Source organism: Patiria miniata, unplaced genomic scaffold (assembly GCF_015706575.1).
Source record: "Patiria miniata isolate m_02_andy unplaced genomic scaffold, ASM1570657v1 HiC_scaffold_23, whole genome shotgun sequence".
Lineage (NCBI taxonomy): Eukaryota > Metazoa > Echinodermata > Asteroidea > Valvatida > Asterinidae > Patiria > Patiria miniata.
The window spans coordinates 1135766-1424123 of NW_024037062.1; the positions used below are offsets into that span (position 1 = coordinate 1135766).

Sequence of the window (288358 nt, forward strand, 5' to 3'; positions counted from 1 at the left end):
CTAATGGAATACATGTATTTGAAAAGCATTTTATTGTATGAGCAGTGTCGAGAAGATGACCAAAAAAAAAATTAATGTGATATTTACATGTAACTTTATTTGTATTTAAAGGGAATATACAACATTTGCAAACATCGAAAAATAAAACTACCAAGTTTTTACGAAATACCTTAATAGGATGTTGGTAAATGACAGTCTAAAGCATCCTGTAAAATTATGGCACCTGGTGTGAAGTCATTTTCAAGAAAATGGTATTTTTGTAAAAAATTTCCAGCGGTGGTCGGCCGACCACCGTTGGAAAAACCTAACTATTTTTCAACTACACTGCTCCAAATTTACCATTAATTCAGTCCAAATTTTGTTTGCTATTGGTTACATATTCATGAACGGGTGCAGACCAGCTAGACTGGTACCCTTACCTTACATTTTTTCCAGCATCTGTAAATAGATCCATTTTATATTTAGTGGAGTCAGGGAACCAGACTACTTGAACAGTTTTGTTTTTCTTGGTTTTTCCAGCATTTTCGAACACAAAACTTCCGTTCAGTACGGTAGTTGAGCAGTTTTATTCTTTGTCTATAGTCAAATGCATGATCTTGGAGCATCCGATAGGAATTTTAGACCTACCGGTCATGCAAATATTTAATATCTGTTGTACCAAATAATCATTTCTCTTGAAATAAATATGTGTGTGTAGTTCACATTGGTATTTACCAGTTTACATATTAATATGATATTTCTGCAACTTGACAATGATCATCATAAGACACAAGGCGCCATACATGTTCAGTGGGTTGTCGATTGAGAAAGACAACTGTTGTTTGTTATCGTACGTGAACGTGTACAATGCATGCAGCGTGTGTGTAGGCAATCATGCATAAGGCCAAGGACACATTAATAATGCAGGCCTATTATGCTGGATATTTACAGTGAAAAGGGGGAATTTTACAGTCAGGGAAAACACTGTGAGAAACGAGATCTGATATTTATTTTTTAAGCCAAACCTTGGAGCACATATATTCATACATATTGTATGTGTCTCATTTGAGGTTAGCTTGTAAAAATGCAAATTACACTGTACCATTTAATTATCTTGATCTTTTTGTGCAGTTACCGGTTAGTTCATTTGATTTTAGGCCAAGTTAAAAAAGAAATCAGTTTCTCGTCCCCGCCAGCTTCCTTTTTTTCCTGGCCGCCTCAGTTTTGTTGTTGTTGCTTTTGTTTTAATGATATTTGCAATCTTTTTATGTTTCCCAGAAAGTTGTAAATAACATAACATGTTTGCAAGTTTGTGATCTGGGAGAAAGGGTGACGACTTCTTTGGAGTAAAAATTAATATCTGCAAAACAGTCAACAAAATGGAAGAATCTATCTTGAAAAATATGCCATCTTGGGAAAAAAAGAAAAAAAAAAGGAAGCCTCCCTTTTATTCAAAAAGCCAGGACAGAACTACTTTTTTTTTTTTTACTTGGCCTTCTGCTTCAAAATTAGCAAATAAGTTACAATACATATACTGGTACCTACATGACCTAACATACATGTATTGACAAATTACATATCACATTTATTATAAAGGCATAGGCCTACCCGCACACTTTACTCGCAACCCAAATTACTGACCGGTAAAGTAGTGCAACTGACCTTTGACACCATTTTGGACACTTTTGCCAAGCTGGTACCGTTCATGCATTATTGATCAGCATTGAGCTGATAACTGATGCCACTGGGAGCCAGACCATGATGTCCGTATCATAAAGATCCAACACCTTCGTGTGATCTCATGTTGATGGACTCGGTGGCGGAATTGCTGGTGGGTGTCAATTCCATCTCTTGTCGACAGCTGCTCACCAAAATACAAATATTCCATCAAGTCTTCTGTCATTACCATTGTGGGTGATCTATCGGTACATGTTTTGTGTATAGGCCATGCATTGGCCATAATTAACCTATTGCGGAAGAATCACTTCAGAATCGCGTCAATGCAGCTTGTGAAATATTGTACAATTACCGGGTATACAAATGGACGCGGAACGCGCAAAATCTGAGACAAACAAAACTTAGTTTACAAAAAACTCCATCTATGTTGACTGAGGGTCGTGGCCAAATCGTCCATTGGCCACCGGTATATTATTCACTGAAAATGCCTCATTTACATTTTGGCCAAAATAAACTTAAAACCCTAACCCACCACACTCCTCCAAAATCCTCCTGGCAGTTTTGGAGGATTCTAGAGGATTGAGGATGAATGGTGATTGAATCAGATGAGGATTCCGGAGGATTGAGGATGAATGGTGATTGAAGCACATGAGGATTTTGGAGGATTGAGGATGAATGGTGATTGAAGCACAAGAGGATTTTGGAGGATTGAGGATGAATACATTTTGAGGCAGGACTGTCTGATGATTTTGAAGGATTTGGCGTTGGTTATCCTTCATTTAAACACGAGTGCAAAATTTTGGGATGAGGAGGATTTTGGAGGATTGACGATGAATGCATTTTGAGGCAGGACTGTCTGACAATTTTGAAAATTTAGGCGGAGTTGCAAAATTTTGGAGGATTTTGGAGGATTGAGGATGGTTCTTAGCAAAAAGGGCCTAGGGGGTTAGGGGTATTAATGCCCATGTCTACATACACATGTATGCATGTTGCTGATCATTGCCTTTCGAAAGTGTGAATGATGTACATGATGTATACATTGTTCATTCACGAATTGAAGCGGGAAGTACATGTAAGTACTTAAAAAAAAAATTCGGGTGAAAAATTTATTAAAAAAATCAAAAATTTTCTACTTATCCCACAGCCAAAGAAACCCTGCTGCCAGTGCTATTTCACAGTATTTCAGAAATTAAGTTGTAGGTTTTCCAAACCTGCTGCTTGCAAATTGGTTTGTGCTGGCAGTGTTACACACTTTCCTTCTGCAAAGGTCAACTGAAATTGTCTACATCTTAAAAGGATAATGTCATTCATACAGAATTCATTTACCTTTTCTCAGAAAAAAATTGTACAATCACTGCAAAAATGGTAAAACGCGTACGAGCATAGTATGCACATAACTACCGGTATTCGCACTTATGTGAAAAAATAGACTTTTCTAGTGGTTTCACAACAAGGTGAGAATTTTCCCAGGTATTTTCTTTCTTTTATTCTTTACAAATGGGAACCATTATTTAACCTTTGACGTTGCCCCTTTAACAATGTCATATTATTAACTGTACGGCATTAGTAGCGCCAGGGGGCTGTGTGATTGATAATAATGCATCCATTCCCAGCATTGAACCTCGCTACACAGTACGATCATTCAGTGGATTTGGGCAAGGCGAATTCCAAGGTCATGTGGCCCATTCCAGTTTAATCAGGCGTGCGTAAATGCGCGTACAGTCAGTCCCGTTCTCAGTTATTTACTCTGTGTTATAAAAAAATTGTAATTTTTATAAATGTAAACACTTTGTTTTCAGGACAAATTTTTTTAAGGGTTGGTTGTGAAATTTGAAGCCAGAATCCAGATCCTGAGAATATCAAAATTAAAATGCTACCTGTTATATTTCAGTTTATGTTTTCTAAGAATAGTCCATGTTATGCATAGTCAGCCATGCAACTTTTCCTTAGATCCGCTGATTTCCTCGTGTTTTTACTTCTCATGAATGCCATTACAAATTGCAAAATACCCGTACAAAGTCTTGTATGGTTTGGAGTTTCCTCGTTTTTTTGTAAATTCGCAGTTGCATGCCTGACATGTACATACGTATTTAAAAAATAAGCCATCGATTTTAATTGATTCATAAATTGATAATTTACAAATTATACAATTTTTTTTTTTAGTTGAGCGACAGCGGTTTCCATTGCACTCACTTTATTCCTGTCACATGACCCATGTTAGTTTAGTTTTTTTTGTCTCGGGATGATGGAATTTAACATTCTCTCAAGGAAGAAAAAAGAAAGAAATTAATCTCTTACTCTTAGCAATGAGAAAGATTGTTTGTACAACGTGTACATAGCTTGTATCCAGTGTAGCTTTGGAATTTGTGGCACGTTATGTATGAAGTACGTGTGTGTTACACATTATGTTTCGCCCAGGGACGTACATGCAACTTTGTAAGTTGTAACATGTAACGGTACCTGTATATTTGACATTATGGTGTTAAGTGAGTATTTGTGAATGTTAATGTACAATATGTTTATCAACCCATTGCAATTAGTGGCTGGGTTGGGCCATGTACTTCTACCGTTCTGTCATCCTGCAAAAAGAGGGAACCGAGAGAGTTCAGCTTAACCCTCCTGCTGTTTAAACAGTCACAGACAGTCAAAAAAGTCAATCCTCTTCCCCGCCATGCCTTTTACACAGGCTAGTCGCCAACAGTCAGATTATATTTCAAGCAGGTACTGTGACTAGTCAAATTCAGTCAACAGACAAAGCAGGAAACTGGTGGCACAGCTGTCTTATCACTCACCTACAGTCAAAGCATACATGTAGCTGTATCAAGTTACATAAACAGTCACAGCCAGTCAATCCTGCTTTATATAGGCTGGGAGCTCTTAACTGTCGAAAGGAGTCACTCGATTGATTTTGACTGAAGCCTGGACTATTTGGCACAGAATGTACATGTTTGCATTGGAGAGTTATAATGCGGGCATTGATCAAGTGAGGTTGCTACCCGGTGTTAGGTTGCTGTAACGATGCCATTTTCTGGATAATCTTGTTTCTTAAAACCCTAACTCCCTAGGCCTTTTTGCTAGGATGTAGCCTCAATCCTGCAAAATCCTCCAATTGGCCTCATGGAAAAATACGGTGGCACTTACATGTAGCCTCAATCCTGCAAATTCCTCCGTTATTTCTTGAATATGGTCCATGGAGGGGTGACCACTGCCTGAATCCTGCAAAATCCTCCGGCTAGGCTGAGGCAGAGGCAGTGACATCCGGGAGCAGTGCGGAGGATGTCAAGTATAATCAAGGACTAAATTTATGCACGGCTGAGCATAAACAACACAAGGTCCGGCCCAAGACCTTGACACAGTGCGTACTCCGAAATCAGCAACGCACTTTTGCCATGTAACCTCAATCCTGCAAATTCCTCCAATTTGCAAAAAGAATTTTGGAGGATTCAGGGCGGTTAGGGTACCTGGTACTTTTACATACTGGACATTCTGTATGTAAACCTAAAAATTTAAAATAGTTAAATGTATAATTTTGAATTGTACCAACATGTACATGTACGTGTAATGTACCTATACATGTACAATAACTTGGTAACCTGGGATTCACGTCTGTTTAAAAAAAAAAAATGAATGACCTCATCAGCCTAAAAATATGGCATGTGCGCAGTTATGCGGGTACTGATGCATGATACCCGGTATATAGCACTTTGACTCGAAACATACACGTACATTGTATTTCTGCACATGTACCGATACATGTACATGTATACATGTACTGGTATGATTGTCACGGGTTCATGTACCGTAGACATGTTTATTTACATTGACCGGGTATATTTGTATTGAACTTTCAGTCCTTAAGACATTACAATATTAAAACCACACAACACAGACCCAAGAAAGTGCATGTACCGGGCTGGCCATGTTTGAGCTGATTCAAATATGGGATGAATATATTTGACATAAATGTACATTTATAATGCTGTGGCACGTTATGCTTTGATAACACTTTGATAACATGGTGCAAACAAGGTATAATATATTGGGTTTAATCGTGTCAGTGCGTGCAATCTGTGATATATTGGGTCTAGTCTTGATACAATACTAAATAAATAAATAATTATACATACCCTGTACTACGAAGCACTGGAAATATAAATCAAATGGCTATTATAGAAATGTTCAACAAATAATGCCAAGTTCATAAATTGGTTTGACTGAATATACAACACCTGTATTTGACCCAAAGTCATAAATCATACATGTACAGAAAATGCTTGCATGTTTATGGATATGGACAAATTGGAAACATTGCATTGGAGAATTTATATTTTTTTGGGTCTTATCATTACATGTACCAGTATGTTGTGCATATGCTTATTTTAAAGGGAATGTACATCATTGGCATTTGCTTTAATTTTCAGAAAATTAACTATTTGAGGGGTTAGTATAATATATCAAATTATTGTTACACTGACATGTTTGAAGTTTTGTGTTCGAAAAGGTTGGAAAAACCAAGAAAAACAAAAATGTTCAAGTAGTCTGGTTCCCTGACTCCACAAAAGATAAAATGGATCAATTTATAGATGATGGAAAATTGTAAGGCAATGGAACCAGTCTAGCTGGCCTGCACCCGTTCATGAACATGTAATCAATAGCAAACAAAATTTGGACTGAAAAAATGGTCAATTTGGAGCAGTACCGGTAGTTGAAAAATAGTTACGTTTTTCCAACGCTGGTCGGCCGACCACCGTCGGAAATGTATACAAAAATACCATTTTCGTGAAAATGACTTCACACCGGGTGCTTTAATTTTACAGGATGCCTTAGACTGTCATTAACCAACATCCTAGTAAGGTATTTCGTAAAAACTTGGTAGTTTTATTTTTCGATGTTTGCAAATGTTGTATATTCCCTTTAAGCTGTCACTAAAAAAAAATTGATCTCGAGTGAATGTATAGGCCTACATAATGTACACAAAAATGTAATTGTACCGTATAAAATAGGTTAAGGTACCGGTGCATTAGTTTTGCAATATTACATTCCATGTAGTATTATTGATTGGCAACATGCCAAGCATATGTTTCAACGCATACACACCCACATTTGCATAATACCCCAGACTTTAATACCCAATTATAATTCAATTAAAGCTGGCACCATTGTGATGGTCAGTCTGGTCACCGTTCATGAAAAAAACAAACAAACAGACATCCTTAGGCAAACACTGAATGTTTGACAACCAGGCGATCATAATCACCTTTGACATTACAAAAAATCCAGCGTCCATTTTATCTTTGTACACGTAATACTGCAACATTATCCCATTGAATGTACAGTGTAGTGAAGGGTGTAATTTGACTTGTCGATATTGCTCACGTAGGCTTGACGAAGGTTCGGGATTCGGAGGAGGGGGGTGGGGATTGGATGGTAAAGGTCCATTCCAGGTCGTCAGATATCACACATTTCTAGCAGTTCATCGAGAAATCTAATTAGGCTGAGAGATGAGTGTAGCGATAACTTAGTCAGAATGGAAGATGGGACAAATTTGGATTCAATGTATGGTGTATGCAACTTTCATTTCAAATTTTGCACTTTTGAGTGGCTGTGCATAAAATATCTTGCAAAGGAATTTCGGGGTACAAAATATTAAATGGTCCTCAAAAATCGCAGGTCGACTTGAGGCCGGCCTTAAAGGGAATATACAAGATTTGCTTTTACTGTAATTTTCAGAAATGAATGATTTGGGGGTTAGTATTTTATAGCAGATCTTGTCACGTTGACTCGTTTGAAGTTTTGTGTTCATAGATGCTGGAAAAGCCAAGAAAACAATCATGTTCCTGTTGTCTGGTTCCCTGACCCCACATAAGATGAAACGGAGCAATTTATAGATGTCGGGGAATTGTAAGGTCTAGCTGGCTTTTCATAGGTGCGTAATTGATTGCAAACACAATGCAAACTAACTAAATATGCTAAATTTGGGGCATTATTTAAAAAAAAGCCAGTTTTTTTTTCAACGCTGACCAGCGTTGGATATTGATACAAAAATAACATATTTTTGAAAATGGCAGCACACCAGGTGCCATGATTTTTAATACAGGATGCTTTAGACTGTCATTCACTAACAGTCCAGTAAGGTATTTCATAATAATCTAGTAGTTTTGTTTTTTGATGTTTGCAAAAAGATTTTTTTCCTTTAAGAATGACATTATTCTACCCTATATTGCATACAGTTTGTACCTTTACAAAGAAGCAAATGTATGTATGGACTTGTCTCGAAAACAAATTATGCATTTAATTTTAAGGGTTGTGCTTGCATCAGTCATGTCAGTGGCTATAGCCATAACCATAAACTTAATCTGACCATGATATTACTTTGGAGTTGTGTAGGACGTAGTCCTTTAATTGAAGTGGTCATAGGTCTCTGGATAGTTGTTTGCATAGGGTTAATCAAATATAACTGGAGCACCTGTGTAGAGTGGTCAATAAAATGCCGGTATTGGTAGGATAGGTCATCGATAGACAAATAAGAGAAGACCTTTAACAAGCTGAATGTGCATGTACTGTACACTGTATGCACAAATTGTACATGTACAGTGTATGTACATGTAGTTGTAATATCAAATATGTACGTACGTACACATTGTACATGTAGTCGCCAATAAGGCCACAAAAAAAAAGTCTCCGGTTTCTGGTATGCGCGCGTGTCGCCGTAGCCATGCGCGTCAGCAAAATGAAATTTTTTTTTTTTAATGAAAGATGATGTCTCAAAACCGCCAAACTCACTGGTTTGACTGGAATCCTGCTGCTGCACAATTTTAACGTGTTTTTAGATTGGGTTATGGTCGAGAAAAAGCTTTATGTGGCCTCTCTGAACTCCCATATTTGCACTAAGTTTAGTCGGGCACCATTTGCAGTCATCAGCCGACATTTGAAGCAAAAAAATCAGGTAAAAAAAAAAAAAAAAGCCGCGTCGCCGCACCACTTTTTGGGCAAGCTCCATACCAGAAACCGGAGACTTATTTTTTTGGGCCTAACGTAGGCCTACCGGTATAGCATCACAAATGAAACGAGTCAGAAACACCAAACGATGCCCCTGCAATCGTCAAGGAAACAGAGACATTCTACAATGCGTTGTGGGTTTAAAGGGCGCCCTCTATTGGCAGCTACACTCGAGGATTGGACGACCAGTGTTTCACTCCTCCAACACCTTCTGACAAGTTGCTGAAAGCTTTGTAGGTGATTGATGACTGCTTTGGCCTGCTGAGGTTAGCCCTGGGAATGCCGTGGGTGGGGATCTGTGGATCAAATTCTAGCCCTGTTCACCCATGCCTATGTACATTTACCTAGTCCTCAGCACGAAAAGCAATCAGATGAAATCATGCATGATGCCTACACAATAATCTGGCATTTAAAGGGAATATACATCATTTGCTTTTGCTGTAATTTTCAGAAATGGATGGAATTGGGGGGTTGGAAATATATAGCAAATATAGTTACACTGACTTTTTTGAGGTTTTGGGTTCGAAAATGCTATAAAAACCAAGAAAAACAATCATTTTCCTGTAGTCTGGTTCCCTGACTCCATATAAGAAGAAACAGAGCAGTTTACATACATTGGGGAGTTGTAAGGTCAGGGAACCAGTCTAGCTGGCTTGTACCCGTTCATAGGTGTGTAATCGATTGCAAACAAGTGCGATGGTCAATTGGGGCCAGTATTTGAAAAAAAGCCAGTTTTTTCCAATGCTGGTCGGCCAACCAGCGTTGGAAATTGATACAAAACTAGCACTTTTCTTGAAAATGACAGTATACCAGGTGCCAACATTTTACAGGATGCTTTACACTGTCATTCACTAACAGTCCAGCAAGGTATTTCAAAATGATTTGGTAGTTTTATTTTTTGATGTTTGCAAATGTTGTATTTTCCCTTTAAAGGCACATGTACATGTAGGTTCATTTGCTTTTCATGCATTTTTAAAGTTTGTTTCCAATAATTACACCAGGTCAGGTTGGCGTAGGAGTCAGGTTGGCGTAGCAGTTCTTTCCTCTCCTTTCACCGCTTTGACCCGGGTTCATATCCCGCCTGGGCCAATATGTGGATTGGGTTTTCAGTCCCTGCCTGTTTCCGTAGATTGTCCCCAAAATATTCTTCTGGGGTTTTCCCTCCCACCTCTAAAAAAAAATGTAAGTTCTTTATTGTCTTCTCCCTAGGTTTCTTCAAGCTTGCGAGCTACAGTGCCTAGGGCGCTTTTGAGGAAAGTCTTGGTACCAGAATAATAATCAGTCAGTGAGATAGGTAACCAGTCTTATTCACAAGTGACAATCAGTTAGTCACTGAGTCAGTCAGTCAGTGCATGGAGCTATTAAAGGGGCACTAGGTCCTGAAATCCCCGAAAATTTCATGTTTTGGATTGTTTACTTATCCTATTTCAAACATGTGGTTGAAAGGAAACCAACCTAATGTCTTACCGTTCCCGAAAAAAGACGAAAAAACCCCGGTTGTTTACATCGGACACGACGGAGTACGAATATGTTTTTCGTGTCGTTCTCATACAGTGTACGATATACACGTTGTGTGTCTCGGGAACAGCGGTGACCAATCACCAATGCAAAAAAATTGTGGTTTCTTCAACGTCCGCAAAAGGCGACCACTTTACGCGTACGAATGAAATCACAACTAGCATCCAAATGGCTTGAATTTATAGGGTCGCAAAAGTGGACCCCGAAATTTGTTCTCGCATGCATAATACAGGAATAACACAAAAACGCCCTGTTTTTAAAGGATAGTTGTATGGATGTTTCTATCCTAGTTTTTAATGTTCTTTCCGGTTAACATAATCTCGTTCAAAGCGCGTTTTGTAGCCCAATGGGGCTGTTCCAGGCCCCGTGTCCCTTTAATAGCTCCATGGTCAGTGAGATACATGTACCGGTAGATACGAAGGTGACACCAGGCTCGCCCTCTGGAAATTGGAATCAGCAAAAAATGAATCAAGCATTGAACATGTGGGGCCCAATCAATGGGCATTCTAAATAACACTTTAAATTAAGCATTGAAATTAGCCCAAATGTTGAACTTTTAGAGAAGATACTGTTTAAAGGATATTCCGAAAAAATTCTGTATGTTCGCATACCATTGCATGAATTTTGCGAAAAGTTTTTATAGCCGACATGCATTGACCCCCCCCCCCAAGAAAATATCTAAATTTGCACAACAGCTTGAATTTCCAAAGACAAAAATATTGACAGATTGAAAGGAAAAATGATTTAAAATCAATTGAATAGATGCCAACAGAAACCACAGATGATCAAAACAAATTAACAATTAACATTCAGAACATGTCTTGCTTTGGTTAAGTTTATGGAGCATGTAAAATTTATGCATTTTGGTTTCAGAGCTGCTAGACGGAAGTATGTGTTTCAGTATGGCCTTGAGATTGGTTATACTCCATATTATTCCCAATTTGGGGAAACATAATTCAATTTATTGCCAATAACTGCTAGACGGAGTGGTCTCGGATATCCAAAATCGGAAAGCTTAATAGACCCATACCATGTTCAGCCGGCATGCGCAGGCACATTACCCGTTAAATTCCGAGGTGATATCTCAAAACGTATCTGGAATATTCATAAGGGTGTTGGACTACTTATTATGTTTTAATAGTTTTTTTAAATGCTGTACTTTGCCTGCAAAGAACTGCACTGATACATATTTTAAAATCACAAACTTGTGAATAGCGCAGTGCTGAGTTAGAGAGTATTTGAATAAAGGCAAGGCATTTTTTTATTGAAATGTTAATAGTATCTCAAGGAAATGATGAACAATTTCCATGATTAGGCCTATTTGTCAAGAAGTGCACTTTTGTCGGAAGCCACTTGATACGCATGATTTGAGAGTTCCGTGAGGAATTTTAGCTCTGAGTCTAATTTCTTCCTTAAAGGGTCTATGCTGTGAATTTTTCTTAGGAACACATTTTGTGCAACTTTATACTCCTCTCAAATGTAAGAAAACTATTTGACATCCCTTTCATTTGGTTAACTTCATTTTAAAGTGCACTTCTTTGAATTTAAAAAAATTCTCATTCTTTTGAGGGTGTTGTTGCTGCGATATGTTACTTCTCATGAATACCAAAATGGCAAATGCTGTACAAAATCTTGTGTGGTTTGGAGTTTCCTCGTTTTTTTCTATCATTCCCAGTTGCATGCCTGAGAACAAGGAATTTAACTTTCAGGCCTGAAAACATTCACACTGTTCCATCCTTCATTTGAGATTCAGCCTGTTTTACCCGTGCAGCAAATTTAAAATTTCACCTTCTTCAAAGCTGTGTACACATTGCCCAGCCACAATAAATTTACATTTTGCCCTCAAGGATTTCTGAAGTCTAGCTCCCCTAGATGTGGTAGATAAAAATAATGATAAATACCCAAGGCTGGTGGCTGGCAATGTTTGCCCAGACAAAAAGGAATATTGCTTTCATACACTGATTGTATTATTCAGGCAGACCCATTTATATTTCTGGGCAGGACTCAAATGAAGCGTAAACCTGGGTGCGTTCAGCACAACATTGGACAAAGTGGGCGACATTAATAACCCGTACTGAACATTGTGCATATTTACATGTGTACCCGGTATGGGCAGGCACGTAGACAATATGCATTTGTAGACGGATTTATGCCTTAATATTTTGAGACCATGTGTGTTCTGAACCATTGTTATAATGTACAACATTCTAGGCTCATATGACAACAATACTCTCGTTGCATACTCTCATAGTTTCATTTTTTTTGCAGAATTGGCAAAATTTGTTAATGTTAGCACACAGGGAAATACAAAACCACACCCCACTTTAAAAATCAAATTTACAAGCTTTGCATCGACTAGCCTGTGCGGGGAGTGTAACATTATCCGCTGTAATAATAATGTTCAGGGTATGTCGTAAATGCGATTAGCCTGGTTTCATAGACAAAAGGGTACAGTTCAAATGTACCGTAGTGAAATGTACATGTACGTGACTGTGTAATTCTGTACCTCTACATAAATTACGTGACAAATCTGATATATTTCCAGTTAGCGAGGGGGGGGGGGGGGCTGCTAAGTGCTGTATTTCGAAGAAATTTTGAGCAACACGTGTGTGTGTTTAGAACATTGCACACTGCGTGCACACAAACCTGATGGCGTTGAACACGCAGTTGTAATTTTCCTACGAAGATGGCGTCCTATAACTAAAGCCCTTTTCACACTAGAGCCTCTCAACCCGGGTTGAGCTCAACCCTGGGCGAACCCAGTGCTGCGCCGGGTTGAGTTTTTTATTTTTCAACCCCGCGTTCAACCCCGCATCGTTTCACACTTGTTTCATGCAAATCAAGCTTATCATGCTCAGTTACTACTGTTTCGAACCCTGGCAAGAATTTCAACCCGGGTTGAAAATCTCCACCCTGGTCTGGAGCAGGGTTGAGTTCAACCCTGGGCGAAATCAATCTCGGGGTTGACGCAGGGTTGACGCAGGGTTGAAATTCTTCAAGTGTGAAACGATGCATGGTTTCAACCCTGCGTCAACCCTGCGTCAACCCCGAGATTTGTCTGGTGTGAAAAGGGCTTAAGAGACATCAAGTTGCATATGACGTCACGTCACAAAAGACCGCACTAACTGATGATCCATCCAGCGTGCTAACCATATCTTGCGAAACTTCTCTACTCAGTACTGGAAGTGTCGAGACATTTTGCTGGCCAACTGATTGTTGCTGTTAATTCCCAGCATTCAGAAATGTTGTTCAAATCAGGGACTGATACTTAACAGACTTCTATCAAGGGAGCAATTTCATTTTGCTCTTTTGGTCATTAGTTATCCCCTCACACACAGAGTTTCATTTTATTCCTACCATGTGTGCGCTGGAGGGACTTTGGGAGGGGGGGGGGGGTGCATAAAAATTCTTGGCTCAAGACCAACATAGAGTCAAGCCCTGGAATAAAGCATACCTGGGAGAAAAAAAATATAAAGTGATCAAGTGAGCAATTTCTCTTGTTTCGTATCGCAGAATGCGAGGGAATTTTGACATCAAGTTGGTACCCGATCGCGTAATCTGGAACCGATTTCTGACATAAGCGGTCGGGTACCGGGTTGCGATACACAGCCCTAACTGATTAACTAACTTTTTACTACTCACTGTGACTAGTGTTAAAACACACTACGGGTACTTTAACCCTAACCTTCCAAAATCCTCTTGTACAAAATGGAGGATTTTGCAGGATTGAGGCTATAGGCCCCTATTGGAAAAATGTGAGGCAGATTTTGGAGGATGCAGTGTGTCAAGGTCTTGGGACGGGCCTTGTGTTGTTTATGGTCAGCCGTGCACACATTTTTATAAATTTTAGGCCTAGATTATACTGGAAATCCTCCACACTGCTCCAGGATGTCACTGGCTCTGCCTCAACAAATTGACAGTGAATTGCTGGAGGATTTTGCAGGGTTGAGGCAGTGGTCACCCCTCCAACTTGTCCTAGGACCACATTCAAGAAAGAACAGCTCGGCTTTTGCGGGATTGAGGCTGTATGCAATGTTTACATGAAGGCAGTTTGCAAGACTGAGGTTGCATCCTAGCAAAATTGCATCTAGGAGTTAGGGTGACGGTTAATAAAGTGTCCACATGTCCACCAAGCTAGGCAATCTCAACGTGTTCCTGACTAGTATTTCTGCAGTACATTGTGACATGACTCGGCGGTGAAAATGTAGCAACCAGCGAAAGATTCATAGGAACAGGAAGTTGTAGATAGCATATAGAGGAAGTAATCGGCATTACAGGGCTTAAAGAGCTTTACGAAACAGGAGCTCAGTTTTCTGGGTTGAGGTCAGAATCTGTTCAGGACTAACAAAAGATGGGACTGCGAGATCCAAGGGATGTGAAAATTTGTTGGGTTCACCGGAGACTAAACTTTATCACTCACATGATCAAGATTCACAGAAAGCAGGCGAGAGTGAGAGAAAGTGAAAGTGCTGAAATTCAAGACTACCAATGGACGAGTTTTGCAAGTATCCGGATACTCAAAAGTAGTTTCTGCTATTTTTTTATACTCGTCATACTCATGGTTATAACAATAAGGGTTTCACTGTAATTTGCGCCATCTTGCCCGCTTGGCAATTTTACACACGTTGCTGTGTGCACATTAGCAAGGGAACACTTTTGCGCTTCCAAGACATCATGCGTTCATTCCAAAATGCGCCCGCGTCTAGCAACGCGAGTTCTTTTTGCCCCGTGAACAAGTTGGCGCATGTTGTAGAACGCCATGGTCCAGTGGTTACGGTGTTTACGAGGGTGCGTTGGTTCGAACCCTGCCAGGAACATGGTGTTTGTGCCCTTGGGCAAGACACTTAACTACAATTGCCTCTCTCCACCCGGGAGTATAAATGGGTACCTGTGAGGGTCGAGGACTGATTGAGAGCTGATATCGGCTGCCGCGTGGTCCCATGGCCTGATGAACGAGGTAATAATTGTAAAGCGCTTTGAGATTGTTGATACAATGGAAAGCCCTATAAGCACAGTTATTATTATTATTTTACCGTGAAACGCCTTATTCCATAACTCGTCCTACACAATTGCAAATGTATGTAGCTCATACTCATTGCAAGACTGTACCGTACCGTACATAGGTTGGTTTGAAAACGGGAGGCGTACACACACATGAGAATGTGTTTAAAACAAAATTAATTTAAATGCAATAAAAATTTGCATCATTGGTATCCTGAAAAAATTTGATGGAATTGTTCAACAGGTTTTTTTAAAAATCTTTTTTTAAGTATGCTGTACATGTATATATGGGACTGCTCCCCCGTCCTCCCTCCTAAAAAAAATTAAAATAAAATTTAAAAATTGCCATATCAGCAAGATATGCATATAATATTATCAAGATAATTCTGCTGTTATGTTTAATTTTTGTTAGTGAACAATAAATAAAAAAAAAAAAATTCACATCAAGCCTGCTGTTTCACATCCTACACATATTTACATTTAACAGTATGATGTACAATGTGCTACACGTTCCTCTTGTTGGATCAATGCTGCCCTCTGTTGTCAGCCTTGTACACAAATCTCCAAGCATGGGTGGGGCAGTCTGCTCTGTGCAGCGCTCGCGCCGCAGCGCACAACGATCAGCTTGGATGTTGACTGCACTGAATGAGTTCATGCAGAGAATGTACAGTAGTCAATGGGCCTGTGCACGTGCACTCTAGACATCTGCTTAATCAATATCTCCCTATTCAATTAATTTCAACTGGACTCTTTTTTGTATTTTTATGGCCTTCTATTTATTAGATAATGTAAGCTTAATTGTGAATGCTTAATCTTCAGTTAGAAAAGCCCTTTGATTAAGCGTTGAAGTGCTGGAAAATACTGAATATTATTAGCATGATAAATTCACGAGACACTCGCCAAAGGCTTGAATTTCATTCCAATAAGTCTAAATTACACTTCCAATATTAATTGGCCAAGTCAATTTCATGTATTGTTTTACATGATAAATTCATCAAATTGGATTGAAAGCTGAATAATATGTTCATGATTAAAGCCAGAGTCCATCATTTGCACTATCTAAAAAGTAACTGGCATAATTATTGTTGACAAACATACTTGGTTGAAAGATAGTAAGGGAACTAAACTCTCTGTGAAATTATTCTTTCTGGCAAGCTGTCATTTAAAGAAATCAACGAAAGAAGGCCTTTCCAACGGTGCTTCTTAAGAAGCACCGTTGGAAATTTCCGTTAGTACATGTAGGTCGTTTATTTATGCGGCGAAGTACCGGTACACGCAAGCGTTGACACAACGCACACGCGTGCGCGGTTGCTACAATTCGTCAGATCAGTGCGCGACATCGCGTAGCTGCAATCGGACGCTGAATTCAGGCCCAAATCAAAACATGATTTATCAACTTTTGATTTGAAATCGAGATCCTAGAATGTTGGTTTTCTCACAATATACATGTACAGCTTAAGCTGAGCTGAAACTTCATCAGGTTAGTTGTTAAGCACCCTTCTTTAGATTTTGATCACTTTTGTTGCTTCAAACGAACAAAATGCACAAATTACAAATGATGGACTGTACCTTTAATAGATGGCACACTGTAAAAGGCTTCTATTTCATTTCAATAAGTCTTACTCATTTTTTTTTCTTTTAGTGTTTTTTTTTTCATTTTAGTAAATTACATTTGATTATTTTCAGCAGCAATACTCACTGAGATTATCATTGTGAAACTTTCAATGTTTCAAAATTATATAAAATTTATTTATGCATTGATTTCTGACTAGGTTTTTTTTTTTATTAAACCATGCAACGTCTAGCCCCTAGACTAGCTAAATGACAAAAGCACACACCTTAAAGATGACTACAGTGAAACTTACGTACATGACTACAACCTCAAACCCTGCAAATACACTGCCATAAACGTAATTCTAATCCTCAATTCACATCTACAGAATGTACAGAATATCTTCCAGCTGCATCTTTTTTCCCCGCATTCCCCAAACCGGATCTCGAATAATCAATTCAATCTCAAAGCCCTCCGCATATAGCAATAGTGTTTGGTGAAAACTTAAAAGAAAAGCTAGAAAAAGAAGCCGTGTTTCTCTTACAAGTGAAGCCACAAGCATATCGGATTGATCCGTTTAAGCTATAACTTGAATGAAAAAAAAATGTCAAAAAAGAAAAAGAAATGGATTGGATTAGACTGTAGAATAACCTGGGGGCTGTGTAACGTCTATCATTGTATCTGCGTGTGGTGGTTTGGAATATGATTAGCGTACGACAATTCCTATCTGTTAGTGAAATGTGTGTGTTTCTTTTGCATAAAAGCGTTGTGACGTACATGTAGGCCGAGTGTTCTAATTGATGACTCAGTGTTTAGTGCAGTAAATAATACGTAGAGTGGCCTACATGTACACCTGTATTTTGTATCATTGTGTATGAACCAACCGGTCAGTATATTTCAGTAGTGGAGTTTTTTCTTTCATCAACATGATTTAATTTTTTTAATAAACACTCAGTATTGTCCAAGGACTTGCGAGAAAAAAATTCCGAAGTTACTCGGGTTGGACTCGAACCCACGACCTCCTGCTTACTAATGCAGAGGTCTAATAGCCCTCGACCATTGCACTCAATTTATTTTCTCTTCACCAATTTGATTTAACCCTAACCACCCCAACTCTATCAAAATTTCATCCCCCATTTTGGTTGATTTTGGGGACTTGGTCCAGAAGGCCTGGCGTGACTAAATATTGATGGATTTTGATGGACTTGTCCAGTTCCTAGTAAAAGATGCTAGGGAGTTTGTGTTAAATTTTAATGCACAAAATGATTTACGAATATTCGTTTGTGTAAGTGGAGCACAGCCCTTGATCCATGCGTACTTGGCAACATTTTGAATATGGCCCCGGCCCCCTGTTCAATATTTATGCAAATTACCCCATACCTTAACACACATCATTTATCCAACATTTTGTAGCTCTTGGATTTCCAACTCATCACCCAGAAATGCAAAATCTTGAATTTACAATATGTTTACAACTACCGGTTAAATGTACACGTACATACAAACAAAATGTACCATGAAAAATGTGGAGGGGGCGGGGTGATGTTAATTGTGCTATGAGTCATTGGTTTCTCCATATGACTAATGGATATTTACAACTCACACATGAAGTTGAATAGGGCTTTCCATTTGCCTCATGCAAACAAAGGTACACTACTCCAAAAATAAAAAAAAAACCTTCAAAATGTCAAGAAGGATAAGGGAATTAAAGATTTTTTAAGTAAAACATCAAGTGTTGTTTAAAGATGTGTTCTTTGTGCTGGTTTCCTGTGTCATCTTAATAAATAGCTTTGTTTTTATACATTTGCTATTTTCCTTGCAATATAAAAGTTATTAACTTTTGAATGAGACATTGAACACAAATTTCACTGACGTTTACTGGTAGTTATTGAATATTTCTTCACAAAATTTGAATTATCGGCTGCTAGACATTAGGTAATTTGTTTGTATAATCTTCAACATGTTCGACAGCAGTTGCAAAAAAAATAAAAATAATAACTAGAATTATACTTTCGAATGAAGCTGTTTTTCAATGTACATGCTTCATCCCCAGTTTAATTTATCATCCGTTGAAGCCATGCTTTTTCATCAGTACTCAATCCTTCACAAAAATTTGTTTGTCATTTGTAGATAGAAAAAAAAAACACCTTAATTCCCTTTCTCAGATGCTGATCTACCCATCCTTATAAATGGTACAGTCCAAGATGGCCGCCTATCATTAGCCTCACCTTTTTGCCCAACCAACACACCTCATGCGCATCCGTAAACACCATCGGAGGAAAGAGTGTTCACGAGTCATAGATGCTTGCATGAGATGGGGAGAATTCTGCATACAAATTAAGAAAAAAACAAAACCCAACAAAAAAGCAAAACACTAGCAAAGAGTTTCAGTCTTGCGAGTTGGCGCAAACTTGACAGACCCAGGCTCATTAAGCATATCACACGAGATTTCTCCTCGGGGTTCTTCGATTCCATCTGCTCGAGCCTGACGCCCCGTGGATGTTTTTTCATCTTTCATTTTCCCCTACGTGACGGGACAAAAAGAAATTTAAAAGAAATTACATATTGATGAAAAAATTTTCCAGAGGTGGTTGATGCGTGTCGGTGGACGGAGCACAGCCAATTTTTTTTTGAGTTGGGAATTCCTCAGATTCTTGCTATTATAGCTTGGCATGGATTGATCAAAACTCATTATCGATTCATGCGCGTGGCTCCTTTGGTAAGAGGGCCAGCGTCCAGGAGGGTTTGAGAATCCTGCATTCGTGGCGGAACTAATGCCGGCTACATCGCTGTCTAGATCTTTCCGGAGTTGCTCATCATCAAACGACAATCTGTGATTATTGCAATCTCGGAGGTGAGCTCTTGCTCTCTGCCAGCTTCGGTGTTAAGTTGCTTGATAACAAAAAACACCTGCATCTGCTCTGGAGATATCTTCGTTGCGGATGTTGTGACGTTTTCAAGACTTTGGGAGATCTTTGGGAGATTACTTCTTTTTCTTTCTGTTTTGGTTGACTCTTTTTCTCGCGGTCGCCCGTCTCACCGGCACCCTGAGGTGGTTGGGTAGAATTCCCAAACTCATGGGGAAGAAGGTGAGTCTTCAAGTAAGTCAAAACTTGGGATTGTTCTTTCTTTTCCACCCTTCCCCCCTCCGCCCCCCCCCCCTAACATTTGCAATGGAATTTGATGTAAACTCAGACTTTGCAATTGTTTCAATGGGCTGTGTTCTTGAACGAGCGAGGGCAGTGTAACAGGCCATTTTTGGGTATAAACATGCAGCCAAGATTCTAGACAGCAATTTACATGTTGCTGCAATGATGAAAATTACAATTTTACAAGTCAGGGCACTAAACTGTTTAAATGAACAAGATTTTTCTAGTTTTTGTAACCCAGAAAATATGGTGTTGTGTCCAGCGACTCATTCACTAACATAACCTAATGCAAACAGCAATTATTCTCAGTTTGTCTCATTGTGCATTTATGCAGTGTTGTCTGACCTGCTAAATTCATACTGCTCTGGCAATATTTTACCTGATGAATAATTGTAATTTGCATTTGAGGACTGTGCTTCAAACAGTATTAAATTTCATCCTGCGGGCACTGTCAACCCTAAGTACAGGTACCGGTATTTGAAAGTTTCACAGTAATCTTTCTTAAGCTCTAGTTTAATTTGTTTCTTTAATCTTTTAGTCACTGTAGTGCCTGATAAGACTTCCCTGCTTATTCATACTCATGCCAGAAACTGCCCCAGCACTCCAGGATTTTATTAATTCTTTAGTGAATAAACACAATGTAATACAATGTAATTTAGTGCTAATAATAGGTTAAACACATGATGAATGTTTGTTGTGGGATTGAGTTCATTTTTATATTGGGTGATAAATTAAGTCCTGAAGGATGAAACGGAATATTATTAACCCTAACCCCTTGGGTATATTTACTAGAAAGTATCCTGAATCCACCAAAATCCATCAATTTTGCCATGCAAAAACATTTTGGTGGCCAGTGAGTCCATCAGAATCCACCAGTTAGCCGGGAGTAAATCTGTTGAGATCCTGAATCCATCAAAGTCCCCAACTGCTCAATATGGAGGTATCCTGAATCCATCAAAATCCTGCAGTTCCGCTAGGCTTACAATCCTGAATCCATCAAAATCCCCCAAATTTTTCAATATGGAGGTATCCTGAATCCACCAAAATCCCCCAAAACAGGGGTGTGGAATTTGATGGATTCGGGTACGTTAGGGTTAAAGATTCTCTGAATCTGTCAAAATCAACTTTCAGGTTTTTCATAATTTTGATTGTTTCAAAACTTTTTTTTTTTCAAATGCAAAGAATGTGAATGCACACTGCCCTCTTGCTTCTAATGTTTTGAACACATGTAGTATAGACTCTGGAATGATTATGTTGTGCTTCTTGACAAAAAAATAACAAATAAACAATAATAAGGAAAAAAATGCTCTGGTTGTTTTCCCTGAATCGACAATTCCTCCCATAATCTTATGTAAATGTACACAACGTGTGATGTCACAAATGTGCCATACCATACAATATTTATGTTTGTTTTTAGTCTTCCTTTTTAACATCAATATCAAGTATGATTGATAACTGCGGTATCAAATAATTTGCGTTTCGTCTGGCTGTGCTGTTTTTCATCCATTATTTACACCCTATTATTTAAGCCGCTATTGTCAATATATCGGCAGGTGGATTACAATTCATAATTGAATTCCTCCGGCGGGATTTGAGTGCAATGTTTCCCCGGCAATGAAAGGTGGAGAATAAATGCACAGCATGACTCATCGCTCGGTTCCATGTTCACCTGTTTTTTTTTTCTTGAAGACGCTCGTTGTCTGGCGAGGAGTGATTTTGAAAGATTTGGCAAAGGGGATGGATTTCATGTTTTCATGAGTCATGCCCCCTAAAAAAAACTCATGCCATTGTATGACAGTACAAATGTATGTGGGTCAATTCATGCAAATTAGCTATTATATCGTCGATGTTCTCACGATTTGAAAAAAAACCTCTATACAGGGTGAGTAAAAAAAACCGAAACCCAAATGTCGGGACCATTGTTTTTAGTAAAGTTCTGCATGTAGCAATTTCAAAATCTAGGATAGAAAAACCCAATTCATAAGCTTTCTTTAAAGTACAAGAATCATTCAAATCACTCACGTACTTTTCAAGCTACGGAATTTTCAACACAACCGCCGTTTTAAGGTTCTGTCCACGGATCACAAAAAAGTTCAGTGTTCTTTTAGCAAAACGAAAACAAATCCTATAAGGATGTGTGTGAATTGTTTTCGTTTTGCTGAAAGAACGCACCCCTTTTTTTGTGATCCGTGGACAGAAAACGGTGGCTGTGTTTAAAACGCCGTAACTTGAAAAGTAAATAAGTGATGTGAATGATTCTTGCACTAAAAGAAAGCTTATGAATTGGGCTTTCATATCCTAGATTTTGAAAGTGCTACATGCAGAACTTCACTAAAACAAGGGTCCCGACATTTGGATTTCGTTTTTTTTACTCACCCTGTACCGGTATACCTGCACAAGTTCAGCACAAGATAATCACATTGAAGTTAATCATTTTTTAAAAAATTGCATACTGTATGGGCTTATTGCTTGTGATTAGCGCGCCTTGAACAAATGCATAAAGTACTGGTACATTGACAAAATGGGGAACTGCTTATGTAGGGCTGGGAAGCTCAGTTGGTACAACACCGGGATGGGAATCCGGAGGTCCCCTGGTTCAAACCCAACTCTAGTCAATTTCTTTGTTTAACTATAATGCACCCATCGGTAGTCATCTGACAGCTTCCATTTGAGGGTTTTTTTAAAAACAATTTCTTTGTTAAACTGTAATGCACCTACTGTTAGTTATCTGACAGCTTCCATTTGAGTTTTTTTTTTTTTAATTTGAAAAATTTGGTTGGATAAGACAAAATTGATGATTGTATCTTGTTTGTTTCAGGAATATTTGGGTCCAAATGACCTTGGAAACTCTGAGGTCCATTTGAGAATCAGTGTTGACGGCTGAACTAAATTTATTGAATGGATTTGAAGTTTTTAGCTTCTCTAAATTGTTGCAAAAGAATAACATACAATGTACCTCTAGGAAATTGTCCCCTGTACTAAAAAAAGTGAAGCCATTGTGCAGACACAGGTTGGATTTTTTCTAGATTTTTTCCAGATTCATGGATTTGAGAAAAGTCTAAAATGAGACAATCTCATTACTGTATTTTTTCTTTGTAAAGAATGAAAGTGGTTTTTAGAAGCACCTTTTTGAACAAATACATAAATGAACCATAGATGTGTGGACATCCATGTAGACCTTGTAATGCTCTGGGGCTCGGCCTAATAAATTCTGTGGATTGTTTTTTGATCTTCCTTAGTGCTGTCCATTTTCGAATAATTTAGTATTCGATTACTCAAAACTATATTTGACCGAATATTAGGATATTCAAAATCTGCTACCAGTAGCTGCAACTACGTGCCGCACCGGTAAAAAGTTGCACGGAGAGCGCACCAGTTAAAATTTGTGATCAATACGAGGCTCTGGAGTGTTTTGTAGTAAGTATTTTATTACTTTACATACCGGGTACCGGTACATGTATTTTGTAAAGGTGTTTAACATGCTAAAAGGATGTGAACAGTGAACTGCCGTCGACAAAAAAAGGGGCACCTGACAATAAAACGTCGCAGCTTTACGATAAAGTAACATCACAGTCATGTGTGTATGTGCGTATTTTTTTTTTTTTTTTTTGATATATTCAAACTGGCCGAAAGCTATTCAAATATTTAGTTGAAGATTGATATTTTAATATTCGGTATATTCGCAAGGGCGGATCCAGAACACAATTTTTGGGGGGGGGGCCAAAAACAATTTGGTCCCCAAAAAGTGTGTCCAAATTTTTTGTGGGATTCTAGATGCTCTGTGGTGCGATCTGAGGCAATTTCTGACCACTTTAACCAATGTTTTTTTAGGAAAAGATGGTGGTGTACTCATTGCCTGCCTTAATTGCGAAGTCACTAAAAAAAAAAAAAAAGATTCGTTTTTTTTGGGGGGGGGGGGCATGGCCCCCCTTGGCCCCCCTCCCCTGGACCTGCCCTTGTGTATTCGGCATAATTCTCATTTTCCTCAAATCGCACTCTTTTTTGTCCTTGAAATTTTCTAATTTTCACGACATGTACAATACATTAAGTACTACTGGTACATGTAGTATTCATGATCATTTCATGTTTTGTTTGTGTGGCTGACATGCTTTAAATATTTATGGCAGCAATGAACTACAGGCATTTCCCATTGGGAAAAAGTGGAGGTGGCTTCATTCGCGGCAGAATTTCCGATGAAATGTCAAGACCAAATGTCACGCTGGTTTGTTGGACACAGTTGGTGTCTCACCGTGTTTGTCGTGCTGGGGGAGGGGGAAGGGTGGTGTCTGCTGTCTGCTAACAGCAGGTGGAGATTTCATGTAGGACGAAAATAACACAACAGAATGGTTAGCATGTCTTGGAACAAGTACTGGTACATGCAAATGTACACGTACATATGTGCAGTAAAGGTGGAAGTTGGTGTTTGTTTTGCTTTTAGATGTTCATAGTTTTTTCACAAACAGTATTTTTGCTAGTCACAGAAGGTTCAGTGACCCGATGTACATTTTTGTGTCTGACTGATTCACTAAATCACACCCCGACTGTCACTTGTAAATATACAGTATGTGTGTCAATTCATGCCAAACTATTGCTGCATTTCGTCGATGTTCTCACAAAGAAACAAAAACCTCTAAATATCTGGCAAAAGTTTATCACGGGTTCATCCCATTTGAATCTGGACTACCTAAATTTGGTAAATTGGGAGCAGTATTTGAAGAAAAAAAAGTCAGGTTTTTTTTCAACGAGCGGCCGGCCACTGTTGAGAAATTGATACCAAAATTACCCTATTCTCAAAAATGACAGCACACCAGGTGCCATGATTTCACAGGATGCTGGAGACTATTATTCACTTACAGTCAAGTACAGAACATTTGTACATGTATTTCATAATAACACGGTGATTTGTTTTATTTTTGATGTTTGCAAATGTTGTATATTATCTTTAAACAACGTCGTTCAGTATTGTTCGGTATTAAAATTTTGTTTCGCTATACGCTATTACCAAAATTGTATCCCAGCTAATGACTGATGCACTGTTGCAGCTTCAATGGCTATTTTTTACGACTTCTTCCGGCGTCATCTGACATTGATAAGTGGACGATGCTCGATGCTCGTTTGTTTTTTCTTGTCATTTTTTCTCCTATTGGATTATTTTTTTTAGGGGAAAAATGACAAATTGTCTGCTGGTTTTTGTGAATCTGTTGCCATAATGTTGGAATTCTCAAAATAAATAAAATTGGAGATCACATGTTATGCATGTTTAATTGAAAATAAATAAAATGGATGACCACGTGTTACGCATGTATCAGGCATGCAACTTTTCCTTGGATCCGCTGATTTCCTCGTTTTTACTTCTCATGAATGCCATTACATGATTACAAAATGAAAACACTGTACAAAGTCTTGTGTGGTTTGGATTTTCCTCGTTTTTTTCCTAAATTCCCAGTTGCTACCTGATGTATAATTGAACAATAATCACCAGAAAAAAAGTAATGTAAAAAATATAATTTTGAAATGCAGCACACAAGGAACAAAGACGCTGACAAAATGGGGAACCGACAAAATAAGGGTGGAAAGCTCAGTTGGTATCTCTCTCGAACGGCAATCGGAAGGTTCAAACCCCGCTCCAGTCAATCTGTTTGTTCAATTTTAAAGTGACTCAAAAGTTTGTTTTTTTTGGGGGGGGGGAGGGAGGGGATTAATAACATTAGCATAACATCTGGAATAGTACAGGTAGATATCAACAAAATCATATAAAAATATCCAGGGTGAGTAAAAAAAACCGAAACCCAAATGTCGGGACTATTGTTTTATTGAAGTTCTTCATGTAGCACTTTCAAAATCTACAACACTAAAGCCCAATTCAAAAGCTTTCTTTTAGTACAAGAATCATTCAAATCACTCATGTACTTTTCAAGTTACGGAATTTTAAACACAACCACTGTTTTAAAGTGCTGTCCACGGATCACAAAAAAGGGGTGCTTTCTTTCAGCAAAACGAAAACAATTCACACACATCCCTATGTGATTTGGGCAATTCCACACCAAAGTGGACATGACACCAAAAAATTCAAATACATGTGACTTAAACAAATTTGGCATCAAATGAAAGCTAAAAGTCTATATTTTCAAGATTTGAAGTCGGAATTTTATTTTTTATACATTTCGGTACCAAAAAATAGGATTATGTAATAATCCTGTTTTAATCCTAAAAATGTGATTAATAGTGATATGAAAGTATTCTACCAATAGACACACAAAAATATGTACTAATGCCATCAGTTTCTGTCATGAGAAAGTGTTGGTCTTGAAAAACCGACTTAAACTTGTTTTTAACATTTTGCGTAATTTGTTTCGCTTCAGTGACTTTTAATATTTCAGCCTTCGAAAGTGTCCTTCCGTTACCGAAAAATACATATTTTTAATTTATTTTTAAAACTTGCAGTATGAATGCAATGAAAGTTACTGTGCAAAGCAAGTTTAGGTAGGCCTTCAATATGACATTATAACTGACACTGTTGTAATTCTCGTTTTTTAATTACAATTAATTAAATCACGTCCTTCCGTTACCAAATTGGTAACGGAAGGACGGTAACGGAAGGACAAATCGTATTTTTATCAAATGTTACGACATTTGCGCTCATGTTTGAAAAATGAAAATCACTGCAAATACATGCATGTATAATGAGCATTGAAAGGACATTCATGTGACCCACCTTCACAAAAGCGGGATAAGCAGGGCAAGGTGTTTATTACAAAGGAAGGCACAGGCATGTACAACATGTACAATGTACATATACATATATGCCGATGTACCAGTACTTGTACATGTATGGAGTTGTTGCAGAAAATCAAATCATAAAGTTGCTGCCATCAACATTCATGGACATTAGAGAAAGATACGAATTCTGTGAAGCCATTCCAGAAGCAAATTAAGTCAAAAATAAGATGGCAGAAAGTACCGGTACTTTGGGGCACTTTCATTCAATTTACATGTGTAAGACATGTGAGGTGCAATCTTTGACAAATTATGCCCAAGTTAACAATTTCAGGTTGGATGTTTATAAATTAATTGTTACTACTCTAAATCATTGTAATTTGATTTCAAACATTGATTTTAGAGTTCAATTAAAAGCAACACCTAGCTGAAGCCATCAGTTCTACCGGTAGATGTTTTTACCTTAAATGTACATGTAGGCTGGTTGCCCCCCCCCCCCCACCCTTTAGGTAAACCTTTGAACCTACCGGTATTATTATTAAAAGTTGTTGGTGAACATGTAACCAATATACTCAAGAGTTCAAATACTGTGTATTTAAACTTTTAAGGATTGAGGTGATGGGTTTGAAGTCTATTTCTGTAGTAGTACTGTGTTCGTGAACTATGTGTTTTGGGTTGTTTTCTTTTTTCTTTTGTTATCATTAATTAGCAGGCTTCTATCTTTATCTCAACAGTTTCTTGGGTATAATTATTTATGCCAGGTCTGCATATTGTTGATTTCACATTCAGTTACACATTTCAGCAATTTGTTTCACTTGTATAATTAGTGTAAATTCACATTTTGTTCATGCTATAATTGAGTAAACCTTTTGTCCTTCCGTTACCGTCCTTCCGTTACCAAATTATAATCTGCTTAAAACGTTGTAATTATATTACCGAAACACTTAAAGTCAAATGAAAGGTGGTATAGTATAGATAAAGCTTCAGGGATTCCATTTCCTACCTTTAAAATATAATTGCCCCATAAAATTCACAGAGTTTTTGCAAAACGCGAGTATGTTGGAAAACCCTTGTCCGTTTTACCGTCCTTCCGTTACCGACCTCATTAATATTCATAATTCATAAACGGGAGGCATTCATGCCCCCCAAAAGTGTGGAAAATGAAAGTAGCATTATAGCAATACAATTGTGACATTTGTTTGCTGTAACTATGAACAGTGTCTGTGATACACACATTTGAAATTTTGTTTAATGAGTGAAAACGTCCTTCCGTTACCGTGGAATTGCCCATTTGTTTTCATTTTGCTGAAAGAACACTGAACATTATTTGTGATATGGGACAGAACCTTCAACGGTGGTTGTGTTTAAAATTCCGTAACTTGAAAAGTACATGAGTGATTTGAATGATTCTTACAAGTACTAAAAGAAAGCTTATGAATTGGGCTTTCATATCCTAGATTTTGAAAGTGCTACATGTAGAACTTCACAAGTTCACTAAAACAATGGTCCCACAAACGAAACCCAAACATTTGGGTTTCGGGGTTTTTTTTAGTCTTAAGATCTGAACCAAGAACACAAAAATTATCCCATAATATAGCATTAAATAATTGTCTTATTTGTACTGTTGACAGTCTCATTTTTGTTTGTTTAATAATACAATCTAAGGATTCCACCAGTTATTCTGGCCATACATTAAACATACGGGCAACTCCAGCGCTATGACAAAGTTTTTAAGAGCTCACTGAATAAACTTGAAAATGTATTTTTCAAATCTTGCACCGGCACATCCATCATCGACCGGTAGTAATGGTTTTAAGGAGATTACAGACTACAAATGATCATTTCGCTGAGTCCCTAAAGATATCATGGTTAATTAGCTCTGTCATGGACATTACACTTCTTTTCATAACACACTGGACTTGCCCATAACAAGCCCACACATTGTATAGTGCTGCTGACCTCACTGTGACCTTTGGGGTCAAAGGTCAAAGCCATATGATATAATTGACTTGTTGCTTTTGATAGCTTGTTCATAATACCATTGGTAATATGATATGGTGTGGGGCCAGGCATTGGCGTAGTGCATTAGGAAATGTTTGGATAAACTCATTATCTATTCTCGGTAGAACAGACTATTTTCCTCCATACTTTTATGTCTAATGGTGTTTTTTTCCAAAAGGTTGGTTGTTAGTGAAAAATGAAATTTACCGGTATAAGCAGCAAACTACCGGGTAGGCCGAGTAAAAATAATAAGTAGTTTCTCGTCCGGGGGCTTGTGCGGGAAATGAACCCGGGACCTCTCGCCATTATTTGGGCTACGAACAAAGTCATAAGACAGGGATGAAATGATAGAATTTAAAAAAAAATGATCATTTTCAAATTCTCCCTACAGTGACTTCCACTTCCAGTCTGATGACATCATAATTTTGAAACCTTGCAAAGTAATATGGACGGATGGTTTTCAAATTAAAAAAAGGAAACCCTAATTGATGTTCCGCTAGAGGGCGCCCTTTCAAATGATGACATTAAAAAAAAGAAACGTTTCTCGTCCGGGCGTTTAAAAAAAATATTAAGGAGGCGGGTGCTTTTCCACCTCCCCCCACCCCTTGGCTAAGATGGCGTATTTTTCCAAGATGGCTTCCATTTTCTCGCCTCTTTTGCTGAAGCAGAATTGTCCAAAAAGGTCATACATTGTAACCCTTTCTACATACCGTAGCTGGAAGCAAATAAAAAGACAATATACCGGCATTGACAATATTTTTGTAAAATATATTGCAATTGTATGAAATGTATGGGTTGGAAAAAGGAAGCTGGGAGGGACGAGAAACTGGTTTATTTTTGTACTTGGCCTTAAAGCTGAATTTGTACTTTCTTATAAGAAATTAAAAATCAATATTTACTATGGATGGGGCCTCAATCCAATTATGTATAGCAATCTCGATTAATTGTAAATATTCTGCCTACTAGTGAGCAGAAACCCAATGTAGGCCTCATCATAGACATGAGGATGTATATTGTTGCATACGAGAGCTCGACGTCGGACTATACATGTATAGGCAGGCTAGCCAGAGCTGGCCTTGCAGGAATAGGCATCTAGAATGCCCTGGGTATCTGTCATGAGTCTTGCTCCTCCTGCATGCGTGTGTGTGTGTAGAGGTCTCTCCTCATCCAACCGTCCGTCCGCATCACATTAGTCGGGTTCTCCGGCATTCTCATTAAGAATGCGCGTCACACCTTAGTCCCACTCTGCACTGTGTGTGTGTGTGTCTCTCTACCGTTCTCTGTTCAGCGGGACGTTGGGAATGCATGCGCACATTCTGTGGCCCTTCGGCCCATCATCACATCTGCATCCTTCGTTTCATCGGACGATAGCTTGCTGTCTTATTTTACGGACTCTCTTCTTTGGGTGTGACGGAACGAGGGACAGGACATTAAGCGGATCATTTTTTTTCTTTCTGTGGACGAGAATTTCTCTTGTTTATAAAACCTCCCTGTATTGTCTATCTAGTCCAGCGGAATAGTGCATCACGACATGGTTGAGAAGGTAATATTTCAATTTTGTTTTATGTCTTCCTGTGAGTTTATTTTCTTAGGCTTGTTGGCTGGCTTCAGTAAAGACAGCCTCGAAGTTCATGGGCATTTTAATGAGGTCAATTACAACTTCATGTCGAACACACAAATCATATATTGTTTATTTTAATTGTCAACTCCTGCGTAAGAAAATTCTGCTTAACTCATTCTGCTTAAGAGTCCTGACACTATCATGTTATTTTTGAAATTTTGTTTGCAAATTTATTAGGGTGGATTCTATTTTTGAAAGTTTCACAAAATTGGCGGGAGATAATTTGTTGTGTAAGTGTTTATGGACACATAAGTGGAAGTGTTACAAATATCAAGTCTTTTTTTCAAACCAATCCCTAGTGCACATGTGACATTCAAATGTAATTTCCTTTTTTTTTCAGGAGACCTTTATGGACAAGCTAATCTAATTTTTTTTTTTTGGGGGGGGGGTGTTGTGTTGAGGCAGAAGAATCGCCTTCGTCTCTAAATATTGATTTGTGATATTTCCCAGGTTAGGGTCAGTAAATCCGTTGGTCTCCAGAGATGTTCCGAATTAGCCTGTTTTGTTGTTCTTGTGTGTCTATAAATCAAAACTGATTTGAAATGTCAAAAGTTGAAACAGAATAGTTTGTGTACCAATACGTGTCATTTGTTTTTTTACATTAGTGTGTACTTGCATCATGTGCTATTTGTTGATCAAAATTTGAGATAAACACAATTTTTCATTTTTGTTGAAGGGAAAATTAAATTGTTTCCTTTTTAAATTATTTTTTTGTACGGAGTTCATTTTAATGTGTATGTATGTTTATTGCAAGAAGCAGGCATGCAACTTTTCCTCGGATCAGCTGATTTCCTCTTTTTTTACTTCCCATACATGTGTGCCATTGAAAATAGAAAAACACTGTACAAAGTCTGGGAAAAATTTGAATTTCCTCTTTTTTGTAATTTCCCAGTTGCATGCCTGAAGAAGTGACAACGTCAGTACTGATAAAAATTCAAATGGGAAGTTCCTAATTTGGAAATAAATTTAATCTTTTCAATGCATATTTGGAAGGATTTAAATCAGATTTAAATCCTTCCAAATATGCATTGAAAAGATTAAATTAAGCAGAGATTTAATCTATCATTCTGTATTATTTTTTTATATCATTACATGTATGATTTATGGAATGTTTTTTCAGGATACTGAACATCAAAATTGTAAAAACTTATGTATCTCTGTTGCTTGTGTAAAGTATAACAATTTTTTTACATTGTTATATATTGTATAACATTGTAATAAAAATGACAGCTTCATGTACATGTATTACACGTATGCAGTTTTAGCTGTGGAGTGCAGAATACATGTACATGTATGTGTACATACATGTACATGTATGTGCCCCATTGTGCATAGCGTATTCACATCAATAATTAAAGGCACGTATACGTACATAAGTAATTACCCGGAAATGAACGTACTGATTAAATGACCAAACCCTTGCTTAAAATGAAGAAAGGAGCGTCATCAAATACCCTGTGAAAGCATTCTGCCCGAAAATGTTTCGTTTAGAAGAAAACAATCATGGAGGGTAGTTTAAAAAAAATGTGTTCGCGGACACATTTTTTTCCTTCAAAAAGAAGATTACCCACCACCAAGCCCTCAACATCATGTTCGTACAAGAACACTTACTGGCTGAATGAGAATCATGTCGCGAGTGCTGATCCAGGGATTATACGCACGAGAGGGTGTACACGTACATTCAAAATACAAAACGACAAAGTTTGAATGGGAACGGCTAGCAACAGAATCCACTTACAAGCAAATTGTGAATCGTTTTTCCCTCGTTTTTCTCAAAATGTCAAAATATATAGAGAACACTGAGCTGAAACTTCAACAGGATTAATCGTTGTGAACCTTTTAAGATTTTGAGCAATGTCGTTGCCTCAAATGAAGCAAATGCACACAAAAAAACCACATTTGTTGTATCATGGGTTCCTCTTTTACATTCAGTTTGGGATCTTTTTTAAGAGGTGTCGCACTTAATTTTGAAAATGTATTCAAAATTTGGTTGATTGAATCTTGAATCTCATCTTTTATGTTAATTTATCAGTCATCACATTGAAAACTAGTTTTCTTGCCTTCATGAATTTTCATTTTCATAAGTTCCTGATAAACTGAAGTGTTTAATATGAGCTCATGTGAGAGTGGGTTGGGGAACATGCAATGTTGCATTGTTTACCATACATGTACATGTATGTTAAAATTGCTACTCATCCTACGATGATGAAAATTCTTTATGAATAATGATACACTAAGGTTGGCAAAGCAGTACCCCCCCCCCCCCACCCCTTCAACTGCCGTGACCTGCAAGTCCGAATCCAGGGGCACGAAGGAGTTTAAATCCCCCTTGGGCTGAAAAAAATAAGCCATTTAAAACGTAAGCTATAAACCGTAAAATATAGAACAGATGAGTTAAATACAGGGCAAGTAAAAAAAAAAAGCCTAAACCTCAATGGAGCTTCCGATTTGTTTTTAGGAGTTCTGCATGTAGCGCGTTCAAGATCTAGGATGGAAAAGTCCAAGTTAATAGCTTCCTTTTTGTAAAAGAATCATTCAAATCGCTCATGTACAATTTACCAGTTAGGCCAAAAAAAAAAAGTCTCCGGTTTCTGGTATGCGCGCGTCGCCGTAGCCATGTGCGTCGGCAAAATGAAAAAGTTTTTTTTTCAATGAAAGATGATGTCTCAAAACCGCCAAACTCACTGGTTTGACTGGAATCCTGCTGCTGCACAATTTTAACGTGTTTTTAGATGGGGTTATGATCGAGAATAAGCTTTATGTGGCCTCTCTGGTCTCCCATAATATTTGCACTAAGTTTAGTCGGGCACCATTTGCAGTCATCAGCCGACATTTGAAGCAAAAAAAAAACAGGTTAAAAAAAAAAAAAAAAAAAGCCGCGTCGCCGCATCACTTTTTGGGCAAGCTCCATACCAGAAACCGGAGACTTTTTTTTTTGGCCTTATGGACTGTTAATCACAAATACAGTTTAATAATTTTGTCCACGGATCAAAATAAAGGTAAGTAATATTTCAGCAAAACGAAGACAATTCACATAAAAAAAAAAACACATCAGAACACTCTCATAACCATGATAGCTGGCACTTATAATAACATTTATGTAAACACCCTCTGCTTGCAATGTTAAAACAACATGCTTCATAATGTCAAGAGTTTATATAGTCTTGCCCTGTCTTGTACCGGTACTTGGCTACCCTGGAAACTTACAGGATTATTCTGATAGCGATTTCATGATAGAACATGGATTCATTTTACTAAAATGTCACGTATCTTATCCGTAGACACAATTTAAAACTGGAAAAGTACATGAGTGATTTGAATGATTCTTTTTCCTAAATGAAAGCTTATTATTTGGGCTTTCACATCCGAGATCTGGAAAGTGAAACATGTAGAACTTCCTTTAAAAATATGGGACGCCATTTGGGTTTCCTTTTTAACCTCTGGCAGGAGCTTCTATATGTTACTTGGTGCTTTTTCAATTCCTCGTCCCTCAATGGGTTTTCCTGGAATGTCATTCTTTTGGGGTTTTTCCTCCAACCTCTAAAACTGTAATTTCCTTCTTCGTCTTCTTGCAAGGACCCCACTAAAACCATGGATCTTCTTCACAAAGATAAACAACTTCCCCAAATTTCTGGATAGAGGCGTGATATGGCACTTGTGCGCGTGCGCGAGACTCGGCGTGCGTCGCGACTGCAGTCTTTCAGTGGTCAAATTTCTGTCAAGACGCGCAGAGAGCGGCATATCGCGCATGTAGACAAACGATTTCGAGCATTTTGTACACAATCTCAGATGAGTCGTTTATCTTTGTATAGAAGATCCGTGCTGAAACTAAAGTTGGAAAATTTACATACATGTGTAGGATACGCCAGCTGCAAGCCGAATAATAAATAAATAAATGTTTCAAAATGCATCTGATAGCAACAGCCTGTGTAATCTTTTAAAGGGAAAGTACAAAGTACATCATTGGCTTTTGCTGTAATTTTCAGAAATGAACTATTTGAGGGGTTAGTATAATAGATCAAATTTTGTAACACTGACATAGTATGTTTGAAGTTTTGTTCGAAAATGCTGGAAAAACCAAGAAAAACAAAAATGTTCAAGTATAGTCTGGTTCCCTGACTCCACTAAAGATCAAATGGATCAATTTCCAGATGCCGGAAAATTGTAAGGTAAGGGAACAAGTCTAGCTGGTCTGCACCCGTTCATGAATAGGTAACCAATAGCAAACAAAATTTGAACTGAATAAAAAATGGTAAATTTGGAGCAGTAGTTGCAAAATAGTTAGGTTTTTCCAACGGTGGTTGGCCGACCACCGTTGGAAATGTATACAAAAATACCATTTTCTTGAAAATGACTTCACACCAGGTGCCATAATTTTACAGGATGCTTTAGACTGTCATTTACCAACATCCTAGCAAGGTATTTCGTAAAAACTTGGTAGTTTTTCGATGTTTGCAAATGTTGTATATTCCCTTTAATATGCATTCGTTATTACTCATTACAAATTAAATCGACTTCGAGAGATTGTCAAGATGCTCAAGTGTCACGGGTATTTCAGTTAGCGCTCATTTCATTTAGCCATCCAGTAACTGTCACTTGTGTCATCACCTCACTCCATACCGCCAGACACAGTGTGATTATTCATTAAAAGCAAAATGCCAAAAAGCCAATGTATATGTTTGACCCTGCTAGTGTGTTATCACCGACGCTGACGTTAAGAAAAAATTAAGAAGTGCTGAAGATTTCTGAAGGGCTCATGTCGGAGATATAATGTACACAGCTATGGTTGAATATATCAACAAGATAGAACAAGGATTGCGCGTGATAAATGATATTGACATGTCTACAGATTGTATCCGCATGCGGTGCGCATAGCGATGATTAAATACCGTCCGCGCCCAGCCGTTAGCCAATGAGTAACCTGCTCTGTCTCCAAGATGCTCCAATGCATGATGGGCAAGGTCAAGGGTCAAGTATGGTTCTCAAACCCCGTCATCTTGTGCCGCAGGCCGAGGGGTTTTTGGCACACTGTTTTGCTTGCCAAATTGCATTTATCTCGAAAGGATTGATTCGGTTTTAAATGTCTACCCGGGGGACACAAGTGAAATTATTGATGTCAGGAGAGTGCATTGTTGTTGCAAGTTAGAGTTATACCTTTTTATATTTGGCAAACTAGCCCCCTTGAAATAATTTGTAAAACATACCAGTATTTTTTAATCCACATTCAAATGAAACAGAAATCCTCCCTAAAATATGATCGAAAATTCAGTACTGAACCCCACCCCCCAAACCCCCCCTCCCCCCCAAATACAAAGCACCCCACAATGTTTTTCATTTTCAATTTTGGATTATAAAAATTACTGATGTGATGTAAACCTCATGTACTAGTACAGTACAAGTACATTAATATGCAGAATGCCATTCGTACCGGCATATTGATGTAATTGTTTCTCAGACTAAAGGCTTCTCCTTTATTATTTTGTCAATGCCCGAGGGGCTCGGCATTTTCTTGAAGTAATTAGTGATAAATTATGCATACAGGCTATGGAGTGGTCACGCTATACACTCCCTGCATCCTGTGTGTACCGGTATGCGTACATGTACATGCTCAACGGTCCGCCCTTGGCCCTTTTAACGATTCAGCTAATAAGCCGGGCGAGCGCTCTTGCATTGGATAGTGCTGAGTGATTCTGATTTGGTGTTTTCTAAAGAGGAAACTTGATCTTGATTCTGTCTCCGCGGAGAGTGCGGAAAGAAAAGTAACCAAATTGAAGTGGGGAAGCGTGGGTACCGGTGTGTACAGTACCTCAGAAAGTCTGCAAATTAGTTTTAAAGAGGTTGTGGAATGCTCAAAGACATTTCCGTCATTTTTCGGGTATATGTAGCCTAAGGTTTGATGAAATAAAAACGACTATTGTTTCTGTCATAACATGAGTACAAAAGGTACTTTTGAGAGCTGTTTTTCAAGTCCTGTCATGCCTGTTTTGACCCGAACGTGCAATTTGTGTAAAAGTCGTCGTTGCGGGCAGCAAACCAAACACAGTAAATCGTGACGTAATAAACAGGACTCCCGATGCAGAGTAGCATAAACGAGTCCTGTTTATTACGTCACGATTTACTGTGTTTTGTTTGCTGCCCGCAACGAGGACTTTTACACAAATTGCACGTTCGGGTCGAAACAGGACCTGAAAAATAGCTCTCAAAAGTACCCTGTGTAGGCCCTACTCATTTCATGACAGAAACAATAGTCGTTTTTATTTCATCACACCTTAGGCTACATATACCCCAAAAATGACGGAAATGTCTTCGAGCATTCCACAACCTCTTTAAAGCTGGTTAGAGTACATTTGCAGCTATCCAAAAAGTAACCAACAAAATTATTGTTGAAAAGCATACTTGGTTTAATGATAGTAACGGCACTAAACTCCCTGTGAAATTATTCTTCCTGGCATGCTGTCATTTTGAAGAAAACAATACAAGAAGGTCATTTCCAAAGATGCATCTCAAGACGCATTTTTGGAAATTTCTGTTAGTAGTTCGTTTTTAATTTGGTGAAGCCGTGAATGGGTGTGCGCTAGCATTGACATTCAAGCACACACGCGCGCGGTTGCTATAATTCGTCGGTTCAGTGCGTGACATCGCGTAGCTGCAATCAGCCGAATGAGTACATGTCCCGGACGCTGATTTCAGGCACAATTCAAAGCATGACTCTGCAACTTTTGAATTGAAATTGAGATCCTAGAATAATTTTTTTTCGTAATATACAGCATTCACTGCTAGCTAAAACTTCATCAGGTTAGTTGTTAAGCACCCCTCATTAGATTTTGAGCACTGTTGTTGCTTTCAAAAAAAAAAAATGCACAAACGACCAAAATTGATAATACTCTACCTTTAATACGGTAACTAAATATTCCATAATTAAACGTGGGCAGATTTTTTTTGTTCGATGTCTCGTTCGAAAGTACATTAAAAACAGCACGCCGCGAGCAACTTTAACCTTTTATTTCAAATGATACAAACACAGGAACTGCTTTTCCCATGGGTTCATATAGCCGCCGACCCAGTGGCCGTAATTTCCTCACTTCACAATGTTTTCCTTGAAATGAAACCTCTAGAAATTGTCCAATAAAGAGCACAATTCAAGAACCGTTGGGAAATTATGTAGACATCACTTCTGGGCTCTCCATACACTGGAGGGACAATATGCTCAGGTCCGGAAAAATAGGCCCGTTGGAAGAAAATTTAGTGTGAAAAAAAATGAGTTGAAGCTTTGGCCGCTTTTGAATTGAACTTAATTTTTTAAGAAGTTACTACGAGTGATGGTTAATATTCTGTTGTGGTTATTCTTCCGTGCATCAACAATTTGATGAATGTCAGCCCCCACAGAGAGTCGTTCATTAACCCTAACTCCCTCGGTCTGTTTTTGCTAGGATGCAGCCTCAGTGTGTGAACATGTAACTGCGTTCACCCACGTGTGATCTTGGTGCATGAATAACCTGCCCATCCGACTGATCCAAGAATTCCCACTCATTTCTTCAGCATAACAGCTTTCGAGTGTGTTTCGCAAAGGCCTAGCGGACATTGATTCCTGCAAAACATATTCCCAATCATCTTGGATGGCATTCCATATGTGACGCCTCACTCCTCGCTTTTTGCTGGCATGACTGTGAGTAGAATGGGAACTTCCGGTTACATCAGATAATCGTTATTCGGTTTGAAAACAATTAGGATAACTGGATTTTGGAGTCTCCGAGTTTACCCACCACTTATTTTCCTCGAAGCTGTGTGGGGGTGGTTTTTCCTGCATTTTTTTTTTTTAACCTACCATTTTATACTGAATGGCCCAAATTTAATGACGTTTGATAATGCATCCCAGTCGCGTGAGAGAGGCTTTTAAGACATCGTTTTCCATTAATTCCACTTTCTATATATGCCAACTGATTGCATCAAACTGACAAATCTCGTGTCTACTCCCCAAAACCTCTAGGCAAGGAACAAGTGGATGTTATCTTTGCTCAGGCTTTCAGAGACTTACATGTAGATGTTTCTTTTCACTTATCCTGAGTCTTCAAATGGATAGAGTTGCAGTTCAGCTACAAATTGAATTGATAACAATTGTCCATTGGTATTAAATTGCCTTCCTTTTATTGCAAAGTGGAACAGATGTTTCTGTGACAACTACGATCAAACGATGATTAAGTTGCATGCATACTTTGTACATCAACTCCTGCAAACATGCATGATGTGCCAAGTTGTCCTTTCAGTCAAAATCAATCAAGTGACTGTTTTCAACAGTTGAGAATTCTCAGCCTGTATAAAGCAGGATTGACTGGCTGTGACTGTCAATGTAACTTGATACAGCTATGCTTTGACTGTAGGTGATTGATAAGCCAGCTGTGCCTACCACTTGCCTGCTTTAGTCTGTTGACTGAGTTTGACTAGTCACAGTGCTTGCTTGATAACTGCTGGTGACTAGCCTTTGTTAAAAGTATAGCAGGGAAAGTGGATGGAGATGTTGACTGTCAGTGACTGTTTAAGTAGCAGGAGGGTTAAGGAATTTAAACAAAATGTTCTGTGAGGTACAGTGGGTTCCAATACTACAATTTGTCAAAATAAAATAAACTGTGACAATTAAATAAAACTTCCCTGACCCCACTTTAGATGAAACGAAGCAGTTTGTTGACTTTGGGGAATTGTAAGGTCAGAGAATCAGTCTAGCAGGCTTGTACCCCTTCACAGGTGTGTAATCAATTGCAAAGAAAATGCGGAAAAACTAATTATGAAAAATTAAGAGCAGTTTTTAGAAAAAAAAACAGTTTTCTCCATTAATGGTTGGCCGACCAGCGTTGGAAAAATACCATTTTTCAGCACACCGGGAACATCAATTTTACAGGATGCTTTAGAATGTCATTCCCTAACAATCCAGTAAGATATTTCATGATAATTTGAACATTTCGTTTTTTGATGTTTGCAAATGTTGGATTTTCCCTTTAAATTAAGCTTTAATAAAATTTGTGACCCGCTCTGCAAAAATGAGTCTGATGTCGCATAATTCGAATTCAAGCTTTTGCCACTTTTAAATGGAAACAGTAAACATTTGCTCAAAATTTTGACTTTTTGTTTTTGTTTTATTTTGGTTGTTTAATAGTTTTAGTTCAAATATCTTACACAGAAATTTAAATATTGTAAGAAAAAGACTAACAAAATTGTGATTGTTGATGCTTTTCTTGGTTAGTTGCAGTGTATTTGTCATTTTTAAACCCTTTTTTCTCTCCATTGAGACCTTTCTAGCTTTGCAAAACCTTGACAATGCAACCAAATGTCCTAGAGAGGTCCGTGATATACCAAATGAAAGCTTATTTCATTCCCATTTTATTAATGTAGTGAACTCAAATGTCAGTTTTGCCACAACAGACTCATTTTTGCAGAGCGGGTCACATTTGGGCTACATTTACCGTACTTTTTTTTTAGACAATGTTTTTACTTCGTTTAGTTGATATTGGCTATGGAATTAATACATACATGCAGTGACATTAATAAGGGTTTTAAAATGAGTTAAGGGAAGGATTTCTAATATTGCTGCAAATTCAAGCTGAGCAGATGTTCTATGTTAAAATATTAAATGCCTGTGTTCATGTACTGGTACATGTACACACTGTGTTTTTTGTGATATGCACGTTTGTAAAATGGAATGCTGTCATGCATAACTGTCGCCCTCTGGCATACATGTAAATCCATAGGGCCAGTCACACCTGTCATAACATTTCAGCATGTACATGTACCAGTATGTAGCATACTGAAGGCTCAAAATAGATACAGCTCAATGCTCCCTGGTGAGTTAAAAATGCTGTCTGCTGCCCTCGCTTGGTAGAATATGGCTGCAGTGTAATTAAACACCAGGCCAGTGATAAAGAAATACATACATGTACTACATGTACTTGTAGGCAGTCCATAGACATGTGTACGTGTACATGTACCGGTAGTGTACATGTACATGTACATTGTACATCATGTACATGTACGGTACATGTACTTAAATACTTTTATGTTTGGTTTTGTACATGTAGGTTAAAATTGCTACCATGTGTGGACAACTGATGAGAGAATATAGATGAACATTTTTGGATAAGGCCAAAAGAAAAAAATAGTCGGTCTCTGGTCAGACCGAAGTTCCAGAATTGATGCGGGGCGACGCGGGTTTTTTTTTTTTTTTTTTTTTTTTTAAAGCTTGGACTGTACAGACAAGGTGGGTACTTTTTTTGGGCTTTTTTTGTGTCCTCATATACATTGGTGTCCTTCATAATTTGCCTTTGTGCCCTCCATGATTTGCCTTGGTGCAATTTCTCCATTCCTTGGTACAAACATTTGAGGAGGTGCAGCAATAGAGGGCGCTATTGTAGCTACCGCGGAACATTTTTGAAAAAAAAAGATTGACGCGCATGATTAAAATCGATGCGTGCGCTGACCAGAGACCGACTTAATTTTTTTTTTGGCCTAACTTGAACTTTTTAAAAATACGAAACTTCCGTACCCCCGGTAAGATGTACCGGTACCGTACGTCTTATAGTTGGGATCAGTGTGCACATACATGTACATTGGAGAAGGGGCCATTAAAATGGACGTTATTTTTTTACAATGGTGGGGGAGGGGTGATGTCATCTGATGGAAAAATTGCACACCAGTCTTCATGTGTTGCTATACGATTCAGCACTCCAGACTCAAGAACCATTGAATTTCATGAATATGATACAGTACATGTTTGGTCTGGAAGCTGAAGCCAATGTGAAAAATTCATGGATGTCCGCACCGACCTACATGTATACAGGCATGCAACTTTTCCTTGCATTAGCTGGTTTCCTCTTTTATTACTTCGTTACCCTCTTGTGTGAATTGAAAGAATTTGAATAATTTCAAATTTAACAAACTTCGGAGTGCAGAAAGTCTCGTAAAGCTTGAAAATTCATCTTTTTTGGGGGGTGACTTTTCAGTTGTGTTCCTGCTAATGCATCTTGTTTTGTTTTTTAAAATTCAGTGATAGACTGGAGTAAAAAAAGTAGACTTCATATGAAGCATATAAATATGCATGTATTATTTAGAACAGTGTTGGAAATAATGTTTATTTGTGCAAATTTGTTCTATTACGCTGGACGTTGCTTTCCATGGATTGAGACATTTTTAGAAGAACTTTGACTATTTTCTGTGTCTTGTCAGAAATCATTTAAAAGACTAGACTGTGTCTGGGGGGGGGGGGGGGGGGTTAGGGGTAGGAATATAAGGGAGGGGGGAGGTGCAGAAGGGGTTGAGTAGATGCTCTGTTTATTAGGAGTTGATGAAATCGGCCTCGTGATTAGTACACGCTTGGGCCCTAGCTGCAGTAATGAAGGCGTGGGTGCCTGAGTGTGTTCCGCATCATATGGTTTGACGTAGATATATCGGCTAATTATGCCGGGAAAGTGGGGCCACGTTTAAGGGAAAGGAGAGTGATGATGGTAATGCGTACACTGTAGAAAACGGTTCTGAAAAAGAGAAAACAATATTGGAAAGGTTACTGTATTTCTTATTGTATTCATGTATACATATAGTCAGTTTATATTTTTGGGAATTAAAGCTTAAAATAAATTTTTGCCATTTTTTTTTTAATGGTTAGAATGAGAATATTTTCCATTTTTTAGTCTACAAGAAAGTGTAGTGACTAAAATTTTTCAATTTTTTTTCATATATATTTAAAAATGTGTTTAAATGTGATTTATATTTCATGTGAATGTACTCAAAATAAATATTGATCGTTTTAAATCCAAATGAGGAAGATGAACTTGCATGTATCTATTGAGATCACATTTTGTAAGTTTTTGTAAATTGTATTGCAGTTTGTGTGGGCTTAAAGGTTTAGTCCATCATTTGTAATTTGTGCATTTTGTTCATTTGAAGCAACAAACGTGCTCAAAATCTAAAGAAGGATATTGAACAACTAACCTGATGAAGTTTCAGCTCAGCTTTAGCTGTCTATTTCGAGAAAAACAGCATTCTAGGATCTCGATTTCAAATCAAAAGTTGATGAATCATGTTTTGAATTGGGCCTGAATTCAGCGTCCGAAACACGTTCTCAGTGAGCCGATTGCAGCTACGCGATGTTGCGCACTGATCCAACGAATTATAGCAACCGCGCACGCGTGTGCGTCGTGCCAATGTTTGCGCGCGCTTCGCTGCAAAACAAAACGAACTACTAATTAAAATTTTTCCTACGGTGCGTCTTAAGAAACACCGTTGGAAAGGCCTTCTTTGTTGATTTCTTCAAAATGACAGCTTTCCAGAAAGAATAATTTCACAGGGAGTTTAGTCCCCTTACTATCTTTCAACCAAGTATGTTTTTCAACAAGAATTACGCCAGTTACTTTTTGGATAGCTGCAAATGATGGACTCCAGCTTTAACTAATGAGGTTAAGTTATGAAGAAATGAAATAGAGTTGAAGCATGTGTTGTCCTTTTTCGGTTTTTTTTGTAATTCAAAAGTAAAGGCTTAAGTGCCAGCCTGTCAGTTCTGCTTCCAAAATGTCTGCAACAAAAATGACCAAACCCTTAGCCAGCCGCGATAATAGACCGAGCAATGTGGCGCTATAGAGTTAAACATTCACCAACTTTTGTCGTGGGCAGATCTCGGAAACCATTCCTATCAGACCAGACGATATTTGCAGTCACAAAGCCATCTGTAACGTGCCGTGCATGTTAATTAGGGAATTGGTTGCTAGGCGATGACCATTCGACATCTACTCAGCGATAAAATTTGTGCTGGATTTTGTACATGTACATGTAGCTTGGATGTATTTTTACTGTTGCTTGTATTTTATTTTATTTTTACAATACCGTAGTTGTGTTTCTGAGGATTACGGTCAATTTCCTTGTTGTTATAACCACTTCAGTCTGACACAAGTTTGTAAATTAACCATATTTGCACATATTCTGTCCGTCTAGCTACCGGTACTGTTGAGGTTGTCTAACTCATGAGAGATTCTGTCGGCCCTTTTCACACTAATGGTAGATTTTGCTGATTGTGCCCGTACAAAAAGCCTGGCAATTTATATCAATTTGCAAGATTTCATGGGAATACTGGCACAGTGCCAACTATATCCCGGCACCATAGGATCGACAACGGGGGCATAGTCCTGTTTTTGACTTCAACTTCAATTTATCCATCATTTAGATAACAATTGGGTACATGAATTGTAACTGTTGAGGGGTACCGTACATGTATGTGTGCGTGGAGTCAAGTCGTAAAGCCGTCACGAGCCAATATAGCCCATCAGGCCAGCGTTAGAATATTTCTATCCCCCTCCCCCCATGGGATGCCAGTCCATCACAGGTTACTCCCCAGCTAATGCCATATCCATCTATACTCCTGGGTGGAGAGAGGCAAGTGGGGGTGAAGCAGCTTGCCCAAGGACACAACATATGGCCAGCAGCTGGATTCGAACCCTTGACCCTCTGATCACGAGTCACGAACCCTAACCACTAGGCCACACCCCCATTACAGTGTTGTACAGAAACCAATTCTAAGGCTTCAAATGGGTTTGCTTTTGCATGTAACACTATTCATTGTAATTAATCTCTTTTGTGAGTTGTGTGGCTCTGTCTGTCTGAGAAGAAATCCTGCTTAACCCTCAAAGGGCTGGGTTATTTTGATCATCCGTTCCCTCCCCCCCCCCCCCAGGTTTTGGAATTATGTACAAATGGTAATTCTGCTCTGTGTACCCAACGTACATGTACATGTATATGGGAAAGTTAAGTTTTCTACGCGCCGGAAAATTTGTCGCTGCATGGCAACCCATGGTCCGATTTTTATGTTTTTGGTATCAAAAGATGAGCAAGGCTCGAGGCTAAAAAGTCATAACAGCTCGGATTGCAAAAAAAAATAAATTCAAGACTATTGCGGAAAAAGGCCCCCGGCCTTTTTAGGGTTAAAAACTTGATATCGTAAATCCTATTTTTGGATTACATGTATATACATGTAACTGTTCCTTTCTAAGAATTGATTTTTTTAATGGGGTTTCAGCATAGATTCATTTGTAGGTGTTGCTATGGAGTACCAAAGTGAATACGTCACGCGCACAAAATGTGTGTAAAAGACATTAGCGCGTGATTCAGCCCGTGAGCCAACACGCGCGTGTACTCATTCGTTTGCACTACACTTTCTGGCTTTAAATGGCGTCACACTTCGGCACTCCTTTGCCAAGCTAACAGAAGTAAGAAAAAGAGAGCGAAAAGTTTACTTCTGAGAAAACAGTGGCAAAGGCACTTGTCACGAACTTCGGTAAAAAAAAAAAACAACCTTGGAGTGATTCTATTGTCATTGGACTTTACTACGTGCACACAGGTTTTGAGTATTAGCAAGTAAATGACAATGAGGGAGTGAAGTTTCGGAATGGAAGAAATTCTATTGTGTTCCTTTGGCAAGAGTTTAAAATATCCTGCAACATTTGAAAGACAGACTGATGGAACATGTACATGTACCTTACATGTAATTCATTGGTGTCTGGTTCGCGGTGGCCGTAAACAAATTTATTTAGCGGTGTTTACGTAAATGCAGTGCAAAGTTTAACGTCTAGCAAAGTTCACTAGATAAGGGTTTTGCTGAACAACAGACTGAGCAAACATGAGCTATTATCCCACCCATAGACAGTCAATACCATGTAGCTTGGAGTGTTTCCTGCCATTGTCTGCAATGGACTTTGGAAACGTAGCTTGAGTTTTTCCTCAATTCAGGGGGTAAAGTTAGACCACTTTGGGACAAACTGTAGTTCACAACTTCGATCGTGGGAACACCACATTAAGAACAATAGCTCATAAAGTGATGCAATGTATTCATGTAAAATTCAAAGTAAACATGAATTTATGTTGAACTTATCGTAAACTAAATGAAAAGTGCTACAAGTTTGTCAAACGCTACATGTAAATGTGCAACAAATGTGGGTTTTTTTGGGGTTATATTGTGCTGTTGCTTAAAATGAAGGGCATACTTTACATAAATATAAGTATGTATGTTTACTGTAAATGGGTCATTCCTTAAATTTTGGGTCCACATTTTTTCCTGTCCCTGTTAAATCTGACAGTGTAATTTCATAATTCTGATGCACTCCTAAATGCAGTCATCCTCCAAGAGTTATTATGAATAGCAAACTACCTACCGGTACCCAACAAATTACAAAAAAAACTGTTTGATGTCATTCTCAATGATGCTTAAACGGCAATGATGCTTAAATGTTACCAAGCTAATGTCATTCTCAGTGATGCTTAAATGTTACCAAGGTAACATGGACAGGAAAAACTCATACTTTGGATCATAATTTTACATGTATTTAACCTATAACTCTGAGTGGAAAACTGTTGAATGAATGGAACCAGATTATTACAAATGCAAACAGTAAAAATCTCCTAAATTTGTGGGGATTTAAATACAAGTTTTCAATCAGCTCATGATAAGATTTTATAAGCAGTTGAAGTTGTCCAGAGCAGAGAATATTCTTAGAAGCATTCCAGCATGGGGAGAACATCATAGGACTAAAATTAGCAACATCGTTTGCGAGCTGCCCTGACCCCTCTTTGAGATGTTTATTTTCTGGAACATTATTATGCTAAGGAGGCACATTCCTGGCAGTGTGCAGTCAAAACAGGCGCACCGTAATCGACTGAGGAAAACCTGTGAAAAACCAGAGTCCCTCCGGTTCTTTTTTCAGAACCACACATACTCACAAAAAGAGATTTATTCACATGGTGCTACCGCAAACTTATCTTGTTTTAAAACCTGTGATGTCGCAAAATGACTAAAGGAAATACAGGTAAACGAACATAGGGGGAAAACTCGAAAACAATAAGAAATTTAGACAAAATTATCTGGTGACTGAGTAAAAACTTGTTAAGAACAAACCCAAAATTATATGGAGACTAACAATGCAGTAAGCAAGTGTGTCTAAAGTTGCATCCTTATGCTCTACAACAAATAAAAAAAAAATTCTATGAATAAATTTCAACTTGTTATAACAAAAAAAACCCTTCTTTTTTTGAACGTTTGATACTGAAATATGAAATGACATCACACCTTTGCTCATGAATATGGAGATTTGCATTAGCATAAACACCAAAGAGGCACCCGAAAAACATTTAAAATGGCAACATGAGAATTGAAAATAAGGTAAAATGGGACACAAAGGTGCATTTTCAAGGATTGCATGAACAAAATTACATTAAATGGGCCCTTAAATAGCAAGTTTTAAAGGTATACATGACTATGTTCAATCCGAAGGATGCTGGATAAGTTTGTCATTAATTTTAATGGAGATAAATTACATGCATGGCTTTTATACCGGAGCAATAACATTGACCCGACTGTCACGATGACAAATACCAAAGCCGGTACCAGCATGTTAAGGTTTATTGCATTGATTCCATATGACCCGAGCGCTCTTAAATTAATCTCTTTTTAAAGTGACGCAGTGTTTGTCTACTCTACTCCAACATTCTCATGAATATTCAAATTAGCCATCAATTGCCCTACTTATTTTTTCAGTTCTGGACGTGACCAACCCCAGTCCAGACAGGCTCCCAGGGACAAATGTTTACAAAACTAGGGATAGAATTCAGATTTGATCCGTGTAGTACACCTTTATGTTGTATTGCTTCACTGTGCTTTGGTTTGATGAATAGAAGGTCCATAGTTCTACGCATGTCATTATATACGCCCGGCCTCTGTGCATGCAAACAGTACATGCATGTAAACTACACGTACTTGCTCAATCTGTATGTGTATGATGTACTGCTAGACGACAGTGTAATGGGGAGTGGCTGCTGATACAGTGTGCTGGCTGTCTAGCATCTGTCGGCTCTCCTCAGTAACGGCGCATCGTTGGTACCCTTGCTCCCACGTACACACACGTGTGCGGTGCACGAGCAGCGAGAGAGTGTCGACTAGCATCGTCAACAAGCCTCGGACATCGTTATCATTTTCTCTTCTTTTACCTGCTTGTTTTTCCCCTCAAGATACGTCAATGAGCTTGCAATATTGGATGTTAGAAATCTCCATTCACCAGAAAAGATTTGATTTTTAGTTTGTGGATGGACGATTGTGTCTTTCTAGTTTGATAGATGAAGGATCAACTAAACTCTCGTCTTGTGGTGGAATAATTTTACGTCATGAATGTGGTGTGATTAGGAGCAAAAAAACCTGCCGCTGTAACATTGGATGCACGTGACTCTTGGGAGTGTTTCATGTTGTCGCTTGCTGATTCTCCCCATCTCTTCTGGGCTCCTTTTCTCCAGTCGTCGTGAATTTTCCACGGATCCCTGTTATTTATTGACTTCCTGTTGATTTCATTTGTTGACATCTTGTTGATTTCATTTGTTGACCACCGTGGATGTACATGTACTTGTTGTACTGTTGATTCCATCAATAAAATCGCCTATTTTCTGGATGAGTAACTGGGGTTAGTTCTGCCAGGGAGTTTTACTGTGTTGTCAGTCTTGTCAGTTGACTCAGCAAGCACAATGGCCACCTCACCTCTGGTGCAGATGGAGGAATTTGACTTTGATTCGGAAAGCATACGCAAGGTAAATTATAATAACTCAAATAAATGCTGATTTTTGTAATGAGTGTGACTTAAAATTGATGTACACGTATATTGCATCATGGAAAGTAGAAATTGTTTTGTTACAGCGTGTGTAATTTACGTGATGGCAAAATGGCACACCACTGTCATTTGATGCCTACAGGTACATTTGTACACATGGGCGGGCCGCACCCCGTTATGGGGAAGTTTGTTATTGTTAGGCAAATTAGGACCGAGTTATGGGGACTTTCTGCTGTCCCCACAGCGTCTTCGGTCCCCATAGTACCATGGGACAACTCGTGGGTAGACCCCACAACTATGGAACAAGCACTGGTATGTGTGTACATGTACTGATAAAACCAGCTCATACTCAACATGAAAGGAAACATGACCGCAAATTTACAAAGTCACGTCAAGTTTTGACGCTGCGAATTTGCAAGAGTCAAACACATTTCAACTGTTGCGGATTTCATTGCAGGTGTTCCATGACGTCAAATTTGCTTTGTATTTGCACTCGTAAATTGGCCTTAACTCACCTCTTATATCCTTTAAAAATATGTGCAATTTGCTTTTTGACTGGTGTATATTTTGCATACTGTACCAATTAATTGGACTGCATTTTGAAGGTAAAAAAAAGGTAAAGGGGACGAACCTGTGTTCACACGAACGGAGTGCCCATCTCTCTTTCGAAGCGATTGGGCCAGACTCATATGCTGCTGTGGGGGGATCGCCACACCTCCTCCACAGTGAGTCTGTTACCTTCCCAGCATTGAATCATGTCGGTACCCATTTAACACCTGGGTTGAGAGGAGTAATTGAGGTAAAGTGCCTTACTCAAGGGCACAACACGCATGGCCACGGCGGGGCTTGAACCCACAATCTCACGATCACGAATCCTGTGCTCTGCCACTAGACCACACGTGCCTTGACCACAGGTGCCCTCTAATTTTGAAGGGCAGATACTAAATCACCAGTTAAAAATTTTGGTGTGTTTTACAAGGCACTTTACAAATTTTGTCTTCACCCTTAAAATTGTGGAATCGGCTTAAGAAGTGTTGCACTTTAAAAAGCAAATACCGGTTTAGTTAAAAATTTATCAGTTTCCATGGGAACTACATGAAATTCACTGTGTGCACTTTTGTTACACGCACAACTCTACCAATACATAAAGTACGTCAGTGCCAGCAGAAGCAGTTAACCAAACAACAAAACCGTATGTTGATATTTTTATAAATTTATGCTAATGTACTGTAATGTACGTGTGCATTACAAAAAAAACTCTGCAGACATCTCCTTCATTACATTATCCAAGGGAAGCCTTGAAAAGTGTTTTATCCTCTCGTTCAGCGTTTTTCTGTTTGTCCGGCAGTACAGGCTGCTTATTATTATTATTTTGACTTTCCTAGGAGTGCATTGACTTACATGTATGAAGCGTTCCCTAATGGAGATTTTATGCTCTAGCAGGTGGATTCTGAGAGACTGAGCCCGTGGGGATGGGGGAATTAAGAAAAGTGAGATGACCTCGCTCTGAAATGAATGAGCTGTTACTGAGAGGGATGGAGGAGGGGTGGGGTGGGGTTTGGGTGGGTGGGATAGGGTGGGGTGGGGGAGATGGGGGTGGGGGATCAACACTTAAGATCAGGGGTGTGAAATCTCAGCTTTTAAGCTGATTTCAGCTTGTTTTTGTTTTGGATTTCAGCTTTTTTCCCTCACTTGCTAAGTACCGGTACAAAAGTATGGGAGATTTCCAAAGTTCAGCTTTTTTTTAATACCTTTTTCAGCTGTTTTCAGCTATTTTTATCAGTGGTCACTCACAGCCCTGAAGATGGAGTCATGTTGACTACATGTATTTGTGATGTTCATTGCCAAGATGTGTGCATACTTACTTTCATATATAGATGAGGGGTGTATCCTTAAATAAACCAGTAAACAAAACAAAACAACAACACAATATATATGAACCTACTTTCACTTTATAAAGTACTTTTTGTCTATAGTGTTTATAGCGTCATTTCCCACCACTATCGACAGTCTTTGTGTTATAGGCCTACTTTTCCTTTTCTTACTTATTCACTCGTAATATTTTACTCTTCTCAGAAGTTTAATAGTACCGGTAGACTAAAATTATTTACCAAGTTACTCCGAAGTACTCCAAGAAATGCCAAAAGACACAGTGAAGAGGTACACAAAACGAGACTGGATTCCGTGAAGTACATTTCCCCCCATATTTTGGTTATTACCCTCGCCAAGGAGGTTAAGTTTTCATAGGATTTTGTTAGTTTTGGTTGGTTGGTTTGTCTGTTTTAAAACAAGATAACTCAAAAGGTAATGGACGGATTTATGTGAAAATGTTTGAGGGGTGGTCCTTGGTACAAGTACAAATCGATTAGATTTTGGAAGTGATCCAGGATTCTTTTTTTTAAGGATTCTTCACCATTTATGCAAGTATTTCTTTTGGGTGTGCTGACAATATGGCGTGGAATTGTTAAATCTTGGCGGAGGTTTGCGCTCTCTGAGTACCTTTTTGTTCATCTATATGAGTTTTACAGAGCATGCTGAGCTGGTCAATTTTGTTATTGATCACCACTTTGCAAGCATCATTTGAGGCTCTTTCACCCTGCATTAGCTTTAGTTACATGTTTGTACTAATTTTAATGCCTCGCTTTCCAGGGTTGGGTTGCAAAAACATGTCTTGGTAGGCAAGGAACGTGTTGGATTTTTTCCCCGCGACTTCAACATACGGCCGGAAAGCCGGCTGTTAAATGAAGACAGCTTGTGATCGGACAGGTGACGTGGGAAACGCGATAGTACAGACGCTGCCCCATCAGTTGATGAAGTGTAAACGCTGCGTATCCCTGGCGCATGGCGTCCCATGGCGCCACTGACAATCACACAAATTAAGCAGCATCTGCCGAAAAACATAGCGGAAGACGATAGAAGTATCGGAAGGTGGCGTCAATGGAAACTGAACAACACAAAATGGGTTTGATTTCACGCAAGTGGAAAACCTTGTGTTGAAATTTTGATATAAAATAATCTCACCGTTATCGGATTATGTTGTCTGTTACAAAGTGCAGTTTCAAAATGGTTTCTATTGTCCGAACTTGATGAAAAGATGAAAGATAAATTGTGTATGTCCTGAACGATATTTAATTCAATCTAGACTTCACAACCAAAAAAGAAGTTGACCTAAAAAAAGGAATAAAGATTAGCGTCCATGCGTGATAAGATCTCAGTGCACTAATGTTGTTTACTGAACATGTAGAGCAAGATACCGTACTGCCTTAAAACTACAGACAACAAAACAAAAGGACAAATTACAGATTAAAATCTCTTCTTTTTTTCAATTCCGAGAAAGCACCCTCCAGTTAAGATTCACATCACGTACAGTCGCGTCTATTATCTTTTAATTTCCTTGGACAGGTTAAACACACCTGTTCAAGTAAAATGGTGCTCCCAACACTTATCCTTGGGCCTCGGATTCATACAATTCACACAGAGGATCAGAAAAACAACCTGTTAATTGGAGTTAAGTCTTTTGTGAACCTTTTTCTTTTATTAAATTCAGAATAACAGAAAAGACCCAAGGCCAGTTGTTGATGACACCACTGAAATATCCCCAGGATGTTTGTCTGTGTCTTTCTGTTCAGGCCAGTAACAGCAACAACTTAAAGGGAAGATTTGCAAACATCAAAAAATGAAATGATCAAATTATCACGAAGCACCTTACTGGATTGTTAGGGAATGACAGTCTTAAGAATCCTGTAAAATCGTGGCTCCTAGTGTGCTGACATTTTCAAGAAAAAAAAATTTTTTTCCAACGCTGGTCGGCCGACCAGCGTTGGAGAAAACTGGCTTTTTTTCCAAAACTGCTCCTACTTTTTCATATTTACTTATTCCGCATATTCTTTGCAATGGATTACACACCTAAGGAGTACAATCCTGCTAGACTGATTCTCTGAACTTACAATTCCCCAAAGTCTGTAAATTGCTCTGTTCCATCTTGAGTGGGGTCAGGGAGCCAGACCTCAAGAACATGATTGGTTTTCGTGCTTTTTTCAGCATTTACAAGCCCAAAACGTGAAACAAGTCAGTTTAACAATATTTTGCTATAACATACTAATCCTTCACATCCATTTATTCCTGAGAACTGCAGCAAAAGCAAATGTTGTACATTCCCTTTAAGCAGCTGTAATCTGCACAAAGTTCTGAGTGTCGTGCTTCTGAGAATTGATACGTTTCCGTCTGAATAAAAGATTTCCTGCTGAAGTTTTCAGTAAACCCTTTTTTTAAATAGTTTTCTCTGTGTACTTTCAACTGGTATCGTCTTTGCAAGACTACCACTTGGTCCTTGGGCCTGTTAAGCAATTGGGTACATGTAAATTTATGTAGGAAGATTTTAAAAAAGATTTTTTTTTGGGAGGGGGCATTAGCATCTTATGGGGGCACCAAGGGCGTCTACAGAACCTAATTTTTGGGAGGTCAACCACTGTAAAGTTTGGGGGGGGGGCCTCATTTCATTGGACACTGGGGGGGGGCGCTTTTTTTTTTTTTTAGATTTCAAAAAGCCATCGGGGGAAAGGAGATGAGTGCCATTATACAAGTCATCTTCACTCCTCTTTTGGGTTTGATTACTAAAAAAAGGAAACAAAACAAAACAAATTGATAGTTGTTCTATTTTGCCCCCCCCCCCCCCCCCCCCCACGCCACTACTGTCAAGTTGAAGTGTGTTCAACTGTTGTGACTTCGCACAGCGGAAACTTTATATGAAGTCACAACTTCACTTTTGTGTTTGCAGCAGATAAAATAGAACCAGCATGGTCCACGAAAAAATGTGCATACATGTAGTCCATAGGAATGTTAAGGTCAAAAATCAATATAGCACACATTTTTTTTTTTTTTTGGGCACCATCATGGAAACACATTGGTTATATTTTGATCTGAGGCTTTCTAAAGATATCCCACATTCCAACGGCCTGAGAATCTCATCTCCGAATCCTGCTGGGAACGTGCTCCTGATCTTGAAGATGGAGGTGTTTAGCTTGATCTTCTCTGCCCTCTGGAATGCCAACAGCATGACACACTTGTCAACCAAGTTCCAAAACATTGAGATCTTAAAGGGAATGTTTGAGGAAAAAAATATTCTCATGTTCCTTGCAGTGTGTGCTGTTCTAATAGTGCTGACTTTTTAATACTCTCCCAGTTGTTACATGTAGTTTGAAATGAACATGAAATTAATATACACAGTTACTGTACAACTGTATAATTATCAATGTTGTCTGCTGTGATGTGGGATATGATGTTTTTAACACCCGAGGGATGTATAGCACCCCCGAGGCAAAGGAGGGGGGAGGAGGGGGGGGGGGGGGGAACGGCATATCCCACATCACAGCAGGCAACAATTGTTTTGTTACATGTATATCGTGCCAATAACTCAAAAAGATAAATGGTTGCAACTTACTGTGTGAGAAATAAATTAAATCACTGTGTTGTAACCTTTGATAACTGAAAGCTTTGATGTCCTGCTGGACATGAGACTGAGCGTTTGACGTTGCAGTTCTCATTGCGCAAAGCTAGTGCGCCGGCAGGTTCCACACACGCGCGCAATAAAATGCAGTGCGATAAATCACTGATCTCCACATAAAAATGGATATCACACGTGTGACATGCATTTTTATTGTCACGTGGCCGTTCTAGACCAATGAAATGACAGTATCCAAGCTTTTTTAAAAGCATATCCTCTCTGAGTGATCCCATTTGCTATTTCCCAGTTTTGCAGCATTGCTCTAGAGTAGTGTTGCTAGCATTATGACTTCAGGCATTATCCCTGAGTCATGGGTTTCTGGCAAGTGACGTTGATAAGCTGGGAAACTGCCAACATAGGGCTGGATACCTGAGTTGGTAGAGCACCGAAATGGTAATCTTGAGGTTGTAGGTTCAAACTCCGCTCCAGTCAGTATCTTTGGTCACTTTTGTAATGACATGAATAATTCTTGTTACTCAATTCCAGTGACCACAATTAGAAAACTTACTCTGGCAGTAACACACTTTTTCAGTTTCAATATTTCGGAAACAATTTTTTTGACTGTTCCTTTTAAAAAAAAGAAAGAAGTAAACCCAGGCCGAAGGGTAGCACGTGTTGCCTACTTGACATGACTGTACATACCGGTACCCTTATTAAAATCCTTGGTGTATGGGGTGTTAAGAGGAAGCAATCCAGGAAGTATTAATAGTGACTCTGTGTAGCAATCAGGAAGGACTTCAGGCTCATGATCGAGACTGACAATACCAGGCCAATTTTGTGACTCTGTGAACCGAAGAATTCTTGCGTACCGCGTTCGCAAGAGAAGTTCTCTGCTACTCTCATAAGCAACAAATCCTTAGTTACAGGATGTACATGTACACATGTGCACTGGCCAAATTCCTTGTTATAAATTTACAAAATTCGCTAACTGTAATTTTGGCAGAATGGTCTGCTGCTGGGATTTTTTGCTGACGGTAAGCAGAGACATAAAATTGGGCCTGGATTGACTCATACAGGGCGAGTCAGAAGGATGGAGACCCTGTAGAAAGGAATTTTATCCTGTCAACTTACAGACAAGTATAACGTAATTTAAAGAAAGAAACACGAACTACAAAGGTTTTAGCAATCACTTTATTTTGTTTCATCAATTTTGCCTTTGTGGTTCAGGAGATGTTTGTACAAAATTCATGAAAATCAATTTTGTCCATGGATCGTTGAATCAGGCTAAAACACTCCCCAAAAACTGAACAGAAAGTGAGAAAGACGATAAAATAAGCTTAAATTTTGATGGGTGTCTCAAACACCATGGAGAGTTGTAAGTATTTTAAAGAATTTTAGGAAGTGCGTGTAATTCGGGCGTTTCACAATGCAGTGCACCACCAAGAGTTTGCTATGGAGAGTCTATTTTCAAGTTTACAGTCGACAAAACATGGCCCATTTGAATGAGTGTCAGTAGACAACTTGAGCTAATTTGTTATAGATTTGGGCATATCGTTCTGCCGCTTTATAAAAAAACACCATATTAATAATAAGAAAAGCAAAGGACAAACATATACTCGAATCATACACTAACGAAACTACTGACCGAAAAATCAAACAATTTCAAATGTCTCGCGCTGCGAATTTGTCGACCATTTCCCACAATGCATTGGGAAAAATGAACTCTCTATGGCAAACTCTTGGTGGCGCACTGCATTGTGAAACGCCCGAATTATCACTGAGGTAAAGGGAGTCTATTTTGTACTGGTCTGCAGAACTCTGCACCAAGCCCTACAATTTGACAGCCATCAGATAAACAGTTCTGACCCCGTTTAGTTGAAAACTAATTGCTCTGTTTACCTTTAAAACCACAACCTTATTAGCTCAGACTACTATCTGAGGGAGACCCAATTCCCAAGTGCCAACTCTTACCCCATTCACCTTTAAAAAGAAGAAAAAACAAAACCTGTGAAACCACAACACAGCCCCAGGGATAAGGTTCTGACCTCAGCTGAGGTCAAGCTACTCACTTTGCACATCAACAAAAAAAACAAAGTGGCTTGCTGGTGGGTGTGATGGGCAATGCTAAAAATGTGGTTAGTGTATGCTTCATGACTACTGCCAGTCAAAATATTTAATGCCTGACTGATATATTTAATAACAATAAATACCAGGTTGGTAATAATATTTGTAAAGATGAGTAAAACTGGTTCCTTTTTAAGACTTTTTAACAGAACTTTATTTTTAGTCTACTGGTACCTGTACATGTCCCCCCCCCCCCCCCCCCCAATATGTGCATCAATAGGCTGAATGAAACCATGCGATGTACCGGTAGATCACATTTTGTGTCTTTACCTATGAATATTTTTATTTTGTGAAATACCAGTTCAGTGACCAAAACAATTTATCTACCAAAATATTTAAGGTTCAAAAGCTCGTGTCTAAAGTTCACATAAACAAAACTCATATTTGTGCGAACATAATCATAAATCATAAACGTGTGTCATTCTTTTATTGAACATTATTGATATATTACCAGGTATGTTCAGATCAAAAACATTAACAAATGTCCCTGGTGACCTCTTCATCTGACCTATTGCTGTGGGGTCAAAGGTCAAAATAAGGTGAACATGCATTCGTTGGCCCCCAGCTTTCGAGATTCGATCCAGTTTGTTTTGGCTTTTTCAGCTTGGCGGCAAGTTGAATGTGAGTGTGATTGCCTCTAATGCTGGCCCGGTGCTGGCCCGGTGCTGGCCTGGGTGTGCAATGCATCATTTAATTGATTGATGCTGCGTCTCACTGTCAGGTGCAATGCAACCATTGATTTATGTGCGCCATGTGTGTGTGTGCATGTATTACAATTAGTCTGGCTCTGTTCAATACCCAACATAGAGTACATGGTGCTGATTATGCATATTTTGGCCTTTCGACTTTTTTGTACACTTTGTGCATTTATTTCCCCGAAATTCATTCACAACATATGGTACCAAGATGTTAACACGAAAAGTGAACATGAACTGGCGAAACTTGCCCGCATTGTACATGAGGCGTGAAGTCACCAATTTGTAACCCTCCTATGCAAACATACGTTCTGTGCTAAGTTGTCCTTTCAGTCAAAATCAATTAGGTGTACCGATAAGTAACTGTATTCATCATTGAAGAGCTCCCACTCCCAGCCTACATAAAGCATTGACAGGCTGTGACTGTTTATGTACAACTTGATACAGCTACCGTATACTTTGACTGTAGGTGATTGATAAGCCAGCTGTACCATGTGCATTGTACCGCTTGCCCGTTTTTGTCTGTTGACTGAATTTGACTGGTCACAGTGCCAGCTTGAAATATGATCCGACTGTTGGTGACTAGCCTGTGTAAAAGGCATGGCAGGGGAAGAGGATTAATGTTTCGACTTTTTTTGACTGTTCAGATAGCAGGACGGTTAAAAAAAATGTACCTTTTACTTTATTGCACAGTGCTAGATTTTGACGGATTCATTTAGCTTCCCAATGAAACCACCAAGTGCTGATGAGAACTTTTCTAAGATTTGGAAAAGAAAATTAACAAGTTCAGATGAGAGTGTTCCTTTAGGATTAAACTTTGTACTGCATTTTTAACCTGTCCCACATAATGCTAGCCATATGTAGCATCCACTTTCATCATAGCCAAGGCTATGAGAACCATCCCCCAATAACATTGAACATTCCTTTACAGACATGGCTGAAGTGAATGTCACGCGAAATGAACCATCTGGTTATTAAAAAAAAATGTGGGATAGAACTGGAGCATTTTAGCCTTGGGCAGTTTGCAGTATCATTTTATTATTTTGTGAAATAAGGCTACAGTACGTACAATGTACATGTACGCTCAAAAAGTAAGCGACAGATTGACATTTAATTCTGTCAATTCGCACACTTGCATGCTCAGACAAAATTGCAAAACCAGATTCATGTCTTCATCTTTCAAACACTTCATAATGCAGTGTTATTTTTAATTCAGCATGAATATTTTTATAAAGCTTTTGAATCAAGGTACCGTATTAACAAGGTTTGGTTTTAAGGTTTTGCAGGAATTTCAACAAATTGATCAGAGGATCTGCATTGGTTTTAATCTTGAACTTTTTGACATGCAAGAATTACAAATGCATGTAAAAAGGCTTTTTGGCGACCTCCGTACAAATACAATGTACATCAGTACATGTATGCATTGTAGGATTATAGCTGATATCTTCAACCTTGATGTTGCAATTTATAAGATAATAGACCACTTAAAAACTGGCTTTTTGACTTTCTGGATGCTTGATGTTCCTTCATTGCATTTTTAACTTTAAGTTAATCATGACCCAGTGCGTGAAATTACAGTCGGACATCGGACATTTTCCGACCACTTTCATGGTTTGTCCGACCAAATGCAGATGTGCTCGGACAAAATGTCCGAGCGATTTATGTATTCTTTGTGGAGTTGTCTTTTTCAGAAGTATGAAATAAACGCTTGCACTCAAAAGTATTTTGTTGTTTATTTCCGATGATCCGGTGTACCGTACGCTGAGCGGCTGCTAACTACATGTACGTGTTGTCTTATATTCACGCAATAGATGCAACGCGTTTACACCCCAATCATTACACAGTCTAGTACAGCGCGGCGTGCACAGCGATAGATTGGCATTCGTACGTACGTGCCGTTTGCCAAAAAATAGACGTGAAATCAAGTCGATAAATTGTGTTTCGATCAGCAGTCTTTGTGTTTCTTCTACAAATCAGTTAATACAACTTTTTGTACTTTTCAAGTCATTTTATGGAAATGAGCATTGGCCGTTTGTGGAATTCCCAGTTAATTTCTATTGGGCAAAAGTGTTAAATTGGACCTGATTCAACCTCTATTCCTTGCTATAATGATTCGATCGAGCCTCTTTGGACATTCAGAACTGCAATTTCACCCAGTTTAAGTTATGTGTTCTGCAGACTTGAATCGAGTCTGTATAGTGACGAGTCGAAATATAGAGTATTATAAGGACATTGACGCGCATACATGTAATAAGAATTTAGCAAGATCAAAGTACGTTGTGTTGCGCGGTATGCTTTAAGTGCGTGATTGTTACTAAATTCTCACAACGTGGCTTACTACAGAAACGAGCGCGTGAATCAAATTTGGAACGCTAAATGGCAGATCAAAACTTGACAATGGCAGAACACTTTTGATTGTGCTCGGACATTTTGTCTGACCACTTTTTTTGTCTAATTTCACGCACTGATGACCAAGTATTTTTTTTACACGCAAATAGGCCTACCCACTTTTATTTATTTACCCACGCAATTAGTTGTCAAGGAACACAACTCTTTTCAAAAAAGATCGAAATCACCTCTAACTAAACCATCGTGGAAAACCAGAGTGTATTTATCCTGTGCACGTATCTAGACACCTCATTTATTCTTTAGCATGAACTGTCTACCATTTGGTGATTTTGATGAGGAGAGGACGGAAATTTGGAGAACACTTTAATTAGAATCCATTCACTCCCGCTGACAGCGACGTCTTGATCTAGATTAGACGTGATCTGGCGTGACGCACCAATTTCATTAGCATGTCTGTGGATCGCGGAGCGAAAATGTCAAATTCATGTTGTGTTGAAGAACCTTTCTGAAGAAAATGTAGCAAGGTTTTTTTTATCGGGGAGCATTAATTTTTAACATTTTGTCAATAACAGAAGTGGAGACTTCTAAATGTGGTTAATTTCTGTTTTATTTGGAGAGCTGTGCATGCACATGCATTCAAACATGAAAGTTGCTAATTTAAAGTTACACGCCAGAAACAGTTTTCTTGCAACACAAAAGTTATTTACTTTTGAATGAAACATTGAACCAAAAAAAATCCGCCAAAGTAATTTGTAAAGTTGGTTACAGGTAACCGATCCCATAATCTGGAACCAGTTCCTGACATCAGTGGTCGGTACTCTGTTACCTCATTCTGATGCACAGCCCTAATGTAAGACTCACATTTGTGATGCGATCAAGCTAAATGAGTCGTTTGTCGGGAATTTTTATTTGGAGATTCAGGCCGAAATAGGGCCACTTCATCACATCACTTCATCACATCTCTTGGTGTTTCAACTTCCATAATTTTGAACTAAAGATGTTACCAGCATGCAGTTTTCACAGTAGTAGTGCTGAGATGGTGCTCATTTCAAATCTGTAAAAAAAATGTTTTACCGGGGTCGACAAACGACTCATGTAGCTTGATCGCATCACATTTGTTATATGAATGTGTGAAATTATGGTTTGGCTAAAAGAAATTTCTAAATGGAGGTGCTGAGAGCAAAGTTTAGGGACCGGGTACATGAGCATAGAAAGAGAAATAAAAACTGTGGACGGATTAAGAAGATTAACTACATGTATGTGATAGAAATAAAATTAACTGCCCAAGGATTTGAACAGAGGTTTGTCCATTTCTAGAGACATGGCCTTTTTCATAGCCACACCCTTCAATACTCAAACAAACAAATTTTGTGCGTAGGTCATACCCCCAGCAATGCAACTCCAATAATTTCCACCCAGCACTAGACAACCTACCGGTACTGAGTGATTGGATCATATCAGATGATATTAGTTTCCCAAATATCATCTGTGCCAGAGGTTTAGGCACCTGCCATTCCTGGGTCAAAGGTCGTGGCCTTGAGACTTTAAGTCTGGCCTTGTGTGGCTATTATAAAAAGACCCACATGTTACCCTGGAGCCATGTGGGCATGCTTGTGTTGTTAGCTTGCGGTTGGCCATTTTGTCTGAGGCTATTGTGTTGAGGGTAATCCACTTTTTTTGATAAACCAGTGTGTGTCTACCGAGGCATAGCGTGGGCTATTATCTGATACTGGGCGAGCATTCAAGGAGCTTGCTTCAGTCTGGCGTTGGCGTGGTAGTCACACTGTGCATTACATTACAAGTTCACTGGGATTAGTGAGTGCTACTGGTACTGCATTGGGGATCTCTTAGTGTCAGATCGGAATCTTAGTGGAATTTGATTGGAATGACACTCATCATGGTAAGTGCATAATGTTTGGCCATGGGTTTATCATAAATTTTGTTTGGTTACATAAATATTGCAGCGGCTATAAAAATCAGTAATTTTCAATGGTGAGCTTGTAAGTTGTAGTACACATGTACATGTACTGTGTACATTGTACATCACCATATGTAATGATGTACATACATGTATGTGTGCAAACTGTACCTGCAATATGTGTCGCAGCACTTTGTAAACCCTCACAAAGTGCTACATAATGGGTCTCATATTTCTCAATAACTTCATATACCTGTCTTTAACAATAGACACAATTTCCAGTGCCTTGAGTACCTAATTGTTGGTAGATACATGTACATGTACGTGCGCTACAAGACTCAGGTATCATTACCTAGGCACATGTAATTTTCAACACATTGTAGTTCATCAAACTTTTGTTTCTAGTGCCTCAAAACTAGCTTTACATTTTTATTTTTTTAGCACACTGTGTACTGTGTACACGTATTGATTTATTTGAATTGGTAAAGTGGATGTTATTACGTGAACTTCATGCCCACATTACAATACACCTTGTGTGTGTGCTACATACGGTACAATATTTAGTGATCTGTAGAATAAAAGAGCCATAATCAATATTTGTACTGGAAAAAAGTGTGCATGCTTCATTGTAGATTACAAACAAATATTGGAAAAAAAATGAGAAAAATGCTTTCCACAATACCGGTATTCTACATTTGACCAGAAAAAATTGATGCATGTATACATGTACATTGTACATTTGCATGTACAATTCTTATTTGTACAGTACATTTTGTATGCACAAATACATGTACATTGTATATACAATGTACATGTACCGTACATGTACATTGTTCATGTACATGTACTGGTATACCGGTACGTGTGCATGCGTATTGCCTAATGTATGCGTGTGGATAGCCAATTTGTTCAAGATTTAAATATTTGTTCTGTTTTGCATACATGTGTGTTTACTTAGTCTGTAGATCTTGCCTATGCAGGGACAATACAACACATAGAGTGTTTTTACAGCATAATACATGTACGTACATGTACCGGTACATGTACTGTGCTTCTGTATGGTTGTTCTGCGTAAACAAATGATGCCAATTTCTCATTTTGATAATTCCATGTAAATACGGTGTAGGTCATATTACCAGGAGAATCTTTAAGTTATACACTAGGGTTGGAGGCATGAACATGAAACATGTGTCACCCTTATATGACCCCTTTCTAGCAACTTTTTCACTCTCTCACCCCCTACCGGTATTTGTATTCATGGCGCACCCCTCCAGGGATTAGCCTGATTGTCAAGGGGTGCACTTCAGCTCCCCTTGAATGGGTATTGCTTGGTGCTGAGGGATTGAAAGCACCCTGACTCAACTACATTATAAACGATCTGAGAGACAGTATTACATGTATCAATCATGCAGATTCAGACTTTTTTTCTTCTTCAGAGATGGTTCATGTTGGCATGCTTTTTATTTAATTACTGTCCTTTAGAAAAGGATTAGCCCGTAGTAGCAGGTATTTCTAATCTGCTAGGAATTTTCTTTGTAGCCCAAAATGTCCATCTATTTACAGAATGCTTACAAATGTACATTTATGCCCTTACATTTTATAGTACTTGTACATGTCCATGTATCCCTTATACACTTTTGTACATGTACCGGTACGTGTACTACGTGTAAAAAAACCTGTCCTGCCTTGATCCTAAATAACTCTGTTGTTTTCCAATGGAATTAAACCAAAATTTCATATCTGTAAACAAGGCATGACAAATTTTATGGAGTAAGAGTCATCAGTTTTGTGCGAGAGGATGAGATTTAAAAGCCGTACGAAAAAAAAATACTGGCTTTCAGAATCTGCCACTTTCGACTTGGCGTCCTCCAATGTCGATACAGCGCTGGAGACGGTGGCTGGAGACGGTGGCTGAAGGCGCGTACTGCGGCCGAAAGCTTCTGAAGGAATGCAGGATCACCCCTGATGTCATTGCACACCTCCTCGATCGTTTGGCACAACACACGATTGAGGAGGTGTGCAATGACATCAGGGGTGATCCTGCATTCCTTCAGAAGCTTTCGGCTGCAGCACGCGCCTTCCGCCACCGTCTCCAGTGCTGTATCAAAATTTTGAAAGTGATTTTTTTTTCTTATGGCGTTTAAATCTCACCCTCTTGCAAAAAGCTGATTATCTTCGCTCCATAAAATTTGTCATGCCTTGTTTACATGATATTTTGGTTTAATTCCATTGGTAAACAACAGAGTTATTTACAAATTTATGTACATGTAGGATCGAAAGTAGGACACTATGGTTTTTTTTTGACATGTAGTACATTGTGTATACTTCATGTACACTTCTGAAACTTCAGTTCAAATTCATTGCATTTGTACCAATTTGTCCAGCTTCAAAATAGACCATTGTACCAGTAACTTGAGCCAAACCATCCATGAACCCTGCAAAGTTTGTCTGGTTCCCCCTGAGGCATATTGCCGGGTAGGAATTGGGTTACACTGGTGGTAGGCATTCATTTAGAGTAGGCCAATTGTGGGAAAAATCTTGTCTACGGGTACTGGGCCAAAAAAAAAAAGTAGCCTGGGGGGGGGGGGGCTTTACATTTATCTGAAAGTTTTCAGTGATTGAAATCTAAATTCTCCCATTGAAAACCATTGAAAATGTGTGGAATTTGGAAGTGCCATTGGACAACAAAAAAAATCACACACTTTAGAAATTCATCCAGAAATGTGTTTGTGTGAAGAAAATGTGATCTGTTGTGGGATCTGTTTGTGTTGTGTACAATCGGAGTTGGAAAGTAAAGAAGAAAAATAAATACCGGGTATAGCATAAACACGCTACGGTACATGTACATGTATGTACATTTTTGTACATGTACATGTATGTGTACATGTACCAGTACATCCATTTACATGTATGTGAAGAAATGAAGGAAAAACATTTACTCACAGGTATAAAATGACCCTAACCGCACCTAAAGTATGTACATTTACCGGTGATAAACTGTAGTACATGTAAGTGGGCACATCACTCATAGTGTTTCTAGTGTTTGGTTCTGGTACCAGCATATATGCATGTCATTGTTGTTGACTTTGTAATATGTGGTACTTTACCCCAAGTGAACTCTTTTGGGGGTTAGGAAAACAATGCTGTTTTCTAAGCTTACATGTAAGTACGGTAAGATGATGTTTACAGTTGTTGCATTGCATTTAAAACTTTAAAAAATTCCCAATACTCATTTTACTTATAAATCTGAGATAATCACTGACAATCTCCATTAAGATTATCGAGATTAATCTCTTAATCATCTCGGACCCTGGTTTGGTTTAATCCCAACCTTTTATTTTAAAAAAGCTTCTCTGAAGAAACATTGATCTGATCATTATGCTTGCAGCAAAGAGAAATGTTGAGCACAACAAGTATGACATGTAATTATAGCAACCGCGCACATCGTGTCAATGCATGCGTGCACCCATTCACGGCTTCGCTGAATTAAAAATGAACTAATAACGAAAATTTCCAAAAATGTGTCTTTAGACCTTTTATTGTTTTCTTCAACATGACAGCATGCCAGAAAGAATCATTTCACAGGGAGTTTAGTGCCATTACTATCTTTAAACAAAGTATGCTTTTCAACAATAATTTTGTCGGGTAGGTGCAAATGATATACTCTACCTTTTATACTTTTACATCTGTCACAACCTGTAACCCATTTTCCAAAGTCACATTTCCAGATCCTTGTGATTAACGCCCACACACAACTAAAGAAAGAAGGCGATACATTTTGGCAAGGGGTTATTGGGTTCTATACTAGGGATCAGATGCCTGCTGTGACAGCCTTGTAGATTTGGGTCCTGTTCACCCACGCAATTCTTGTCTTTTATTCAGAGTTTTAAAGGAACATTGAGATTTGACAACAAAAAGCCTGCAAGATTTCTTCTTGTGATGTTCATAATAAGAATTGAAGTGACTTTTTAAAGAAAAATAATAGAAAAATATCCAAAATATGAATCTGAATTGTAGGAAACACATAGACTGTGAGAACTTGTAAAAATTCTGATATAATGTCAAAAGTTACTTTACCTAAGGGTTCATGTGATGCATTTTTCTAAGGAACACATTTTGGGCAACTTTCTACTCTTAAATGTATGAAAACTATTTGACCTCCCTTTTTGGTAAATATATTTGAAAAGTGCACTTCTTTAAACATTTAAACATTTTCCATTTTTTCCGGACAACTGAGGGCTCTGTTGTTGTAATGTCTTTTCAGGAAGACACTGTTCAGTTTAGGGTTTTTCTGTTCAATTGTGAACCCAAAATTTGCGCATTGAAAACATTTGAGAGAAAGGGTTGCTCATTGGCTTACTGTCAATACAACAACGAATCACCAAAGAAAAGGAAATTTAGAATAACAATGTGGTCCTTATATAGCGCTTTATACCAAAGATCTTAAAACGCTTCACAATTATTACCGCATGACAGCAAAATATTCAAATTTCTATCAACCTTTTTTGGTCTGAAGTAGCTGTTACATTGAGGTTTCTTTCCGGAATGGCATCACTGTTTTGCTCATGAATATGGAAATTCACATAGGAAAAAAACAAAAAAGGCATCAAAAACGCCCTTCAAAATGGCAAAAACGAAAATTGAAAATTGTGAGAATAAATGGGACACAAAAGGTGAAAGGAGCATTATCAAGGATACATGTAGCATAAACAAAAATTACATATTTTTATAAAAGTGTACACTGAGATTTTTCAGACTTTTGTCTGAGATCAGACTTTTTGAATCTGAGAGAAAGGCATTATACCGGGTAAGTTTAGAAAGATATAAATGCATCTTTCTGGCCTGTCATCCAATTTTCAGGCTTTTTTAAAGAGGAACTTAAGTGGGTAGTTTTTGCACTAGTAAGCAGGAGGCCGTGGGTTCGAGTCCCAACCAAGTAAGCTTGAAAAAAAAAATTCTCGTTTGTCGTAATCGTATTCAGTGTTAATGGTCAAACGACTCGCGAGAATTTTTTTTTCAAGTTTAGTTGTCCGTGAAGGGCAAAACCCTATAATAGAAAAAGTCGGCAGGGAGTTGCTGTTCATGACTTCTATCTGTTGTCAAAATATCGGTTTCCAATTTTTGACCCCTCGCTCTATTTTTTTCAGCAACCATTCACATATTTCCCGCCCCGACAATTAGGTCTCTTTTACTGCCTGATTCACAGCTTTTTCCGGGCCATTCATTTTCAAAGATATTTCCCTTTTTGGTGGTCGTATGGTTCTTTTTATCATTGAATTGATTTCGCCGCCATTGTCCGTGAAATTCTTTTGGAAGTGGAAATCATTGAATGGCGGAGCCTTCGGTTTCAGTGTCATTGACCCTGCATAGGGGTAGGCTGAAGCACCCACAGCTTTTGACAGTAGTGCACTTGAAATAACACAGCGAGGGATCTTGTTTAAAAAAATCCTTGGAAGACGAGGAGATGGAACCCTTTGAAAATTGTAATTCCTTGTTACTTGCCCTTGGAGTGAATTCTATAAACCTCCTTTTGATGGATTTCTAAGGCCAAGGCAGGAATTTGAAGGGTGGTTATAGTTAGTTCAGGAATAGGTCAAAGGCACATGGTAGAATAAAGTGGAATGACAAATTGTCTGGAAATTTACAATGTAGTTGGGAAATACGCAGTTGTTGAAATGCATGATTGCAGTCGTTGTTTAGACTCATGTTTTGGTTTCAATTCATCCAATAAACAAAAAAATGGACAAGATGAAGTATGCAGACGCCACTTCAGCGGTTGTGTACAAAGTCTATGGAAAGTCAAGAACATTTTCTACTTATTTTCTAACAAAATTGGAAATGTTTCTAGGTCCCAGATTCATGTCTTGTCAACATTTTTCCCATGACTGACCTTATTGAGATGATATACACAATGTATGAAGACAAAAGTGGCGTCAGGTTGCAACATTCTTTCCCAAAAAATATCGTAAGTAACAAGCAAATCAGTTACAGAAACGGGTGAATAATAAATAGTTTAAAGCTACAGCCCATCATTTGCAGCCATCCGAAAAGTAACTGGCGTAATTACTGTTGAAAAACAAACTTGGTTGAAAGATAGTAAGGGAACTAAACTCCCTGTGAAATTATTCTTTCTGGGAAGCTGTCATTTTGAAGTAATCAACGAAAGAAGGCATTTCCAACGGTGATTCTTAAGAAGCACCGTAGGAAAATTTAAATTAGTAATTCGTTTTGTTATTCGGCGCAGCGCGCACAAGTATTGGAACGACGCACACGCGCGCGCGGTTAATTATAATTCGTCGGATCAGTGCGCGACGCCGCGTATAGCTGCAATTCAAAACAATTCAAAACATGATTCAGTAACTTTTGATTTGAAATTGAGATCTTAGAATGCTGCTTTTCTCGGAATGTACAGCTGAAGCTTAGCTGAAACTTCATCAGGTTAGTTGTTCAGTATCCTTCATTAGATTTTGAACACTTTTGTTGCTTCAAACGAACAAAATGCACTAATTGCAAATGATGGACTATAGCTTTAAATAAACAAACACTGAAAGTACATCACATGCAACTCTACAATCTTGGTTTTCAAGTTAAATATGTAACAAAAAGCAAGAATTGTACAAGTTTGCAAAGTTTGTTGACCAAAAGTAAAGTACGGTACTTATGTTTGCCAACTTTGTACTGGTAGCTTCGTAACTGAATAGAGAGTTTTGAGCTGTTTTTGAACGGTTTTTGAACCATAACAAACACATGGATCTACATGTACACCGTAGCTAGACAGGCCAGTTTGTACAGTACTTCACGTGAATGTGAATGCAAAGTGAATTTGTTGCCATAACCATTTGTTGTGAAATAAACGAGAGTTGAAATCTGTTTTGGGGAATTTGCAGTGCGAATTCTTGCCATGATGTCACAAATTCAAATTTGTGATTTTCTTTGGCAGCGAGTATGAACTGGCTCTCTTGAAATTTGTGAAGACAAACAATTTTCCTTTCATTTTTTGGAGCACAATCTAACAGTAATTCAGACATTTTGTCCAAACTCACTGTGCTTTGAATTGTCTCAATATTTCTTCCTGTAATTCATTACTAGAACATTTTGGAAAGAAAGCATTCCTCCATGAATATATTTTACCAGGAAGGCAGGGGGGAAATGCCAGAACTGTTTTGTCACAGCTGTATTGTTGGAAGTTCAATTGTCTTTTTTTCAAAGCAGTGTTCTCTCTCCAGTGCATTTTTTATTCTCACAGTGTAAAACTCAAAAGACCTTGGCATCTATGCTAGGTGGCAGCTTACACATGTTGACAATACCTTGGTCCAATTGTCCCTGGGAAAATTCAAAGTACCCAAAACAAATCGTGTGTGAAAGAGTGAGTCAGAGTGAGGCAGCAAGGTGTGATGTTGTTTAGCTTGGTGGCCATGGCTTGTCTCCAGCCAAGGTCATTGTGTTTGTACCTGTAGCTGAACATGGAAAGTAGGCCATTATTTACAGGCTTGTGAGTTTAAAGCCCCAGTCCATCATTTGCAGCCATCCCAAAAAGTAACTGGCGTATTATTGTTGAAAAACTTACTTGGTTGAAAGATAATAAGTGGACTAAACTCGCTGTGAAATTAATCTTTCTGGCAAGCTATCATTTTGAAGTAATCAACGAAAGAAGGCCTTTCCAACGGTGCGTCTTAAGACGCACCGTAGGAAAATTTAAATTAGTAGTTCGTTTTGTTATTCGGCGCAGCGCGCGTAAGCATTGGCCCGACGCACAGGCGCGCACGGTTGCTATAATTCGTCGGATCAGTGCGCGACATCGCGTATAGCAGCAATTCAAAACAATTCAAAACATGATTCAGAAACTTTTGATTTGAAACTGAGATCCTAGAATGTTGTTTTTCTCGGAATATACAGCTGAAGCTGAGCTGAAACTTCATCAGGTAGTTGTTCAGTATCCTTCATTAGATTTTGAACACTTTTATTGCTTCAAACGAACAAAATGCACAAATTACAAATGATGGACTATAATCTTTAAAGGGAATGTAAATCATTGGTTTTTGCTGTAATTTTCAGAAATGAACTATTTGAGGGGTTATAGTAGATCAAATATTAATTGTTACACTGACAAGTTTGAAGTTTTTTGCTCGAAAATGCTGGAAAAACCAAGAAAAACAAAAATTTTCAAGTAGTCTGGTTCCCTGACTCCACTAAAGATGAAATGGAGCAATTTATAGATGCCGGAAAATTGTAAGGTAAGGGAACCAGTCTAGCTGGCCTGCACCCGTTCATGAACACATAACCAATAGCAAACCAAATTTGGACTGAAAGAAAAATGGTAAATTTGAAGCAGTAGTTGAAAAGTAGTTAGGTTTTTCCAACGATGGTCGGCCGACCACCGTTGGAAATTTATACAAAAATACCACTTCTCTTGAAAATGACTTCACACCTGGTGCCTCGATTTTACAGGATGCTTTAGACTGTCATTTACCAACATCCTAGTAATGTATTTTGTACAAATTGGGTAGTTTTGTTTTTTCGATGTTTGCAAATGTTGTATATTCCCTTTAAATTTGCTCTCCTACATGCTCTTCAACATACACATATCAGTGTTGGACATGTACATTCACGGGTAGTACAGGAACCAGGTATCCTATTGAAGTAAAATGCGTGCACCTGGGTACCCCTAAACCCCACCCCAAAATTCAAATCCCAGAAGTTGTCTGAAGGGCGTAAATAGCTTTACGGTGTACACTACAACTTTCGCAAGCATCATCTGTCGGGCATTAATATGCACATGAACGTGAAATCTGCATTGGTTTTCCATGAAGCTTGGTTTTCATTTTGAAAATTCCCACAAAATCTTTGTTTTTCATTGTCTGAGAAGTTACGTTAATTTGTAAAATTGGTTACGGGAAACTACCGTAATCTGGAACCAGTTCCTGACATCAGGGGTCAGGTACTCTGGCTCCGATGTGCACCCCTAATGTACATGTTTTCATTTCCCCCTCACACCCCCCTTACTCATAAAAAAGCTACACTTTGTATATTTTTCTTCATAAATATGTCTAAGAGATGTGTTATCTTTCGGTGATATTGTTTTGCAGGATTTTATACAGACCAAGAATTTATACATGTACACATGTATTATAAATTGTAAGGTTAGAGTTTTTTATCAAACGATAACGAAAAAGAATTGTAAACTTTAAAAATAAAAATTTTAGACAGAAGATATTTATTGGATTTTTGTTAATTTGCACATTTATCTTAATGTAAATCAGATGAAATGAAAATATTAAAACAGTTCAGAGATAACACATACCGGTACATGTACAAAAAGAAGCACACTAATGCCATACATTTTGTATTTTTACTCAATACACAATGCCATTACCAACTGCAAATGAGTGCAGGTATGTATCCGTGGAACATTTTACTAGACCTCACATTCAGTCATTCTTGTCCCAGCCCAAATCAATAAAACGATTATTGACATTTCGCCTGTCTGGCTCGAAATCAAAACAAAAACATAAAAAACTGGGACAGCTCAACATTGACCCACAATCCTGTGCAAACATGCCGGCCGTTTTCGTCTGCGTACAAGCCTATGAAAACACACCGGAGGCGGTCGCATGATATAATAATAATAATATTCCCTGAGATGTCTAAAAATAGCTCCCAGTCAGTCCAACAGGCTGTGGTATATTGATCTCATTAACATACGCAGTGTGTGAATAAATTTGTAAACATCTGGGATGTGCATTAGGTAAAATTTTCGTTTTAATGAAAGCGTTGCTACACTCATATACGGTGTTTTAGTTGTTTTTCTTTGGCTAAATTACTGTACACGTACATATAAATATTGAATTTATATTTTCAATTCCGAGCTTTAGGTATTATTCACATGATTATTAAATATGATATCTCATACCTGGATCCAAAATACATACCGGGCACATGTATTTTAATATATATATCTGCAAGACGTGCGGATGAAATATTGGATAATGAAATGGCATAGGAGGAGATTTGCAATTTCGTTTAATTTTTTTTTTTTTTCAACATTAACCCTCACCACCCCAAACCCTTCAAAATCTAACTGCACGTTTTGTTGGAATCTGTTGGAATGAGGACTGCACTAGTAAACTGATTATGCTTTACATGGGGTCAGGCGTACCGCTATAATCAGAGTCCAACAGTTTGGGTGTTGAGTTACCATATTGTGTTGGAATTTGTAGGAGTGAGGAAGGCTCCTAATAAATATCTCAATTGGCTTAGGGTTAATTGTGTTTTGCTTTCTGTAAAATTAGAATTGAAAAATCTTCACAGTTTAATTCATTTATTTTGAGTAAGTTTTTTATTCGAAATTAATTGCCATTCATAGGAAATAAAAAATGAACAGGCGTCTGATGCAGCTGTGTTGAGATGAAAAAAAGCAAAAAAAAACAGACTGCACTCTAGGACAAGCAGGTGTTTTGTGTAGCGTTGTTAATGGGCTGATGTTTTCAGAAATGCATACATGTAATCCAGAAGCCTTAGGCACAGGGGAAAATTAATAAGAAAACAAAGAAAAGAACAAATTGGAGACCGTGGCTCTGCTTTTGTGCCCTTTTTTGGGGAATAAGCACCTGCTGATTGGTCACGGTGAATGATTGTTTTGAAATGAAAGCATAAGTCAAGCTTTTACTAATGATGAGGATGACGCTCAAGTGCAGTTTAATAGTCGAACTACTGTGTATGGCCAACCATAGTACTCATTAAAACTTGCTCTTTGTTGCTAACGTACGTGTACATGTGCATGTATTTACATGTAGATTTAAAGAAATGCTTTCTTGTATAATGGTTCAGACCCTGAAACTGAATATATTTAATGACTAAAATAAATAGCAAAGGTTCTGGAACTTTGTATCGTGTGTAGTTCTAGAACTTCTTCCATTGATGTGAGCCATCAAATGTCTTCACTCTACGATCCGAAGTCCGAACCACTGGAGATTTTGTGGGTTTTTTTAGTGATCTTTTAAAGGCTTGAAAACTATTAAATCATTGATTTACGTTCCTCTTTTTTTTTTTTGTCTTTCTGCAGAAGGAGAACGCGGATGGGGCTCCGCCGGCCAAACCAGACAAACCTGAGAAGCTGGATGAAATGCCGTCCCCAGATGAGGCACAGACATCAGTGGTAAGTACACCGGCACCCATCACCTACCGGTAGGGCACCAGTGACCTGAAATATCTTTCGTCTCTCATTGGACAAATTGTGTTTGACCGACTTATCGCTTTCTTTCGCTCATCCCAACCATTCTTCTAAGGGAAGTAAAAGTGAAGTCTGTCACGAGCCAATGTGGCCCATCAGGCTGGCATTTATCTTCGGTTTCAGTAGCATGAAAGTACCGGTACTGAGAATATTTCTACTCCCACTGAGTAGGATACTAGTCCATCGCAGGTTATTATACCCAGCTAAAACTTGTGGCCATTTATACTCCTGGGTGGAGAGAGGCAAGTGGGGTGAAGTGGCTTGCCCAAGGACACAACATGACCAGCAGCTGGATTCGAACCCCAGGGCCTGACCCTCTGATCATGAATCACAAACCCTAACCACTAGGCTACACTCCACACTTCCACAGTCTCCTAAGAAATAAACGGAGGCTCTGTTATCTGCAGATTGTGTGCTGAGCAGCGCCATGAAATTGTCTCATGCGCCCTTGAATAGGGCGACAAGTAGGAGTTGATTCTAGCATCATCAATTGTTAATCTTATTGGCTTTATGCATGAATGATAGAGGGCAGTATATAACTTAGCAATGAAGGACACCTACATTGTACAAAAGTCTTTCTGGAAATGGAATCAAGGGTTCCTTGAATGTTGAAGGGCTGCCAATTCTCAGCTTTGAGCATTAAAATCACCCAATTCAGGTTATTCTCACATTCTCACCCCACACAGGATTTCTCCCGCTAAAAAAAATAAATAAGTAATTGACTCCAAACCCGAGATGATGTTTAAATGGTGATCTTTTGCTCAAAAAAAAAAATGGTTAAAGTGGTAAGAAAATGCCTCAGATGATCTCTGCTCAAAAAAATTGGTTAAACTTGTCAGAAATTTCCTCAGATTGCACCACATAGTGCCTAGAATACAAAAATTGTCAGGGCACTAACCCCAGGCCGTCAGGGCATTGCACTTCTCGCTCGCATTGGTTCTGCTCAAGCTCCATCGCCAAATTATCACGCTCAGCTCTTACTCAAAAGTTGACAGACCTGATGTTCATAGGCAAGGATAAACCCCAGAATGACAATCCTGTAAAACTCATGTTGGTCTGGGTGGCCACAGAGGTTTGAAGGGGAGGAAAGGATAATGTGCCAACTTGACTGTGTTTGATTCCCACTACAGCAAACAGACGGCAACGCTAGCTTCCTGAGGGCAGCCAGGGCTGGCAGCTTGGACAAGGTGCTGGACTATCTGAAGGGTAGCACAGATATCAACACCAGCAATGCGGTGAGTGAAGATGGGGGTGAGGGGTAGAGGTACGGTACATGTATGGGCGTAGGGAGGAAGGGTTAGGGGTAGGGTGAGGGGTGGAAACTTGGGCAAAGTACTGGACTATCTGAAAGGTAGCACGGATATCAACACCAGCAATGCGGTGAGTGAAGATGGGGGTTAGGGGTAGAGGTACGGTACATGTATGGGCGTAGGGATGAAGGGTTAGGGGTAGGGTGAGAGGTGGAAACTTGAGCAAAGTACTGGACCATCTGAAAGGTAGCACGGGTATCAACACCAGTAATGGGGTGAGTGCAGATGGGGAAAAGGGGTGTGTGTGAAGGAGGGGGTAGGGGTGATGGAGTAGGGGTGAGCGAGGGGTAGGGGTGAGCGAGGGGTAGGGGTGAGAGGTGGGAACTTGGATAAAGTACTGGACTTTGAAAGGTAGCATGGATAACAACACCATCTGGTAATTGAAGATGGGGGAAAGGGGTATGTGTGAAGGAGGGGTCAGGGGTAGGGGTGATGGAGTAGGGGTGATGGAGTAGGGGTGAGGGAGGGGTAGGGGTGAGAGGTGACAACTTTGATAAAGTACTGGACTCTCTAAAGGGTAGCCTGGATATCAGCACTAGCAATGCAGTGAGTGTAGGAAGTGGAGTGAGGTATAGGGATTGGGGTATATGGGGGGCGGGGGTAGGGGTAGGGGTGAGAGGTACTGTAGCAACTTTGATTAAGTACCGGACTATACCGGTATGTCTGAAGGATAGCATAGATATCATAATAATAATTCTGGAGTCTTATAAAGAGCGCGGACCGGTATCTACCATCAATTCAGTACTCAAAGAGCTGGTAATTATGTCTATTATTAAAGACAGGTACGGTAAATGAAGTTTATGATAAATGTTAGACCATTATGTAGCACCCAAAGGGTACCGTATATAAGGTGCTGCGGCGCATATTGCAGCCACTGCCAGAAACACCGGGGCAAACCCCTTCTCTTAGCGGTACATGTAAGTGTTACTGGGTTCTTTAACGTGCATTACACAACACACGGGACCTACGGCTTTACGTCCCATCGGAAGGATGCAGCAATAATGGTAAAGTGCCTTGCTCAAGAGCACAAGGACCATGTTCCCCGTCAGGATTCGGACCCATGTACCATGGCACATGAGTCGAACACTGTAACCATTGGACCACAGCCCCCCCATCATCACCAACTGTTAAGGGGGGGGGGGGGGGTAGGCGTGAGGGATTGCAACGCCTCCCCACCCCCACCCCACCCCCCCCCCCCAAAAGAAGCTAGTGATGAACAGTTGTCACCCTTCTCAAAGATTTGCATTTTTTCCTAATTGCTGATGATGCGAAATTTAAGCAGCTTCTACTTAAACGGTTGAAAGCATGAATCGCAATCACCCAACTTGCACTATTTACGATTGACCTTTTGGTCATCTCATGGCTAATCGGCCGAATTCTATTGCCAACATCAAGTGATTTTTTGCACTGCTTGGTATCGCCGTGTGGTATTGGGACATTAACCATATGGCACCTATTCTTGAATGGGCACTTAAAATCAGCAGAATGACCTCCAATAAATATTTTGTGGTCCAGGATGGGTGGTCTGTTGGACCCATGGTGACAAATTTACTGAAAAGAAAATCCTGGTTTTTCTAAATAAGTTTTTAAAAAAAATGGGATGTATTTATGCAAAGAGTTGAAAATAGCCTGTGGATAGACCCAGAAAAAAAAGGTAATTTACGGGGTAAATAATAAGCACTAGTTTCGTGGACTCCTGACTATAGCAGGCGGAGTGGATTTTATTTTGCACATTTGGCAAGTGCAATAGCCCCCTCTGTTGGCCACTAGAAACCAGTGCCCTCATTACATTATTCCCAGCCAGTCACACCCAGCTAATATCCATGCCCTCTCATCTCATTGGTACGTCTCTTGACCCTTGACCTTCTGCACAAATTAGCTCCTGGCTGCCTTTACTCTAGACTCTTCCATTCTGTATTGGGTGATGAGAAATATTATGAATGAACGATATTTGTATGCAAATTGGCTGGATTGTTTCACTTCAGCTGCAGGGAAGCGTTGGAATTGTTTGATGGCACAGCGATGCCACAGTACATAGTATTTTTTTTCAATTTACATGTACATGTACGGTACCATACTGTACATATGTACTGGTACATGTACATGTACATATATGCATGTACATATGCATGTACATGTACATGTACATGTGCATGTACATGTACATGTACCGGTACATGTATGTAAAAGGAGATACCCATGTTCCCATACAGTGTTTAAAATACAGGCCGATGTTAAGTTCATGATATGTCTATATGTCTGATATCATGTACATTTAGATACCGGTAGATGCACATGTACATGTACATTGTATGGTTGTACCCACAGAGGTATTAAGTGCTTTTATTTTTAATTTAAATTTTATGAAATGAAAAAAATGCATTGAAAAGTTTGAAATCATAAAAAAGAAATTATAAAATAGTTTCCATTTGTACATGCAGTTTGAGGTTTTTTTGGTACATGTAATTGAATAAGACAGACAATTGAATATACATCTGTTTTTTGGTTTGTTTGTTTTATCGAAAAGTTAAATTTTTTTTAATTTTAATTTTCAAAGTTAAATTTTGTTTTACCTCTTAGAATGTATGTACCGGTATATGTGTTTTGATACCCTTGTTGGGTATTGAAAAGGAAGAAATCATTTCAAATATTCCTAAGGTTTCCTTTCCTGACCTTAAAAGGAAAAGAGAAGAAGAAAGCAAAAAAAAAACAAGAAGAAAATTTCTAGAAAACAAATGTTTTGATTTAGATGCACCCTTTCTAGCTTCCAGCAAGGATTCCGCTAATCTTCCTTTCCCGACAGAAAAAATATAATTGACTCACTGTCCGTTGCAAAGCAAATTAGTCTTGGCTCTTCCTGTCGTTATTGGGCAGGGGGTTACCAGTGTGTTCCTCAGGGGGGATACGACATGTTATTGGAAGTTCCTCTTCAGCGGATTCAGAAAATAACTGGGCAAATTAAGTTTGTGTCTGGTCGCCTCTGGAAGTCTTTAACTAAAGGTGTGATTTTTTTTTGTTTCGCAGTTTCAATTTTTGAGAGGAAGTAATTGTTTTATTCTCAATTTCAATTTTTGACGTTCAACCGTGAGCTTGCAGTTTTTGAACTTGACTGAATTGGAAAAGTGATGTTACAAACTTTGCAAATGCGAGTGTTTACTTTTTTTTAATGAGGTACTGTTTTTTGATTCCCATTTTGAGATTTATAGATTTTCGGGGATTTGTTTTCTAAAATTGACTTGCAGATGAAAGCGTACATTTGATAAAATCCCAACTTCAGTAGTGCGTGCAAATTGTTCATCGAAGGGAAATTTGAAAGAGAACAAATGGAAATGGCACCCAAACCCTTCAAAAAAGTGCATTCCTTGACAAAAAATTGTAAAAATTTGTTTCAAAATAAAAATCCGAGGAGAAAATCCATCAATTTTTTTTAAAGATTGTCGTTTGGATTGTATACATAATAGACCTTGGATCGTAACCTTCCGTTTAGTTGATTGGGAGCACATGTTTCCAATCACGTACAGTATCAGATTGATACCTTGGGAAACGCATGTTCTGTCCGCTCAACCCTTGTGTGTGTGTTTGGCTGAACAGGAACCATGACAGATCATTCGCTATCATTCTATCAATCTCAGCAAATTGGAATGCACAAGAACTGTGAAAAGGCAAGAATTAAAAAAAAAAAAATTAAATAACAATTTTAAAAAAAAAATTTAAAAAAAAATTTGAAACATGCATCATACTTGAAATGTGATTATTTACATGCATCCATGTAAATACAGATTTTAAAAATTCGGTTTGAATTCAATTTTTCGGTTTGGAAATTGGATATTCAAAATCGACCTTAAGAAATTGAGTCTTCCATTTTTTGGTGTGTGACACAAGCTAAAGATAACAACCGGAACATCTCCACAAAAAAGCAAAATAGTACCGACCTACACCTTTTCTGTACAATCCAAGCTTAGAAAAAACAATCAGAAAAAAAGTATCACTGCATCAATTACGGAACTTTGGTCGGACCAGAGACCGTCTATTTTTTTTTGTGCCTAAGAAATGTGTCTGATATTCTCTTTTTTTCAAAATACATTCTGTACACATTCTTCCACATTTTCTGCCTAGAAATGTAAGAGAACAAGGAATAATCGATTTCGACGGAAGTGCAGATATCAAAAATGGAAACAAAAATGTCCACCCACGATATCTACTAGAAAAGAGGTTGAAAAATGATCACCATATCCATATAGTGCATTCAATAACACAACCACTCACTATTTTCAATTAACACAAACAGATCAAAAAGTCAATGGCATTAACACGTGCGATCCGGGCCGACGACGAATGCACGCTCTCCAAATATAACGCAGACCCGTTAATTGAACCCCACAACTTAATTATTGACCGGCTCAAGCCGCGTGGCAGAGAAAGCATCAATAACCTCACCCTCTGGCACGGATTGAGGAGAGAAGGGGGGGGGTGGGGTGGGGGGTATAACGTAAGCAGGCTAGAATCTAGCAGACTAATTTGTGACACCGCTAAGCCAAGGTGGTGTTTGCTACAGTTACTGTGTTAGTAATTATATACAGAATTATATGCATGTATGTACCGGTCCATACCGGTATATGCCGGTCTGAACATATTGCATGTATACATTTGTACAGTATGTATATGTGCTCAGTGACTGGTTACCTTTGATGGGTACCAGTATTTCTGACAAATTGATCTGCCGTGTATAACATTTTGGCACTTACTGGTACATGTGTTGGCAACAGTGGAGATGGAATTTGCATATTAACAGGTGATAAAATCCACAAAAAAGTACACACATATCCAACGCTACTGATTGGCGAGGATATGGCATCGTTAATTACGCTAACGGGCCGCGGTGCATTAAGTTGATGACATGCACATCAACTGTATCAAGGACTCTGCTGAAAGGGAAGGGTTAAGTTACCACCAGTGCAACGCACAAAATCATCAAATAGGTTGCAGCCCATTGGGTTTGCAGAGTCTACACTAATTGTTAGGGTTGCCTCAGCAATTTTGGTCGCTCAAATCGGAGATAATTTGTTAGAGGAAGTTACTACTTGAAGAATTGAAGCCACAGCAAGTCGGCCTAGAGTTCCCCAATGCCACTGGCTGACGACTGCGAAGCGGAGGCTACGTCAATTAATCAGGGCAATGCACAGGCGCTGTCACTGCTTACAACTTGTCCCTCGGCTTTCCCCCCACCCATGCTTCTATCAGATGGAAGCCATGACCATCCCTTAGCAGGCTGAAGGTCCGAGGGACCTAACACGCTGATTCATGAGTTAGGGGGAAGCTGGCAATTACCCAGGATGCATTGCAGTAAGGGATGAGTGTGTAAGTATACATGCCAGGCAGCCGAAACGGACACTCAAAGCAACGTGGCTATCAGCATGGTGAGGGTGTAATGCAATACGAGGCAGGACTGTCATAGCGAGAATGGCTGGTGCAGTGGACTAGCGTCATTTGTAATAGAGGCAACCCATTCCGACTGGCTTGATAAGTGTGGATTGTAAATAGTCACCCATCTATTAGTATTTACGCTGTGGAGTTTTTTCCGAGGCCATTGTCGTGTCAGGAATTCGAGAGGGAAGATTTCTGAATCCTGAGGACCGAAAGAGGGAGAGAGAGGGGAATATAAGAGTCAAGCAGGCTGCCCGCTGAGACATTTTTGAGTCTGCCGACCAGTCAACTAGCCAGGACCCTCCATCGACTTGTTCTGTCCGACCTCGTGGTGAAATCCTTCGCAAGGGTCCGTTGGGGTTTGACGCTTCGCAGCCCCAAGGCACATCAGATATTACTGTTACTCCTTAGATGTTTTTCTGACTTATGCATCGCTTGGTGTCTTGAGCCATTCCTTAAGATATTTACTTCTACCTGTGCCTTTTTTTTTTTACTCATCTTTGCTGTTCAAATAAAATGATGGATTGATTCAGTATTGTCTTGGGAAGCTTTCGTCAGCATCGTTGATTCATTGTATCATCGTCTTCCAACGATTTCCGTCACGTCGTCTTTGTGAATTTGTAAACAGCCTACTTCAGAAAGTGACATTTTCACATGCTCGGGCTTGTACTTTGTTGTTTCTGGTGCAATTTAAATGTAAATCAGCTTTAGCGCCGTGAATTCCAAATCCAACTTGATGATGCACTATTCAATATCTTAAATCTTTGAAAGAGTTCGTGCAAATATTGGAGTGGATTCGGGGGCTTGGAGATCAGTAAAAATCTATGCAAAAATAAAGGAGTTGAGAGGCATCTCCCATTGGCGTCCGCTTTGGAAATCTTGTTTTCACGCAGATGCACGTCGGTTAACCACCGTGTCTTGACGTGATCAATTTCTTCTGCAAAAGTTCCTTGTCCGTGTCTGAATTTTTGTAGCCCGAGTCGGCCGTATTTTATGTCGACGGAGCGTGCGGAAGTAGGATTTGCAGACAGGAAACGCTGTATTGCTGGCGACTTCTTGAGACTCATCAAATGTCCAAGGTCTCCAGTAGCACTCCATCCCGATCTCCGTACAATCTACAAGACACATGTACCGAGGCTTCAATTGTGCTTGAACCAATACATCCAGTGATACGTTCGGCTCTGCACTTGGATTTGCATCTTGTGTACATGTACTTCGTCTTTCATGCCGTGTGTCTTCCGCGCGACAAACGTGAATTTCGTGCCTCAGACGCTCCGTAGGGGATTACTATTCTTTGAGAGTTATCCTTAATATTAACACCCGCATAAATATACAATCAGGAACGGGCCTACGATGACATTCTTCTAAATTTTATGACAGTAACAGATTCTGCTAGATACCAGTACACTGTGCCTTAGCAACAGAAGCGTTGCTGTGATTTCTGAATTTGCGCCACCGTAACTTGACAACAGAACATCGTAAATCCACAGCGAATACGCTTCAATTTTTTTAATCAAATTTTGCTGTTAAAGTCATCAAAAAGTGGTCACAAAGGCAGAGACTGAGTACTGTAAACTTTTAAAGGAGGCATAAAGTCTATCTTTTACCAGCTCTTTGGGATGTGCCAAACACCATCTACACGTTCTTCTTGCCAGCCATCTTTTTTGAATCTCAAGCAGTTGACGTCTGCAGAACGAGTGAAAATTTGAACTTTGTGTGCCGAGGTGAAATTGACACCACAATACGATAATCTAAACAAACCCAACCGGAAAGCAGCTTTGGGAATCAAAATGGCCGCCACTGTAGAGATAATCCGGGAGTTGAAATCGTTTGTGAATATGAAGGTGGAGGTACCGACCAACTACTGGACCAACACCGAGTTTCAGCAGCGACAGAAGCAGATTCTGGATGAGATATTCCACTGTCTGATGAGGGGACTGGTGGACGGATGTTATGATGAGGTGCAGATTTTGGAATTTTTATTTCTAATTTTTTTTTTGACAGGGGAGGGGACAGACCTTTTGCTTGTCAGCCATTTTATAATTCTCCCCTTCTTACAATTTTTCTTAACGCTGTAAAGTTTACTAAGGTCTACACGTACCTATTCCAGCAGGAAAAGGCATTGACGTCTATGATGAATACTTTGCATATTCAGTCAGACGTGCGGCAGGTGTTTTTTTTTTTTGGAGGGGCTGTATTTTTTTGGTTTTATCCATTTTTAAAAATGTTTGTTTTTAAAATCCTGTAAAGGCAGACCTTTTGTAAGGGGGGGGGGGAGGAAACGAGAGGATATAATATATTTATTCTTGACCATGGGAAGGTTTATAAACTTTGATACAGACTTATTTTCTGACCGTATAACATTGCAGCGTTACCTTGTCCGCGACTCAACAAATTCTGTTACAGAGGTCATGTACTTGCAAGTTGGACCTCGGACATGTCGTTAACCAATCATTTCATCCGTTTCACGCGAAGATGATTTGATAAGGGGCACTGACCTTGGCACTGTATCTTACAAGGAATCTGATTGGATTAGAGCTTGCCTTGCCTAACACTGTGGGTTGAACTGTACTGTCCCCCCCCCCCTTTGCGCCCCCCCCCCCCCTCTGCCCCCCCCCCCCCTCTCTCACCCTTCATCTCATCGCTTGCTGTCGTCACCCCCTGAAGTGTACTCCGCTGTGTAACCGAAGCAGTGAAGCATGAAGGTTGGCCATAGTTTGGCTGAGAGTTAATCAAGTCCGATCTGTAATGGTTGACTTGACTAACAGGAACAAATCATTGGCAGTCTCGGTGGGGCTGTGCATTTCTCGAATAATTTAGAATTTGATTTTTTTTTCAAACTTGAACTTGGAATATTTGAATATTCGATTTCAAAACGCGAGCCTGAACTGGCCGTATGCACCTGCGCTAGTTGAAAATTCAGAAAGAGCTTGTTCAATTATAGATTTTTCCCTTCACCGACGAATAAGCACTGTTTACTCAGTGTGTTACGCCCAGAGTGAAAGTGAGAAAAAAATCACTCAGGTGGGACTCGAACCCATGACTTCCTGCTTTCTAGTGCAGACGTCTTACCCCCGAGCTTGCCGGGATCGGCTGGCCAGTTCGTATCTGGTGTAAAGGCAGGTACCACGAAGAAAGTATTCATAAAATGGACTTTGCGTCGGGGTGATGTAATTTCAGTGAAGGGCAAAACCTAATATTGAATTTACATCACCCAGATGCAAATTCCATGTTATTATGAATAAAGCTTGTTAAAAAACACCTGTTTGTGTAAAAAAAAGATAGTGGAATTGCTGATATTTGACAGTATTTCCTACATTTAGGTTTTGGACTGCCAAGTTCAAGTTGAAAATTGCACCGTATAAAAATGTGAAATTGGCAGAAGGTTTAAGCCATCCGGTTTTTTTTCTGACAGAACAATGTTGGTCTTGTCCATTCGTAATACACATGTGCCTTTACAATTTGTTTTTGAATTTGTTAATATGTACTGTACATGTATATGTAAGATACATGTATATAGGGCCTAAAGTATCAATACAAACTTTATAAATAGTACATGTACATGTAGAACTTTACATTACACATGTACATGCATAACATGAATGTTCATGCCTACTGTGTGTACTTGTATACATGTACGTGTGTTCCTTTACATTATGTACAGCACGTCCCGAAATACCTGAAACAGTTTTCTTTTCGAAATGCCTTTATTTGAACACGAATAATTTTAAAACTCTTTTAAATATCAAACCAATACTCGCCAGGGATAAAGTTCAGATGCCGAGCTTTAAAATGGTATAAAAATAATGGCGGTACGTGTTTCCATGCCGACGCTAAAGCCTCGCAAAAAACAGTTGAGGGTATATTGGGACGTGCAACTTGACTCTCAAGTGAAATTTTTAGAAATCTGGGTGTTTGTGCAGTGTTAATTGTACCTACATACATGTACTTGTATTATACATCTACATGCACGTTAACAGAGAAATTCTTTCACTGGCCCAAATATTGATGTCACTAATTATGAGAACCCTGACCAAATATTGATTCGTGCATCGTGAAACTGTGCCTGATTAACAGCACGCGATCATAAAAGAAAAAACACATCATTGATTAGTTACATGTACATGTACATGGACAAACCTGGGTCAGTAATAAGATACAAACAAAAAATGGACACATTTGTGCTGATGTGTAGCAAACGACAAATTTGATTTTCATAAAATCATTCATAATTTTGTTTTCAGATGATGAAATAATTTATTAATTAATTTATTTATTTATTACATTTCTTTACCCAGGGTGTGCCCAAACAGTTTAAAACTGGTTTCCATTGGGGCCCTGCAAACACTATAAAAGACTACACATAAAAAACAATACATTACAAATACAATACGGCACAATGAAATAGAATAAAAGCATATGGGATTACTGCATGATTGTAAAGCAACTAATATGAATATTATACAACTATTACAAAGAAACATGTACAGTTTGAAACAACATCGCTAACAGACTTTCCTAAAGGCCCAAGGTGAAATAAGTGAATATGACGAGCTGAAAGTTGCACATTGCCATTTAGCAGTATTTAAAAAAAAAAAATTTAAATTTTATTTCTTTCTGGTAATGAAACCAATTATTTCTCAAAAATGCCTAAGGCACTGTAGCTCGAAAGCCTGAAGAAACCTGTAGAGAAAAGACAATGAGAAGAAATTACAGTTTTAGAGGTGGGAGGAAAGGCCCAGAATAATGTTCTGGGGAAACCCACGGAATCAGGTAGGGACTGAAACCCAATCCACTTATTGGCCCAGGCGGGATTCGAACCCGGGTCACAGCGGTGGAAGGCAAGGAAAGTACCGCTACGCCAACCTGACTCCCCAGTACAGTGGGGCAAAGCCAAAATTTGAAGGGATGGTCCCTTTTTTTCGTTTACAGGTGAACCGTAATCTTTCCATTACTGAACTCATTACCCTCATATGTTGTATACCATTACAGAGCTCTTGTTCTGCAGAAACCAGATTATATTTAAATATCTCAGTTCTTTAAAAATTTTATTAACTTTTTTTATTGGAAAAAACAAATTGCATGGGATAATGAAATGTGAAATAGACTCGCATGTAATTTTGTTCAGTGCAAAATTTTCTTTTTCTCTTCAGTAAATACCATACGCTGCTGTTGTTCAAAAGGCGACAGAATAAATCCACTTATCCGCATTCATACATTCATAGACTGCTACATTAAATCCTATTTACTCAGGCTCAAAAACAAACTGGCTATTCCAGATATTTTTCCCCGGGGGATAGCAGCGAGGACATGCCAGTCAGCCTGAAGTGACCTTATACTTAGCTTGGCATTTGTCAGATTCTTATTTTTTAATTTACCTTTAAAGGTACACGTAATGTACAACATTTGCGTACATTCAAAAATGAAACTATCAAATTATTATGAAATAGTAATTGATTGTAAGTCCATGTTAATAATAGTGTACTGTGAAACCTTTGCGCCTGGTATGCTGTCATTTTCAAGAAAAGCGGAATTGTGTATCATTTTCCAACAATGGTTTGACCAATTGTCGTTGGAAATTGTTTTTCCCCTTCAAATACTACCCCCAATTGACCAAAGTTTGTGTGCAATCTGTAACGTACCCGTAAACAGGCATAGGCCTGCTAGTCTGGTTCCCTGACCTGACGATTCTCGGAAGTCTATAACTGTCCAATTCCGTCTGAAGCGTCAGGCCAGGGAAGCAGACTACAAGAACAGTACTTTTTCTTGTTTTTTTCCCCGTCATTTCTGGAAATTATGGCAAAAGCAAATGTTGTATATTATCTTTAAACATTCATATATTTTCCTTCAGGCCAAAAAAAAAGTTGTGTAACATTGCCCCCATGCGGAAGATTGGTACATGTACGTGGTAGGGTATTTTTAATGTTAGTTTTTTTTTTCAACATAAATGTACGAAAGCCCATTAGCGCCACTGCAAGTATATATGTTGCGGATTATTTAATTCGTTATTACGGATTATTAATTCGTTATTACGGATTACTAATTCGTTATTACGGATTATTAATTCGTTATTACGGATTATTTAATTCGTTATTACGGATTACTAATTCGTTATAACGGATTATTTAATTCGTTATTACGGATTATTAATTCGTTATTACGGATTACTAATTCGTTATTACGGATTATTAATTCGTTATTACGGATTACTAATTCGTTATAACGGATTATTTAATTCGTTATTACGGATTAATAATTCGTTATTACGGATTATTAATTCGTTATAACGGATTATTTAATTCGTTATTACGGATTATTAATTCGTTATTACGGATTACTAATTCGTTATTACGGATTATTAATTCGTTATTACGGATTACTAATTCGTTATAACGGATTATTTAATTCGTTATTACGGATTACTAATTCGTTATTACGGATTACTAATTCGTTATTACGGATTATTAATTCGTTATTACGGATTACTAATTCGTTATTACGGATTATTAATTCGTTATTACGGATTACTAATTCGTTATTACGGATTATTAATTCGTTATTACGGATTATTTAATTCGTTATTACGGATTACTAATTCGTTATAACGGATTACTAATTCGTTATTACGGATTATTTAATTCGTTATTACGGATTACTAATTCGTTATGAGTCACGTTCTGAGTCATTACTCGGCAAGTATGGCACAGGAGTGCAAACGTTGTATGCAAAGATAGCGCCGCCTAGCGGCGCTATATACACAGGCCCCTGGTCACGTGCTCTCCACGTGTGAGAACATCAGACCTAATTCGTTATAACGAATTAATAATCCGTAATAACGAATTAGTAATCCGTAATAACGAATTAAATAATCCGTAATAACGAATTAATAATCCGTTATAACGAATTAATAATCCGTAATAACGAATTAATAATCCGTAATAACGAATTAAATAATCCGTAATAACGATTTAATAATCCGTAATAACGAATTAATAATCCGTAATAACGAATTAAATAATCCGTTATAACGAATTAATAATCCGTAATAACGAATTAATAATCCGTAATAACGAATTAATAATCCGTAATAACGAATTAAATAATCCGTTATAACGAATTAATAATCCGTAATAACGAATTAATAATCCGTAATAACGAATTAAATAATCCGTTATAACGAATTAATAATCCGTAATAACGAATTAATAATCCGTAATAACGAATTACACAATCTGTAACATATATACTTGCAGTGGCGCTAATGGGCTTTCGTATAAATGTTCTCTGTACGTACAATGTACATAATGCACAATGGTGGACAACTGGGCAAGTACAGACATACCTGCATTTGTACTTTATTACATTCTTACAAGTATTACAAGATTGTATTGTATAGGATTTTGCATGGAACAAAAAGAAGAAATAAGGAAAAAAAAAAATCAGAACAAAAACAAAGGCTTTTTCGCAAATTTGCGAAAGCCAAATAAACACCCACAACAAAAATTCAAATGCTGACCAGTGTACACCCAAAATCGACGAGTAGGTGAGTTTGCCAAACCACAAAGAATTTCATGTACATTTCTTATATTTTTTTTCACCTAATGACCTGCCATTACATTTACCCGGTATTTTCCCAGAACGTAAAATCTCGTTTATATTCTTTACTGGTATTTGTAACTTATGCGAGCAAGAAAGAAATATACCAGCACAAAAATAGGTTGAAAAATAAAGTATAAAACTGGCAATTTCACAATAAGGTTTCTGTGGTATTTGTACAGGTACATTTATTGGATTTTCCAATGCTCAACCCACAGTGGAAGGACTACTTCCTTCTGTTGTTTGAATTTTGGCCATTTTGGAAACCACTTAAAGCTTAAATTGTTTTTTCTTTTTTTTTCTTTGTGAAGTTGTTCTATTTTCTGCAGCTTCGACAGAATGAACCTAGTCTGAGTATCACTCATTGTCCTACTCTCTGTCTTCTGTCCAACATCTGATTTAGCATGCAAATTTATGCGACCCGCGCCAGCCAATCGGAGTCGACTTCACAAAATTGTGACGTAATTTTAATCAGAAATGTGGACTTCACACGACATTGGTTCTCAAAACTGTCAGCAAAATATAGAATATATAGAATATGCGAACGTTCATCGTGGGCGTGACGTGAACACGCATGAGGGCATTCGCATTACGAACCTTATTGTAAATATTATGTGATGATCATTCGAAGCCGCAGGACGTTTGCGCATCCCGTAACATATCGTCAGAGGTCGCGTGACGCAGCCTATTTTTGGTATCACAATTCACAACGTAAAAGCATAATACATGTCGTGTCCAGGTTTTATTAGATGCCGACAACAAAGGGTTACTGAAGACCTGATATAAAAGGCGCCCCTGAATGGTCAGAATTTCGACGTCAAGACGCAGTCTTGTTTTGCAGATTTAAACGCCGAATCTGCTCCCATATCATAGACCCTTGCTGTCTAAGGGGCTATTCCATAGACTAGAACGAACCCTGGACAGAACGAAATTATTCTGTGTGAGAAAAATTCCCTCGGTCTTTTATCGCTAACAAATATTGGATACATGTATGTTACATTCAGTGGCCACAGCAGGAAAAAAACAACAAATAAAACGAAAGGACGAGGGTTTTTTGTATGATAATATTCAATACATGTACCGGTACAAACCTTCAACGTATAATGTATTGTTTGTCTCAGTTCATATCAAAGTCTTACTATCGAAAATAAAATCAACATGGCCAGGGGACAAAGTCTTTCACCGCTTGCCTCAATCGCAAGCTTAGTGTGAAAAATTTACGTATACATTTGTCGAGAGCTGTCTTCTGAATTGAAATCGAGGTCCTAGAATATTGTTTTCTCGGGATAATGTATAGAGCATTCACTGAGCTAAAACTTTATCAGGTTAGATGTTAAACACCCTTCTTTAGATTTTGAGCACTTTTGTTGCTTGAAATGAAAAAAAAATACACAAATGACAAAGTGATATACCGGTACATGTACTCTAAAATGTACCTTTAAGAGAACAAGTACAATTTACAAATGTATGCATAGATATGAGGAAAGTGTGGTGGAGGCATACCAGTACATGCATATTTATGTGACCTTGGTTTTTTTTAAATTTATTTGTTTATTGTTATTCTACTAAAAGTGTCAACTCCATGTCAACAGAACATGTACATGTACCAGTATGTATACATGTACATGTATAAAACTGTATTATTTCAAAAGAGATTTTTGTATAAAAACAATTTGTGTGTCGGTGTAAACCTGAGAGATGTTTTAATTATGAAATTTGTAATTAGACCAATGCTCTAAAGCTTATGTTTTTAGGGGTTAGCCCATTAGCAATTGAATACAATTTTATTACACGATATCATCGGGTGCGTGGAAGAAGGTCGTTAGGGAAAAAAATGTGTCAATAGGTCAAATGTTTTCGGGTAATACATAGAGCATAGAAATATATTTTATTTGATATGGGCAATTCCACGGTTACTCACGTTACATTTTTGATGTACTTTTGAGTTTCCTTGGGCTGTAATTACCTTACTGAAAAGGTTCAATAACTGTTATCCCCATGGTAGATAGAGTAGACCTAGACCTACCTAAGCACCAAAGATGACATCCAGAAAAATGTGTTCTGTTTGATAAACAAGACGCACAAAATCGGTTACTCACGTTACGAAAGTGGGTATGCAAAGCCAAGTTTGTTGCCGGCAAAAGGACGTTGTGATTTAACATGCCGCTTAAGCGCACATTTAAGGCAGGGGAGTTCCCGGTAAAAGCTCTTAGCATAAAAATTCAAATAACTTCAACATGAAGTAATACTTTAAAAGAAAAATTTACAATATCTTAATTATTAACGAATTTCATGAGTCAAAATTTCAGCCTTACGTGATGTTTAATTTAGAAATGGGAGCACAACACCTTTCAACTCGATTAACTCCAAAAGTTTTTTTGCCTTGGCTGTTAACGTCCTTTTCCTTGGCACACGACAATATTCTCCTTGATGACTCCTGGGCTGGGCAGTTCTTGTAGTACAATATAACAGGCAGGGCGGTTCGGGGCGGTATAGGACAAGTGGGTTTAATGCGCTGAGTTACTCAATCAGAACTGTTTTGTTTTTCTTCCCGTCTTCAGAACGGTTTGAACGCCCTTCACCTGAGTTCCAAAGAGGGTCACCTGAACATCGTCAAGGAGCTGTTGAAGAGAGGAGCCAATGTTGACGCTGCCACCAAGGTAAGTTTAAGGTGTTTTTGCTAGGATGCAACCTCAATCCTGCAAAATCATCTGTTATTTCTTGAATGTGGTCCTTGGAGGGGTGACCACTACCTCATGCTGCAAAATCCTCCAGCAATCACTGTCAATATGTTGAGGCACAGCCAGTGACATCCTGGAGCAGTGTGGAGGGTAACAAACGTAAGCTAGGCCTAAATTTATGCACGGTTGAGCATTATAAAGCAACACAAGGTCCGGCCCAAGACCTTCACACCGTGCATCCTCAACAAACAGCCACACCTTATAACCTCAATCCTGCAAAATCCTCCATTTTGCAAAGAGGATTTTGGAGGATTTGGGATGGTTAGGGTTAATAGGGACCATAAGAAATTATGCTGGTCTAGGAGACGTATGTGGGGCACTGAAAAAAGTCGCCCACCAAAGCAGTATTTTACGTGATTATTAAAATTGGTGATTCAATCAGCACTTTTTTTTTTGAGCCGCATATGTATCCCATGTGTGTGTCATTTCCTAACACTCATTCCTGTCAAAACGTGTGTAAGTTGAACAAAGAAATTGACTGAAGCGGGGCTTGAACCTGCGACCTCCAGATTGCCGTTCCGGTGCTCTACCAACTGAGCTATCCAGCCTTATGTTGGTGGCACCCCGTTTTGTCAATGTCTCTGTTCAAGCTAACCAAAACCGATAGAAATCCATGAAGAAAATGTATTTTCGAAATATTGTGACCGAAGATTAACTGACTATGATCTGTTTCTATATTTCTCTACCCTCCCTATTCCCGTATCATTTTCAGAAAGGGAACACCGCCCTCCATATCGCATCTTTGGCCGGCCAGCAGCCGATTGTGGAGGCTTTGGTAGAACATGGCGCCAACGTCAACGTACAGTCACAGGTTCGTCGAGCGTAGTCTATTCACATGTCGAATTGTCGGTCCTTCAAACATAGGTCCCCTTGGAAATTCACATCATTTTGCATGAGATGACATTTAAAGGGAAAATACAACATTTGCAAACATCCAAAAATGAAACTACCCAATTATCTTGGAATACATTGCTGGACTGTTAGTGAATGACAGTCTAAAGCATCCTGTAAAATCATGGCACCTGGTATACTGTAATTTTCAAGAAAAGTGGTATTTTTGTATCAATTTCCATCACTGGTCGGCCGACCAGTGTTGGAAAAAACTGGCTTTTTTCCCTTCAAATACTGGCCCCAATTGACCATATTTAGTTAGTCCGCATTTGTTTGCAATTGATTACACACCTATGAACGGGTACAAGCCAGCTAGACTGGTTCCCTTACCTTACACTTCCCCAATGTCTATAAATTGTTCCGTTTCATCTTAAATAGAGTCAGGGAACCAGACTACAGGAAAATGATTGTTTTTCTTGGTTTTTATAGCATGTACGAACCCAAAACGTCAAAAAAGTCAGTGTAACAATATTTGCTAAATATTACCAACCCCCTAAATCCATCCATTTCTGAAAATTACAGCAATAGCAAATGATGTATATTCCCTTTAACAATATATACAACACACATCAAGCTCATATAAATACCAACCTGAGCATGCTGAGGCCCCCTTCAATGGCCAAAGCATTATTCCAGCCATTGTACATTTTTCCCCCATTGAAGGGGGGCATCTGTGAATTACAATGGGTGCGTTCGTTTAGCTCACCTGGGTCAACAACGGTCAGCCCGTGCCGTTCGGTTAGCTCTGACGTCATTCTCGGGGCTCAGCTGGGTCAGCCACCACAGACCCTGCTCGTGGAGCAGAGCAGGGACAGCGGAAATGTCAAGTGGACCCAAAAAATCTACTTTATTTGAAATTCTAAAGGTAAAATTATTGAGCTCGTTGCGACTTTAGAGGCAATAAGTCCAGCCCAACTTTCTTGAGTTATGCAATTGAATGAAAAGCAGTAAACCTCAAACGAAGACCCAGCACGAAACAGGCGTTTTGTCAGTGGCTACGACCGCGGCTATGGATATCACGTGAGGATCTTGATGGCCCGCGGTTGAGAATTGGATTAGCCCGGCTGTCGTGGCTAACTCATCTGCCTTAATACCCAAGTCGATCTGGATGAGCTACTCGAACGCACCCTATGATAGCGTGCTCAGGCTGGTTTAAACCTAACATGGTGATACACACGGAAAATACCATAAATTGTTTTTTTAAATCGATTACAATAAACCTCAATACAGATGTGTTTATTTATATTTATTTAGTTGATGGTAATAAAACCAAGGATTCTTTGAAATTGTACTTGATGGACCAGACCTCAGAAATTTTAAGGAATTTTATGGCAAGAAAACATTTGGAGAGAAATAGAATGTACAATCCCAAACCGTAATTTTGCCATTCTTAGATTCGCAAAGACAAACAGAGTCGCCTACATACTCAGGTAAGCCAATGGGAAATCTTGAGCTATAACCAATCAGCCAATTAGAGCCCTCGTTGCATTCACACTCTCATCATGCACCAAGCAGCCAATCACAGCAGCTGTATCATATTCACAGCATCTTCAGATTATAGTTTTCGTCTAGAAATCACTTATTTGATTTCTTGTGTAAAGTGTTCAGAAACATCTCTTGAAGTCAGTGAAAAGAATCATAAAATAATTCCTGGAGTCAACTTTATATAGTACTTTCTCAGGCTTATAGCAGTCCATCCTTCGAACTCGCTGTTTTATCCATGGCCTTCATTTCAAACATTGACTACAACATCTCACTTTGCAGAAACTATTTTCAGCCATGCATCACAATTTCCACATGCAGCGCAAATGCAACTCTCTGTTGCAAGTTTTCAACCCCTGCCAACATTTTCATTACCACAGTCAAGTTATTGTATAAAGTTCAGTACAGTATGCAAAGTTGAGTTCATTTGGCATATTTTAACATTGGGAGCTGGATATCATTAGACCATTGACAATATGGGTGCTGGATGGGTGTTAATATTGTTTTAGTGTACATCTATATATAGTGGTGTTCCCTAACGTGGCGCACTTCGACATTTACCCTGACTTTCCACATCAGTGTTGCAAAACTTCTTTGTTGACAAACTTCAAATCCATTCAGTGAAATACTAGTACTTTTACCTCATTAATGCTTGCAATTTAACCTCTGTGAACAATTTCGGATTCATGAAATTGAATCCGAAATTCAACAACGGTGGCGTCCGGAAATTGGGCACAAATCGTGTGAGTGTTCCCCACCATGGTGCACTTGAATAAATCTCGGAAAATTCCAAATTAACATTTTAGAATTTCTGTAAAGTTGATAAATTCTGATAAACTATTATTTTCTCTACTTAATACATACCCAACTGGAAGTTGTCAGAAAATTATTTTCAACTTTTTGGGGGATATTTTCAAAGGGTTCACTGCGCTCTTATAATAAAATCGGAAAATCATGCCGAAGTAAAATTTTCTTCTAACTTTGAAACGGGTAGATAAGCTTGTGATTTATGAACGGGAGTGTTTAGAACTTGATGAAATTTCACTTTCTGTGAAGTTTAAGTTAAAACTTTTGCTCTAGGTAGGCGCTACAGGCGAAAAATCAAAGTGTGCCACGTTAGGGGCAGCGCCACGTTAGGGTACATCAACAATATGCACATACATGTTCATGTCCAGATCAGATATTTTCCATTGGCATTGTATTATGAATCCTTAAATCATGCAGTGACTATGTAGTTTAGTGCGATACAGGGAGTAATAGGCGGTTTGGGGCGGTGGGAGCAGTTTTGGGCTGTGATACATGGGTTATTTTAACTTACTGAACAAAAAGGTGGTAATTTTTTTGGCATTTAACATACAGGTGATCAGGAAACATCACTTACAGCTAAAATAATAAAATAATACTATTAATACAAATTTATGTGTGGGGTTATTTTTAACTGTTCATAAGGAAATAATTTGAGCCTTTTTTAGGGGCAGGTTTCAAAGCAAAACCTTCGTATTGCATTTGATACGCGTCTGTGCCAAACAGAACTTCTATCTCACAGGGACCTTGTATGCACTTCAGATCGCCATACATTTATTGCATTGAATAAGCCATATTTTTTAAGTTATGGTCAATTTACAGGTATGCAACACTAATGCGCGACAGTATCGCACGTTTTTATAAATATGCACAAATGCATGAGTGATAATAAGACGCACAACTTGTCACTTACCAGGTACGTGTAAATGGAAACCACACTCATTTATGTGTGCGTACAAAAATTTATAAAAACGCACGACATTGTCGCACAACAAAGTCGCACAACAAAGTCACATACATACCTGTCAACCCTTCCTATTTAATAGGAATCATCCCTATTTTGAAGTTTTCTCATTGAAAAACATCAGAATGTCCTGATTTCTGTAAAATATGAGGGGAACAGTTTTCACCTATTTTATATTCATCATACCGATAACGAGGAAAAATAGGCTCCCAGTTCCCGACCGCTAATGTCAGAAACCGGTTCCAGATTATGGGATCGGTTAACCACTTTTACTTAATAATTTGTCAGACAATTTCTCAAACAATAAAAAAAAAATAGTCTAAAAGTATGGAACTTTTTTTTTCTAAACAGAAATTTTGTATAAAAAATATTTTGTTAGACAAGATAAGTTTGGGGTAGCACCATGTGAATAAATCTCTCTTTTTTTGTGAGTATGTGTGGTTCTGAAAAGAACCGAAGCCGTGGTTCAGAACCACACATAATAACTCACAAAATAGATTTATTCACATGGTGCTACCGCAAACTTATATTGTCGAGTATCTTTCCACCATGCAAACCTTCAAATCTCATATTTTTTGTTGCCATTTATATTTTTTTTGTAAACAAAATGATAATTCATATCTTTAATGTCTTTCTTTACAAAAATATTGTTTTTGAAGTGTACTATGGCGGTGTTGACAATATGGTAGACTTTGACTGCACTTCTAACAGCAAATGGGTATCCACATTTTTATATGGAGATCATTGATTTTGAGTTGCGTGATCTGCTTTATTTTTCTGAAAGTTGTTTCATCAAATGAACATCTGTTTTACAGAGCGGATTCACCCCACTGTACATGGCTGCCCAGGAGAACCATGGCGAGGTCGTCAAGTATCTGCTAAACCACAATGCCAACCAGAACCTAGCAACCGAGGTAAGAATTTGAACATGTGTCAGCCATCTTGGATTGAATCCAATATCCTAACGCTGATATTATTGCTCATTTTCAGAAATATGCATAACACTTATACTACATAATAAGCACAAAAAAAAGCTGTAAAAATGTGGAATAAGATACTTTATTCTGTCAGAAGAAGGCGAAAATCCAAATATGGCAGCTACAGCTTCTGAGGAAATAGGCTGAGATGTTCTCCGAATAAAATCCTAGAAAAAAAATCCACAAATATGTAATACTTTTGACTGATAACAGACCACTTGAATTTCCCAAGACACTGATACGAATTCCCGTTACTTTGATTATGTGACTGTGTGATTACAGATAAGATCAATGCTCGACCTTGCTGACTGTTGTTATCTATATTTGCTCTCGCTGTCTAATCTCAGCTTTGGCTGTCGGGCAAGGAGAACAAAGTCAAACCAAACGATTTCTATTAATTGAATGAAGTAATAAAAGAAGTCAATTCAGCCTGCATCACCAAAGGAAGAATAAACCTCCGGTTCTCATTGTCAAACAGAAACCGTGGGACACTTCACTGAATTGAAGAGAAAATGTACATTGAAATTGAAACAAATAAACACGGGAATTTGCAACACAGCATATTTCTTGCATCTCAAGATTAAAATAAAAACGGAGTTAGAGGGATCATCAGTGTCTTGATGTATGATACTCTGACAGAGACACTGAAAGGTCATAATATTGCACAAAAGTACGGCATCAATTTGTGTCTTTGTACTTTGCAAAACACTGGTTTGTGTCGTCCCTTCCCTCTTTCACTTTTAACGGTTTCATTTCTCTCACACACGCATGCTTGGAATTGGCCTTGGGTTTTTTGCCTATACTGTATTACCATCCCTATCAACTCCACTCCCTCCACCTCCCCCGTGCTCCGCCTTAAATGGTTCAAAATGCTCCTCCCATACTACCTCAACTAACTCCTTGAACCCAGGGCGGCTTTGTGCCACTCGAGGTGGCGACTCAACAGGGCCATTATATAATCGTGGAAACGCTTTTGCAACACCAATCCCGGCCCAAGTATCCTCCCAAACAGGAGGTGAGAACGTGAGCCAGAAACTCTGTCGATGTGTTTTAATTTTTTTTTCAAAGCCTCTGTCACCGGTTGTTGTGAATGATTGTCGATAAAACACACCACATCATCATCATCACTGTAGTGTACTCTCTGTGTGTCCTACCTCTTACCGTCTGGATTGAGAACATTCTGTAAACGTACATGTTAGATCAATGGGTATTGGGTATTTTTGTGTTTGTGATAGTTCCCAATGTACTTGTTCATGTACATAAGTTGTTAAGAACCCCCTCCACCCATTAATGTTACCAACCTTATATCTAGATTGGTCTTGTTCAAATTGGAGTCCTTCCCACCGTGTCTGGCTGAACACTGTTCTCTATAATTGACTAATGGTGGCTCACCATTGGCTCTTGGGTTAAAATGTTTCTTGAAAATGGTTGTCAGTTTAGTGGGGCTGGCTTTGGATTGAAGGGGTGGGATTTTGGGTTAGAGCTTGTCAAAGCTTGCCGTTAGAGTGGTCAGACATGCGTTGTGAAATCAGTTCCGAGGGAGAATTTTGAGCTCACTGGGAGGAACATTCAAACTCATTGCCAACTACGACTGATGCTGTTGCAAAGACGCTCGCGCAAAGACACTCGCGCAAAGACGCTCATGCAAAGACGCTCGCGCAAAGATGCTCGCACAAAGACGCTCGCGCAAATGTGCTCGCACAAAGACGCTTGCGCAAAGATGCTCGCACAAAGACGCTCGCGCAAAGATGCTCACGCAAAGACGCTCGCGCAAAGATGCTCACTCAAAGACGCTTGCACAAAGATGCTCGCACAAAAACACTTGCGCAAAGACGCTCACGCAAAGATGCTAGCACAAAGACACTCGCGCAAAACGCAAAGAAGCTCGCGCAAAGACACTCGTGCAAAGATGCTCGCACAAAGACACTCGTGCAAAGACGCTCGCGCAAAGATGCTAGCACAAAGACACTTGCGCAAAGACGCTCGCGCAAAACGCAAAGAAGCTCGCGCAAAGACACTCGCGCAAAGATGCTCGCACAAAGACACTTGCGCAAAAACGCTCGCGCAAAATGCAAAGACGCTCGCGCAAAGGCGCTCGCGCAAAGATGCTAGCACAAAGATTCTCGCGCAAAGATGCTCGCGCAAAACGCAAAGATGCTTGAGCAAAGACACTCGCGCAAAGACGCTCGCCCAAAGATGCTAGCACAAAGACGCTCGCGCGAAAGAGACGGCCATATTTTGGGAGCAAAAAAAACCCTGGCTGGTCTACAAACATTTTTGGGGTGGCAGGATACAGAATCTCATACCGGTAGGTTGGTGTACAAACATTGATTGTCTTCAGATGTACATATGTACCGGTAGATACTAAGGAGCATTAACTTTTGGAAGATCCCACCAAAATCCAACAATATAAATCCACCGATCTCATCAAATTGTCTAAAAAGCTTCTGGCATGTATCGATAGCGTAGTTCTTGATCTGCACGCTTGGGCAACTGCCACGTTTTGTCATAGTTTTACCGGTAGCTCACCATTGCATGATGGGAAATGTAGCAACATGGGGTCGGACTGAGCTATAGTTTAGCACTGCCGTGTGATTGGCGTGGTTTGTCCAATAACAAAAGTCTTGCAACTAACATTGTTAATGATAGAACGTTGCACAGGGTGTGTCAAAAATAACGAAACCCAAATGTCGGGACCATTGTTTTAGTGAAGTTCTGCATACATGCAGCACTTTCAATAGGATATGAAAGCCCAATTCATAAGCTTTCTTTTAGTACAAGACTCATTCAAATCACTCGTGTGCTTTTCAAGTAACGAGATTTTAAACACAACCACCGTTTTAAAGTTCTGTTCACGGATTGCAAGAAGGTACGGTAAGTGTTCTTTCAGCAAAACAAATCACAAAAGGATATGTGTGAATTGTTTTCGTTTTTTTCTGAAAGAACGCACACCCTTTTTTGATCCATTGACAGAACTATAAAATGGTGGTTGTGTTTAAAATTCTGTAACTTGAAAAGCACATGAGTGATTTGAATGATTTTTGTACTAAGAGAAAGCTTGTGAATTGGGCTTTCATAACCTAGATTTTGAAAGTGCTACGTTACATGCACAACTTCACTAAGACAATAGTGCCGACATTTGGGTTTTGCTTTTATTGACTTGCTCTGTATTAGTCTTTTACAATGCACTCTAGTGATTGCAAGTTTTCTATTTTTTTTTTAGCACAGATTCCTGAATTTGTCGCACACTTTTTGGTGGTATTGACAGTACTGGCAGATTTAAGAGTATGATACCAATAAAAAAAATGTTTGTTTATGTATTGCATTTTGTCCCAGCCGGCCCGCAACTTTCCTGTAGATATTGCATTTTGAATCGATTATCTTGCACCTTGAAAAATTTGATCTCAAACTTTTGGCACATTCACATCAATATGTCCATTTCAACATGAATGTACATACATGTATGCATCGCATCATACAAAAACATGTATTGTATTCCTGTGATATTTCTAAAATGATTTTCATCAAAGCATTTGTTTAAGTATGCTCATTGTTACTAGGCCGCCATTTTGAACTACTGGAGCCAAAATCCACAAACTTCATATTTTTTATTAAATACAATGCAATTTGTCCTATTTGTTTGTCTTGGTTTAAAATCCGAAGTCAATAAGATTAGTCACAAACCATTTACGCATACGGTACAGAAAGATGGACTTGATTTTGAAACTTACATGTGAGCAGTATACCAAATCCAGGTACATTTATATCAAAAAACCTTCTGTAAATTGTTGTGCTGCCTTTTCTAGTTGGAAAGACATTTTCTAAAGCAGCAAGGTTTTTTTGTAATCATAATTGGAACAGCATAGATTTTTGTAGATGAAGATGCTCTCCTCTGAACTAAAAACTTATCAAAATTTTGTTTACTTGTCTTTGATGCACTGTAGTTCAATGTCTCTTTTCCACTGTTTTGTATTTTTGTGTTTGTCTGTTTTCAAACTCCACTTTAAGAATTCTCATTTCAAGTATTTGTGTACATTACATGTACATTTGTTTCTGTATCTCAAAAGAAAGAAGGAGAAAAAAAGAGGAAAGATTTCCAGAGAAGTACATGTAGAGTTGATGGGTTGTTTGCAATGTCTTCACGAATGAAAGAATCACCCTTTTTTATTCATTAGGTTTCACCGCAGTTAGTGGGGCAGATAGGGAAAATATTTGGGGGAGTTGTGCCTCTGATGATACAAGCATGGCATTTGGCACACAGTCAGAGTATGTCTTAAGAAAGATATTTGGCTATAGGGCCATCGCAGATTTGTAATTTGAAAAAATATAGGTAGAATTAACAAGCAATTTTCACAATTTTCAAAATGGCTGCCATTGCTTGTTACTCTACATATATTTTTTCAAAGGACAAATCTGCGATGGCCCTATAGCCAAATATCTTTCTCATGACATATGTACTCGGACTGTTTGCCAGATTCCATGCTTGTATACACAAAGGCACAATACCATCGCCTATCTGCCGTACTAAGTATGCCAAAGTTTCACCCACTTTTGAGCAAAGAATATCACATTCGTTTCAACAACAAGAGTCTTCAAATCTTCAGATAGAAATTCTTTTCAGATAATATCACTGTCTTTTCAAGTGAACTCAGAGAATTTTTGAGTGAAAATTCAGAAATTTTACCAAATTTAATCTCATTTGATAATTGCTGTTGAAGGAATGTGATTTTGCAGTTGAAGAAAAAAAAGTGAAGTTATGTTGCGATATTTGTCATGCCCAAAATTATTTTTTAAAAGGTGATTGAAAGTGTAGTTGCAAAAGCGTTTCCACCGACAGGTAAAAATTCCCTCCAAGTGAATGTCAAATTTATGTATCACAGTTTTTCGTTGTTAAAACAAATCGTGTCACAAAATTTGCCCCAGGGAAATGGATTTCTGTTAATTTGACCTTGAATTTATGTTTTTTACATTTTTGTTCTTTTTTTTTGGTAGTGCTTTTCATTCGTTCAATTAATTTGTGATAGTCCGGCTTCAAGGAATATCTCCCATTGTTTGTCATTCGCTTGACGACCTTGGGATTCAATCAGATTTTATGTTGCTGGGGCTTCGCATTAACTTGACCTTGAAATAAAAGTAGGGATAAATTGATTAAAGCAAATGTTAGAATGCGCCATTTTAACTCATTCAGCTTGTCTTTCTTGCGTAAAAACACTCCCAGGGCTTTAAGAATTTTTGAGATGGCCCCAGATAATTCCGACATCCTCCCTAATTCTAATTCCTCTATGGCTAGACTGGATTATAATGCCTGTACGTGTGCATTACGTATACAAGACGCACATGACATGCATGTTACATGTAAAGTCTGTTAGGTCTTTGAAGATAGAATGGAACATTTTTCATTTGTGCAGTTTTTTTGTTTGAAGAATCAGAAGTGTTCGAAGTCTAAAGTCGGATGCCACAACTAACCTGATGAAATTTTAGCTCTGTGAATGTTGTATATTTCGAGAAAAGACAATTTTCTGGATCTCGATTTCTGTTTGAAAGTTGCCATGTCATATTTTGAATTGCGCCCTCTCCATGGCACAATTAATTTGGACATGATTCTCATTCAGCTGATTGCTCTAAGTGATGTCACACACTGAACCGACAAATAACAGCAGCCGCGTGCACATGTGCGTTTGTGTCAACGCTTGCACCCATTCACGGATTCGCCCAATTACAAATCAACTACCAACAGAGATTTCCAAAAATGTGTCACTTGACACATCTTTGGAAAGGACCTTCTTGTTTTGTTTTCTTCAAAATGACAGCATGCCAGAAGGAATAATTTCACAGGGTGTTTAAGTGTCATTACTATCTTTAAACCCAGTGAGTTTTTTTAACGGTAATTTGGTTGGTTACTATTTTGATAGCTGCAAATGGCCCACTCCGCCTTTATATATATAAAAAAAAAAAAATCTGCAAACCTTCGCTCAGTTTTACCTTGTAGCTTTTGCCAAGCAGATTCAGTTGTAAGCGCCAGTCAATTTAAGGCTCAACATCTTGTTTTTATAAAACTAATTCTAATTTTATTGCTGTTTTCACTACTAAAATATCCATTTTAGTAGTTGAAGAAAATTTAGTAGGACAAATTCCTTTAATACATTTTTTTATTACTGGAAAAGGTTTTACACCCGGTAATTTTAATTCCTATTATATTTGAGATGATCTTTTGAAACGTGAAACCTAACTTGAAAGAAGCCCATCTTAGAAATTAGTTGTCCAACGATAAAAAGCTTAGGTTTCCCCAAATTTTTTGGTCATTTTAAATATGCCAGTACTGTCCTTACCACGTTTATGCCTGCATGGATTATGTGTCTTGTACAAGATTTGTGTTTAATTTCTGTGTTATTAATTTTAAATGTGATTTTTTGTGTGTGTGGAATGCAGTATATACGTACGTATAAATACAAAGCTACTGGGTTTTCTTGGTTGAAAATCTAACGTGAAAAACCGAATGGTCATGCTCACTACGTCCCTGTGTTGTGGGATTGTTTTTATGTCCTTATTATTACACTTTTCTCTTTGTATGATCAGTTGTATAATTTCCATAATTTACATGAACACACAATTACTCTATATGCTGCCGCAAAGTTTGTCAACTAACTTACTGAGGGAGAAAGTTCTACTCTTTGAGATCATAGTTTCTTCCAACAGTGTGCACACAGTTCTAACTCCGTTTCTCGGGGCGGGGCTTATTTTTCCCGCAGGATGGCTACACGCCCCTTGCCGTTGCTTTACAACAAGGACACGACAAAGTTGTCGCTGTCTTGCTGGAGAACGACCGTGCTGGGAAAACGCGCCTACCCGCCCTGCACATCTGTTCTCGACGCGACGACACCAAGGCCGCACTGCTGCTGCTGCAAAGCGGCCATAACCCGGACATCACTTCCAAGGTAGGAGCTGGTTTCTTAGGTTTTAATTCAACAAATTAGTGGCCCTAATGTTTCGGACCTAAGCAGGACCTTTTTCAAAGGCAAAACGTTGTTTTTTTTAAAGATTGCCCCCCAGTTATGAGCGAAAATTATTTTAAGTTATTCATTAATCCTAACCGCCCTGAATCCTTCAAATCCTCTTTGCCAAAGTGGAGGAATTTGGAGGATTGAGGTTACATGGCAAACATTCGTTACTGATTTCGTAGGATGCACTTTGTCAAGGTCTTGGGCCGGACCTGGTGTTGTTTTTGCTCAGCCATGCATAATAGGCCTGGATTATGCTTGAAATCCTCCGTACTGCTCCAGGATGTCACTGGCCAAGCCGCAACATATTTGCAGTCACTGCCGCAGGATTTTGCAGGATTCAGGCAGTGGTCACCCCTCCATGGACCATATGCAAGAAATAATGCAGGAATTTGCAGGAATGAGGCTTCATGTATATGCTATTTTTCCATGAGGCCAATTGGAGGTTTTTGCAGGATTGATGCTACACCCTAGCAAAAAGGCCTAGGGAGTTAGCCCAAAAAAAATAAGTCTCCGGTTTCTGGTATGCGCGCGCGTCGCCGTAGCCATGCGCGTCGGCAAAATGAAAAAGTTTTTTTTTTCAATGAAAGATGATGTCCCAAAACCACCAAACTCACTGGTTTGACTGGAATCCTGCTGCTGCACAATTTTAACGTTTTTTTAAATGGGGTTATGATCGAGAATAAGCTTTATGTGGCCTCTCTGGACTCCCATATATTTGCACTAAGTTTAGTCGGGTACCATTTTGCAGTCATCCTCCGACATTTGAAGCAAAAAAAAAACAGGTAAAAAAAAAAAAAAAAGCCGCGTCGCCGCACCACTTTTTGGGCAAGCTCCATACCAGCTCCATGGCCTTAGGATTAAAAGAAGGTGTTTTTTGAATGGATATACCGGTGTTAAAAAGGATGATTTGCTCTGATTTTTCCAAACTGCCACAATTTGGCTGTTGTTTGCACTTTAGGAATATAGATTTAAAATAATAGTTTTAGGTCTGTGTAAGCTGGAGTGTTTATTTGCGATTCAGCCGTCGGCAGATATTTCAGAGAAAATCTAATATTTATACAGTTTTCTAATAATATAGGATCACCCAGTCAGAGTGCGTTGTGCTAAATCACACCAAATAGAGCAAGTGTTAATATCACTTCATATTTTCATATTTTGTTTTGACAGAGCGGCTTTACACCCCTGCACATTGCTGCCCACTACGGCCATGTCAACGTCGCCACCCTGCTGCTGCAGCGTGGCGCATCCGTGGATCACGCCGCTAGGAACAACATCACGCCGCTGCACGTCGCTGCCAAGTGGGGCCGAGTCAACATGGTCAACACCCTGCTGGATCGCGGGGCCAGGATCGACGCCAAGACTAGAGTGAGTAGCCGTAGGCTTTATTCATGAATTGGCCTAAACTGAAGGTGGTAAAATCGTCAAGTTTTTAAACTTGTCAACTGTATTCAAGCTAATGCAGGCGTGAGGTACCGGTGTGCTAAGAATTTCTGAGGACCGAGTGCCTAAATTCCCAAGCGTGGATTTCAGTCATCATGTAATAGCGCCCTCTACTGCCGCAGCTTGCTAGGGAGCCAAAACCAAGGCCAGTCTGGGACCAAGACTCCAAAAGCTTTTGAGAGAAACTCATAAGCTTGCCTGGTTTTGATTCTTGCTTGGGTTGGGACTTAAAGCTAGCGTCCCAGAACAAAGATTTGTTCCACCCAAAATAATATTACCGGAGTCTTATATAGCGCACGTTTCTAACAACAATTAGGTACTCGAAGTGCTACTAATTATGTCTATTTTTAAAGACAGGTAAATGAAGTTTATGAGAAATATGAGACTAAAATAGGGCTGGATAGCTCTGTTTTGCTGTATGTTACTTCATTTCTATCACATGTTTGGATTCATTGTTCAGTCAAATTGATTTGTCTTCACTCAACTAAAAATTGATTTAAATTCCTGTGTATTCCAAAAGCACAATCTTGCAACAGCCATGTGTGTGTGGATCAACTTGTGGATCAACTTGCAAATTTGTGGATGTGCCATCAAACACGTGGATTTTGAAGCAAACTTGGTGGATGTAGAATTTGTCATTACAGTCAACAAAATTTTGTGGATTTTGCCTACAGGATGGGTTGACACCCCTCCACTGCTCCGCTCGCAGCGGACATGACCAGTGTGTGGATCAACTGCTGGAGAGAGGAGCTCCCATCTCGGCCAAAACCAAGGTATGTGTGGATGTAGCGTCAGGTGTGTGGATGTACAGCCATGTGTGTGTGGATCAACTTGCAGATTTGTGGATGTGCCATCAAACGCGTGGATTTTGAGCCAAACTTGGTGGATGTAGAGTGTGTTGGACTTTTGAATATGGAGTCAGATGTGTGGATAAGAATTAGCAATAGTACCGTAGATCCTGATTGTGGATAACGTACATTTACTTAGTCCAGACTTGTCAGCGCACTGAAAGATTTGTGGACAAATGTAAACCTGTGGATAAAAAAAAATGTAATTTAGGCCAAAAAAAATAAATAAGTCGGTCTCTGGTCAGCGCGCGCGTCGATTTTAATCATGCACGTCAATCTTTTTTTTTTCAAAAATGTTCCGTGGTAGCTCCAACAGCGCCCTCTATTGCCGCCCCTCCTCAGTTTTTTTTACCAAAGAGCACCAAGGAATGGGAAATTGCACCAAGGCAAATGATCGAGAGCACCAAGGCAAATTATGGAGGACACCAATGTACATGAGGACACCAAAAAAGCAAAATAGTACCCCACCTTGTCTGTACAATCCAAGCTTGAAGAAAAAAAAAAAAAGAAAAAAAAAGCCGCGTCCCAGCGTCAATTCCAGAACTTTGGTCTGACCAGAGACCGAATATTTTTTGGGGGGGGGCCTTAGAGACATTCAGTAAAAATTGTGGATGTATCCATCACATGAAAAAGGAATAATCAAATTCAGCATTCTATTTTTAGAATGGTCTGGCACCCCTGCACATGGCAGCCCAAGGTGACCACGTAGACAGTGCTCGTCTGCTCCTGTACCACAAGGCGCCAGTTGATGATGTCACCGTGGACTATCTGACCCCACTGCACGTGGCCGGCCATTGCGGTCACCACAAAGTGGCTAAATTACTGCTGGATAGGAAGGCTAACCCTAGCGCCAGGGCTCTGGTAAGTGAACTCGTCGGTGAAAAGGTAGAAGGGGCGGGGCTAGATAAGAGAGGGGGGGGGGGACTAACTGATCCCATTACACATGACCAGTTAGTGCGGTCAACATAGAGTGGCTAAGTTGCTGCTGGATAGGAAGGCTAACCCTAGTACAAGGGCTCTGACAAGAGGAAAGATCGGAGGAAAGATCAGTGACGTCCAGCATCGCCCATTAAACGATTTTAAACAGGGGTGTGAAATCTCCGCTATTTAGCGGATTTCCGCTTTTTTGTTCAGCGTGCCACATTTTGTTTTCCGCTTTTTTTCTTCCGATGGTCCAGATTTCCCCCCGCTTTTTCCCCCGCGCATAAGCTTTGATTTTATTTCCGTTTATTTTATTTTCCGCCGAACGCACGCGATCCGCTCTCTACAACATACACATAGCTCGTGCAAGCGAGTATTCAATGTGCATGTACATGTACATTTACGTACGTACGTGAGTACTATACGATGCCATGTGCATGCATTTTTCAGCTCGAAGCCGCGTGTGTACACAACGTGTAAACAGCATCCGGGGAACCAACAGTCATTGCGCTGTGATTGGCTGCAGATAAATATGAATATTCACACATGCGCCATGAAGCGCGTTGGGACTCTTTGCGGCCGTTCCTATCCTGTGTCTATGCATGTAGTGACACGCGATGATCTCCACAATAACTCGCTGTAAACATCGTCTTGTTGCAAATATAAAGCCTTGAAATAAGACTAGTAAATTGTCGCCGCGCCGGTAGAGGGCATCATGCGGGGCAAAGTTCATGTGTGCATTTCATTGCATGCACGCATCGGCCTGCTGCGTATTCCGCTGCATGCTGATACGTACGTTAGTGTGTCGTTTCAAATGTTTCGAACGTATTTTGACATTAATTCCGCAAGATGTCAGTGCAACACAAATGTGTTATTATCCCAAGAGGTTCGGAGTTTCATTCGGACATTGACAAGACCGATCCTCAGGTTACGAATCCGTGGAAATGGATTTGGATGGAAACATGGTTAATAATGGGCAGAAATTAGGCGACTCGATTAGAAGCCGGGACACGCGATGACGATGTGTATCAATCATCTGCAGTAAGAGGAGTTAAAATATGGAAAACGTGGTTGAATTTCCCAGTTTTCATATACAAGTTGGCCATTTAGGCAGTTTTAAGCCAATATGAAGGAAAAGTTAACTTAAAAACATGCATAAATTGCAAAACATTTTTGACCAATAGTTGGCCCAGGCATGCCAGGGGGCTTTAAAATGCACCACAGAGCATCTACATTTCAATTTTTTTTCGGGGCCCTTGGGCGGGCCCCGAACCCCACGCCGTAAGGGCTTCGCGCTTCGCGCTCGCAGGTTCGGTTATTTACAGGTTCAGCTATTTTCAGCTATTTTTTTGGGACTCCACTCACACCCCTGTTTAAAGAACAGCTGTCGTCAAGCTGCCACAATAGCCTTAGTGAGAAAGACTGTACATGTAGATTAAACGATCCCTGGTTCAAATCCACCAATTGCCATTTTTCATTCACTATTTTTCTTCGCCAAATTTGTCTTTGGAACCATTTTAATTGAAGGGAAAAAAAGAGTCCAAGGACCTACATGTAAGTGTCTTGAAAACAAAATCTCGAACCGCTACTCAGGTTAGTATATACTATAAAGTGCCTTCCACAACTCTCATGCGTGCATAACTTGCATTTAAAGTAGACGAGCAAAAACTGAAGACATTGTTGGGGGAATTTATAGTGATTTTTGTTTTCTTCTCAGAACGGATTCACTCCTCTTCACATTGCCTGCAAGAAGAACCGCGTCAAAGTGATTGAGCTGTTGCTGAAGTACGGAGCATCTGTCCATGCCACTACCGAGGTTAGACCAACTTGCTAACAAATTACAGACTAAACCTGTGCTCGTATTTGAGCTAAGTTTGTAAAAAGATACCGTGCTATTGATCAAACTATAATATTCTCATCAGTGTTCTTTAGGGATAGATATGTTTACATTAAATGGCGTGTGTGTGAATTACATTGGTCAATATTGGTGACCCTCACAGAAGTCGCATGATCACAACTTTGCAATAAGCCGCTTCGCGGATACCGCCATCTTTGAAATTTTTAGGGGGCATCACAATGAAAATACGTTCCATCATGCAACTGTAGCTGAGCATGATTGGACGTATTTTCATTGTGGTGCCCCCTAAAATTTCAAAGATTGTGGTATCCGCGAAACGGCTTATTGCTGTCCACACGGGCCATTCAGTGTGAAATGAACAGTGTAATTCGTCTGCGACCCAGGCAGCTGTTCTTGTAAAACATACCACTCCTGAGCATAAAAACTTACTACCGACGATCGACACTTGACAGTTTGGGAAGTTGATCCGCACTGGTCTTAATTTGGTTAAGTTGGCAACAGTCTCGGTAAGTTTAACCCAAGAAAGTACAATGCGAACGCGGCCTAAAGCTGCCTTTCAATTGCACGTTTTTAGCTCTTTTTGTGTCTGTTGCATATTCAGGACTGTTCTACTGGTTGAAACACAAATACCACGACCTGGTCATCCATGACAAGATTAATCCAATAAAACTTTTGAGAAATGCATAATTTTACTATTCTCGTTCTCATTTTTAGTCTGGACTGACCCCACTTCACGTCTCCTCCTTCATGGGTAACATCAACATCGTTGGCTACCTGATCAACCACGGAGCCAGCGTGGACGAAACCAACGTGGTAGGTTTTCCTTGTCCGTCGTTCTTTTTTTCGTCCGTTCTTTTGAAGTTAATTGGTGAACATTTTGCTTTAAGGCTGGGTCATACTTCATGGAAATGCAAATGAGAAGTGAAATTGATGTCATGAAACATTCGCCCACAAAATTTGCCCGAGTTGAAAGGCGTTAAACTTTTCAAATCAGCGCAAAAAATTTGACTTGGCATCACAAATTCGCGTTTTCATTTGCTTTAGTAACGAGTACAAACCGTGATATTTTGGCCGCGCTCACTGCGAGCCGGACGATGCGCGTTTATCAGTCATCCGTTCCGAATACTGCAAAACCTTCGCGTGTATAAACGTCATCCGACATGAACTATTACATTTGTTTATGGTGTAAATCTAGGATTTCCTTTTGTTCCTCTTCCTTTTTCCTTTTTCGCAACAGCTCTCATTGGTTTTGTACACGTTTTCTAATTGAAGTTGTCCTCGATTTGGTTCCTGTCCTCGATTCACCGTTGATGTTGCACGTGTGTGTCTCCTAGATTTACAAGATAAACAAACACTGGTTAACACTTGGAATGTTTCATTGCAATGGTCTAACTCAAAGACCAACTGACGGCCAGAGCTTTTAGACTGTCTAACACGCATAGACCGCTTAAAGACCGGTTATTGCAATCCACCCCTGGAATGCGATTCTGAAACAGATGTTAGGAATTGAGTTCGTTTTTGGTTGACCCGAGCCACTTCTCTTACTTCTCTGGTTTGGCGAAGCTCTGGAACGCGATTCTGAAATAGAAATTAGGAATTGAATGACGACAAGTAATTTCGGTGTTTTTGTTTGGGTTCTCTTTTTTAGCGTGGTGAGACTGCCCTCCATCTGGCAGCCCGCGCCAACCAGATCGACATCATCCGCGTCCTGCTCCGCAACGGGGCCAAAGTGGACGCCAAGGCCACCGAGAACCAGACCCCGCTGCACATCGCCGCGCGGCTGGGCAACGTGGAGATCGTGACGCTGCTGTTAGAGAACGGCGCGTCGCCCGACGCGCAGACCCGGGATCACTACACGGCGCTGCACATCGCCGCCAGGGAAGGAATGGAAGACGTGGCAGCTGTGCTGCTTGATCACGGCGCATCGCTCTCCATGCAAACCAAGGTACGAACCCAACAGGCCATCAGCCTGGGGTTTGGTCGGTATCAAATGAGGGGAATAATGCTCATTGTGATTTTTGGCAAGGTATGCACCCCTGCAGTTGGAAAATATGTGATAGCATTGCAGCGGGGCAGCTTTTAGGATGCTATCACATTTTTAAAAAATGATGACCAATTTGCTTGTTACCGTTATAATTAATCTGGTAACAAGCATATTGGCGGCTATTTTGAAAAACAATAATTTAAAGTGATAACACCCTAGAAAGCTGCCACCACTCACACTGCAGATCAATCACACATTTTCCAGCTCTAGATGTGCATACCTTGTCAAAAATCACTATGAGCATTGCTCCTTTTGATCATTTGATGCTGGTTGCTCAATTTTTGGACCGAAGCTGATAGTCTAGGGTGTTTATGAAATCTTGGCTTCTATCTCCAGCTTCGGCTTGATCCCGTTACGTTATTTTGACATAAACTTGGGAGACACAGGCTTAGTATTGGCTCCATTCAAAGAGTGTCAAATCCTAAGTTTATATTCCTAGCAAAAAAGTCATGTAAAAAATTCATGGAATCCTGCACAACCTATACTTGATGATGCATCATGGTTGGCTATAGCAGTCTTGCAGTTTGCATTCCAGTTTACCAGACTTCCTCTTAATGCATACCACTCTATACATGTACTCGTTCTGATGCTTTTGTGGGGCTCAGTGGTCATGTGTCAAACTGGAAGGCTAAAAGGGAGTGGCTTCACTTGCCTCCATGTGATGTCTGACGAGTGTAGCATAAATATGCCCCATTTCCAGTTAGAAAGCTCTTGTTCTGCTTGGATAATTACGTCTCAATTCTGAAAAAGTCTGACTTCATTTTGTGGTGATGTACAGTGTAGGTTTTTACACGTATATCCACCAATGTTTTTGCTGAAAGGGCTACATCATTATTACGGTTTTACCCCTGTTCAACGAGCCCATGAAAAATTCCAGTGACTGTCTATCTTGGGAGCGTACAGCATCCATAACTGTGGAAGCAACTAAATTCCGACACAGAAATGAACGTACTTTCGTTTGATCCCATTACAGAAAGAGTTCACTCCTCTCCACGTTGCTGCCAAGTACGGACGCTTGAATGTGGCATCTCTGCTGTTGAGACACTACGCAGCCCCTGATGCCACAGCTCAGGTAGGAAGGGAAGGAACAAAAATAAGGATCTTAAATCTCTGTGATTGTAGAGTGCGTCGAAATCAAGTTGGTCACAAGTCAATCACAAGTCAATCACATGCTAATCCTGCATCCTAGTGGTCACAGTAATTAAAGTTGTGCATGTTTGAATAATTCAGTATTCGATTATTCCAACTTGGACTTGATTGAATATTCGAATATTCAATTTTGAAATGCACTGATCTGGTTAAACATTCGCCAGCCCGAGCTGGCCATCGATCGGGATTTGCATGCACCTGCAAAAATTGACAAAAAGAGCTGATTAAAACAATATAAAGAAGACGTTGTGGAATGGCTGATGTTTGACTGATTTAAATAAGCAATTTAAGCTACTTATTCCTCATGGAAACTTCTCAAATCATGCGTGAAAATGGCTTTCGAGAAAAGTGTGACATTTGACAAACAATAAAACCATTCAACTCACGGAACTAAAACACCGTTTTTCATTGTCTCCTTGAGACCGCTCCTCTTTTGAATATTTGATTTATAAAAAAAGGCTATTTGTATATATTCAAATATTTAGTATATTCAGCCCTAACAGTTAACGGGGGATGAATACTGACAAAGAAATATCTTTGTCTCAGTTCATTTGAACAGCTTGGCGCTTGACATTAGACTTGATGACTAGTGATTGACTTGTGAGGATTTACGATTACTGGAACTCAGCTGTTGCAGAAAAGAAATTATTGCAATGAGTACAAACGACAAGAATTACTTTTTGTTATTGGATTCCTCACTCGATAATACTTCTGCATTAATTACACCTCTTTAAGGCCAAAAAAAAAAATTCTCCGGTTTCTGGTATGCGCGCGTGTCGCCGTAGCCATGCGCGTCGGCAAAATGAAGAAGTTTTTTTTTCAATGAAAGATGATGTCTCAAAACCGCCAAACTCACTGCTTTGACTGGAATCCTGCTGCTGCACAATTTTAACGTGTTTTTAGATTGGGTTATGGTCAAGAATAAGCTTTATGTGGCCTCTCTGGACTCCCATATATTTGCACTAAGTTTAGTTGGGCACCATTTGCAGTCATCAGCCGACATTTGAAGCAAAAAAATCAGGTAAAAAAAAAAAAAAGCCACGTCGCCGCACCACTTTTTGGGCAAGCTCCATACCAGAAACCGGAGACTTTTTGTGTGTGGCCTAACATGTATTTCTTTTTATTTTGAAAACCTAAGATTTATTGAATTGTGTTTGTTTTCTCTCAGAATGGCCTGACACCACTTCACATCGCCGCCCACTACGATAACGTCGAAGTCGCAATGCTGCTACTGGATCAGGGTGCATCACCCCACACAGTGGCACAGGTAAGTCCCGTCCCTTAGCCCAAATTGTCTTCATGTGTGGCCCTTTTCTAGCAATGGCAGTAAAGTGTCTTGCCCAAGAACACAAGCACCAAGTCCCCGTTAGGATTAGAACCGTCCAACCATGGCACTTGAGTTGAACTCTGTAACCGTTTTAGATGACAGCGCTCAAAGGAAATTTGATAAAGTGTCTTGCCCAAGAACACAAGCACCATGTTCCCAATCAGGATTAGAACCGTCCAACCATGGCACTTGAGTTGACCTCGGTAACCATTTTAGACCACAGCGCTCAAAGGAAATTTGATAAAGTGTCTTGCCCAAGAACACAAGCTTCATGTTGCCCATCAGGATTCGAATCCTTATACCATAGCACTTGAGTTGAATTCTGTAACCATTTTAGACGACAGCGCTCAAAGGAAATTTGGTAAAGTGTCTTGCCCAAGAACACAAGCTTCATGTTCCCCATCAGGGTTCGAATCTTTATACCATAGCACTGCGGCCAAAACTCTGTAACCTTTATAGATGACAACGCTCAAAGGAAATTTGGTAAAGTCACGATCCTGATGTTTTTATTTTTTCCAGAATGGCTTCACTCCACTTCACATCGCTGCCAAGAAGAATCAGCTCGATGTAGCCACGACTCTACTGGAGTACGGCGCCGATCCTAACACCATGACCAAACAGGGTATCAGCCCGATCCATCTGGCCTCCCAGGAAGGCCATGTTGATATGCTGTCACTGCTGCTGGAGAGAGGAGCTAAACCAGACATTGCTGCCAAAGTAAGAACCCCATCCCCGACCCCACCCTACCCCAAACCCTCACCCACCTGATCCCCACCCTACTGATCCTAACTCCATGACCAAACAGGGTATCAGCCCGATCCATCTTGCCTCCCAGGAAGGCCATACTGATATGCTGTCACTGCTGCTGGAGAGAGGAGCTAAACCAGACATTGCTGCCAAAAAGTTAGACCCTCACCCCCGATCCCAACCCTACCGATCCTAACACCATGACCAAACAGGGTGTCAGCCTGATCCATCTGGCCTCCCAGGAAAACCACACTGATATACTGTCACTGCTGCTGTAGAGAGGAGCTAGACCAGACATCCCTGCCTTCTCAAGAACCTCCTCCTCCCACCTCCTCATCCCCTACCCTCACCTCAAGAAACCCCTACCCTCACCCATGTGAGGCCAAACCCTTACCAATGATCTCTGTTACTTGTGAAAAAAAATTGATTGTAATGCTTATTATATAGCACTTTCCATCGTATCAACAATCTCAAAGCGCTTTACTATTATTCCTCCGTTCATCAGGCCATGAGACCACAGGCAGCCGATATCAGCGCACATTCGGTCCTCTACCCTCACGGGTACCCATTCATACTCCTGGGTGGAGAGAGGCAATTGTAGTTAATGTCTTGCCCAAGGGCACAAACACTATGTTCCTGGCAGGGTTTGAACCCACGCAGCATCGTACATGGGGCAAACACTGTAACCACTGAACCATGATTCATGGACCTGTGATGTACATATGGCCAGACTTGTAGTTGATTTGTGGAGATTGACTTCTTGTGACTTGTGAGGGTTTATGACGACTTATGATAATCTGTGATGGCTTATGATGTCTGTGATGGTTTATAACAAGTTGTTCACAACACAGATCGTCTCATTTCCTTATTCTCTTCTATCAACCCAACCTCCCAACCCAGAATGGCCTGACCCCTCTCCATCTGGCTGCTCAGGAGGACCAGCTGGACTGCGCCAAGGTCCTGGTCAAGAACGGCTCCGGTATCGACCCACGCACCAAGGCTGGCTACACCCCCCTCCACGTGGCCTGCCACTACGGCAACCTGAAGACGGCCGCGTACCTGCTGCAGAACGGAGCGGTCATCCAAGCCAAGACTAAGGTAGGCGAGCAATTATCGTCAGCAAAACATATCTGTTACTCTTGACAGGTTGTATCTACTTACTAAAGTGACCTTAAAAGAAATATAGACGTTCTGGATTTAGTTATAAGCCCGCCCAGCTTTGGTTTGTTCACATTTCTTTCATATTATTTTGTGGCCAGTTCCAGCGTTATGAAAGGACTTTGTAATGTCCATGACAGAGCCAATTAACCATGATATCTAATTAATGATTCAGAGAAATGATCCAAAACTCCTAGTCTGTAATCTCCTCGACCATTACTAGATGATGGATGTAGAAGACTTGAAAAACAACAACATTTTTCAGGTTTATTCACTGAACTTTTAAAGGTAGAGTAGATCATGTGCAGCTATCCAAAAAGTAACTGACAAAATTATGTTTGAAAAGCTTACTTGGTTTAAAGATAGTAATGGCACTAAACTCCCTGTGAAATTATTGTTTTATGGTATGCTGTCATTTTGAAGAAAGCAATGAAAGCAGACCATTTCCAAAGATGGGTCTAAAGACGCATTTTAAAAAAAAATTCCCTCAGTAGTTCGCTTTTAATTTGGTGAAGCCATTAATGGGTATGCGCATGCGTTGACATGACGCACACGCACGCGCGATTGCTACAATTCGTCAGTTCAGTGCGTGACATCGTAGCTGCAATCGGCTGAATGAAAACGTGTTTCGGATGCTGATTTCAAGCGCAATTTAAAACATGACTCAGCAACTTTTGAATTGAAATCGAGATCCTAGAATATTTTTTCTTGGAATATACAGCATTCACTGAGCTAAACCTTCATCAGGTTAGTTGTTAAGCACCCTTCTTTAGATTTTGAGCATTTTTGTTGCTTCAAACGAAAAAAAAATGCACAAACGATAACAATATTTTCTACACATGTGTCTATGGCAGTGGTTGAAGCACCTTCCTATAGACATGTATGTTACTGCTGGCGTAGCCTATTAATTTGGACCTAACGTTACTTATGTAAGGGTAAGATGAGCTACAATGATTAACATATACAGTGTATAACCTTCTCCAGTGTTGCCTGGAGCCAAATTAATCTCTAGTTCATTGGCTGCTTCTAATTTCTTCTTTTTATTTTGTATCTTGACAGCACGGGCTGACACCTCTTCACCAAGCTTCGCAGCAGGGTCACGTGGCCATTATCAACCTGCTGCTGACTAAAGGAGCCGACCCTAACGAGACTGCTAACGTGAGTAGTCGGTGGTCTCCAGGAAAAATGGAAAAGTCTTGATTTCTTGACCCACACAAATCCAAAATATGCCAAAATCAAGTAACTGGTTTTTTTGCGTTGGGATGATGTAAATCAAATTAGGTTTTTGCCCTTCACCAACATATAAACACCGACGTATAAACACTAGTTAATGCGATACCCGCCGCTATGTACATCAGATTCGAACCAGCCAACCGATCCCGTTAGCTCGGTGGTCGAGTGGTAAGACGTAAGTCATGGGTTCAAGTCCCACCAGAGTGATTTTTTCCAACTTTCTCTCGGGAGGTAACACACTGAGTATACAGTGTTTATGCGTCGGTGAAGGGCAAAAACCTATTTTGAATAACTGGGTTTTACGATTTCAGTAACACACAGCCCTGTTCCTGTTACGTAAATTGCATGTACTATTGATTCAGTAACACCTGTACTACATTGTATTACATCGTATCACATTGTATTACATTGTATTACATCGTATTACATTGTATTACATTGTATTACATTGTATTAATTCCCCAATGAATCTATAAAACCACAGTGTTCAGGCAGTTTGGGTGGTACAGGGAGTAACAGGCAGGGCTGTTTTTGTTGGTACTGGCACAAATAATTGATTAAGAGATTTTCGTGGTCTTCGGATCAGTTGGTATCCTCATTTTTCACATCACACTTGTGCAGTCAAAAATTGAAAAACACTGTATAGAGGCTTGTAAAAGCTTAACATTTCCTCCAGTTTGTTACTCCCAGGCATGCAACTTTTCCTCAGATCCACTGATTTCCTCGTTTTTACTTCTCATGAATGCCATTACAAATTGAAAAATACTGTACAAAGTCTTGTGTGGTTTGGGGTTTCCACGTTTTTTTCTAAATTCCTAGTTGCATGCCTGTACTTTCCAGTTGTATGCCTTGGTAATATTTGATTTGTTTTTGTCTCCTTTTCTTTTTCCATCACAGAATGGCTACACTGCCCTGGCCATTGCCAAGCGTTTTGGCTACATCTCTGTAGTCAACACCTTGACGACGGTTACCACAGTGGAGACGACTATTGTTACATCGGTAAGAATCCACGTTTTTGAAAGACGGTAGCTTGATAGCTTATTAAAGTGTGATTATATTGTGTCTAGCTTTTAGATATTTCTAACCTCTTAATAAGATCTCTTTTTTTCGTATTACTTACATTGTATTACAAAATATATTTTTCTGCATATTGATGGCTTTTTTGGTTAGAAACACCACCAGCTTTCACAATAAGTAGTGTTCATTGTTTTTAGTTTAAATTAATTTCAAGAGCGATTAATGAGTTTTCAAAAATGAAAGTTGAACAAAGAAATTGACTGGGGTGGGGTTTAAACCTGTGACCTCCGGATTGCCATTCCGGTGCTCTACCAACTGAGCTATCCAGCCCTATGTTGGCGGTTCCCCATTTTGTCATTGTCTTTGTTCAAGGGGCGCTAGTCAGAAGCCATAAACCTATATATGCCATGTAGCCAGGGATCACGCCCAAAGTCACGATGCTAGCAACATTAGCAATGCAACAACTGAGCTCTCCAGCCCTGCGTTCATTGTTTATCATTTTACAAATTGACTCTTTTTGTTTATTTCCCAAAATAGCCAACGGATGAGAAATTAAAAGTCCAGGTCCCCGAGACCATGGTCATTTCCTTCATGTCTGATAACGAAGACGAAGGTAAGTCTATCTGCCTCAGCTTGTTTTTATTTCCTTCACGTTCCAAATTTTTGCTAGAATCATGATTTCCATATTTTGGTTTTACAGTGTGCAGCTCATTCATAACAGGCTGAAAACTGATAAAAAAAATTGCATGGATTGAATTAAAGAAATGGCACATTAATTCTATTCTCGTCACATTTCTTATAAATTTACATGTCCGATTTTTGGGAGTTTACCGGGGAAAGATGGCCTAGTTGTTAAGCTTGACGGCTAGGGTCAGGGGTTCGAATCCAGCTGCTGGTCATATGTTGTGTCCTTGGGCAAGCCACTTCACCCCCACTTGCCTCTCTCCACCCAGGAGTATAAATGAGTACCGGCATTAGCCAGGGAGTAACCTGCGATGGACTAGCATCCCATCCAGGGGGGATAGAAATATTCTCAATTTTAGACTACATTTTTTTTTTCTGAAAAAATAAAATCATAACTAAGAGAATTAAAAACAGCTCTATTTGGAGGATAATTTAACACTTCGTTAGATTAAAGATATATTTGAAAGATAGTGAAGAAAGAAATTGTGTAAAAATGACTGTAAAATAACAGGAATAATAGGATATAATTTGTGCCAGTTGTTGAAGTTAAAACCTAAAATGTGTTGTTTTTTTATGTTTTTGGTATTATTTTACCCCTAAACTGGCTGAGTGTGCACCATTTATTTTGCGAAATAAAAGTTTTCAAAATGGCTGCCAGTGTTCAGCTGTGGTTTGATTTGAATGGGTGTGCTGGTTGAAGTAGCCAGATGCCAAAATATTCGTAAATTGATGTTTTTTCAAAACCGAGAAGTGGATACCTAAACTTTAGTGAAATTTTGATGATTACTCAGAAAGATTTTAGACAAATTTTCTTGAATTTTCAGTTCTACAGTTGTTTCATTAATTGGGGGGAAAAAAAATCTTAAAAGTTATTTTTTAGTTCAATTCATGAATTATTACAATTTGTTAACTCTTTCAGTGCCTGAGAAATTTGAAAAGTTTAACCCTAAAGTGCCCAACTTCGAGCGTTTTTGTTATTTGTTCAAAATTCTGAAAAAAAAAAAGTAAATAAGTTTTTAATAGTCACTAATTTTTTTGTTGTTCCTTGGTATATAGTCAATAGTAGTCACATACATATTGATACACCCTGAAACACTGTCCTGCACACAGGGGAATTCCACACTTTTTGCAGAAAATACGAGTGTCACTGCTGCGCCCTCTCGCAAGAACTCGAATGAAACAAATAAATACAGGTCGTAACTGAATGAAAATGATATTATTAGAAAGAGCGAGAGCGCCCCCTTGTGATAACATGCTTACTCTACCTCGTACATGTACGAGGTTTGGCGATTCTAAGTACAAACATTACCTCGTATATGTACAAGGTTGGCGATTTCGAACGAACAAATATACCTCGTACATGTGCGACTTTGGCACCGAAAGAGTTAAACATTCTTGAAACAAACCAAAAATCCCCTACAATGGAAAAAGCTACTGACATTCCTGAGAATAAAAAATCATTTTACAGTAGAAGAACTTTTTTGCTGCATTTGTAAACCCTCTTCACAGGTCGTCAATTCTTTGTCTATAAAGGCCAGCGTAGGCGGATTTTGTCCTCCCTAGGTGAGATCGGACAAAACAGACAAGAAAAAAACCTCATCAGCCCTTCCCACTAAAAAAACCCAAAAACTAGTCCAAATAACATCATTAATATAAGATGAAACATTTGTGGAACATTATAGAAATAATCGTAGAAACCATGTACTAAAATAATACTCTTATTCCCCTAGATACTTTTTTTTTCCTTTTTAGTGTTGGAAAGAAAAACTCAGAAAGAAATCGCACTGTGAATAATGTAGGCCATGAGCAAGATATTTAACGTGAATCCACTGGAGGTTATTTCACAAAAGAAAGAGTACAACCCTTGGCACGGCTACGGTTTAACACAGCATATCTTGCGATTGTTTGACGACAAAACTGTGCTTGTTTTACAAGTGTCTGTTGCTTTCTAACCAATTTATTTTTCAATGTTTCGAACTGACAAGCCACAGGTACATTTTAAAACACTTTTAATTAAACAAAAAAAAATTGGCTGGTCTGGTATCGAAAAAGATATCTGTAATAGCAGTTGATATCATTTCTGATCAACATATTTCAGTTTGTGTATTATCTTGAAATGTACCTCGGGTTATTGTCAGTGAAAACTCATATAACAACCTTTGGTTTTTTATGCACTTAGATTTGGTAGGGGCCATCCCATCAACAGAATCCAACAGCCTGTTGATGCGTTGGCCCCACACCATGTATAACCATGGCATTATTGATTTGATTTTTTGTTAACATCCATTGTTTTACTTCTAGAGCCCAATTTCTGTAGAGACAAATCTGGACCGAATTCGATATGTTATTTCCGATCCTGTAGTATCTATATTTCCCTTGTCCCATTAACAATATTAATTGCACTTGACATGTTCTTTCAATATAACTGAAAAATAAACTACACCTTTCAAAAAAAAAATCCTTTTGAAGCAACAACATTCTGCCAGCATTCTCTGCCGAAAAGTGGGCAGTTGTAAGTTTTATACTTCGAGCAGGAAATCTGAAACTTCACCAAAATATTCACCAATTTTGGCGCACGATCTGTGCATTCCTACAAAAAAAAGGGTTTTATTCAACTCCGTAGTCAATCAAGGTGATTTTTGGACCTTAAATATGTTAAAAGCAAAGCCTGTTGCTCAACTCAACCAATTCTTGGTCTCGTGCAAAGATTCTCTCCATCAATTAGGAAAACATTCATTGACCTGGCACCTTTTGCCCAGTAGGTGGCAGCAGACACCTGCTCTGGTTGGTTGCCAGGCCAACACACTCATATTTTTGTCACATTGTAACCAAACATGTAATTTCTTTCCACTGTTCCTACCTCTGTCACACGTCCATCGTGTCTAGAATTAGGAAGTCCTGGTAAGGTCTCAACCCGTCTGTTAACGTTTTTGACTTTCTCCAGAATCTATTTCGTCGTATTCGCAAAGTCTGATGTGATTCTGTTGGTATTTTTTGTGTCGGGTGCACCTTTATTTTCTTCCCTTATCGAAATCCCATTTGCTGTCGTTCTTTCTCTCTCTCGCTTGGTTGAGCAAGTAAAGGATACTGTGGGATGGAACTCTTAAAAGAACAATTTTTTAGAGCATGCTCAGACAAAGGCAGTATTTTACTGAAGTTCGGTTTGCAGAGATTTGCGCATGACTATCGCACAATCCAGGCGCAGTTGTGTATCGCTTGGCAAAATTACAAACTTTGTCATTTTTTTTAGTTCACTCTTAGACTTGTTTTCTAAACACATCCTAAAACTAAAAAAACTCCCACCATGGCCCCCCAAAAATCTTCAGTTTCTAGTATGGAGCTTGCCCCAAAAATGGTGCGGCGACGCAGCTTCTTTTTTTCTTTTTTTACTTGTTTTTTCCTTCAAATGTCGGCTGATGACTGCAAATGGTGCCCGACTAAATTTAGTGCAAAACGTACGGGAGCCCAGAGAGGCCACATAAAGCTTATACTCGATCATAACCCCATCTAAAAACAAGTTAAAATTGTGCAGCAGCAGGATTCCAGTCAAACCAGTGAGTTTGGCGGTTTTCAGACATCATCTTACATTGAAAAAAAAAACTTTATAATTTTGCCGACGCGCATGGCTACGGCGACGCGTGCGCTTACCAGAAACCGGAGCCTTTTTTTTTGTGGCCTTATCTATTTATGTGCCAGTGCTCACTGCTCAGGATTATCCAGTACATTGCACACACCAAGTGTCGGAGAGAAAGAAAGACAGATTTTTTTGTTGTCTTGATGCTGGCAAGGTTGAAGTATCATGCCTGCGCCTAAATGTGTCCATTCGTCTTTTTTTGTCCATATACATGTAGCATGAAAGTATACATCAGAAATGTATGATTTTAATGGTTCACATTTTTACTCTGTCATCCATTTTATTTTGGTTGCATGTTTCAAAAGCATGTCAAATCCAAATTCATTTATTCTACAATGTTATGCATCATTTTAAAATTCTATTTATATCTTCCGATTCATATTTTAGCATGATGTGAATTTGTATCAGAATTTAAAAAAAACAACTTTGTCTGGATTTAAAAAAAACAAAAAAAACTTTAATATTGTTTTGGATGTCTTTTATTCGATTGTTTTTATGAATTGATACATTTTTCCCAAGTCAACTTTGAAAGAAAATATAAGAACCTGTCTTTTGTGTCAAGTTTTGTGTTTTGTTTTGGACTTTTAAACACCTACGGTAGGTGTCTTGTTGAAGCTATAAAAAAAATCTTGTTAAAGCTATAAAAAATGTTTTGCTTGAAAAATGTTGTTCTTCTGGACAAAAAAATACACAGGAGGACCTACATTTCTAATCCAAACATTACATGTATATATTCTGACTATATTACTGTTACGAACTTTTTAAAATCCCAGTTACAAAGGCATACTATGAAAAGACCACTGTATTAAATAGCTATTTTTCCCAACTGTTTTATGTGTGTGGATACCCATAGTGTTCATAATTGTGACGTTCAACTGTGATTTGTAATTGGCTGTTCACTGGTCCCAATCCGTAACTGGTACTCAGCCTCCTTGGGTTTAAGGATGCGAAGTTTACACGCTTAAATGTTTAAACGAAGAAAATTCTAAATCCGTTTGCAAATTTTACAAAACATTTAAACAAAACCTGAATTATAAAAAAAAGACAGGCTTCGTTCACACAATCTTCCTTTGAGATACATTGCACACAGCACAAATATTTATTGATGTTTTCAAATTTATTTAATTTACAAAGCTTTACAAGAACTGCAGATTACTTTCGGGGTATACATTGTACGTAGTTATTTTTTACATTATCAATGACTGCCCACTGTTTATTATGTCAATCATTGTTGATTTATCATGTCAATCACGCCGGTGTGCAGACAATATTGAGCGGATGTCAGCCTTTGTAAAATGGATTTGAACATTTAAACGATTCTTAGAATAGTTGCTAAACTTTTACAAAATTAAACGCAAAGTCACATCCTTACTTAAGTTACAATGATTACTCTTCCCTTCATCCATAACAATAACATCAGTTGTACTTTTGTGATCTGTCAGAATTTCATGGGTTTGATTAAAAAGTTGACAAATTGGAAGTTGGTTGCAAGGTATGCAGGGACCACATACACATGTATGCATCAGTGTGCATCTTGTCACCATCAACTGACATACGTGTACATTTGTACATTGTGAATGTATAGATCCACGGTGCACTAGTTTGAAGCCAATCGGGTAACGTTTAGTTTTGGGTGATAACATGTGATTGGTTGCCCTTAATACATGTACATGTAATGTAGCGCAGACATACTAAAAGATCCCAAATAAGCCATTCTGTCTAAAATTTTCTATATAAACCCTCATATATTGACCTGTGGTATTCACTACTGACGGTGACCCTTGACCTTAATGACATTTAACATATACATGTACGTAACAGAATCTCATTGTCAAACATTACTCACTCTAAAATCTTCTACATTACTAAATATCACACAAAACTTTAACAGTGTCATCTTCAACACACTCACTAACCCCCGAATTTCACCTTTGACCCCATGACCTCTGACCTTTTGTACGCAGCTGATGACATCTCCATGACTGGGGACAATTCCTTGTTGACCCCTCAAGAGATTAAGACCATGGGAGATGACTCAATGCCCATTGCTAACCGCAAGTCTTGGGAGGAGGAATGGATGTCTGGAGAACCGGTATTGCATGGTTTCTTTCTTTTTTTGCAGTTTTTCTTTTTTGGAAATTAGGGCCTGATTTCATGGAACTTTTGCCAGAATTCTGGCTTTTTCATATTTTTGGGGAATCTCTGTAATTGTATCCCTTCGCAGGCCAGAGAAAGAAATCCCTGTGTTGTGCTCATAGAGAAATGAAATTTACCACACTTTGCACCGAGATTATTTTTAAAATGAATCCCTGTGTTGTGTTCATAGAGAAATGAAATATTAACCCCTTTGTGCCGGGATTATTTTTGAAATAAATCCCTGTGTTGTGCTCATAGAGAAATGAAATATTAACCCCTTTGCGCCGGGATTATTTTTGAAATGAATCCCTGTGTTGTGCTCATAGAACAATTAAATATTAACCCCTTTGCGCCGGGATTATTTTTGAAATGAATCCCAGTGTTGTGCTCATAGATAAATGAAATATTAACCACTTTGCGCCGGGATTATTTTTGTCGAAAATTTCAATTTCTGCAAAAGGCAAAATTTTCCTGCCAACTTCTGATATACAGCCAAATGCCACAAATACTGATTCATAAGAGTCATTTTAACAGTATTGGTATGACATTTCTTGCCGAAACCTCATATGTTTCAGTACTCTGGGGTGTGCACTGGAGCGTAAATTGTACAATAGGCCGTGCACAACGGCCATTTAAAGATCAACACACAGTCCACCTCCACAGACTTCACAGACTTTGTGTGTGTACAAAAAGACACCAGGGATTATCCTGTCACGTTTAAACCCGTCAGCCGTGCCTTTGTACGAAAAAAACCAATGTGTGTTATCACGTCTTTTGACGCAAACTGGTTAAAAATACATTTTAATGAAACGGCAACATGTCGTCATTCAGCCAATAGGCAAATCCGTTGTTTGTTGGTTGATCGTTGCCCATGAGCCAATAAGAAAATTGGTTATGTGGTACATATTGTCAGCACACCAAATTAAGTTTTCTGCACGGACACACATATTTTATAACGAGCGATTATTTAAAAGCCAAGTCTGAAATTCCTTGGAGTTTGTGAAGTTAGTTAACCACATAACTCATGGTTCGTTGGATGTTTCTCCTCAGAATCTGAGATACTACTCCGGCAGCGACTCTCTGTCGGGTCGTTACAGCACCCCGCAGGGCGGCAAGTATCGCAGTGCCATGCTCAGCCCCACAGGCTTTGACTCCCGCGCCAGCACCCTGAACCGCGACATCCCGCTCAGCGAGGCTGAGGAGACCTTCGTGGACGGCGAGATGATCACCCGCACCTCCGAGATCACGGTCGAGTCGGCCGCCCCACTCATGTCATCCAGCCCCGCGATGCGTCACTCCCTGAACGTGACCACACCCGACGGTAAACGGGTCTCGGTTGGTGAGCCGTTCATTGATGAAGACGGGAAGATACTGGAAGGAATGGTGTACGGACGGGATGGGCGTCCCATATCCGCTGCTCTGAGTGACAACGCCCCAGTCAACAGCATTCCTATCTTTGCTGGGTAGGTCATCTTCTTGCAAGTACAGTAGATGTTGCTTTGTGACCACTTTTGAGAGCCACCATATGTGCACACACTCTTGAATTACTATACTCCCAAGGACAATGCTTTGTGTTTCCCTTTGTCCCTTTAATGTAACACTCTTCCATAGACTACACAAACGAACCTACTACAGAGGACTTTTTTGAACAAAAAACGCAACGGCAGGGGACTGAAAGGATCATTTCTTTTCCCTTTGTGTGTCTGTCCTCAGGGGTTATGTAGAACACGTACACCCAGTCGTACTTTACATAACTCTCGAGGACAAGGCATTGTGTTTCCCTTTGTCCCGGTAATTAAGCACATGAACACACGATCCAGGGCTCTTTTCAACAAAAGATGATTGATAGAGGTCAACAAAGAATCTGTTGTTCTCCCTCTGTCTGTCGGTCCTTGGGATGCATGTAGTGCATTTACACCCAGTCGTATTATCCTATGGGCTCTATTCACGAGTCGGCCATATTCAATCACATTTTGACGAAATTTTCACCCTCTCAATGTTGAGCGGGCCATTACACAATAATGCTCAGCGCGACCTAATACCCTTTTTTGTGGAGCCGGTCACATATGCGAACCTCTCTTATTATTGTCATCCATTACTCCTCTTTCTCCCCCCCCCCCCCCCTCCACCTTCAGCTTCCTGATCAGTTTCATGGTCGACGCCCGCGGGGGCACCATGAAGAGTTGCCGTCTGCCCGGCCTACGCGTGGTCATCCCGCCCAAGCGCGCCTCGGGACCCACGCGCGTCACCTGCCGACTGATCAAGAAGAGTAAACTCAGCACGCCGCCACCTCTTCTGGAGAACGAATCTCTAGCCACGCGAGTCCTCGAGGTTGGACCATCCAACACGCAGTTCCTTGGGTAAGTAGACTTCCACTTTTGTTTCTTTTGAGTGACTGGGCTGTATATTTGCCCTCCAAAAAACTTTGTCCAAATTTTACTACCAATCAAAAACAAAAAAAATGTTTCAACTTTCAAGTTGATTGTTTAAACGGAGTAAATTGGACTATTTTAAGAAAAACTGAAATTGTTCTCCCTCCAATTTATTGAGAACGAATTATTAGAACAAAAAGATATTTTTAAAGAAAAATTATACTTCATCATTTTTACACTTTCAATCAAGAGCCTTTTTTTTCTTCTTACTTTTTTATTCTTTTCACTGATTCTCTTTCTGATTTTGCCATAGTGGGCACATTGGTTATTCACATTAATGTCATTAGCAAGTGTTCATGGAAATCATAAAATCAAGCTTTTCATTTCTAATTTTATTTGGGAGTTTTCCACAAAGATACATGTAGCTAGACTGCTGATCATTTTAGAGTACTTCATTCCATAATAAATCATTATCTCTTTTTTTTCTAGGAGCTAAAACTAATTCTAAATTAGTTGTGAACCTAAGCTTTTTCCTGCCAATTACACAAGCTTCTTGATAACAGGATTCTTTCAGCTAAACTTAGCATTTAACTGCTAACTGCTTAAGTAACAGACAGTGAAGAGTTAACTAACAAATTCTCAAACAAGGCTTGTTCGCTTACTATTTTTAGAAGAAAGTTTGTTTTTCACTTTACTGTCTGCTGTGTTTAGTCTTGACAGCGTATTGACCCAAAACATCTTTAAAACAAAACTTGGAATTAAAAAAAAAGCAAAGTGATATGTAAGATTTCTTGCTTTGCATGGTGGAGTATCGATATAGTTTTGGTTTGCGGTAACACCGTGTGGTAATAACTACTATGATAAGCATAGCGATGCAATTAATAGGTTGTTGCCATCACAAATTGATCCTTGAAGTTCATTTCCGTCATATTGTTTATGTTCACATATTAATATTTTTGTTTGTTCTTTTCTCTCTACTCGAAAACCGCTACTAAATAAAAAAAACCAAAAACCCTGCACTCTTTTAATTGCCCATGATAAAATTGCACCGCCCCTTAACAACGTCTTGTGCCCGCCCGCCTTAAACACCCCCAATCCCCAGTGGCCTTGGCAACAAGCTAGTCCACAGCCCGCCCCTTAACGATGGCGAGCAACTTGTCAGTGGAATCATGGAGTTTGGTCCTCCCGCCGAAAAATTCATTGGGTATGTTGCCCGGGAAATAACCCCCCAAGAAAGAGAGTCACCTTTTTTTTGTGTCTTGCTGCTGTCGCATGAGGAACCAGACGTTAGAAGCCATTGGCCGTGGTGTTTTTTCCATGCATTTCATTTCGTCACAGCGTGGTTGCTTTATAAACCCGTGACAGTGTGTCTGTGTTGATTTTTTTTTGACTCTGTGATGTGTTACCGTTAGCGTCTGTGTTCTTCTAGGTAGTTGTGATGTCATTGTTTAGCTTCTAGATACTTGTACGGTACCTTTCTCATCAACCTGTTTTTCTGATGCACGGTTTCTAGTAGTCTTTGGTACCAGACTGGATTTGGAATTTCATTCCCCTTATGCAGCTGGTCCACGACAAGTGTGGTAACGCCATCGTGGCGGTAGATATTGGTAGTTATCCAGTCTTGGGAATTTCGGCAGCGCTACCCAGGAAAGTTTTAGCATACCTCACGCGCGCCATAGTCAAGCTACATGTATATTTAATGCGCGCATGTGAGGTAAGCTCATAATTTCATGGGTAGCGCTGCCAATATTCCTAAGACTGGATTTGATTCATCTTATCGATAGCGACCTCTATTGCCATGTCGGTTTCACCACGCTTGTCAAGGGAATAAAAATAAAATCCAAATCCAATTTTGGACCAAAACTAGTTTCCTAGTGAAAACACTCTCTTTATCACTATAGCAATTTCACACAGTTATAAATCAAAGGACAAGGTTGTGAAATTTTAACAATTTTTTTAAAGGAATATTTGTAAGATTTAATTCCAAGCCCTTTTAAGTTGATAACATGTCAGCGAGTAATGAAGTGGGTAGGCTATAGAGTTAGTCTTAGGTTTTAAAGAACTAAAGTTAGTTTGGTTACCATTTCAAAACAAGTTACGCATTAGTTAATCTTTTTTTTCACTGAGGACTCTGTAAATAACAACATGCTCTTCGGCAAAACAGTACAGTGATTGACACGCTTGTGACATTTGGTATGGTCCAGTTCTTACTGGCATAAGTTTGTAAACATTATGTAGTTTGTAAATATTCAATAAGCCTCTGTACTGATGACGTCACACTTTGTTTATGTGTGTGCTTTCCTATGGTGCTCAGTGGACCGTGGGCCCCCACTGGCTCCATAGGAAAGTGCACATGTAAACAAAGTGTGACGTCACCAGAACAGAGGCTTATTGAAAATTGATTATAAAGAAGGCAAGCGATTTGCGGCTATGCAAGTGTGCACTTGTACAGTGTGTCCTGTTGCTATTATGAGAAGGTTCGCAATGCCACTACATTCCCTACTTTGTATCATTTCACTGTATTACTGTAAAGTGACAGCATAACCACCTCAGAAAATTGACCAACTTGGAATTGAGCCCGATTCCATTCTTTGACCAATTCCGTCCCTTGGATCAATCCTATAATCCTAACCCAATCCTTCAGCGGTCTGGGCAAGAAACGAGTATCACACCCCCCTCTCAATGACATGGAACGTCTCGCCTGCCGTATATTGGAGATGGGTCCGTCAGAAACCTTCCTGGGGTAGGTCACCGGTTGCCCCTAACTGGTATCCTGCATGGCGGTCTGGAAAGCCAGTTTCAGACTGAAGAAAAGATTTTGCTTATTTTTTTTGGAACCGTCACTTTGAAAGATTTAAGTCCTGATTTTTTTCGTTTGACTTGAGGGTTTTTGCTTTTTTGCTTTTTGTGTTTTGTTTTTTTGGCATGGATCTAAAAATCACTTTAACATGTAAATCCTTTTGACCATTGATTTAAATTTGACTTTGTACCGGTACGTTACTTGAAAATTAGACTTAATATAAAAATCTGATTTACTTTTAAAAACAAGTTCATTTTTTCTCTTTTTTTGAAAGAGTTTTTCCTCGTAGTTTTGTACATTTTCATTTGCATGAATCAAGTACATTTCCATATTTTTAAACTTTTTTTGTCTAAGACATATTTGCTGAATCAACAAATTTTGGATAGGCCCTACTGTTTTAATAAGATATGGAGTTAAATGTAAGCCGTAGGCTATTTGTGAAAGTTAACATCCCCTACAAATTTAAACAAACAGTTTTAGTAAAATGATTGAAAAGCCGAAGGTTTGGGAAAAACATGCATTAAACAAAATTACCACAAAATAAAGATCAGGTTTTCAGTACTTTCTGAATAATCTGGTAAGTTTTACAGTTTTTTTTTACAATATGTTGAAGCTGTTGAAAGTTTAGAAAACATTCTGTCAGCTGTAAGTGTCGCCGTACGGATGTCAATTTTGAACGTGAATGTTTGATAGAACATCCAGTCCATTTTTTAACCCAACCTTACAACTGATGTGAAAGTGTCCACAATACACAGGTTGTCACCTTTCTATCGAAGGCTTTCAGTGTGCATTATGTATGCATTTCATTAGCACTACCCTAAATATGTCCTCATTAGGCAGGTTGGTCACCAAAGCATGTGAATGTTAGAGTTGTGTCTCAAAACTTGGAGTGAACGGAGCTTTGAATCGAACAGCACTTGGGAAATTCAGATTTTCCTGTGATAAAGATTTTTCTCCGCAGACTTGCTAAAGACCGGTTCCAAAGTTGACATCACAAAACATTCGCCGCGGGATTCCAAGGAGTTGAAATATGTGCCACGTTTGCAAATTTGCAGCGCGAAAAGTTGCCCTGACTTGCAAATTAACTTTTACGCTGGGGTTGAACCGGCCTTTTACATGTACATTGAAAATGACATGTGGGTAAATCCAGCGTTATGTAATGTCCGTGACAAGAGCTTTTAAAGAGCTCAGTGAATAAACCTGAAAATGTATTTTTCAAATCTTATACATCCATCATCTAGTAATGGTCAAGGAGATTACAGACTACGAGTTTTTGGATCATTTCTCTGAATCATTAATTAGATATCATGGTTATTTGGCTCTGTCACGGACATTACACTTCCTTTAATAATGCTAGAATTGTCTGTGTGCTGTTTTGGGAACATTCCGAAAACAAGTCCAAGTTTTGAGATTTTTTTCGTCATTTTTTTCTCAATATTTCTCCACCTTGTTGCAATAAACCATTTTTTTACCCAAGGGATCAATTCCATCCTGTTTTGCATGAGGTTTGCATCTTGTGCATGGATGTATTTGAATCACAGTGTTTAGAGAACAGTTTTGAATGCATTTTGCTTCAGAGTTTCCCACGATTCATGTGTGCATTTTGAAGATTTGTGCATTTGTCGATTGAAGTCTTGCTTTTCTCAAATTCCTGGCTTCCATTTTTGACTCCTAAAACTCATACTCTGAAAACCCCAACAAAAAATAAATACATAAATAAATGAGACAAATATAACAATTGTTCGCAATTTGTAAGTGGAAAATTTGCCCCTAAGATGTACATGTACTTCTGGATGCAGAAGATTTAAGTGCAAAACCTTCTTAACGTCTAAAAAAAAAAATTGATAAAACAGAGGAGTTACTTAAATGGAAGCTAGTTTTGTGAGAAGCAGTCTTAAATGTTTTGTCACATGTACATATGACATACTTGCATTACCATGGTAACAGACTAATACTTAATACACACGATCCATTGGAACGTTGTCCTCACAAATAACAACATAAATAACTCAAATGTTTGGAAGATGCACTTTAATTGGGCTTGATACCAAAAAAAACCACAAAACAGCACAAAACACGATTGCAGGAACGAAATCACATCAGTAGTCTGACAGTAAAGTGCATGAATGCTATGAGACAAATGGCACCTCTAACGTCATCTTGTTATAGAACTTGACAAAAAGCACCCTGCAATGTTGAGGATTTTACCTTGGAAAAACTTTATGTCAAGGCGCTGTTAATGGTTGAATGTCACAATGTCACAATTGAATGTACTTTTATGGTGTTTACAGAAAATTGGCTAGCTTGTGGAAAATAAAGTATACATGTATGTGCTGCTTAGGGCACATTCACCTGTTGTTCAGAAGAGATATCGTATTTGTGTTTGGGACATTTTTGACAAGAAATAAGGATGGGATTTTTTTTCTTAGACACCCTTATGCCTTATGCAGTTGATAGCATATTTTCTTTCCATCTGCTCATTGCATTGATTTAAACCTTATAACTTCCTGAATTTCTTTTCTATGCTGTTCTTGTTCTTTTCTTCTTGCAACTTTTATCTATTTATGACGCCCATCTACTTAAAACCTTTATAATTCTAAGGACTTTCGTGTGTGTGTTCGTAGAAATTTCCCTTTCTTTATCTTGTCACATTATCTAAACCTATATCGTGGTTGTCCATACCAAATTGAATTTACCGGCAATCCTATGCCACAACTACATATTTAACCTGTTATATTTTCCTGCGTTTTATTGCTTGCTTATTAGCTTTCTGCTTTTTTGCCTCTATCTCATCTCTTCGTTATCCTTTCAAAATTTCTATTTCATAAATGTACTATCTTTTGAGACAGTTTTAGAAATATAATGTCTTACACCCAGACTTCAGTGTCTTCAATAGACCAGTTTTATGCTCTTCTTCCACATATTTCCTTGCAGGTAGTCAGGAGCCAACTCTAAAGTTCACGTTGATAGAACGTTTCTCTGTAATTTCTTCCAACACAGATTTTCTTTTTCCTTTTCCTTTTTTTTTTCCCTTTGGCACGCATTTTATTTGCTTTGCTGCAGTCCAAACCTCCCAGCAGATTCCAGTTCTTATTGTTTCTCAACACATTCAGCTTTGCTCTTATTCTCTAAACCAGAAAACAAATTTCCAGAAAACAAACTTTTACAAAACACAATCTCAAGTTTTTTTTGTGAAAGGGTCACTCAGTGTACACTTGACAACAAACCGAACGCACCTTTGCACAAAACAACGCGCACAAAATGCCCTCATCACACTGGTGACGGTTTCACTGAATTGACATGTAAAGCCCAGTTCATACTCGGCGCGAATGCGAATGCAAGCGAATTTGATGTCATGAAACATTCGCTGCGAAATTTGCCGGAGTTGGAATATGTTCAACTTTTACGAATTTGCAGCGCGAATACTCCCCATGTGAATTTGACGTCATGCAACATTCGCTGCGAAATTTGCCGGAGTTGAAATATGTTCAACTTTTACGAATTCGCAGCGCGAATACTTCCCATGACGTCACAAATTCACTTTCACTGTCGCTTTCGCGCTGAGTATGAACCGGGCTTAAGTGTAGTACATGTTTAACCAAAAAAACATATACTTTCTTTTATGAAATACTTGAACACAATTCAGCTATTGTGAACAAACCATACAGATGAAAACAAAGTCCTAAACATTTGGTTTTGAAACATTCTTGATACAACTCCGTCAGTATCACACACACAACATCAACACGATGACACAACTTTCATCGGTTCGCCTTCAAACATCCATTCACAATGACCGAGGAATTTCTTGCATTCTTCTGACACTTCTCTGTCATTCTTCGATCCCTGTAGCCCAGTTCTGATCGAGGTGCCGCACTTTGCGTCGCTGAGGGGCAAGGAACGCGAGATCGTCATCCTACGGAGCGAGAAAGGCGATACTTGGAAGGAACACTCGTTGGACGCCAAGGACACAGAGGTCCACAAGGCCTTGGAGGGATATGAAGGGGACGGTAAGACTAAGTCCAAGTCTAAATTTCTTGTATAGAGCCATTGTCTAGGTCAGGGTTCCAACAGTCATGACAAAATCCTGGATTTTTAAGCTATCATGGAAAATCACGGAAAAGTTATAGATTCATGGAAAGTTATTTCAAGAAAAGAGTCGTGGAATCCACAACTCCTACGTGATGATGCGTAGTATTTTTCTGTGGCAGTCTTCAAGTTTGCATTCCAGTTTACCATACTTACTCTTCATGTATGAGCTCCGTGCGCTAACAAAAGAGGGCGCCCTTTTACCTAGCAACGATGTCCCACAGGTGGGACATTTAGCTGGTTGACGCGCACCGTTCCTTGTGTGGGACGCACGTACACCAGGGGATTTGTACTATGTACATGCAGTGGTACGGCCGCGCGTCGCGGCAAAATTGCAGTCAGGCAAGATGGCGTCGGTCGGTCACCCCCAACTGTACTTTGCTTGCCGGTGAGGGGGTACTTGTGAACAGAGCGGTTACTTGCTACATGTTCAGTGCACCATTGTGATGCTTTTGTGGTGCTAAGTGGTCTTCTATCAAAGCTTTATTTTTAGTGTTATGCTTAGCCAGTGTATTGTAAAGAGGCTCCTGAGATGCTAAAACAGCATAGGAAGTGGTCATGAAAGCCCTCATTTTGTCCCCGAAAGTCATGCAAAGACATGGAATTTCATTTTTAAATTTCTGTGGGAAACTTTCCGGTTGTAAGACAACTGTAACTAGGTGGAAACATGTTGATGACAGACATAGCTGGAGCTTTTAAAAGCTAAGACTGATAATAGACAAGGGAAGGGTTAGAATGACACTAGGGATACAGAGGTGCACTTGTAGGGTCTTCGACATGGGGTATAGATGATAAAACCTTGCAGAAATCTTATAGGATATGGCACACTTTAATAATGAAAATAAATACGTGGAATTTTGTGAATGCCTATTTCATGACTTAAGATGTGATAACTGGAGGAAATGTCCAACTTTGTGAATAAAACATAGCTTGCTTAGAGCTTTGACCTACGTAGGCCTCTGAAGACCTGAAACCCCAAAGTCTAAGTTCATGAATTCTTCCTTTTTTTCCTCATCACAGATGACAACAATGTGAACTCAGACAGGCGCATTTGTCGCATCGTCACCAACGACTTCCCCCAGTACTTTGCAATCATCTCCCGCGTCCGCCAGGAAACCAATACGATCGGCACTAACGGTGGCATGCTCAGCTCCACCGTCGTACCTCAAGTCCAGGCCGTGTTCCCCGAGGGCACGCTGACCAAGAAGATCAAAGTGGGCTTGCAGGTGAGAAATTAACTCTTTAAGTAGGAATTTCTTTGTTAAAAACAAAAACCCAAAAATATTATCACTAGTTGTAGCCAGGTGCATCACAAATCAAATCACAAGTCCAGTCACAAGAAAACACAAGTCCAGACACAAGAAAACACAAGTCCAATTACAAGAAATTACAAGTCTAATCACAAGAAATTCCAAGTCATATCACAAGAAATCCGAAGTATTATCACAAGAAATGACAAGTCCATCCACAAATCCAATCACAAGTCCAATCACAAGTCCAGTCACAAGAAATCACAAGAAATGCCAAGTCCTATCCCAGGAAATATCAAGTCCAATCAAAAGAAATCACAATTCCAAGCACAAGAAATCACAAGTCCTATCACAAGTAATCACAAGTCCATGCACAAGAAATCACAAGTCCATTCACAAGTCCAAGTACAAGATATCACAAGTCCAATCACAAGAAATCACAAGTCCAGTCACAAGAAATCACAAGTCCAGTCACAAGAAATCACAAGCAATCACAAGAATTCAGAAATCACAAGAATGCAGAAATCACATGTAATCACAAGTGCAGTCACAATCAAATCACAAGTTGGTCACAATTTATTTACAGGCTATGAAAAGTAACACAGGATTGCCTTTGTCAATGGTCATTTACATGGCATGTGACTTGATTTGAGATTTGGATGACTTGCGATCGACTCCTGACAGCTTGCCTACGATTCTGATGTTTCCCCATGAACCCCAGTAAGATCAACAAAATAACGTCATCAAAATTGAATTTTTAAACCAAATTTTCTTTGCAATTAAAATAAAATATAGGCCCAGCCAGTCAGCAATGAAGTGGTCAAGAAAGTCCTGGGTAACCGCGTGATGGTCAGTCCCATCGTGACCATCGAACCACGTCGACGTAAATTCCACAAGGCCATCACCGTGACAATCCCTATCCCCAACAACCAAGGAATCATCAATGGTTACGGTGGGGACACGCCTACGTTGCGATTGCTCTGCAGTATCACAGGTAAAGAAACATTGGAAACGAGTTTGAAATAAGACTAGGACGAGAATCTTATACATGTGCCATAAATGTGGCTGGCCTTGACTGCTTTAAACTGGTTTGTACCACTTCAGACCAGTTTTGGACCACTGAAGACTTTTCTTTTGGACCTCAGTACAGAGACTCAGCCGGAACAGGCTGGTCTCAACTGGTTTTCACTAGTTTACATTAATTTGAGCAACACAGCCGTCATTTCAATGGACATAGCCAAAACAGACTGGTTTCAACTGGTTCTCACTAGTTCAGACCAATTCAAGCTGCACAGGAAATGTTTTCTTTCTAGACCTCATGACAAAGTCTCAGCCAGTTCAGACTGGTTCAAACTGACTCCCTCTTGTCTGAACTGGTTCTGAGCAACCGAGACCCACTTTGGCTGCTCCTAGGTTGCTCTAGCTCTGTCTTGTTCAAACTGGTTCAAACTATTTCCTCCTTTTTCACACAGTGAATTACTGGACAAGATAGTCTTTTCGGATAAATTGTCAACCCAATCTGGGGTCTTGGGTAAACTCTCAATCAATTATCTTTAACAGGTGGCACTGCACCAGCCCAATGGGAGGACATCACAGGCACCACGCCGCTGACATTTGTGGACAACTGCGTCTCCTTCACGACTACAGTCTCTGCAAGGCAAGTGTAGAGATAAGACCTTGTTTAGACCTTGTCTTGATGAATACTGCACCAACACCCCTTCTCAGGGGTCACACGGGCAGGGTATACACATCCTTCCTGCCAGAAACACCGGGGCGAACCCCTTCTCTTAGCGATAAGCGTTACTGGGTTCTTTTACGTGTGTTAGGCCTTATACAACACACGGGACCTACGGCTTTGCGTCCCATCCGAAGGACGGAGCAAGAATGGTTAAGTGCCTTGCTTAAGGGCACAAGTGTCCACGCCTGGGCTCGAACCCACGTCACTGTTGCCTCAGAAACACCAGAACATGAGTCCGGTGCTCTTAACCGCTAGGCCATGACACAGCCACCGATTTCATGACATATTCCCATCAAAGAAAATCTTAACTGTAGTCTTCTTTCCCTTATTTTTTTGTCCAGGTTCTGGCTGATGGACTGCAAGGAGATAGACCAAGCCAGCAACTTTGCCCGGGAGCTGTACCACGAGCTCAAGTCCGTACCCTTCATGGCCAAGTTTGCCATCTACGCCAAGACCCACGATCCCATCGAGTCGCGAGTCCGTGTCTTCTGTGTGACCGACGACCGGGCTGACAAGACGCTGGAACAGCAGGAACAGTTCAAGGAGGTGGCTCGCAGCAAGGATGTTGAGGTAAGAGGTTTAGATCCTATCGATAAGATTTTTAAAAATATTTGTTTAAGCAACATCAGATCAATTGCAATTGCCCAGAAATGATCAACTGAAAAAAACCTTGCTTGGAATGAAGATAGCTCTCGTATCAAATGACCAATGAAATTATTCCACCTGGAATGGTATTGTTTGGAAGTGAACAATCACTTAACCCTCGGAGTCGACTGAGCAAAAAAATCACACCGTGAAACCACATGGAGAATTTTATCACCACACTGTTTCTAGGTCAATAACCCCCTCATGTACAAGATATAGGCAGGTCACATGGCCTTTGTGTGGGCCAGGATTGTTTACGACCTGTCTGAGCTCTGGGCGGCACGAGGGGTTGACAGAGAGAGATCGGCGGCACAAAGGGGTTGGCCACTAAGATATCCAATTACTGCACAAAGGCATTAGGCGCCTCTTGGGGCTGCTGTCTTTCAACACTCCTTACTCTGAGAAAAAGTTATGACCATATTTGAAAAATGTGGAGAATTTTATCACCACGTGGCCACACCGAGAGTTAAGATGGAATGCAAATACGAGAACGGAATCCAGTTACGGGACCCCAGGATTGTTTGCATATGTTTTCTCTGTTTTCTCAAAATGTAAAGACCAATTGAGCAAAAATTTCCACAAACTAAATTTCTTTTGCAATTTTGTTGCTTCAGACAACAACAAAAATACACAAAAAGCAAGTAATCCGACAAGAATCGGGACTATTGCATTGCTGTCCCATGCAGTAATGTACTTTACTAAGCAATTGTGGAACTGTCGCACAAGGTGGTGCACATGTGCGAACATTGCCGTAGCTACATGAAAATACAGCAGCATACATGTACATACGGCAACATTTTGCTAAAATAACTGATGCGTACTTCAGCAACATTTTGGTGAATAGATCTCAAATGTGCAAAATGTTCTAAACACGCGCGCGTGTTGCTCGACATTTCTTCCAAATACGGCGCAGCTGATGCGCGTCACAGAAGTTTGACGCCCAAATTGCCGATGCACGTGGCAATTTGTAGAAAGTGACGTCATTTGATTTGAGACCTATTTGTATGAGGTATTGTAAAACAAATATAACATGGTATATTTCGGAAGTTAGAAAACTAAACTTCCATTGCCTCGGGAGCCAATATCAGCTATTGACCCTCAAACCATGTCATATTTGTAAACTATTTACTTGATTGACTCATTCGTTTCACAGGCGCTAGAAGGCAAACCAATCTACGTTGAGATGGCCGGTAACCTGGTCCCGGTCCAGAAATCTGGGGATCAGCTTCACCTTCTCTTCTCTCCCTTCCACGAGAATCGCTTGCCGTTCTTCGTCCGCGTCCGAGACTCGGCCACGGAGCCTTGCGGCCGTCTGTCCTTTATGTCAGAGCCCAAGATCAGCCGGGGTATGCCTCCGCAGAAGGCCCTGTGCAACCTCAACATCACAATGCCTCCCTTCGTCAAGGTAAAACCATTCTTTCATTTTAATGTTCATTTTTCCTCAAAGTATGAATTTTGTTTAATAACTACAACTCTTGACATGTTGTGGTTGAGTTCCTGGTATTCCATTCTTGATATTTCCAGAACTGGAAAATTTGTTTTAGGTCCTTTTTTATTTATTTTTTATTAGCAATATTTGAGAGTATAAGGAGTAATCTAAAAGAAATATCCGGGGCAAGCTGAGGACAATATAATCCGAAATAGGCCCATTGTATTTGAAATTACTTGCAGGATTCTAAACAACTTCTCCAACATCGTCCCACAATGAAGTTGAACAATACTATTGTTCAGAATACTGCAAGTAATACACAATGTAATTGATATATTACAGATAAACTTGTCCGTACCTTATCCAGGATACTTAAAAGATCACTAAGCAGACTTTTTAACATGTGGCTTACACAATCCTGGGCAAAACAAATCCTGCTTCTTAACATTAGAGAAATTACAACTAACAGATTCCGCGTAAAGGTAGACATATTTTGCATGACATTTTTTAGGGAAGATTGCAAATTAAACAAGCAGTAACTCGAGGGTAAACCCCGAGGTAACCCACAAAACCTTGAGGTAAACCTTGGTACATTGTAAACCTTGATAAACCTCGGTAAACCTCAGTAAAACTCGGTAAACCTCAGTAAACATTGATAAATCTTGGTAAACCTTGAAAATCCTTGGTAAATCTTGGTAAACCTTGAGAAACTTCAGTAAACCTTGATAAACCACAGTAAACCTTGGTAAACCTCAGTAAACCTTGGTTAACCTCAAGTTACTACCTGGTAAATTTTGCAGTCTCCCCTTACTGACGAAATGTGTGGGGCATCTTCTAGTTGGTAGGAGAATGAATTTAGTCTTAGAAGTCTTAGAATGTGGCATTCTAATGTTCGAACTGAGGGACTAAGAACATCATGAAACTTGGTTGACACATTCATTCATGTAGATCATTTTAGATTTCATTCCGAACAAAAACATCTGTTTTTCTTTCTGTTAACGAGTTAACAATCCTCATCTCGGCATTTTCAAATGATGTTAACTGAAATGAAGTCTTTTATTAAATTTATGAGGCGTTGCCTTTTTGTCTATTAACCCCAAACATTCTTCAAATTGTTCAGGCATTGGTTTGAAAATATTCTGAAAAGAATAATTTGAGATGATTGTCCATATGTTTCTGAAATACATGAACAGTAACTTTATCATTTCTCCATTTTAAAATTGAAAAATATGTTTTCTTCATATACATGTATGAAACAAATTATTGCGATATTACATGTATATTGATGAAAATTTTCTAGCCACAGCAAATTTGACAGTATTTTAGCTTCTTCTGAAGGTACTATACATGTAATTAACCTATTAACATCTGGCAACATTACTGATTTGAACATGCATCGTTTTTCCATTCCCCATGTCTTCCACTGCGACCTTTATGCCCAACCTCTTTGCCTTGACCTTTGACCTTTGCGCAGGTCAAACGGCCGAGCGAAAGCGAGTCGGAGAGTGAAAGCAGTGAGGAGGTAGCTTAAACGACCACTGACGCTTCTTAGAATATCTGTATCTATATCTGTGTGTGTTCTAAGGGACAGTATCCGAGACAAGCATGGGCAATAGAGGGCGCCAGACTCTGATTTTAGTCTTCAAGTGATCCTTACCGAGCAATTGCAAAGTTTTCCTATTCGCTTTTGTCATAGTTTACTCTTATACTTGATTTCACCCTTAACTTTTGCAATTTGGATTTCTTTTTCTCAAATTACATGTAGGGTAAGTTACTCTAAAAAGTAAAACAAGCAAATAAGAAGTTGCGTTATTGAGCTGCCGAAATGCAGATGGGTCGTGCTACAAAATAGAGATCCACTTTTTTTCTGTCCCTGTTACATCTAACATCTATGATTTTATAATTTTGATTCGTTCTTAATGCTTTTGTCTTCCAAGAGTGATAATTAGTAGCAAACTACATTGTACATGTTTATGTATCTACCCAATCCAACCGTTTGAAGTTATTACATACGATACTTGAATTTCAAAGTACCAAGGTAACATGCATTTGCGGAGCATTTTTGAAAAGACCCAGACTTCTGTCAAAATGAAGCAAAAATTACAATGCATATGGACATCCCTTGAATGTAAACTTTATAGATGTAACAAAGATGGCAGTCTCAAATCTTCTTAAAAGTTTGTTGAAGTTGAGTGACCAGTTTTCAGTGCGGATGTTCTTGTCAGATGGCAAAGTTTTTTTTCTCGATCACTTTTGAAGTAAGAAGTTTTCTGGCTTATTACAAATATTTTTCCATTGATGGTGTATGAACCGACTTGTCAGTTTCCATGGGAACTTTCTGTCGCCCGGTAACGATCACTTGAAGTCCGCCCTCCCGATACCCCCGATTGTCTCGCTACTGGTCCCTCGTATTGCATGATCTGTTGAAGTCTGCATGCTGAAAAAAAGATTGTCTTTGTCATTAGTTATCATAGTGTACAACACCGCAGTATTGCATGATGGCAAAAAAAGAAAAAATACGGCATTTCTGCACTGACCAAGTCACTGGTAGAAGAATGACGCAGTTTTCCAACTTCCTTTGCAATTTTTTTGACTATATGCCAACCATCCAAGCAGCAAAGTTTATATATTCAAGTAAATCCAGTTAAAGTTTTGGAGGAATGAAACATTGTTTTGTCCTGGTGTTTCATACCACTAATGGTTTGAAAGAACAAGTTAGGGAAGAATGCAAACTTAAACAAGGGGTAAATCTAGGTTTTACCCTGAGGTAACCCAGAAAGCCCTGAGGTAACCCAGAGGTAACCCAGAAAAACCTTGAGGTAAAAATTGAGTTACCTCTATTTACCGGGTAATTTTGCATTCTCCCCTTATTTCATTCACTGATTGAAGTTTTATTACTATCAAATAAGTGAGAAAAACAAGATCGTTAACAAAATCTTGGAAACGAAACAAACTGATAGACACCAGGTTACTTTGAAAAACTTTGGTTATCATGTTATTATAATGGCTTCAAGGATTTCCTTTACATGAAAAGTACATAAAAAAGAACCCCTCCCCCCAGAAAAAAAAAACCCAAAAAGTTGTAGTGCGTGAATTAAAAAATGTCTTTTGATTTACCCTAACAGTCCTGATTCCTCCAATTTTAATACGATTTTGCACACACCCAGAAAATTCAATGACTACCGGTAGATTCCAAACTGTTGCAGTCTTTCTCTGCCAGTGGTTTGTGACTATTGCATGAAATCATCACAGGCAGGGGCACCGGTTACCATTATAGCAGTATACCAGCTAAGGTCTTTGGGACAAAAAGTATCACATGTAGCTTGCCAGTGACGTATATTTTGACCATGCACGAATAAAAGTCACAGAAAGAAACGGTGAAAACGTTACTTTATCTTGAGTGAGTTGGAGGTATTCACAAGAAAAATAAAATGGAGGTACATTTATTCAGACAGTTTGGAAATTTGGCTCGGAAATTGGAGGTTGACTCTTTCGTTTGAGTGCTTTGGGAATTTGGTATGGACTCCGTGCACCAACAGTAGAGGGCGCTAGTGACTACATTCAAGCGCTTCAGTGGGAGGACATACTGCATGCGCATACTGGTTCGCGCACGTATGGCGCAAAGTACGCGCAACTAATGTTATTCTGTTTGTGCACAATCCATAGAGCTATTACATTACTAGAGCGCTGCCTAAATGTCCAAAGTGATGCCTGCTGGGCGCATCCATGTTTGTGCACAAACCTATGGAAAACCCAACATTTTGCACGGCATTTTTACGGCTATTTGCATATCTACGTTTGTATTCTATAGGGCCTACAGGTGCGTTATCGAAGCCAATAGGTGCGCCCAAAACCGAAGCGCACAATCAGTAAATGAGTGTTTCAATTTGCTCTACTCAAACCATGCAAATACCTGCACGTATGCGCTGCAGATGATTTTGCCGTGATGTTTTTTAAACCGTCGAAACGCACTCAAATTTCTTGTGCAGGTTGCATTTAGAGTGCACTTTCAAAAATCCCTCCATCTTATTTCATTATGTACTAAAAACGGGCACGTAAATTCAAAATGGCTGCGTGCAGGACGGCCTCAAAGTAGCTCCGCGCGTAAGAATGAGGAGTAAGCACTCTAGTAATGTAATATAGCTCTATGGCAGTGTGCCATAGCTTCTTCGCGTTTGTGCCATGGGCAATGCGTTCCAATGTTTTTCCTAGTGGTCTACCCCAACTCTCCCGTTGTAACTGTGGAGGGAGTACTGTGCACGGAGCCCATAAAGAACATTTCATGAACGAGAAGGGTCGACCGTAAGAAAGGATACTTGCATGCTTTTAATGTACAAATAGAAGCACTAGTAGATTGGGAGACGGGTAAGGAGAGAGCAATATAGCAGAGAAAAGGAGCACCAGACTAAAAGGATGAACGTGTCAATGTGAGTGTGAAAAAAGAGTGAAAATGAGTGTGATTTCAGAGACACCGGCATTTTCTCATCATGTTGTAAAAAAGCAGTGTCAAGACATCATCATCCCGCCATTACTAACCCATAAACAGTTACCATGGTTACGTGTAAGCTATTCTTATGCTGCCAAGCTGGGAATGTCTTCATCAAACAATCCAATGAGATTTCAAAATTACCAACAACGACAAAGAAATTCGAGAAAATTTAGAAGCTGTCAGAATTTTTGAAACACTGGTTTCAGATCTTAACATTTTTTTGTTGAAAATCGAATGGGATACAGATTGTTCTCACATTCAGATACACAGGTTACTTTTCAAATAAAGAAATGTTTTAGGTTTTTCCCGATTTGATGATTTGAAATTGAATTGTCACTTGAATATACTTCACCGGTATATTCTTCTGTGGAAGTTTGATGAAAACAATCCATGTTGTTTAGCCTTGGTGGAAATGGTGTTTCTATGGAACTAACCCAGTAAAAAGGTCATTCCACTATTAAACAATAATAATGACACATTTACTTGAAGAAAGCTAGTTGTAATTCTTGGTGACAGAATTTAAAACATTACATTTTTTTTTTTTTTTTTATCCCTGAACTGATATTCGACAAAAAGAGTGGAATGACCTTTTTAAATATCATTGGCAAATATGAATCATTCCTTGTAATATTTTGTATTTTTTATCATGGGATGAAAGGGCAATTCACAATAGCACTAACAGATTCCAGCAAAAAAATTATAAAGGCCGATGTTCTTTTTCATAGTTTTGAGTCTGTCTGGGAAATTTCAGCATTGAACATGGAGGGGGGGGGGGTTATACTTTAGTCTGGTGTACGTGCCTTCATTGAAGTTGCTTTCTATGTGTACACCAAGCCGGGAACGCTATCATTCTATCACGAAGGCCCCCTTCAATGGCGAAAGCATTGTGTTAGCTATTGTTCAGATAATTCATCACTTGGCAATTGTTTGAACAATGCATGGGCAATTCGCGCAACAACCATTGGTCAACCAATAGTCAGTTGGCGTCAAACAGTGTGCATGCGCTGTAACATTAAAGCGCGAACGACTCTAGTCGAACCATTGTCAACATATGGCAATCACAAGTATGTTTCGATTGTTTACGTTCTTTGACCTGTTTAATGAACCGGAAGAGCCCACCAATGGGTAGTACAACTCGCTACCTTCATTTCGACATCTGCACTTAAGTTACAAAACAAGGCTATTGATAACCAGCGATGCAACCAGGCCAAGTAGGCTGGTTCCAAAGAGTCGACTAGCGTAGTCAACCATTGTCGACTAGATAGTTCGGGCTAACTTATTCGGACCATGGTTAACAATAGTTCTTGCGCGAACTTGCCCATGTAGCCTGCACATTTCTCAATTGAAGGGAAGCCTCATGGGTGAACAGTAATCATGTACCTGGATTTGTCTTTACTGGTGCTACTATTTTTGAGGTTCAACACGGGCAGCTGGGTTATTTTTTCCATCTTGGCTGCTTAAAGGCTGTGCTAATTTTTGTTGCGTTGTTTATAAGATAATTCATTTTTTGAGTTTCTTGACAATTGGTTTTGGGGGTTTGGTGCATTGGAACATGAAACTGTGAAGATCTTGCTGCTTTTAACTGTTCATTTGTTGAATAAATCATTACACGTACATGATATACCCGTTATAAATGAACTATGAAATAACTGTTACAACTATTTTTTATTTTATTTTTTCAGTTTTGTTTGTCAATTTTTTATTATTTTTTTTTTTTTGGGGGGGGGAGTCGTATTGATGCAAAAGTTTGTAACACTTGGGAAACAGAGATAATTGAAATGCATGCTCGTTAGAAGTTTTTTTGTTAAAAAGCTCTCCTTTTAAAGCCTGCCGACAAGTGTTGGGCAGTAAAGTGTGCTGTTTAATGTTTCATGTACTGTGTTACTGTACTGTGTGGGGGGATTTGTTGTAGAACATGGTGATAATGTTCCCGCATGATACTTGGATACAACATGAATGTTTTATGTTAACGTGTACTGTGCATCAGTCACAAGTGATGAAATTCTCAGATTATTATGGGTGTTGCACGATTGTGTACCCTGATGAATTCTGTCCGGCTGATTTCATTGTGATGGAACCAAGTTTATGTTTGTTGTTTCTTTTCTTTTCAATGTTGATGCTTTACACTTTCCATGTTAGTTTTTCTTTCATTCATTGTCACATTTTTTCCTCTCTTTAGGAGTACAGAATGGAAAAAGGCGAGGTATGCATGAGGACGCCATTGTCCTTTAGGCCAAAAAAAGAAAGTCTCCGGTTTCTGGTATGGAGCTTGCCCCAAAAGTGGTGCCGCGATGCGTTTTTTTTCCCCCTAGGCCTACCGGTACTTGTTTTCTTCTTCAATTGTCAGCTGATGTTGCAGATGACGCTTCGATCCCCTAAAAATATCCTTCAGAGTGGAGCTTGAGGTGACCTCAGTAAGGCCATTAGGCTTGACAATTCTGCACCCACTTATGATCTTGACCGACACGAACATTCTTTGGGAAATTTGGATAGTCAAGACAAAAATCTCAGAGAAAATAGTAGTAGCGTTAGACCATTCAGTGACATCGACATCTTGCATGAGCTGCCAAGCTGGTCATTAGTCTGCTCCCTTACATATTGTGCTAATTATAAAAAAGTGTTTACAGGTTCCAGATACATGACCATCGCTACCTAAGTCTGGCTTCCAGACGCACAATTACAAAAGTACAACACCGTCTGCAAATGGTGCCCGACTAAATTTAGTGCAAAATATCATGGGAGCCCAGAGAGGCCACATAAAGCTTATACTCGATCGTAACCCCATCTAAAAACACGTTAAAATTGTGCAGCAGCAGGATTCCAGTCAAACCAGTGGCGGTTTTGAGACATCATATTAAAAAAAAAACCTTTTAATTTTGCCGACGTGCACAGCTACGGCAATGCGCGCGCAGACCAGAAACCGGAGACTTTTTTTTTTGGCCTTAGATCACCTTTTTTGTTTTCTTTTCTTATTTTTTTCTTTCTTTTTTCCCCTTAAACAACTGGGGTCAAGTTGTTTTTTTGTTGCTACAGTTTAAAAAAGGGTTATCTGTTCTGTTGGGATTGTGTTGGTGGTTACATGTACATTGCTTTTGTCTGTTTTGTGGAAGTAAGAACTGGTGGGGACTGGTTTTGTCATTGTGGTTGTTCGATGTGTTCTCTTGTTTTGATTTTTGATGTATTTGTCCGTGCACAATGTTCACACTCTTGAATTTTGTTTTGCTAAATATTATTTGTGTTTGTGATGCACTTGTCGTTTTGTGAAGTTATATTTGCAGCAGTTGAGGTTAATTAATTTGGTGTTTATTTCATAATTGCTGCTTAACAGATAAAATGCACATTAAAAAAATTGCTTACCAGTTTTTGAAACCTGTGAAAACGTCAGGCTTTTGCTAAAATAGGTTTGCAGTTTAACTAGATTTTGGCACTAAAAAATCATTACATTTTTGACAAACATGCTGCATTTAAACTTTTTGTTTAAATGTTTGTTTTTTTCTTGACACAAATCAAATTTGTGAAATTCTCTGTAAAAGGTCTGCACTGTGCATTAGTTATTTTGTCTTCGTTTTTCAACTCGTTCAGTCCAGTTTATGACACATTTGGTCTACCGTATGTGTAAACAAGTGTCTATACAATCTGCAATCAATGTGCACGCATTTACTTGATTTAATGCACAAACACATTTTTTGTTCTAATATATATATATTTTTTTCCTGCGCAAAAGTGTTTTGGAATCTCTGCAGTAGCTGTAAAATACATGTATTTTGAAACACTGGAAAAAATACATTCGGAATGAAAATTAACTGATTTTTTGCAAAATCAATGTTTGCTCATCATTGTGGTGCAGATATTTTTCCATTGCATGGCAGAATTTGATAAAATTTTCATGGAAAGATTGATCAACTATCTTTTATTTTTTCCTCAATAATGTATTTCAGAGGGAACAGTATTCCCAGGTAGGGCCCTTGAGGTTATATTTTACTCACTTTCTATTTTCTTAAATTTTGCAGATATTTTTTTTATATTTTGAATCAAAATGTAAATACTTTTAGTACAAGATACAAGCTAGAGAATATATATTTATTTTTCATGTTTTCGAATCTGTTGTCAATTCCAAAGTTGCTGTTTTATGTTCTTGTGTATTGTTTAGATATTTGCAACTACAACCTTTTATAATTCCCTGATAATTTACTTCATCTGTTGTTCAAATTTAAACCGTTTCCTTACTCGTAAGAAACAGTCGTCCCTGTTTGAAGATTGAACAAAGGCTGGGCTTTACAGACTTAGACTTATTATTGATGCCGTTTTGACAATACATCGAATAGTTCAGATCTGAAAATTATTGCATAAAATACTAATTCAAAAAGCCCCCCATGATTGTTACAATGTTTGTTTGTTTTCTTTCCTTTGTAGCAGAAAGAAGGGAAAACTCACATTACTCAGGTATTGAAAAGAATGCAAACAAGTAAAGTCCTTGCTTAGTGTCCCATGTGAGCATGCATGCCCCCAAATTGTTCAATATGGTCTATTTAGTTGAGTCCCATTCCTATCAAACCCCATCAAAACCCCTCAAAACCCCTCAAACCCCATCAAAATTCCATCAAACCCCATCAAAACTCGTCAAAATCGTAGGAAGTTATTGTTATATGAATTCAGACCTCTACGAAAAAGAAGCTGATTAGTACTTGTACTTAGTGCTGAACTACATGTACATGTAGTTCTTTCCTCTTCCCTATCCCCTCTCTAGTTGAGTCCCATTCCCATCAAAACCAACCAAACCCATCAAAACCGTATGAAGTCATTGTTAAATGAATCCAGAGCTCTACGAAAAAGAGGCTGATTAGTACTTGTACATGTACTTCGTGCTGAACTGTTCCTTCCTCTTCCCCATCACTGCTCTTCATCCCCTTTGGTCTTCACCTACTGCCACAATTCCTTGCTCCTTCCCCTGTTAAATCCCTCTTTTGTGTTTTTTTCCTTTCACCCATACATGCTTGTGTGCCCCCTTTTTCTTTTTCTGTACCGCTGTCATTTTTGAGAAAGGTCCTACTAAGGGTACACCCCAGCAGATTGTCCAACAATCCGTCCGCTGAGCTCAAGAATATAAGTTATACACTCAAATTATTCTATATTAGAGAGTTCTGAGAGCCTTGGAATTGGGGAATTGAAGATATATGGCAATGAACCTCTTGCCTGGACTTGGGCTTCCAATTCTGAGCATTGGGTCCGAAAGTGGCACTATTTAGCCATGTTGTGGAGGCATCCTTTTTCAAAATGGCTACTTTTCCAGTTTGGGAATTTTTTTTTAGGGTGGTCTTCTTTGGGTGCGGATTTCTCCAGAAAGTCAATGGTCAACCCACCAAAAATTTAAAAGAAAATGAAAGATGACATGTTGATCATTATTTTTCTGTTCAGCCTGAACAGCCTGAAGTATGGGGATTTATCACTGGTGACTATGGGGATTTTTGTACTGGGGTGCACCCCTATAAAGGATCAAACACAGCCCCTCACATTTTTGTTGAATTGTGTCTCATATAAACTTGTAATTATGAAGTTATAACGATTGTTATAGAAATTGATTTTATAAAAAAAAAATTGCAGAAGTTGGAACTTGCTATGAAAAACATCAAATTATGAGCATCAGATTTACCTTTCAAATAAAAAAATCCATAGCATGAGGCTGTTTGATTATTTCCCCTTATCCCAATTCCTTGTCTCTTTTAGCGAAATACTGTTCAGCTCCTGCTTCCAAGTAAATTCCTCCTTTTTTCAGATGTAAAAACTTTTTTTTTCAAAAGTGATGAGGAATGTGACTGTACGTTGTTAAATAAGACCCTTAAAATGGTTTGCATGGTGGACATGATAAATAAATGGGAGGTTTGCGGTAATACCATGTGAATGAAAGATATCTCTTAGTGAGTTGTGTGGTTCTGAGAAGAACCAGTTGGTTGAACTCGACGTTTCGAACAGAATCTCTCGCCTTAACGTCCACCGAACTTAGCATCCTGTTACAGAATCTCCCGCCTCCATGTTCCACTGAACTCAGCATCCACTACTTAAACCACTACACCAGCAAGGGTCTGGCATTCTCCTGATGACGAGCAGAGCATACTGTTCGAAACGTCGAGGTAAACCAACTGGTTCTTCTCAGAACCACATAACTCGCTAAGAAGTATCTTTCATTCGCATGGTGTTACCGCAAACCTCCAAATCATTGTACATTGTTGCAGATAATAAACCCATCGTGTCTCAGTGCCGCATTCCTTTCCTCCCAAGCTTGTCAAAATCAAAATGTAACACACAAAAATGAAAAGAGAGATCCCTGTGTTCGTCTTGTGCTCCTATTCCCCCGTTTAATTTCTCACTTGAAATTCTTCATCTGACTGAATCTTTCTCTTCTTTGTTCTAATTCTGCCCCGAATTCAAACGCCCTCTATTTTGCAAACAGATCTACTCACTAACCCGTGTGGATGAGTACCCGAAGGTAATACTATTATAAGCATATTTGATGTGTGTCCCCCTCCACTAGTGCTGTGCGTTGTCAACAATTCGGTATTCAATTATTGGAACTTGCATTGGTCGAATAATCGAATATTCGAAACACGCCGATCAAATTTATCATGCGTAAGCTAAAATTGCTCTGAATGCCTCAAAATGGGCTTCCAATCAATGTTTGCGCGCGCCTGTAAGCAGTAATAAATAAACACCAAGAATGTCATGTTTGTATCTATGTATTTTGGTTTGTTTATTTTTTTCCAAGAAAGCTGACTAGCTCATATTTGAAATATTTTTAAAGATGCAAATCGGAGAAAATAGTCATCACAGAATTTCTCAAACTGTGCGTGCAAAGTGACTGTTGACTGAAAAGTGGCGCTTGACAAACAGTAAAGCTGTAAATGAACATAATGGTTGCTTACGTTTCGTGACCACATCGTGACTACATACATGTTTTGAATATTCACATCAGAAAAGTTTTATTCGAATATTTGGGGAATGATGGAATATACTAATATTCAGTGGATGGTCAAATATTCGGATATTTAGTATTTTTGACACATCTCTACCCTCTCAGCTTGAAAATAAAGTCATCGTTCAGTTTTGTGACAGTAACTGTTTCATGTATGGATTTTTAATTTTTCATTAAGTTGTACATTTATTATTATACTCTCCCAAAGTTTTTAAAACTGTATCGTGAGGTCACCTGTTTTCAAGTCCAAATTTGTTTTTTGTTTTTTGTTGGGTATTTATTTTCATAGCTCTCCCTTTAGAGATACATTTACATTGTTTCTAAAGCTGTTGTTGTGCGAAACGTTTAATTGATGTTAAAATACGTTGTCTCATTTGTTCATCATCATCATTATGTGTCACAAAAAATGGTGTTATATGGAATATAAATGTAGATTAGGTATGTTCCTTTGCTTATTAATTTTCAGGGAGTTGAAATCTGAAAAAGATTATTCTATACATTAAGAAAATATCTTTGAAGAATTTCACTAGAACCACGTTTTGAAATTAGGCACCGAATTAGGCATTTGAATTATGCAGATTCTTGTTGAATTGAGCACAGTTAGGGCTAATGTGAGTGATCTTTATTTACTTGCTGCACTTTTTACATGTTACTTCACTGTATATATGTGTTGTGTTTTGGGTTTTTTTGGTGTGATTGTGGATAATTTGTTTAGACATAAATATGCTCAAATTCACAGTAAAATATTTTCCTATTTGTAGAAAAGGGCTGTTTTTCGGGTATTTTTTTTTTTTTTTCCCCAAGGGTATACCGGTAGATGTGGGAAAACTTATTTGTTAAGTTTGGTTTACCAGTTAAAAGCAGCAAGTTTCACGTTTCATGAATGATTTTTATTTTTGCTGAATCAAATTCACAAAGGTGACATCATTAACAGTCTGGTAGTCTTGTGCTTGAATCAAGTACATGTTGGTTTGGTTAAGGAACTAGACTTGGATCGAGCATGGTCTGGTTCCTTTTCTACCACATTATACGTGTACGTGTATATCGCAAAGGGTTGATACAAGGTAACCAGACTAAACCATGGTTGCGGTTTGGAGGTAAGCATGTAATTACTAAATGCACATGAATTCAAATAACATTTCATCAACAGCAAAGTCCTGTCTTTTGTCAACGATATGTGACACTAATCCTACCATTTGTGGATGTTTTTGGTGCTGTGTTATTTTGTAGGATGAGGCCGCGAGTAATCTCAACTTTGCATCCATCAAACTACGCAAGAGGTATACCTTCCTCCAGGACCCCACAATGAGTAAGTACAGTAAGCACAGTAATACATATGTAGTAGTCAGGGTACTTGACCATATGTATTATGCAGAAAACGCAGTGCCCTATTTGTGTGCATGTGGGTATTTAAAGGCATTTTGAATCATTTGCATTTTTTCCCACAATTAATCTTCCAAATTACTATTAAAAAAAGAGCTTACTTGGATTAAAGATCATACTGGTACTAAAAAACCCGTGGAATGGTTCCATCACAAGTCATCACAAGTCCATCACAAGTCTGTCACAAGTCTGTCACAAGTCTGTCACAAGTCCGTCACAAGTCCATCACAAGTCCATCACAAGTCTTTTCAAAAGTCCATCACAAGTCCATCACAAGTCTGTCACAAGTCCATCACAAGTCTTGTCAAAAGTCCATCACAAGTCCGTCACAAGTCTGTCACAAATCAATCACAAGTCCAGCACAAGTCTTGTCAAAGTCCATCACAACTCCATCACAAGTCCATCAAAAGTCCACCACAAGTCCATCACAAGTCTTTTCAAAAGTCCATCACAAGTCCATCACAAGTCTGTCACAAGTCCATCACAAGTCTTGTCAAAAGTCCATCACAAGTCCGTCACAAGTCTGTCACAAATCAATCACAAGTCCAGCACAAGTCTTGTCAAAGTCCATCACAACTCCATCACAAGTCCATCAAAAATCCATCACAATTCCATCACAAGTCCATCTAAAGTCCATCACAAGTCCATCACAAGTCTTGTCAAAAGTCCACCACAAGTCCATCACAAGTCAATCACAAGTCTATCACAAGTCCATCACAAGTCTATCACAAGTCCATCACAAGTCTTGTCAAAAGTCCATCACAAGTCCATCACAAGTCCATCACAAGTTCATAACAAGTTTTTCACAAGTCCATCACAAGTCCATCACAAGTCTGTCACAAGTCCGTCACAAGTCTGTCACAAGTCCGTCACAAGTCATCACAAGTCCATCACAAGTCATCACAAGTCCATACAAGTCTTGTCAAAAGTTCATCACAAGTACATCACAAGTACATCACAAGTCTTGCCAAAAGTCCATCACAAGTCCATCAAAAGTCATCACAAGTCCATCACAAGTTGTGAAGTTCCAAGTCGACTCCCAGGCTATTCAAATGCACCGTGACAAAGGCATTCCTTTACTATCGTTCATCCCCCGTTACTTGTGACTGGACTTGTGAATTGACTTGGGATTTACTTCTGACTGAATTTGTGACGATGCATGTGGTCTATCATGAGCAACCCTTCTACAACACTTCTCCTTGTTAACAGGTCCGACAAGTGCCCACTCTAGGGCCGAGATTCGTCTGATGCAGGTCGCCAAGGAGATTGGCACCGACTGGCGGGCATTAGGTCGTCAGCTGGGAGTCAGCGAGAAGGACTTGCAGGAGATTGAGAATGAAAACGACGAGATTGAGGAGCAGGCCTTCGTCATGCTGCACACGTGGGCTGAAAAGGCCAAGGAAGATGCCACAAGTAAGACAAAATCCCTTTGTAATGTGCTCTTATGCATGAAAATTGAGGGCGGTATTACCTTTATCTTGTTAGCCAAAGATAATGCTACAAGTAATTAAAGGTAGAGTGGTCCATTTGCAGCTATCTAAAAAGTAACCGACCAAATAATTGTTAAAAATCTTACTTGGTTTAAAGATAGTAATAACACTAAACCCCTTGTGAAATATTCCTTCTGGCATGCTGTCATTTTGAAAATAAAAATAAAAGAAGGTCATTTCCAAAGATGTGTCAAGTGACACATTTCTATTTGTAGTTGGGCGAATCTGCGAATGGTTCAAGCGTTGACCCAACGCACACACACGCTCGGTTACTGTTATTTTTCAGTTCAGTGTGTGACATCACGCAATGACAATGGCTGAATGAGAATCATGTCCCAAATGCCGATTTCGGGATTCGAGAGGAAGCAATTCAACATAGGACTCGGCAAATATTGGCTACAACACTGTAGCACTATACACTTATTTCAAGAGTCTCTGTGTCCCTGTTGTCTTTTTCTTTCATGTTCATTCAGCCTGTTCTATCAATTATTTCTGATTGATTTTGTTACTGTAGCCGACAAACTAGCAGATGCACTCCACGACATCGGCCGGGGCGACGTAGCCAACAAGTGTCTCTCAGATTACGCTGTCATGGACGTCTCAATAGATCGGGAGGAAGACACGTCTGACCTTCTCAGGGACGTGGAGCGGGCCATGTACGAAGCCAGCTTGAAACACGGTGAGAAAAATATCCCTCATTCAGAGCTCTGTGCATTATTTCTTGAATATGGTCCGTGGAGGGGTGACTACTGCCTGAATCCTGCAAAATCCTGCAGCAGTGACTGTCAATATGTTGAGGCTTGGCCAGTGACATCCTGGAGCAGTACGGAGGATTCCAAGCATAATCCAGGCCTATATTAATGCAAGTTGGGGTGAAGTGGCTTGCCCGAGGACACAACCCAACCATTGTCAGCTTGTTCCAACATAATAGATCGATGTTTATTCTCTTTCCACTTTCAGATGATGACAAACACAAGCCAGGGGTCACCATTGACATCACAGGGGTAATTAGCATAAATTTGCATACACTCCAACACCATGTTCTCACATGTCGTGTCATGTTTTGTGTCTATGTTGTTGTGTGTGAGATGGGTGGTGAAAATGTGTTTCTGTTGCTTTCAGTTGTTTTTAGTTTTTTCGGTATTTGGCGACTGGTTTTTATTTTTGTAGTTTGGTGTAGAATTCCTGAAGAAATGACGTTGAGAGAGAGAGGGATGAGACTTTATTTGAAAATGAAAGATGAATGGTAGAGAGAAAGATGCGAAAAAAATGTTGTTGCTGACAGGTGGAGATAATGACAGAGACAGTGACAAACAGAGTGATAGAAAGTGATAGAATGAGGCAGAAAATGGATCTGACTTATGTCGAGTAGTTAGCTGAAAGAAACGTGCTCTATGCTGCTGCATGACATGTTTAACTTCAAGGAAAGAATAAAAAAAAAAAAAAAAAGTAGCAGCGCCGAAAAATCTTTGGCTGAAGTCAGTTTTAATAAATGCTCCATCTGCTGAAAAAATATAGACTTTTTGTTTTGTAAACTGTAATTTTGTTATTTTTATTTCATTAAGTTTTGTTTCGAGGGATATTTGTAAGAACGAAATGTGTTGACTCTATTTTTGCAGGTCTGTGAATTGCATTTAATTTATTTGATGTCTATTTAGGTTTTTGTTTTGTTTTGGTTTTATTTTTTTATTTTGTTCTTGGCTCCTTGTTTTTTCAATACCCAAGTTGGTTGTATGATGTCAGAATTGGAAGAAAAATAATGTTATTTTCATAAAGATGTATACATTTTGTGGGCGGGCTATTGAAGACGTCTTCATGTTTCTGTCTTGTGCATCATTGTTCATAACTCGGTTTGGTGATTTAAACTGGGTTTTGGTCTATTCTTTTCTGTGTCTTGATTTTATGTGGTACCATCTTCTTTTGGAATTGGCTTGTCAGATGATTTGTGCTGTAGTCCTAGTTTTTCGTTGGAATGCAACGTTGGCTTTAGTCTATCTTTCACAGTCTTTTCTTTCACATCTTGACAATTTTTGTCCACTGCTTGAGCTGCTTTTTTGGGAATGTCTCCGTGGCCCAGTAGAGAGAAAGCGTTTTACAGTTTGTGGAATGTGACCTGAGTTGTTTGTCCTGGTTTACCTCAAAAAGCTAGGATTCCGGAAAGCTAAAACCATGGATTGTTGTAGCTCTTTAGGTTTTTAGCTATTTTCACTTATAATTGCCTGGTCGGAATGCTTTAATTAATCGATTTTTTTTTAATGGAGAGTGCGGTAATGTCTTTTTTTGTTAAATTGATTTTTAATTGATTTGGTCATGAGGTAGTTTTGACATTAGGCTGCATTTTGATCGATCAAATTCTAATAGGCGGTGGGTTGGTTTTGTTGCACATGTCCCGTTCAAAAATCTGACATCTGAACTTTGACTGGAAAAGAAACAATAAAGAGCATCTTGTGGCCATGCATAAGACAGAATTTGTGTCGGGTGATGTAAATCCAACATAGGGTTTCGTCCTTCACCGATGTATTTTGTAAACACATATTTTATAAAATGCATGTACATTAGTGAAAGGGCAAGAGTCTATGTTGAATAGTTCATTGACACTTCTGTAAAATTTGGATGTGTGCAATAAAATCTCCACCCGGCATTAATTACTACGAAATCTTTGCCCGGCAGTTAGAACATGTGTCCATATGTTGATGATAACTCATCTAGTTTCCGGTAGGCATTCATAACGCCAGACATTCCAATCTTGACTTCCCACATCACCCTCTGTCCTGTTTCCTCCTCAATCCTTCTTGAATCCTCATCTGTCTTGTTCCTCCTGGTATGTGTTCTCCGTCCTCCGTTTTCTCACTGTGACTCTACAACTTTTTTCTCCTGTTTTCCCCCCTCCCTCCCCCTTGAATGTGTCTTGTCGCCGAATCCCTTTTCCCTGGCTTGTACCCCCAAATCATTTACTAACTTCACCAATCAGGACGACGGAGGGGCGTTCCGCGAATTGCAGGACGAAATCAAAGCAGATCAGGTATGCATTCTTTGAACTTCTCCACGGGCCCAATTTTATAGCTCTGCTCACCGGTAGCCAAAAAAACCTGCTTACTGTAGCAGACAATTCCATGCTTACTGGTTAGCGATGAATTTTGGCTTACATGCGCATGCATATATCGTATGTAATGGTTCTGTGCGTGGTTAGCACAGAACTTTGTGTAAACTCAGGATGGTGATCGTAAGTGCGGACTTCTGTGGTTGGCAGAGCCATGAAGTGGGGCCCTGATCCACATACCGCACTGACCTTTTGACCCCGTGACCTGTGACCTCTCCAACATGGACCCAAGTGTCGTCATGCCAACCATTGCTTGAGACCCCCGTACACCAACTAACCTCAAAAATTTATATTGCCTATAAATATACCAGCAGTTCTGATTTAAATCTTTTCGTTTGTTTTGTTTATATTTTTTGTTTTTTGTTTTCTCAAATTTCAAATTTACAGATTGTCTTTTTTTTTTACGTCCTGACGTATAAGGACTTATTAAGTTAACCTCAAGCTCTTTTTTCCCACTGTACCCTATTTTCTAAAATATTTTGACTTTACTTGTTCAATATTTTGAAGATTTGATCTAAATCTTGTATAATCATCTTTACATATTTTTGTAGCTCTTTTCTGGTTAAACTTCAACATATTTCTACATTATAAGGGATAATTTTGTGGTAGCTGTTTCTCATGTCATAGGTCAACCAAACTCCATGAATGTTTTAGGTGACAATTCAAACCCTTAAGTGTGAAAAAGATCAGCAATCCAATATTCATTTCATCAACATTGTTCAAAACTTGGCCACAATTGCAGAATACCCCACCACCCGATCTATCCACCTCATGGCCGGCTACGGAATCACGGTTGATTGCCCGCAATACACCTTCTCTCTCCCACTCTGTATCCGCGTATGCGCGTAGCCACTCCGGGGAACCTATATTGAACTTTGACTCTATTAGATCTTCCGCTTTCAATTTACGCTGTTAGTACTGATTCACATTCCCTTTGCAAGATTTTTTTAAAAAGGGAAAAAAGCACCCTCTTTTCCCCTGACTCACTCCAACTCTGTATCCCTGAATCCAGGTAGCCACTCCGGGGGACCTACATTAGACTTTTCCCCAGCTCTTTCATCTGCGTAGCCATTGATTTTTAGGGGGTACTATGAGTGGCGGGGTATTCTGCAATTACTCCACAAATTGTCACGTAGAACAAGTGTAGTTGCACCAGTTTAGTTTTCATTGTGTTGTCTGCGTCTAAACAAGCCCTTATGCTCTCTTTGTAAATCATAAAACGTCCAACTGTTAGGATGCGGACGGCTACAGCCGAAAAATAGTGAAAGAGGTCCATCGCACTGTAACAACGAGGACCGAAGTCCGCACCGAGGTAGTGCATGAGTGTACAGACCAAGTATCTGGTGGCAGTGAAACTGTCTGTGATTGGCTGGACAACCACTCATGGCTTGATCTGATTGGTCAATAGTGATGTCACGGTTGCCATTTTTTGGGGTGTTGTCTTGTGATTGGCTTGTCAGTTTGTAAAATTACTTGGCCCTGTTGTTGTTTTTTATTTGAGTAGTTTCAGTTTCGGAGTTTGATCAGTTGTCAACGGTTGAGTCAGCGTTTTTGTTGTGATATGCTGCTGGGTGTAGATTTTGCCATATTTTGAAAAATATTATTTCTGCCAAACTGTTTTGTTTAGTGAAAAAAAAATCATTTATGCAATTGTTTTCCATATTCCTCACATAACCTTGATGGGTTTGGAAAAACCAAAGTTATGCTTGTCGGAAACGTTACCCATCGGCAGCAGTGTGGTTTTACATATTTCTTGTGTTGATTGTTTTTGTATTGTCTTGGCTGTTTCATTTGTTGTTTGACGTTTGTGTCATATTTTCTCAACTGGTAAACTCCAAGAAGTAACTGTGTTTTGAGATGCAGGCCATCGCTGCATCATGGCTGCACATTCTTCATCAGCGTTCAGCATCAAACAGAGATTAGACATCAACTTTGATCCTTCCTTTTTTTTTCCAACTTGTCTTCATGTTTCATGCTTGAATCTTTTGTTGCTCCCTCTATGTTTTTTTTTTAGACATTTCCCCCAGTGTATCTGGACAGAGTAAGTGTAGGATATGCGAATTATACTCTTCTCTAGAGAAAAGGGAACAAATTATAAATACGGTAAATCAAAACAAAAACAAAAAACTAACTGAAAAAAAAATTGAGTTCAACTGTTGACTTACATGTACTCAGCATTTGGCCAAATGTTGATGATAAACCTTACAAATTGCAGGTCTCTCAGAGAAAGTGCTTTGTTATGTAAATTTATTAACAATATGACATGTAGTTTCATCGCTGGTGCAGTAAAATCAGAAAAGAGGACATGAATGACATTTATGACGTTTAATTTCAAACCAGTGTAAAAAGTGTAATTATCATATTTATGTTTCGCGTGCATGGATCAGTTCAAGCTCCATTCATGTGTTTCGTTGCGACATACCTTAATGCATTCTTCATGACTGATTTACATATTTTCATATTCATGTATGGAATAATCCATTTTTGTTTTTACAGAGACGGGTTCCCTCTGATATTGAGAACGCTGTGAAGGTACATATCTTAGTGCCACATGCATTCAAAACCTTGAAAAAATACAAACAGAAAAATATGGTCCAAAATATGAAGTAAATAAAGTGTTATTCTGGAATCTGTTATATTTCAAGTTGATCTAGTCGGAAAAGGAATAATTTCTGAATATGTAGGGTTTTTGTTTAGGATTCTAAATGAATAATTGTAGAGCATCCTGCAATTTGTACCCACACGATAGTTTTAAAAGAAACAACTTTGGCCGAGAATTTGCCCCCAAAAATCCACCACTGCTTGGTTTTATTACATCACAGGAACAAGCTAAGGACGAAGTCGCTGAAAGTTTGATCAAGGTATTGAACCTTGTGTGTTATCCCTGCACCCCCCTCTTTTTCCTGTCTTCTCCCAGATGGCTCCACCCCCCCTACTCCCATTGCACCTTTGTCTGCAAGACTCTCATGAGATTTTTGAGATATGAACCAAGCATCCTCCTAGTTTTGGCTGTTGTATTTTTTTTTAAAAGGCTGTTTCACTTCACCCAGAAAAAAAAACAAGAACAATTTGCATGAATCAATTTGAGTGTTTTAAAGTTGCGTTTCCTATGCTCTTCATCAAACTAAATTTTTATTTATTATGCATAAGTACCTAAATAGTTTACCCATTCCCATTGGTCGAGAGCCTGTCACATGGCCAGTCTTTCAATGGATGTTAAAGACATGGCTGGCTGGTCTTAAACATTTTTCCAGTGCCACATGAAATTTGGACTCCTGTGAAATCCAGTGCCTTTTACCGTTTTATTGGTTGAACGTTAACAATCCTCACGTAGGCATGCGCAATACTACCGATGAGTCAGTCCTAAATTCACAACGCACTCACCACAGCTGCATCTGCGCGTCATCGCGCAGTACGCACGACGCGCTTGCCAATCTCCACAAAAGGAGTTGTTTACATCTTACTCGCGAGCTGGACACTCCACTTTATAGCTAGAGGGTGTTTTAAAAAAACAAGAAAGTAAAATTGTTGAACAAAATAATTGGAATTTTTTTATTTTTTATTTGTTTTTAACTTTTGGACTGAAAAGTTTTGATTTTTTGACCAAAAAGGTACTTATGAATGGGAATCAATATGTGTTTGGTTGGTATTAAACACTATGTTTAAGACTGGTTGGAGTCTGGAATGCTGATAACTACCCTCGGCTTCGCCTCATGTAATTATAAGCACTCCAGACTAAACATAGTGTTTAACACCTTCCAAGCACATGTGTATTCCCTAATTAAATGTTCAACTTGTACGTTCAGTTTTATTCCAACCCCCCCAAAACAACCCCTTTAAATTCTTTCATTTTTGGACGTCTGAAACCCTCTGAAAGAAGATGTTTATTTTGAGCACAAACATATCCGCTTTGCGAGAAGACTGGCTCCCAGTCTGTACAATGTAGATTATCAATACTGAATGTGGGGCGGGAACCAGCCTAACACTCAAAAATGGAATTATTGTCTGCCAGATTACAAAATTGTATGGTAATAATTAAACATGGGCCGATTTTTTTCGGTCGATGCCTCATTCTAAAGTGAATAACTTTTGCGCTAGAAAAATATTAATTTATAAAAGGAATCTATTTTTCGGGATGAAAATCGAAAATAGCATGGGAAACGCAACTTTAAAATGATGCAAGTCGGTTAATGTTGGTTTTTTGTTTTTTTGGGTTTTTTTTATCAGGGAAACTTTTAAAACAATCTCACAACTGTCTTTTAAAAGATTGTGTGTAATTTTGTGAAAATAATGCAAAGAAATCATCACCATCACATCAGATTGAAAAATGTCAGTGCTAAGTGTACGTCAGAATGAGATGTAAACACCGCATGAAATTGAATATTGTTGTTGGCGGTCGGAAGTACATGTGTAAATTCATCAAAGATCCATTTTTATATTTCTTTGTCGTGGTGAAATCTCCCAAGCAAGGCAGATCAGGGTAGTGCATGCATTGGGTTTTAATATTTCACCGAGACAGATATAAGATTTATAATAAGTGGTGGGAGCTAGCAAGGCCTCTGGAGTTTAAGCTTTGAGTAGTTTTGTTTTGCCCCCACCCCTTCTCCCCCGTCTTCCCCACCCCTACCCGCCGTCTTTTTCATTCAGTGTTGCATAGTTTTGTTAACAATTCCGTTCAGGTTGTGTGCAATGGGCTAGCTGCTGGTTTGTTTTGTAGCAATGCTGATGTAGATAGAATTAAGTTCGGAGTTGTTCAGACTTTAAAAGAATTTGCTTAAAAAGATCTTCCTGTTTCTTGAATTGCCGTATTGTTGTGTTTCCAAGAGGTGTTTTGATATTTATTACTGCAGTCCAAATAAAAATGAAATGTTTTTTAGACCTGTTTTGGAGAAAACTTGATAACACTGATGACATAATGTATCTGGCCTACATATAGTCTGGTTCCTAGACTCATTGAGGTACATGTACTTTACATTGGCGTGTACATGTACATGTACATGTACCATGTCAAAAGAAATTTTTGATAGGCTCCATAGCAGTGTGCTGGTGCCTCTGTTATTCACTCACTTCAAAGTGTGAGGAAAAGGTTACCAGACCATGATGGTTTCATTGAGCACATACCCGTAATAGACCTCAATCATGCTGCCACCATTCCAGTCATGTTCCCTGTATCCCATAACAGTACTGAATGACGACATTTTTTGTACAAAAAGGAACCAGACTATTTTTTCTTCCAGCCTCGCTTTGGTTACGTTGATTTGAATGGGAAAATATCAAGATGGCCGCAACATGATAATGGTCTATACCTCACTTCAACCTACCTTGTTTTTGTCCCTCCCTTACGCCCTCCGACTCTAGGAATTAAAAGAGGAGGCTATAGCTGCTGGAATACCAGAGGTATACACAGTTTGATGCCCAGACATTTTCCTATTCTATTCCTTGGTAGTTGTTACATTGTGGTTCTTCAATTGTTACTAGCGGTCTTGAAATCTTTGTCCGTGTCGCTCATTCTCTTTTGTTGTTTGTGCCTCAAGCTCCTTGCGGTTGCACTGTTGCTTGCAAATGTTTTACAAAGTTCTTGCATTTCCAGAGTTTGTTTGTTTTTTGTCCATGTTTGGAGAAAGACAACACCTTTTCTGTTTTGGGGGCTCTAATTTGCAATAACACGATGAAGCCTGACTACTAAGCATCATGACTACTTCTGGGCGAGTACCTTGGGTACTCAGGTACTCATGAGTAGTTACTGCTACTCGTTCTCATGATTTTTTTATCTTCTCGAGTACTCATCATGGCATGAGCAGAAGAAGGTACTCGCGAGCAGCAATTGTTTTGTATGAGTATTGACTTTAACAAGAAATAACTCGGTGCAGAATGTGCAGTGACTTGCATGCAGTTTGCTTGTTACTTTGGACGAATTCACATCATAATAACGTGAAAATGTCATTTTCTGCTTCTGTGGGAGTTCAGTTAACTACTCATGAGTACTCGACTACTTGCGAGTAATTTCTCTTCGAGTACTCGAGCTGAAAATCAACTACTCGCCCAGGCCTAATCATAACTTTTGGTGTGGTCCCTGGCTACACGGCATTCATGTATATGGTTTTGTGGCTTCTGACTAGTGCCCCTTGAAAAACGATTTTGACAAAAAGCTGGTTGAGCACCTGAACGGCTATCCGGAGGTAGCAGGTTCAAACCCCGCTCCAGTCAATTTCTTTGATCAACTTTAAAGAGAAAGTGTGAAAGGAGTTTGAAAAGTAGTTTAGTATTCAGTATGTATTCATTTTCCCCTCGTTTTTGTGATGCAAGTTGCTCCAGTAAGGGTTGATTAACAGTCATCTTACAAAGTTCATCATATATTCATTTTGATATGTCATCTTTTTTGTGGTTTAACAATCATCTTCTTTTTCTTCATGCGCTCTTGTTCTGTGTCTGTGCAGGTATGGTTGCAATTCTTAACCCGGTCGCATTCTAAATGTTTATGTATATATTTTTTTTTATTAATAAGCAGAGTGTCGCAAGATTGTGCTTAAAAAAAAGGGCAGTGGTGATGTTGTTAAGTTGCAAAATGGTGGCTGTGTGTGTATGCCTGATTATCATTGAATGAGTTTCCCGTGGTGATTGTCTTAGATTTGAATGGCGAGCGTTTCAAAGAATAATCAAAGTGGAATCTAAATTTCCCTTAAGACGATTATGTGCAGAGAAGTATACTTAAAACCTGACTTCAGATATTTGTGCCATCTTAAAGAACAGGATACATGCACATGTACACGCATGTGTGTTTTGCGTAATGGTCGAGCATTCCTCAGCTTCGCAACTGCAAGTTCGTTTCTTGTGGCAACAAGCTTGTCTCATCATACCGGGATGAGAAAACACCGCACGTTCGCAGTTGCACGTCCTGCGTTGTTGCACACCCCGGGCACAAGTCGTTCATGAACTGAGCGTGCACAACAATATTGGGTTTCACTCCCAAAATAGCTTGCCGACCCCCTTTCTCCCCCCCCCCTTCTCCCCCCTCCCTTCCCCACCAGTGACAACATCCTCAACCTTGTTCCACCAACCTCCATCCCTATCTTTCTTTTCCTGTGTGTTGATTTATTTTGCTATTTTCTTTTCCTTTTTAAGGTCTCAGCCACAGGTGCATGTGATTTTAGTGATTTATTCAATGCTTTGAATCTCAGCCAGGTACTTTTTTTTTCAATTTTGTTTATGTTTTCTTTCTTCGCCATCTTTAACCGAATGTGCAGCAAATTATTTTGGGCTGTGCATCCAATCTCACCTCCTTCCCAGAATGGACCGTTCCAGATTTGGCCATAAGCCCCGCCCACTTAATTTGCATATGGGTAACAACAGCAATCACTGCTGTGATTGGTCAGAACTTAATGCGGGCGGGGCTTAACGGATCGGTCCATTGTCACGCCATGTTAAAGTAGCAGCCAATGTCCCTTCCCAAAAAATATCACCGTGGTTGTTGTGTTGCGTAGTGTACCAGTCGACAAAGCCAGCCTGTGATGTATGTATATTCATGTGTTATCCTTCCCAATGTGTCGTCGTCACAAAACCCAAAGTCTTGCCTGCCTGCATGCATGTCTGTTTCAAAGCGTGGTGAGTAAAAAAAAAGTACGTACTTGTCTTTATTTTTCCCTAGTGTAAAATATATGTGTAGCAATTTTTGTCCATGATCATAATTTATACAACCCTAGTTGTATTCTTACATGTACATGTATTGTCGAAATACGTTTTAGCTTTTATGCACATTTTTCTCTCCATTTCTGTCATGTTACCAAAACTTTTCAAAAGTCTTCCATTTTTTTTCTTTAGAATTTACCTGAGATTATTTTCACTCTATTTACAAGATGTAGACTATTAGGGTTACTTCATAAGATCTGAGAACTTTTCCTTTAGTAATATTTTTATCCATTCTTCGAATTAACACTTTCATTGTATCATGCATGAATAAAGTAGGCATAAAAGTCATGTTGTTGTATGTATGATTCTTTGTAGGTATTATATTGGGGGGGGGGGTTAGATGGGAATCAGTAATTTACAATTTGGTGAGTGAGGCGCAATTTGTTCAGAGTTTTATAAAATGCAAACAACAAAAATTTGGAGGGTAGAATGCTGCAACCTGACGCTGCTTTTTTCCTCATATATCTTAATGAAGGTCAGTCATTGCAAAAAGGATGATACGACATGAATCTGGGACTGAGAAACATTTCCAATTTTGTTAGGAAATACTTTGAAAATGTTCGTGACTCTCCGTAGACTTTGTACACAACCGCTGAAGTGGCGTCAGGTTGCAACATTCTTTCCAATTTTGAGCATGTTTGTACAAGGCACTGCATTGGCAACTTGTGTGAAAATGCCCTTCATGAGCATATTTAAGTGTTGCTGTTTTTGTTCAACAATGTTTACGAAGTAACAAAAAACAAACGATGCTGCATTGCTAGCAACAGTGCCAGAGGCCAGCAGTCGATGGAAATATTACAGTTGTCTTGAGCTCAATTTGTTGACTGTAAAAGAGCCGCAAATGCTTCACGCTTATGAAGAGAATATTAAATGCAAAAATGCAGAAAATATAAATTTAAACAATTTGTTGAAACTTTCTGCCAGCTTTGAAGATTCTTTTCCCATGGCCTAATCACATATAACATAAACATTATATGAATATTCGTTCTTACCCAAAAAATTACTTTTGCATGTGTGTGAAACTAAGTTACATAAGTAGTGAGCCAACTGCTAATAAAAAATATTGCAGAAAAAAATTAAATTAATTTGCTCTTAAAAATACATCCTACATTTTCAGTTCATTATTAGCTTTATCACTACATTTTATGTAAATTTTGTAGGCATACTGTAGCATATTTATTTATATCGCATCCAGCAATGTATTGACTCCCTAAAATTGTATGGAGGGTATTATTTATCAAAATAAACAAAAATCATGAGCCATATCACTAGAAAAAAAATCATTAAAACTTTGGCTGGGGTAAAAGTGTTTATCAAATGTGCAACAAATTTCGTTAAATTTATTTTTTTATATTTTTTTTAGGATGCCGGAGCAGCTGAGCTTTATGAGGTGAGGATTTTGACAAATTTGAGATTTTGAGCTCTGTTTTTGTTGTCGGTCATTGTCAAGTTTGTTGTAGAGCATTAATGAACAATCACTAAAATATGCAGTGTTGTAGTTGAATCTGTCGCAAGTCCTCACAAGTCCATCACAAGTCATCAAGCTACTCCAAGAAACTGTGACAAATACACAAGTCCTCACAAGTCCATCACAAGTCGCCCCGTCCCAAGCCACCTCACAAGCTACTTCAAGAAACTGACAAATACACAAGTCCTCACAAGTCTGTCACAAGTCGTCCCGTCCCAAGTCACCTCACAAGCTACTCCAAGAAACTGACAAATACACAAGACCTCAAAAGTCCATCACAAGTCGCCCCTTTCCAAGCCACCTCACAAGCTACTCCAAGAAACTGTGACAAATACGCAAGTCCTCACAAGTCCATCACAAGTCGCCCCTTCCCAAGCCACCTCACAAGCTACTTCAAGAAACTGACAAATACACAAGTCCTCACAAGTCCATCACAAGTCATCAAGCTACTCCAAGAAACTGACAAATACACAAGTCCTCACAAGTCCATCACAAGTCATCAAGCTACTCCAAGAAACTGTGACAAATACACAAGTCCTCACAAGTCCATCACAAGTCGCCCCTTCCCAAGCCACCTCACAAGCTACTTCAAGAAACTGACAAATACACAAGTCCTCACAAGTCTGTCACAAGTCATCCTGTCTCAAGTCACCTCACAAGCTACTCCAAGAAACTGACAAATACACAAGTCCTCACAAGTCCATCACAAGTCATCAAGCTACTCCAAGAAACTGACAAATACACAAGTCCTCACAAGTCCATCACAAGTCATCAAGCTACTCCAAGAAACTGTGACAAATACACAAGTCCTCACAAGTCCATCACAAGTCGCCCCTTCCCAAGCCACCTCACAAGCTACTTCAAGAAACTGACAAATACACAAGTCCTCACAAGTCTGTCACAAGTCATCCTGTCTCAAGTCACCTCACAAGCTACTCCAAGAAACTGACAAATACACAAGTCCTCACAAGTCCATCACAAGTCATCAAGCTACTCCAAGAAACTGACAAATACACAAGTCCTTACAAGCCCATCACAAGTCATCAGGCTACTCCAAGAAACTGTGACAAATACACAAGTCCTCACAAGTCTGTCACAAGTCGCCCCTTCCCAAGCCACCTCACAAGCTACTTCAAGAAACTGACAAATACACAAGTCCTCACAAGTCTGTCACAAGTCGCCCCTTCCCAAGCCACCTCACAAGCTACTTCAAGAAACTGACAAATACACAAGTCCTCACAAGCCCATCACAAGTCATCAGGCTACTCCAAGAAACTGTGACAAATACACAAGTCCTCACAAGTCTGTCACAAGTCATCCTGTCTCAAGTCACCTCACAAGCTACTCCAAGAAACTGACAAATACACAAGTCCTCACAAGTCCATCACAAGTAAAGCTTGGCTTTATCTTCTCAGGAGATGAAGGAAGAGATTTTGGAGAAACATGAGGAGGAGAGACGGGAGATGCAGTTTGAGCCGACGGTGGACGTACTTGAAGAAAGCCAAGAGGTAAGAAAGTCCGGAGATTCTTGTTGTTTTTTTTCAGGATAGACCTATCGAGGTATGGATCGTGGGCAGGGACAGTAGATATCCAGTGAGCAGGACACACCTTGTGTGCGCACCGTCGTGAAATGTGGTAACCAATATGATTATTGCACAACAAACTATCGGTTTATTGTCTCCCTTTTTGTTTGTAAACAGGAAGACAGACAAACTCCAACCGAAACCAAGGTAATTTTTAGCAATTCATTCCATTATAACTATTTTCTTAATTGTTTACTTTTTATCTATACATGAACGTCTCAGTCATCATGTTTCAATTTGTACTATAAAGCAAGCTGTTTAGTTAGCTTGTTTAATTTTTTGACGAAGTAAGTTTTTTAATGCATCATGGCATGCCGAATGCTTTAACTTTTCATGAAAAATTCTGTACAACTTTATAAAAGAAAAAGCACATGAACTACATGAGGCTTGCCTTCATTGCAAATGCTGAAATCATTTATCATGAGCTCATGCTTGTATATAAACATGTACAACGTTTGGATTCTGCACACAAAAAAAGCAGTGTTGTTGGCTCTGATTTTACCAAAAGAGTTCACTTGTCTTTCGAAAATAGTTGATGATTTGTATTCAGTTTGCAACAAAAAATTGATTTCCTTGGCGTTTTGCTGCCTGACCCATAATTGTAAACAATTTGCATCAGTCTTTTCCCCCTTCAAAATTTGCCTGAAATTTCCAGCATTTGTTGATATCCACTAACTCTGTCCTGTATCATACTAACTTGCCTGATATTTCAGAGTTTTCAGACTCTAAGCAGAAGTTTTTTCGTCATTTTATTGAACTTAAAACCTTAAATATTCATTAGTTTAAAAGATGAGTTGAGCAGTGGTCATGATGCCATCTCGTCTCGAGCTACTTGACCACAACAGAAGAATGTTGAGTATTGGAATTTCACGCTTTCTAACTCCAAGTTCCAATTTACGCTACTCCCCAACTAGGCCCTGCCTGGAGATTCAACACAAACATTCCCAACCCGAACGGTTGTGGTTGAGCAGACTCACATAGTACGAACCCAGGCGGTGGCCGACGGTCGTAAAGACGGCCCGGTCGAATCCGAGTCCGAGTCCTCCGCGGAGACTGAGATCTACGTCGGTCCTGATGATGCTAAGACAAAGACCACCACGACCACCACCGTGACTGAGAAGTACTCTTACACTGAGAAGCATGCCCCGGTTCGTATCGAGGTTGATGAGGTCCCAGATCGGAAATCCGATCCTGATATCGATGAGTACATGGTGGTGACTACCCAACCGGATGAGGTCATAGAAGCCACAAAGACGGCTGATGAGGAAGGCATCAATCCTCACTACGACGTCGGACCCGACTCGGTCTCTGAAGAGATCATCACCACTGACACTGTTCCTGAGGTCGAAGGAATCAACCCTCACTATGAGATGCAGCCTGATTCTGTTGAGGAGCCTGCGATCTCCACTACGTCTGAATCTACCGTCCAGGGCATCAATCCTGACTTGATCTGCGATCCTGAACCTCTAGACGACTCGTCTAGGATCTGTGGGCCTGATCTGACCGATAACAAGTACAGTGTCAACCATGGAGCACAGGCATTTGACGAAAGCCCCATCTCCCCGCTGGGTCATGAGGTGGGAATCTCCACGTACACCACGTCCTTCCATCAGGTCACAGTGCGCACCGGTTTAGAATCCAGCCCTGAAACCGACCGTTCCGAATCCGACTTTCCCCACGGCCCTTCGTCTGAGGTCACTATCGCTGAGTCTGCCACACAACCCAGGCGACAACCCTCTACACCCCTAGAAAGTTACGCTGAGGTAGGGGCACACAATTGGAATTTGTCAGGTTGTTTTTTTTCCTTGAACGCTGTACACTTGTCATTCCCCGTTTCATTTAGCTGCCATTTTATTTGCAATAGTTTCTTTTATTTTGGCAGTACTCAAACCTGAGGGAGCAGGTAGGTCGTTGTCATGGCAATGACCCTTGACCTTATTTGCAGTCATGGAGCTCATTGCATTTAATTGAAACTTCTATTTTCTTGAAATACGTGAAGTGCAGTTTTAATTATATGGGAAAAACTTCAAAGTATGGATGTTACACTTTGTGCGCTTCCATCCGGTCAGTACTTACGTACAAGTACAGGCAATTTTTTTACTGAATGGTTTGGACCAACTTGCTCCCTAAGGATTGCCGTTAGTTCACTGCTTGTAGAAAGTCACCTATGTACTCGGTGATATGGGTTTCATTTCGTTTCCTTTCTCTTGTCTTAGTGATGCTTCAGTTTCATTTTCATCTGTTATATTTCTTTGAATCAGTCGAAAAAGGGCAACAAATGCCAGGATTGGGGATCATAGTTAGTTTCTGGGTGTTTTTTGGTGATCTCATTTACCAAACTAGTTGTTTTTGTTTGCACTTTACCATGGTCCTATCTCTGTACCTTGAGTTTGGGCCATCTAATCGACTCCATGTAGGAACGCCAGAGGGCGCTCTTTTGTCAAGCCACGCAAAAAATGATGCAAACATGTGCAGTGTTTCACACATGCTGTTTTTCAGAGTGGGCAACAAGCAGCAAAATCTTTAACCAGTTCACGCCGGTCGCCGGGAGTATTTTGACAAGAACAGAACGAGGCGTTGGTTGAAGCCATCACCCTCGGGCAGCACACTCATATTTCCGTCCTCACTCGCTGCGAGCGGGTTGCTGACAGAGTTTTCCGGCCTCGCTCCCTGCGTCTTTGTGTGTCATCCGTTCCGAATACCGCAAAAGTTTTGCGTGTATACACGACCTCCGGCGCGAACTGGTTAAACTGTAGTATCTTGTGGCTATGTCATCTTAACAAAAATGAAGCACAAGTTGCCATGCTGACAACGACATTGCATCTTCTTATTCCTAAAACCATTGGTCTACATGGAGTCCGTACATGTCAGAACTAGACATTTCTTTCACTGTCCATAAAACCTGTAGATTTTTCCTTCAGCTTTTTCTTTCCTCAAGTAGAAAAGACACATCTGTATCGTCTGTAGTCTCTTGTAATCCCCAACCTTTTTTGGTTTTATTCTGTTTGCATTCTCCTTGCAGTTTCTAGCAGAACAGTTACTTAAAGTAAGAGCACTTTTGGAGCACTTGTAGGTTTTTTTTTAAAGCCTGTCACCATACTGATATTCAGATATCATGCTTGCATGTTCTTCTTGTTCTTTTTTGTTGTTGTTGATGCTATTGCATGTTAAAAACTCATTCATTGACTCTTTCATGATATCATTGCTGCATGGTGAACTTGCCAATCCTGGCACATCATTTCACATTACGACATGAATTAAAGTGTCTCCTCACAACATATTAACACATACTTGAAAAAAAAGAGGAATAGTGTCATACTGCGCTGTGAATTTCTGTTCATACAAATTTGTTGACATGATCATTAACTGCATGGATAAACAAATAGCACGGCTGTTCATTGACAATGCAATGGTGTTTCACTGTCAACAGTTTTCAGCGTCACCGAACTGAATCTTTAAAAATAGCATGAAAATGCTACACTTACCAGCACAGTTTTTGTTTGCTTGGCAAGCACTACGTTAGTTTTTTTGTAAAGATTCTAAGATTTAAAGCATATCTGACCTAAAGAGTGCATGGATATATAAGCACTTGAAAAAAAAATATTGTTTGTATATAAATACTGGTATGCACAAAGCACACGATGTTCTTCTGCAGTGTTGTAGGCTGCTTTTGAAAAGTATTACTGTGTTAACTCGCACTTGTGGTTATTTTGGAAATTTCCTAAATTTTCACAAATCTAATTCCATGCAGTAAACAATGACATATTCTTTGCACTTATTCTTCTCAAGAAAATTGAGATGTTACGCCCGAACCAGACCATATAGTCCCAACTTAAGCTTCGGCTGTCCCAACTTTGCAACAATTTAGTTGGTACGTTCCCAACTTAAGTTGGGACTGTCCCAACTGAAGTTGGTACGTTCCATTTTAAGTTGGGACTGTCCCAACTTAAGTTGGTACATTCCCAACTTAAGTTGGTACGTTCCCAACTTAAGTTAGTACCTTCCAAACTTAAGTTGGGACTGTCCCAACTTAAGTTGGGACCGATAACCTAATTGGGGTGAAACAGTGATAACCAGCTCTATGTAAAGTAAAAGTGGACTGGCTTTCAAAAATGCTGCAGAATTAGGTGATTGATTTTTAACAGATTTGGGTAGTAAGGGTGAACGGAAGCAATCGTGTTACTGAACAGTTTATTGCATTTCCATTTCAGGATGTCAAAGAAGAGCTTCCCCAACCTAAGGACGAACCGCAGGTATGGCTCGACGTTATTTTGTGAATTCTGTTGGAAAAATAACAAACTTTCTAACATCCTACCATTTTCACTTATTATCCACACAAAGCTTGCTTATTAGATACATTCTTGATGAATTCCTGAATAATTATTTTAGAGTAGTGACTTAGAGTAAATGATTGCTTTGAGCTGTGTGCTTGATTGCAGAGCAACAAAAAAGTTGCTAAAAGTTGTTAGCGAAAATACCAACCCCCAAAAAATGAAAAAGTAAAAAAAAAATTGTTTCTGTGTTGTTGAAATTTCCATGCATTTTGCAGCTTTAGCTTTGGCAGTTCAGCATCAGGAAAACTCTAAATTATTTTTGTGGCAGAAAAATGTGGAATCCCGTTTTGTCTTCCTGGCTTAAACATTTTAAATTACACCTTGTTGAAAAGACATCAGTTTTTTTTTTCAGACTTTCTGTCTGACACCAGACCTTTTGAATCTGAGTGAAAAACAGTAGAAAGAAATGCATCTTTCAGACTTTGCAGAATTGACAATTTAAAGAATTTAAAGACTTTTAAAGAATTGACAATTCCATCCCTATCAAAAGCAATCATCTTTGTGCCCGACAAGCAACATGATTTTCAGCCAAAATAACAATAACATCCCCCAAATGCTTGCTTGGAATGCTAAAACTCATCTAAAAAATAACATCTGAATTTGACCCATTTTTTGTGTGCATCATCTTTGACATATTGTTTTGATTTTCACCTGTAATAAGTACATGTACACAACCAATCAATAACAACGTGCATGAGAGATGCTACTGAATATATTGCCTTGACTTCAGGAAGTATCCTATTCATTTTTCTCGCTGTCTAACAATGTTTTTAATGAATCAGTGGTGTAGTCGAGGCGTTCACAAGTTCTTTCACAAGTCCAGTCACAAGTCCTTTCATGAGTTCAGTCATAAGTAACAGGATGAACAATGACAAAGGAATACTTTTGTAACAGTTCATTTGAATAGCTTGTGACTTGACTTGAGACTGAAGTTCTTGTGATGGACTTGTGATGGACTTGCAGGGACTTGTGATGGACTCGACTACATCACTGTCATGAATGTTAACCAAATCACCCTCAATGCATCAATTTAATTTTAATCCGGCATAAATAATTTCAATCGGGCTGTTAAATCCACAAATAAAAAAACAAACAATAATATTTTCAATTGGAACTTAGGTGAGTTACAGTTTTTACCATTTTCTTCCAATTTACCCTTAGCAACACCTCACTAAAGTAACGTCCCACTCTTTATTTTAGGTTAACAAAAGAAGCACTCCGTGGGATCTTTTATGTTTCATTTTGTTTAATTGTCAACTGTTTTGTCTTCATGTCGTTTGTGCGTACATGTTTGTTCGTCTGAAATTTAAATTGTTAGCATCTAATCTTATTGCTGGTAAACTCAAGCGATTTTCATAATAGATTTCTAAAGTTGTTTTTCTGCAAATAATGTAATATATTAATTTACGTTGTTGGTATTAATCCATAATATCTGTTGGACTAATTATATGCTGAACCTTGTTCAAGTTAAGCTTTAAATTTCACCAAATTATTAATTTAAGCCTGGCAAATCTCATTGTAGTAGAAATAGTACATTTAAACTTTAATGTTAAACTAATAGATTTAAAACGGAGTAGTATAAAAAAACATTAAGTACATGAAAAGGTTTGATCACATTCACAAACATTATCCTGTTTTCCCGTTTCTAATCTCCATAACCATGGGTCCCATCCTTTACCTGTATGCAGACCTTTATATTACCTTGCATGGTCCCATTGCATCGCTTGCTTCTTTCTTTTTTTTCTCGTTTATTTCGTTTTGCATTCTCATTGGATAGCATCTAATCTTGGCTGATTCGCACTCACTAACTCACATAGTTTTTAGACAGTGCAGTAAATTTTCTCAGCCAAAATTGATGTTGAATATGTACATGACTTCCCTTGTCATTTTTTTTAAGAAAGTACATTTGCGTCAGATTACCTAATTGGGGATTTTTCGGCTGACGTACATGTGAAATTATGATAAAATTTGTTGCCAAGCCATTTTTTTCCCCCAAACGTTTGAATTAACAAATAGGAAATGTAGTTCAAGTCGAACTACATAAAATGTAATGAGGGAAGTCATCTGACATTCACATCAAAAGCAATTTCTAACTGGCAGCCATTTTGTCTTGTACCCAAGGTACACCTTATAATATAATAATAATAATAATTTGCATTGGAAAAATGATTTACATCTTGCCAACTAATCTAGCAGAATCAAAGTTGCATAAACATAATTAAATTATGTAATATGTTTCTGTTTTGAATATTTTCCTCCAACAGTATTTGTTGAGGGATGAATTGCCAACTTCAGAAACATGGTTGCCAGAATTTAAAGATAATGAAATTGGCTGTCGAATCTATCTGTTCAAAATGTCTGCCTAGTGCTTTTAGATTTAGAGATCACCATTGACCATGTATGCACCATCTTAGTTCTAGTCTGGTGTGCGTGTTGTATCTTGATTGCTGGTGACTCACGTGTGATTAACCGCAGGAGAAATTGGTTGAACAGGTAGAGGCCAAGACTAGACAAGGAGGGGAGAGTGTGGCGGAAACCCCTCAGGAGCAAGAGGTATGTATGGAGGCAGATCAGGGGAAGGTACACGGTACGACCAGTTTCATGGGTTTCAAATGTTCAAAAGTGAACAGAATTTGTGTTGCATAGCTCACATTCAGAGTATTTCAAGTCCATTTGATATTTTCTATATTTAACTGAATTTGTTTGATGTATTGGAAAATGTATGATGGGCTGACAAATATACCCAATCGGCCTAAGTTCTCATTTAGTTCTCTTTGCTCCTGGAGTACTTCAGTCTGGATTATTTTTTAAATTTTGCTGAAGGCTACAAATAATTTTCTTGCAGTTAAATTTCACAAAGGCTGTGAAGTGGTTGGGTTGGCACTTATAGATGCAAATCCCTATAGCCACTTTGGGTCTGATTTCTGAACTGGAGTTTAGTCTGCGGTGGGTTTTATTGTAGGTAGGTAGACACACAACTTAGGGTTGTGAGTGAACTCGAAAAGAATGAACATGTAGAGCATCTCATTTTTATGGTTATTCTGGTGCTCAAATATTTGAACCTGGAAAGAAAAGTGCATGTGTAAACATTAATGCGAGTGTGTCTGCTGTTATGCAAGTTCCTGACGAAAAGTTTTCCTTGTAGGAACCATCAGTGGAACCAGCTCCATCACAGGAACCAGAAGCAGCTATCCATGACAGCACCGTGTTCCGAGAGCAAACGATAACTACAACCACAACCAAAATAACCAAGAGAGTGAGAATTACAGAGGAAGGGGTGCCAGATGTGTCAGAAGTGACTTCTACAGTGATTTCCGTGAGCAAAGATGCTCACGAGGAGCCTGTGGATATTCCAAGAGAAGAGGAAATTCAGGAAGCGGTTGTCCAAGAAGAGGTTCCTGTTATACAGACGAAGGAGGAATTTGAAGAAGCAGAGAAAGAGATGGAGCATGTTGAAGAAGAACCTTCGGAAGAGGTTCTAAAGGAACCCAAAGAGGTAGAGCAGGAGGAGGTAATTGAGCAAAGGGAAGCTAGCCCAGAGCCTGAAGAAGAACCAGAACCTATATTAGAACCAGAACCGGAAGCTAAAGAGCCAGAACCCGAAGTAGAACCAAAACCTGAAGAAGAACCAGAACCCGAAGAACCTGATGTAGCTAGTGATCTCCAAGAGGAAATTCCAGAAGAAGACATTCGTGAACAACCAGAGACCAAACTGGAAGTGCCACCAGATATGGGAGCTGATGTTCTGGTGCAGACAACTGTACATAAAACTGAGACAATTGTTCACAGAGAGGTCATTCATTTGACCTCCCGGGCAGAAGAACAGCCCGAAGAAATTATATATGCTGAAAAGCCTGAACCACTTGAAGAGGTGACGTTGGAAGAAGAGAGAATTGAGGAACAAGCTGTGCTGGAAGAAGTTACACCGGAAGTGGTCCCTGAAGAATTGGAAGAAGAAATTGTTCAAGAGGAAGCTTATCAAGAGCCAGAGCCAGAAGAGGAGGTAGTTGTGGAGGAGGAAAGACTTGAGGAAGAAGCTGCCCCTAAAGAAGCTGCCCCAGAAGTCATTCCTGAGGAGGAACTTACACCAGTGGACACCTACAAAGAACCAGAGCAAGAACCTGAAAGGCCAGAAGAGCCAGAAGAAGAGGTATATGTGAAAAAGGAACATATTCAGGAAGAAGCTGCCCTTGAAGAGGATGATCAAGAAGTTATTCCAGAGGAGGTAATTGCACCAGTGGAAGCCTACAAAGAGCCAGAACAAGTACCTGAAGATGTTGCTGAGGTGGTTCAAGAGGATGAGAGAATAGTTCACACAGAGACTCACATCAGTGTCCAGCAAACCATAGTTCAGTCCACTGTCAGCTATGTTCCTCACGAAGAGGTGAAAGAAACTAAAAAAGAGGGACCTGAAGAAGAGGTGCTTCGGCAGGAAGAGATTCAAGAGCCAGCAATTGAAGAAGAAGAGAGAGTTGAGGAAGAAGAAGCTCCAGAAGATGTTTTAGAACAAGAAGAGGAAATTGTAGTTGAGAAAACTTATGAGGAGCCAGAGCCAAAACCAAAACAAGAAGAGGTTGTCATGGTAGAGAAAACAATTGAGGAAGAAGCTGCACCAGACATTCTTCCTGAAGAAGAGGAGCCTGTGCAAGAACCTGAAGAACAGGTTGTTGAAGAAGAGCAAAAAATGGAAGAAGCTGCACCGGAAGAAGAGGTTGCCCCGGATGTTGTTCCTGAGGTAGAGGAAGTAGCACCAGAGGAAATCTATGAGCAAGAACAAGAAACAGAGGTAGTCATGCAAGAGATAAGAATGGAGGAAGAAGCTGCTCCTGAAGAAGAAGTTGAACAAGAAACCCTTCCAGAACAAGAAATACAGGAGGAAGTTGTTACTGAACCAGATCAAGAATCAAAGGAAGAGGAACATGTAGAGCATGTGGCTCCTGAAGTTGAAGATGTTTCTCAGGTGGTTCAAGATGAGGAGAAAATAGTTCACACAGAAACTCATATCAGTGTCCAGCAAACCATTGTTCAATCTACGGTCAGCTATGATCTTCACGAAGTGGTGGAAGCATCCGAAGAAGAGGTTCTTCCACAGGAAGAGGTTCCAGAGCCAGCAATTGAAGAAGAGGAGAGAATTGAGGAAGAAGTAGCTCCAGAAGACGTTTTAGAAGAAGAAGAGGTTGTCATGGTAGAGAAAACAATTGAGGAAGAAGCTGCGCCAGACATTCTTCCTGAAGAAGAGGAGCCTGTGCAGGAACCTGAAGAACAGGTATTCGAAGAAGAGGAAAAAATGGAAGAAGCTGCACCAGAAGAAGAGTTTGCCCAGGAGGTTGTTCCTGAGGTAGAGGAAGTGGCACCAGAGGAAATCTATGAGGAAGAACAAGAAACGGAGGTAGTCATGCAAGAGATAAGAATGGAGGAAGAAGCTGCTCCTGAAGTAGTTGAACAAGAAGCCCTTCCAGAACAAGAAATACAGGAGGACGTTGTTACTGAACCAGATCAAGAACCAAAGGAAGAGGAACATGTAGAGCATGTGGCTCCTGAAGTTGAAGATGTTTCTCAGGTGGTTCAAGATGAGGAGAAAATAGTTCACACAGAAACTCATATCAGTGTCCAGCAAACCATTGTTCAATCTACGGTCAGCTATGATCTTCACGAAGTGGTGGAAGCATCCGAAGAAGAGGTTCTTCCACAGGAAGAGGTTCCAGAGCCAGCAATTGAAGAAGAGGAGAGAATTGAGGAAGAAGTAGCTCCAGAAGAAGTTTTAGAAGAAGAAGAGATAGAAAAGGAAGAGGAAATTGTAGTAGAGAAAACTTATGAGGAGCCAGAACTAGAACCAAAACAAGAAGAGGTTGTCATGGTAGAGAAAACAATTGAGGAAGAAGCTGCGCCAGACATTCTTCCTGAAGAAGAGGAGCCGGTGCAAGAACCTGAACAGGTATTCGAAGAAGAGGAAAAATTGGAAGAAGCTGCACCAGAAGAAGAGTTTGCCCAGGAGGTTGTTCCTGAGGTAGAGGAAGTAGCACCAGAGGAAATCTATGAGGAAGAACAAGAAACGGAGGTAGTCATGCAAGAGATAAGAATGGAGGAAGAAGCTGCTCCTGAAGAAAAAGTTGAACAAGAAACCATTCCAGAACAAGAAATACAGGAGGACGTTGTTACTGAATCAGATCAAGAACCAAAGGAAGAGGAACATATAGAGCATGTGGCTCCTGAAGTTGAAGATGTTCCTCAGGTGGTTCAAGATGAGGAGAAAATAGTTCACACAGAAACTCATATCAGTGTCCAGCAAACCATTGTTCAATCTACGGTCAGCTATGATCTTCACGAAGTGGTGGAAGCATCCGAAGAAGAGGTTCTTCCACAGGAAGAGGTTCCAGAGCCAGCAATTGAAGAAGAGGAGAGAATTGAGGAAGAAGTAGCTCCAGAAGAAGTTTTAGAACAAGAAGAGGTTGTCATGGTAGAGAAAACAATTGAGGAAGAAGCTGCGCCAGACATTCTTCCTGAAGAAGAGGAGCCTGTGCAAGAACCTGAAGGACAGGTTGTTGGAGAAGAGGAAAAAATGGAAGAAGCTGCACCGGAAGAAGAGTTTGCCCAGGAGGTTGTTCCTGAGGTAGAGGAAGTGGCACCAGAGAAAATCTATGAGGAAGAACAAGAAACGGAGGTAGTCATGCAAGAGATAAGAATGGAGGAAGAAGCTGCTCCTGAAGTAGTTGAACAAGAAACCCTTCCAGAACAAGAAATACAGGAGGACATTGTTACTGAACCAGATCAAGAACCAAAGGAAGAGGAACATATAGAGCTTGTGGCTCCTGAAGTTGAAGATGTTTCTCAGGTGGTTCAAGATGAGGAGAAAATAGTTCACACAGAAACTCATATCAGTGTCCAGCAAACCATTGTTCAATCTACGGTCAGCTATGATCTGCACGAAGTGGTGGAAGCATCCGAAGAAGAGGTTCTTCCACAGGAAGAGGTTCCAGAGCCAGCAATTGAAGAGGAGGAGAGAATTGAGGAAGAAGTAGCTCCAGAAGAAGAAGAGATAGAAAAAGAAGAGGAAATTGTAGTAGAGAAAACTTATGAGGAGCCAGAGCCAGAACCAAAACAAGAAGAGGTTGTCATGGTAGAGAAAACAATTGAGGAAGAAGCTGCGCCAGACATTCTTCCTGAAGAAGAGGAGCCTGTGCAAGAACCTGAACAGGTATTCGAAGAAGAGGAAAAAATGGAAGAAGCTGCACCGGAAGAAGAGGTTGCCCAGGAGGTTGTTCCTGAGGTAGAGGAAGTGGCACCAGAGGAAATCTATGAGGAAGAACAAGAAACAGAAGTAGTCGTACAAGAGGAAAGAATTGAGGAAGAAGTTGCTCCTGAAGAAGTTGAACAAGAAACCCTTCCAGAACAAGAAATACAGGAGGACGTTGTTACTGAACCAGATCAAGAACCAAAGGAAGAGGAACATATAGAGCATGTGGCTCCCGAAGTTGAAGATGTTTCTCAGGTGGTTCAAGATGAGGAGAAAATAGTTCACACAGAAACTCATATCAGTGTCCAGCAAACCATTGTTCAATCTACGGTCAGCTATGATCTTCACGAAGTGGTGAAAGCATCTGAAGAAGAGGTTCTTCCACAGGAAGAGGTTCCAAAGCCAGCAATTGAAGAAGAGGAGAGAATTGAGGAAGAAGTAGCTCCAGAAGAAGTTTTAGAACAAGAAGAGGTTGTCATGGTAGAGAAAACAATTGAGGAAGAAGCTGCGCCAGACATTCTTCCTGAAGAAGAGGAGCCTGTGCAAGAACCTGAAGAACAGGTTGTTGGAGAAGAGGAAAAAATGGAAGAAGCTGCACCAGAAGAAGAGTTTGCCCAGGAGGTTGTTCCTGAGGTAGAGGAAGTGGCACCAGAGAAAATCTATGAGGAAGAACAAGAAACGGAGGTAGTCATGCAAGAGATAAGAATGGAGGAAGAAGCTGCTCCTGAAGTAGTTGAACAAGAAACCCTTCCAGAACAAGAAATACAGGAGGACATTGTTACTGAACCAGATCAAGAACCAAAGGAAGAGGAACATATAGAGCTTGTGGCTCCTGAAGTTGAAGATGTTTCTCAGGTGGTTCAAGATGAGGAGAAACTAGTTCACACAGAAACTCATATCAGTGTCAAGCAAACCATTGTTCAGTCTACAGTAACCTATGATCTTCATGGGGAGTCGAAAGCAACTGAAGAAGAGGCATCTGAAGAAGTTGTGCTTCCAGAGGAAGAGATTCCAGAGCCAGCAATCGAAGAAAAGGAGAGAATTGAGGTAAAGGAAGAGGAAACTTTTGATGAGCCAGAACCAGAAGAGGTTGTCATGGAAGAGAAAATAATTGAGGAAGAAACTGTGCCAGAAGTTCCTTATGAAGAAGAGGAACCTGTGCAAGCACGTGAAGAGCAGGTGGTTGAAGAAGTGGAAAAACTGAAAGAAGCTGCACCTGAAGAAGAAGTTACCCCTGCGGCAGAGGAAGTTGCACCAGTGGAAATATCTGAACAAGAAACAGAAGATGTAGTCATGAAAGAGGAAAGAATTGAGGAAGAAGCTGCCTCTGAAGAAGTTGAACTGGAAACCCTTCCAGAACAAGAACTGCATGAGGAAGTGGTAACGGAACAAGATCAAAAACCACAAGAAGAAGAACATATGGAAGATGTGGTTTCTGACGTTGAAGGCGTTCAGGTGCTTCACGAGGAGGAGAAAATAGTTCACACAGAAACTCACATCAGTGTCCAGCAAACCATAGTTCAATCCACTGTCATCCATGATCGTCATGAAGAGGCAAAGGAAACTGAAGAAGAGGCACACGAAGAAGTAGAGCCAGAACAAGAACAAGAAGGAGTAATTGTGGAAGAGGAAAGAATTGAGGAAGAAGCTGCTCCAGAAGTTCCCTTGGCTGAGGAAAGTGCACCGGAGGAAACCTATGAAGAGCAAGAGCAAAAACCTGAAGAGCCAGAAGATGTTATTATGGAAGCGGAGAGAACTGAGGAAGAAGCTGTGTTGGAAGAAGTGACCAAAGAAGAAGCTGCACCAGAAGTTCCTGCTGAGGAAGAGGAGGAAGTTGAACCAGAAGAAACCTTACTGGAACCTGTGCAAGAACCCGAAGAACAGGTTATTGTGGAAGAGGAGAGAATAGCTGAAGAAGCTGCCCCAGAAGTTCTTAAAGAAGAGGAAGTAGTACCAGAAGAAACATTCCAAGAACTAGAACAAGAGCCACAGCAAGAGGTAGTTGTGGAAGAGGAAAGAATTGAAGAGGAAGAAGAGGCACCAGAAGGGGAAGAGAAAGAAGATGTCCAGGAACCACAAAAAGTTGAAACAGAAAGTGATGAAGTGATTGACCAAGAGCCTGAAGAAGAACCCAAAGAAGACCAAACAGAAATATTAGTAGACACCCAAAAAACTATCCACATGGAAACACATACCATTGTGCAGCAGACTGTTGTGAAGACCATTGTTTCAGAGGTTCATCACGAGCATCAGCAGCCTTCACTTCCAGATGAGGAGGACATTCGAGAAGAAATTCAGGAGCCAGGTGAAATTGCAGTAGTTGCAACTGAAAAAGAGCCCACTAAAGAAGTTGAGGAGTTTGAAGACCAAAGAGATGAAGAGCAGCTGCAAGAAGAATCTGTCTTGGAGGATGAAGATGTTGGAGATGTAGATGAACAGGAAGACGTTCTAAAATCTGTAGAAGAATCAATGGAAGATCAACAAGAACAAGAACTGACCCCTGAGGCTATTGCTGAGGCAGAATTGGGAATTGCTAGGGAAATCAGAGTAGTTGAGCAAAGTGTCTCAGTTCACAGGCTGGTTGAGAGCATTGAAGCAAAGGAGCAAGAACTGGATCAGCCTGATGTGGATTATGAGGAAACAGAAGAAACCCATGCAGAACAGGAAGGAGAACTGGAACCAAAAGAAATGGAACCAGTAGAAGAACCAGAAGAAAGTGCAGAGATAGTTGAAGCAGAACCAGCAGAAGAACCTGTTGAACAAATTGTGGAAGAATTTCCAGAGGAACCTGAAGAGGAAGAGGTTGAGAAGGAAGCGGCAGCTGAACCTTTTACAGAGGAGAAGCTTGAAGAAACCCAGGAACAGGTTGAAAGTGAGGCTGTGTTTAGTTATGATGTTGATCATGTGGATGGCGAAGAGAAACCAGCAGAAGATGAAGAGGACAATGATGAAGTTCTTGACGACATTCCAAGATCACCATTTCCACAGTTGGAGAAACCAGAAGAAAAGACGAAACATGAGCCTGTCTTGGATGAAGATGATAACCCGGAGGAAGTCGATGAGTACTTGTATGAGGAATATTCTGCTGAGGGTGGCATCTCTGAGGATGCCGACATTGAAGATAACTTAATTGAGGAGAAACCAGAGGACACTGAAAGACCTCATACTCCAGAGATTCTTGATATCACAGAAACATACTCGAGCCAAAGCTATATGCACCTACAAGAAGAAAGTATTGCAGTCATTGAATCTCCTTATACACCGGAGATGACACCAAGAGGCGAAGACAGTGACAAAGAAGATGGCAGACTGAGCCCGGATATTGAAACAGAAGACCGTCGATCCAGCTTGGAGGTCATCCAAATGGAAGAAAAGTATTTAGTACAAACACCATCTGGCGAAACCTCTCTCAGAGATGATGGTGAGAAACTGGAAGAAGAGCATGAAATTATCCAAGAAACTGAGACCTTTGAACAGGAGTTTGTGCCTCCTCCAGTAGACCTTGCATTTGAGGAGCAGAAACTCCGAGAAGAGGATGAACTACTCTTACCCCAGACACCAGAAATCACCCCAATCCCAGACTCACCGATTGAATCTGATGGAGAATTGAAGGAAGTAGCATTCTCTGAACAAGAAGAGCACATCTTAGAGACTCCTCAAGATCTTGATCTCAAGCAGCAGACAGAGCAGTATGAGACCCTCCAGACGCCAGAAATTCAAGAACTGCCAGACACACCTGAATCTTTACCAGAACCAATTCCTATTTGCGAAGACGAGGCCCAAGATGACTTTGAAGAGCAGCTACAGGAAGAACAACATGTCCCTGAAGAGCAAAGAGAAGAAGAACCCATCGAAGAAGAGGTTCAGTTGGTTGATGGTCCAACAGAGCAGGATTACTATGACCCCAACCTCCTTGTTGCACCTGCTTCTGCTCAAATTCTAGAACCTCTAGAAGAACAAGAAGCTAGGTCACAAACCCCTGAGGAGGAGCAGCAAGAATCCCAAGTAGAAGAGGAGGAACTAGAGGAAGAGAGAGAAGTGGAAGACATAGAGCCAGAGCATGAACAAGAGGCTCAACCAAAAGAGGAGCAACCATTTGAAGAACCAAAAGAGGACTTGCAGCCACTGACACCTCTACCGTCCCCCGAAGATGAGGCACAAGCTGCTGCCCAGAGAAGTGAGATGTTGGAGAGCAGCGATATCCAAGCCCGACTTGAAGAAGAAATAAGGGAGGACCATCTCTCAGAAGTGACCACGACTGTACAGGAGTCTTCATACTCCCAGACTACTGTGATAACACATGAGTCTACTGTCATCATTGGAGGAGAGCCTTCTGATGAAGCAGCTGATTCCATAACTCTTCCCGGAGAGCCCCAGCCCGTCTCAGAATCGGAAGGTCAACTTCCATCTCCGGATGAGGAGGAAGAATCTCACAAGCCGCCTCCGCACAAGCTGGCTCCTCCTCCAGGACAGGAAGTTGAGGAAAAGGGTGACGAGGTGGACAGCCCAACAAAACCTGTGGCAGTTGCAGTTGTCGGAGGTACTGCCATAGCTAGCTTTGGAGAGTTCCAATCTCGAGATCGTGAGCCATCAGAAGATTCAGAGATTGAGGATGATCTGGAAGAAAAAGCTGTTGAAGAAGATGAAGGGATGTATGAAGAAGACGTTCCCAGGGATGATGTTCTAGCTTCAGATGAAGGGGACGTTGACGGGGAAACAATCAAAGCAGATGAAGAAGTGCCAGTCTCAGAACCTCAAGAAGAGGAGGAAATTATAGCCGATGATCGAATCGAAGAGCAAGAGTTTGTAGGGAAGCAGGAAGAAATAGAGTTTGAAGAAGAAGGCGTGCAAGAGTCTCAAGATGAAACATACCAGGAGAAAGAGGTGCAAGAGCTAGAAGAATGCCCTCTGGGTGAAGAACAAGTTGAGGATCAGACTCCTTTAGAGACTACTGAACACACACAAGTCAGCACTTTCACTGAATCCTCAGAGGTCACAACACGTACCGTGTATGCCGAGGTGCACCATGAGAGGGTTGTGGTAGCCAGTACCCAGGCTGGAGTGGAGTCTACTTTGGAGGTATGGTGCTAAGAATTGAATAATTGTTCATGCAATCATCAAGCTGCTGTTTCAAGTCCCATTGCTGGAATGTTCACATGCACTGCATCTTCAGTTTTTGTTGTGTCTTCTGTACACAAAATGCTACTGTACTAAAGACCACCTGTTGGCAACCGGCGTCCATTTTGTTATCTTCCCATGATACCACATGCCTTCCCATGATGCATCAGATATCCCATCATTCCTTATCAAACTTTTCTGTTCATTCATGCCAGCACATACATTGTAGCATGAAAAACAGCTTGCTTAATCAGGTCATCACTGCTACATTTTTATTTTACAATTTGTTTTTCTTTAGAAAATTAGTGATTCGTTTGTTTTTATTCATTTGCATACCATTACACTTTTTATCCTTGGAAATAATAACATGTTGAAAAGCTTGCTTCTATTATTTTTGTTTCTCTTGCAATTTTTGATTCATAAACATTCCTCTCTTTTTTTGCTAAAATGTTGATTGATTGTTGATTTTTACATACATTTTCATCGTTAGCATGACATCAGTTATACCACATGTGTTTCTTTGCAGCTTTTCAGGTTATTTTGCCCACTCATTTTTGTTAAGCTTTCAGTGGATGTATTTCATATTGTAGATTATTTGTGTTTTCTATTTCTCTTCTTGTACATGTACCACAAAGATAGCCAGTATTTTAATAAGCATCTGACTTTACAACAACAAAAGTTGAAAGTGTGCATTTTGAACTAAAACATGTGCATGCAAAATAACCTGACTGTCTGAAACATCAAACTAAAAAGTCAATGAGTAGTTAGCTTTCATGAAGTGCTAACAAAAAGAAAACAGATTAAGCCGTGTCCGATTTAACTTGGCTATGGCTAAAATTAACACACAGGTCTATGGGAAGCGGCTGTGGCTGCTGCCATAGGCACGTGTGTAATAGCAAGCCATAGTCCAGTAATTCGGAAACATGGCTTTAGCACGTGTGCTGTGTTAGATATCTGCGGCTAACCTTAACAATCACAGTTCTGTACATGTTCAGTATCGTCAGAAAAAAAAAAATCAAAACATTTTTGCCAATTGTAACCTACTTGAACAGTAGGACTTCACTATAGTGAATGGAGTGGGACCACAAAATGTTGCTCAGTATGGCAGTTTCATTCAAGCACTTTTTTGCTGTCAATGTTCAGTAGAATTGTATGTAAATTTTGGAAGCAAAAGGAGGATGTGGCTTATAGCCCAATGGTCGGTGTAACATCATCCTACCGTACGACCGTGAAACTCAAAACTTTTAAACTTTACATTTGGTCTCAAACTAAAGAACAAGTTCGCTCTGCGAACACAATGGGGTCAATAGCTTTTGGTTATCGGCTCCGTGTACAAGCACCCCCTCAACGATTACAAAAGGAGAGTTGGGGGACCACTGGAAGAGACATTGGAACAAGTTTCTGATGATGCCTGGCGCAAACTCGAAGGTGCTATTGCTTGGGCGCATTTGAAGTTAACTTAGTCGTGCGTACTCTGCGCCATACCCGCATGAACCAGTCCTGTTTACTGGGCTTTAGCATGTGCGTGAAAGTGGTCTCGATAGTGGTAGAAATGCGCCGTTTACTGTTCGTGCACAGAGTCGATAATTGAAGACTGCTAACGCTAAAAGCCGAATGGGTTATTGAGATATTATCACTGAATGTTTGGTAAAGTTTTCAATTATAGTGGCGTCCTACTGTACTTTTTTCACCCTCACCCCACCAACCACCTCCATCTCCCCCCCCCCAAAAAAAAAATCCACCAGAAGCACCCCACATTCATATATTTTTTTTTCTCCTTCCTTTCTCAATCTTCCTCAGGAGCAGGATCAATCGGAGACAAGCTTTCACAGAGAGGTACTGCTCGCTAAATAAGACGGCCAAACACTGAAGGATGCCTACAAACAATAAAAGAAAAATAAGCAAATCCAGCCGCAGCGCAATCCCCGACAGAAATGACAAAAGAAATGGTCAATGTTGCATGTGTTTTATGTGGACCTGCTTGCTCAACCTCCCTGAGCATTGTGTATTCGTACTGATTTGCATAAAAGAAGCATCACCTCATGAATATGCATGAAGTATTGCTTTATTCTGCACTTTTTTGTTTATTTTTTTATGTTCTTATCACATTGAATCACCTACAAAACTTTTTGGTTTTAATTAATCATAGAATAAATCTCTGAATGCTTTGCCTTTACTTTAATAATTTACTTTAATATTTTTAATAATTAATCACCTGTTTATTACTCATCAACTGGACGATTTGATTTTGTTTAATTTATTGCCACTTGCTAGAATTGGAAAAAAGTATTGTCGAAAAGTTTGGAGACTGATTTATTTTCATACTTTTGTGTTGACTTAATCGAAAGGTATTTAATTTATTGCTTTATAATTAAATATGCTTTCATTAGTTTATCACTTTGTGTACATAATTTATTTTGCTTGTTTTTGCCTGGACATGTATTTTGCGAATACTGATGATACTTACATGAGCTGCATTTTAAAAAAACAAATTGTTACTATTTTTTTATTTATTTGTTTTTGAGTGTGTCTTGCAAATGAAAAAAATTGTCCTGCATTTTTGAATTTGCATTTGCTTCAGTTTGTTTTTAAACGATACGTCTGTAAGGCGGAGCAAGGAAACTTTAAGCTGCAGCAAAATAGTTTGTCCAGCTGCAAACCCCGATGCCTGCTGAAAATGCCCCCTTCCGACGCCTTGTATCAAAATTCCACAGCAAACCTATCGCAATTGATTCCTGGTGTACACATTAGGCATGTGTTGGATTTGAGATTCCTGATATGTGCAGCAGATGTAGATCTTGAAGAAAATAACAACTGTCAATTTTTGGAGTTTCATTAAATTGAAAATTAGCAAATTTTGCTTCCAGCCTGCCTGCAAAGAATCCCCTACCCTAGTCAAACAGATCGGTGCACAATATGATGAAATTGTTCATATCATGATAAAAGAATGAAATTTGGCACACAGACTATATGATATTTTGGCTATAGGGACACCGCAGATTTGTCTTTTGAACAAAATATATTATGATAACATGCAGTGGCTGCCATTTTGAACATTTTGAAAATTGCTTGTTATCCTATGATAAAATTTTGCTCAAAGAACAAAATTGCAATGTCCCATATGATAGCCTAATATCTTTCCTATGACATACTGTTACTTTGTGCCAAATTTCATGCTTTTATCACCAAACTGAGCAATGTTATCACCATCTGCTGTACTACGAGCCTTATTGTTGGAATTTCAGCATGACCATTTTTCATTTTACCAAATTGTCCTTTCCCCAATCCTTTTACCCAAGAACAATCCCCATCCCTTCCCTTTCCACAACTTCCACTGATCAAACATTTTTGCAGTCCTTTATCCTTTTCAGTTGAAAACATGATTTACATACCACTTTTAAATACCATGTTAAACCAACAACTGTGATTACTCATCTACATCTTTGCATTATGTATTAACATTTCACTAACATTATGTATGTGTACGTTTTGTATGTCATTGTATAATTCTCGTCTAGTTCATAAATTAAATTATATATAACTAGAAAACTGCACATGGATTTTTCATATTTCAGATTTATGAAGTTGATAAAACTTTGATGTACATGTAGATACAATTTTTCACGTACCGGTACATGGAACATTTTTTCTTTGAAAAAAAAAGGAAGATTTTCCCCCATCATAGTTACCATTTTAGTAAGATTGTATTTTTTTTTTCATCAAATATTCGGACTAAAAATGTTTGAGTCATAGTCCTATTTTCACTTATAATACTTGTAAACCATAGGTGTATTTAGGACACATGACAATCAATTTTGAGCATTGCTGGATTCGTGTACTACAGCAAATCTTTCCGTTGGAATTTTTTTACTTTTGAGAAAATGTGGTGAGACAAAGGGATGTGGTGCAAGTGGTGTGGTGAGTTTAATCTTGAAGAGGCGAGTGTTGTGTGGTGAAAGTGATATCTGGTGTTGATATTTGTGTATTTTGTTTCTCGTGTGCTGACGTCTTTGATCTGTTCGTGACGTCCATTTTGTGTGTTGTTTTCATTCATGTTAATTTGCTCGCCATATGAAAGTTATTTTCAACCCTTTTTGCCCCAATAAACAATAAGGCTTTGTTTTGTTTCTCTGAAAGCTTCCCCCGAAATTGCTTAAAAGAAACCTTTTATTTTTGCAACAAAACAAATGCCGTAAAAGTTCATCTGATATGCTCCAATTGTTTTCTTTGTATATGTAAAAAAAAATACACAATCATTGAATGTTTTCATCTTCATTTAGGAATGAATTTAATTGAAATGAATTGCCAATCTTATGAATGTTAATCAACATCAAATTATTCCAGCTCTCTGGTCATGTCACTTAACCTGACATTGATGAATATTCATGTCCCACCGTGCCCACTTTGCATTAAAAAAAACATAACCCCGCCCACTTTTCACTCTTGTTGCACCAATCACAATGCATGCAACCAGTTCTATGCATTATTCATTACCTCCAGCCGCCAATCGATGAGCAGTTTGAAGCAGCTGACAGACCAGACGTGCCGGAGGAGAAGCCCAGGGCTACCCAAGAGGACCTTGATGCCTTAGCCGACGCCTTCAATGAATTCAGCATGCCAAGTAAGTGACAATGAAGTCATAGCCATACTCTCAATGAATTCACCATACCAAGTAAGTGACAATGAAGTCGTAGCCATGCTCTCAATGAATTCAGCATGCCAAGTAAGTGACAATGAAGTCGTAGCCATATTCTCAATGAATTCAGCATGCCAAGTAAGTGACAATGAAGTCGTAGCCATATTCTCAATGAATTCACTATGCCAAGTAAGTGACAATGAAGTCGTAGCCATACTCTCAATGAATTCAGCATGCCAAGTAAGTGACAATGAAGTCGTAGCCATATTCTCAATGAATTCAGCATGCCAAGTAAGTGGCAATGAAGTCGTAGCCATATTCTCAATGAATTCAGCAGGCCAAGTAAGTGACAATGAAGTCGTAGCCATATTCTCAATGAATTCAGCATGCCAAGTAAGTGACAATGAAGTCGTAGCCATATTCTCAATGAATTCACTATGCCAAGTAAGTGACAATGAAGTCGTAGCCATACTCTCAATGAATTCAGCATGCCAAGTAAGTGACAATGAAGTCGTAGCCATATTCTCAATGAATTCCTCGTGCCACGTAAGTGACAATGAAGTCATAGCCACAGCCTAAATGGATTTGGCTTGTCAAGTAAGTTTGCAGCCTTAAAGATACTATCTTGCCATGCACGTGTTGATGGTGGATGTACTAGCGCCCTCAGTTAGTTTGTTCTCCATTGTGGATTAATATCAAGCTATATGCTTGGCAAAAAAACTAAATGAATTTTTCTGTCAATGGCATGAGAAAAAAAATGTAGCTCTGTTGCACAATAATCAATATTTCTCTTATGACTTGCTTGTGCCAAATTTATTTAATTTTGGACCTCTGAAGATGGCAAATTGTTACGAAATGTGGAATTGCTTCAAGTATTATAACATTTTCCCCCGAAGCGTTTGAAGATGAAGACGAGCCCGAATCTTACAAACCAGTGAACGGCGAAGCCGAGGAGGAGCAACCAATCCAAGGACATGACATCAGCACGGAGGAGTCGGCCCCGCCCACAAGACGCCAAGAGGAGGCGGGACCTAGCATCCTGACGCCTGACGACGAGAGAGAGCTACAAGAACTCTGGGAGCTGACTCAAGAAATGCCAGAGAATGCTTCATTAGGTAAATGCCAAAAGTGTCCAGTCATTCTGTGAAAAAAATCTCAAAACTGAAAGATGTGAATGATTTAAAATGTACCACGTTACGTCGCACAACTTGTGGTACGATAAGGTTGCACGGTCCCTGCTGTTATGTTTCAGAGTGGGCTTATGTGATACATTAGGATCATTCTGCAAATTTAGGGTTCAAAGTGTGACTTTTTCCCCTGTCCCTGTTACCTTGGTACTTTGTATTTTACCATTCAAGTATCATTCAAGGATAAGAATGAATTCCAAAGATTTTTTTGTGTTGGGTATATGTAGGTACCGGTAGTTTGCTATTCAAAATTACTCTTTGAGCCAGTCTGCATTAAGGAGTGCATCAGAATTAGAGGTCAGACGTAACGGGGACAGAAGGTAAAAAGTGAACCCCAAATTTATAGAATGACCAACTTGCCAATAGTGGTGCGGTGTTTAGTAGTATCAAGTAAGGGTTTTTATGTTAACGGCCATCTCCAAATGACATTCTAGTGATGAATCGCCTGCTGACCCAACAAGCTTGAACGTTGGGTCCTAAGACATCTCATTAGCAATCAGAATGTCATGGACTTTAGTCCCACCTAAGAAAACTTGTTTCGTTTATCACCCCCAAGACAGCATTAAAAGAATATTTGCGACCTCCAGTGATGGCAATTGATCAGATAACGATTACAATTTTCTAGAGTTTACCCCAGTCGCCCAGGCTGCCCCTGTGGTACAGTCCTCGGCTCCCGTTGTGGAGCTAGCGCCAGACTCGGATCGTTACGACGGCGACTCCTCGCCTGAGGAACGTCGGTTCTCAGACAGTCCACTGAGTAGCGCGTCGGATGACAGACAAGGTGAAGACGCAGATGGTGATTGTGTTTACTAACTTCAGACATTGTTTATAAACCATTAGATTTGCACCAAACTTTCTCGTCTTGAGTTCATCGGGATTTTAGTGCATCACAAGTCATAAACAAGGACGTGTCTGTAACAAGTTGATCACAAGTTAACAGCAAGTCAATCACAAGTCCATCACAAGACATTCCAGTGTCAAATTGCAAGTTGGTTCACAACGAACGGGGCATGACAAAGGAATGCCACCGGACACGATTCATTTCGTTATCCTGTCACTTAACCTCTTGCCGCCGGGTTTGTATGCTCGCTGCACAGGCTTACACGCATCACCGCACAGAGCCTCTGCACTAGCGGCACCGCACTGCTAGTCATATGCCTAGCCACTACCCACAGATTTAATTCCACGGCTGACCACATCATTCCGGAGTGTGGCTTAGCCGTCAGCCGGCGTCAAGGGATTAATGGAGACTGAATGACTTGTGATTGACTTTGTGAGGATTTGACACAAACTCCATGATGGCGTGTGGGAAAGTTTGCATCTCACTGCACAACACATAGGCCATCAGCCTGGGGGTTTGGTCAGTATCAAATCGGAGCATAAATTATAATAGTGCGCATGTGCAAGGTACACCGCCCCTAGAGTGGTAACAAGCAATTTGATGACCATTTTAAAAAAAAAGGTGATAACACCCAAAAAGCTGCCACCGTTACAATGCTATCACATATTTTCCAATTCTGGAGGTGTACCGATATACCTTGCCAAAAATTGCTATGACGATTATTCCCCTCATTTGATACCGGTGGCACAAATTTTGGACCGAGGCTGATGGCCTAACAGAGGAGTTTTTTTTTTTTTAAAGTTCATAAGTTTTCAAATTCTCACTCACAAATTTTCACCCACAAATTTTCACCGGAGAGGTAAATTTGTTATTCTTGAGTCTGCATTCAAGACATTGGCTTGAATGTTCTTATACAGACAAGAGAGGAAAAGAACCAAATCTTCTATTATGAGATGAGAAAAGAGGGGGAAAAATCATTGGAACTTAGTCCTTCATGTTTTGTGGTTTAGTTGGGAACCTAAGCAACAGCACCGCCACAAGTATTAGGTGTCACCCCAGTACTTTTTGTAATCGATCCTTCGTTATTTTTGTGGGTTTTCAAAGGTTTCAGTCGTGTCTGTGTGTATCATCTCTTTCCTACCAATGCTAAAACTCATCTAACCACACCCATCGCTGCGTATCAAAATCTTGCTAAACATTGTAAATTACATCTGGGGTGTATTCTACTTACACGAACATGATTGTGTTGTTGGCTAGGCCCTGTGAATGTGCTCAACGCAGATGGAACGATAATGTCACCGAAAAAGTGGTGTAAAAATGCGGCGCTCTGTATGCCAATCCTACATGTGTCACTGTTTGGATAGCAACTTTTAAAATAAAAAAGAAAATGAATCCTGCGTTAGGCCTATGTCTCCAGTAACAATATGAACTGACTGGAGATGTAGAAATCTGAAAATTTCCGCCCCACCAGAAACATTACATTCATTGTGTGTGTGTCGGCCGTTTTGCAAAACATACCGAAAACACACCATTTAACTTTGTTGCAAACTTCGCCAATATTAGTGGCAAACGGTCAGTCCCACTTGCACAGACGATGCCAATGTTGGCAAACGTTGGCATTGTTTGTGTAAGTGGAATGAACCCATTATCTCTCATGCTTCAGTTAGGAAGGTATTATCAAAATGAGTTCAATAGCCCTAACAGTCCTGAATCCTCCAATTTCAATATGATTTTGCACACCCCCTAGGGAGTTAGTTAGGGTTAAATATCATCTTTTTGGCCCCCCCCCAAAAATGTCCCCCCTCTGAATTTCGAATTGTCTCCTTCTGTCTAACAGCTGGCCCCCCTGAGCCCAAAACTCCTGAAATCACTGACTGGGACGAAAACCCTCTTTCCCAGAAAGGTAACAAGAGTAAAAAAGAACATGAAAAACATCGAAGTTCAATAACGGTTTTGGAATGGCAACATTCTTGATGTCAAATGGACCAAATTGAATGTTGAAAATCGCTAAGTTTTTGTTTTACAAATTAATAAATAGAATGAAGTACAACTACTACCACAATTAGCTTTGAATGTTTCCCTTTTTTAACTGTTGAACTCTAACTTTTATTAACATGATACTCGAAAGAAAACAAGTTCTCCCATTCGCCAATTTGAAACATGGCCCTAATGATTTCTAGCACTTCATGATTTCTAGCACTTCAGATTTCTAGCACTTCATGATGTCTTCTTTAACACCAAAAAGCATGGGATTCAGTGTGTACCTCTAAAGATTGTATGTTTCCATTTTCATAATAAGAGCACAATCAGACTGAAATTTTGTAAAAAAAAATTGTTATTAATTAAACTTTAGTGAGTTTTCTTCTGTTCACAAGGAGATGTAACACAGCATGTAACATATAACTCTAGACTTCAAACTGAACTTAACATTTGTAAGATGTTGGAAACTTTATTAAAGAATCACACTGATTTTGCATGTGGATGCAAGCACAGTATCCTAAATAAGATACTGATATTGGGGAGCCTTGTTTTGGAGACCTAGTTTCAAATTTATTTGGTTTGCAAAGGTTTCAAAATGAAAAAGACCGGTGCCAAAGTATGCCTCACTGTGGTAATTTGCCTGGACTTCTTGGAGCATGACCAATATGGCTGCATTTACCAAGAACTAGGGATAAAAACAAATAACAGAGTTGAGCCAACAAAAGTACATAATTGTCATCAGAACTAAATCAAGATTAATTTTAACATTTTCTTAACGAATCAAACGCATTTTAATAGCTTAGTAGACAAAAAGGGTGTTTTGTTAACGTGTTGTGAACTTACTTTGCCTGCCTTGTCTGAAACTTTAACATCCATTTCATGACCTGCCCCACATCGTACTAACTGATGCCCACTTTCTGTTGTCATCGGTGACAGAGAATCTGCCCAAGATATCCACAGAGCCGACCGTCGAGTTCCCTCCCGACATCCAGGAACCGGGCGAGGCAAACGGTGAGGAGACTAGTGCAAGTCTACCGTCCATCTTCCCTCAAGCTCATCTCATGATTATTTCCATTTTCAACCTCCACCCACACAATGAGAGTCATGTTGCAAAAATATTAAAAGAACCACAAATTAAGAAAAGCAATATTTGAATCAATTGTCGAAATAGGGCTTGGCAAACCTCAAGGTAAACCTTAAGGTAAACCTCAAGTTACCCCCTGTTTAACTGCACCTTCTCCCCTCACCCATAACTAACAATGCTATCTGCATGGTACTTTCCCTTTAGATGACGCTTCTTTCCCTTCAAATTCCTTGAGTGTACTAACATCTTTGTCCAGCTGTTTGCAATCTGTGCTTTTGCAGAAAAGTCTGGCATGAATTCATCACGGAACGATCTCAGGATTGATTGAAACGTCTTGTCTCCTGCTATAAACCAAGACCCGTCAACTATCTTGTGTGGAAACTCTAATTCCACTTTGCCTCCCTTGTGGAAAGATTCCCATATCTGGCCATCATTTGTCACCCTGTGCACAAACCGTATGAGACTGGTCTGAAAATTTCTAACTGTTTCTCAGTAAATACTTCAATATTTTCCCTGCTAAATTTGACTTTTTAGGACAAATTATCACTTTCTGATGGCTGATAGGTCACTGCAGGGAAGAATAAGTGATGACCAGATATGGGAATCTTTCCCAGTTTCAAGTTGTTTACCGATCATACAGTGAGCAGTTTCCCGTGATGATTTAATAATTTGAAAAATTTCCAACAGCTTTCTGTACAATTTCTGTACAAAATTACTCACTGTTGAAATATCGTTGCAGTGTACCATTGTGTAGCTTGGACAGTTGTTAAGAACAGTTTCCTTGTAAGCCAGTTTTGCCTGCTTTGTTGATACTCGGCAATTCTTCTGCCAAAACTCCCACATTTTCTCATGCAGTGCTTCTTAATTCATAATCATTTACAGGACTTCATGTTGTCACCGTTGTTGTGTATTTGAACCATCGTCTCATCCAAGTCCTATAACACTCCTTGCTAACATTTCACGTGATATTATTGTGTACTATGTCACTAACAATTGAGACTTGTTACACAAAAAGTGAAACGAATGCTGCAACCTGACGCCTCTTTTCCTTCATATATCATCTCAATATATTAAGGGTCAGTCATTGCGAAAATGTTGATAAGACACAAATCTGGGACTGAGAAACATTTCCAATTTTGTCAGGAAAACTTAGAAAATGTTCCTGACTCTCCATCAACTTTGTACCCAACCGCTGAAGTGGTGTCAGGATGCAACATTCTTTCCAAAACAGTTGATATTGTACCGTCTGCCCTGCAGTGAATCATTCTTCATCATTTTTGTTTTGCAGAGAGTTGACATGAGATTCCTCAAGTTCATAACACGTCGTCACAAACACCGACATTGAGTTCCAAATCTGTTTTCCCCCAAATATTTGTTAAACTAATTGTGTATTGTTGTCAGCATGACTGGAACTAACAACTGATGTGTTGCTGTAGTTAACAGCCCAAGAAAGTATCCTGTGTTGAAATATTAGTTGAGCCCAATCAACTCAATTGCTGAACTTCAGAGCGACAAGCCACTCCTTGCACGATACCCTCTCAATGTCACAAGAATACTCTCACTTGTTCCTGCTTGAAATCGATTGCCTTGTAGAACCTGCCTGTCAATCGACCAATCAGATAACAACTGTTAGTCAGGTGACCACAGTCAAAATCATTCACACGCACTGTGAGAAATGTTCACAAACCAAAGGTGGGTGAGACTGATGACAGAATCCGGTACTGTTCATTGCAGCACTAGTAGATTGAATTAGTTACAACCGGCAGATGCTACGAAATGCAGTTTCGATTAAACTGCAAAGTTTGGGATGTCGCCGTCTTTGAACTCCACAAACCAAATGCAACTTTTATTCCCTTACACAGGAGACCGACCGTACCAATACGAAGCCCAGCCAACCCAGGCACCGGAAGACCAGCCTAGCGATGCTGTCTCCAAACCGACAGTGTCAGATCCCAGCGAGGATGTCCAAGAGATCGTGGAGGAGTTTGAAGAGGAGCTGCCGGACGGTACAATCCGGAAGGTGACCAAGAAGAGAATCATCCGTCGCGTCATGCAGACTGTTGAGGTGGATCCTAACGATCCAAACTTTGTCATGCCGCAGGGAGAAGCTGATGCTGACGGAGTACACAGGTTCGTCACAGTTTGACAAATGGTGCATTTTTCTTTTGCATCAGGTTAGGCCCAAAAAGTATCCGCTTTCTGGTCTGCATGCGCATTGCCGAAGCCATGCGGGTCGGCAAAATTCAAACTGGCTTAGCGCTCGCCAGAGTTTGCACTTCATGCATAACATTTTCAGGTTTTTTTGTCACAGACCAATCACATCCCTGTTTTTCTCAATGTAAGATGACGTCTATAACCTGCCAAACTCACTAGTTTGATTGGAATCCTGCTGCTGCGCAATTTTAACGTGTTTTTAGATGGGGTTACGATCGAGTATAAGCTTGATGTGGTCTCTCTGGGCTCCCATACATTTTGCACTTTATTTAGTCGGGCACCATTTGCAAACGGTGTTGTAATTTTGTAATTGTGCGTCTGGAAGCCAGACTGAGGAAGCGATGGGCATGTATCTGGAGCCTATAAATGCTTTCTAATTAACGCAACATGTTTTTTCCTGGAGTATCTCTCAGCCGTTTTTCCCCCCACATCTAAAGCTGAACATTTCTTTATCGTCTTCTTCCTTTAGCCTACCCAGCTACATTGCCTTGGTTTCGGTACCAGAAAGAATTACAAGGAAATAAATATAAATCTCTCTTCTTCTCTGATTAGGATCACAGTCCACAAGAAGACGAGTCGTAAGACCGTCATCCGAGACGGAGAGGAAGTCGACACGACAGAGGACGTGCAGACCAACATCGAAGAGGACGGCGAAGAGGTAGATTCCAGCGAGCTGAGAGAAGACCTGCAGAAGATGGTGGATCAGTTTCTGCTAGAAGACGGCAAGAAGGAATCCGAGCAGGTCGTGGAAGATCCGGAAGAATCAGAAATTTAAATTGTCGTCTCGTCCAGCGACACATCCTTACAGAGAGCGTTTGTAAAAAAAAAAAAATGTTTCAGAGATCACCTGACAATGTCGAAACAAAATGGCTGACTTTTTAATAAAATACCCCTGGCCTGGTGCGGTCTTAAAAATCTGCGCACATGATGGACTTCTCTGTTGGATTTGACATAAATTTGGACTATAAATTGAACGTTTTTATCATCAAGAAAATGTTTATCTTCAAAGTTCTTCTATCTTCCTTTTTTATTTTACAATAGGGTTAATACAAGGGGAGTAAACATTTGATAGGTATCGGTAGATGAGAAAACAATTCTAATAGTAATGTTTCACAATTGTGTATTTTCTTTACTTATTGGGATTTCGCGGCAGTTTTATTCTATGTAGATTTGTTCCAGATCTTAACCGGCTATCAAGCACTGTGACATTGCAATTTGTGTCCCTGTATAAGACATGTTAGCTGGTGTAGTTCATAGTTAATGTAAAAATAAATCAGTTACCATATATGGAAGAATTGAAAAAGGTTAAATTAAGCGTTGATATCAAGTTACTACTTTGTAACAATGGTTAAAATGTACAAAAAATTTGGTGTTAGAAAAAAAGAATATGTATTAATCTGCATTTGGATTGTGGGGCTGGGATACTACAGCCAAAGATTTAAACATTCATATCGTTAAGTCTTGCTCAATCTTGTGATGTAACATTGCGAAAGATGGCAATTAAAAATTGGCGTTATCTTCTAATGAGTTTTTCCTACCGTCGTGTCACTACACACTATATAACCAGTGTTCATCCTGTTGTAAAAGTGGATAATTGTTGTGCACATCTTTGTGTCTCACATTTTTTTTGTGGTTTTTTTTATTATCGTGGTAAAGTTACTCAAATTGACTGGACCTATTTTCTGTGACACTGTTGGAATTGAGATATGATGTTTTACCAACGTACCCGATTTTCAAGATATAATTTGTACTTTTTGTATGCTGACAGTGTTGATGTCGTAAACCCTGAGATAATTAAGGTGTTTTCGAAATTAATAAAAAAATAAATAGAAGTTTGTTTATCTGATAGAGGTAAATGACATGATTTTGGTTGAAAACAATTGCTTAGAGCGATTGGATAGTGAGGAAATACATGGTGATAATTACTGGATTTTTTTCTTAATATTTAAATAACTTGGAATGTTGGATTCAGTTTTTGTTTGATTTCATGTGCGTCATTTTGATGGTCTTTAAAACAGAGTAGACTTCTTCGGGAGAAATTACTGTGATTTTTTGTTTTCCGTAGGACTACCAGTTGTAGATATTTAGTTGCAGTCGGTTGACTTTCCTAATGAGCGGTTTGTGAAAATTTGATGAAGAAAAATGACGCCGAAAAAAAGATATGGATGTGCTCATTGTAAAACAACACAAAGGAATTGTAAATTGTGTTTTCTATTTTAATTTGAGGAAAGTAGTTGATCGTTCTGAATTAATTTTTGATTATTTGGTTTGGTTTTTGTTTGTTTTGTGTTTTGGTTGGGATTTTCTGAAGTAATCAAATAGGTCGTGAACGACCAGGTGTAAAGTTTGTTGGTTTTGTGTTTGCCAAGTTAGTGAAATAAAAAAAAAAACCTAATAAAGGTTTAAGATTGTGTTTAAAACAAATATGTAAGATAAATGCATTATAATGAATCGTGTAATGATTGGGGTTAGTAACGCTAGTCAATGGCTCGTCTAGATGTATTATATGCAGGTGTGTTTTGTGGCAAGAGTGTAGTAATAGCCATTCATTGTGGTACAACACAGACAACATAGCATGATGCATATTAGAACTCACTCCAATAGATGCAAGTAGTTCCAAGCATATTTCATAGTTGACCAGCATTTTAAATCAACTATATTTCAGTAGATTTCAGTAGCGCGTTCGTTTTTCAGCTTTATATTTTGTTTTCCTTGTCAAATTTCACATTGAAAGCCTGTTCCTCTGATGCATACCGTAATTCTTCTCTTGCAATGTTTTTAAAGCATGTTGAAATACAAAGTAATTATTATCCAGTTTTAAAAGTGATAGCGATTGTTAAACGAAACTATTAATATCAGCTATAAAAATAATCAGACGGTATATTTGACGTATTGAGGCAGTACTTGTGAGAAACTTGTGGTATTTTTCTTTTATCACAGCGCAGAGGATTCTTATAAAATTGTAAAAGCATATCAGATTTTAACAAAGTGTAGCGTGTACCTGTATGTAACGCCTATTTCCGTAATTTCAAAATGGGTTACTGGGGGGGGGGGGGGATTTTGGGATGCATAACAGTAAGTGTAGAAGATGCGTATCAGTAGCAGCAGCTGTAGATTTCAAGTGCAACCTTTCTAAAGGCTTGTTGGATGATCCCAAAATTCGATATCCATGCCTGTCATATTTACTATTACTAGGAATAGAAGAAAACGGACGTTCCGATGAAAAGGGTCTTGGAAAATAAGTCTTGAAATTATTGTAAAGATGTATTGGGAATGTGAAAAATTAGTATATGCTGGACAATTGTCCTGTAAATGTAGCTGGCGAAATGGAATTGTGGGTGTATAGCTCATTGCTGTCCAGAATAAAGGTTGGAACTATAAGTATGAAAAGAGATGTTCTGCTATCTTTTGAGCTAATCAGGGTCCGTATGAATTTATCAGTAAGAATCGTAGCTGTTTAGACTGGACAATGTTTCCTCTCTGAAGTTTGATTCTGTGTCAATTATTATGCATCATAATGTGCCATGTTCTTTGTCCTTGTTAAAAATTGTAGCTATCAAAAAATAAAAGAATTCCACGTTGACTCATTTCGGTGTTTGTTGGTGCCATTTTATATTTTGTAAAATTAATGTCTGTGGATGATGCTACAGAAATACTGGCTACCTGTTTATCCCGTTTCATTTGCATATGATGAATATCCATGATATGGTAATATACTGAGTGCTTATGGGTAATATTTCGAAATATCACAACCTAAGGTTTATATATAACGTCCGAACACAATTTTCAAGAAGAGCCAGTAGCTCAGTAGGACGTGCGCAGGATCCGAACCGGGATGTCCCCGGTTCAGATCCTGGGCCCGTCCTGAGGAGCTTTTAGACTTTTTTTAAAATATATACTAAGTTTTCTGACAAAATTGTGCATGGGTGGGACTTGAACCGGGAACCTTTGGGTATGTAGCCTTACACTCTTACCACTACACCACCGGGTTTTTCTTAAAAAAGTAAGGATTCTGGTAATTAAAACCCTTAGGTTGTTCTGACTTAGTCTCCAGAGAGAGTCGAAAGCTGAGGGGTAGAGGCCTTATGTCTGGGGTAGGAATTGCGGACTTTAACATTGGCTGGTCAGCTCAAATGTTTAATTTACACACTGGATGGTTGATACCTAGACAAGCCGCAAGTATGACTTTAACTAAAAGCAATCAATCAAGACTTTGTTAATTTGTCTTCACCCAAAATCTAAGGCTAAGCACTTTCACCTTATTCTCGCAGCAGCTTTATCTTCGCAAGTTGATTTAATCTTGAATGTTTCCGCGTGCATATCTTCTGGTTAAAATGTAATTTTAAATCTTTCAATTATCCCTCCCCTGATACTTATCAAGATATAAGGTACACCCTTCACTTATCAAATTATGAAATGTTACTCATACAAAAATATTACTCAGCCAGCTACGCAAATAAAACCAAAGGACAAAATATATGTACACTGCAGTGTCGTTTATTGATATACAATTCCAGTATGGACCAATGTCACATTCGATCATTGTTTGTTTTGTTAAATGCACAAAGACGAAAAAGACATTAATGTTTAAATCCATGAAGTGCTCAAGATGTTTAAGGTAAACAGTCTAACTGGTATAACTGCAAAGGATTTTACATTGGCATCACATACCCGAAATTCTTAATGTAACATTTTGAATGTTAAAAATGATGTTAGATAACAACCACAGTGCTAATATTTTTTTTTTAGTCCTTCATCCATGTCATACTCTACGTTCATAGAATTGATTGTGTTGAATTTGGGTTTTTGTTCTTAATCTTTACAGCTCACTAACTACGAAGGTGATATATCAGCAGATTTAGTGGTATTTAATAGTATTGCTTCACAAAGCAAGGAATATTGAAAGGATGTATTAGTACAGTAAAGCGTACATTTACCGCTTCCGATTTAAGAGATTTTTGCTAGGTTAGCGTATGCGCATGTGTAATGAGTAGCTTCCATGGGATACAGTTTTGATCGATAAGCGATCTTTTTGGATGAAGGAAATTCTGAATAGTGTTTTGCTTCTTAAGACATGCATACCTACTACTGATTGCAATACAAAAACTATATCATGCAATACCATCCAACAGTACATCGTGAATTACTACAAAACCAGAGAAAAGGTGAAAAAGATCTTAACACATCACAACTACTGAATCAAGTAAACAATAAATTGTGAACTTTCTTCACTCTTGAGGTGTGTATTAAACTGCAAAGTATTTGAATTTAACAAGATTCCTTTCTTTATCCATGTTGAAAATTTGAACTGAATATGACTTCTAATGGGAAAAAAAAATTAACAAATGATGCAAATCGCGAGGAGCTTTTGTTCATTTCGTATGTGTGATATAGTCAATATTTATCCATCCACAAAGTGAGAAAATATATCACAGTGGTAACTAGTAAATGTGCTATTCTTGCATCCTAATAAAAAAAAATGACTATTAAGTCACTATAAAATGCACATCTACCTGATTAAGAAAAGAGGTACAAATTATTTAACTGGTTCTTAAACCACAAATCTAGACACAAACACAATATGGACTTAATGTAAGCCTATGCTTGAATTCCCCCCAAATCTGTTGCTTATGGGCCATGATCTATTGGGGATAGTGGTGGGATCTCACGTTTAAAGCTGCCCGCAATCAGCAATTATGACCTTCTTCTTAGTTTTCCCATCCCGGGAGCCCTGAGGTTCAAGTTTGTTTTTAACGATATCCATACCATCGACGACCTTTCCAAACACCACGTGTTTGCCGTCAAGCCAAGATGTTTTCACCGTGGTAATGAAGAACTGCGAACCATTAGTGTTGGGACCAGCGTTGGCCATAGACAGAATACCTTCAGGAAAAAAACAAGAAGAATTTTCGTCACCGAGTCTTTCCAAATGTCTTGCAACTTCATCATATACAAGATATGTCACGAAACTGGAGGTCAGGATACCTGTTTGTCACCCAGTAAAACTGATGCTGAGGTTGCTTATTTTGAGGTACGTCAAAAAGGTTTAAGGGCCCACAAAGTGAATATTTGTAGAAACTTATTTTGTCATCACAACAAAATTCAGTGTTCTTTCAGCAAAACGAAAACACATCACATAGGGATGTGTGTGAATTGTTTTCGTTTTGCTGAAAGAACGCACACCTTTTTGTGATCCATGGACAGAACTTTTACATTACTGAGGCAGGGGCCACCCCTCCAAGGACCACATTCAAGAAATAATGGAGGATTTTGCAGGATTGAGGCTGTACGCCATTTTAACATAAAACAGTTGGAGGCTATTGCAGGATTGAGGTTAATTCCTCGCAAAAATGCGTACAGAGTGAGGTTAATATGACCCTGTGACATGAAGAGCTGAATTGGTGCGACCATCTGTGCACATGACTGAGATTACTCAATTGCAAGGACAAACACGTATACTTCTCCAACATTGTACAGTACATGTACCAGAATCCCCCCCCCCCCCCTGCAATTTAATGTTAATGACATACCTGGTTCTGTGTGGATCTTCTTGAAGTTCTCATCAGCGAACTTCTCCCCGTAGATACTCTTTCCTCCGGTGCCGTCTCCTTTGGTGAAGTCGCCCCCCTGACACATGAAGTCGGGAATGATGCGGTGAAAAACGGAGCCCTTGTAGCCAAACCCTTTCTCGCCGGTACACAAGGCACGGAAGTTTTCTGTGGAAAGGTCGTAACATGAAGATGAAGACAGAGTGTACCGGTACATCACTGGCAAATTAACTACTTGAGGGGAACAAATATTGTTACACCGACACGTTTGAAGTTTTGTGCTCGAAAATGCCGGAAAAACAACCAAAAAAAAAAAAAAAATTGTTCAAGTAGTCTGGTTCCCCGACTCCATTAAAGATGAACTGGATCAATTTATAGATGCCGGAAAATTGTACGGTAAGGGAACCTGTCTAGCTGGGCTGCACCCGTTTATTAACATGTAACCAATAGGAAACAAAATTTGGGCTGAAAAAAAAGAGAGTAGTTGGAGCAGTAGTTGAAAATAGTCCGGTTTTTCCAACGGTGGTCGGCCGACCGCCGCCGGAAATTTATACAAAAATACCACTTTTCTTGAAAATGACTTCACACCGGGAACCATAATTTTACAGGACACCTTAAACTGTCATTTACCAACATCCTAGTAAGGTATTTAATAAAAATTTGAAGTTTGCAAACGTATATTTTTGAGGCAGGACTGTCTGAAGATACTTTATCACTTTACTTATGCACACTAATAAAGCATTATCAATACATACCTGCTGTTTTGGGCACAACGTCATTGTAAAGCTGTAGATGAAAAAGAAAAATAATAACAATAAATGTATGGATCTAATAGATTCATTTCGTGCAGTGTGATGGTGAGAACTGGTCAAATCTCATCTATTTGCAGCTCACAAAATGATCGGGAGTACCACTGAAGCCCCAGCACTAGGCAATAGTGTGTCTCTAACACCTTGAGAAGTCGTAGGTGACTTATATTTTGTTCTTGTCTTTGTTGTCGTTACCGTGGTTATATGCATCTCTTTTTCGTTATTCTAGTCACAACGATAATGAAGGGCGGCACCAGACAGCAACAAACATGACAAAGACAAGGTCATGTCTAGGCATGTCAAGCTCATTGCGTTTCGCTTCCGATAATGTCCCGTGCACGGAACTTATCGGTAAAAACAAGATCGTTTTTTCCCAATCGTTTTTTCCCAATACAAATTGTTTTTTTTTTTACTTTATATTTTACTAATTGTTAGAAAACTGTATAATTATCATTTTCCCGAAGTTTCATGGAGGTCTGTTATGTAAAAATATTAAATTTATGCCTCTAGTTTGGCGCCAGCGACGCGCGATTTGCAGGTTTCGCGAAATCGCTGCGCCGCACCCTTCGTGGAAAACAAGATGAAAAGTTGTGATGGCGCCACCGATCGATGACAAATTTGGCATCCAGGGAAAGCCCACGACGCATGCGCTCTGAATCTGGTGTCGTTTTGGCGAACTTCGGGGGGAACCTTTTCTGAACCTTATATAGTTGTTATTGATGTTTCATCATCACATTACTGCCAGATTTACTTGTATTTATTGAGACCATCATCACTTTATGATTGAAAGAAAACCGAGGTAACTTTGGACTTCGCGAGTTTTGTGTGAGGCACGTGCGTACGTCATATACGTGCGTACGGTGCTGATATGGTCGAAACTGCATTTGCAAAATCGCCTCAACCAGTGGATGTACATCGCAAAAATTACCGTCCTCAGTTGAAAATTTGAACATTTCTGATAAGTTTGATTTATATGTTTGACAAAAAGTAGCAACTGTAAAGTTTAAGAGCTCAAAACAGTGAATAAAAATCATGATGAGCGAGTATGTGGTAATGACAGCTAAAGTAACAGCCATTATGTGTAGTAGAATGATATGCCCGAGCAATTTGGCTGTTCATTTCTTCATTCTTACACCCGCTGGTTTTGGGCTTAAGTCTTTTTTCAGAGGACCATGCATAAAACGAAGGAATTCGGTCGACAATTCACAGTTTTTATGATTTAATATTTTATTCATGACAAATGAAACATTTATTGTTTTTGTGTAGAAATTACACCACATTTCTTGAATAAATATGTGAAACAACCATTTAATGTCTAGTTTTTGATTTAGATTGACACAAAAATTGCTTTTTGTCACCAAATACATGAAATACACATTTACAGTTCGACTCTTAAATATGCATCAAAATAGTAGGCCTAGTCACTCATGTTTAGTAACACGCTCTTTTTCAAAAACCGTTTGACCAAAATTGTAGCTTGAGTGACTCCAGCTGACATGCTCATATTCATTCACATGTAGCGCTGGAGGAAGGCCTGTGCGTTTCCATGTGGTAGCAAGAGACCCTAAAAAAATGGCCTCTCCAAAAATTGTTCATTTTCACCTCTAATATCCCACCCCAGAGTTCACCCACATACCTCATAATTTCAGCAGTAATTTACGAAGCCTTATGATCGATTTGAAACAAGACCAAAAAATTAAAAAGTGAAAAATCTTGACGATTTCGGTGGCTTGTCCGTAAAAATACGCCTGTTCCAACGGCTGTATTCCATTTTGTTTTGCTAATTATATTAATGTATGCATCACGTGATGATGACATCAAAAAATCGGCGCGCGCGATGTATGTGGGTACCACACCGCTTTCAGGCGCCGCAAGTGAGTTCAATTTTCGTCTGGTGCGTTGTCGCGGAAAGCAAGACAACGAGAATGCTCTCCACGGCAACGCACCAGACGAAAATTGAACTCACTTGCGGCGCCTGAAAGCGGTGTGGTACCCAAATACATCGTGCGCGCCGATTTTTTTTATGTCATCACGTGATGCATACATTAATATAATTAGCAAAACAAAATGGAAGACAGCCGTTGGAACAGGCGTATTTTTACGGACAAGCCACCGAAATCGTCAAGATTTTTCACTTTTTTTTTTTTGGTCTTGTTTCAAATCGATCATTAGGCTTCGTAAATAACTGCTGAATGTATGAGGTATGTGGGTGAACTCTGGGGTGGGATATTAGAGGTGAAAATGAACAATTTTTGGGAGAGGCCATTTTTTTAGGGTCTCTTGCTACTACCACATGGAAACGCACAGGCCTTCCTCCAGCGCTACATGTGAATGAATATGAGCATGTCAGCTGGAGTCACTCAAGCTACCAAAATTGATGATTCAGAAAGATTTTTTCTTCTTTTGCCAAGATCTTTCCAAAAATGTAAAACAGAAAACCCATTTTTTTTTTTAAGAAATTGCTGTGACATGCCTACAGTCATAGTTCTACTACTAGGCCCCTACCATTGGTGCATGCAGTAGGCCCCTTGCATTGATCATTGTACCACGGAACCACGAGACTGTACATTTTGGTTTCTATTATTCTAAAAGTAAAAATCTAGCCTACGCTAGATCAATCTCTTTAACGTCCAAATACCTCGAAAGTGATCCTTCCAACTGGTTCACCACCGACGGTCATGTCAAAGAAGACCCTGGGCTTTGCCATGGTGGACACAAATCGTCGAAATATAAGAGCAATTGTGAAAGATGCCAAAACAGAGGCGATTACTGTAACAAAACCGTTCCTTCTCTCGAACAGCGCTACGGCGGAAAGAAAGACAAAAATTTACAACGTGATAGTCATGCCGTGCACTGGTACCCCGCACTCATTCACTATTACACCAAAAGTGTTAGAGAACCAGCGTAATTTACTAGGAATGTTCCACGTACGGTGGACTAGAAAGGGCATTGAATAACGATTTGAATGATTAATTCGCAGGAAAAAATGTAATCTTCCAGTTATACTACTCACCCAAACATCGACATTTTGGTGAACTTTCGAAAAGAGGGGGATGGGGTTTAGGGAAATTCAAAAACGTCTAAATTCAGAAATCAGTTGGAAAATTTGGTATATTTTACGACAGCAAAGCTTTAAGTTTAACTGATAAATTGCTCCATCATAACTGATCGATTGTCAAATGGCATGACCCGGAGGCACTCGATTGTACCTGATGCCACACGCAAATTCGCTCGTACCCCAGCCCTGCAATTGAACAGGGCGGGGGTACGAGCGAAACACGCAAAATGTTCAATAGCTTGAACTTACCGTGTTTATAAGGGTGCACACCAGTTATCGGCCCAAAATTGCCCACAATTCATGATTAGTTGCTATTACATGGGTTGCTACAGTACATTCAGAAAACATAGTCTAGAAAACAGTCATAAAACAACCGTCGTGTGAACAATAAGTGAACAGTAGCATGCTTTGACCTCCGATTTTGGTATCTCGATAAAATATGCAAATAAACTATAATTGTCATCTGCTACAGTAATTATAAATAAGGGCATGCACATGTCACATGCAAATTTCGTGTCTCTGCCAATCTAGCAACCCAGACATTCCTAATGACTTTCGACCAATCAGAACCGCTCATTCACTTGCTCGTGAGACATCGACGGCAATGTTCGTGTTAGTCCGCAGGCGAACACAAAAAAAATAGGACCCATTTTTCTTATTATATAAAGTTTATGATGGTGTCCTTTTCAGCATGAAGCACTCCATCTCTGTATTATATCACAAGGGGGGGGGGGGGGGCTCATAAGGCTACATAGATGTACATAGAAAAACTGTGACTTTTTATTTGCGTAGAGATGAAAGTATATGTGATCAGGTTTTTTTAACCGCATTACGCCTAGCCTAGAACTGTCGTCTGACTTTTGCCCACTCCGCTTGCATTTCAAGATGGACGCCGTACTTTTACACATTGTAAGTATTTCTGCTGTATTATTTCGCCTTCTTTTTCAGCGTTAAAATATTCCCGAACTTGACGCTTTTTAGAACAGTGACGATATTAATAATTGTAGGTAACTCGGGAAAACTTTTAAGCTGTCGTGGTTTGGTTTTGCTCTGTAATTCACGGCAATATTGGCAGTGGACCAGTGCACGATAACGTGAGCGAAATGAAACGCTCGGTATTTTTTTACCGGACTCTCACTTGACCTGCTGTGTTCTTTCCTAAGAACTCAACCCCAAGTCTTAATTCTCTCCACTTACTATACTAGACTAACCTTTGAACTTAAAGGAGACCGAATTTCATTAGCTGCGCATTAGAATAATTCGTAAACATCAAAAGGACGAGGACATGGTGGACATGACACAGTGGACAGTTAGGTAAGTCATTGCTTACGTATTCCGTAGCGATAGGATTTTCCGTGCAGATCTATTCGTCTCTTCAGTCAATGTCAGTCTCCTGACGACGGGCAGTCTGAGACGTTGAGTTCCCTCACAGTGTTTTGCGCACCCAGTGGGGAGGGGGAGGGGGGAGGGCTCGGGGGGCTTGAACCCCCCAAGAGGTTGTAATTTGTTTTACTTTTTTGGGGGGGGGGTGTAATTTGTTTGTTTTAGTCCCACGATTTGACCTTGGTGATATGTATGTGGCATATTTTTGAGAAGTACATGTATAATAGGGGTGTAATTAAAAAGCCCGCCCCGAAGAAAACGCCGATTTTTTTTTCTGCAGCCAACAATTTTGGGCAACATTTTTTGCAATTTTTAGTAGACCCCCCCCCCCCCAGCCAAAACCTGGGTGCGCCACAGTTCCCTCATAGGGAGAGAAAAACAATATTTCGTTTAAATCTTCTGTCTATTTTGTCTTCTTTTCGTGACCAATCATCTGGCCAAAATTCAATTCAATGCTCCAATTAATTTTTGAGATAGCACGTTGTCGTGGACTATCGTTCCTGTGCAAAAGTGAGGCAAATGTTCTGTTTGGACTGCCACTGCAGCCCATCTTAAGTGTTGCTACGTGTCGCGACACAAGACACTGTTTAGGGAGAGAAAAACAATATTTCGTTTAAATCTTCTGTCTATTTGGCTTTTCCGCTTATTTGCGGAAAAGCCTTTGTTTCTGTACTTATTTTATTATTATTTTTTTTTTTTCCCTCTTGGGACTTCCAACCAAAATGCCATAGACTTTGTGCACGTTTTTTCTCATCGGCACTTTTTGCATAAAGCATACTCATATAACATTGAAACTTTACATAGTCAAAGAACATAAAATTATAGCAAAGGTCTTTCGCGAAGATAGACGCAATGATGACGTCATCATGGGTCATGTGACGTCATCTTAAAGGTGCATACTTTAGGGCCCTATATCGCGAGAATGGTAACTCCAATTTGGTTCATACTTGGTATGTAGGTAGACCGGGATGTGTTATAGGTAAAAATTGGAGTGACGTCACGATGAGGTCATCGTGTGATTTTATAAGAATTTTTGAAGTTTTGGACCCTCAAACCATATCTTATCAACGGAACATGGTAAATTCAAAATTCTTTTTGCAATGGGTTTGTTAGGTAATGCATACGTGGACCAAAAAAGTGAAAAGTGCATGACGTCATGATGACGTCATCAAAAATGCGATTTTTGTATTTCACATATAAGGGTAAATCTGATCGTCTTGAAACTTGGTGGATATGCAGATACAGTTACTAGTATGCGAAATCCGAAGTGACGTCATGATGACGTCATCGCTTGATTTGTTATAATTTTTTTAAACTTTGACATTTTCTTCTACTTGCAAAATTGTACATGAAATAGGATCATTATTAACTTTAAACTACGCACAGTACAAGGCCCTTCGGTAAAGTTGGTCTTAAACAAGTCACATCATAATGACGTCGTCATTAGTCATGTGACCTCATCTTACAAATTATAATTTAAACATTTTATACCTATCGTTCTAGCAAGCCAATTGGGCTGAAACTTGGCAAATATACAGTTATGTGTATGTTATATTTAAAATAAAAAATGCGTCATGTTAACGTCATCATTATTTTTTAAATTGATTTTTAATGTATATTATTTCCAAAGTTTCATTACGTTTTTCAATTGACAAGTTCGGAATTATCTTGAATCCGATCAATTACAAACTTCGAAACAAATTTAAAAGAACCAACCTATAGCCAGATTTTCAGAGTCATTTGTCCGATTTTTTAAAACAAATATTATCAAACACAAAAAAAAGGACAACGGAAAAGCCGTGTGCTCTGTTCAAAACAGACGCATACCTCTAGTTTGTCTTCTTTTCGTGACCAATCATCTGGCCAAAATTCAATTCAATGCTCCAATTAATTTTTGAGATAGCATGTCGTCCTGGACTATCGTTCCTGTGCAAAAGTGAGGCAAATGGTCTGTTTGGACTGCCACTGCAGCCCATCTTTAAGTGTTGCTACGTGTTGCGACACAAGACACTGTTTAGGGAGAGAAAAACAATATTTCGTTTAAATCTTCTGTCTATTTGTCTTCTTTTCGTGACCAATCATCTGGCCAAAATTCAATTCAATGCTCCAATTAATTTTTGAGATAGCATGTCGTCGTTCCTGTGCAAAAGTGAGGCAAATGTTCTGTTTGGACTGCCACTGCAGCCCATCTTTAAGTGTTGCTACGTGTTGCGACACAAGACACTGTTTAGGGAGAGAAAAACAATATTTCGTTTAAATCTTCTGTCTATTTGTCTTCTTTTCGTGACCAATCATCTGGCCAAAATTCAATTCAATGCTCAAATTAAATTTTGAGATAGCATGTCGTCGTTCCTGTGCAAAAGTGAGGCAAATGTTCTGTTTGGACTGCCACTGCAGCCCATCTTTAAGTGTTGCTACGTGTTGCGACACAAGACACTGTTTAGGGAGAGAAAAAAAATATTTCGTTGAAATCTTCTGTCTATTTTGTCTTCTTTTCGTGACCAATCATCTGGCCAAAATTCAATTCAATGCTCCAATTAATTTTTGAGATAGCATGTCCTCCTGGACTATCGTTCCTGTGCAAAAGTGAGGCAAATGGTCTGTTTGGACTGCCACTGCAGCCCATCTTTAAGTGTTGCTACGTGTTGCGACACAAGACACTGTTTAGGGAGAGAAAAACAATATTTCGTTTAAATCTTCTGTCTATTTGTCTTCTTTTCGTGACCAATCATCTGGCCAAAATTCAATTCAATGCTCCAATTAAATTTTGAGATAGCATGTCGTCGTTCCTGTGCAAAAGTGAGGCAAATGGTCTGTTTGGACTGCCACTGCAGCCCATCTTTAAGTGTTGCTACGTGTTGCGACACAATACACTTTCAGAACCACACATACTCACAAAAGCCATGGAGAACCTAAATGAAGGAAGTTGTAAAATGAGTTCAAAGCACAATTTGTCAAGAATGTTCAAAGAGTACAGATTAATGCATATGAACTGCATTTCACAAACTTATTTTCCAAAGAAAACGGTAAAATTAGTCTTAGGCCTAGTGAATAGATGAACTTCGTGGAGACAGATGCAACACGAGACCCGTGCAATGATGAGGAAGTTATCTGAGAAGGAATATATGATAAATTAGTTCTCAAGACGATGACGACTGTATATATATAAGGAGTACTAAATCATGATCAAGATCAGGGATCAAAAAAATCTAAGATCAAGGGTCAGAGATCAGAGTATCCTGAATGCGATCTAAGATGAGAATCCAAGATAAAGATCATGAAGTTGTATAGGCTTACAATAAAACCACAACCTAAACCATTACTTAGTCATGATGTATAGAATACAATAATAATGTACATGAACATGTTATTAGTTAGGTAGGCCTATGCATGTGTTTACATAGGCATGTGTTTTTTTTAGGTGTGCATGTGTTTAATTAATCATGCAGACATGTACATGTACATGTACATGTATTTTCTGCCATATGTACCTGTAGGCACAATGATTAATGACATCATCTTACATTAGTGTTGTAAGCATGACATAGGCAGTGTGACGTCGACTGATGTCATGATGAAGATCAAGGTCAAGATCACGATCCTCTGTCAGCGTAAGACACAATGAGACCGTTCCAGGCTGCACATGATGTATTTCACGACTGAGGTCAACATCATGACAGACCTTAGGATAAAACTGATGAAATCATTACCAATGAATACAAACAATGACTTTTGATATAGACCTTAGCTATAGACAGTTAATTCTGAAATGACTCAGTTGAAAGCTTGGAGAAAGCAGTATCCTATTTCATTATTTTTCGTAGCCCTCTTGCAAACTGTATACAATTTGTTTTTGTCTAGAGTGTCCTTTAATAGCTACCATACTAAAACGGCCCAGGGACGCATTAGACTGGTTCCCATTAGGCTGGTTCCCGACCGAAAATAGGCGCGGCATTGGGAGTTGGGTGGGCGTGGCGAGGGATCGGAGACAGGGGGGGGGGGGCAGCGCTTTGTCCTGGATTTGTCAGAATGGGGGGGGGGGGGGGGGTGGTCAGGGGCTAGAATTTAGAAAGAAAGGTTGCTCAAAGAAGGTCGGGAAATAAATGTTTAATCCTCAACAATTGACTTTTATTTAGAATGGGTGGGACAGCTTTTTTCGGGGGGGGGGAATTTCTCGGCCCTTGATCTCCCAACTCTTGGGGAAATTTTTTGATATTATTCTTATGGTTCGAGCTAATGCTGATTTTTATGGGTGCTTTTTGGGGTCAAAAAGAAAGAGTCGCAGAATGGGTTGAATTCCATATGTTACTTTTTTTCTTCTGGATATAGACATCAGAACAGAATTAAGTTTGGTTTCAAAACATCTTTAAGAAAGAACACACATCTGAAAATCAAAACCTCTTTTTTCTTTCTTGCTCTAGGAGCTAGGTTCCTTTTTGTTTTTAATAGACTTGTTCTTTGTAACAAGACAGCTTACCACTGCACAATGAAGCACAACAAACATGGAGACTAACAAAATTATCAAATGAACTTTGCTTGCCCCAACCCCAGAATAGTCCTCTTGGATCCCAAATTAGACTACAATTACATAAAGTATCAAACATGCTTTTCATTTACCAGATAGAGTTGGAGGTGTTATTGTGTGAAATAGCAGATTTTATCTGAAGCTGCCTTTTTTGTGGAAAGGTGATTTAACTTGCGATTCTTAATTTGTAATTCTATGAAGTATTTTCCTAGTGCGACCATTAACATGCAAAAATAATTGTCATTGAAATGACATCTTTAAAGTTAAGAATACATTTTGCTGAGGAGACACGTCTTGCAACAGAAATTATTATTTTACAATTATTAATTTAATTATAAGGAGGCAAATCAAAAACAAGGTCTTGGCCAGAAATGTTAGGCTTTTAGCAAACAAAAGCACCCTCTGCTCAATAAAATACATCTAGGTATTTTTAGCTGGGAGAGGCAGGCTAGTAGTAATGAACATTTCAGAAGAGCCATAAATATAATTTCCAAATGTTTAAATTTCAAACAATTTAATACAAGGTCAATTGTTTTTTTAATTTAAGAGAGGGCAGGGGCATTTTTATCCCCTTCATCCCAAGAAAAAGACTCAACCGTATCAAATCTCATATTATTATATGAAATCATGTCAATCAGCATTTAAGTTACATCCTTCAAATTTGACGCTCAAGTTTGATTCATGAAAAATGAAAAATCACAACATTTTAATTACGGGTTGGTTGCCATATATACAAACACACGCACACGCAATCACATAGACTTTTACAATCATTGTGCATTGTTTGGTTGGTAAAAAAATGCTGAGAAAAAAATGTACCGAATACTCTTACAAATACATCTGATCATTAATTTATCCTTTTGTTCATTTCATTTACGTCGATTACAGTTATACATATTTAAAAAAAGACCAACACGCATTTTGTTCAGTCGATTAAGATATTTAAATCCTGCTTCAAGATGAATATTCCAGATTATATTAGCTAGACTATCGCATGTTTGAACACTAGTGCACAAATACGTACACAAACCAAATGCTTGCGTTTCTCAAATTCTGCTTTTGCAATGCACTAAAAAAAAAATGAGTTTGTATCTTGAATTTTGAGTGGTCAACTAAAAGGATTTCACTAACTACAAACGAGTCAATTTTTTTTACCATGTCAACTGTACACGACTTGTTTTTGATGCCCATCATGACTCCTGTGCCCTTATAAAGCACTGCTCACTCATAGCACTGCCAAAAGTTTAACATGAAAGCATAAATCTCTCATCTAAATAGTCTGGGACAAAATTTCTTTTGCATAACTGCAAAATTGTTCTTCAGTTATGACTTGACTGTGTTGAAACACACATGCACTCACACACAAATTGAATAACATTTTTTGACTTGAGCGAGATACTATGCTTCTTCAGTACCCTTTTGAAATCTCAACAAAATCCCTTGACACATTGGATATTAAATGAAAAACTGAAGGCAATCTACAAACCATGTGACTAATCTGCATACCCAAGATCAAAATTTGTTGACAAACAAATCCAATGTAAACAAAATCTGAGTGACAACTCCTCTAACAGGTGCAAAATATGCTCGGTGAAACGACTTAATTTTTAAAGTTGGATGCTTAAAAGGTATTTAACAATCGCAATCTTTCTTTTGCTTCAAAGCTGTGCTAATGTAAGCAAATTTTATTTTAAAAAAATACGAAATATCATGCTGTATGTTTAAAACTTGAGACGTAAATACGACATAGCACGCTTAATGATGACATGACGTAAGCAAAATGTTTGACCTGTACATTTACATGATTTTTTTGCTAAGCAGAAAACCAAACAAACAATTGTACTACTATTAAATAGGCAAAAGGTACTGATCTATGACGGCAACATACAGATATCAACAGTCAAATGCAAATTCTCCCTATGAAAAAAAAAAAAAAAAAATTACGCATATTGGTCACCCATTTGGCCTGGAGCACGTGACCAATCAATGGTAAAAATTCTTGGATGCTTTCGAGAATGGCATGAAATCCAATTCTATCTTTAAACACTTCATCTAATAAATAATCACAAGAACCCACTAATATTTATCTTTATAATACAAAGTACTGAATTTACGAGCAGTGCATTTTTTTTTCTTTTTAATTCCTTAAATTATTTCATCCACTGGCAGTTGTCTCTATACAAGGTAATTTTTTTTCTTATGTACAATCATGAATTTCTTTCAAATTTGCTTCGCAGCCAGACAGCTTATGAACGCAGTTTGGCGAAAACTCATATTACAAACGTGTCATTTTTACAGCAATGATAAATTAACACTACTTTTATTTCCACTTCTTCTATTAACAAATGAAACAAAAAAAGAATATCACACGCTTTTGAATACAGAAATGCAAATGTGTAAAAGAAAGAATGCAACTATCTCTAGTGTTTGAAAATATTCTTAAATATCAAATGAAATGCAAGTCTTTCTAAAATCACAAGTACTGTGACTATTGTTTCAGCTATCTTGGAGAGATATTTTGTGATAGTTATTAAAGTTAAGTAGTTCAAACCTGCTACCCCAATACAAGCTATTGTAATATCTGCTATCACAATGCTAGCTTTTGGAATATCTGCTATCACATTGCAAGCCATTGTAATATTTTCTATTACAATGCAAGCAACTGTAAAGCTAGCTACTGCAATACCTGCGATGGCAAAGCAAGTTTAGCAATATCTGGTATCACAATGCAAGGTAACATAACGATTACAATGAAGTTATTGTAATACTTGCCGTAACAATGAAATATATTGTATTCCTGTTACAAAGCAAGCTATCGTAATACCTACTATCACAATGCAATCTAGTGCAATTCTGCCATTGTTATATTTGATATCACGATGCAAGCTATTGTAATACCTGCTACCACAAGGCAAGCTATTGTAATACCTGCTATCACAAGGCAAGCTATTGTCATACTTGCTATCACAAGGCAAGCTATTGTAATACCTGCTATCACAAGGCAAGCTATTGTAATACCTGCTATCACAATGCAAGCTATTGTAATACCTGCTATCACAAGGCAAGCTATTGTAATACCTGCTATCACAATGCAAGCTATTGTAATACCTGCTATCACAAGGCAAGCTATTGTAATACCTGCTATCACAATGCAATCTAGTGCAATTCTGCCATTGTAATATTTGCTATCACGATGCAAGCTATTGTAATACCTGCTATCACAAGGCAAGCTATTGTAATACCTGCTATCACAATGCAATCTAGTGCAATTCTGCCATTGTAATATTTGCTATCACGATGCAAGCTATTGTAATACCTGCTATCACAATGCAAGCTATTGTAATACCTGCTATCACAAGGCAAGCTATTGTAATAATTGCTATCACAAGGCAAGCTATTGTAATAATTGCTATCACAAGGCAAGCTATTGTAATACCTGCTATCACAATGCAAGCTATTGTAATATCTGCTATCACAATGCAAGCTATTGTAATACCTGCTATCACAATGCAAGCTATTGTAATATCTGCTATCACAATGCAAGCTATTGTAATACCTGCTATCACAAGGCAAGCTATTGTAATAATTGCTATCACAAGGCAAGCTATTGTAATACCTGCTATTACAATGCAACCTTATGCAATTTCTGCTATCACAATGGAAGCTATAGTAATATTTTCTATCACCAAGGCAAGCTATTGTGATACATGCTTTTACAATGCAACCTTATGCAATTTCTGCTATCACAATGGAAGCTATTGTATAATGCGGGCTACTTCAATACTTACTATGGCAAAGCAAGTTATTCCAATTATCTGCTATCAAAATGCAAGCTCTTGTAACGTTACAATGCCGGCCATTGCAATGCCTCCAATGAGAATATTTACATCTACAATGACAACAATTTTAAAAGTAAAGGAAAACCACACACACTTAGACACACACCTTCGCAAACGATGTTGGATTTCTAATTCAAATCGTAAAATGTAGCCCATCCAAAAATACAACGATCTTTATTTTTGAGCAAGATTTTTTTTTAACGAGAGTGCACAAAAGACTCAACAGTATGTAATAATCCGAATACAATAGACCAATTTGTTAAACCCCGCCCCCAATGTCGTTTTGACCAATCACAACCGTGATTAAAGTCCGACTTGCGTGTCGATGCCATTAAGAAGCAGTGCGGGGGATATCAAGTATAATCTAGGCCTAAACTGAAGCACGGCTAAGCATAAACAACACAAGGTTCAGATTAAGACCTTGACACAATGCATCCTCCAAAAACAATGGGCACTTAGCCAGCTTACAGCCTCAATCCTACAAAATCCTTCCAAAGTGCCTAGTTGATTTTGTAGGATTGAGGAGGAATAGGCATACAACACAAATCAACCACATTAGTCAACCAAAGGTCTTTAAGAGCAGTTGCTCCTGTTACATCCAAAGTTGGTTATCCCCGGTCGTGAGTTTACAGTGGGCATATTGACTGAACCCAGACCGTCTTATGTTGCTCTTTGTCGATGACCTTCTTGACTTTGGTGCAGACGCTGGCCAGATTGCCGCCGATGACAATATCTGTTCAAAAACACACGTGAGAAAAAGGATTGAAAGGAAATGAAATGGTTGTGTTTATAATTTTGTAGGTGGAATCTGGCATTATGAACAATGCACCACAGTGAAATACTCACACTCCTTAAATGCAGTTGTGAGGGTTTTTTTAGGTTGAAGGGTATCGGGGTTTGGAACAAATTTTTTTCTTCAGTTATTCAAGAGAAAGTAGAATTTCGTGAAGTAGGGGCAAGCTTTATAAATGTAAAAATGTCTACGCTGGCACATTGTCTTTACCCGTTATTCACTGTAGCATTGAAACCACCCTGCCTATTACTCCCCGTTTTGCCCAAAACCGCCACTGAGTACAAAATGCTTTTAAGAAATTTTTCAGTGAATAAACACAATGTAATAGAATGTAGTACAATTGCTAATGGTTAAAGGCATATATGATCATTTGCTTTTCATGCATTTTGTTCGTTTCCAATAATAACACCACTCAAATTCCAAAGAAGAATATTCAAAATCAAACCTGTTAAAGTTTCAGCTCAGTGGCTTTTCAAGAAAACAGTAAAAAACCATGCACAACATTTTGATCACGAAACAAGATTTTGTCAATAGCATTCTGTATTTCCAAACATCAGTCAACTGCCTGGTCATTGGGAATTACCTACATTTCTTGACTTCTACTTAATGATAGCAAGCTAGATGGAATAATTTCATGTGGTGTTTAGTACCAGTACGATCTCTAATCAAGAAGAGCATTTTGAAAATAATTTGGTAGGTTTACTTTTGGGATAAATGCTAGTAATCCTTGTGTGTGCCTTTAACAGGAGGTTTTCTTCGCAAATGTTGTCAAGTGTGCCTGAGAGATGGGGAGAGATCATCTACTCCTAGTTTTACCTGAAAAGAGGTTTCGACATTCTTGTTCCAGTTTCTGCGACTGCTCAAACATCTCCTTGGCCAAGCGATGCGAGACTCGGTCAGGGATGTAAAGGGGGTCCTTCTGGTCCCTGCAAAGGAGAGAACAATGGACATTTTCGGTGGAGGAGAAGAACAATACAGATCTAGATTTGGTTTGAATACTTCTCCCAACGTCCAATTTGATTTGGAAAGATCAAATTTTCACGGATTAATCTTCTGGAATGACTTTGCAAAAGCTATTGCAGTGGCCTCATAGGCAAACAAAGTACAGTTGGGGGTGACCGACCGACGCCATCTTGCCTGTCTGCAATTTTGCCACGACGTGGTGCCGTACCACTGCGTGTACATAGTACAAATCCCCTGGTGTACGTGCTTTACACACAATGAGCGGTGCGCGTCAACCAGCTAAATGTCCCGCCCATAGGACCTCGTTGCTAGGTAAAAGGGCGCCCTCTTTTGTTGGCGCACCGAGCTCATACTCCCCAGGGAGCTGGGATTGTCTGAGATTGTTGAGACTGTTTCTCTTTCGGATTGGAGGAACCAGGTTGGATCGACTAAGTTGCAGAGATTTGATCAAATGATGACAAACATTGTGGCCTGGTGGGGGTTGGGTGGCTGTTTTTTCTTACTTGATTTGCTTCGCTGACTTGTAACGGATGAAGATGACGATAGGGAACAGCTGAAGCATCTGCAACCTCTCCGTGGCAAATGGAGACACTCCGTCCAGAATGCAGTGACAACCCTAAAGGAAAGAGAAAACGAAGAAAAAATGAAACACTATAACTCAGGACTTCCTGCTTTCTAGTACAGACGTCTTGCCACTCGACCACCAAGCTTGCTGGGACTGGTTGGCTGGTTCGAATCTGATGTAGCAATGAACCTATTCATAAGATGGAGTTTGCATCGGGGTGATGTAAATTCAATATTAGTTGTTACCTTCTTGGTGATTTCCTTCACTGTAGCTGCGTGGATGCACTCAAAGTGACTGTCGCGACGTCGGTAGTCTACATAGACGTTGTTCTCGAAGTCCTTCAGCAATATCTCTGAAGAGGTCCGGACAATTTCTAAAATTCAAAACAAGACGAAGAAATCATCAACTGGTACCCATGCATTGCTGCATTTCTCTCACTTGTGCTGATACTTCAGCAAGCACACCGGTTCCCATCCGTTTATGAAAACAAAATTCCCCGAGTTTTCCCTGAAATTTCCCTGAGAAATTTCCACAAATTCGTGAGAAATATTTGTACTCTAATGAGGTCGCTGGAAAGTCAAGAGGTGGTCACAGCAAAGCAACTAATGCGAGGGGATGGTTAATAATCTAGCAAGGGGTGTGGGGAGGGGGAGAGAGTGGGAAGGGGGCATGGGGTGGGGTATGACTTACTTGGCAAGCATCGGTTGAATTTGTCAGGTGATTCGTCCACCATCTTGGCAGCGACTCGGTCTGCTAAGGGACCTAGGAGAAGAACTGGACGCTTGATGTGATCTAAGAGAGATCAACAAAAACATTCCAAGAAAACTGGAAGTGATCTTTTATAAACTGAAAATAAATCGCAAGGTAAGGATCTTTTTGGATGTCTTCCTGTCCAGCTTTAAACATGTGAAGTGAGAACAAATTTCTTGTGTAAAATACCACTTTATTCTGACACCGTCTTAAACTCTTCATGAAACACAAGATGCATAGATTCTCACATTGAATGATGCCAAATGTGAATATCCAAGCGCTTTGAGGAATCCTTGATTCATGTTGCGCTATATAAATGCCGTTTCATTATTTGTATAATTTCAATAACTTGACAATTTACAAATCAAGTTTGGAACCATGCACATTTCTCTTTCTGTTTTGTTTGTGTGTTCAAGGTAAGAATCTTTTATTCAAAACGTTTGATAGAACAAGACATTTCCAGATTTGCAAAACAACTTACAGTCCAATGGTTCCACCCTTTGGTAAGTTGGCAAGACGGCCTCTGTGGAAAGACAAAACGTTACAAATTCAAGTTAACATGAAAATGAATTAAGTTATGCAAATTTACTGAAGTTATGCAAATTTACTGAAGTTATGCAAAATTAGCATGCAGCTAACCTCCTATTCTTTTCAAATATGCTCCGTGAATTGGAAAATCTAGAGAATTTTCAAAACAGTGTCAAACCTATCCTCGAAACAGTTCACCAGAGGGGCCGATTTTATTAAGCTACAAGCAAACTTTTTTTTTACAAATTACATAAATGTTTAAGATTTAAAAGCCTTATTATGATGATATGTACTCTGCCTGTGATTTGCTCAGCTGTGTTTTTATTTCTAGTCAAAATTTCATGTGGTATATTGCTTGGACCAGTTTCAAAGCGCTGCTAAGCACACTATTTTACTGTGCGTTCCAGACGTGCGATTATGAGTGCAAGCATGCTGCAGATCTGTGCACACATGTAAGTCACTAATAACGGCCGTCATTGATTAATACATTGTGGGGGCGGGGCTAAGTGATCAGTGTATTCTCTCGGCAATAGTTTCTTCTAAGCAGGTTTAAGACTGCTTACCTTCTTGGATAGGCACATCCGACACCGATCCCTCGCTGTGCTCTTTGCTGTCTGAGTTGTTGCGCTGGTGTTTCTTACGCCGGAAGAGGCTACGCCGGGCCGGGCCGGCGTTGCGTCTTGAAGAGGCGTTGCGTAGCTCCTCCTCCTGGAGACCTTGGGAGATGCTACGCTTACGGGCTTGGTCCTTCTGAAGTCTGTGGAGACAAGTGTTAACAGTGCACCTGTTTGTGACTGAGTTTATGATTGGCTTGTGACTGCCTTGTGACGGGCTTGTGACTGTTTGTGATTTGCTTGTGACTGCCTTGTGATGGGCTTGTGACTGTTCTGTGATAGGCTTGTGATGGGCTTGTGACTGTTCTGTGATTGGCTTGTGACTACCTTGTGGTGGGCTAAACTGTTTAAATTTTGGCTTGTGACTGCCTTGTGGTGGGCTAATGACTGTTTGTGGTTGGCTTGTGACTACCTTGTGGTCGCCTTATGATTGAGTATGACTGACATGATTGCATTACGATTAGCTTGTAATTGCCTTTTGACAGTGCACTAGTTTGTGACTGCATTGTGATTGGCTTGTGATTGCCTTATGACTGCTTTGGATTGGCTTGTGACTATCTTATGATTGGTTTGTGACTTGCTTAAGATTGACAACTGACTGTCTTGCGGTTACCTTTTAAGTGCCTTTTGATTGACTTGTGATTGCCATGTCATTGACTTGTGACTGTTTTGTGATCGACTTGTGACTGACTTGTGATTGGCTTTTGATTACCTTGTGATTGGCTTTTGATTACCTTGTGATTGGCTTATGATTGACTTTTGGTGGCCTTGTGATTGACTTGTGATTGCCTGTTCTACTTACAGTGCCTTGCTGGGTATCTGTCCCATCCTAGTCTTCTTGCCGACAGGATCCAGCAGCCAGGCTAACCACACCCCTACCACGCCGTTGTACATGGTGTCGTCCACGTACAGGATGTCATCTCTACGGAAGGTTAGCTGGTCCTCGGTCTCCGCCTGGTAATCCACCATGGCACGGATGTACATCGAGTCACCGTGCTGGTCCTTGATCTTGTTGAATTCTGGAGGTTTTGGAAAGATTTGGGACACTAAATGGGCATTTCTGTCACAAGATCCCAATTTCAAGAGACACCAAGCTAACAGAGAAAACCACAAAAATATTTAAGTTTGTGTCAAGTTTCGGTGCATAACCCATGTGTTACTGAACCGCCCAAAATTGCCCTAGTTTTGTGTGTGCAAGTACTCACTTGCGATGTTGTGCTGCGCCAGTATGGAGACCTTCTCTGTTGGTTTCTGTAGCTCCATGGCGGCTTGTTCTGCTGTAGCACAGCGTAAGTCAACTCCATTGAACTGCAAAAGGTTCAAAAATACGGAATAATTTGCCAACTGATCAAGGTTTACCAATCTATCAAATTCATTTCTCATCAAATTCAAGTTGATTTCTAAACCTACATTTTGTATTTTATTTCACTGATATAAAACCACAAATACAAATTTCATATGAACATGTGATGTTTTCCTTAAGTTTCTTTAAGTTTGGAAAGATATGATTCAACATAGAATTAAATTTTTCTGCTTGGATTAATAATAAAAATCGTGCCCAAGGACATGCACGCCATAACCCCAGGCTGGACTCTGATGTACTTGGCCGAGAGGCCAAAGCACTCCATTGAAGCACAGAGAGCTTAAAAACAACACAGACCAGATTAAAAAAACACCCAATAAACACATTCAATCACACATCTCAAAACCTAATTTTTGCTACTTCACTCTTTTTTTTTGGTAAGAAATGTTGACAAGTAATTGATCAGTACCTCTAGTATCTGATCCCCGACTTGTAATCCATTGGGCTTGGCCGCTACTCCGTCCGGCTGCACCTCATAGACAAAGATGCCCACCGCATTGCCGCCGAACACCCCAACCCCCAGACTGTTGCCACTTTTTTCTAAGAACACAAAGCGAGGCTCGCTGGGCGATGGGAGGTTCTCTTCTTTGGGTGCACTTTGAAAAAAAAAAAAACAAACAAACAAAGGCAACAATAAAAATGACAAGAAACACAACAAAATGGGCAACTTTGCACCATCATGCTAGCAGTTTTTCCAATGGTTCTAATATTTTTTTTTACAGTACTGAAACCACCCAAAAACTTTTTGAAATGTATATGGACATGCAGGCTTATGATACATGTAATACGTGTTGAATCATTTCTTTCTTTTTTTATTTTTAAAATCACCGTTAAATTTCCATCTTAAATAGACAGAAAAAGTTTTACCCAAGTTTTCCGTCCACTTTTCGATGGAAATTTGAGGATGATGTCAAAAAGCAATGTAAATAATCAACTCAATCATCTTCAGCGAAAGGCTGCATGTCCATTCATGTGTTGAAATTCTTCTTTGGTGGTTTCAGGTATTTAACACAAAATCAAAACTATCGAAAAAACTGCTAACGTAAGGTGACGGTAGATAAGTGGCTTCATTTAGTGTTTCTCTTGTCAAATAAACAGAAGTGGTTTGGCATTGGACACAAGGCAAAACAAGTGAACAAACTTTTTCTTATGCAAATCACTATCTACAATGCACCATCTTCTCAGAAATACTAGGATTTTTTTTTTCACATACTTGATGGCTAATTGAACGTTGTCTTAAATTTTTGCCATTGACAAAGATCCTAATAGGATTGAAACGTTAGGCCCTTGAATTTTTTTGATTGAAATTTTGTTTTAGAAAAGCCCACAATTCTTTATTTTTACGACAAACTTTACTAAAAGCAGACAGCTTCCTGACAGATATCAACTAAAAAAAATTAAAGTCGCACAGCATCTCAAACTGTGACTTTGTTGGCTAAGAACTTTATATCCAGGATGTCAATCATATTATGTCCCTAAGCAATCCATTTTACCAGGATGAAGGGTTATAACGCACACGTATATCTGGCTAAGAACTCTAAATCCAGGAATTCAATCATATTATGTCCCTAAGCAATCCATTTGACCTGGATGGAGGGTTATATAACTCATATGTATATCTGGCTAAGAACTTTATATCCAGGATGTCAGTCATATTGTGTCCCTAAGCAATCCACTTTTCCAGGATGGAGGGTTATATAACTCACGTGTATATCTGGCTAAAAACTTTATATCCAGGATGCCAATCGTATTGTGTCCCTAAGCAATCCACTTTACCAGGATGGAGGGTACTCACGTGTATATCCGGCTAGCCCTTGGGGTGGGCGGGGTCATTGTTCCCGTGTCTGAGCAGACTTCAGACTGGGGTCGGCTGAGCATGGGGGAGTTGGTGCGCGTACTCCCAGGCGTGGAAGTGGGCGTGACTTCCTCGCTGTCACACACTGAATCTCGCTGCATCTCTGCTGAAAACGGAACACAGTTACAGAGTTGTAGCCAGGTACTTTTTTCTTCGGTACAAAATAAAAACTAGGGTAAGAGGGGGTATTTTCGACCGGGGGGGGGGGGGGGGGGGGGAGAATCCGATCTGACCGATTGTTTCTTTTGGTTTCAGGTGCTACAGTGAGTAAAAAATCATATTATTTTGTAGGACTTTGTAGGATTTTGAATGCCAAGACTCACTTTCAGCGTTGTACATGACCAGCATACTGATGCTGTTACCCCCTTGGCTCAAGATAATGGCTGCCTGGTCGTAAGTCGCTTGGCGTAAGTTTAGTCCGTTGAACTATTGAATGAAAAATACACATCATATTCATCTTATACAGAAAGCATTTTATATTTCAAATAAATGTAAGGAGAAAAAAGTTAACAGCACTTCTTTGCATCATAAAAGGACCGAGAATATTGATTTTTGTAACCTCCAGGATTTGGTCTCCATATCGTAGCTCAGCCCTCACTGCCAGACTCCCATGTTGGGGTAAAGTGGCTAGCTCAAGGACACAACACTTGACCAGGGCAGGACTTGAAACGAAAACCCTTTGATCATGAGTCACAAACCCTTACCGACCATTGCAGACCATTCATGTTGGGGTGGTGTAAATTAATATCAGGTTTTGCCCTTCACCTACATATAAACAGTGTAACCTCAGTCAACCGATCTCGCAAGCTCGGTGGTCCAGTGGTAAGACGTCTGCACCAGAAAGCAGGAGATCGTGGGTTCGAATCCCACCCGAGGATTTTTTTCCAACTTTCACTCGGGAGGTAACACACTTAACATACAGTGTTTATACGTCGGTGAAGGGCAAAACCTAACATTGCAGACCATGACATTACAGTGCTAAAGACATAAGAAAACTGATCTTAATACCTCCAGTATTTGTTCTCCATATCGTAGCTCGGCCCTCTCTGCCAGACTTCCTGGCGTTACGGTATGAACACAGATTCCACCTCGACTGCCTCGGAAAATGCTGATGCCCAACGGTTCGTTGCTCTTTTCTATCTCAATGGTGCGGGTTCCAGCTGAGGAGCTGAGGCCACGAAGATAAAAATACGAAAAATGTAGCAAGCGTAACAGACAGTGGAACGCCGCTATAACGAACATCGCGGGATCCACAGAAATTTTTGGTTCATGTTATAGCGATCATTCAGTAAGTGATTTAAGCTGCCGGTGTTCCGGTACTCACTTCACCCTGCGCGCCCTGGTAGTTACTGAAAGACAACTCTGAACGTGTGCCCTGAATTATGTAATTCACAGTTTTTGAGCTTACTACCAACAGCAATGGGTGGCTTTCCCTTCTATTCCTTGGGGTAACAATAGCCACTTGTCACTCTTCTATTAAAAATTTTCAGTAAACGTTTTGAACATAAAAATCGGGAGCTAAGGCCAAAAAAAAAAGTCTCCAATTTCTGGTATGGAGCTTGCCCAAAAAGTGGTGCGGCGACGCGGCTTTTTTTTTTTTACCCGTTTTTTTTTGCTTCAAATGTCGGCTGATGACTGCAAATGGTGCCCGACTAAACTTAGTGCAAATATATGGGAGTCCAGAGAGGCCACATAAAGCTTATTCTCGATCATATCCCCATATTAAAACACGTTAAAATTGTGTAGCAGCAGGATTCCAGTCAAACCAGTGAGTTTGGTGGTTTTGAGACATCATCTTTCATTGAGAAAAAAACTTTTTCATTTTGCCGACGCGCATGGCTACGGCGACGCGTGCGCATACCAGAAAACGGAGACTTTTTTTTTTGGCCTAAGCATGATGTTCGGTATAGCCGAATGTTCGGTATAGCAGTGTTCGGTATAGCGATGTTTCACTGTACTACACAACGTGGCCATTGACAGCCCAATAATGAAGACTGTACAATGCAATAAAAAGTCAACGATAAGCTAGGGTAGGTAGTCATGGGGGGGGGGGGGTGGAATTGGCTCCTTTAGTGCCATGAAGTGTCTTACTTTTTTGATGAACATCAACTTACCCAGAACACCTCCGTACGATAACCTCCGGCTCTGAGAATGAACTGACGGAGCTACGACCGGACGAACTGACCGAGAACTGACTGAGGGAGATTGGGTTGTCGCGTCCGCCAGAACTTGAGGATACAGAACCTGTTGAGATGGACGAAGGGTGATCAATAGACCTTTAACATGCTGCCACCATTACAGTCATGTTCCCTGTCTCCAATAACAGCCCTGAATGATAACGTTCTTTATGCAAAAAGTAACCAGACAATTTTTCCTTTCAGCCTCGCTTTGGTTAGGTTGATTTGAATGGGAAAAATCATGATGGCCGAAACATGATAATGGTCTAAAGGTGTTACAATATATGGCTCATCACATTTTTGCAACTTTGGAAAAATAAAATTCCATCATATAAGATAGTGATTGGTGAAGTACCCTCTGCTACATCAGAGCAGGGCAAGCAGGACGTCGTGGGTGGGAGTCCCATCTCAACAAGTTTGTGCAAGATTTTTTGCAAACTCTCAGACAGCGTTGGGCATATAGCACAGCAGATAGGTGAAGGGATTATTCATTTGATGATAAAAGCAGGGAATTCATCACACAGTTACAATATGTCATGAGAAAGATATTTGGTTATAGGACATCACAGATTTGTCCTTTGAAAAAAATATAGATAGAATAACAAGCAATGGCAACCATATTGAAACTTTCTTGTTATTTTACCTATATTTTTCAAAGGACAAATCTGCAATAGTCCTATACGCTCCGTTCAAAAGTACCCCCTCACCGGCAAAGAAAGTACAGTTGGGAGTTACTGAACGACGCCATCTTGCCTGCAATATTTTGCCGCGAAGCGCGGCCAGTGTGTACATAGTACAAATCCCCTGGTGCACGTGCGTCACACACAAGGAACGGTGCGCACGCGTCAACCAGCCAAATGTATGTGTCCCGCCCATGGGACATCATTGCTAGGTAAAAGGGCGCCCTCTTTGTTGAAGCACGGAGCCCATAGCCAAATATCTTTCTCATGACATACGCTTACTGTGTGCCAAATGCCATGCTTTTACCATCAAAGTGAACTATCCCTCCAAATATTTCTCCTATCTACCCCGCTAATATACATGTACTGCTAAATGTGAACAGAAGAAAACCCAATATTGAATTTTTGTCTTGATTTTCTACTGTCAGATCTACACACAGCTGCCAAAACACTGGAATTAAAAACCAAAAGTGTCAAAGTTTTGTTTGTATTGTACCTTTCTCTACAGAGCTGGTAGACAGGCAAGTTACCGGGCTGACACGATATTTCTGAGTCATCCATCCAGTCACTTTCTTCTCACTTTTCTTAGGGAAGGTACCAAACCCATCGTCCCTTGGGTTGTAGCCGTGAGGGGCTGAGTGTTGGGGCTCGAAGTCAAAGCTCTGGTTGGAGTTACGTCGACTGTCGACCTGGAAGCCTCCAGGAATAGTCGGTAGAGAGGCCCGCGACGGAGAGCGATCGTCGCCATGGGTTGAGGGTGAAATGGAGTGGTTCGAGGATGGGTATGGAGGCATGTAGATTGCGGAATGGGCAGGCCGGCCTGGTCTGTTGGAAATCGTCAAACAGTGACTGTGGGCTTTGAAGTAAGGGACTTTGTTTGAGTGTCGGACCATGACAGCTGGCTGCGATCGGAACTCAATGTTTTGTGACATGGCGGAATGGTGATGCTCCCACGATGGCCTACCACCTGTGGTATGGGGTGGAGGTGTTTGGGGGGAGTAGCGGGAGAGTTCTAGCTGATCGGGGCGGGGGGCACGACGCCGAATTGCACGTTTGGAATCAGATGAATTTTGGCCTTGAGTACCAGGGATTACGGGGGTCGAAATCGGCCTGAATTGAGTGGCTACCTCTGGCTGCGCACTGACAACAGTGTAGTCGACGCTGGTATCCGGCAAGGAACCAGCTTGGTAGTGCACCACCGAGGACTGGCTGTCTCGATTATTATTCTGATTGCCACCGTCGTTACTCTCGAGAGTTGGTTGTGAATGTCCGTAACTCGGAGTCTGGTGTTGCTGACTGGGTTGCCCATGTTGGGCTGTCTCTGAAACGCCCATGTGCTCCGGTCCTGCAGAGGTTGAGGAAGATCTCTGATGCCTCTCAACAATTTCCCGTCGACGATCTCTAGAGGCCTTCAAGGAGGAGTTGCGACTCGGAGGTTTTGGCGGCACCATGTCTCCATCTCCTTTCTTGTCGCTTTGCACATTCTCATATGGGGGATTCATGATTGGAATGGTAGTGATACGCTTCGGTTTTTTCCTGTTGGTCAGGTACACTTCTGGGGGTCCTCTTGATTTGGGCCAGGTGCTATTTTCCGTTTTCTCAGCGTGGCCACCCCCACGGTAGAACTCCCCGCGTTCTGTGTAGGGGTCAACCCTCGGACTACCATCCCGCGCTCTTCGCGGCCGAATCATGGCCGGGGAGGTCTTGTTCTCCTCAGGACCACTTGTCTGAGGTTGGGTAGGCGGATAGTTCTCCTTGGAATCCTGTTTCGTGTGGTTCCCGTGTTTTGACGGTGGTGGAGACCGATAGGGAATTTCTTTGGTACCGTGTGGATTGTGAGCGTCATTGTGGCCGATGTGATCTCGAGACTCGAAACTGTTCTGTCGTTTGTTTTCCCGGAAGCTCTCGTGACTGCTGTGGGAGGTGTGATATCCGGAATGCCTTCCCGATGACTCACGAGAGCTCTGTCGAGAGTGGGAAGAGCCCTGCCGGGAGTGAGACGAACCCACGAAGGAGCCTTCCCTTGAGTGTCTGACACTGTCCCGGAAATCCTCCATATGGGGGTTAAAGTCTTGTGAGCTCTGACATGAATGCTGATGTTGCTGCTGTTGTAGCTGCTGCTGCTGCAGTTGCTGCTGTTGTAGCTGCTGTTGCTGTGAAGGGTATGCCCAAGCATTCTCATGATTGCACTGTTGCTGATGCTGACTGTCCCAAGCCATCCCACCGTCCTGCCTGCGTGCCGGCTCACTGTTAGCGTGAGGCCTCGTGCTCGAGTACTGAACTGGCTCCGGCTGGTTCATCTGCCAGTCCGGCGACCCCTGACCTCTGGAGCCCGGGGGCAGGTAGTCCCTGCCCTGAAAGTGGGGATTCTGAATCACCTTGTCCTCAAAGCGGGTCGCATCTTGCTGGTGTCGCATCAGCGGGGGGGAGATCGGTGGCGGCGGTTGTGACAGTGTCACTTCTGTCTGTATGCTGATATTCCGGCCGCTCTTAGTCTTCTCCGAGTCCTCGCAGGGGGACATGAGGGGCGTCAGGCTGGACTTGGAGGATAACGTCTCGTGGCTCTTGATCGATTCGACCGTCGGGCTGGCGTTGGACGGCAGCCCGGAGGAGGAGGATGGAGATGAGACGCGCATGACGTTGAGAGTGATTGCTTCCCCAACGGTGTCTAACGACTCCTGTACTTCCCTGGCTTGCTTGTTAAGCACAGACTCCCCATTAACCTATGATGAAGAAAGCAAGTAAATTATTCGCTACCAATTGGAAAAATGTACACTTTCTAAACGCAAAATATGAGCAAATTTGCAGCTGGCATGAGAAAAGGAGAAGAAAAAAAAAATGGAAATCTAAAATTGTTGATGAGTGTATGCTCCCTATAGAAACAGTTGTTGCAGTTGGGAATACAAAAAACAAAATTGTTTTGAAAAGATTATTCTTTAACCCTAACAGTCTTGAATCCTCCAATTTCAATAAAATAGGGTTAGGGTTAAATAGAATATGAACAATTTGAAGAAACCTTAAAAGGAGTAAATTCTGAGATCAAATTATGCTCATGGATATAGTTGAAGTAGAACCAAGATAACAACTTGATAAAAATGCATAATTTTGTTATGTAAAATATTTGCCGGTGAACTGAATTGTTTATTTAGCAATATTATTATTAGCACAAATGTACCATTAGGGAGACACGTTATCGTAATTTCTTCGACAATAGGAGACACTGGTCATTAGGGAGACATTTTCATGTCTCCCTAATTCCACAGCCCCCCTTTAGAGGCAAAATTTTGCTGTCGCAATCAGGTTATATTTGTTGCTCGTGGTCTAATTAGTAAAAATACCGAAATTCGTGGAAAAAGGACAAGGGAATATTGGGTTAGGGCACATTTAAGTTTGAAAAATGTTGTCTATAGGAATGTCTCCCAAATGACCCATTCGCAGTAATGATTATTATTATTACTATTTATTCGACCAGGACAAATCTTACAAACAAATATGACAAATACAAAACAAGCACATGAACATTACGGAAATAAAAAACCCAACTCACCGAGACCATGCGATCGCCGACCATCAGACCACTTTCTTTGGCTGAGGCAGACCCAGGTTCAATACGGCTGACGAAGATACCAGACTCCAAGGTCACCCCGTGGTCCTTGTTGGTCAGGAAGAGGGTGACTGGACAGAACTTGGCACCAGAGGAGCGACGTCTTTTCACAACCTGTTGGGGACAATTGAAAGTCTTGAGACTGGTTGATACTTGACATGAACACAAAATGCAAACTGTTGACATCACAGTAAGTATTCTCGATGCTAATTCGTAATAGATCAGATTGATTGTTCAGTGTTCGAGGAAAGTCACTGAAGTTTCAGACTGGCCTTTGAAGGTCGCTTTGAATCCAAATTGTGAAGATTTAAGAGTGACTTTTTTGGTAGGGCCTAACTCTGGAACGCCAGATCTAAAGGGGATAACCCGCCCCTACAAAGAAGAGGCGACAGGGGCACAAAATAAGTCCAAAAGTTTAAAAGAAAAATTGTTTGTACTTAAAGTACTGTTTTTTTTTATCCAACACTGTTTCATAAAGATTAAAGGTAGAGTATATACTCTACCTTTAATCTTTACGAAATGTCATCATTTGCCATTTGTGCATATTTTTTTCGTTTGAAGCAACCCAAGTCACAATCCAATCAAAAGCCCAGTCACAAGTAAATCACAAGTCCAGTCACAAGTAAATCACAAGTCCAGTCAAGTAAATCACAAGTCCATTCACAAGTCCAGTCACAAGCAAATCACAAGTCCAATCACAAGTCCAGTCACAAGCAAATCACAAGTCCAGTCACAAGCAAATCACAAGTCCAGTCACAAGCAAATCACAAGTCCAGTCACAAGCAAAGCACAAGTCCAGTCACAAGCAAATCACAAGTCCAGTCACAAGCAAATCACAACTCCAGTCACAAGCAAATCACAAGTCCAGTCACAAGTAAATCACAATTCCAGTCAAGTAAATCACAAGTCCAGTCACAAGCAAATCACAAGTCCAGTCAAGTAAATCACAAGTCCAGTCATAAGTAAATCACAAGTCCAATCATAAGTCCAATCACAAGTCCAGTCACAAGTAAATCACAAGTCCAATCACAAGCAAATCACAAGTCCAGTCACAAGCAAATCACAAGTCCAGTCACAAGCAAATCACAAGTCCAATCACAAGCAATCACAATTCCAGTCACAAGCAAATCACAAGTCCAGTCACAAGCAAATCACAAGTCCAGTCACAAGCAAATCACAAGTCCAATCACAAGCAAATCACAAGTCCAGTCACAAGCAAATCACAAGTCCAGTCACAAGTAAATCACAAGTCCAGTCACAAGTAACAGGGGTTGAACAGTCACAAGGAATGCCCGTTGTCATACGCAGTTCATTTTGGATAGCTTGTGAGTTGACTTGGGACTTCACGACTTGCGACTGACTTGCAATCCATCACAAGTATCTCAACTGCAACATTCCAGAACCACTCACCATGTTGATGACGCCCCTAGCTTTCTTGACGGCCTGTAGAGCCACAGTCCGATCACCATTGGTCAGGTCGATGTCGTTGACTCTCAACACGTAGTCATTGACTCTGTGGTCAAGGAAGAAAGATGGTCAATATTACGTTTGTATAATCTTCTGTGATCGTAGCTGTGAATCAGTCAAGCTGAATATTCTGAGTTGTCCCCTGGTGATTAACACACATTTTGTGCCAAGTTGTCCTTGCAGTCAAAATCAATCAAGTGACTGTTTCAATCCGTAAGAATTCCCAGCCACCATAAAGCAGGATTGACTGCCTTGGAATGAACTTGATACAGCTATGCTTTGACTCCGGGTGAGTGATAAAACAGCTGTGACCACAGCTTGTCTGCTTCGTCTGTTGACCCAGTTTGACTAGTCACAGTGCTTGCTTGACATATGATCTGACTGCTGGTGACTAGCCTTTGTTAAAAAAAGCATAGCAGGGGAAGTGGAAGTGAAGTTTGACGACCTCAAAACTCAGAGGAATTTTGGTTTCTGCGCATGCGCACATCCCGTAACTAAGGATTCCGTGCTTACAGGGTTAGCACAGAATTTGTCAGCTAGCGCTGTTAGCATCAAATGGTGATCATAAGCACGGAATTATGTGGTTAGCAGAGCCAAGTAATTTGGATAGAGCCTAAGATTTGAAACTCACTTGAGTCTCCCGTCCGCCAGGCTGCCCTTGTCCACTTTTGTGATGATCAGTGAGCAGTCATCTGGGATCTGGGTGTGGTCCTTACTGTCGCCAAAGTCAAACCCAAGCACACTGACGTCACCATCCTCCTGAGGAAGACGAAGCAAATGCAGGGAGTTCAAAAATAAAGCGGGATTTTGAAATCAACAATCTGCATTGCATACTGGCAAAAGTTGAACGCATTTCAACTCTGCCGGATTTTGCAACGAATATTTTGTGATGTCTAATGTACTTTGCAATGCAAACAATCACTAAGAACTGTTAGCACTGCAACCTCAGTGATTCGAAGTGCCTGTAAGAAAATTAAAAAAACCTTCACAAGTTTACATGGGTGGGCCTCGAACCCCCGACCTCCTGCTTCACATATATGGTGCTGTCTTGCTGGTCGAAATAGCAGTAGTAGCATAATTAGTAATGGGTTCGTGGATTTTTTTTTACTAGGCTCATAAAGATTGATAATTTTTGTAACATAATATCTTGTAACATAACATCTTGTATAACATCTTGCATAAAAGTAATTAAGTGTTCTTCGAAGCAGTTCCTCACCCGCTCGGTTTCTATGGCAACCGTCTCCGTCTCCCACTCCTGAGAGTCGGCATCGATGGCCGAGTCTCGGCTGTGGTTGGTGATGAGTTTCTTCATCCCTGTGTGCAAGTCCTTCTCCGATTGCTTCTGCATCTTGTCCCTGAGGAGAGGGGAGGGGGGTACATGATCAGCGAACAGCAGTAACAGATGGTTGTTCCATCAACTAGAAGATATACACTTAAAACGTACATAGTATTTTCTATTTCTAAAATGTGGATGGTGTGATGCGAACGTCCGTGCAAAGGCCCATGGACTAAGAATAAGGCCAAGCCCAAATTGCTTAGCAAAGTTGGCTATAGCTTAGTCATTAGTAGTAAGCATCTATGGAACGGCTGAATCCACTTGCCATACACACATGCGTTACTGCCAGCAGCAATTTCCGATGCAACCTTATTTAGAAAATAATTAAGACATGTACACATGTAGGCCATCAGCCTGGGGGTTTGGTCAGTATCAAATCAGGGCATAAATGATTATAGTGCGCATGCGCAAGGTATACCGCCCCTAGAGTGGTAACAAGCATTTCGATGGACATTTTGAAAAAAAGGGTGATAGCACCCAAAAAGCTGCCACCGCTGCAATGCTATCACATATTTTCCAGCTCTGGAGGTGTATACCTTGCCAAAAATCGCTATGACGATTATTTCCCTCATTTGATACCGGTGGCCAAATGTTTTGGACCGAGGCCGATGGCTTAATGTGTGTCAAATATATATGACCTCACATAGGTCCAAGTCAAAATATTGTGAATTATGGATGCTACATCAACGAGCACTGTTTAATCATACTGTCTGCTGTCTCTCCATTACATTTCAAAAAGTTCTTTTGCCTCAAATGTTGTTCACAACCGTTTACTTAGTGGTTTAATTGCTCCATTTTCCCGTCTACTTCTCAATACCAGACTCACGCGAATCCAACAAAATTTCATTACCCTCCAATTCCTGGGAGCATAATCCTGAATATTACGGTAAACCACTAAGCCCATTTTACCGACTGTATCAACCAAAACCCATTACAGCAGCGTGCCATAACCAATTTTGCATCGTCCATCGGGGGACGCGTCCCTCGCAGGCTAAGGAAGATTACACAACATAGTCACAGAGATAATTGGACCAACTCGAGTTGAAAAATTGAGTGACGGGCAGCGACGTTCCTTAGGGACGCTGTCTGAAGCACGCAATTGACATTTCAAATTATCGGTACTGTGTCTCTCACATTACTGCCTCTGCAAACTGAGAACTTACGTTGAGCATTTGGATGAATGCAATCTTAAAAGCATAATCTGCTTGCAGCGGTAAGGTTAATTTGGCGTGCCTGTACATGTATGTTGTCATTATTTATTCATATTTTGAAATAGTTTCAACTGACAAAATATCTTTCAGCTCAAGACTTTCTGTTAAAGGTAGAGTGTATCATTGTCATTTGTGCATTTTTTTTTTAAGCAACAAAAGTGCTCAAAATCTAAAAAAGGGTACTTAATAACTAACCTGATGAACTTTTAGCTCAGTGAATGCTGTATATTCCGAGAAAACAATATTCTAGGATCTCGATTTCAATTCAGAAATAGCCGTCGAGTCGTGTTTTGAATTGCGCCCGAAATCAGCATCCGCGACACGTTCTCATTCAGCTGATTGCAGCTACGCGATGTCACACACTGAACAGACAAAATATAGCAACCACGCTCTCGTGCATCGTGTCAATGCTTGCGCGCACCCATTCACGGCTTCGCCGAATAAAAAACGAACTACTTATGGAAATTTCCAAAAATGGGTCTTCAAAATGACAGCATGCCAGAAAGAATAATTTCACAGGGAGTTTGGTGTCATTACTATCTTTAAACCAAGTATGCTTTTCAACAATAATTTTTGTCAGTTACTTTTTGGATAGCTAGAAATGATATACTTTACCAACTCCTTTTGGGTGCAATAGTAGGGAATGTGCTCACATTGCTAATGCAAGCTTTGCAGCTTACTACAGAGCAACATTCTGTTTTAAGCATGTTCATGTATACAGTGATTCTACTAAACATTTTCCCATTTTCTGGTTGAACGGAATGAATAATAAAGTCAGTGATGCATGCTTGTGACCAAGAAGACGTCAGTATTGTGGGGCCTCAGTATACTAAGGATCAGTGGTGTAGTCGAGTCAAGTCCCTGCAAGTCATCACGAGTCCATCACAACATCACCCAGTCCCAAGTCAAGTTTGCAAGCTATTCAAATGAACTTTCACAAGGCATTCCACCCCAACTCCATCAAAATCCACCCCCTCATTTTGGTGGATTTGGGGGGACTTGGTCCAGAAGGCCTGGCATAACTAAATATTGATGGAGTATGATGGACTTGGGCCTAATGGCCTGAAGCAGTGCGAGGGGTATCCGATTGATTTTGCCTAGCTTCCTGTACTGCTATTGTGATAAAAGCCATGTGTTAAACAAGTCCGTGAATGTCAACCAGTGTGTCAGTGGTGGATTCCATAATGTCATGTTCAGTTCTGTATTAGACGCACAGTGATTGATGGATTTTGATGGAATTGGTCCAGTTCCTAGTAAAAGATGTTAGGGAGTTAGGGTTAAATATTGTTCACCCCCTTTTGCTTGGACTTGTGATTTACTTGTGACTGGACTTGTAATGAACTCAACTCCAACACTGTTGGGGATGCATGTGTGTGCATTAGAACTGGTTCTGTGGCCTATCTTGTCGAGAGCAATGCCGTAACGCTTGACTTGTTTCTAATATCCAGGGTGATTGGGCACTGTATGATGTGGCAGGTCCCAATTGGGCATTCTAATCTAGCCAGTACAGCAGCACTAGTCCATCATACGTCTCAGTCAAACACGAACATGATATTGACAGCGTACCCTGTGCATCCAACTAATTTTTCTTTTCTTTCCAATACGCCCTTGGTAGCTGTCACAGTTAAATGGAACCTAGCCATCCATTCATCATATTTTGCCAGCTAAATGGCTCATTTAACACACCGGAACATCTGTCTCTCTATTTCTTTCAGTATGCAGAAGTTGCTCCTATGACCAATTATGCAAGACTCTGGGGGTAAACTGGTTATTGCTCATTCTCACGCAACAGAGACAACTTTCATTGTGTAATTTTAGCTTTGAAATTCTTTCTCCTCCACCCCCCCCCACTTTTTCCAACAAGAATGGAATTAAGAAAAATTGGCGAAATGTATGGTTTCAAACTTCTTTTTTTGTATTTACAAGGATAGCACTATATTACATTGCCAATTTTGGTGGGAAAATTTAAAGACGAACACAACATAAATAATTTTCAAACACTACTTTTGAGTTCTCACGCCACAACATGCTGATAGTTTTTTGGTCTCTTCAAAAGATTTTTGAAAAAGATTTCTGAAAAGATTTGACTAAAGTTATTGAGTGAACAACTAAAAGATCCTCAAGTTTAAGTTATCAATACTTTACAAAAGATGATGAGTTGTTATGTGAAGTTGTCATGTATACTTACTTCGTTTCTTTGAGCTGCTTCACGGCATCATTTCGCTGTCGCTTGACGTCGTCCAGATTTCTCAGAGCCTCGGCAAAATCGCTGACCGCACGATCGCGTTCCCGTCTGAGTTTATCACACAGTGTCCGGATGCTCTCCCGCTCCATCATGATCTTGACGCGTTCCTGGAATGCCCGGTCTCGCTGCCGCTTGGCGTCGTCTGTCTCCGACTGCACCTCTTTGAGTTCTTTCTCGGCAGTGTCCAGGTTCCTTCGCAGGACCTCGGCTTCTTTGAAGGCCAGGTCATAATCGTAACTGATGGATTTCTGCTGCTGGACGGCATTGTAGCATTCTTGGAGAAGTTTATCCCGCTGATCCAAAGCCTCAGTTCGTTCCCGTCGTGCGACATCCCTCTCGTCTTTAAATTTCTCAAACTCAAACAGTGCCTTGTCCCGTTCTTTCTGCGCCAGGGCTGTATTGCTGATGATGTCGCGGTAGCGATCACTCAGTTCATTGTACTCCCTCAAGGCGTGATCACGCTCTTTACTCATAACGTACATCTTGCCTTTCAGCGCATCATTGATGGCTAAGACATTCCGGTATTTCTCCTCGATGCTCTTCCTGCATGAGCTCTCCGTCTGAGCATCCTCTTGAAGCTTCTCCATCTCTTTGTGAACATCGTCACGTTCGCTCATCACCAGCGTGTACTCTCGCACGGCGGCGTTGCGTTCCTCGGTCACGCGCTCAATCTTCTTATCCATCTCATGCTTGATGTGCTGGATGCGGTTTAGTTCCCGCTGCGCTTTCTCGTACTTCTGATTGGCAAGCTTTGTACTCTGCAGCGACTCGTCCATTTCCCGTAAGACATTGTCGTATTTGCGTATTACGACCGTGCATTGCTGCTTCAGTGCATTACGCTCCGTATACGATCGGTCCCTCTCAGCATAAGCAGTCTCTAACTGCCCCTTGAGTCTCTTGATATCTTCCTCCATCCTCCCAATATTAAAGTTTGAGATACTATTCCTGGATGTCAAGTCAGCGTTCCTCTGCTTCAGAGCTTCATATTCTCTTTTTAATCCTTCGTACTTGTCCCAGGCTGTATCATACATCTTATTCAGAACCTCAGACGACCCGCGCTGGTTCATGACTTCACGGTTCTGCATCCTCAGTTCCGACAGCTCCTTCAAGTCGTTCTCGTGAGTCTGCCTCAGGTCGATGATTTCCTTCTTAGCCTGATCCCAGTCTGCATTCACCTCAGCACATTCGCACATCTTGGCTTGCAGTTCCATGCGGAGTTGTTCCGCCGTCTCGGCAGAAGAGCGATACTTGTTCCGACAGTACTCGGCCTCCCGATTGGCATGATCAAACTTTTCCATCACCTCCGAGTGCTGCCGCTTCAAGTTCTCCAACTCTATGATAGCTCTCTTGCATTCACTCCGCAGCTGTTCGTAATTCCGGTGACTGCGATGGTGGCAACGATCCTCCGCCCCGGACCCATTTTCGTTGGTTCTCACGACCAGGTCGTTCTCCGTTCTGTTGGCGAGAGGTGACGGGGAGTTCCTCCCAACGCTTTCCCCAGACTGCCTGAAAAACTCCAGGCTTCGGTTGCCGACACTGCTGTGGCCATTTTGTTGGCCTGGTGGAAGCAGTAACCGTGGACCTGTCAAGAAACAAAGTACCTCAGTAACCATCTAAATATCAAGACAGAATTTGGACAGACAAACAGGTACAAGAAAAAGGTGGAAAGATAAACAGGCAGACAAACATCAAGACAACTATCCTGGCGGACAGACTGACAAACAGACAAACTTTGGTTGGCAAAATTCTCCCCTATTTTAACCTACCTGACAGGCTGACTAAGTCCCCGGCAAGTTCAAGGTAATAAAACGGCTGAGCTTTGCGAAGGAAGAGTTTAACAAGACCCATCTTGCCGCACCAAGTCCTCAGTGGCGAACCGTTAGGTGGACTCGCTGCTCCGTCATTATCCTTGGCAGAGGACTTACTGTCTTCCTCCACAGCCCTACCGTTAGCAAGGCATATAGCCCACGGATTGGCAAGTGTCAAGGCCTGGGAGGGCTTATCTTTATGCTTTTTCGATGCTGACTGGCTTGCCATGATGTCTTCTCAATTTTTCCTTCACAATCAATCAAGCCCGAGATATTGTTCAAACCATTCTGAAGTAACAATGATGAATTTGCTGATACCAGGACAGCAACTGTTCTGAGAGGTTCTCACGAAGACTCTGTCCGAAAAATCTGTTAGAAATTAAGACCAACACATGAAGATTTCCGAGGCAAGAATGACAAAACAAGACAAGAATGACAGTAACTCAGCCATTCCCATTAGAATCTCTTTCCGCCGTCTCTGTTAACAGTTAAGACCACCAAATTGTTTCCATCACAATATTTTTTTTTCAATCCTATCCAACACCTGGACAAAAACAGCTCCAATGTTTGGCAGGGACAGAGCCAGTGTAACAAACACCACCACCACACGAACCTAGACATGAACTCACATGATGGTCGAGCTGTCTCGAGAAATCTGACAAGCCCATCCAATGCGAGGTACATCACCACATGGTAAAATGATCTCCCTCTAATGCTTGTTACAATAGTTGTGCCTCTAACCCCGCCCGGCGTGACCTAGTACCCGGCCCCTTGCATGCACAATTTCAATGTTGACAACTGTGGGAACCGACTTCTACAGATAAGAGACCAAGTACGTACTGATAATAACCGGATGGGAATGAATGATCTGCTGTGGACATGATCTCTATCCTCTAGACAAAATGTCAAATTGAAAACAGATCAAAACAATTGTAAAAACAGCTTTATAATTCTCAAAGGTTAAAGGGCCCATGTAATGTAATTTTTTTAATGCAAGAGTTCCTTGGAAATGCAACTTTGCGTCCCATTTAGCTTTATTTTCAATTTTCATTTTGCCATTTTTAAGGGCCTTCTGGTGCCTTTTTGGTGTTTATGCTAATGCAAATTTCCATATTCATGAGCAAGTGTGAAGTTACAAATATTTCAGCACAAAGTTTGCCAGAATTATTTGGATATTTTGCTGTTGTAATTTTTTTTATTGGGGGGGGGGGGAGATTCGTTGTTTTGGTACATGACAGTTAGCCAATGAGCAAACTTTTCTCACAAATGTTTTCAATGAGCAAATTGTGGGCTCACAATCTGAACGGAAAACCCTTAAAGTGAACAGTGTCTTCCTGCAATGACATCACAGCAACAGCGCCCTCATTTGTCAGGAAAGGCATGGACAATTGTTAATGTAAAAAAAAACAATGGGGGGGAGGGGGGGTAGGAAGGAGAGGGCAGGGAGGGGAGGGGTAAGATCTTAAAGTTAGAGTAATTAGTCTACTTAGGAATTGGTGAAAACGTCACCCATCACTGAATGGCAAAGAGATATTCACATCACTGCTCCCTCAGCAATTAAAGTTTACTGGCAATTGTACACACAACAAGTCAAATAACTAGAAAGTCCACACACACAAACATTATTTCTGTACAACCGTGAGCTCGATCACCGATCACAAGTCCAACGATGACTTCACCAAATGGTGTCTCGTCTTTCAACTCCCTCCCAACTGACTGCGGGATTTACACATCCCGACAATGACCCCTTTGTGATTGCCGATTGGGAGATCAGAAATCGTGAGAACTGAGATTCCTGGGAGTTTCTTCGGAAGTTGCATGACAGATGAACATGCGTGTACATCAGATTGCTCTTCCGCATAATAAATCTACAAAATCACGTTGTGATAAATCAGAAAACTACATTTTACTTTGAAGAAAAAAAATCTGTGGGAACTGGGACATGTCCAACGACTCAGGCAATCAAAGATATATACTCCTAATCTATGCTCCAGATTCCTGTTTTTTTTTTTCTAACACAAGTCTAAATGTCAGTCTCGGATATGTTGCCCTACATTTGACTCCAAGTGGCTACTGATCAATGTGCCAATATCGATAGCTTGGATTTAATGTTGAGTGGCATGAACAGCAACTAAACAGTGCTGCAGTTTTTGTTGTACATGTACTTGATCAAGTCCAGGGCCCAATTTCATAGAGCTGCTTAAGCAGAAAATTTGCTTAAGCACGAAAAAACATTGCTTAGTAAAATTAGGTTACCGGCCAAAACTCCATGTGATGTACATTGCTTGTGACTGGTATTTAGCTGTTGTTTACTTACCGGGTAGCATAACAATCGCATGGAGTTTTGGCCGGTAACCTGATTTTATTAAGCAAGACGTTTTTGTGCTTAAGCAGCTCTATGAAATTGGCCCCAGGATGTGAAAATCAATAGTCACTCATTTACAAAAATCAATACTTGAATTGATTAATAATTGCTAACTTAAATGAATAACACAATTGCTAACCCAAATACACAAATGTATCATACATGTACACATGTGCATAGTTACATGTACAGTATGAAATGATATTGCCAAAAGCTACATGTACATGTATGTACATACATGTACATCATTTGTACATGTACATGTATGTACATACATGTACATCATTTGTACATGTACATGTACTTCAGAGCTACATGTACATGTACAATGCCTAGGTCTTGAGGTTTTTATTCGTAATTATGTAAAATGCAAATCATGTACAGTGGAAGAAAAATGCTGGAGAACAAAAGGGAACAGCATATAGTCCACGATTCCCGGCATACCGATACGTCTGTGACTGGGGTATACAAAACATATGGGAGTCTTCCTAAAAAGTTAGAGTACAAACAAAAGAGGGACAAAAGGACGTCTACGATTGTTGATGTGAATACGACTGTGTGTACATGTACATGTATGTGTGTACAATTACACGCATACTTGTTATGTACATGTAGTTGTGGGGACTCAACACATGAGTTGTCCAATGTCACTATTGGGACAGCAGAAAGTCTCTCTATAACTCGGTCCTAATTTGCCTAACAATAAAAACTTCCCCATAATGCGGTGATGGCTTGTCCACATGTACTGTACATGTGTGTACATGACTCTGCATTATCCAGTATTTGACCGTGTTTGATCATGCGTGTATACATGAACATACATACTTCTTGTTGTTACCTTTTATCAAGGGGGGAGGTACTTTTATTTGCAGAAATTTTGTTGAAAAGTCTTGCAGGGTTCACCTTCATATACACAGTCCTGATAATGCAAACAGCCTGCCAAACCGACTATTTTGATTGGCTGTCCAGTATAACCAATCAGAGATAAGCTACAGTAAAAGGTATAGAAAGGTCAAGAGGGTCAGGATGTTTCTACAAGTTTATCACAAACCTAACCCAAACAAATTGCATCTCTCCATGTTCTGTACATTGTTTTCACTCTGACTTGAATTCCGTTCCCAGCGAAAGACTGATTTCTTTTTTATACCTACCATACAAGTGAACGATTTTGAAAATTGTACGTTGTACATTGTCCCCTAAGTTTTTCTATTTCATAGCAAAAGTAATTGGAGTGAAATTTTGTGAAATTTTGTACAACAAAAGGTTATTTTAAATAGTACCACATTTTGTTTCTAATATAAACCAAATGAAATTGCTCACTGCCCCAGGCAAATTTTGGATAAATATAAACCTTGTTTATTGGTAACAATATATGTGCAAGCTTTCTAATTAAATCGAATTTTTTTTCCAATTCTGTAAAAAAAAAAAACCAATTCTGTAAAAAAAAAAACCCCAATTTAAAGAAGTTCAAATTTTTACGCCATGTTTCCATACATTGTTCATGTACCGGTATTATGGTTATAATTTTTTTTTATAAAACCAGAGTACTCATGTTCATGCGTGTATGTAATCCTAGCTTGTGGCCATCTTTGAAAAAAATATCCCCCAATGTACAAGCGACATATGCCATCATAAAAAATCCTCAAGAATTATTTCCTTGAAAAAAATTTAAGTACCGCACAGAGAATTTTAACCCCGACATTCATTCAGTAGTGCCAACCGATTCGGCAATTAAACCCATCACATCCTAAGGCTACTGTTTTACAAGACTTGTTCCCAATTCACGAGCCCAGTCCTTCACCAACCCAACCAAAAACCTTTTTTTCTGCAATTTGCCATGGGATTTAAAATCAATACCATAATCCAGAAAACGCCTGCGTTTTCCCCGAGCCTTTTCGACAAGGACTTGTCCCCGAAACCCTCTAGGTAATATTCATTGTATTTTCAGGGACCTGGTATATTTCTGACCAGTTGCAAGACCCAGCAACGCGTGCCTTGATTACTAATACCTCGGTCTCCGTATTGAGTTTCTCCTAGCTCCCGTTGCGACAGAACCTGGCAGTCATTTCTCATCATACGTGTATTTTTATCTCCATATTTTTTTTCTCTCTCTATCTCTCTCCCACCCTGCTGATAGCTTGACAGTCGACGGACCGGTGGCTAGCACGTGCTGTCAAACGTTCGGATGAGTCACAATCTTGATGACACTATGATCCGTGACCACTCCGGTCCTTCCTGGGTTAGCCAGTCGGTGATGGATTTTTTGAAATCCATATTTATTGACGTCCGAGAAAGGTGATTTTCCTTTTTTCTGTCCTTGTTGTAAAGGATATTGAGGCCAAGTGCTTGGATAAGATTTTCAACCTTCTCGGTAAGACGGGAATATTCATCCGCCAAGTTTAACTTCCAGGCACCAAAGTGCAAACCTCTTTTTAATCATGGTTGATAAAACCACCCCTGGGTTTAACAGAAGGTCACCTTCAAGTGCAATGTTGAAAAAAAACGTTGCAGATCAGACAAACCACTAGCAAAGTGATTTCAGTTTTAAGAATCACACCCCCAGCAAGAAAAATTCAAAGAAAGCATAAACACACAAAACCACAATATCTGAATATTTTTAGATCTGATCTTTAATAATTCTTTACGTGTCTTTTTTTTTGTACATAATTTTTTTGAAGTTCACCAATCATGGGTAATGATCAAATATTCAAATATTCGGTATAATTTCAACACAGCTTTACGTGTAATTCTCATTCCCATTTATGCCAAAGTCTAATTAAAAGAAGGATTTTGCCAACCCTTGCTACAATCACAGGACAGGTGGTATCCCAATGCCAGTCAATCCCTCCATGTTTTCATCCAAAAGTCGAGTAAACACAAGCCAAATATTTTGGCTGGGCCAGAACCCGAATGGGAAACAAATCTGGGCGATTAAAGAGATCACGGGGTCCTGACATCTGGACTTCCAGAGGGAGGGTGGGCGATTGATTACACAGCACTATTGAGATTCCAGGGGAGTACATGGAATTGAAACATCCTTACTACCTTAACCCTCCGACTGTTTAAACAGTCACAGACAGTCAAATATTTCATCCGCTTCCCTGCCATGCCTTTTACACAGGCTAGTCACAAACAGTCCGATCATATTTCACGCAAGCACTGTGACTAGTCAAATTCAGTCAACAGACAATAACAGGCAAGATGTAGGCACAGCTGGCTTATCAATCACCTACAATCAAAGTATAGCTTTATCAAGCTACATACACAGTCACAGCCTGTCAATCCTACATTATGTACAGGCTGGGAGCTCTTAACTGTTGAAAACAGTCACTTGATTGATTTTGACTGAAAGGACAACTTGAGGCCGATTGTCTGTATAGGAGGGAAGGGGCCAATGAGTGCACATCAGAACCAGTTTACATGGCAGAAGTGTTTAGACAATCCAACACATCTTAAGATAGTACCTCGTTTTTTAAAACCCATCTCAGTATACATGTAGCAGCCTCCCAACTTGATGATACGCATTGTCATTCTTCTGTCCAATCCAAAAACATGATTACTGGTACATGTAGATTGAGTCATAATGGAAAAATAACAGTCTGGAGGGAGAAGTGGGGGGGGGGGGCAGGCAAAACATCTCCCTAGACCTTGGGAAAATATGGACGAGGAAGAACTATCTGCGGCTATTAGTCACTGTACAAACAACAAGGGATTGACTGGAGCTAATTAACCTTCATTTAGGATAACGATTTCAAATAACGACCATGAGAGACGATCTGAACAACAACTCTCTATTCAGTCATTGAACTTGGTGGGCGCATCCTTGCGCAGGTGAAATTAGAGCAATATCAGATCACTTTTTGTTTTGTGTTGTACAAGCGTCGTGTCCATGGAACATTTTCTGTAGAGGTCGTTTTGCCTTTGTCCTGATACTTGCGCCAAATTTTTTAGCTCGGCTTACCATTAGCAAAAATTCACGGTTAAGCGATGAAATAAATTAAGTTCTTACTGTCAGCACATTTCACAGAACAACAAAGGATTTTGGCTTGTGTGCAGTGTAGCATCCTGTGGTTACAGGTTTAGTACAGAACTTTTTTGTTCTGCTGTTTGCACGGAATGGAAATCATTGGCGGAATTCTGTGGTAACCTGGAAGTACAGCCATGAAATTGTGCCTGGATCTTCTTTGTAAGCTTGTTATTTCTATACCTCAACCCCTTTTTCATCACTTTGTCTAACATCTTTAATTCCCCACTCTTTTGGTTTCCTTTCCAACCAAAAAATATCCCCAAGCCCTGATTCTGAAAAACAAGCTTAGTATTGAACCGGTGACCGTTAATTGATGTACCCTTCTCTTTTCATGCCAAGTTTACCCCTTTTCTTTCCAAACCAAAACAAAAAACAGCCTGGAGAACCATCCTCTTTCTGAAAAGTAGACCACAAAAGCTCTCAGGACCTTAACTGATCGAAGACACATTACTCCCTTAGGAACCTACCCCCAGATGGATAACCAAACATGATTACATACCCTGATGCTAGCTCTTAATTCACACCTTGCGTTGAAAAGCAAAACATCCCCAAGTCATGCACTCCCTTAGAAACTAAAAATGATACCTGAAAAGCTCACGCTTTGCCCATCTCTGGCTGTTATCCATTAAATTGTTCCCCATCTTCTACTTGCCATTACTTTTCCTTTTGGTCTCTAAACAACCCAAAGCACTACTCCTGAACCAAATCTTGTCTCTGAACTGAAAAAACACCAATTCCCCCTCCCCCCCCCCCCCCCAGTGCCCCTTCCCGCAAAAAAACTAATAATCGCCACTCGTTGGTCTCATTCTAAAATCTTGAGCAATTATTTATCCCATCTCAAAACAATCTCAAAGAAATGCTCCTGAGCAATAAACTTTTGACTGTGCCAACTGAAAAGCACCAATTTCCCCACACAACCCCACCCACCTCCATTCCCCCTTCCCCCCCTGAACTAATAATCACCACTCCTTGGTCTCATTCTAAAATCTTAAGCAAACATTTATCCCCATCTCAAAACAATCTCTAAGAAATGCTCCTGAACCAAAAACATGTGGCTGTACAAACTGAAAAACACCAATCCCCCCCCCCCCGTGCCCCTTCCCCCAAAAAACTAATAATCGCCACTCCTTGGTCTCATTCTGATTCAAGAGCACAATTTTCTCATTTATTTCCCATCTCACAACACACAAAGTGATGACAGCTTAAACCATGTTCACCCCCCCCCCCAAAAAAATCGCCAAAACTAGACTGACGATTCTTCAGTTATCGATCCCAACTCTCCATCAATCTTGCCAATCTCAGTACAGCAGGTGGCCCATTCAGCATCCTTCCATTTTTATCTTATCGCTTTCCTTTTTCAGATCCAAAATATCCCCCAGTCCTATTCGTCCTGAGCATTCGCCCGATGTTTATCAACTTGTTCCCCATTAGCTTCATCACTATAGCCTCGCACTTCCAAAATCCTTATTGATTTATCTTTGTACCTCTTCCCTTTACAAAAAAGAGAACACTTTCAATTCCTCTTTTCATTCAAAAACGAATTACTTTTCTTCTCCACTTAAAGAGAAAAACCTGAACCGTTTAAATCACATTTCCTCACTTTCTGTCACATAACTGAGGACATCGCCTGTTCTTTAAATTCAATGATTGTCCCACTTATCTAAATCTCCATCTCAGTATAAGGAAAAACTCCACGCCCATGAAAGCATACACCTCGATCCTTACATCGGATTGCTCTCCTCACAAAACTGAAAATATCCCCCAGTTTTGTTCCCTTTCAACTGAACAATTGCCCCACCTCTCGAACTCATCTCACTAAAAGGTCAAAAACATAAAAGCTAAAACCCTCAAAGTACAGCGCCACCCCAATGTTGGTTCATTTTATTTTTTTAAAACAACAGCCCCCAGTACTGTTCCCTTTTAGTTGAACAACTGCTCCACTTTCAGACTCTCCCTCTCACTAACAAGAAAAACTCCAAACCCTTAAGAAACATCTCTCCCTGCATAGGATCACTATCCTTACACACCGAAAACACCCCCAAGTACAGTTCTCTTTCAACTCGATGATTCTCCGATCCCCAAAAGACCAAAAACCAAAACCCTCTAGAAGCAAACATCCTGATCCTTACATCAGATCACTCCCCAAACAAAACTGAAAAAATCCCCAGTCTACTTTTCTTAAAAAGAAAAACCGAAACCCACTTGAAGCATACATCCCAATCCTTACATCAGATCACTCCCCGAACAAAACTGAAAACATCCCCAGTCCACATCTCTTCCAACTCAATGATTATCCCACTTCCGATCGCCATCTCACTAAAAGGACAGCCCAAACCTCCAGAAGCATTCATCCCGATCCTTACATCAGATCGCTTCCTTTACAAAACTGAAAACCTCCCCCAGTCCCCTTCTCTTCCAACTCAGTGGTTATCCAACGTATCCAATCCCATCTCACTAAAAAGGACATCCTTAATACCTCCAGAAGCATACATCCAATACATCAGATAGCTTCCCTTACAAAACTGAAGAACATCCCCAGTCCAGTTCTCTTTCACGAACCAACGCAGCTCGATAAATCTCCCACTTTCTCGCTATTCATCCTTCCCTCTATACCCGGAGACCTCCTGCTGCCCATCAGCGCTCCATTCCACCGCCACGTCCATCATTTACCCTAGTTTTCTCAGCCTCCCATTATCGCTGCATCTAACCCAATAATCGCCCCTCGTCCGTTCTTCCCCTTCCAGCACAATAACTGTCACCTGCCTGCCTACACATCAAATCCATACATCCCTCGTCCCTAATTCACTCATTTTTTTTTTGGTCATCCCCGGTGAAGTCTGAAATTGTATCAGGCTGAATTATAGACCGAAAAAGGGAATAATTTTGGTCCTGATTAAAAAGAGCCACATGCTGTTCAGTAGGCTAAAGCAGCGTCTAGATCTTGGTGGACTGAGCAAAGAATAATCACAGTCCAATCAATACTCATTGAAAATATCTTGAAATTAGAAAAGGTTGAATACTTGCATTTAAATCAAAATTGGTCCATGATCACTTTTCAACTAAGTCTTATTCAAATTGTAAATGGTTATAAATAGCTTCATTTTAGAAGATACAAATATATATATTAATGTTAATTACTGGATTAGTCTGAATTATTTTCTGAAAGTAAGTTGGAAATTCAAATATTCTAAACATGGATCAGCAAATTTTTCACAACACATTTTTTTTCTAACAACCAACATTTTGAGATTTTGGGCACACTTGTCATCCATCACTTAATAGCCAAGTCAATCAGAGCGAGACGGTTTGTCTTCGGCCGATTCAGAGCAGCAATAACACTCATTATGAAGTGATCAAAATAAGCACAGAGGTGCAAAATCCTCACTTTGCTGAGACGTTCATCTCTTCTGTCAGCACATGAAATAACAAGATAATAACCAAACATACAATCTAGCTACATGTATAACGACTGCTAAAAAAAACAACCAACAGCCTTTACGATATGCCGGGAATTCTCGGACAAACTCCATGTGACCGATTTAAAGTAACTCCTGCATGTTTTCGTCTCACATGAACATCCCTTTCATACAGTCACATTTGGGTGTTAGCATCCATTTAAGACTTTTAAATGACTGTATTTCTATTTTGTCTATACAGTTTTGTATAAGAACACAACTTCATTTTGCTAAGTACATTGTACTCTCCTGCTTAGTTCTAACAATCAAAATAAGTATTTTCAAGTGAACCACAAGCCACAAGGGGAAACAGAATAGGTGCTTTTAAAATTGAACAAAGAAATTGAGTGGAACGGGGTTTGAACCTGTGATCTCCGGACTGCAGTTCCGGTGCTCTACCAACTGAGCTAGATCCAGCCCTACACTAAGGACGCTAGTCAGAAGCCATACACCTGTTCATGGCAATCTGGACGTCGCACTGGTTCAAACCCCGTTCCAGTAAAAACAAATTGTAAATTTTAAAGCAAGCAACAACAAAAATACATGATACTGATTCTGAGTGACCTTGAGGTGTTTTTGGAGAGAGAGAGGGACGAAGTAGGGTGAGGTTAGGGTAAGGGAGGCCTGGGTAAGGGGAAGAGGAGGGTAGGGTAAGTGGGATGGTAGGGTAATGGGGAGGGTAGGGTAAGGGGGAGGGTAGGGTAGGGTAGGATAGGATAAGTGGGATGGTAGGGTAATGGGGAGGGTAGGGTAGGGGGACGGTAGGGTAAAGGAGGGTAGGGTAAGGGGGAGGGTAGGGTAATGGGGAGGGTAGGATAATGGGAAGGGTAGGATAATGGGGAGGGTAAGGTAATGGGGAGGGTAGGGGAGGGTAAGGTAATGGGGAGGGTAGGGCAGGGTGAGGGTAGGGCAAGGGGGATGGTAGGGTAAGGGAGGGTAGGGTAAGGGGAGGGTAGGGTAAGGTGAGGGTAGCTTAAGGGGGACGGTAGGTAAGGGGAGGGTAGGGTAAGGGGAGGGTAGGATGAGGGTAGGGTAAGGGGGACGGTAGGTAAGGGGAGGGTAGGGTAAGGGGGAGGGTAGGGTAGGGTAAGAAGGAGGGTAGGGTAGGGTGAGGGTAGGGTTAGGGGAACGGAAGGGAAGGGTAATGGGGAGGGTAGGGTAAGGGGGGGGGGGCAGGCTACACTAAATGAGGGAGTTCGTTTACAGTAGACGTACACGTGTGCTGTTCTGATGGGGGAAATATGACACCACAGTGCTAGAAATGAATACCTTGACTTGGGGGTGGACAGTTTGGGCAATACAGGTCCCTAAATCCCTCGGTTTTTATGACGACCCTATCAACAACCCCGCTGAGTAAACATTAATTAAGACTGTGCCCCGTGGACTATTGTAAAGCTGGGCTCAGACAAGCCGCAGTGGAATTCCCCCAGGCGACGGCGAGACATGAATTCAGGATGAATCGTCTCACGTTGCAGATCGCTAACAATTAACGTCCAGGATCATAAGAAGGACTGGTTGTTTACCATTGATAATTACTTGTACAATGTTTGAACGCAGTGGCTGCCATTTTCAACACATACATTTGAAATTGGACTCAACTATTAGGTTGAAATTTATAATACTACTGGGCTCAAGTATAGCTCAACAACTTTTACTGAATAAACGAGTACAGTTAATTACATGTTGGTGCAATTACTGTACGCGTACAATGTACATGGTACATGTACATGTATACTGTGAAAATCGCTGCCGTTCTCAACATACATCAAGGCATGAATTTTTGGTTGCAATCTACTTGTACATATGTACATTACAACCAGGCTAGAAGACTGCAATGTATTATTACAGTAACCCAACCTACAAACTTTTTATTTTAGCCAAAAAATTACAATAAAGTATATTTTTTAAATTAAAAAGTCTCCCCGAAGCAAAGTTCTGTGCAGAATTGGTTAATTACGGCGATAAGTTAAACCGGCGATAATTTATTAGATAATTAAACTAAAGTGAACAAAATAGGTATTAAGACAAACAGGCAAACATCAAAAGTTACTAAGCATTTTCCTAACTACATGTACGGTACTACGTGATAATTTTAGGGAGTTAACACCTAACTTTTGGCCCCTTATTGCACTAGACTAGTAAAAATTGCAGAGGACACTGCAGTTTTTCCATTCTGGTAACAAAATGATAGTAAAAACATCATTTTTAAGTACTTTTTAAAAAATACCTGATGAAGAACCAACAGCAATTCTACATAAGTGCTGATAAAAGACACCAACCCGAGTTTAAATATCCTTTGGTTCTGTGTCTCCTTCATTTTGGCTGAATTAGACCAATTGTACACGTACATGTACTGTATACCACTTCATGCCTTCTGGCATGTACTGTACGAAATCTACATGTACATGTGTAGGATTACGTTTCCTATTCAGCGCCTGCCTTATAGACATTCATGTGTGCTCGTCTGGTATTACGTTACATGTTTTGACATGTTTGCAATATGGTGGCGAATCGTCGTACATTGTTATTGAATTTCTATGTCTGGAAGGTTAGGCCAAAAAAAAAAGTCTCCGGTTTCTGGTATGGAGCTTGCCCCAAAAGTGGTGCGGCGACGCGGCTTTTTTTTTTTTTTACTTGTTTTTTTTTTTTTTTTGGCTTCAAATGTCGGCTGATGACTGCAAATGGTGCCCGACTAAACTTAGTGCAAATATATGGGAGTCCAGAGAGGCCACATAAAGCTTATTCTCGATCATAACCCCATCTAAAAACACGTTAAAATTGTGCAGCAGCAGAATTCCAGTCAAACCAGTGAAATTGGCGGTTTTGAGACATCATCTTGTATTGAAAAAAAAAAATTTCATTTTGCCGACGCGCATGGCTACGGCGACGCGCGCGCATACCAGAAACCAGAGACTTTTTTTTTTTGGCCTTATTTTTCATTTTTTTTTAATATCGGCCCTACCAATGCTACTGCATGTGATTTACATGAATATTTTAAGTAATGTACATTTGATGAAGTACTGGTACCTTACTTGACTGTAAGTGAATAATAGTCTAAAGCATTGTGTGAAATCAATGCAACTGGTATGCTGTCATTTTCAAGAAAAGTGGAATTTTGTATCATTTTGCAATGATGGCTCGGCCAACCATCGTTGGAAAAAAACAGCTTTTTTCGAATACTACTCCCAATTGAATTTAGTTAGTCCACATTTTGTTTGCAATCCGTAACATACCCCTGAATGGCGATAAGCCAGCTAGTCTGGTTCCCTGACCAGACGATTCTCTGACGTTTATAAATTGTACCGTTTCATCTGAAGCGTAGAGTCGGGGAACCAAACTCCAAGAACAGCATTTTGTTCTTGTTTTTTTTCTGCGGCATCCATGAACACAAAACTTTAAACAGGTCAGTGGAACGATATTTGTTATAAAATACCAACCCCAAAAACTGTCCATTTCTGAAAATTACAGCGAATGCAAATGCTGTACCTTTAAACTAATAATCAAACAAAATATCTGATATTTGTATAGTGTACAAATTGCATACAATGTACACAGAGGTCTGACAGTTAAAGATTTCACGGAATATTAATTCGCATTCAAGGCAACACTTTTTGCATGAGTGCAGTATATTTAAAAAATCTTCAATTAAATTGATAGGCCTACTTGTATATTGTACATACATGTATATGGGAATGATAATGAAGATTTCTTAAAACTAAAAGATAAAAAATTATAAAGGGCAGAATGTTTTGAAAGCTTTTGCGGGCAATAAACGCCGGACACAAACGCATCATTCATGATCAAAAGTGCAAATTTCCACAAACAAGGTGATTAATCATAGTTAATGAAAATTGACGAACAAATGTTTTCATTGCTAGGAAGCAGCTGTATTTGAATGAGTTAATTAGTGTGGACCTTTCAAAAATGTTCCATGTGATGTACACGAACTTCGACCAGCATAGCCCTGTACGCACATTAGTTTACATGTAAAATCAAATTAAGAAAAATTACATGCATGTTTACATGTAGGGTTACGTACAGCAATCGGCAAGTTTGGTACCCGTTCCATATTTTAAAAAATGACTCCCAACTAAAATGGGAAAAAGTGATGGATTTTCTTCCAATGTTCAAATGATAGTGTTAATATTATATTAAAAAAAACAAATAATAGCAGGATGCTAAAGAAATCATTTTGGAATGATAAACACCACTTAAGAAATTTTGAAAAAGAAGAAATAAAAAGTGAACTAAGTAAAAGAGGTTTCCAAAATTTATGAATGAAATAACTTCACTTTCAAGGGAATATACAACATTTGCAAACATCAAAAAACAAAACTACCAATTTTTTTTCAAATACCTTACTGGACTGTTAGTGAATGACAGTCTAAAGCATCCTGTAAAATCATGGCACCTGGTGTGCTGTCATTTTCAAGAAAAGTGGTATTTTTTGTATCAATTTCCAACTCTGGTCGGCCAATCAGCATTGGAAAACAACTGCCTGTTTTAAAATACTGCCCCCAATTTACCATATTTAGTTAGTCCACAATTTGTTTGCAATCGATTACCCACCTATTAACGGGTACAAGCCAGCTAGACTGGTTCCTGACCTTACAATTCCCCGACGTCTATAAATTGCTCTGTTTCATCTTAAGTGGGATCAGGGAACCAGACTACAGGAACATGATTGTTTTTCGTGGTTTATCCAGCATCTACGAACACAAAACTTGAAACAAGTCAGTGTAACAATATTTACTATAAAATACTAACCCCCAAATCCATCCATTTCTGAAAATTACAGCAAAAGCAAATGTTGTACAATCCCTTTAACAACATTGTACAAGATGTCAGTAAAACTTTGAGATTATCCTAAAACCAGATTTCTTTTTAGGATTTACCCGCAAAATGACTCTTTCTGCTCAGGCTTATCTGGTTGAGTTTCAGATTTTATTGATTTTCTAAAATTTGTGATCATTACTTTTCTCTCTATCCTCTGCCCTTCACTCTGGCTTTTTGTGCACGTGTATGAGCTGCTTCTTTTTAATATCTTTTGTGTTCAATTCAGAAAAAAAGGCAAATTGATATCACCTTAATTGCTTATGCATAAATCATGAATGAAGCTTGGTCAGTTCACAGCTCAATTTCCGCTGCGGTGATAAATCTGAAGTGGTCACCGATAATGCAGGGTTTCATGAAATTCAAATTGAAAAAAAAAAAAAAAAAAAAAAAAATCCTTGCTTGGCTTAGGTCAACAAGTAAATGCCTATATACACGTAAATAGCAGTGTCACGTCTGCCACTCATAATGTAAGCACGGTGTTAAAGCATATATGTTGTCATGAATAATACATTAACTTGTGAGAATGAAGGGTCTTCGGTAAAACCTATTCAATACTGTATGTAAATTTTGACATTTATATACAATGCAACCTGCACAAGTGTGCTGTGCTGTGTTATGTAACACTGCGCAATATACCGGCATGTCATTTTATGTGCATGGACTTCATTAGGTGGGATTTCTAATTACAGCTACAGCAAATTGCCTGTGCATAGCTAATGTACAAGCATACATGTAGTGCACATGTATGCAGCTTCTAAAAAATATTTTCTGAGCCAATATTTCACAATCATTCAAACTGTACCAAACGCAAATGAAAAAAAAATCTCAAAAAATATTAATAATGGTATAATCTGAATTAAAATTGTTACACAGTGTCTAAATAAGCACAAGAAACATGGTCAATTACTCTCAGATTTGCAATGAGTAAAAAAAATCGGACAAAACAAAAAAACTATTCTTTCTGCTCCTACGTGTACAAACCCCGGATGTCCACTCCTACATGTGCAAACCCCTGATGTCCAAGAGCAAACATGAAGACATCTTGAAGATGCTCTCCAAAGCTCGCACCGCGAGAAGAAAATTCTAACGGCCAGAAAAACTCAGCAAGCACTCCAAAAACACCAACGGCCAACGTCCCTCCTGCACAAAAACAAAATCCTCCAGACCTGAAGCACACCGCTCCCGAGCGACACACAGATGTTTAAAGATGCACCGACTGGGTGCAGGACTGCATCATCGTCACGACGACCCGCATCCTAAGGCCGCATCCTCTCGAGTGACAAGGAGGGAGAGGACATCAGCTCTCCGGCGTCCGACCGCATCAACTGAGTTGTTGCCGTGGCTGCACACTCACAGACTGACTGAAGCCCGAACCACTTGAGCGGAGACTACCAGTACCAATGGTAGTGCATATGCACACACATCGTTTTATATAACCATGTTAATCACTGGACTATGTAAGTGAGAAGTGCACTGGTCCCGGACTCCCTCTGGTCCCGTGTGGGCCATTGATTATCATTATGACGCACGAATGGAATCAGGTTCCGGACCGAGATGGATTGGGGCAAACCTGTAATGCTATTACCTGTGTATATAATATTCACAGTATATGTCCATGTTTTCAAATACATGTCCTACGCAGTGATATGAAAGCAACAATGAAGTAAACATGTTTTCTGTGTGATTAAAGGGAATATACATCATTTGCTTTTGCTGTAATTTTCAGAAATGGATGGAATTGGGGGGTTGGAAATATATAGCAAATTTAGTTACACTGACTTTTTTGAGGTTTTGGGTTCGAAAATGCTATAAAAAACAAGAAAAACAATCATTTTCCTGTAGTCTGGTTCCCTGACTCCATATAAGAAGAAACGGAGCAGTTTACATACATTTGGGAATTGTAAGGTCAGGGAACCAGTCTAGCTGGCTTGTACCCGTTCATAGGTGTGTAATCGATTGCAAACAAGTGCGATGGTCAATTGGGGCCAGTATTTGAAAAAAAGCCAGTTGTTTGGAAATTGATACAAAAATACCACTTTTCTTGAAAATGACAGTATACCAGGTGCCATGATTTTACAGGATGCTTTACACTGTCATTCACTAACAGTCCAGCAAGGTATTTCAAAATGATTTGGTAGTTTTATTTTTTGATGTTTGCAAATGTTGTATTTTCCCTTTAAGCTCTATTGAATTTTTTTCCCCATTAATGACATGGTTGAGGGCGATTTTAATTATGGCCAGCTCAATTCTGAAGATTAATTAACGAACTCAACGTACCTAGTCAAGTCTTTGAATAATAAATGAATTGTGGGGTTTCATTACTTGTACATACCGGTATGTACCAGTAGCCTGGATAGCACATTAGAGTTTTACCCTTTGAAATGTACATGTGATATGTACTTCAGAATTATGCAAGCCAATTTAATGACAACCAGGAAATTCTGCTAAAATGTGAGCAACACATCCACCATTAAAATCTTGTGGTTTAGTAAAATTTTATTGACTCAGCTCTTGAGAATAAAAGCAGTTCTTGGAAACAAACCATTCACTAAGGATACCACTGAAAACCTACATGTGCCTGTTCAGACCGAACATTTTTTCGTTGTCCGCTCTGTCAGACAAGTGGGCGATCACAAAAGTATTTATGCATGTACTGTTAGTACACGTGTATAGTACCGGTACATGGGGCAAAAGTAACAAATCTAAATTTCTAGGGCCTAGCAGTAAGAAATTAGTCTTCACAAAATTGGTTTTATTTTCTGGTCTTGAAATGGAAAACGGGCAAATTACAAACAGTAGGCCATCAGAAGTAACTGGCTCTACTTCTTTCGGCAATTCCCCTACAAAAAATTACCCCTTACACTTTCAACAATTTTTACATTTAGGCAAAACGTTAAATAGCCGATTCAAAATTTCCATAGAAGAAAAATCACAATTTTTTTCTCATAATAAAGAACTAGATATTTAGATTATATAGATGCTCCTCAATATTTTCGGGCACCTGCTTGCCAGACTAAAAGCTCAGGGAATAAATACACACAATTAAAAAAAATAATCATTACGATGTTTTTACAGACCACACTTGCACCTGAGACACAGTGATGACGAACCATCTCAGGACACGATGTACAATTTTTAACACCAAATTTCAGCCAATCGTAGCAAACCGTCCGCAGCCGTCCCGCGCAGTGTGCGGAAATCAATGCACGGTCTTAATGGGCTGAGCTCCGTCCACCTCTTCAGGAAACATTATTACCTCAAGGAGGAAACCCAAGAAGGGGGTTATCGAGCACCGGTGAAACAAAAGACTCAGTAAACACATGACAAAGGTGCGATTTTTAAAAAAAATTTCCACGGTGCCCATCGGTGACTCATCTTCACCGATCACCTTGATTCATCCGTCAATCAGGTACGCGTATGTATCGCGTTCCTTGAGGGGTACTCAGCCGACAACTCGATCCTTTTTTTTTTTTGGTCTCTTTTCTGGTTCCTCAGAGGAGTGGACCGGACGGTCGGATCATGTGACAGAGAGGTGCGTTCCAGAGGGGTACAATAGGTAGAGTCATTGGGGTAGGGTTACCGCTGGCCTGGTTGCCGTGAATTCCGAAGACAATCACAAAGGTGTTGGCTGAGAAGAGTGCATTTGCCGCGAAAATTCCATAAGTCAATATGGAACGTGTACGTGTGTAAATTTGTTCTACGCAATTACCTACACTTCAAATTTGGCTACTTTGGCATAAAAGGTTGGAGGCTGCAAGATTGTTACATTTTTGATACAAAGTGCATTACTCCAGGTGAATATTTAAGCTGAACAGACAAACTACTCTACCTCACTGATCCAGTTTAAATAAGAGATGTTTTATTTTTTAGCACTCTTCTGAAAATTCATTTTATGATGTACTGTACATGTTATACATGTTAATTTTACCGTTTACATTATTTCACGTCTGTCCTTTCATGACCACCCCCCCCCAAAAAAATTCATGAAATCAAAGTCGTATTTTATATTCCTCAGTTCTTGGCCCTCTGTGTGCATTTTGAAGAGTATTTACATGTATTGTACATGTGCAGGGTTCGACTTTAGTGGTAGCCCGCCAGCCAACTGGTAGTCAAAACAGTGGCGGGCTAGTCAAACTATTCCTTAAGTAGACCGGCTGGCCAGTCAAAAATTATTGGGCTACCGCAAAGATGAAAGGGCAGGAAGAAATAAATCATTAAATTCAGAAAGCAAACCTGTATCAATTTGTGTCTAATTTTATTGACTGTTTAGGGTTAAATTATTAGATCTGTTTTTTAAAAATACTGACAAGATTGGATACACGTTTTACATGCACATTGTTGTTTATGAGACACTCTCAAAAGAAAAACATGTCTAGTGAAAATGCCCGCCGGCTAGTTAAGAGTCTGTTTCAGAAGCCCGGCTGGCTAGTGAAAAAAATGTTAAGGTCGAACCCTGACGTCTATGTATTTGTCACGCAACCCTAAATAAAGCATAGGAAACTCGATGGTTATCAGAACATGAAACTCAACCGCCTACAAATTACAAGCATCAAAACATTTCAATAAAATGCACGCTTAGCTTGACATTATTCCGACATCGCAGCCTTCATTTACCGCATGCTTGTGAGTACGGTACATGTACGTGCCGCGCCGCGCAAGAACTTCCACCTGAACGGTTCAAGCAATTCCTCCCCTTACAGCGTACCCTGCTGGGACGAATTTCATAAAAAATATTGAATCTACCAAACGGAGCGGAGCGCACAGGTGCAGGGAGATAACTAATGCTTCAGTGGGCACTTGGGGGGGGGGGGGGGAGACTTGCCACGGTACTGGAGTGGTAAATCAGCGAGTGAATGATAAAAGATGACCTATCTTGATGAGATTAATAAGTAACATTTATAATTGGTCTATTAGTGCACTGTGTACACGTACCGTGCGGTTGAGGCATGGTAATTTTGTGCATGTAAAGCATTATGTAATGTGTGCGTGGAGTGTATGCTGGAGTAGTGTGTGCGTGTCTGAGTTTGAATTAATGAATGAAATGTTCCTGATCTGGAGTGGCTGGTCTTGTTTTGACAATGACAAACATCGGGACACAATGGAGGCAATAACGAGACAAACTGGTGTTGTTCATTTTCACGGAGGGAGTGCATTTACAATGCAGATGGAACGATCATACTAAAAAAAAATTGTCAAAATGTCCTACCAGTACATGTATTGCACAAACTATTAACTAAACAGCATTTTAAAAAATTCAGATATAACATCAAAAGTAATCATTCGTTCCACATTTTTCCTCGTTTTAATACATTTTTTAACCCAAACGTACCTGAATCCATCAAAATCCACACCCCTGTTTCGGAGGATTTCGGCAGATTCAGGATATCCCCATATTGAAAAAAGTTGGGAGATTTTGATGGATTCAGGACGGAATCACAGAAGAGACAGATACCAGTAGAAGGTATGAATGAATGTGCCCTGATTTTTACAAAATCTTATATCTGATGTAACAGGGGAAACAATTGGTGCCAAATTTATGAACTGACCCATAAGTCAAATCTTTGTGAGACTGCCGAATTTTTGAAAAAAAACCCCAAAACATCAAAATATAGAAGAACATGTCTAGCTGTTCATTTTTCTTGACTTCCACTAGATCATCTTCATCACCAGGGGGCGCCGCAGGAGTAAAATTGTCCTACCTGTAAACCTGTTCCCAATAATCCCCGGATGACACTCACGCAAACTTCATTTTGACTCGCATCTCAAATTTCACCCAGCTCATTCAAATCATGGAGGAATAAAAATGGTCAAATAATATAAATTTTACCATGATGGCTTCTAAACAGTTTTTATTACACACAGGCCAGAAGGCAGAATCTAATGAAAGGAAGTTTTTAATTCCGTGAGTAGAGGTTGGCTATTCTCTAAGGTGTTCTGGGGTTTATCTAAGGTGTTCTGGGGTTTATCTAAGGTGAGACTCTCTGTCCAAACTAATAAAGGCTTTGTACGACAGTTGATGAATAATGCATTTTAATATCAATCTGGAAAGGGGTGAAATTAAAAAAAAAAATGGAAAAGCATATAGTAATGAGGATTCGAGGCATAGAGAAGGTGGAAATACGCTGTACATGTTTGTGTACATTACTTTATGTAATTGTTTTAAAGTTGTCTCCCATTGCTCTTAAGAAAAATTATGATTTTTTTTCTTTTAACTATTTTTTTTTAATGGTGTGTTCTGTTTTAATAAAAAAAAAATTCTTTCCGATTTTGCACATCATTTTGTAAAGAAATAATTCAAAAACTGAACATCGATGCTTTTTTTTCCATTCGATGTCTCATTTAAAAGTTGCTTACTTTTATATTGCTAGAAAAACAGCAATTGAAAAAAAAGCTAATTCATTTTTCAGGGTGAAATTTGAAAAAGCATGGGAAACAAGTACATTTACATGTAATACACTAATACTTACATGTAATTGTTTAAAATATTTATCACTAAAAAGTAATACGTACGTGATATCCCACAGGGAGTGTGCCATGACTTTTTATTAACACGTGATCGTTCTCGGCCAATGAAAATACAGTATTCACGACAGAGGTCTAACAATAATGCTTACATGTAAATGTTTTGAATATTTATCAATAACAAGTAATAAAATGTTCCCGTAAAGTGAATCTGTGCAATATTCTCAACCATCAAGAGGCTAGCTTCTTTAAATTTTACAATTGGGAGCAATCATCACGGCAGACAGCCATTCCATCATGTGCCAGCGTTGTGTTTTGACAACAGACGAGGGAAATTGGCAGTGGTGAAGTACGGCCAATTTGACGCTCGATGGCGTTGTCAAAGTCTAAATAGTCTGGCAGACGACTGGGGGGAAATGACGCGTGGCTTAAACGCTGTTGTTGAGAATAAACGAATCGTGCGGGTACAGAGCACGTTCTATGAACGAACTAGTGCCACGACACGAATCCTAAATATGTAGATCACAAGATTGTTAATAAAACAAATTTTAGAAGACAAATTTTAATAACTACTGCTGCATTTCCGCAAACACAGTTATATTACAATGAAAAATCAGGATAATTTTTTTAAGACAATTTTTTTTCATATTATCTACAAATGTATGTGGATTTTCATGAAGTCCATCCCTTTTTACAGCCATTTTATAAATTCAAGTGAAAACAGCAAAGAAAATAATAATAAAAACATCAAGATTATTCAAGGGGTAAACAGTCAGATTATGTTTCTTCATAAAACCTGCATAATGCAGATATCAGCAATGCAACACCCACTGGCATCCCCCCCGTTCACATAATGCAAATAAATTTCAGGGAAAATATGCAACTCCAGCGCTTACATGTACACTTTATTCCCATATCCAAAAGGAATACCCAATCTCTTGTAATCATCTTGGAACTTTCAAAGCAGCTCATGTAAAATTCAAAAGCAGAGCTATTTAGCACAAGACTGGGAGAATCCCGTGGGGAAAGAGAAGGCGATCCGAAAATAACAATTCTTCTTTGGTGAGGGAATCTACTCCAGACACGAGGGGATAACGTGAGGCGTGCAATCTCATCCATTTATGATGACAGCGTCGTCGGGTAAGAAAGAAACCTGGACGTCTTGGCAATCGCTCATGAATATTTGATGAGGGTGATGCGTGTGGAATAACAAGCAGCGGGAGTAACGAGAGGCACAGGTTATGCCATCGCGAGACTGTTGCAAGGAGATGACTGAGACGGGATGAAATGTGATTTACATCCAATATTGCAAATGCACTATGTATGATGGCGCATTGGGTAATACTGACCACACTCTTCAACAGTGACTTGATTTGCAAAAAGCAGTAAATGTTTCTGTCATGGAATGGTCATGACATACCGATACCTTTTAACATAAACCACCTCCGTCCCGATCAAGACCTGTCCCGAGACCCCCCCCCCCAACCCTGAAACACCCCCACCCTGGCTCATATTATGGTAGACATATGCGGTAGAAAGCAAAAGGTGCATTTCATTGTGAAAAAACCCACTGAGTGCCCCCTCCAGATTTACAGTTTCCTAACTCCCTCCAACCCCCCCCCCATTTTTAACCCAATTTGCCCCTCCCCAAAAAGGAAACCACCCAGATTGGCACAGTGGTACACATGTACACCTTCACCACTCTCAAGGGCAGATTCGGGGGGCCAATGGGGGCCATGGCTCCCCCCCCCCCCCCTCCCGAACCCAATTTTTATAAATTTTATTTTCAAGTAAGGCCGCAAAAAAGGCAGCCATTGCGTACACCACCCAAAGAACTCGTCAAAAGCAATCCATTTCTAACATATTTACTGATCATTTTTCAATTGTAATAAATAATTCCTGGTACAAAATCAAGAAAATCATTAATGCTTTGCAATATACAAAATGAAACATATTTCCCCTGCGATTAAACCCCCACTGAAAAAAAAAGTAAGAAGATTTTAGGGAACAGAACTTAAGTAGACTTACATTGTAGCCCCAGGATGCGATACAAAGATTGTGATCCCTATTACTTTTAGTGTTTCTCACTTATTCTTAATACCCTGCGCAGAAGAAAAAAATCTGGCCGAGTAATCTCCCCAACAAAATATCTCGGGGCAATATAGCTTTGATCCCGGTCTTGTTAAGGGTAAAAAATCTGATCAATTTATGGTGTTCTACTGTTACAAATGGGACTGCAAGATTTGTTCCCGTTCCTTTTACTTTATTCACGGAATCCAGGGCACTTATTACCAGGGTAGAACAGTCTCTCTTGCAACAGAGCTCACACTCGGTCGATCATAACAATTCAAGGCAAGCACTAAACCAAGAAATTTCTGAACTATTGTGTTGGCAGGGAAAAAAATGATTATAAAAAGGATATCATTTACATGTACATGTACGGGTACATGAACACAATGGTGACACTTTTAGGTTTAAGGTACAGTCCATCATTTGTAATTTGTGCATTTTGTTTGTTTGAAGCAACAAACCTGCTCGAAATCTAAAGAAGGGTGCTGAACAACTAACCTGATGAAGTTTCAGCTCAGCTTCAGCTGTATATTTCGAGAAAACAACATTCTGGGATCTCGATTTCAAATGAAAAGTTGCTGAATCATGTTTTGAATTGGGCCTGAATTCAGCGTCCAAGACACATTCTCACTGAGCAGATTGCAGCTACGCAATGTCGGGCACTGAACCGACGAATTATAGCAACGGCGCGCGCCTGTACGTCGTGTCAACACTTGCACGTGCTTCACCAAATGAAAAAATGAACTACATGTACTAACGGAAATTTCCAACGATGCGTCTTTAGACGCACCGTTGGAAAGGCCTTCTTTTGTTGATTTCTTCAAAATGACAGCATACCAGAAAGAATAATTTCACAGGGAGTTTAGTCCCCTTACTATCTTTCAATCAAGAATGTTTTTCAACAATAATTACGTCAGTTACTTTTTGGATAGCTGCAAATGATGATGGACTGAAACTTTAACAGACATCTGGAGATATTTCCACAAGCAATTTGATATAAGGGTGCTGTACATTCAACCATGAATATTTGCTCAAAGTTAAATTTTTTAAAGTTAAGTTTTACTAGTTATCAAAAGTTGGTTGTTTGGAAATTCCCTTAAAGGCACAATGTAGGATCAAATGCAAACACTCAAAATCAAAACTGACAAAATATTATGCAATAGCCTGCTTGATTGTACAATGTACGTAAATATTCATATGAAATATCCTGTGAAATTATTGAGCCTGGTATGCTGTCATTCTCACGAATGACAATTTTCCAGCACTAAATGGAGACAAACCATTGAACAGCTCAGTGGAACGATCTCTGCTATAAATAAATAGCCCTTAAATCGGTCCATTTCATGAAATTATGACAAACGCAAATGATCCTATAATATGCTTTTAAAACTACCCTGGTATCTTAGCAAAGCATGTGCCTGTACTATCACATCTGCTATCACCAAGTAATGCACACTTGCTCAAGCCACATTTCATTGAGATATGCAAATCAAGACCCTCTTTTCCCCAGATCAGCGCTGTCGGTCATTCTTCATCAAAGCCAATCCCCGACGATGGAGAAACGAACACCTGAAATCCTATCAGTGTAGCGGCGGCTGACAATTGTGCTACCCTATAACCTCCAGGACACAGTGCAGAGGCGGATCCAGGATTTTTCAAACGAGGGTGGTGTTGAATTCAAAAAAAAATTTCGGGGGGGGGGGGGGGTAAAGGGGAGGTGCATACAAATGTATCAGACCAAAAGCCGGCAGATATGAGTAAGAATTTCCAACACTTAGTGATAACATTATTTAGGGAAAAAGAGGATTTTTCCCCCCATTATCTAAAAAAAATGACATTTGTCGGTCCGTGTAGAATACAAGAGACTCTGGCCATTCACATCTGTCCAACTTTGAACGGGAAAATCAGCAAAATTCTTCATGTTACACGTGCTCAACTGCTCACGAAAATTCATTAATTAGGGGTAACACGCGACAACTGTGCATATGTACGTAGCAAATATACCGGTACCGAATGGCAGTTGCGTGCAGTGCTCACTGATTGTGAATTCTTACCACATGAAATGCAAGAGAAGAGGTAGGAGAACAGTGAACAAAGGCTTACTTATAAATTATATTCATTTAGGGTTTAAAATTTGGTTAGGGATTTGGTTCAATTTTTAATCTGATAACTTAAAATAGGTCATTTTTAAAACAAGGCTGATTATGAGATATTATTGATGTATTTATATTACATGTGTTTGTGTTTTTATGTGATTGTAAGCCCTTTTTTTATTAATTTGTTCATGGTTGTTCAGTCTTTTTAACTTATATTGTGTCATTTTAAGGTCCGTGTCACTGTTTTTCACACACGAGGTACAGCATTTCATGTTTTGTTAGTAATAATGATAAATAATAACTGCATTGAATTAAAATGAAATGAAATTAATGTATCAAAAACACTTACTTAATAAAAATAACTGTAACAGCTGTAATTGCCAGCAAAGATTTTCCTAAATGAAGAATGCAAAATTTCAACAAGCAGTAACTCGAGGTCGAAGCTCAAGATTTGTTAAAAACTTCAAGGCCTTATTTCTCCCCTAACAACAAACCTCCTTTCAAAAACAATGTACTGAGAACTGACATGATTTGAATCAGCATGATTTGAATCAGCATGATTCATACATTCATGTACAGGTGGCTTTGGCGGCACATTTTGTACATACACAACATTACATTCAGCTCATTACATCCACATTGGAAGCTTGTAATTAAAAAAAGGCCAAGTCTGTACAATGAGGGCCAATCAGTCTCATTTGTGAAGAGGAAAAAAATCAATGTTGGCGGCTCGGTCACAAATTATGACTAATTCCTGAGCAAGGTCGACCGATATTAGAAGATGATTGCCTGAACAGGAGGCAGAAGTAGTTAGGCAGGTGGAAAGGGGAATGAGTTGGTGTTTCTACCTAAGAGAGTTGGTACAGACATTGAATTGGTTTGTACTGGGTCAGTGAACTGAAAGCTTCAGAAAACACAACTGTACATGTACATGTACATGCCTAGTATAACTGGTCCCAGAGTGCACAAGTTCTATTCAGTTCATTCAGAATGGCTATTCACTGGAAGTCTTTTGGTGACTGCTCTATGTTCCGACACCCCTATGTTCCGACAACCTAGATTGTGTTACTCCCGTTTAGGGTTAGGGTTAGGGTTAGGGTTAGGGTTAGGAATAGGAATATGTGCAGTCGGAACATAGGGGTGTTGGAACATAGAGGTGTAACCAAGTCTTTTCATGCATCTGGTCAGCACAATGGCTGGATTTAGCCCTTTCTTTTGTGTTACAAGTTAATCCTATATGATAGCACTGCCCGATTCGCAAGTGACAGGCATGCAACTCTTGCAACAACAAAAAAGGAAATGCCAATCTTTACAAGACTTTGTACAGTGGTTTTTTTTGTTGTTCAATTGTAAATGGCATAAGTGTGAAGTGAAAAAAACCGAGGAAATCAGCTGATCTGAGGAAAAGTTGTTGGCCTATGCCCGAAGTGATACATTGTAGTCAGCGATTTTGTTTTGCAAGTATTTCTAGATCATGAGTGCATGTAGGTTTCCATGTACATTAATTCAATTTGCTAAAATTCAGTGATTAACAGACTTTAAGGCCACCTTTTAGCATACATGCCGCAGGCAAGGTGCCAAGTAAATCAGCCAGTCTCAAATTTAGATTGTGTATGACTACAAAGTCATGTGAGCACTCATGCTTGACTTGGGAAAATAAAACAGGGAAATTCTATGCAAACATCCAGTATGTACCGGTATGCGCCACAACTTCCACTTGGTGCAAGAATGCAATGTGTATGCATAGCCCCCTCTGTTGACTACAACTGTCATACTAAAATATCAATCTGTTGGAAAGAGAGAAGTATGTCTGGCGCCCTCTGTTGTTGGAAAGGATTTAACTTTACCAATACGTGTAGAATAGCTCTTGAACCACGTCATGGTTTCAAACTCATGTCTACCGTACATGAATGCGGCATATCCCTCTAACATTGCACATTAACAATTCATCAAACCAGGGAGTCTTTTGAAATGACAAAGATAATGCACCCTACCGTACATGTACATAATGTATGTAAACTTAGGTTATTTTTAACATCAGTTTTTTCCAGGCCAGTTCAGCTTCAACAGACAATAGGAAATTCACTGACATATATCGATCATCCACGCACATGTAAATAACAAACACGATACCCTTGGCCTCAATACAATCCAAAGGAACAGACAACCTTGCGATGAATTATACACAGCATGTATTGTATCATTACTAAAAGATACTGTAACGCAACATTACGAACGCAGTGTGGGGGGAAAAGTCAGTCAAGCAAGGGTAATAAAACCACTGGCTTGGAAAAGTTCTGACTCCCGACCTTGTATTCTTTTGAGTAGTGGAAGGTTGAATTTTCTGACAACTTGTAAAGATCAGTCACTTTTTTGTTTTGGCTTTTACGATTTCCTTGATTTGTTTATTTATTTATAAAATATATTTTTCAATTTTGGACACTGTAGCCAACTTTCATTCCGACTACATAGGCCTACTTATTTTATAATTTTAGGGTCAGAAGTGTGACATTATTCCTGTCCGTGTTACCTCTGAACTTTGTAACTTGCCATTCAACTACACTTAAAAATGACCAACGTCAAACAATTTTTGAATGTTGAGTGGGCAGTTTGCTATTCATAATCACTCTTTAAGGACGACTGTATTAACCCTAACCCCCAGGCCCTATTTGCTAGAAACCATCCTCAATCCTCCAAAATTGTGCACTTCTGTTCAATTAAAGAATACCCAGCGCCCTAAATCCTTCAAAATCATCAGACAGTCCTGCCTCTCAAAATGCATTCATCCTCAATCCTCCAAAATCCTGCTCGATCTTCTTCAAACACCATTCATCCTAAATCCTTCAAAATCCTCATGTGCTAAAACACCATTCCTCAATCCTCCAAAATCCTCATGTTTTTCAAACACCATTCATCCTCAATCCTCCAAAATCCTCATGTGCTAAAACACCATTCATCCTCAATCGTCCAAATTCCCCATGTTTCTCAAACACCATTCATTCTCAATCCTCCAAAATCCTCTAAAACCGTCATGAGGATTTTGGAGGATTAGGGAGGTTAAGGGTTGCATCAGAATTGTAAAATCATAGATGTCAAAAATGTAACAGGAACAGGAAACAAATTGGACCCCAAATTCACAGAATGACTCACATGCAAGTTTCTTGTATAGTCTGACCGATATGGCAGACTACATGAACATGTACACGTAAGCATAACATTCTCAATTAGCGATAATCTCAAAGTAAGACAACACCCATGTGAACAAAGAAAGGACCTTTTTTTCCGAAAATAGTAGGGGCACCTGCTAAAGTCGACCCATTGTTGTTCGCCTACAAATTGTGACTGGCCTATACATTGTACACATCACAGCTTGCTAATGTTGGCAAAGCGCCAACAAAAATCCAGACACTTAAACACACAGTGATATTTGCGCACACTTTCGGACTTTGACCCAATAATAAAAATATGAAGTAGACTGTTTGGTGCTCACCCAATGAGCGAGATTCACAACATGGCTCCATGCATGTACCGTACTGGGACATGTAAGGTTAACAATAACACTTGGAGATTCTGAATCCCAGCTGACGAATTTAGGAAAATTGACATTTGAATCACACAACTCATTGGGCATGGACTAGTCGCTGTTGTTAACGTTAATTGAATCCAGCTGTGGCTATTAAGCTCAATCTCAAACACATTGCATCATTTAAGAAAAACGGCCAGTGCGCAAATGTACATTGTCCATGCAGGGGGTAACATGTGAGGGATTACATCAAGCTAAACATTACTTATTGTCCACTTTTATCCCTAGTTAAGAAGTGATGCAGGAACGGGACATCCTCAAGAAAAAACTTCCTCCCATGTTTATACCACACAGCTGATTTTAAAGGTAGCCTAATATACAACATTTGTAAACATAAAAAACAAAACTACCAATTATGAAACTTGAAAGTGAATAATAGTCTCAAGCATCCTGTAAAATCATGGCACCTGGTGCGCTGTCATTTCCAGGAAAAGTGAAATTTTTGTAAAAAAAACGGCTTTTTTCAAATACTGCCCCCAGTTTACCAAATTCAGTTAGTTCACGTTTTGTTTGCAATCAGTTACACATCCGCAAACGGGTGTAGGCCAGCTAGTCTGGTTCCTTGACCTGACAATTTCCGACGTCTATACAGTATACACTGCCCCATCTTGTCTGAAGTAGGGTCATGGAACCAGAATACAAGAACAGCAATTTTGTCTTGTTTTTTTTTCCCCCAGCATCTTTGATCACAAAACTGTAAACAGGTCAGTGTATACAATATTTGCTATACAATACTAACCCCCAATCCATCCATTTCTGAAAATTACAGCAAAGGCAAACGTTGTACGTATATTCCCTTTAAGTCAACTTGCACAGACAAGCACGTTCCCGGTAATTTCTTGAACAATAGTATCTTGCAGACACAAACAACCAGCGCTCTCGGTTTGGCCCCGAATTCCCTGAAAAGTCTTGGAGCAGACCCAAGTTCACAAAGTACACTGTAAGCGTACACCTGAGGGGAACTGAAGGCATCCAGGAACCAGACTGATCCAATCAGAACAATTGAAAGAAGGATCCCATGGGAATATTTTATTGGTAGCCGATGTGAACCTTTGTGACTGTTTGTCCATGTACCGCTACATGTAGCTGCATTCAGGTCTATGTTCAGATGGTGCTACCATCATGATCTTGGGCCGTTTGTGTATGTTGTTTGCATTTTAGGATAGACTGACAACTTGGGGTGGTTGTTGGGGGTGGGGGAAGGGTTGGGGTGGGGGGGGGGCAGCCCTGGAATTCTGTGATAGAATTGGGGGTGTTGTTTTTAGACATGTAGTAAATTAGTTTGTGCCATGTTGGACCAAACAAACAAACAAACAAACCAACAGTATTACACAGCGCAGACAACTTTGTACTCAGTAGAGTTGCATGCATTATGAAAGGCAGTGAACTTTACCGGTACGGTACCAGTATGTAATAATTAGTCTGCTGAACTTCACACAACAATAAAGGTATTTACATAATGTACACATGTATGTATACATTGTAATAGTTTACTTTATGTAACCAACATACAGATCCTTGTCATTTGATTGGTGGAACTCACATCACGTGACATTCATTATTGCTCCCATTCACGCCGGGGCTCAAAAAGTCCCATTCGCCCATGGGGAATGGCAAATACTATTGAACAGTTACCTTATAAACCCTTAAAAAAAAAGGTGCTACATAATGGGTCTCATATTTCTCATGTACTTCATTCATCTAATAATAGACATAACTTCCAGTGCCTTGAGTACCTATACTCCGTTGCGATAATGCCTAAATAGGTTTCTGCAACGTAACCATACAGACAGATACAGACAGGTAGGATTGATGCTTGCTCCATGACGCGGTAGTTGTGTGCAAATGTATTCTGGTGTGCGCGCTCAGCGTTGCGCGTTCAGCATTGCGCGTAGCGCGTATTGTTCCAAAGAGCCAGTGCTACAGAGTAATACATGTAGGTTCAAACATTTTCGCGAAGGGGAGGTTTGGAAGAGAGAAACATATTTTCCACCAATTTTGTAATCAAAGTAAAGATCAAGTATATCAAATGACATAAAGTCCGGTACCAGTAGCAGATGATAATACTGAATAATAAGCTTACCTCGCATCCGTAATATGTGGTTTCTTTTCCATCGACTATGTAATGTTGGAAGTGCCTGTACTGAGTGCTTGCCACAGATTCTGAACCCACAGACCTCTCCTTACAAGAGCAGGCACCTTACCTTTGGACTGTCCAGCCAACCAAGGCCAAACTCCATACAGACTGTTTGCAGTGCAGCCATTTTGGGGGTGCGCGCTTTTTTATAACAGGGATACAACTGAGTAACCCTCTTGTGCATTCATTGTTAGTGAGTTAGCGTAACAAAACACACCTCAAACATGGCTGCTGATGCAATCAATTTATAGATGAGGGAATACAGTCGACAACTACTAACTTTAAATCCCTAGGCATTTTTGCTAAGATGCAACCGCAATCCAGCAAAATCTTTCCACTGCCTCCATGTAAAAATTGCCTCAATCCTGCAAAATCCTTCAACTGCCTCCATGTAAAAATTGCCTCAATCCTGCAAAATCCTTCAACTGCCTCCATGTAAAAATTGCCTCAATCCTGCAAAATCCTCCGTTATTTCTTGAATGTGGTCCTTGGAGGGGTGACCGCTGCCTCAATCCTGCAAAATCCACCGGCAATCACTGTCAATATGTTGAGGCAGAGCCAGTGGCATCCTGGAGCAGTGTGGAGGATTTCAAGTATAATCTAGGCCTAAATTTATGCACAACACAACATCCAGCCCAAGATCTTGACACAGTGCATCCTCCAAAATCAGCCACACATTTTTGACATACAGCCTCAATCCTGCAAAATCCTCCATTTTGCAATTAAGTTTTTGGAGGATTTGGGAAGGTTAGGGCTAATGCACTTTATTCTGGACAGATTTTTTTTCAACCTAATAACTTATTGAAGCAGGCCTTGCTGCAACATCTAGAAATGAGAACATTAGAACAACGAATCGACAACACCGAAAGACTTGGAAGATGAGCATGAATAGAACAAACAAACAGACAATGAATAAACACAGAAATTCAGTCCAAAACTTCAAACACAAATTGAAAGGAACACAACCATAATCTTAAGAATTTTATGTACACAAAGGTTTCACCAAAAAATTAATTTCAAACAAGAACCAAGCATAAAGCAAACATAATCCAACAAAAAACCCCAAAAAAGCCAACAGAATTCCTGGTATGTCAAATTGAACATACATGTATATACAACAAACACAACATAATCTGACAAAATCCAACAAAAACTTACAAAAAAACCACCAGAATTCCGAGTATATGTCAAATTGAACATATATACAACAAACACAACAGAATCTGACATAATCCAACAAAAACCTACAAAAAACAACAGAATTCTATAAGAATGTCATTCTGTTGCAATTTGTTTGCTTCTGTATGGTTTACATAGAATAATCAATACTTACTCCTGGGATCTTCTACGTCCGATTCTGAGGTGTAGGAAGAAACAGTGGACTGTGACGAACCTACAAATACAATATAGAAAGAGGAAACAAATTTAGTTTCAATTTATGTTCAAACATTCTGCGAAATCCACCAAAACCTCCCAAGGGATTTTTAAGAATCTATTATTTGTTTAAGTGATTCCTCTTTTGCTTTCATACAAAAATCCGCCGAACAACTCATCCACCAGCGTACATTTTTAATTCAATCAGGAAAGATCAAAGCGATAATATTTGATCAGCTTTCCACGAAAAAAAAAAAAACACCAAGGAAAACTAGAGGTCTATGTCTGTTTGCAACAGAACATAGGGCTTTTCCGCATTATGATTTTTTTAATCAATAATATGCCCTGAATATGCATGAACATAAAATCTGTCAAAGTTGGCCGAAAATCGGCTAAAACGGTCACTGTGGACAGGATTTGACCTCGGCAATACGATGTATGTGCGTGTGTACAAGGTCTTTGCTTGGACAAAGAGTGATCTAAATAAATCACTGGCAAAGAGTCAAAAACGCACTTTGAAAATCGACAAATATTTATAAATTTTTTGATGACGTCATCGTGAAGTCACTTCGAACTTTGCATACTAGTATGATTAACTACCTACCCACCAAGTTTCATGACAATTGGACCTTTCCTTATATGAGTTTGGAAAAATCGCATTTTGATAACGTCATGATGACGTCACACATTTTTAAAGTTTTGTGCGAATAGCTATTACATAACAGACCAAATGCAAAAAAGAATTTTGCATTTTGCATGTTGCGTTCGGGAGATATGGCTAAAAGGTCCAAAAAAATTAATATTCATATAAAATCTCAGGATGACGTCATCATGACGTCACCTCATTTTTAATCTATAACACATCCTGGTATAGCCACATACCAAGTTTCAACCCAATCGGACTTACATTTCTGTAGATATAAGACTTCACAATATGTACGTAAAGTTTCAAAAATCAATTAAAAAATTAGGTGATGACGTCATCGTGACGTCATAGTCTTGACATAATTTTTGTATGAGGGTCTTCCTTGGCTGTAACTTTGATGACGATTCCAGATCGCCAAGTTATAAAAATGGTGGCTTGAAAACGTGTACAAAGTCAAAGGGTTAAAAATCCAACAGCAGAAAAACTGCACCTTTAAATACGTGATTTGCCTTTAAACTGAAACATTTTTATCAAATATTACTTGATATTCTGACTCTTGGGAATATTTTCAATCGAATGGCAAACGTAAAAAAATACGATTTATTTTTCCTTCTCATACTAATTCTCGGCCGAAGTTCAGAACTACTCAGTAAGATATATCAGTGTTGTATAGGAAAAGACTTGTGGAGAAAGCTGTGTACAATGTCTATGAGAAAAATTAATTATTCATGAATCCATAATAATTCACTTGATGATGACGTCATCATGATGTCATAGTCTTGGCATAATATTTGTATGAGGGTCTTCCTTGGCTGTAACTTTGATGACGATTCAAGATCGCCAAGTTATGAAAATGGTGGCTTGAAAACGTGTACAAAGTCAATAGGTTAAAAATCCAACAGCAGAAAAACTGCACCTTTAAATGCGTGATTTTCCTTTTAAACTGAAACATTTTTATCAAATATTACTTGATATTCTGACTCTTGGGAATATTTTCAATCGAATGGCAAACTTAAAAAAATACGATTTATTTTTCCTTCTCATACTAATTCTCGGCCGAAGTTCAGAACTACTCAGTAAGATATATCAGTGTTGTATAGGAAAAGACTTGTGGAGAAAGCTGTGTACAATGTCTATGAGAAAAATTAATTATTCATGAATCCATAATAATTCACTTGATGATGACGTCATCATGATGTCATAGTCTTGGCATAATATTTGTATGAGGGTCTTCCTTGGCTGTAACTTTGATGACGATTCAAGATCGCCAAGTTATGAAAATGGTGGCTTGAAAACGTGTACAAAGTCAATAGGTTAAAAATCCCACAGCAGAAAAACTGCACCTTTAAATGCGTGATTTTCCTTTTAAACTGAAACATTTTTATAAAATATTACTTGCTATTCTAACTCTTGGGAATATTTTCAATCAAATGACAGGCGTAAAAAAATACGATTTCTTTTTCCTTCTCATAGTAATTCTCAGCCGAAGTTCAGAACTACTCAGTAAGATATATCAGTGTTGAATAGGGAAAGACTTGTGGAGAAAGCTGTGTACAAAGTCTATGAGAAAAATTAATTATTCATAAGTCCATAATAAATCACTTGATGACGTCACCATGACGTCACTCTTCGGGACACATCTTGGCTATAGGGACTATGCTTATGCCAACTTTCAATGATGTCTGGCAAAGATTAATGCCAAAAGTGCTATAATACGTCACTGTCTATGCGCATGCATGAACATAAAATCTGTCAAAGTTTAGCCGAAAATCGGCTAAAACGGTGACTGTGGACAGGATTTGACTTCAGCAGCACGTGCGCTGCAGGCTGACTGACATACGATGTATGTGCCTATGTACAATGTACAGTGTACGTGCATGTACATGTACACTGTGGACGTCCTGTCCTGTGCATGTTTTGAAGCAGAGGTATTGTCAACGTGAAGTTTTAAGCGTGCGCAGGGTATGTTCGAGTTCGCTTATCGCCTCGAAACTTCGAAATGTTTTAGACCTACCCTTCAATCGACAATTAAAGTAAAAACAAATATAAAAACTGCCATGGTTGATTTTTCAGGAATTTTCAAATGAAAAAGGGTCTTTTTATTATAACTTCCGGTCTGATGAAGTCATTCGCCTTAAACTTCGCACACGTCTTAAGTAGGTCAAGGTCATCATATACACCAATATTTAGGCGATTCCGACAAACTTCGCTACAGACATCTATTCAAAATACATTTTTGCTAATTTTCAACCTGTCGCTAGAGGGCGCTCGAAGATTGCATGACGTCATTGGTAGATGATTTGAAGAATACTTTTAGCCAAGAGTCTAAAACCGTTAAAAGCAAGTTCATCTCTATTACCATTTTCAAATAATAAGCCACTTCCGGTTTGGGCCTTTTTCGACCGGAAGCAAGGGTCACGTGATTTTACGCACACTGAATGAAATGAAGACCTTAATCTACTCTACCATTTGCCGGCAACAGAATGCTGCGGACGCGTACGGTTGATTTCTTATGCATTTTTAAATATTAAAAGTGTCGAAATTTAATTGCCTATAAATAAATACAGGATGACGTCATCATGACGTCATCATTCCACAATGTTGTTTGAATTAGGGTCTTTGCTTGGACAAAGAGTGATGTAAATGAATAACCGGCAAAGAGTCGAAAATGCCCTTTGAAAAGCGACAATTTGTTTTAAATTTCTGTGTACAAAGTCTATGGGAAAAATTAAATATTCAAAAATCTATAATAAATTAGTCGATGACGTCACCATGACGTCAATCTTCGGGACACATCTTTGCTATAGGGACTATGCTTATGCCAACTTTGAATGATGTCTGACAAAGATTAATGCCAAAAGTGGCGTGTAGAATAAACGTGTACAAAGTCTATGGGCTTTTGGGAAAAAAAGAAGAAGAGGAAGAAGAAGAAGAAGAAGAAGAAGAAGAAGAAGAAAGAAAAAAAATCAGAACAAAAAGAAAGGCTTTTCCGCAACAATGCGGAAAAGCCAAAAACGACCCCCAAATTACAATTGAAACCTTCTTCTCAACATGATATTTAATTTTGGATAGCCCTGACGAATATAGAACCACGTCAAATCTCCTTCGAGACACAATGAAACTTGAAATTCTTTGTTCAGAATCCTCCAGAGTAATTTTTTCCGCGAGCCCTTGACAAAAGCTTTTGAAAAATTAATATCATATCTCTCCATTAATTCATGAGACTCTGCAATCGCATCCTCCCAGGATGTTTGCTTAACATGCGGCCTCATTTTTCATTTTTTTTTTTGGGTCCATTAGTGGATTAAATTGTCAGACAGGGAATGGATTTTCAGTGTGTACTTAGTGCTCTTGTGATGAGCTAAGAAAACAATGCAAGCAATTAACGTCTGGAAGGCAAAGTTGGATAGCTTGCAGTACTACTGAAGTATTAGTCAGAACCACAAGAACATGCACATGTACGGTATGTATTTTTTGCTGGTCGCGAGGGGGGGGGGGCACTAGTTTCTTCTTTATACTTCAATGATTGACTCACTGATGCACTGAGTGACTGTCATTCACCGAGCGACTGAGAGCAGCGTAACAAGGCTTGCGTAAGGGTGTAGACCTGTAAATAGGCCCAAATTCCCTACACGGGTCAAGTCACAATATGTGCAATGTTTGCCCTCATATTCTTTGCTATTAGAACATTTTGTGCCAGGCCATGAACTTGAAGGTTTGTAAAAAAAGATGGGTGGAAGCCGTGCACAGGAGTGTGAGCTCGTATTTCTATGAAATTCGCACACAATTTTGCCCTTTTTTGCAATGGAGCGCAGGCATAATTTTTCAAAATGGCGATGGGCCACGGGAAATGAAAGATCATGAAATAAGCTTAAATTTGATGAGTGTCTCAAACACCTTGGAGATTTGTAAGTATTCATTAATAATTTCGGAAGTAAGTATACGCGTAATTATCACTGAGGGCTATGGGAGTCGATTTGCAGGTCTGCACCCCTAGTACATGTAGTTCCCCAGGACTATCCCGCTAAATCCAACAGAGTCTGACGGTTACTCATATGAATTTCTCGCTCAATCCAACACAGTCCAACACAATCCAACTTCCCAAGTTGTTGAGTACCTGAACCTATAAAATGACTGGCATGCTCAATCTAACAGAATCCACCTGTGCCTCATTTTTCTGTTTCTTGCTGGATCCAACAGAGACCAACTTGGCGTAATCTACCAGCACCCAACAGAATCTGACACTGAATGTTTTCAATTGCCTACTGAACATGCTGAATCAGACAGATTTCAACAGGAATATATATACATTTGTACAAGGGGTTTACTGCTCAATCCAATATCTCCATGATCCAACAGGGCCCAGCGGGTATGTAAAATAGATGGATCCTGTTGGAATGAGCAGGGTTATTAGTCCGGTGCCACTTGTTTCATGAAGTTTCACGATACATGTGTAGGCAATACACATGGGGAGGATATAAAATTTATATCTTGGAAGATTCTGTTCATATTGATCATAACGGTCTGCAAATAATTCAAACTTAGTTAAGTACCGTAATTGTTGAATGATTCCTTTGCTCATAGTCTCATTCAAAAGCACTGTTGCTAAAAAATATTGCAATATTTGGGGGTTGAATTCTGGCCAATATGCGACGCCGATGGCACATATGGTACACCATACTTTTGGTCAATTTTCATTTCCTCTTACACAAAATACCACATGACTATAACAGTACTGCACACATTTTGCCTCCATTTATACAATTTTCATAAACAACTTTACAAATTGTTACTAACAATTTTTGTTAAGTATTTAGTACTTTGTCAAGTATTTTAAGTTAGATTAATTAATTTTGTTTGCTTTTTTTTAATTTATTTATATTTGGTAGTTATTTTATGGGAAACTTAGGGGGCTCGTTTTTGGTCAATTTTCCGGGCACAGATATGCAAAATAGATGCGCATGCACATTGACCAAGACAAAGCCTGTTTTCTGAACAATAACAATATTTGCCTTAACATACTACATTTGTATTCATCCAAATCCATTTGTTTCTGAAAATTACAGCAAAAGCAAATATTGAACATTGCCTTTAAACGACAAAGGATTTTTTTCCTGAAAGTAATTATTATTACCAAAATAGAAAAAGAGAGCTAGATAAAGAGAGATACCGTAGAAAAAGAGAGATAGAAAAAGAGAAAAAGAAAAAAAAATGGGGAAAAAAAACCCAAGCCGCCCAGCACGTTTGCCGCTACAGGCAACCGAAAAGCAAAAAGTAATAATGCATTTGTTTGAGCATGTTCTACATCCAACGAGACTACATGTAGATAATGGCTGCGGGGAAAAAATGAACCGCGACAAACCACAGTCGTACCGTTGCACAGGAAGGGTCAACATCAAAGCAAACAGCAAACAGTTGATTAATATTTCAAGGAACACTCTGCTCTGGTTCCATAATAAATGCGCTGTGACGAGGATCTTTTTATCAATTCATGGATCTCCCAGAAATTGTCGATACACTGCATGGCAAACATGAATGTAATAAGGGGATAACTGGCTATTGCTTGTACATATTTAGTGGCCCGAGCCAAATAAATGACTTTCGGTCAAGACACCTCCTCTGGTACCTCACGCGCATAGTGCTCAAAATCTCCTATTTATATGGAATTGCTGGTGCGCAATTCATACTGCGAGGTGGTGCAGAATACAGCAGTGTTTTACAAGCGGTTTCAAACCACCTAAGAGACGGGCTCTCAAGCAATAGGAATTGTTAAACTGTCTCAGGTATAAAATTTATGAATGAACATTTGAATGTACATTGTAATAACGTAATTCCATTAAAGCGGAATAATTTATAAAGGTCCGGGAACCAGACTACCAGTAACTGGCTTGCACCCGTTCACTGTTGTGTAACCGACTGCAAACAAAATGTGAACTAACGAAACATGGGGGCAGTCTTTGAAAAAAGTCATATTTTCTCCAACAATGGTCAGCCAACCATCTTTGGAAATTGATACAAAAATGCCACTTTTCTTGAAAATGACGGCATGCCAGGTGCCATGATCTCACAGTGTGATTGAGACTATCATTCACTTACATGTACACAGTCCAGTAAGGTATTTTATAATAATTTGGTAGTTAAAATTGTTTTTATGATGTTTGCAAATGTTCAATTGTTGTATATATTTAAAGCTGACGCAAACTGTACTTGTACTAAATTTAATACCAGTAATCAGTGTACACCTACTACGTAAATCATCCAGGTGAAAAACACTCTGAAATCTATCAGTACATGTACGGTATGTACCTGTACCAAGACCACTAACTTCCTGGTTTAATTGACATGGAGAAGTATTACCGGAGAATGATAATTAAATGGGGAACAAAATGACTATTGATTCTGTCCCACAAGTCAACAAAAGAAATCAATTACAAGTCAATCAGTACTCTCTGCAATTAATAGGGGCAATATAAGCAAGCCGTTTGTACTACTGGTCAATATTGGCTAATACAGGATGTAATGTACTGGTATGCAAAACGTTAACGGTATTAAAGGGAAAATACAACATTTGTAAACTTCAAAAAATAAAACTACCAAATTATTTTGAAATACCTTGCTGGACGGTTAGTGAATGACAGTCTAAAGCATCCTGTAAAATCATGGCACCTGGAACACAGTCATTTTCAAGAAAAGTGGTGTTTTCGTATCAATTTCCAACAATGGTTGGCCGACCAGCGTTGGAAAAAAACTCGCTTATTTCAAATGCTGGCCCCAATTAACCATTTTAGTTTGTTGTTTGCGATCGATTACACACCTCTGAACGGGTACAAGCCAGCTAGACTGGTTCCCTGACCTTACAATTTCCCAACGTCTATAAAGTGCTCCGTTTCATTTTAAATGGAGTCAGGGAACCAGACACAGAAAAATGATTGTTTTTCTTGGTTTTTATAGCATCTACGAACCCAAAACGTCAAAAAAGTCAGTGTAACAATATTTGCTATATATTTGCAACCCCCCAAATTCATCCGTTTCTGAAAATTACAGCAAAAGCAAATGATGTGTATTCCCTTTAAACAAACTTGTACACATACATGTACCGGTATATATACAGGGCGAGTTTTAAAAAAAGTGGAACCCAAACCCAAAGAAATAGATTTCATATTATAAAAAAAAATACGTAGCACCAAAAATAATTACGACTGATACTTAAGCCAATTTTATAAACTACTTTTAGATGAAAAAAAATACTTCAACTGCTCAATCCATTCAAATTATACCATTTAGACAAAACGAAGGCCCGTCTTAAAAAAAAAAATGGATTGTATAAATCCTATTGTAGCTAAAGCAGGGTTGTTAATAAAGGTATTGTGTACTACAGTTGTTGAAACAAGCATTCTGTGTCATTTCTTTTGCCGTTCCAAACAGTCAGAATTACACACAGGAAATTGGTTTTTTTTGACAAAACTGATTTTTAGGGTTACTTCGTTTAAATTGCATACAGCAATTGAAATAAGTTTCTCACTTAAAAGTAGTTGAAAACACTAACCCCCAGTACTTCCTCGGGACTACCCTGCTAAATCCAACAGAGTCCCACCGGAGTGTCCTGCTCAATCTACTGTGCCTTATTTTCAGTTGTCGGCTGAATCCAACATTTTGCATGAGGAATGTACACAAGGGGTTAACTGCTCAATCCAACAGGCTCCATCGGGTATGTGACATAGTTGGATCCTGTTGGATTCAGCAGGGTTAGGGGCTTCCAAGTCATAATTCATTTTGTTGCTAAATAGTTTTTCTTGTATGAAATATATTTCTTTGTTTTTGGGTTCTGTTTTTTTTTTACTCCCTGTACTATAATGCTGTTGATGCACAAGTACCGTACGACTTTAGCAAATAAAATACCTGTGCATTCACCATACCTGTGTAATGTACCCTACATCATAAGGGCAGTTCCACGGTTACTCACGTTACATTTTTGATGTACTTTTGAGTTTCCTTGGGCTGTAATTACCTTACTGAAAAGGTTTAATAACTGTAATCCCCATGGTAGATAGAGTAGACCTAGACCTACTTAAGCACAAAGATGACATCCAGAAAAATGTGTTACATTTTCGTAACGTGAGTAACCTTTTTTGTGCGTCTTGTTTATCATACATAACACATTTTTCTGCATGTCATCTTTGGTGCTTAGGTACATGTAGGTCTACTCTATCTACCATGGGGATAACAGTTATTAAACCTTTTCAGTAAGGTAATTACAGCCCAAGGAAACTCAAAAATACATCAAAAATGTAACGTGAGTAACCGTGGAATTGCCCATAAGGGCATCCACGGAAAACAAGTAATAATCTCTGTGCTTAGAACTTAATGAATAGAATGAGTACTGTCAGCCTGCTGCCTGTGTCCGTATCAGAAATAATTACCTGTCACGCAAGCGCAAAATTGCTTTGGTGGAAAAGAAAACAGGAATTTGGATATCTGTGGAGAGCCAATTAGTCTGGTAATACGGTAATGACCAACACGAGCCAACGCTGACAATGGATCGTGTGTAAAAATCCTCGTCGGCGGCGAATCGAGTGCCTGGTGCAAAGTAGCTTTTTCCCTTTTCATTCCTGATGTGTAAAGGTAGTTCAAAAGCCAACATGGTCACAAATTTCCAAATCATTCACACATGTACAGTGAGCGAAGTTTTGTTGTTGAGGATTTCAAGTATAATTTACATGTTTGCCTAAATTTATGAACGGCTGAGCATAAACAAAGTCTAGCCCAAGACCTTGACACAGAGCATCCTCCAAAATCAACCACACATTTTTTTTTGCCATATAGCCTCAATCCTGCAAAATCCTTCATTTTGCAAAGAGGATTTGGGAAGGTTAGGGCTAAGGATGATCACAAATGGAAAACCAACATTTTTGAAAAGGAAATGTGATAGTTTGACTGCATTCATACTGCTTACATTACAGAAGCACGTTCACATTAGCTTGAATTTCGGTAGAGTGTGGGCATGCTACTGAATCACTAGACATAAAATAATCACTTTGCCCACACAGCCCACATACATGTACATGTGTATTTCCAGTGTGAAGCTATTTTCCATGACTGCTAACAAAGTAATTAGTTCTCAGCTCATCAAACCTAAAAATAAAAAAAATAAAAAAATAAAAAAAGATACGCTGCACTTTCATGAAATAATAATGATGGTTATCAATCATTTAGTTAGTACCTAATTCATTTGGCGGCGACCGGTACCCGTATATATCTGACGGTTTACAAGGACACACACAGGGAACGTACGGTACTGTTAATTATTCAACAATACTGGGGAAAAACTTGACATTTCAAAACAATGTTGAGAACTTTGAAATTTAAATAGGTTATTATTTTCTTAAAACCCTGTTTTTTTCCCCTTCAAATTTTGAACGTTGTTTATGGATACATTTAAAAGAAAAAAGAAAATGATATAATGATATAATGGTATATCATTTGTCATTTGTAAATTTTTTTCGTTTGAAGCAACAAAAGTGCTTAAAAATCTGTAGAAGTGCTTAACAACAACTAACCTGATGAAGTTTTAGCTCAGTGAATGCTGTATATTTCAAGAAAACAATATTTTAGGATCTCGATATCAATTCAAAAGTTGCTGAGTCATGTTTTGAATTGCGCCCGAAATCAGTGTCCGGAACACGTTCTCATTCAGCCGATTGCAGCTACATACATGTACGTGATGTCACGCACTGAACTGACGAGTAATAGCAACCGCGCATGTGCGCATCGTGTCAATGCTTGCGCGCACCCATTCATGGCTTCACCGAATTAAAAATGAACTACTAACAGTTTTCCAAAAATGAGTCTTTAGACGCATCTTTGGAAACGACCTTCTTTTATCGTTTTCTTCAAAATGACAGCATGCCAGAAAGAATAATTTCACAGGGAGTTTAGTGCCATTGCTATCATTAAACCAAGTATGTTTTCAACAATTTTTTGTCGGTTACTTTTTTGGATAGCTGCAAATGATATGTACCTTTAAGGGAAAAACTACTGTTGAAATGACGATGACTTGTCTCTCTGCATGCACTGAGAAGATCAAGCTCACCGTACCCCAGCTGGCTCAACAGGGATGCGTCCCAGTGAGCAAGGTTTGTAACGGACATGGAGTGTTCTCCATGCCCCTTGTTTCCTAGAGCATGTCGAGAGGCACATCACGACCAAAAGCAGGCAGAGGGTCATGATAAACGACGGCGCTGGCCTGCATTAAAGACTAAGGAAGCGTACCATCTTGAGGTCAAGATCTCTCAAGGCTTGATGAAATATTCAGGACGGTTTACGCAAGGAGGTTTTCTCAGATAAGATCGGGAATTTTACTTGTAAATTATAATATTGGACAAATGTAATGATTCTTCACAAGTTTTACGACAAACGTTTATATTTATATGTTAATGCTGTGTGCCCCCCCCCCAAAAAAAATGATGATCAAGATACAAATGCTATAGACTATAGACAACAGTCTGAACAAAATAGACCCCCCCCCAAAAAAAAAAAAACTTTATGAAAACGAATCTGTTTCAGCCAAAAAATTTAATTTTTGTTCACGTTTGTATAAGACTTTATATGTACTGGCCTCTGAAATGGAAAAAAAAAATAACTCACACTGCCAGCATGAACACTTTAACGTCCACAATCAAGCATGATAAGTACACATTCTCACCTTTTGCTTTCCGCCGACGTTTCGGAAGTCGTTGGAGAAACGACAGGCTTGGCCACTTGGCTGCCATTTTGTACCTAGTCTCCACACTCCATGTGGTGGCCATATCACCGGACACATGGGTCTGGCCACAGCCACTGCCGTGTACCCGACCGTCCTGCACAATCATGGCAAGCATTGTTCTAAAAGTTATCCTTTAATCCAGCGACAATCTTACAAATCCAGTCACTTCCATGCATCCTCGGTCCACCGAGTGGTGATACCTCGTACGCAGCCCACGCGTCAGATTTAAGTGGTCCATTGCAGTCAGCCCGCTCGATAGAAACTGACTATTAGGAGATTTCCTTTGCGCGGAAAGGGCTCACATTGTGAGAATGAGTCGATGGTGAGACGCTAATTAATCACTACTGGCGATGTAGCGCAAGGCCGTGGGCTTATTGTCTGAGGTCGAAGCCGTTACGTACTTGCAGCTTCATAATTCCTATCCCGACTGAAGAAATAACGTGTATTCATAAAACGGCACAGAATGCAATTATGCTCGCTGAAATCACACTTCACCCAGTTTTTTATATCCTATGTTGAAGCGGTGCCTGGGAAAGATGAATGCAATCATCATTAGTTCCCAGGTGAATTACCGTTGCCATAGTTTCTGGAGTATGATTCGGCTAAATTGATTTTTGTTTTCCCTGTGGACTTCTCCTGTTCTAAGTGCACAGACAGACCTGGATATAGAAATAACTTCTATGGTTCATTAGATGTCTATTTCTAGGAAAGTGTAACACTGAGCGATGGCTCAGTGGGGGCTAAATGGAAATAATGAAGAAAAACAAAGTAAGGCAATAAATGAGAAGAACGATGTGAATGGGGGGAAAAAGGAAATAAAATCTACAAAGGAAGTTAAAAGCACAGTAAAGAGTACATTTCATTGGCTTGTAAATTAAATTTGGGAGGCGTGAAAGTTTGAAGTCAATAGCAGTGGGTCAGACAGGTGGGGAAAAAAGTAGAATGACACAGTATTGCAGCGAGAAATACCATAAATGATGAACCTGCTGATTGAAAAACCAAACGGCAACTAAAAAAGAAATGAGACAAAAGACTATTTAAGGGCAGTAAAGAGATTTATCAAATGAGCAATTAAACACTGTGCCCTACTCAAAGACAATTTACAAAATTGCTAACCACCTGCACAGGGCTGGCTAGCTCAGTTGGTACAGCACTGGATCGGTAATCCGGAGGTCAAATTTCCCACTATATTTAATTTCTCTTTTCAAGGTTTTAACCAATTGACCTATCGCCGTAGAATCGTGTTAGAATCGCGTCAACGCAGCTTGTGAAATATTGTCCAATTACATGATATACAAATGGACGAGGAACTTGCAAAATCTGAGACAAACAAAACTTAAGAGTACAAAAACTACATGTAAATAAGGTTGTCTAAGGGCGTTGGTAACTCGCAAACGGCGATAGGTCAATTAAACAATTACCCAACAAATAAGACTTTTTTTCCTAATGATTAAAAGTGACAAAATCTCAGTACAGGTTATTGGTGGCACCACACTTCAAAGACGTCAAGACATCTAATTCCAGAAATTTCAAAACGTCGAATCAGCAAAATCCCGCAAGAAAGTTGTCAATATCCAACTCAGACGGAACATGACAGAGGAATAAAAATGTGAAAATCCTAAACACAAGGCGTCTTCCTTATGTGCAAAAGCAGACAATCCTATGAATACAACCTCCTTCATCAAACTCTGTGCATTCCAGGCGGAGTTGCGATTATGTGCTTTCCTGTCGAATATCTCTCTCAGGAGTTTGCGCCGCATCAACGATCGCCAAAACGTCCAGTATTATGCGTCTAGATAATTCCACTTGATCCACCTGTTTGTCGCCGAATCCTCGGTGGAAATTACTGTTTTGTAGGAGAACCATGCGCGGAAGTAAATTCACTGACCTTTTTATGGATTCAGTGCACTTTGTAGAGAGGTGAGTTTCGCCCTCGATGCAGCTGCTCTTCGAAGAACCCACTCAAAGTTGGGGGGGGGGGGGACACTCTCTCGGGATTTGCTGGCAAATCAGTAAAGACATCAGTTTGTGACAAAACACGGCGTAATTCCAATACAGTGATTGAAGTTTGATTTTGTTTGAATTTCATTAGCAGGACAGCCGCCCACACAGGAGATGTAAATAAGCTGATGGTCTCCTATCTCACAAATTAATGTAGATTGAAGAATTTATTTGCACTCCAAGAGGGTTTTGCATCAGTGCGAAAATGAAGAGAAGACGCCTCTTTATCCTCTCAGAATCTTGTTAGCAATTGTCAAAGATGCGATCCCACTTATTGCAGAATCATCTGAAATTATCGTCATCACAGGTCTGTATCCAAAGCACACTTGATTGGATGGATATACAGCGCTTCTTTTTCAAACAGCCAGTCTACGAATTTTTTGTTTGAGCAGCAGACCTTCGTTCAACGATCACAAGTTTTACTTTTTACCTTCTACATCCAGACCCAACCATATCCCCCCTCCAGACCTTCTACATCCAGACCCAACCATATCCCCCCTCCAGTTCTTCTCCTGCTGAACAAGAATCTCCAAACCTCGGCAGACGACACGCCAGCAAAAGACTCACAGAAGCTTTAATCCTCTTCGCATATACCCCTAAAATATTCTCCAGGGAAGGATTTGATTTTTGGCATTGCGAAAGACGAGGGGAGCAGAAACAAAAGAGAAGTCTGGCTATCCTTCATCCATTAATTAGGTGTAAACATGGATATTGCCGTGAGGCACGGAGAGCCTTTTTGGAGCGGAAATGCAGCCGATTATTGTTTTCCAAAATAACCCCTAGCTTCGTGCCATCAGCTTCTTCTTTTTTTTTCACGATAAATGATTCGTCCTGAACGGCGATCACGAAGAGACAGTGTGAGCTGGATCTATCAGGCGACGGAGTCCATGTACACGCACAGCGAGGGATTAATTAGGCCCTGGCAGGAATGGTCAAACGGACTACACTTCTTGTCGAGATATTTCTCCTTTTCTTTCTTCAAGGCACATCTTTGAGGTTCATGCATTAATCACCGCCATGCTGCTATTTTGAGGGCTCCCCAAGCGATTTCTTGGCCAAAAGGCCTCTGAAAGCCTGGGAGACACGCAACTCTGCCAACACCGAATCAATCAGGAATCCAGGCAATATTAACTGTCCGGGCGGCTCTGCAAACTTGAAGATTTTCCACCCACTTCTCTAAAAAAAAATTCAGCTTGATAACAGATGCTTTTACGACATGAATATAGAAACAATCCTTCGACTCAAAGAACGTCAGACTATGTTAACAAAAAATCTATGAGGATTACCAACCTTTTTAAAGATTACAAGGCAATGCCATAAATAAAAGAAATCCCCTCTCAAAAGCGTTACGATGACTGACATTGCAAAGAATTCATGTGTCTGGAACACTCGATATTTGACGCCACTCGGCGCAACATTGTCAAGAATCAGAGAGGTTCAATTTCTCCGTCAGTCACTGACCTACTTGGACAGGTACTTCAACAACTCTTGCTAACAAGATGAAGCCTGTTATCTCCTCAGCTTCGTCTGCGAATCGATGAACCGTTCGCTCGCCAATTTACATCCAAGTGCTTATCGGATCGCTCTCCTGCGCTTCATGAAAAAGTCATGAAAACCATGAATCACAGTCTTAGGAGGTGACGCTAGCAGTAGGCCGGTCTCCTTGCGGCCTCTTGTTCTTTGATTTCCCGATGCATAAATCTCCACTTAAATGAAAGGGATCGGGACTTCTGTCTTTAAAGAGTTCTGTGTCAGGCTGGCATCAATAATCGGCTATCCTGTTATGTACACAAACAAGAGGGCGCAAATCACACACCTGGGTCCAATTTTATAGACGGGAATGCAACTGGGAATTTAGAGAAAAAAAACAAGGGAATTCCAAATCACACCAGCCTTTTTGTACACTGTTTTTCAATTTGTAATAGCGCTCATGAGAAGTAAAAAACGAGGAAATCAGCAGCTCCTAGAAAAGGTTGCATACCTGCATCGAGCTTCTGAGGATACACCATCGCTTACCAAATTAATGTGATATTGTACATTTGTAAATATCATGGAACCAGTCACACATACATTGTATACAGTGTACATGTACCGGTATCCTATCATCACATGCATATATACACATGTACCATATTCTGTGCTCACATGTAGCAGTTTTCTGCACTCTGTAAAACTGATAATAACCACAAATGAAAACGACATCCCAAGCTGATCTCTGGTTCACAACAAATGTAAGGCCTACACGTACCACATTGGAACCTCCTATCCAAAGAGTTTATCTCCAGAGGCAGAATATAACCATCAGAAATAACAAAATTGTATGCAGAATTTCCAACTGAACCTGTATGTGTGCACACCGGTAAGTCCACGAGATGTGAATCAAAGCAATCCATACAACAGAAACGACGCAAAGTGTCATTCAATACGCATTCGACAGCTCTAGCGCATTGTCATGAATGTGCATGCAGCCCACTGGAGAATAGCATTTCAAACAAACGAATTCACGCATGTCCACTTGTGACCCTTAACCAGGGTTCGAAATTACCGTAGCGGTAGCCCGCTAGCCAAATGCTAGTCAAAACAGCGGCGGGCTAGTCAAACTATTCATTAAGTAGCCCGGCTGGCGAGTCAAACAAATTAGTGGGATACGGCAAAGATGGAAGGATAGTAAGAAAAAAAAACATGCGGCTAGTGAAAATGCCCGCAGCCTACCGGTAGTTAACAGTCTACATGTACATGTACATGTTGTATTTCAGTAGCCCGGCTGGCTAGTGAACAAAAAAGTTAAGGTCGAACCCTGCCTTAACATGTACAGTAGTTACTCCAAGCACATGCAGTCTATTCGAAAATGAAGCTTCAACGTCTGACAATTCAAATGACTACAGTGCATGTCCACTTTGCTGCAAGAATACTTTAGTTTCCACAAACTGCAGGCAATGTCTACGTGTGCTGTGAGTGATCATCTACAGTACATGTACACGAACCTACGAAAACACAGTCGACTGTAATTCCTGTCAGCACGCATTTCAGATAAAATCTCCTGAACTGATGGGATATTGGGAAGGACAACTTGTCTGCATTTACGTAGTTACTTGCAAATGATGAACGCACGAGAAGAAAACACGTTTAACCTCAAGACACGATGTGGAGTAGTCGAAGGCACTATCTGATGGAAGACCCGCTCTTAATGCCCTGCATTGTTTATCCGTTGGCGGTTTGTACTTATAGTCCTCAGTGCACACTTGCGCAAGATGTATTGCGAATGACAGGTGAACAGCCGATCAAAATAAATGAGTGAATAAATGGAGACGACTTCTCTCTGAAGACTTCCTAAAAGCTTTTTACGACCGGGCAGAAAACGAATCCTTTGCGGAGAGAAAATCTTTAAGGGTTTCCATGGCAGCAGCTAAAATGCGTAATTTGGGTATCAATAGACGGTTAAAAGCATTCATTTGATATAAAAGAGATTTTATTGCCAATACAATGTTCGGGTGCCTGGTCAAAGAAATCGGCAGCTCACACAGGGGATTGTATCTGACGTGGTGCAGGAAAATTCGCATCCATTCATATTACATGTAATACACGATGCATTACATGTAATTAACCCTAACTCCCTATTAAAGATGCAACCTCAATCCTGCAAAATCCTCTATTTGCCTCCGTGTAAAAATAGCATACAGCCTCAATCCTCCAAAATCCTCTGTTATTTCTTGAATGTGGTCCTTGGAGGGGTGACCACTGCCTCAATCCTGCAAAATCCTCCACTTGCCTCCATGTAAAAATAGCATACAGCCTCAATCCTCTAAAATCCTCTGTTATTTCTTGAATGTGGTCCTTGGAGGGGTGACCACTGCCTCAATCCTGTAAAATCCTCCAGCAATCTCTGTAAATATGTTGAGGCAGAGACAGTGACATCCTGGAGCAGTGCGGAGGATTTGAAGTATAATCTAGGCCTAAATTTATGCATGGCTGAGCATACAACACATGGTGGCCTAAGACCTTGACACAGTGCATCCTCCAAAATGAGCACATTTTTGCCATATAGCCTCAATCCTGCAAAATCCTCCAGCAATCACTGTCAATATGTTGAGGCACAGCCAGTGACATCCTGGAGCAGTGCGGAGGATTTCTAGTATACAGGCCTAAATGTATGCACGGCTGAGCATAAACAACACAAGGTTCGGCCTAAGACCACGACACAGTCATAGTGCATCCTCCAAAATCAGCCACACATTTTTGCCACATATAGTCTCAATCCTGGAAAATCCATCCTTTTTGCAAAGAGGATGTACCTCCCTCTGATTTCCTCCAACTCTCTTTTGTAACCGTTGAGGGAGTACGGGTGCACCGAGTCTATAGACCAGAAATGATGTTGCTTGCTGTAAGTACTATGGGCTCCATGCGCCAACAAAAGAGGGCAGCATTTACCACATTTGAGAGCCCCTTGGACGGTTCACGTGCGAAGAACGCAGAATTTATTTATCAAGAATGTGCACAAAGCTAAGCCATAGTGTCTTCGCGCGTGAGCGTCACGTGTTGTCGGCGCGTGAATACGTTAGAATTTCATTTGTGATGGTCTCCTAGACTAAACTCCGACCCAATAACTTTGGATCATTGGAAATACGCTGCGGATGAACCGGGAACCAGTTTAGGTCTCCCCCAACTCTCCTTTTCTGGCCGTTGAAGGGGTACTTGTGCAGAGAGCCTATGGGCACTCCTCACTGAAAAACCGCAAGCAAAATCCCACAGGTGGAAATCTGTAACCTGGTTTCTTCCTGTAACTGACAACTGTGGATGACGCAAATGTGATCTGATCCGCAAACACGTACAAATATTCATTTCAATTGGTATAGGCCTACTACAAGATACAATTTCAGAGAAGCGTCGATCTTACAAACACACACAAAAACTCTACTCCATGAGATGCTGTTGAGGTGTCACTGGCCGAAGTGAACAATGATCATGATTCTTGATACGAGATCAAACATCCAGGGTGAACGAAAATGGCAATGCAAGCTGGCAAACTGGCACTACCATGAGAAATGATGATGAAATTTCAACGTTGAGCAGCAAACACTTACACGCTAATCCACCTGATAATGTAGTGACGGAACAGTGGTTCTGGAAAATTGATACGAGATCGAACATCTAGAAATGAAGGAAAAAACACCAGCAACTTGCACATTGACACCATCAAGAGATATGATAGCGATGAAATTTTCACGCTGAGTAGCCAACACGTAGCCCACCTGATGATGTAGTGACGGCACAGTGTTCCCGCAAAACGCCAGCCTGATAGCTTGCACGTCCTATCTAATTAGGCGATGGGGAGTTAGACTGGGCGGTAACGCGTGAGCACCGGTCACCGTACGGAAAGATGGGCAAGAAATGAGCAAACAAGTTACCTCATCGCCGATCCGACGGATGTTGGCAATCCCTAGTCATACGGCATGTAACCATCCCCTTGAGATTGGAAAAGCAAACACAACGATCGGGGAACTGTGGTGGAAACGAGTAGGCATCTGTTTTGTCGGAGCGGAGACCAAGTATTTACTTTAGTTAGAATTACATTTTAATGCCTGCGTGTAATGGCATGCACGCATATCTTGACATAAACGCAATTTAAACATACTCTGCGCGAAAGTCTACACAAAGTCAAACTCACATAATATTCTGTTTTTGTTTTAACACCATTTGAAAGCAAGCACACACATAACACTACTTCTGAAACGAATTTGACAATCTAACTGGCACATGTACATAATTCTCCCAAAACGGGATAATTTTTAAGATGTACATGTACACATTTATAGCTGAAATTAAGAACTAATATTAAAATCAGCTAATACTTTATGTACCAGTAATATTGGGTGGCTTTGAGGGGGATACAAGAATATATGGCACGAGCTATAACAATTACAGCGAGTGCAATATATTCTTGCATTCCCGAAAAAAAACCATCTAATATTATTAGTATTATTTATATTAGGCTGACTTGATCCGCAAGAAATACATTTCAGGATACTGTCTTTAGTTCTCAAATTTCGTTGAATTCTCTGCTTTACCGAAGCAAATTTTGTGCCGCTTAAAGCTGCCACTGTGGTGGATGACAACAGTGCGTGCTTACCCTGGTAGTGCTGTGCGCTGCGTCCGCGTGCAGGCCTGATGGTACCGCGCGTTACGCTCCGTTGATTGGTTGACAACTGTTTCTACGCTCTAGCTGGTGCGGGAACCATAAAAAAATGCCTGGATGACTGCAATATCAAAAACGATATTGCAGTCATCTAGGTACTTTACTGACATAATCTTGCAGCCATCCGGTACTTTTTACAAAAACATTCAATACGCGAATTTATTTTTGACGCCGGAAGCCTGATATAAATAATAATTTGAAATATTTTGGCTAGAGACATTGCACATTGTATGTACATATACATGTACAATCTGGTGTGTCTACTACATGTATGCATCACAGTGTTAACATTACCAGTCTAACGCAAGTAACATTCATATGAATTTGACATGCACATATGCAGAAAACTCAATTTACATTCACTGCCACTTGTACCAAATGTTGTAATATGGGCCTTATCACGAAATATAAACTCACGCTTTTCCAGGCAATTACAATAATCAAAGTTCAATTTACAACTGTGGCTTGTTGGCAGTTTCTCTCGTTTCCCTCCATTGAGCCGTGAAGAAGATGGGAACGGACCGTGAAAGCGTGTGCTTCCTTGCACGTAATTCCTGGCACGTGAAGTTTTACACACGCGGGCAGGCAACACAGAGAGATGCAAGCGCGTTGTTCACGCACCGTCTATCCCTGATTCCCGAGGAACACATTCAAGGACTGCGAATGATAGAATGACGAACACGGCGCAGAGAGGCCGAAACCATGCTGAATAATTCCACTCCAGCAAACAGTACTTGGATCATTGTAAAACTCAGCAGTTGAATACAAATGTCCAATGCAGCAAGTACTTCTCCATGTACACGTACCAAGAATACACTGCCGTTTTTTAACAAAATGGACGAGCCTCTTTGAATTCATGTACGGTACATGTACACTTATCATACATGCACACTACTTTTTTACGCTCCAGGTTAGATCAAATTTCTAAAACACATTTCACAAGAGTGTACTCTTCGCTAGAAGGAAAAAAACAAGGCACGCGGACTCCACAAAAATCGATGTTGTATCTGTTCCCAGGAACGTGTGGTTTGCGACGATCAATCCGCGCCAGTTTATCACTCAATTTGGAGGGAATCCAAGAAGATCGGCTCTTAGTACATCCGGCGACGATCGAAAGAGGCTGCGCCGACGAAACCCAAATCGTCGGGCGATACGAGCCAGTCGGATTAAAAAACCTCGGCAGTGCCGCAGCCGCAACATGATTGGTTTTGGGTTTCGGGGCGGAGCGGAGAAAAAAAAAACCACAAGAGAAACTAGACTTTGATGATTGAAAGATCACTCTAGCCGCCACTGACAGTCCAATTAGTCAGGGACAAGTGCAGTCTCCCTTTACAGAAAATAAGTCCAGAACTGCATTGGTTATAAAACACGGCACTGCGCACACTTTAAGCAACAGCTACAAAATTCAAGATTCGCAGCGCGTTTGCGAAATAAACCAGGGTGTTTTCATTAGCCATCTTATTAAATTCTGCAGGTTCACCAGGATGTCAACTCGAGTGAGCATTGGGTAATATGAGTGGACAAGGAATAAGGATGATGCGCTGTAGTCGTCAGAATATTTATATAGGTGCGTGCAGCACGTCTTTATGTGGCTGAAGAAAAGTTGTTACAATCCTTGGGGCAAGATTTTCCGTGCATTTCCCCAGCTGCCCTTACTAGTCAACGAGCAAAGAAAAACCCAAGGCGAGGGGCATTTGTCAAAGTGGCATGCTTGTAAGGACTCAAAGATAATCTTACATGTATTGTACGTCTCAGGGTACATTTTTTTGGAGGTTTTTTTGCCTAGATATGTCTCGTCCTGAAGTTAATGCAGAGAGCTGCAAGATTTTTTTTTAAATCTTCTGAAATTTCAACAGCAAATTGCAATTTTGAGACTCAGGGGAAATTTTCAGGAAATCAATGAATAAGATGAACTTTTTTTTTTTTTTTTTTTTGACAGGCGCAATTTTGTAGACGATTATGCCATGGCTTTTCTTACCGGTTATTATAATGTAGAATAGCAGATTTTCCCATGCGAAATTTGCATGGGAAAAATAACCCAATGTGTTTACAAAATGTATAATTTGCTGTATTCATGTACATGTAATAACAGTATCTTGTACTTTGACTCTTGGTCAGTTCCATGCGTCACTGACATTA

General features: G+C 39.7%; 3 protein-coding genes across 43 annotated transcripts; 1 reads left to right on the plus strand and 2 right to left on the minus strand.

The window, feature by feature from the left end:
• Nucleotides 1-46909: 46909 nt before the first annotated feature.
• On the plus strand, nt 46910-195678 carry LOC119731256 (ankyrin-2-like). Of its 40 annotated transcripts, none has more exons than XM_038204349.1 (65): nt 46912-47809; nt 71421-71513; nt 72719-72823; nt 88480-88578; nt 89372-89470; nt 90945-90980; nt 93616-93714; nt 100527-100712; nt 101946-102143; nt 102893-102991; nt 103730-103927; nt 105705-105803; nt 106560-106658; nt 107494-107790; nt 108863-108961; nt 110207-110305; nt 110885-110987; nt 111172-111268; nt 112015-112210; nt 113330-113428; nt 114401-114502; nt 115058-115133; nt 116714-116767; nt 118091-118105; nt 120803-120930; nt 122025-122437; nt 123110-123334; nt 124449-124550; nt 129999-130156; nt 131256-131461; nt 132281-132479; nt 133046-133142; nt 133565-133793; nt 135022-135273; nt 136772-136819; nt 141966-141989; nt 143725-143742; nt 144200-144229; nt 146235-146270; nt 147984-148062; nt 149346-149549; nt 150141-150305; nt 150587-150630; nt 152598-152648; nt 153961-154038; nt 155223-155258; nt 155549-155587; nt 158085-158123; nt 159849-159908; nt 161776-161802; nt 163296-163388; nt 163581-163610; nt 164378-165226; nt 166486-166509; nt 167675-167716; nt 170273-170350; nt 170943-180110; nt 181950-181985; nt 184650-184770; nt 185682-185900; nt 186598-186768; nt 188651-188716; nt 189730-189804; nt 191740-192007; nt 192644-195678. In XM_038204349.1, exons 1-65 carry the CDS (start codon nt 47747-47749, stop codon nt 192864-192866), a joined length of 17160 nt encoding a protein of 5719 aa, XP_038060277.1. In that variant the 5' UTR covers nt 46912-47746; the 3' UTR covers nt 192867-195678. The 40 variants fall into 40 exon arrangements, with proteins under 40 accessions (XP_038060310.1, XP_038060308.1, XP_038060277.1 ...); XM_038204383.1 differs by lacking the exon at nt 111172-111268 and having other exon boundaries at nt 46914-47809; nt 110885-111082; nt 112013-112210; nt 170943-174905; nt 175503-180110; XM_038204385.1 differs by lacking the exon at nt 111172-111268 and having other exon boundaries at nt 46914-47809; nt 110885-111082; nt 112013-112210; nt 170943-174245; nt 174906-180110.
• Nucleotides 195679-196572: 894 nt separating this feature from the next.
• LOC119731260 (peptidyl-prolyl cis-trans isomerase-like) lies at nt 196573-202279 on the minus strand. Its single transcript, XM_038204390.1, has 4 exons — nt 202087-202279; nt 199395-199425; nt 198622-198807; nt 196573-197974 (listed from the first exon to the last, which is right to left on the minus strand). The coding sequence occupies exons 1-4, from the start codon at nt 202153-202155 to the stop codon at nt 197763-197765; spliced, it is 498 nt and encodes a 165-aa protein (XP_038060318.1). The 5' UTR covers nt 202156-202279; the 3' UTR covers nt 196573-197762.
• A 6009-nt stretch (nt 202280-208288) lies between these two features.
• LOC119731126 (disks large homolog 5-like) lies at nt 208289-235168 on the minus strand. 2 transcript variants are annotated; one of them, XM_038204147.1, is made up of 21 exons: nt 234171-235168; nt 232348-233986; nt 228829-228967; nt 228244-228371; nt 227556-227658; nt 226089-226259; nt 223038-225264; nt 221799-221928; nt 220693-220852; nt 220008-220110; nt 219625-219787; nt 218239-218425; nt 217672-217774; nt 217269-217485; nt 216416-216609; nt 215806-215847; nt 215265-215366; nt 214820-214947; nt 214513-214625; nt 213863-213972; nt 208289-212986 (listed from the first exon to the last, which is right to left on the minus strand). In XM_038204147.1, exons 1-21 carry the CDS (start codon nt 234439-234441, stop codon nt 212880-212882), a joined length of 6537 nt encoding a protein of 2178 aa, XP_038060075.1. In that variant the 5' UTR covers nt 234442-235168; the 3' UTR covers nt 208289-212879. The 2 variants fall into 2 exon arrangements, with proteins under 2 accessions (XP_038060075.1, XP_038060074.1); XM_038204146.1 differs by having other exon boundaries at nt 219625-219790.
• Nucleotides 235169-288358: the final 53190 nt, after the last annotated feature.

What these genes read in the sequence shown, in the direction of transcription:
- LOC119731126 (XM_038204146.1), bottom strand. Translation starts at nt 234,441, where the DNA reads ATGGCAAGCCAGTCAGCATCGAAAAAGCATAAAGATAAGCCCTCCCAG. An exon ending in GGCGCAGCACAACATCGCAA is followed by an intron (nt 217,486 to 217,671) that starts GTGAGTACTTGC and finishes CAAAACCTCCAG; the next exon opens with AATTCAACAAGATCAAGGAC. An exon ending in GGATGTGCCTATCCAAGAAG is followed by an intron (nt 215,848 to 216,415) that starts GTAAGCAGTCTT and finishes GTCTTTCCACAG; the next exon opens with AGGCCGTCTTGCCAACTTAC.
- LOC119731260 (XM_038204390.1), bottom strand. Translation starts at nt 202,155, where the DNA reads ATGGCAAAGCCCAGGGTCTTCTTTGACATGACCGTCGGTGGTGAACCA. An exon ending in TTGGAAGGATCACTTTCGAG is followed by an intron (nt 199,426 to 202,086) that starts GTATTTGGACGT and finishes TTTCATCTACAG; the next exon opens with CTTTACAATGACGTTGTGCC. An exon ending in GAAGATCCACACAGAACCAG is followed by an intron (nt 197,975 to 198,621) that starts GTATGTCATTAA and finishes TTTTTCCTGAAG; the next exon opens with GTATTCTGTCTATGGCCAAC.
- LOC119731256 (XM_038204348.1), top strand. Translation starts at nt 47,747, where the DNA reads ATGGCCACCTCACCTCTGGTGCAGATGGAGGAATTTGACTTTGATTCG. An exon ending in TCATCCAAGCCAAGACTAAG is followed by an intron (nt 112,211 to 113,329) that starts GTAGGCGAGCAA and finishes GTATCTTGACAG; the next exon opens with CACGGGCTGACACCTCTTCA. An exon ending in CCTCCAGGACCCCACAATGA is followed by an intron (nt 148,063 to 149,345) that starts GTAAGTACAGTA and finishes CCTTGTTAACAG; the next exon opens with GTCCGACAAGTGCCCACTCT.